The sequence below is a fragment of the Haliotis cracherodii genome, unplaced genomic scaffold, assembly GCF_022045235.1.
Source record: "Haliotis cracherodii isolate W230 unplaced genomic scaffold, xgHalCrac1.p SCAF_22, whole genome shotgun sequence".
Taxonomy (NCBI): Eukaryota; Metazoa; Mollusca; class Gastropoda; order Lepetellida; family Haliotidae; genus Haliotis; species Haliotis cracherodii.
In genome coordinates, this window is record NW_027266278.1 from 10,713,793 (window position 1) to 10,986,252 (window position 272,460).

At 39.0% G+C, this 272,460-nt stretch overlaps 2 protein-coding genes and 2 pseudogenes across 3 annotated transcripts; 3 read left to right on the forward strand and 1 right to left on the reverse strand.

Annotated features, from left to right (window-relative positions):
• Positions 1–6,591: 6,591 nt before the first annotated feature.
• LOC139471224 (ankyrin repeat and KH domain-containing protein 1-like) lies at positions 6,592–226,924 on the forward strand. 2 transcript variants are annotated; one of them, XM_071253516.1, is made up of 9 exons: positions 6,592–6,732; positions 7,392–7,486; positions 194,301–194,362; positions 195,974–196,055; positions 196,388–196,432; positions 196,685–196,729; positions 196,993–197,064; positions 202,769–202,792; positions 214,122–226,924. In XM_071253516.1, the coding sequence occupies exons 4-9, from the start codon at positions 195,998–196,000 to the stop codon at positions 220,394–220,396; spliced, it is 6,519 nt and encodes a 2,172-aa protein (XP_071109617.1). In that variant the 5' UTR covers positions 6,592–6,732; positions 7,392–7,486; positions 194,301–194,362; positions 195,974–195,997; the 3' UTR covers positions 220,397–226,924. The 2 variants fall into 2 exon arrangements, with proteins under 2 accessions (XP_071109617.1, XP_071109618.1); XM_071253517.1 differs by lacking the exons at positions 6,592–6,732; positions 7,392–7,486; positions 194,301–194,362 and adding an exon at positions 195,623–195,642.
• Positions 54,375–92,953, forward strand: LOC139471478 (ankyrin repeat domain-containing protein 17-like; annotated as a pseudogene).
• LOC139471402 (serine/threonine-protein phosphatase 6 regulatory ankyrin repeat subunit C-like) lies at positions 89,975–91,496 on the forward strand. The gene is made up of 4 exons (XM_071253768.1): positions 89,975–90,293; positions 90,469–90,978; positions 91,062–91,381; positions 91,458–91,496. Exons 1-4 carry the CDS (start codon positions 89,975–89,977, stop codon positions 91,494–91,496), a joined length of 1,188 nt encoding a protein of 395 aa, XP_071109869.1.
• Positions 101,364–111,538, reverse strand: LOC139471479 (NAD kinase-like; annotated as a pseudogene).
• Positions 226,925–272,460: the final 45,536 nt, after the last annotated feature.

The following is a 272,460-nucleotide window of genomic DNA, read 5'->3' on the forward strand; positions in this document are numbered from 1 at the left end:
CCCAAATGTATATAGGCATGACCATATTATATTCTACGCAAATATCACGACATTTAAAAACAAAGCTAGATTGAGTCTTTGAAGGGCATTAAGAACTGATACACACAAGGAAAAATATTTATGGATGTCAACGGAGGAACACTGCGTTTCGGAATATATACTTTCTCCTTCATCAGGTGCATATTATTAAATGCTATGAGGCAGAGAACATATATTTGTACCTGTAAGAACAACAAAAGTCAAAAGATAGCAAAGAAGGGAACGCAACAAGGGAAGCCAACAGATAACTGGCATGGCGCTGATTACCCCGCCTCCCGTTTGCCCATTGTCCATTTCCCATTACCAATCATTCATAAGTTAAGTTTTGGCTTTAATTTGTTCATTGATAATCAACCATCAACGTCTATTATCTCCACCCTAATATATGTAGTTTACTGAGAAAGTGGTATCCAAATATAATGTGTGTTACTGTTGACCACTTTCTTAAAGGCATTGTTGGTTCAAAGCTTTCGGTCATAGAAGCCGTGCCATTTTTCTCTTGTCAGAGGAGTACACAAAGTATACTTCATCTGGACTAACATTTTTGGTTCGGTGGCTGGGTTAGATCGCCAACTTTGTGTTCTTGCGATTGGGTGCCTCTCACAGTGTGGGTTCAAATCCCGGACGGGACTCAACCCATAAAGTACGAGAATCTGTACTTAACTCAGAAAGTGTTATCCCAATTATAACATTTGTTGTCAAGAAAACACAATAAATGTATATTCGGCTTTGGATGGGTAATGATATCACAGACATATACGGATATTGATGATGACTTGGAGGAGCTTCGTAACGCACGTCTTATCAATTCAGGGATTGGTAAATCCAAATATGTGCGTGCGTGCGTGCGTGCGTAAATGTGGGCCTGTTGGGTGTTACATAAAACATTCATCTTGAGCGGGATGGTAGTTCGAGTTGGATTAGCATGTTAACTATATGATCTTCTTTAGGCAGAGAATGCCGCGCATGAATGTATTGATGAAATTCCTAGGTACATTGGGCCTTTTCGTCCCCAGGAATACCCACAGTGGAGACTTCAATGGGGATAGGGTGTACACAATGTGCTACCTGGTAGATTGTGTGTCATCAGACCGGACAACGTTGGTCTTTGACTGATTGTGGCGTAAAACACACTTATTCATTTACTTATATCGGAAATTGAATGTTCATCTTAATTGTTATTGTTGAACATGTAATATATTTTTAAAGAAATAAAACAGTGACATAATAACTACAACTTTATGTGAGCGCGAGTAGCGTTTTTGGAATGAGATGAATAAGTCTTATAAAGTTATAAGCTTCTTCACAACCGTGTAACTATGAATTGACTTTATTGGGTAATCAAAAAAGAGATAGGACCTAAAATAGCCAAATTTCATACGATTTCACTTATCCACCATCTCTGGATGCAAGGCGAAAACATTTCAGCGCGTTTGAAGCCACTGAGAATGCCCCTTGCAGAGTTGAACGAACATTCTGCGGTGGCGCGGCTGAGTTGACCAGAGGCTATCAGCAGTATTTCCTGTCCAGGTTATTTAGGTCAGTTGTGTGTGTGTGTGTGTGTGTGTGTGTGTGTGTGTGTGTGTGTGTGTGTGTGTGTGTGTGTGTGTGTGTTTGCGTGCGTGCGTGCGTGCGTGTGGGGGGGGGGGGGGGCGTGGGGGTGAGATTGGGGGGATAGATGATAGATTTAGCAACAAGTAAGGTCATCTTGAATAGAGGGTATTCGCAGATGGATTAGCATATGAACTATGATTCTCTTTAGGCAGAAAATGAGGATCCACGATGTTGGACCTGGTAGAAGTGTGTTATCAAACCTCACAGCATTGGTTTTTTGACTGACTGTAGCGTCAAAACAAACTCATTCATTTACTTGAACTGAATGTTCACCTTAATTGTTATGGATAGTCACGGAGCCATGATCCAGAGTACAGGGTGTCATTAGATAGAAATAAACTAAGTAATAATAGGATTACCAGAAAAACGGGGTTTTACAAACAAGCCAATAAACTTCGCTCATTAACACCAGAGTAAGTCAGTACAAGATTGAAAACTGCCCCATAATTATGTATTACATGCTTGTCGTGTATTGCTACATATTTATGTGAAAACAAAGTTATTAAAATAAAGAGCAAAACTGATGAAAGTTAACAATAAACGTGTATACGTGTTATATCGTCACTGCAAAAATAATGATTGTTTGTCTTTAGTATTAACATTCAAATACGTTATATCTGTATTAGCGATATTGTCTTTGTTCCACCGGTGAGTCAGCGTTAGCCGTACTATCTCGTAGTATAATTGAATTTCTGAAGACATCACGATACAGTTTTTACGATGCATCACGTCTGCACTAGCGCTTGATAACAGCCTTGTGTTTGGGTGTTTCAGTGGTTTAAATCGCTGCTCTTGCTAGTGTTGATTAAACTTTGATACTATGAACAATATAATGTTATGTGAGAGGTTGACTTTAGAACGGTAACATACTAATAGTATATAGGATGACATAAACAGAACAATGAGAAGTTCGTCCAGATTAGTGTACAGGCAACATTTAATAATTAAAATAATTACATTCAACAACTCCCCTTTTAAGTCCATTTTCCTGACTTATAAGTAAATGCAAGAACAATCGGCCGGAATACAATGTAAAGTTCTTCAACAACTCATCTTGGAATCTCCCATATCACTGGGGATCTTCTTCAATTTAAATGGAGTTACTCGTTACGATTCCGAACCTTCACGTGACTGTGTTTATGGACCATTGTCAAATAGTGGTGACATTAAATCTAGGAAACAATACGCGAAATCGCGCATGCACAGAACGGAAAATTTTGTCAAGGCATTAAGTAATCCGCATGCGCAGAACGATTGATTTCAGTACTTCCGCTAAGCGCTTCGAGTGCAGCGTCAAACGCGGGCCTGTAATCTAAAACGCGGGGACTGACCAATGAAATCTGAGAAGTAGATATACCGGTAGACGCTGTTGCTTGATTGACAATGTCAATCAAGAAAGGGAGGAGCTTAACGCTATCGTTCTCTCCCAGTAAATTCCGATGTCAAATAACGACGTTATTTGGACGGAAAAACGATGGTTTGAAAAGGTCTAAATAACGTCGTTTTTCCGTCCAATGACCATATACAGAAAAAAACGACGTTTTCGTGTTTGCAGTGTACAATAAAGGGACTACATCTCTCTGGCTTGTTGATCGGCAAAATAGAGACAGTGAAGTTTATACAGAGCAATAACACCAATATGATTCGAAAACAGATTTCAAGTTTTGACCCGTACACGAGATTAAGGTCTTGTGTCATTGTTATTAGAAATTGAATATCTTCCCTGTACCTGTCGTTTGTTGTACGTCACGTGTTTCTCTCTCTGTCTGTTGGATTGTGCAGACATAACACGCATCATATACCGCATGGGATGGGCTCAGCCGGTCTGGTCAGGTGACAATTGCGACAGTATATAGGCTCCAACTGGCGCAATGCACTGCATTTAGAGCTTCAACTGGAGTATTTGGTCACCGCCTGGTAAGTAGGGTTGTTCTGTTCTGGGTGGGGGGTGGGGTGGGGGGGTGGGGTGGGGGGGGGGGGGGGGGGAGGGGGTCTCGGTGAATCATTGTTTTTATGGTCTCTGTTGTAATAGGATATAGTCCCGTCATGGAAAAATATTCCGGTTGCAAGTTATACTTGAGATTTTCTTCCACATACACTTTTTCCTTTGGCTATATTTTCAAGGCCTACGTTCGACCCCCCATCCACCCCAACCCAATTGACTCACAATTACATGCTTTGAAATAGGTACCAAGGGGAATGGTACTTAAAGTTTAAAACCATGGGAGTACTTTCCTAATTTGTTGATGTCATGTTCTCAACCTGGATACATAGTCTTCTCGGGCAGTCTAATTTCAATTAGGAGCTGTCACGGTTGTTTTCGTATTTGCGAACAATGGCGTCAGTCACGCTGTACGTGGTCGTTGGTCCAGCTATTAATTGGCCATCTAATCCGTAAGGTAAACCCTATTCTTAAACTAAATGTTTGAACACATTATATATTTATCATTCTATTCCTAACTTGCAGAAAATTAAAAACGGTGCTTGCCAATGAAATTAATAAATCTTAAAAATTAGTTTTCCCTAAATGAGGGCCCACTCTATCTTCTTAGGTTGGTTTAGTGCTCATAATGTGGGCCCACATTGTTGACATCAGATATGGTGATCGAAACAAGTGGGCTTACATTTGTATTACGCCTAGCGTCATTAGCTTAATAAGTGCTGATAATCAATTTCTAAATGTGGCCTACATTTTCCGCCATAGTGGTTGCGACAGGAAGGACCACATTTATAAATTGCTAAGCCTCAGTAGGTTGGCATACTTATAACATTTTTCTCCGATCTGGGCCCACTTCTTCAACATTTGTAAATGGTTAGGCTTCATTGAATTGACTAAGTCATTTAGTAGGCACACATTCGTTTTGTTGCTATGGATATATAGCATTATGTATAATTCTCATTGTGTTATATTGATGAGAAATGTCTTTATGAATTATTTAGTGTGACGTTAGCTGTACGATAGGTAAACGAAGTCAATGAAGTTTGAAAACAATGTCGGTGATGATATAAACCTGAAAATAATGTCCACCCTTGAATAGAACTCGGACATGATACATGCCTATGACCTCAAACTTTTCCGGGAACTTGTTCCATAAAAGGAATAACTCATGAATATTAATGACCCAAGGACCTAGTTTTGCGAGCTTCGTAGAAGTGAGCTCTGCTGTAGTTTCTTCACATTTGCACATTGTAAAACAATTAATACTCACAATAGACAAAATGGTAGTTCGTAATACTGGTCTATTTATGTAGAACATAATTTCTGCAACAAGTCCGATTTGTTTCGAATGTTGGCCCAGCTCGAACTTTTGATTAGACAAGCTGAGTTAGCCTCATCCTCGAACCATCAATAATGCGGTTTCGCCAAACTTTATGCCATCTTCATCCGAATCTTGTGCTCTTCCATGGATAAGAGCCATGTTATATGAATAGGTGCAGCATGTTGTATTCATAGACTTCCATACTTTATTTTTATGTCAAATGTGTGTAGTTGACTGCGTAATTATGCACGATCAGTCTTCTCATTTTAATTATCCTGCACAGGAAAATGATTTACATCACGTGACATATTGCAAACACGTGTTTTTTTATTTAAGTTCATTTGCTATTTCTTCTTAAAACTAACATTAAATGTAATTGTTTATTTATTTAGCCTAAATTTAATCATAAATACAATGGGGGTCCACCATTTATATATTTTAAGCTGTCCATGTTTATTGCTGTTGGAATTATAACATATATTCATTGATAATTCTGTCCGAGTTGATAATTCTGTGTTGAATATCATGCCAGGTGGCGGAATGTTTCATCAGGATTCAATTCCCCCAGAAAGCTTTCCCAGCTGAAGGTTTCGTCGCTTACATCCTCGTGTTCAGTTTCCACTTTTTATCAAAACAGCCGATCAGTTAGGCTGGGTCTCTATTATCATGTTTGTGTTCACGAATTTATTCCTATTTTCGTATTAGAAGTTAACACTGCTTTAGATCGGGCTGAGATTACATTTCCGTGTGCATAACTACCAGTCCTTGACAAGCCTGTTGATCTAGTCACACACCTGTGCATTCAAGGCAAACAGGTTTCAAATATCACGACAAAGATTATGTTGTTAGGTGGTAGACTTCCAGGAAATGGAGTTACTGTACACAGACGGACGTCATATAGCTGGACTGCTGCAGGACAAACAACCTAACATGCATATTATGTAATCAGAATCGTACAACGGACTCCTATATCTGCAGAAAGTTCTTTCGATGAAGCTGAAGCTCGTGATATGACTTTCATACTGTTCAGCGTTAAACCCAATTCACTCACTCACTATCAATGCATATAATTTCAAAGATATGTTAAACGCCACGTCATCATACTTATCTCCACTATGTATGTTTTCAACAACCATATGAATCCCTGCCATAAGTCTGGTTTCGTATATATAACCGAACCTTGATATCACGAACCCCGTTACCTTGAAAGTATCGATATATCGAACCTATTCCCCGGTCCCGATCGCCCCACGATAGAAGATGCATAATTATAGATTTGATAAATATGATTATCCTCCTGTTACTTTGTACTGGCGCGGTATTAACATAAGTCAGGTGATTTATTTACCAATCCAGGTTCATTTATTGAATAATAATATGTTTAAATCACATATGTTAGATGGTAACACCACGCAATAGTTCAGTTTAAAGTCGCGTTAGTCCCAACCCACTTAATCACTGTAACATGTGCACCGGTGTTGTAGTTTAGGACAACAGGTACATGTGTACCAGCTATGTTTCATCAACAAACTGTTTGAGCACGGCCTCTCTCTTGCTCTGTCACACACTGCATGTAACTATTTAGGCCAGCATGCACCTGGTGTCACTTCCTTATCGCTTTACAATAGGCAAGATATCTAAACACACAACGTAATAAACCAATGGTCGTTAAGTAGGCCTTGATGAATTCTAAAATGCGCAATATTGAGCTTTCGGAGTATTGATGTGTTCTCTGTTAATGAGAAGTGTCGATGTCGCCTTGTGGTTATCAAATTCGCTCGTAACACCGACGAACATGGTCGTGCACATGCAGACCAAGGTAAGAATATATTTGTTTGTTTATTTGTTTTTTACGCAGCATTATTCCCGCTATATGATGGCGGTCTGTAAACAATCGAGTCTGGAGCATACAATCCATGCATCGACATCATGAGCATAGATCCACTCAAATTGGATACTCTGACATGTATCAACCAAGTCAGCGAGCTGACCACCTGATCCCGTTAGTCGCCTCTTACCACAAGCATAGTCGTCTTTTACGGCAAGCAGGGATTGCTTAAAACCTATCCTAACCCGGATATTCACGGGTCGGTCTATGTATGAGCGACGACATATGTGAATCTCTTGTCAACTGAAAGTTAACTCATTATCATCTCGTTCAGTTGCTGCTTTCAGTAGGCCCTTACACCCTTTATCGGTCAGGGTAACTGTACCCTTGCCTGAAAGAGGTTTATCTCAGAGACCCTTCCTTTCTAATACTACATCATGGAAATTTAAACAAAGGGGAGTAAAAAAGAAACCTTTTCTTCGAACAAGCTAAATTAAAAAGAAACGTTGTTTATTTTAAGTTAATTCTTTTGGAAGGTTTTATAGCATTTAATTGATGAATGATATTTTGTGTGCGATGTTTATCAGTTTCAGTAGTGAAATTGTCCTGTGTTTAGCAACTGCTCTGCTGATTCCTCGTCTCGTTTACAGCTCAAGAGTACTGGAAGAACATTCTTACAATCATGACTTCATTTCCTGGTGACTCTGCATGACCTACTGTGTCACAGCCACCGGTGTCACTGGACGTGAGTTACTATTGTTTTTTCTTAAACATCAGCCGTCTTTTTAACTCTGAGCTCCCATTGTGTTAATTTTATTTCTTGTCACTATTTCCTCAAATCAGAACCCGGGACATCAAAAGACATTCTGCTCTTTTCTTTCCCCTTCTCTACATTTGTTTTACCCATTTCTGAAACTACAACTTTTGTCCATGTAAATTGTGATCACGAGGTAATGTAATTACCACAACAATAGTGATACCTGATTAGGGGGCAGTCGGGTAGCCTAGTGGTTAAAGTGTTCTCTAGGTAGGCCGAAGACCCGGGTTCGATTCCCGACATGGGTGCTATGTGTGAAGCCAATTTCCGGTGTCCCCCGCGGTGATATTGCTGGAATATTGCTAAAAGCAGCGTAAAACCAAACACGCTTCTTCTCACTGATAACTGATTAGCAAATGCAGGGAATACTTTCATAACGTGCGTTCTACAGACAACGTATGTCTAACTTTCAACTAATGAATAATACAAAGAACATATCAATGTATAAATTTTATTAAAGAGTGAGATATCCTTTAAAAAGGTTCCTTTACAAAGTTATGTTATATTTATGAGAGAGAATCGTTAAAGTTCCTCAAACCACACGTGATCGGAGTAAGAATTCATTTTCTGCAACTCAGTCGGGATTGGGTGATCAGGCTCGTTTATATGGTTGATTGTATGTTATTGTGTCCCATTTGAGTAGTTCGATGTTCATAATTGCCAGACTCGATTATTTAAAGACCCCCGTCATATAGCTGCAATATTGCTGAGTGCGGCATTAAATTATAAACAGACGTTCCTTGAAGCAGAATTTATTTGATAAAAAGGGTGTATTATTTACAGTATTTGAAAGAAGCGCCTGCCAGTAGGCCGGTAGATTTTGTTTTTTGCCCGTTGTTACAAACTTGTATTGGTTTTTGTGGCCGGCAGTAAATTTGTGTGTCAATGTATTTATCACAATGACCTGCTGTTTTTTTTAATGGGGCCTGAAGAGCTTAGTCAGGGCCCTTAGCTTATGAAGTCTGTAGGTTGCCTCGGACAGCATGGTAATATTTTTTGTTTAAACACTGATTATTTATCAATTGATCGTTACACTTGACGAAGAATTGACACATTGTACATTCAGAAAAACGTAAAAATCAAGGTCTTCATTTATGAAAATGTCCGTCATTAATGGTAACCAGGTGGAAACTCTAATCAAGAAAAGCAAGAGTCATGCTCACCCATTCTTGTCAAACGCAAGTATTCTGACGTTTTCTCGACTTTGGGAGAAGTATCACAAAAATAATTAAGATAGGAGAGAAATAATATCTCAATATCTTTTATTTTGTGTGTGTAATATGAATCAATCACTCATGCATGCAACTTCAAATGAAATCATATATACAGGTGACGTACATTACAGTCTTATCAATTCTTCATTCTCCAATCACCTACTACGGCGGAAGAGCATATATTTATAACAATCACAACACAACTAATAACATGATCACAGTGACGTTTATGGTCTACATTCAATTCTAACAGTCATATATTTGCAATTTATTTCGCCAGTTTTTTTGTAAAAGAGAAACATTTAAGAATAAGATGTAATATATTTAGATATTGAATTCAGAAATTTTTAGAGTTGAGTCTTCACAATTACAAAACAATTAATAACATGATCACAATAGCGGGTACGGTCTATATTTTGTTCTAACATCACTAATAATATATTTAGACACACTTTTTTTTGTAACAGAGAAACATATAAGAATAAGATTCGATATAACTATATATCTAATTTCAGAAAGTCATCACATTTGAACATATAGTGGAATTCGTCAGCAATCAGAGAGGATAATGCTGAGAAAAATGCTTTCTCTAATTGATGGTTTTCCTCTGATTTATATATCATATGACTGTTTGGTAAAGATGAAAAATGTAAAGTCTATGTTGTGTAATACTGAAAATTTGTCAGTTTTTCAGGAAGACAAACTAAATAATAGAATGTATTCCAGTGTAACGTTGTTTATGGCAGAACTGTTAAAATGCGTGCACAACTAGGTGGGAATTTTAAAAACGACAGCAACGTACATCAAATCTAACAATATAATACATCTGTGTCTTTTAAAAAGAATCAGTAAAGAATAAACGTTATATAGGTTGCATGTAATTAATGTGATCCCACATTTAATGCACACTACACCTAGAAATTACTAAGGTATGAAATCAACATACAGCACAAATGCAACGATTCATTGAGAATCATTCGTGACCAACACACTCCGGCGCAGTGTCCATTTCTGGATCAGCCGAATGTAGGCTCAAGTTCCTCTCGACGGCTTCGATAGTGGCGTACTAAAAAGTACACGAACTACATCAAATTTGCTTGAAACAATTATAAAGTAGTTGATATCATATGACTGAATCTATCCTTTCTAGACAGTGTTAACAAATAGTACATACATTTTATATGAATGATTATACGTTCTCTACTTGATGGTTTTCAACGGAATATATATCATATAACTGTTTGTTAAAAATGGAAAATGGAAGGTCCATGTTACAAACGACATGTGCACTGTTAACAAATAGTACATACATTTATATGAATTAGTTACAATACAGTTATGAAGGAATGCCATATCCGCCATGTCTAGAGAAGTATAGAAATATTTCTAACCATATACCAACAACATTGTGAGACTATGTTAACATACAAACCCCTTGGGGATTCCCAGAATGATGTTAAGGGACATTTTCGGTGTATCAGACCCACAGTGTTTTGCCACAGACTGCTGACTTGCCTGGCCAAGTCTCGATTATGTACAAGCAGCCATCATTTAGATGGAATATTGCTCAGTGCGGTGTTAAACAACAAACAAGCTTGAATTTATAAAGCTCGTTCAATTTAATGTGTTAAGAAAAAAGGAACAGTGACAATCTTATTAACTAATGTAAAGACACGTCAGAGGTGAGACCCAATGAATAACAATATCGAAGCCCTAAGGAAAGCTAGCGACACTGAGGTATAAAGACATATTGTCATGCACCTCACTGTCGCATTTGTAGTAGGATATGTTTATAAATGTGCTAAACAATACGAAGGCGCTCCGCACGGCTTGCATTAGGCTAGTCTGATCTGATTTCAGAATTATCACGTTTGCTCACAAAATACGAGAAAAGTTCGATCACGTGATACGCAAATAAGCCTGTGGAAGTGGTGTAATGCTAAGTCACCACTGCGCCGGAGTATAATGCAAGTGATATGAGAGTGGAATCTGATTTCAAAGGGAGGGACACAGAAGGGACATAACTTGTCATCGCCACTTGCAATCGAGCCACGAAATTCCAGCCTTGTTCAGGAAGGTTGAAAACTAGACTTCCATAGTCAGTTAACCCCCTTGACTCGGGAAGATGACAATGTATACGTGATGGATACAACACAAATATCTTTTGTATAGTTGGTATTTAAAGGAATAAATTGTGTGCGAGTAGCATTATCTCTAACAGGTGTAAACAAAACAATATATTAACGTCACTCATTTAGATCATTTATAAACCCATAATTTATATTACATTAAGTTTTCATTAATAATTTCTGTATTTAATTGCCGAACTCTTTGCGATAGCTTCCTTTTATGCGAGACTTTCCTTTTTCAAATTTCGAAAAAATCGTTGGAATCATATATCTTTGCGTTCTTGATTTGTGGTATACCAATCATCACATAGTTGTGAATGTTATTGATGTATCGATTGTTTATCTCACTGGTCAGTTATCTCTTGTTACTGTAATAAAGGTTTGTGACACGGATCTGACATAACACAGAGGAGACTGTGTAAGCATATCTTAGAGAACCTGCAAACCACCAAATATATATTTAGGGCGATTAAATCCGTTTTACATATATTACCACTGCCCTATGTTTACAATCCACCCACACATATCCATCCGTTAATATGCAAACAAAGCAAAGTAAAACATCGTAAAAGCACTCGTTGTGGAAGCAGATTGTCTCTAATTATGTCAGTGCAAGCTGGTATACATTAGCTTTATACCCCAAAAATATATATGTCTGACAAAGTCATATACATATAGATTGTATTTCTTGATACAAGTTTTCATTTGATACAGGTGTCTTAACTCAGCTGAGCAAACATAGACTTTAATTGTGTGCTTTTGATATGATTCATGAATACCATGACACTTTTGAATGGCCTGAGAAAATTCAGCCATCTCTATTGTTAAATGTCGTCGTTTACAAATAATAATAATTCAGTACACCATATATCTAATTAATCTTTTTGAGAATTACTTAGGTATTTTTATACCTTTACAGGATCATTAGCTAACTTGGTGTGTTACACAATCAAATCCGTAAACATCGCAAAGGGACTGAAATGTCCGCAACACAATGTCAAATAATGAAAGTTTAATAGGTATGTGAATAATATGTTTTGAAATCAGTGATTAGTTAATTACTTTAATACATTTTCAACTCTTGGTATAGTATACCAAGGGATATTAAACAGAATATTGTTTTGGAAATCCAGGTCTAGTTTTAACTCCAATGAACGGATGTCGTAGTCAAGTGGGGGCGTTACCTGAATACAAACGAGCGCACCTAATCTGACAATCGACATATTTCCAAAGTTTTTTAAGCAAACGCATATTGCCAAAATGAATTAAAAACTATTGATTATATTGATCGAAGTACCCATATCCTGACACGCATCTAATAGGCTTGCGCCGTTTCGACGTATAGCTGCTTTCGAGAAGGGGACGAGCCTTGATGTAGGTAACGGAAACATGCGAGTGGTGACAAATGATTGAGAATGAGTAATAAGACTAATGTGTCTACAGTCTTCCAGGTGTTAGATAGTTAATTAAACAAAAATGTGGGATCCTCAGTTGACTGGTCTCTAAGTGTATCTTTGGAAGAATGATGCACTCCATATGCTATGTAAAAAACCTTTTGAACTTTACGACATACTAAGTCAAGTCCGATTGTCATTGTCAAATTAACTACCCAAATGAAGAAATGATTACCTAAACAGGTCTTCCTCAATGCAGTGGACAAAGATGTTGGCTGTTGTTGCATTCTGGGAAGTTACTCCCAGCTGCAGAAATTTCGGAGAGGACATCAAATGAATAGCAAAACGATGACCATGAATGTCCCATTTGGCAAGATAGAAAAAACGGGAATGGGGTACGCTTAGAGTTGTCTCCGGTTCTTTTGTGACTCTCCACAAGACTGTATGAGGGGTGACTTCCAATAGTCAACTTTCCAAAAGTCAGCTTTAGAGGACTATTCCAACAGCTCCAGGCTTTTGTTTCACAACTTTATAGGTACAATAGAGGATACCTTTTCCATTACCAATCTAATGATGTGGTCGGAATCGCACAAAGGACTCTGATTACGGCACAGGTTTATTTCAATGGATTCATATAACTGAAAACGGCTCGTCTCTTTGTAACTGTAACAAACTATTGGTACGTGTAATTTGTCTTCTCCGAGAGAGATACACTTCGATTGTAAATGTTTTCCTATCATACGTGTATGCCACCATGTCACGCAATCAAGCAAGTCTCCTGGTACAATCTTACAGTTTCTTATATTTGTTATGCCCCCGAAAGAAGAAACCGTTTTGATAACAAAAAATAATATGAAATTATTTGGCATCAACTGAAATAAGCTGTTGAATGATGTAAGTTTTCTTTACGTTGTGTCATTGATTAATACCATAGAATATTACAGGACAAAAAGAGTCTCAGGCGTCGGAATTCGCTTTGAAGAATTGCGCCTCTTTGGCGTTCAGGGATCCTAGAATCATGGGCAAGTGTTTTGTCAGCACCATACCATACCGTGGTAAACTCACTCTTTCTCACCCACTCTCTCTTTCTCTCACACTATCTCTCTCACACTATCTCTCTCACACACTCTCTTTCTCTCACTCTCTCTCACACTCTCTCTCATACTCTCATACTATCTCTCACACACACACTCTCTCTCACTCTCTCACTCACGCTTCCCTCTCTCACAGACTCTCTCTCACACTATCTCTCTCTCCCATACACTTTCTCTGTCACACTCTCTCGCACTCTACCTCTCTCACACACTATCTCTCTCACCCTCTCACTTTATCTCTCTCACTCACACACACACTCTCTCTCTCTCTCATGCTTGCTCTCACACATGCTCCCTCTCTTACACTCTCTCAGCTCAATCTCTCTCACAGACACTTTCTCACACTCTCTCCTTCATACTATCTCTCTCTCATTCTCTCTTTATGACACACTCTCTCTCTCTCACACTATCTGTCTCACACACGCTCTCTCTCTCTCACATACTCTCTCACCTCACTCTCTCTCATACTCTCTCTCTCACACTCTCGCTCTCTCACACACTCTCTCGTACTCTCCTTCTGACACACTATCTCTCTCACTCTCTCTCTAACTTTCCCTCACACACTTTCTCTCACTCACTCTCTCTCACTTACTCTCTCTCTCTCTCTTACGCCCGCTCTCTCTCTCACTCTCTTACATTCTCTCTCATGTTCTATCTAACACTCCCTCTCATACTTGCTCTCTCACACACCCTACTCTCTCACACTCTCTTACCTCACACTCTCTTTCTCACAAACTCTCTCTCACACTATCTCTCTCTCTCATACTCTCTCTCATACACTTTTTCTCTCACACTCTCTCTCGCAATAGTATTCGTGCTTGTCAACAGATGAGACAATATCATTATAAATTTCTATTAATTGTGAGGTAGTAGAATGTCCTGGTACAAAGCCGCATTGATATTTGTACAGGAGACAATTCATATTGAAATAGTTGTATAAGTGTTTAAAAACTAATCTCTCCTATAGTTTTCCAAGAATAGATAACAAGCTAATTGGTCTGTAGTTCGAGGGTAATGCTTTGTCACCTTTCTTGTATGATGGCATGACGTGAGCAAGTTTCCAGTTTTCTGGAAAGATTGCTTCTTTTAAAGATTGATTGAAAATTATACATAATGGGATGGCAATACTGTCAGCCAAGGGTTTTAAAAGTCTAGGGTTTATATTATCTGATCCGCTTGATTTATTGCATGGTAGTGACTTTATGAGATCGCTTATTTCTGATTCAGTAACTGTGATATCCGAGAGAGAGGTTTCACAACGTTGACTGAAATCCGGAAGTGGTTGATTTCCGTCATCAACATCACAAATAGAAACAAAATAATTATTGAGTCCATCAGCCTTTTCGACATCGGTAAATGCTGTGGGTTTATTAAGGTCTGTACACAGAGGGGGGATACATGCTGGTGGATTAGCATTTTTGATGATGAATCTCAATAATTTCCAGTAGTTGGTACTGTTTGAGTTCAGATGTGTTTCCAACAAGCCGTTAATGTTGCTATAGTATTTTTCTTTGGCTATCTTTTTCATATTATTAAATTTGTTTCTTTGCTTTTTGTAATTGACAAGATCGTTTACTTTACCAGTTCGTAATGCCCTTTTTCGATAGCGGTCTCTGGAGCGACGCTCCCTTCTGAGGTTATTATCGAACCATGGTTTGTCCGTTGGGCGAATAGTTACACACTTAGAGGGTATATAGTCGTGCATGTAATTTTTTAGTTGGGAGTGGAATTTGTCACACATTTCATTAACGTCCAGTCATTCTTTAAACAACACGTTCCAATTTTTATTCTTAATTTGTATATTCATTTTAGCAAAGATAGCTTGTTTGTAGAGCCATACGTTTCTTCTATATGACTTTTTTATATTAAGATATACATTAATAGACACGAAAACTCCCCTGTGATCCGATACATCGGAACTAAAATCTAGTACACCGGATAAGGAACAATTACAATCATTACTTACTAAAATAGGGTCAATAAGTTTAGCCGAATGTGTTGTAATTCTTGTTGCTTCATTTATAACACTACGTAAGTTCTTGCGTGTTATTATGTCACGTAAATGATGGATATTCGTATTGAAAAGATCTTCATTTAGGTCACCAACAAGGACGATGTCACGGGAAACATCAAGTGCAGTTTCTATCATGTGCTCAAGAACAGTCCAATATGCGGTAGGGGTGTTGGGTGCGCGATAGGTGACACAAAGCAGAAAACTGTGCTGTGGTGAATAAACTTGAAACCACATAGATTCAGAATTAATTACTTCCAAGTCTGTTCTATGCTTGACACTAAGTGAATTAGAAAAATATACAATTATACCACCTCCGAAACAATCCCTGTCCCTCCTGTGAGGTTCGTGAGAAGAGATCAAGGAGCAGGTCGGCTGACTGGATGTTGGCGTCCAGGTGAGATTCAGTGAAGCATAACACATCGAAATCGCAGATATCATCGTAGATTTTAGTCAATGGGCGATCTTTTTCAATTTATCTTCCCTTCACTAACCCGCTAGGTACGCTGACCCGGACGGTCCAACCTTAAACTGACGGCGCATGTGGTATGCGCGATACGAGCACTACACGTTACAATGACGCCTATAGACAGTTAACTAGTATAACCTTCACCTCTGTCGGCAACGGTCACGCTTGTGTGTGGACAGTTTATCTTTTCGCCTAAAAAATTATTTATCTATTGCCATGTCCGGAAACAAATGTTCTTTGATTTAATGATACATCAGGGATGACCACGACTGATTATATTGTATAGTTAACCCCTAGATAGGCGTTCGAAGCGATGCGGTGAGATCAGCTGATCGTTCATCCCAGGTCGCTTTGTTGACGTTTTGCAATCGGTACTAAAGTGTTGCCCTTGATGTATCAATATCACACTTTTAAAAATTAAGTAGATTTTGTATACGTTCCTCCTATATCTATGTTGTAGCATCGCCGAGCAGGCTACATCATATGCATGCATTTCAGTAAGTACAGCTGTGAGGCGATACGGTACGCGAAATGTTAAGGTCTCATGCAACGTTGCCCGTTGCCTCAATGTTGTGAATATTGACAGCAACACATGTAAGTATTTGTCAGATATATAACAGAGAGCAATGGGAAATGTTCTCAAGAAATTGTAAGAGTAACAGGCACTGTAAAATTACGTCATCAACTAGATATCATGATACAATGTTCAAAATAAAAGAAATGGAAATAACTGAAATCTGTTTTGATATTTAAGGGTTAATTGGTGCATTTTGTAGAAAGGGATTTTATGTATGAACGGTGGCTGTTTGTTGCCAAATACTACCATGATCATATTTCAATATGATCAATGAAAGATATATATTATTTGGGCCTTTTTTGAATTTTACAAAGTAGAAAGAAAGATTTCAGACACAGAGGACCCTATATATTTCAGTTAAAATACATATTCAAGAGTATTTGTACCAACTACAATTTTTATAAGATAAAACAATATATTCATACTAATTGTCAATCTCTATAATGTTGATTGTATTAACAATGCAGTGTCTACATCCAGTTTGCATTGACAATAATCATATGATTGTGACACAGTTAAAACTGATTCTTAACTTCATGAGGCCTTTCTTTTTATGTTTCCTTGTTCTAATCTGATGTTTCAAATTCCAACATAAACAAATTATTAATGTTATTCTTTTTTCTCTTCACACCAAAAGATATCTGCATTGCACAATTACTCTTATTTTATTTAATATCTTGGCACACTTGTCCATGTGTACTAGTATTTGATTACACATGCATGACTCTTTAGCAGTCATCTGTTTCTGAACTGAATATTATGCCAATAAAGATAAGTAACGTAAAAAAAGGACTCTGGTATTCTTTCAGGTTGAGAGAATCAATCAATTCATTGTGAAAACATTTTCAATTTCTTACATAAGTTACTTTGATCTTGATAAGATCAAAATAGATCCAAATTAAATTGGGGAGATTAAATTATACAGTCTAATTCATTTCAGCCAGTCTGTCTAAAATCCGGTCCTATTTTTCAGGCAATAATAAATTAATGAAAATTTAAGAAAGAATATATACCTTGCTTGAGTGAATCAGTCAATATGCATATTGGCTGAAATTTTTAGTCAAAATACATATTGGGCCTGATTATAGACACTGACTGTAACATATGTAAGTATAATCTGTTATATTCAAAAACAAATAACACAAATAAATCCATTTATCTACATGGAATGACTGTGGGGTTTAATTTGCATTTATTTAACCATCAGAAGATTTGATGATAAACTTTCTAAATTCATATTTGCTAGATGATAATAATATCTACAAAATATACTTAATACTACAGGTGTCTTGAAGTACTGTTGAATGAAAATCAGGATACTTAGATACAGTAGGGTAGTGTGTGGGTTTGTATGGGAAATAATTTGTCAACATTAAAATAAATATTATGTTACTAAAACAAGAAGATAAAACTATGATTTTGATCTATTTATGCATCATACACATTTTGTGGGGTAGCTTGTATGATTTGTTGTTTGTTGGGACAAATCTCTGTAATTTACTACTATTTTAAGAGCATGAGTATCAGAATTCTGTAAGAAATGATGGATGAATGAATTAACACCTGTGATGACTCAAAGCGCTTTATGGTGGGACACATGTTATAGGGGCAGAATAATATGGGTAAATCTCTTATTTCAAAGTATGATGAGCGTTATGTATATTGCAACTGAGTAACTGAGTGCTTAATAGATGCATGATAGATGTTCATTTGGCCCATTTCTAAAAAAATAATATAAATTTAAATATTCAGAAGCAACTTTAATTTTGATATAAAAAGTAACATTTAAAATCAGTTGTTTTATTATATTGAACGTTATTTCTTCTTAAATTATTTGTAAAGGCACGGATGTAAACTTACTATATAGATCATTGGTAAAGGCCTGTCAATGATGTCTGTGTGCTGCAAATGTTGGCGTATCAATAATTTTATTAAATTGAAGTCCATGGTAGTATGAGTTTGCATTATTTCATCGATGGAATATGTAAGCCCAGACTGACAGAATGCCTCGCTGTTTTCTGACGTAGAAAATACCGTGGCAATATACCATTTTTCATGACGTTTTTCCCGCTATATTCCAGAATGACAATTCGTCTTGTAGTTGAAGACTCAACAAATGTTGATATTATAAACTAATAATCACTTCCAAATATGTGCTAGTTAAAAATATTCAGTTGTAAACGACCGTTTTTGAACGAAGGTGCAACAGGATAACTCTTTAGCTTGGCTCCGTCTCTACATGTCAGTCGTTGTCGCAGCGCACATTGATCCGGGAACCATACCGGAAGCGACAGGTTGGACCGTCGCTTACATCATTTCAAAAGGAGAGTTATTGCCCTTTGGAACAAAAAGATCGCCCATTTATGCCGGATACTTCTAATATTCAAGTGGAATATGCTTATATCATTGGTTGTGTTATATTCTTTTTGGCCGGGATTTGGATGAATATCACCAGCAATGAACAATAGAAGGAGGGAGATTAATTTCATATTTACGCACAGGCCATACGTCTTGACAAAACAAAGGTGCAGTATGTACATCGTGGAATACATTTTGAAATGGATATATACTTCATTGGTAAAAGCGTGACGCCTGAGGTAAGTTGGCATACATTTATTATAAAATATTCCAATCGTGGCCCTGTATGACATGATGTCAATCATTGCCTAATTTGGAGAGAATAATAAGTCACTTGCTTGGTAATTGTGCGATTTTCGTTTACACCCTTTTGACAAAGTAAATATTTCTCCTGAGCATTGCTTATTTTATCGTGTTTATATTTTTACAGTCAAAAAGTGCAAATTTTTCACTTAGGAAATTTATTAAACGCCTTAATATTCAGTTATTTTAAAAATTTACTGAAAAATATGTCCATCTGTATTATTGTGACATCAAAGTCCAACCATTTTATGTTTAATATCATCACCGAGAATCTGAAAATGGTACGGTGAAAAGTACATTTTGATATTGTTCGCCTTCTTATCCTACCTAATAATCTATTGTGATGTTTCTAGGCCCTTTTGATCGTCTTAATCATTTTTAGTCAATCTGTTAAAGAAATGAACAGATTTTTCAGTCAAAATGACTGAAATATTCACACATTTTATAAATTGCCTGAGAGAATCACATTTGACAAATTGACTGTAATATATACACGCTTACAAAGAAAAAGACTAATAATAACAACGACTATCGCGCATCGAAGAATTTCCAAACCAAGATGTAGAGGAACAAGAATGAATCTGTTCAATGCTACAGAAAATTAAGGAAAACAAAATGCAAATATCATAATTACATCCTACCCAATTTTTGTGTATAATTTTAGGCAGGTTCCTTGTTCGAGGAATGTATCCGTGAATATCCACACAAAGGAACAATATCCCACACGTCTGTAGCTGCACAAAGAAACTTATTCGATGCCACGTGTCTCTGTAACAATCAAATATTTTAAAATATATAGATCGTTTCGGGATATTATAACCCGTGTTCGTTTCTCAACTGATCACTTAGATTGTTTCAGGTGTTTCACATAGGTGTCAAGTCACAATGGTAGGCTGAGAAAGCCCACGTGACAACTATTTTCATAACGTCCACGGTTCCTAAAAAATCGATTTAGTTAGATAACAATGAGCAATCAATCAACCTAATATCGGTTTACCCTTTGAACAAAGTATGTTATTTTTAGATATGAGTTTATTCCCTTTGTTTTAGTAAACCTAGACATGTAAACACTAACTTTTGACATATCCACTGAGCAAGATATCAGTGATAAATCAATCAACGTATTTTCTGCCTTTGATGACAAGTAACGATTCGTTAATTTACAAAAAAATAAATCGACTGATCATTCATCGGTGTCCTTCCATTAGTTGGACAGACGGTTGTTAGACACCTTAAAATAACAACTTTTCTGGTTGAGTGCACAACAAAGTGCCATGCTGTTACCTTGATTGATAATGGAATGACCCAGATATAACAAAACAAAAAGACGTGTTAAGTCAGATGTACTTATTTTATAAACGTTCAACATCAACAAGATCAACATCTGAGAGATTTCTGGGGAGAGCAGGCATGGTGTGGCGGCGCTGTCTGTAAAGGGCACTGCTGACGCTGGAGAAGGAAGGCAGAAGGTGTATCTCGTTGTCATCTTCTTGTGCTAGCTGGTCATTGTAGAGGGCGTGCATCTTGGTTGTTTCTTCACGGGTGCGCTTCCGAAGTGTGCTGATGAACTTGAGTTTGTTGACATGTTCTGGTGGATGGTTGTGCGGAGGAAGTCGTCTTTGTTGTGCATCTACCAGTGCAGGTCTTGATAACACACCTCCAGTGGGTGCTGGTCTCTCTTTCTCGATTTCGGTTGTAGAGATATCCATCGAGAAGAATCTGAGGTGTGCCTCTCTGTGACATAATATATTCCACTTTCCTTAACCCAGCCATTCTGATAATGCTACCATGATCTGCCAGTAATGATATTTATATCACAGTTGGTTAAACTGAGAAGACTCTGACAAACTGATAGTAAAAGATGAATAGTTTTAAATTAAGAATGTTATTATATAACAAGCAGCTAAGTGCAAGTGTAACTTGAGTAGTTGTCTAGTTGAGGAGTTGTTCATTGTCCACAAGTTTTAAAGATTAAACACTATATATTGGATTAACATAATAACTTATAATCAGAGTACAATATGCAACTGGAATAGCAATCTAGTAAATAACTATAACAATAAATAAGTAGAAAATAAATAGAGAAAGCTCAAATAATGAACCTTGAGACATGCCTAATTAGTTCACTTTGTAGGACTGTACCATTGTTGTGGGTACTTGTGGGTACTGCCCTAATTAATCCCCTACAACTGGCTGTCCAACTAATGGGAGATAACTCACTCATCTCTTGCTGGGTTGCCAGTGCATATTACATAACACACATTTGGCCTCACTTCAAACCTGGATTTAGATTGAATAATTGCCGCAGTCACAATAAATTCCAAATGGGAACCTTTGTTGAGTGGTGATACCACTAATTATACCTGTAATAAATTCATTAACTGAGCATCAAGTAAATGACGACAAATACACAAGTGGAGGGTTATACCAGAAAACGTGGATGACAACACGGGAGTAGTAATCGTATTATCGACGTAATGCGAAATCCGAAAATGCTTCACTGCATGGTTACTTTTTTTAATTATTAAACTATAACCATCTGGGGTATTTCCAAAAGATGACATCCGATGAGCTCCTCCGTTCTTTTTGTCTGTTTGTTTAGGCTGAAGAAATTAATTAACATGCGCCCTTTATTGACCAGGGTTAACCAAGCAGTGTTAAAAAATACGTAAAACAAATATTGCCCCAAGTTTATTTAGCTGTCCTTGTCAATTTAGACGGTAGCCCAGCCTCTTGTCACGCTCAGTTGCGTTGCGTATCATTCGGGTATTCACGGGGGGAAACAATAACAAAGGCCACAACCAGTCCCAGGGAATGTCAGATATCTGTGAGCGAAATCAAACTAATCACGACAATACTTGTTTCATTCCCCTGTGTACCTTGAGACGTCATGTGCACGTCAACTGTTGTGAGATACTCATTGATACGATGCATGTAATCAAATAGCAAACATATCACTGTTGAATAATTGTTTGTTTCATTTTGTTCACCATCAAACATGGATATATTAATGCTCTTGAAGAAGAGGTTTATGTTGGGGAACTATTTTAAACTGGAAACACTGTTCCAACTATATCAAGGCGAAATATGTAACGAGTGTTGATATTTCGACAGCAAAAGTTGTTTTTCTTTCCGAATCAGTATTACAAGTTGCGTTGCTTTTTATGCCAAACGTACAATAGTTCGTTTCATTTGTGATGATGAAGATGACAGGATGACATTTTGCGTCCCTTTGGCGTGCAAGGATCCTATAATCATGGCTCGAAATCAGATATTTCTTGATTATCATACTTGTTTTGGTTTCAACAAAGTGGGTTTCAACAAAGTGGAAAACCTTTGACACGTGCATCACCTAAAGCTTTCCTCGCACTTCAAGCAGACACAACACGATATAGATGAAAGCAGCGTCAGACCCAACGCATTCACTGTATATTGTGCACCAATGTGACAGTTTAAGACAAACTGTTTTCAATAAGGGAGGTAACTAGTACGTGCATACAACCTGTGTTTTATCAATGCACCCGGCCCTACACGCCGCCTCCTATCCGGTTAAAGCACGGTCTCTCTCTCTCCCACACACACAGCTCATATCGATCTAGTTCAGCATGCAACCTACCTTGTCGCTTCACAATTTGCAAAACACTTAAACACCCAACACAATACACCAATGATCCATGTTATCTAAAGGAAACACAAACCAGGATCTCATGCTCTGTGTTCGCCCTTTATCTGTCAAGCTAGACATGCGTAAATGCTTGTTTTTCCGTATTTTTTAAAGTGTTTGTATGCATGTTTTCGATAGTAAACGTTGATTCCTGGTCAAAGTAACATGAAGGAGTAGTCGATACAATAATGCGTTGCGGAAGAAAAAACGTTCACAGTCAGTAAATTTGTCTCTAACGGGTTTTCCTTCTGGTTTGATTGATATTTATCAACATCTTTTTGTTTTAATTGTTCAATGAACAATCTGCACAGTGATATGTACACAGTACTACATGTTGGGATACATTTAATGTTCTCTCTTGACCAACACATTGAATACTGTTTAACAATGAATATATATTTATCATTTAACTAATACTTATCCGTGACATAAGCTTATCACATAACAACATGCATACCATACACCATTGACATAAGCATGTTAATTAGATATGCAAATTAGATAACCAGAAGTGGGACATTTTTCGCCGGTGCACGTGAAGAGGTTTTTATAAACAACATGGATGCCTTTGGTGTTGGAGACAATGTGGCAGATTTTTAAAAAATTCCCTGTGGCCAACGTTTTATCATCGAAACACTATCATTCCAATGTTCGAATGTTCGCAGAGGACGAACACGAAGCCTAAAGATGCCAAAGGTAGACTCGTGGCTGTTGAGAATCGATGGTGTGATCCTAGACAATCAAAACCAAAAAACAACCAAGAAAACGGTTCGAAACGGTCTGATAACTTTCTAAAAGTTTAAAGGTCTAAACTGAAATTCGCCAAATGCATGAAATATCCACAAACGAACTAGACACACTTAATGTGGACCAAAATGTTGTCTAATGTTCCCGATCCCTCTCGGTGCCCTGTGCCGGTGTATACGTTGTATGGCTCCACGCGTCCACCCTCCTTCGGTCGAAATGACGATCCCTTTTCCACAGACACTTTAGGCATGACTGAAGCCTTGCGATTGGTGATTTATTCACTATCGTATTGTGAAACACAAATTTTCCTCTCTCATGGAAAATACGTGAGAAGCCGCCAGTGACAAAACATTGAAACGACACACAAGGCCTCCGTAATCACCTTGTGCAAAAGTTTAATGACAATAATATTCCCCCAAATCAAATAATGAAATTGACTGGTTACACAATATCCATTCTGTGAACAATTACTAGCATGTTAATCCTGACTAGCACAAGTAAATATTCAACATTATTTCACGAAACACTCAATCCCATACTGTGACAGCCACAGTTGTTGATGAAACTCCCGTCTTGCAGAGCGGCCCCTCGCGCAATGTCCAAATCGCCAAAGACAACACAGTCATGGGTCTCAATTTATACATGTTTCTGAGATGTCAACTCTACATAACTGTTGAAAACATAACGATTAATCTCTTTAAAACTTCAAGTAAAAAAAAGCCAGGTTGTCAATGAAAGTGACATTGACACCGTCTAAAGCATACTCAGACCTCGCTTGCCATAAGACATTCTTCAAGCGAGAGTGTTGTTTGATTCGAAAGCTAAATATCAGTGAAATTATACCTCAGATAAAATCAAATGAAACCGAATCGTTGTTGTTACCTTTTCAATAATTCTGCTGATCTCTTTAAGTATTTTATTTAAAATAATCCGAGGAACATTTTTCTCAAGCGAAAGAATATGCCATGAGTTAACAGGTTGTTTGTTTTGGTTCATGGTAACCACACTTGGCAACAGAAAACATGTGTCACTGTATGTAATATTTCGACAAGTTTCTGATGCTAATTTTAATGCTTATAGATATTTCCGGATCCCTGTCCTGTTAATCAGTATTTGCCTCACGAACGGCTCGGCAATTATATGTTGTCATAAAGCTGAGCTTCCTTTAACCGCGCTCACCCAACGTGAAAAGGGATTTTAACTAGTCTAAACTAGTATAATATTTTTAATTAGAATAAATGCAAATTCTTAAATATGTTTACAATAATTCATTTACAATAACATATATCACTAGAATGGATGGACAGATAAATATAATATGAAACGAATGCAAATCTTGTCTGTAGACTCATGTATATTTATTATCAGCATCCGAATTGCCATATAGATTATGTTTAAATTGATTTCGAGCATGCTACAATATTTCACAAGTTTGTGAGCATAACCTTTTGTTTATTAAAAGAACATCTGACAACCATTCTTTACATTAACTTACATTCAAGGATGTAATATCGATTGCTATAGGGATCCTAATTGTTATCAATGCCAATACAGTTGACCTCATGACAAATTATCACTTTGAAGAACTGGACAATTGCTGATGTAGGGAAAAGCAATATTTATCCATTCATCCTTGACACGTTGACAGTGTCATAGTGTATTGTTAGGTGTAACTCTTTAACAAGGGTGCTGGACCATGTGATTTTTGGGGGGAGGGGCAAGTAACATATCATCATTTGTCAAGTAAAAACTTATGTCAAGGGTGTGGTTACATTTGGCAATTACATATCAATCTGAAGGGCGTGATTATCAGAAGTGACACAGACTGCGTGAGATGAGGTTTCATACAGTGCATCTTCAAACATCTTCAAAATTGTTTCTGTCAGCCCGCTCTTAACAGAAAACGTAATTGACAAACAAACACTTATCCATTTGCCTTGTGTGGAATCAGTTCTATGTTACCATCGTAACATGGTGTTATGTCATTGGTAGATAGACAGCTGGTTTATTGCTGCCGAGTAATGGACACGGTCACAAATAATGCAGCACCTTTTCCAGAATACTTGGCATAAAATAATTTCTCTCTCTTCAAAAGAATGTAGTGTTATTAAATCTTTATTTTGTGCATGGATATTGCTTAACGCCTCAGCCATCACTATTTCAGCTATGTGATGGTGGCATGTAAATGGTCTAGTCTGGAATACATAAACAAGAGGTTGATATTTTGACGAACGTCCACTGACGTCCGGGGATGATGATAGCCAAGCTGCTCGATCTATTTTGTTGCCTTTTACAAACAGCAGAGGTTGTTGGGGACCAGTTGTGATTGGGAATCCCTAACGGTTAATATCTATCACAGACTCAGAATATCGTAAAAACTCCTTTTTACATTAATTTGTACTTAATCGATTTTGTGAAACATTTCATTTGGCGTGACTCGATTTCTTGATTATGTAGTCATGTTGCAATGTAAAGAACCCAAAGTAGTGTATCAGCAAAGATCCTTCTCAATGGACAACAATAACCCCTCACAAAACCCAGATAAATAATCGCATTTATAGTTACAAATGAAAAAAGAGCGTTTGTAATAATATCAATGTGACAAACTGCCAGTGGCCTCTTTCGTGTATGCAAAATGCACGGGTTACAAGCTCAGGCCTAAACACTAATAACGTCACCTCAACATGCTATATCCATATGCGGATAGTATATCAACAATAGAATAATATTTGAGCTTTTTCATTGCAATACAATGATAAAGTTCGACCAACAGAATTCACTGGTGAAATAAATAGCAGTCATAAATACTTATGAGGAAAAACAGCTCTATTTTGGTCAAAAAAGTATTAGAACCAATGGAAAGGTGTGATGACATTTCATCATTAATAGTGACGAAACTTTTAATCAAGGCTGATTGACAGAATACTCTACAACCTTACGTGTTGGGTATTTTGAGAACGGGGAATTACTCGAAGAAAATCAGCTCTATTTTTGGAAAAAAATTGTTTGTTCGAATCAATGTGAAGATGTGGCAACATTTCATGATTTATACTGGCTGGTCCTATAGCAAGCCTTGATTGACGTGTTTTTCCACAACCTTACGGGTGTGATGTATTGGGAATGAGGAAGTTCTCCAAAACCTGTTTTGAAATTGCTTTTTCACAAATTGATGAGAACATTTAAAGCTAAACATTTGAACAAATAATGTGGTAAAGTTATGTTGATGGTGAAGTTTGATTGGATTTAATACTTACATATCATGTGTTTCATATAACCACTGGCACATTTTTATATAAAAAAACAATCAGATAAATACATTATTCAATAATTGAACATTTTATCCTTCATATCCAAAGCACGTGATTCTCGCGTTGTTTACGTGTCTGATATGGTGATAGATGTGAGGTGTTATATACTGACACAAATTCTTTGTTGAATACAAACGGAAATACAAACCAAGGATGTGTATAAAGATATTGCAGAAAAATAGATATGTACGATACGAGCGATTACCCTAAAGATAATCCCTTGTACAGCGTGGTAAGTAAAAAGGTATTAGGAAAGATGAAGGATAAATGTGTTGGAACTCCTATTGCGGATTATGTTGGATTAAGACCTAAGATAATGGGGAGATAAGAAAACCTAAGTTCTGAAGAAGTATGTAGTAAAAAAGCATATCAAACACGAACAGTATAAAGAAGCATTATTCAATGGTAGAAAATTCAAACACAAGATGGACACTTTAAGAAGTATCAATCACAGGATATATGGATAAAGAATGAACAAGACATCATTATCCCCCTAAGATACAAAGAGATGGACTGATAAGGATGGTATAACTACCTATGTTTATGGTTATGATGGTAATACTGTATCGCTCGGAACTTCTCATACAAATCCCCTGCCGGTCCATCTTTAAGATAATATAGAATAGGCTCACCTGCTTTCAACCAACCGACCAATGTTTTATATCTTAAGAGACTAAGTCGGATGCACAATGTTGGCCTCCTTGGAGTTCACCGGGCTGGTATAAATATCTTTCACTTACTCTATCCGTAAGTTTTTGTTCATTGCCTCTTCTCAGTGCTGAAGATTCAGAAGTCAAAGATTTCATTTTAATTGCATCGGATAGTTACTTCCCAATTAATATCGTTACTTAATTATTCAGCGTTGATACAACAGCTGATAATCGTGTCACCCATTCAGTTGATCTTAATCGGTCTGATTTCATTTCAATCCCATAATGATATCCAAACAAACGTTCAGCTAATAACCAGTTTAATCTTTCAACAATAACTTGATGAACTTCGTTGTAAAAATATCGAACTTCTTCCTGGGTATGTAACGCGAAGCTAGTAAGTATGTTTGCTACATCGCTTGTTTCTTTAACCAGTGGCTAATTTTTGTATTGCTCCTATGCCTATCCTCGCGGTATATAGTAAATTCTATCCATTATTAATTGATATTGATGTTTCTTTTAATACGATACATGACGATCATTGAATCGCATCGCGGTTTTTGCCCACGATTGCCCTTGTAGTCTCATGATGATTTTTGGTGTGCATCGTCGTATTTGTATAAAAAAAATCCCTCTGTAGTATCAGTGTAGGGGGGTAAATCCAGCGGAAGGGGTCTAGAACTGTCATTCCCTGAACTACTTCACGGCTGAGAAAACAGTCATCAACCCCAGCGCCTCCCTCTCCGGATATCCCACCATCTTCTGGACTCCCTATGAGATTTATTCACCAACTTTTCCAGCAGCAACAGGAGATGGTGAAGAGCATGTTAGAGACAAAGCTCTCAGTGCTGGACAAAGATATGACAAAGTAGAGCCGCACGGTATCCAAGGACCACTCCACGGCAACCAAGCCAGCCAGCCAGCCGACCAGCCAGATTGAGACACCGTATGGTGGTTACACGGAATCCATGGGCCTGCCTTTCAGACGACAGTTAGAACACAGTAAGGTCGTTGGACGGACTCCATGGGCCAGCCGCCCACGGCTATCCAGCCAACCGACCAATCATCCAGCCAGCCGACCATTAGATCTACATACGGCTACACCACCGACTCCATGCCGACTGTCCAACCACTCTGTATGATCTTCACCAACCGCCAGCTCCCAAGCCAACCGCACGGACTACACAGGATCATCCAGTCAACCGTTCAACTGACCGGTCAGCCACAGCATGGCTACCATTACTCGCGGACCTTCACAAACCACACGGCGGCAAATTATACCAGAATCATGGACACTGTAGGACGACGAACGACACGGGAGCTACGAAAGGTCTCTCAGAGGCTGAAACAGAGTGCAAAGAGCAGGCTGACGACTCACCCCAGCGGAACTACACAGAAGGTCACACCTTTGTAGAGTTGTTAGAAAAATTGTATGATCTTATGCCTGTACTCCAACCTCCTGTGACAGAGAATTCGCCAACCCGGATGCCAGAATATGGGGAATGTCATGCTCATCGTCTCAACACGTCCATCAGACATTACCTTTACAGTTACACTGGCAAGGTAATAGACCAGATGTCTGACAGTCTACACAAGCTCAAGCATCATGAAAACTACCTTTACCTCCAATAAGTAAAATAGGACGCACGAGGCTCCACTTCCTGGATTTCCAAGTGTGGACGACGATTTCTACAAGTTACCCCAACACTAGCATCACGTTACCTACTTCGCGGATTAAGGGTCTGACATCGGTTTCCCGATACTCTATGGATATTGGCGCTTACATTAATTGGTTTGTTGCCGGAATCAGACACACATTCCACATTACAGCCATCCTATGAGTGAATATCCAGAGACACGTCCATGACCATTATGACCTTCATGACCCCATAGACAGAATGCAGGAAAACTTACTCTCCACCCAAGTCTGATACTCGTGATATCAATCGCTGGATTGTTGGTTCCAGGCCCGATTATTCCCATGTCTGGATGTCTTCAAAGCTATGATGAGTTCAGCGTCAATTAATACTTGCAGAGATTCGTTCCAGAGCTGTTTCCAGGTAAAACAATAGATTGGTAATGCCACAACCAGATTTTGCTCCCGAGACATTTAATTGGCAAATTTCGACAGACCATGGACGAAGTCAGACACAATACAAGGAACGATTTCCAAGCATCAACTGTCAGCCTAGCTGCCGAGGCACACGGATCCGTCTTCATAATATATATGAATATGTTTACTGCACTGTCATTTCTGATGTATTTACTAATATACTTTTTTCTAATAGAGGTATATGCATCACATACAAGTAAAACATGAATCTCGTCTTCTAAGTTCATTTTGTCATTTAGCCTACAATGAGGGCATAGTCTTAAATGGTATGGTATATTAGTGTATCTTCCTGTTTCTGTTATAAGTCTAAAATTGCCACATCTAAATCTTGTGAAACACATTCTCAAATGAAAAGGAATAGCAGTGCATAAGTATGTTTCCACATGTAAACGTGTCTTATATAACACATAGGTAGCCCATTTATGAGAAGAGTGTAGTGTAGAATACCAGTTTTGTTTAAAATTATCAAGATGTCTTATTTTTAATAATCTGATAAAAATGTTAATACTTCCAACATCCTGGCTTATCCATACAAAACCAAACCCAAATTGAAATAGAATATGTTTGATAGGTGTAGCCCATGTGACTCTGCCAGCATCATCAAGAGACCTTAGCATTAAATAGCATTGATGAGGTAGCCTATTTCTATCTAGAGTGATTAGTCTACACCAGTACGTGACTGCCCGTGACATGTATGTAAGCTGAAGTGGAGCTCTACCGCATTTACCCAGTACCATACTATTGCATGTACTTTTACCAACTTTCAGGAAATATTTGGCCATTCTTATCTGAACATTTTCAGTAGTTTTACAATATGTTGTTCCCAAGATTTCTGACCCGTAGCACAAAATTGGTGTAACCATTGCATCAAAAATCCTGAAAAGATCAGTACAATTAATATCATAAACTCTCTTTTGATATCTGTATATTGCCATTATGGCTTTATTTGCTTGTGATGCAAGGCAGGACTGTGCTTTAGTCCAAACTAGTCTGGGTGTAAATACTATGAAATAAATATCCATAAAATGACACCACCTCAAGCTTCTGGCCGTGAGAAGACCAATTCTCATAGTGTCTCAGTGGGCCGCTCTTACGAAACAGCTTTGTCTTTTTCAAATTTACTTTCATACCAGTTAATTCACAAAAAAATTCCAAACCAATTATCTTTTTTTGTAACTGTTATGCAGTATCGGCGACTGCAGAAACACCATCAGCAAACATGACAGCAAATAGATTATTTGCATCAGGATATATATATATATATATACCTTGTCCACCATATTCTTCCATCATACTAATAATGATGAAAATAATAAACATCTGGGGACTCAAGATGCACCCTTGACGAGTACCAACATTACAATGGAAGTAACTAGACAATCCATTTGAAGTTCTTACACAGGCTGATAGCTGTGAATACATTGATGAAAGAATATTGAAGATTTTCCCATTTATACCCACATTTTTAAGGCTTGACAGTAATACTTCATGTTTAACAGTATCAAACGCTTTTGACAAATCAATAAACAAACAGTAGAAACTACCTTTCTTTTTGCAGGCATATTTCTGGATCATTGCATGGAGTGAAAATATATGATCAGCAGTGGAATAATTTGATATGCTTGTGTCTCATTAATAATATTATTGTTTAAAATAGAAGTGAATAACTTACACATAGAGTCTATCAGTGATATGCCTCTGTAACTGTTGGGGTCAGCCTTCACACCAGATTTGAAGATGGGACAAATAATACTTTTCCCCCAGATATCAGGAAAAATCAATCTTGGAATATTTTATTAAAAAGCAATGTAAAGAGAGAAAGTGTGTAAGGTTTTGATGCTTCAAAGAACTCAGTTGAGATGCCATCTGGTCCTGGAGGTTTATTGTTTGCAAGATTATCAATACAGCTAGAGACTTCCTGTTCAGTAATATCTTGATTTAAAGAAGCTGTGTATGGATCCGGCTGTATACATGATTCGGGTTGGCTCGCATCACACATAACCTCATCGAGATCAACATTCAACAGATTAGAAAAGTGTGTGCTCCAGTCTTGGGGACTAATTTCCTGACTTATATTTCTTGTAGCTCTGCCCTGCTTCAGAATTTGCCAGAATTGATTAGGATTGTCTCTTGCAGCCACAAGTATTTCTTTCTGGGAGTCACAAAAGGCATTATTTTTCTTGTTAAACTCAGTTTTGAACTTATTGTGAAATGATCTAAAATGACTAAAAGCCAGCCCTTGGTCCCTGTGATCTCTAAGAGCTGCATACTTGTCATGTTGTATTTTTTCTAGTTCTACATCCCACCATTGGGGTGTGATTTGTTGACGTCTGCAGAATATCCTTTGTAAGGTTTCTTAGTATATTCAGCTGCTTGTTGATACAATCTACTGAGATCTTAAACTGCTCTTTCCATGTCATGACTAATACCATCAATTAAATCGTGATGCAAAGTGTCATATAATGAAGTAAACTTTGTGAGGAAGATATCTCTCGTGTTTTCGTTCCAAACATATTTAATCCAGCTTGATTGTCTATCTGTGCCAAACTTGGTATTATTATTTACCTGGTCCCTGTTGTCATAATATTCATAAGGAGACTGGATGTTAAAAGAGAAATATAATTGAAAGTGGTTAGATTAATCACATGTACCAATGCCAAAGTTTGAGATATATAGGAAAAGTGAGGAGGAAGCAATCATATAATCAACACGACTTGTTACGTTGTGGGTCACACATGTAAACTGACCTTGCTTATCTGCAAACACTCTACCATTCATAACATGGATACCAAATGTTCTTCATAGTTCTGCAATCTTTTTGCCATACTCATTTAAAACAAGGTTATCTCTGCTTGATCTTGGTAGGTCAAAGTGATCCGAGGGGTAGTCATCAATATCCTTATCAATAAAATCAATATTGTCTTCTTCTATAAAATATAGAAAAACTTTCATTCTAGCATTTAGATCACCCGCTAGAAATATGTGTTTGTCGGGATGGTCAGTCATGATAATATTTATATAATGTTCAAGAGTAGTGATAACTATTTTCATATATTGGCCAACTTTCAGGTAAAAGTAAAAATCAGAACTGAGTCTCTGTCAATGTGAAGACGGCTAGAAGCAAACAGCAACACAACTGTATTCTCGAAATGGTCATATAGTCTACTGATATGTTTATCATCCAACAACTTTTCCTTGATAAGAATGGTTACACCACCACTGTGGCGTCCTAACTGTTTAGTCCTTTGAGAAATCCTTTTCTGGCTTCACAAAATATTCACAAAAACAAACAAGGTCATAGTTAGCACATACATATTTCACCTGAGAGTACGGGTTGTCATGTTTGTGTAAACCATAAATATACATGACAGAATGTCGAACGTAGGGCCATGGCCTTCCCTTCAGACGGGGTTTTGTTTATGTCCTCGGTCAGTGCGACCTTCACCCTGCGTGTTTGCGTCATTTCCGGCTCCAAGCGAAGCGCTTGCCCACGTGGTGCCACGCCCACCCCCCTTGGCAGAAGAATGTTGAGATGCTTATACTCTCACGATGTCCTATGCTTGTCTGTCGTACATGAAGACTTCACCTTACACAAAAAGTTTATTTATAAATAAAACCTCATTTGGGGTTATCTCCTGTATGGCGTGCTTTAACAAACCAAGGGGAGAGGGTACGTCTGTCGTCTCGGATGTTTTGTGGGAAATCCTCAGTCACACAGGTGTTCGATTCTCTTGAAAGTCGCTATCTCGTCTCTTTGTATATGTCACTCTTGTCCTTGGATTTTAGGAGTATTGCTACTGTGGGCGAATCCTTCTTTCTTGGATTGAGTCGATGTGCCCGGACAATGACAATATCAGCTGCGTTGCTCATTTATAAGGACTCCGATAAAAACTCACGCACCTTTTCTTTCGATTGTTTCACCATTTTTACCACTTAATCCATGGAATATCAAGTTGTCCCTTCGGTTTCAACACTCTAGATCTTCAGGTTTATTTTCTATAGTCGTCAGTTTTAGTTTGAAGTAAGTCGTGTTGCACGTGGAAATCCCGCGCCATGTTGTCCACTTTATGGTTGAGCGATTCGAAGTTCTGGTTCATCGCCTTTATGTCACCTTTAATGTCGTGTAAAAGATTAAGAATGTCAGTATTTTCCTGTCACTCGGATTTATTCCTAGCGATCCACTCTCATCAACAGCTTGAGTTTGTTGTCTCGTGGTGGGGCCGGGGTTCGACTCAACATTGCCACAGGTGACGAGTAGTCATCAATCTCAAACACAGAGAAAAATAATATTTTGCTATTTGTACACCGTGGATTTGACTGTGCCTTGACTTACTTGGTTGGGAGTAGCGTCCTATTTTTGCCCTGTATTGATCAAGAAAGATTCCCATATTGACAGAGCACACAGAGACACGTCTTTCTCCTTCAAACTCGCGCATGGGATAGCAATAGCCCCTTAACTATTTACCAGGAATACAACGCCAGTCATCCTGTCTGCTCACCTCAAGCTAGTTCGAATCCATGATTACCTGGATGATTTCCAAGCGGCAGAGCAAGAGAAAGCTCAACTACATCAGAACATGATATCCTTGGTCCAACTTAGATCCTACCTAGGCTCCCTAGTCAATCCTTCCAAGTCTAAGACTACTCCTGTTCAAGACATCATATACATCGGAGCAAGATTCCAGCCAGACAGGGAACAGCTATGCCCACCAGAGGATCCATTCAACAAGACTATCGAGATGCTTCAATCACCCTCAAGTCAACCCAGCAAGGCGCTGAGGTGGTGGATGTCTCTTCAAGGCAACTTAACGTCTCTACAGGATATGACATTCAGAGGAAGGCTGATGCTACTACCTCTACAGACATGGATCAACTCTATACGATCTCACAGCCTAGAGTTCCAGACTCAGTTACCTCCCACATTACTACCTGACCTCCATTGGTCCATATCATCTTACGGCTCAACGATACATCTCCTACGATTCTCTTTGCGTATCTTTTTCTTTTTAGGAGTATATATGGCAATAATGACTTCGCCTCACATTCATCCAATTCAAATTAATTAAATAAAACATAAATGAATAGGCACCACAGTAGTGCTAGGCTACTATAATTAAGTTAAATGTTTTGTTATTCAAAATTAATTTTAATATATGACATTGACATGAAATAAAAAATGTTACACTTAGCCTATCGATGAGATATGTAGGCAATGCCAACAACACCCATGAACTGTGTTGCCATCACGAAAACCAGAATAATATGTAAACTATACTTTACTCATCAATAATACATGCAACCAAGACAAGACTAAAAAGTCAACCTATTCTAAACTGCAAGTTCACTGGATGCAATTACACGTGAATCCTTCAACAATGTAATAACCATTAATTTATACAGATACTAATTATCTAAATTTACTTCACAACTAGAAAAGCCAAAATAACCATATAATTCATTAACATACTTTTTAAATAGGCGTTATACACATTACCAAACAAAGCAATGAATAAACTCCAAACCTTAGACAAACTGCTAACAAGAACTAATTCAAATGTAATAAACGTTATAAACCGATCACCGTGTTATCCTATATTGAATCAGGTTCCTGATAACCTCGGGTAAACCTGGTAACCATCTTATGTTCCAAACCTAGGTTTGAAGTGGTTCTCTTCCGAACCTAGGTTTTGAAATGGTAACTTCTGAAACTGACTTTGAGGTTTTACATTTCAATTGTAATGTCAACGTTTGACAATTAACTTTTTATTCACTGGCCTCTTGATATAAACACGATATTCAAAAGGCCACACTTAACCCATTATATATATATATATTCACTCTACCAACAAATAACATAAACCAGAGACCATATGATAGATCTATTATATAGTCTCTGAATAAGGCCTTGAAAACCTTGTGAAAAGCAAGCTGGTTGTGTTCATGATGTACATTTCACTGCCGGAAACATTGTGTTTGTGAGATCTCTTAAAAACTCAACAGTAGAAACTTTAACTATGTTGTACAATAAAATAGATAAAACAACAAAACGAATTTGCTGCTTGTTTCACTCTGCTACATGCAGACACACATCAGATTAATTCTATTACAGTATTGGACGCGATAGTTAAAGACACTTTCTTGGTGTACATTACTGACCTGGTTCATAGAAGCTGGGTGTTGTGATTGTTTCTTCTACAAATCCAACATGACATCGACGAAATTATGTTAATAGCTACGTTAAACCCTCACTCAGCTCTCAGTTAGAAGAACAATTTTATTGTTATTGTTTCAGTATTCATTTAATTCAAATAGCAAAGTTATATTTACGTTTGCATGTATAAACGCACATTGATTGTAGTCTGGATTCACAAAAATGTAATGATATTTGTTTACATAAAATCTGTGACAATTTCATAATTCAGTAATTCCACAGTATTCTATTTTATATCTGATTTTATCTATTTATGTAACAGGTTTCGCCTTGATTTTGAAATCAACGTGAAACGATGACTTCGCCTACAGATGGCTACAGAAGGTTGGTAATGTTTGATAGTTGTGATATCCAGATAAAGTTCTACCATGACAATTTACAGTTAATGTCAGAAAACAAATGTGAATTACTTAACTGATGCTTGATGTATTATCACTTTTGTCATCAGCAAACGATTGTCCCAGTCAGATCGACATGTTGCATTGTGTTTTCGAATTATTATATAACATGATGCCTTGTATATCCAGATTGGTTATTGAAGACATTTACAAAAAGACCATCTTAACTGAACATGAACTATGTGGTTTATCTCACATAAAATTATCATAATTACTTTACTGAAAGGCATCTTTGCAAATATGTCCTAATAAGCAAATTTGTCATCCAAACTACTTGTACCTGGTAATCTGCTCGAACATTGTTTTTGGATTTGACGTTTGCCCTGTATACGTCCAGCCTAATTATACTTATAAGAGTGATTTAAACACTCGATAGTTCAAGGTGATCAGGTGATCATGAGGTGAAATGGTGTTCAACGCAACGTTCAAAATTATTGCACATATTATCGTATGCTGCTTGTACTAGTCAAGACAGTTGCCAGTTTTAAGGCACTGAGACACAATGCTCCACTCAGACACAGTTTACCGACTCTGAGGCGACCAGTTTTATCCCCTCAATTCCGAGGGCCACCAGGGTAACAACATGCCCCATCGTTTAACGTATTTTTGCATCACGAATCAAACCTAAGATCTGCCACTCACTGGGCAAATGCTCTATCCACCTGACTACAAAGGAGATCGATATTACAAGGAAGTACACAAAATAAGCACAGAAAGAGGACATTATATTTCCTTGGTATCAGACACTTGGTTCATATTTCATCAGCAACCATCACTGTTGACAGCCTCCTTAAGATGTCACTTAAATTGCTTTTTATAGAATTATTTTGGACTAGTCATTTATTATAGTCCGTGGTGGGCTGGTGGGATTGTCACAGGACTATTTCATATTTTCCTTGTGGAGATTTCATCAAAGGTGATGTTTTTACAAGTTTCACACCAAAATGTTAACATTCTTTAACTCTGCCAATTAAAACCAAATTATAATTAACCAAAATATAGTCACTGAAAACACTCATCTCCTTCTGATTTCAATAACATTTATATACATCACTCAACATGACATTACACATCCATGTGCGCTTGTCGACTGAGAAAGGGGATACAGACAGTTCCGATACCGGTAGTTGTGTATCTGTGGTATGCTAACAGAAACAGCCTTGATATTGAGATTGAATACAAAGATTTAACTGTTCTAATGTGATATATTTTCAATTACAGCTGGTTGTGTTAGATGTACTGAGGTAAAGAAGAGCTTCACAGAAAAGGAAATAAATGGACCGGTCAGGAAGGTTTTACCAATCCACACAAAATATGATGTTCTCAGAGAAAGTGTCAAGAAAAGCGGACAAGAAAAGAAAACATTCACAGATAAAGTTGCGAAAGCAGTGTCAGCATTACGTAACAGTGGTGGAGGATTGTTGTTAGTACACGTAGAAGGGACCTCCGAGGAAGACAGGTGTCTGGAGTACTTTGACGAGGCCACCAGAAAGGTGTTCACGGGGTTACTTGAAAGTGGTGAACTTTATACTGACATTTATAAACGTAACTGTTTGTGTCAGATTGACAAATATAAAGACGTGAAAGACTTTGTTCTTGTAGAAGTTTTGAAAGTCGATAATGTATGTACCGTTGATTACAATACTAAACTGAACAATGACAGTGAGAATCTTTCCGTCAACTCACTAAACATAAAACTATTATTGAGAAAACCAGAAAGACAGACATGTAGTTCAGATAACGTAGGAAACCTACCAGATGATGTCCAAGAACTTCATGAGAATCGACATATACAACTGAAAACCTTCAAATCAGAAAATGTCGAACCCATTAAGAGTGATCCTGAAAAATTGACTGACTATATATGGCACACTCTGAAACTAAAAGACAACATAACAGCCATGAGCAAGGTGACTGGTGGGGGATCATACTACTTGGGTGTTAAAGAATCAAGAATAACAACGAAAGAAGGATATACCACTAAGATACCAGAATACACTGGCTTTAAGCTTGATATAACACAAGACTCTTTGGAAACACATATTTACAAGAAGTTAGAATCTGACGTCTGTGTCTTGGATGCTAAGGGGGAATTTAAAGAAGGGTCCAAGGACTTGATCAAGATCATATTTTACAAACTCCCAAGGCAGGATTCTCAGTTAGTTATTTTGGAAGTTGCCATTCGCTATTGCAATGGAGTTGTGTTCTATGACAAACAAGGGCCCAGAACATATGTCATAGCAGGTGGTGAGTCAAGGACGGATCAAGTGTGTCGAATGGATCGTTGTGAATGGCTTCAAAGATCACAAATTATGACCTCCAATGCTTGTACTCAAACAGTTCCTAGTGTACAATAACAGACTGTCCCAGACTGGACATCAGTGTACAATAACAATACCAAATCATGTTCAAAGCCAGTTGACATTTGAGAACCAACCATGTCCAGCAGTGAAGCGGAAACATCATTTGGCTCTTCGCCATATGAGTCATTGGAAGATATGACATGCTTCATCGTTGGCACAGACCGACAAGGTAAATCTGACAAAATTCTTTTCATTGACACTAATATCCCATTTGCTTTTGTTCGGTGGCTTCTCCCTGCCTCAGTCTGCTGATCATATGCATGAACAATTTAATATCTCTTGGCAATGACTATGCCAGGGGTCAATGACACAAACTCAGTCAGGTCAGTCAAAAAAGTGAAACCACCTGATGTTTTAAGTTGGCTCTAAGAGAAACACGGGTTTGGGAAATCAATGGCTGGTTTGCAATCTAATTCAGCTGTTAAGGGGATACAGCACATGTGGTTCCAGCAGACCAACTGATCCTACAGACAAACGTCCACTCTGATGGCACTCCTGTTTGTACAAGGGGCATGTGTGTCCTGTGGAGCGAGTGGTGCTATGGAGGATGCAGTGTCCGGTTTAAAGGACTTCAACTCTCTACTGGAAATGCACGGATAAGGTCAACTAAGGCTCAGGTTTCATCTCCTTATCCTACCTATTCAGAACCAGAGTTTACGTAGGGGCAAGGCCCTAGGCCAGTCATTACCACCCATTCAAGTCTGGGTTGCACCTCAGACCTATGCCCTGCTTCCCTTTCTGTCAGTCCACAGTCGACTCTCTATCTTAGCCTTGGCATGAGAGAGTGTCATGTCCACCCTGTAAAGGCGGAGTTACTTCATCTAGAGGTTGCTGATCTCATATATAAGGGTCTTTTGAGGTCACCTCAGGGTCAGGAAGACAGCTTTTATTCCACGTTCTACTTTGTGTCTAAAAATGCCATGTTACATATATGTTAAAATTGGAGAAACTTTGTTCAGTTAGTTCGGTAGTCAAGAGTCACTCTACTTGAAGGGGCGGTCGGGTAGCCTGGTGGTTAAAGCGTTCGCTCGCCACGCTGAAGACCCGGATTCGATTACCGACATGGGTACAATGTGTGAAGCCCATTTCTGGTGTCCCCCGCCGTGATGTTGCTGGAATATTGATAAAAGCTGCGTAAAACCATACTCACTCACTCACTCTACTTGAAAGATGTATATGTACTGCTTTTTCCAGACATCAAAAGATGCTTTGGTTCGTTTTCGATGGAAACAGTTTCAGCGTTTATGTTTTGCATAACAAAAGCCCCGCGGGTGTTTATGAAACTGATGTATGTATGTCAAAGAAAGCACATTTAAAAGGGGTTTTGTGCCATCCTAACCAAAATTATCTGAGCTCTCATCCAGGACTTAAGTGTAATCCATTCTTATCAACTATTGTTGGGTTTGATCTTCAACCACAAGACATCAGGTTTAAATGCGTACATAATTTGTTTTAGGGGGTTCACGGACCTGAGAGGGGATTGTATTTCTGTCAACCAACAGACCCATGGCTCTTAGTAATTTCAGTTTAATGTTTCATTCTCCTTCAGCCCCGTTCACATGCATCTAACAAGTCAGGGGTCAGCAAAATACAATCTAAACATTGCATAAATTTTAGATATTAAAGGCGTTTTCCAACTCCTGGTCGAGGGGATATGAGTAATAATCAATATTGTTAAAATAGTTTAAAATGTCTTAAAATTAGGAATAGTCACTCATTGCATTCAGATTCTGTTCACAAGTTTGAAATGTGATTTACTATAAGCAGCCAATAAGGAATCTTAAGATTCCTTTATTTGTAGATTTTAATGGCGTTTTCCCACATCTGGTCGACGGCATATGAGTACAAATATAGTAAAAAAACTCACAAGTTTGAAATTGAAATTTACTATCTGCAGTCAATAATAAAGTTTTGTACATGTGCACAATGTCCATGAATCCTCGTATCTACTTATACATGAATTATAACAATTCGCTTCAGCGCAGCTACATATTAAATAAATTAGAGGGATTGGAGGAGACCGCACCTTAAATTAGGCCATGAAGAACAGAAACTAAATTGATTTTCTATTTTGAGTCTAGGTTCATTTATTCCACGGCCGAAATAACCCTGTCAAATTAATATTTTCTTATTGTATATGGATACTATTGTCATCACAATTTGATGTAGAAACACATCCTTGATTTCAGAATGTCAATAAAACAAGCATTGGAATATATTTCGTATACATCTAATTATAATAAAATTTATGAAAAAGAACACCACAGTGATATTTGCGCATGAGTGTGAATTCCCGCACGTGTGGATAATTTTTAAGTATAAATTTCATGAAAATACTCAAGATATTTCCAATGTTTAATGACAAATTTAATGTAGGTTATTTATTCGGAATGGAACACAGAAATATATAAAGGGTCGTATTCAGTATGATTCCCCACAATAATATAAACCAAATCATATTTCACATATATATCGCCAAACGTTAAACCACAAAGGAAGATGTGAACTTTGTGATTTGTACAGAATCAGTTATTTCTAGTTTCTTGCGGACTTTGAGGATACATTTTGTGTGTGTGTATGTGTGTGTGTGTATGTGTGTGTGTGTGTGTGTGTGTGTGTGTGTGTGTGTGTGTGTGTGTGAGCGAGAGAGAGAGAGAGAGAGAAGAGGAAGAAGAAGAAGATTTGTACAGCGTAACAAATGCTACGTAGTTCGGGTAGATATATGTAGAATACCCGGCCAGTATGACCCTAGAGTCTTTAAAATGCATAACACATTTATAGAGTAAAAGAAAACACAAGTTAGTAACCAAAACGACATCAGTATATGCACACCCAGTCCCCCAAGTATGCATGTATCCATAATCATACCTGCAAACATGTATCCTCAACCACCTAACTTACGTACACAATCATCTCACTACGCCAATCCTCGCATATACATGCATCGCATTTTTCTTTCCTCACCATATCCCTACAACCATCTTACTATATCTACGTTAGCCCTCATGAATCCATGTGCATGCTTATATACATACTCCATCCTCCCACCATTCTCCAACATCCATCAAACTAATTATATCCGACTTCATGTATCCGTATCCGGCTTACATACACACACCTCCTACCATTCTCCTACATCCATCGCCATATAGCATTAACCATAACTAATTTCATGCATCCGTACTCATACTCTCGAAGCATTGCATGCATCCAATTACACGTTTAAAATATCGTAAATAGTTTACAGTATGTACATATTAAATATCAGTAATTAGAGATTATTATAACACAATAGGTCTAAACATTACAGAAAGAGAGGCAGCAGGAATTTTACAATGACATCAGAACGCTTTAAGAAGTTCATCTGGTTAGCAGGGGAGAGTTGCAGAAAATTACGATAAACTTCAGTTACAGATCTCAATAACGAATAATGTTATGTGTGAATAAAGATCCCAGCTTGCTATAAAGTGTACTTCATCGCTGCAGATTTAGCAATGTCCTTAGTTATAAAAAATAAGTCTAAATTCTCATGGAGCTAGAGAACCAAATATTTATAGGCATGACTATATTCTAAGCAAAAATCGCCACAAAACAAAGCTCAATTGAGTCTTTGAAAGGCATTTAGAAGTGATACCCATCAGTAAGAGAATGTACGGATGTCAATATCTTTATTGTGAGGAACAACGTTACTTATATATACTTACTCTTTCATCAGGTGAACAAATGCTATAAGCCAGAGAACATATAAATGTACCTGTAAGAACAACAAAAGTAATAAGATAACAAAGGTGGAACCTTGACAAGGGAAGCCAACAGATAATTGGCGCTGATTACCCCGGCCTTTCGTTTGTCCATTGTTCATTACCAATCCGATATAAGTTAAGTGTTGGCTGCCATTTTGTCTATTGCTAATCAACCATCAGCGCCAATTATCTCAAACACAAAAGTACCAGACTCTGTACTTATTAAGAAACTGTTATCCCAAATATAACATTTGGTACATTTGACCACCTTCTAAATGGTATCGTGTATCCATAGCTTTCGACCATGGGAGCCGCGCCAATTTACTCTTGTCGGAGGTGTGATGTAGACTACCAGTTGTCGGACTTACATGTTTAGTGGAAGCCTCGGTGGCTGGGTTACATCGCTGACTTTGTGTGCTGGCGATTAGGTGCCTCGCTCCGGCAGTGTTGGTTCGAATCCCAGACGGGACTCAACCCAGTTAAGTCAAGAATCTGTGAGAGTGGCCGGAATAGATGACGGATTTGTTATGGATTGTCACGGAGCTAAGATCCACAGAACAAGGTGTCATAAAATAAGAATAGAGTAATAGTGAGTGAGTTAACATTTTACATCGCATCGGCGATATTGCAGCCATATTGCGATGAAAACAAGTTAATTATTATTAAATACCTGTGGACAAAGGACAGTAAAACAGTAAGTTGTGTATCATAGCTTAGGTACAAAACAAACCAAAAGGATTTTTCAGTAGATTATGTAGCAGAAAATATAAATAGGCTATATACCACCGGCAACCAAAGCTGGACCACCTAACTGGGGATAACGGGGACTTACAGTGCTTTTGCTTTCTGCATGATTCCCAGAATTTTGTGTCACAAGTGGTCATATTTAATGCAAACCAATGTTAAAGGATCAAACCACAATCAAGTAATTAGAACACCAGTTGATATTATAGACTTTTATTTAGAGTGAGTGACTACGGTTTTACGCGGCTTTAGCAATGTTCCCGCAATATCACGGCGAGGGACACAGTAAATAGGCTTCACACATTGTACCCATGTCGGGAATCGAACCGGGATCTTCGAGATCAAACGCTCTAACCACTTGATTACCCGACCGCCCAACTTTTATTTAGATGGACTTTTTTTTTTTATTCTACTTTAAGCCCCTGAGTAACACCGCCTTCAATAATATGAGTTGTTAATAATATCACACGGATTGAAAACAATCCAAAATTCAAAATTTATCAAATAATTCTATTTCTTTTAAAAATTCGAGAATTAAACGAACGTTGATATTATTAAAAAGATCCATTAAAGACGTTTAATGATAGTAAGTATCCCTTGTGAGAGAACAATCTTTCCAGTCAAGCAAAATATGCTTGACTGTAATTCTCTCATCACAAGGGACGCAAAACGGAGGATCTTCACCTGTTAACAAATATTCAGGGTTATAACGGCATTGCCAATGCGACATCGTCGTAAAACAACTTCATCGTGTCGTGACTTGCGACCCAAGTAGGTTTATCCTTAAGTTGGTCTTACTGCAAGAGGTTTGTTTATACCTAACTGGGTATTACACTTTGTTTGCATTAAATGTTTGATATAATCTTTTATACAAGATATAAAATCAGAGAGTGGAATCAGAATGTTAGAGACAGACTTTTACAGGGCAGCCTTAGCTGCAGCGCCAGCTTTCGTACTGCCCACGATGCCAACATGGTTAGGTAACCAACAAAATATTATGTCGCATTGGCCAGTAGACAGATCATTGTACGATCCTTGGGTCAATCCGTGAAGATTGAACGACGGGAATCATATTTGCGTCGTAAATGTAAATATTCCTGTTGGTATTTTAAATCCTGTGTGTCAGATCCTTAGATAGACGTAAATGAGATGTCCACTCCTGGTCTGACCAACTGCCAACGAGGAGTAGACAGAAGTCAATATGAAGTGATTAAATCTAAATCTATATTAGCAGCAGTGACATGCGGTTGGATACGAATCCCGAGTGGTGGAACAAGATTCGGCTTACGATTGAACAGTTCCTCATAAAGAGGATTAAACACACAGACATATGTAATCAATTTATTTGTTCCCAAATAGGACACTGTTAGCTTAATTTGTCATTAAAAACGAACTTAATTCAGTTATAAATGCATATTTAACAAGTGTGACGAACATAACTTTCATATTTATAAACAGAAGGATTAGACGTTTCAAATGGTGAATGACATGTGGAAGCAAAGATGTTTCACAAGCTGACAATGTCCTTGATAAATATTGACCTCAACTCTCACCACAGAGTTTCCTTGAACTCGTTGTAAAAGCAATAAACGCTTCTGGGTGACTGGCTGTGTTTTATAATTTATACTGCAAGAGTATGTCACCCTGTTACAGCAAAAATATGTGTGTTGGCCTACAGTCTTTCCAGTGTGCCTTCGATTTTTTAAATGTGCTGGCCCTTAAGGCTCTAAGTTTACTCTGCTGAGATTTGGACCTTCTTACCCATATAATTCTGTCTCTATGTGTCATATAATCACATGATTCACATCAATGTGTACATGTAATGGTCGTACAGAATTACCCCTGACCTGTACAATTTGTCAAAGCTGTCACAACACGGAGTAATAACACAGCCCAATTATTCAGTAAGAACAATTTCTTTAATAAAGTTAAGAATTATACTGATAATGACTAAACAACGTACGTATTCACACCAACGCAACTAGCTTCCACTAACTATCACCCTCCACACACTTCACACTCACTCTGTGACAAAGTCCGCCATTACAATCTCAAAAAGATACATGATACAATTTGTTTTGTTTTTCAGAAGATGAAATGCCTTCAACATCTCAATATGGTGACGGTGAGTTCTAAGGCTCTAACTTTAAAATCCTTTAAAAAAGTAAAAAAGTGTGAAACACGGGAAATATAAGTAGAATTGGAAAATTAGATATTCACATCAAATATGATTTGATACATATTGCAGATTTAATTGAAATAGGATGAAGTGACTTTTTCTTGTACATTATTCCTTGTCAGTGTATGTGTTAACAATATGCATTGGTCAGTTAGAATTGTAAGCGTGTTTTAAGGGCTGTTTTAGCCAAGATCAATGCAATAGTTTATGACACTTTGACTTAAATTAATATAAGCAACATATTATTTCCATAATCATAACAAATCACTGATAAAAGCAAAGTCCCTTATACGTTTCCGACTTTATCAAAATCATGTGTTTATGAATAACTATAAATTAGTGATGATACCAGGTGCCCATAAGGTGGCACCCATCACAAAAACATGCTAAGGCAAGTCAAGTGTATGTCGGAACGCACTACACGTGTATAAATAAGGTTTCAGATATAAAGCAAATAAGGGTAAATATTGGTAGTGGAAAGCTCATGTTTGTCCTGGTGATATGGATTTCAGAAACTGCCCTTGTCGTCTTTCAGTGGGAGACTATAATACTGGTGTCAAGGTACAAGATGTAATTGGACCTACGATCAATAATAACTGTATTATATGTGAATACCTTATAACGTTTTGGGGTCAAGAACTGTTTGTATTATTAATAATAGTTACATTGAGATTGACATGTCATCAAATTATTTATCAAATAAACCGATTTAATACAGCCTATTTCTATTTTATGTTTTAAGAAAACCCTTTAAAGTAGGACAACTTCGAATTGGCTAGCAGTCCTAACTTGACGAAAACGGAAGGAATAGAGTTACATGAACCATATTTACATTATTGGAAAGCTCTGGATGAACTACATTGAACTGATTTATGTCCCAATATGTATTCATGGCCGTTTATTTACTCACAAAACAATTCTGGCAAAAACAAATCCTTAAAAATATGAGCTTTTTTGTACTATTCATCTAAAAAGATCACTTAGTTTTATTTAAAAGATCTGAATTTGTGTTGAAACATTTGGATTACGGCCTTCATTAAGCAGCACACTATGTTCCAGAGTTTATGCCTACTCCTTCATCATTCAATATGATGACCTTTTTCCTCAATATTCAATGCTCTTATTATCAGAACCAAATGATTTTCTCCTAAAATGTCTGGAAATGTCATTTAGAGTTGCTTTGCTATAACATAAATGGGCTGATCAGCACCCAGAACACCAGTCTGGCCGGGATTCAGGATGGCGAGGCTGCACTGTCTGGAAAGAGACGAAAAAACCCTATAACTGCCTAAGGCTTATACCCTGACCAGGTGATGACTTCATCTGGAAACGGGTCCTGCTGCAGCACTGTGGTGACATGTGCCATGCAGGTTTCATCCTTTGTCTTGGCCCCCTGCACTCTCTCATGAGGTTTTGCGTTGCACTCAAAGCAGTTTCCCTCAATATGACTTTTTCAAAGGTGACGAAGATATTGTATCACAGATTTGTTCGCACAACAATTCCATCCTCAGAATGGCACTTCCACACAGCTCGTGTAATAGCTTGTTTTACCTCCATGACATGGCCATAGGACAGTGATAGGCCAAATTTTGATGTGTCTCTTAAGCCCTTGGTAGAGTGGGAATGGTGTCTCACGCGCTTTACCATGTCCTATAGTGAATGTTTGGGTTTTGTTGTGTGTCCCACTATATGTTTTGTAAAAGACCAGTTGTGAGATTGTGTAAAGCAACATATACCCTCACATGTTCGCGTTCATCCATTTCAATACAGCATTACTATCGCAGAATTGATGGGCTTTTGGAGGATGATATTGATGATGCTACAAGCTCGTTTGGCACAGGAACGGTCAGGCAGTCTGGTGACAAAGACCCCTTGAAGGGTACCTGCTTAAAGAGACAAAAACAACCATTAGTAATAGGGCATCATCTTGACCAAGCTGGGACCCATGAGCTTAGGTGAGCAGGTCTGCAATCCTACCCCTGTGAGAACAGCACATTCTGGAAGGGATTGAGAAAATGCTATTTTAACTTCGTTAAATGTGGCTGCCTGATATCATGGCAGGGACTTTCCCGTTCTTCTACCAATGTTCGGTACATCACTATTCCACTAAACTGTGCAATATACTCATTTGCGACCAGAAAATAACATTACTGTGCCATGTCCAACTTAAGCCTGAACCTGACACTGAAATGTGACCCTGGGAATACTTTGACAGCTAAATTGGCCAAAGCTTATTTTGTCCGCAAAACAAAGATCAGATTTTGGATCCCTGAGCTCAAAAACCTATATAAAGAGCCTTCATTCATGATTCCATTGGGCTTGGATTTTGCCAATGGCCCGAATGAGAGCTGCCTTTGGAGCCCTCAAAAATTGATTTAGTGGTCCATAGCTACAATCCACATGTCTTGGACCTGGTGCAAGCCTTGCAACCCATCTTACCAACTTATATACGTAAGATTATTTATTATGTAAGAAAATATAATCAATAAGAGATGACAGTTCCAGCCTTAATTCTTTTCAATTCAGGCTTTTTTGTGGATTTGGGATTGAGTTTTGTACAGACATTAGGCTTGCCAATTGTGAGCTAAAGAGGATTTGAGTACAACTTGTATCTCTAGTCTTTGGCTGCTTTACCTTGAGCATGTTTTGCAAGTGTGTCTCCTTTTACATTTCCATAAATGTCTATGTGAGACTGGATCCATAGTGAGGATGACTGCCTTTGCTTCGAGTAGTTCCAAGTTCCAAGTGTAATAGGATGAAACATCTTCCTGCCCAGAGCAGCTCTCCCAACCCACTGAATTGGGGTAGGGAAGGTTCCGCCGAGGACAGATCTTTCCACGATCTTGACTGCAACCTAGGCCAGTTCTATCTTATCCCCGTTCAGTTCTTCTTCACTGGGGTGAGAGCTCCCCAGGTCTTCAGACATGTATTGACATGGGGGAAAGGTTGTTCAAAGCCAAGCCTCTACCCTTCGGATCAGCGCTCTCAGATCGGTTTGGTTTGTTCTATGGGGTGAGGAGTAGTGACTTTTTTTTACCTCACTGGGTTGATGCTGATTGCTGAATAGGGAATATATAATTATGCGTCTGTTGATGAGCGTTAACGCGTTTCGGCGCCAAGGATGAATGACCCTCATTTTTTACAGTTTGTGCACCAAGTTTTAAAGTTTTCTTTGCAAAAAACTAGGGAGAAGTTCTTGCACTTGCTTGGCTGATTAGATGATGTTTTGTATACCCATAGAGCATACAGTTTATGCATTGGGTTGGCCTTTTTCTATATGGCATAGTGTCTAAGTCCTTAACGCCTTAACTGAGGTGGTGGGGGCTCACTGTCCTTATAGAGTGAGTGTTGTATTGTGTAGTGGTGACGATTGATCTATCCCTAAAAGCTGACAGGATGATTTGATGGGTGATTGTCTTTTGGGCTCTATAGACAAGTCGATAGAATTGGTCGTCAGTGATTACTTGCACGAGTTGTACGGCGCACCTGACATGGCTGAGCCACCTTGGAATATTCTATTTTTGTTCGATTTCAGTAATGATTGTGGGTATGTCAGTTTTTGTGAGGCTGTCGTAGCCACTTCCACAATTATTATCCCCCATAATGCATTGTGCATCCATGCGTCCATCAGTCCATGCAATATGTGCCTTCTGAAGTAGATCCTGAAAGCCATACAGTATTTCTTCATCAAACTTGGTACATAGATAGGTGAACTGTTACTTTGGTACTTTGGGATGGGCATTTGCAGATCGCTCATAATGTTCACTTTCTAGGATGATGAGTGATCCTCACATGAATGCTAGGTCCGATGTGATGAAATGTTGGAGATACCTCAATACACTCTTGTCCCACAATATATATAGTCCAACTAGCTAGTGGAAATTTAGTGGAACACAGTGCCCTCACAACAAAGAATATTCCACGTGTTTCTATAACAGACTTTCACTGTCCACGGTTTACCAGACCGGAACTTTACACACCACACTAGCATCTAAATATAGTAACTTTCTGACGACTGCTTACAGTACTACATTCCTGACAACTAATCACAGTCCAAACACAATGCCTCAATCGTCCAATGAATCTCAACAGAAACAATGCAACACACCCACAATCACCGTCCAACAATAAAATACACTGCCATGTATAAATATATGGCTGTTTATATGAGATAGAACATCGTTAGAGAGAGAGGGTAATACGTTTATTTCCAATACTACAAGTGCATTAAAATATGAAAGCCCCTATACATGCAAGAGATACCATTGAGTGTCATAAATGTCATCTTTCTCATTTCTGACAGAAGGTAGCTCATTTACGAAAAAATGGCCACCATAACATTAGCTTCCCAAACCAAGTTTTAAGGTTAGCAGCAAATTCAAACTTTTAAGGGTTCTGTTTCCTAAGACATATTTAGGGATCTTTTCATCTTTCCGAAACAAAGTATGGTGGAAGTAAGAAGTTTGAAGCGGTGTTGAGCTTTCAAATTTACATCTGAAACAAATACTTCCTAAAGTGAGAAGCAGGAAGCAGTGAAGAGCTTTTAAGCTCTTACATCTTTCAAAAATGTAAATTTGAAAGATGAATGTTCAAGTATACCCTGGAAAGTAAGATCATGGAATCAAGTATATATTGCAGGCTCAAGTTTCAAATTAGCCCTGACCAGAGCGATTTGACATCAAATAGGCATAATAAAAAGAAGATGTAAGAAGAGCACAACCCAAAAAACATTTGGTACAGACTTTAGCAAAGCTTTTCACATGGTTTGGCACAACGTCTTTTTCTGGTGAGCGCTTGACTTGCCTTTGCATGTGTTTGTGATGGATACCAGCGGTGGGACAGGACAATCTCACGTTTTCACTATTTGGTAGTGATTCATAAACTCATGCTCAGGATATAGTCGGAATCGTACACTCGACTCTGCTTTATGTAGTGATTTCTATTGGATATGGAAAGGGTTTTGTCGCTTTATTATATACAAAAACGGGAAAATAACCCATAGATGGACGTATTCTAAATTTAATTCATCCATTTCTAACTAACAAAAATATCACACACACCTACACATGATAAATGTGAAAATAGCTAAAAGTACCGCATATTTCCAAGGGTTAACACGTTACCCTTAATGTGAGTATTTTTTACGTTAAGGGTTGTGGCACTCCACACGTCTGCTCAACTTCTGTCGAGATGACGATCCCTTTTACACAGACCCGTTGGGCATGCTTAAATCTGGCGGTGTTATCCCCTATCCCCTATCATATTTGGAAAAACAACTGCGATGCCGCCAGTCACCAAACATCCAAACGATTCGCTGTGCCTAATCACTCTGCTCGCAAACACCTCAAGCAAAAGTTGACTATAATATTACGCCAAATCAAATAATGAGGATAACTGGTCACAAAAAAACATCCATTCTGTGAACAATTACTACTATATTAATCCTGACAAGCAAATATTTCACGAAACCCTCCATCCCACACTGTGACAGCCCAAGTGACAGCCCAACTCCCGTCTTGCAGAGCGGCCCCTCGCGTAATTAATTTCCAAATCGCCAGTAGACAACTCAGTCAGCGGTCTAAAATTATAACTGTTTCTGGGGTGTCAACACTATGTTTGCTGGCAACATGACTGGTGAAACCATCAATCTCGTTACACCTCAAAGCCCGGTTCCAGACAAAAAACGCTATTTTATTTCCTCGTCCTGTTAACCGGTGTTTGCCTCACCAAAGGCTCGGCAAATACCAATTAACTGAGAGTAGATTGATATTTCCCATATTACAAAACACACTCCTGATCCACAATCCACAATCCTCTATGTATCTCCAAGAAGCATATGTTGTCATACAGCTGAGCTTCATTTAAACACGCTTACAAAACGTGAAAAGGTATTTTTTAATTTGTTTTAATGGAATAAATGCAAATTCTTAAATATATTTACAATAATATGTATCACAGGAAGGGATGGACAGATAAATAAAATGGGAAACGTAAGTAGATAATTCATGTAGAATCATATATAGTTATTATCAGCATCCGAATTGCCTTATAGATTGTTTCTGTCAACTCACTATTTGTAGAAAACAAACACAAATCCATTTGCTTTGTATGAAATCAGTTCTATGTAACCATCGCTGCATGGTGTTATGTCATTGGTCGATAGCTAGTTTATTGCTGCCGAATAATTGACATGGTCACAAAAAATGCAGCACCTTTTCCAAAATAGTTGTCATGATAAGATCCTTGAAAGAATTTCTCCCTCTTCAAAATAAATATTGTACTTTTAAAGAAATCTTTATTTTGTTGCATGAATATTCTTTAACGTCTCAGTCAAAAATGTTTTATATAGAAAGGGTAAACCTCGGGGCATTTTTACTTAATCCTGTTTGTCAAAGGTTTCATTTGGTTGGTCCCAAATGCATGATCATGTAGTCATGTCGCAATGTAAAGTACCTAAAGTAGTATATCAGCAAACACCCTTCTCACTAGGCTAACTTATACCCCCACACAACCCAGATAGTTTATTGCATTGAGAATTACAAATGAACATGGAGCGTTCGTAGTTATGTCAAATGTAGCCAACTGACCAAACGGCTATAACCAACATGTGCCATATAAAGTATGCTCAGATTCTAAACGTGGCAAGGGACACCTAGTGCACTTAATACAAAAGGTACATTTTCTAACAGTGGCCTTTCTCGGATCTGCGAAAGTGGAGATACAGCTTACCCCTAAACACTGATATTCCGGAGACAGGAGAAAAAGACACAGTCCTATCTTTGAAAAGACAGAAATGATAAATTGGAACATTAGTTGATATAAATTATATTGTATTTGATAATATTGGAAATAACAATTTAAATAAAAGTGTAAATGTTATCACCGATATGGATTTGAACGTCTCTGATATGCTACTCTGATCAGTGTAACACGTGTATAACAAGTGAACACACAATGCCATTTAGAAAGTGGTCAAATGTAACAAATGTTATATTTGGCATAACACTTTCTGGGTAAAGTACAGATTCTCGTACTTTATTGGGGGGTTGAGTCCTGTCCGGGAATCGAACCCACGCCGCCAGAGTGAGGTACCTAATCGCCAGGACACAAAGTCAGCAATCTAACCAGCTCAGCCACCGAGGCTTCCACAAAAAAAATGAAAATCTGACAACTAGTAGTCTGGTAGTTGATTCTGTCAACAATTTATTATGTTCAGGTAAAATTTTAGCGAGTGAATGAGTATGGTTTAACGCCGCTTTTAGCAATATTCCAACAATATCACGGCGGGAGACACCAGAAATGGGCTTCACACATTGTACCCATGTCGGGAGTCGAACCGGGTCTTCGGCGTGACGAGGGAAAGCTTTAACCACTAGGCTACCCGACCGCCTAAGGTAAGATTTCACAGTAATTCAGCACTAAACACTGATGTCATAGAGCACTAATTAGCAATTCGTCGAGAGGGGGTAGCAGTGCTCGCGCATATTATCTAAATTTCATCCTCATCGTGCATGTGACCTGAAGAAGTGGATATTTTCATGACTTTCCAAATACCATTGTTCTTCACATAATCTTCATATAACTCCGTTTGTTTTAATGTAATAAATGTAACTAGTCATTTGGCATTAAATGAGGAAATGTATACATTCTAACACATGAATGTGTGAGTTTTGTTTAGTCAATGTCACCGGAGGAACGAGTTCAGTATCAATTATGGATTTCCTGAGTACGCTAACTTTTCATCTGTGCGTAAACATTCTAACACATGAATGTGTGAGTTTTGTTTAGTCAATGTCACCGGAGGAACGAGTTCAGTATCAATTATGGATTTCCTGAGTACGCTAACTTTTCATCTGTGCGTAATTGCAGAGGCATGAAAATTTACAAAACTAGACAAATAATGGCACGTTGTATGAAAATCAATTCTTTAAGTGAAACCTTATGATTGAACTATATGTTGTTTTTAAAAATATCTGGGTAGCAAATTACCTTTTTTTGGAAGTGAACACATTTTCCTTGATGAAAACGGTATCCATTTATTCAGGAAAGAAGAATGTGCTTAAACATGTGTTAATGCCAGTGCCACTGCTAATATTTCATAAGAACTAACAATCGAAGAGTAAAACATATGTGTAAGGACGTAAGAGCAAGGTAAGGTTGAGTCGACATCTGTAGTATGGTGCATTGTAAAATTTGAATGTATATTGAGTGACATTCATTGTACATATAGTAACAACCGGTATTTCTACTCGTGTTTGAGAAGTATATTCCCCTGAATAGTCTATATATAAAGAAAAATGACACCATCAAGAAATGTATGCTGATCATTCAGATAAACTGTCGAGGCATGAGTCTATTTTGTCTCGAGATTCTTTCTGGGATTGGATTCATTTTCTTGTAATTGAGGGTGAATTGCTCAAATTAGTTTGTCCAGAATTTGCTTTATCATTTTACACAGTATGAATCAAATACAGCTCTTACAGCAGGCTATCAAGAAATGAAGGTTACAATGTGGACTCTCCTTTACACCTTTCCTCCCTTCACCTGATTCAGAATAAACTTCACCGTCATCATCTAAACCTGCCTCATGTTTTGACTAGCAGCCCGGAGGCCAGACGCCAACTTACCACGCCCAGCTACACGTCTTAGACGTTTATCCTTTGGTGAAACAAAAGAGCACGCGTATGGTGCTGACAAACTGGGATTCGAACCAATGGGCCTTAGACGACTGAGCCACCTGTGTATGCATTTTAGACCTTACTTTAGACAATAAACAAACATGAGCATATTATAGTTAATTATCCATCTTATAAGGAAGAAAATTAATGTTCTTCATAACAAAGAAGTTGACATCCTTAAATTCTCGCCCTTATGTGCATCACTTCTAAATGCCTTTCAATGACTTTATCCATCTAATGTTTTTTTACAGTTGCAATATCGACAGGCGAAGCTAGTTTGTCTTAAGTGCAATAAATGGACTTTAACAGAATTGAAACCTATAGTATAAGTATTCACTTTACAAATAATTACATGTCTATTGTATTCCTATCAGAGACACCCACATCAGAAGGTCGGCAAACAAAGAAAGAGGATGCTGACATTAAAGTTAAAGGTTGCACTAGCGACGCTGAGTATACAGAAGAAAATATGGCTGCTTCTGAGGGCGGTGGGAGGACGGGCAGTAATGCACAGCCTGCGGGTAGGTTGAAATACATTTATGAGTGAAAATAGGGTATGATTGTGTTGAGGTCTGTTTCATATGTATGTGATGGCATGTACAGAGACATTCATCATCGCCGATGAAAACAAACATAACACACAATCTCCTTTGCGGTTCTAGGGTATTAAACCTACACGCTGACTTATGTACTAACATTAACCCATGTGCTTACTTTAGATGAGGAAGGACCCAAGATGGAAGAGGATTGCTATAAAATGGACTCAGAGCCAAGAGGTTGGTGCTTGTATATTCATTATTCATTTCCAGGCAAATAGCCGCTGTGGACAAACCTGCAGTACATTGTCAAAGTATTCAACGAGGTTTGTTATAAGGGGCCAGCCATTTGATTATGTATATTACTATAAAATATTATGTATGTATATAGTACCTTTGTATTTATGGGGGCACGGGTGGCCCAGTCGTCTAAGGCGCCGCGATTCACTGTGCAGAGTTGCGTCCCTTAGGCAGGCTGGAAACCTACGATTGGTGGTTCAAATCCCGGCACGCTGTGATATAACTGTATACTGTTAAAAGCTGTGTCACTTTGTATCTATGTATAAAAAAAATGTTTTAAAGGAAAAAATCCTTGGTCCCTTAGAATACTGTATCCTCAAATATAATGACTTGTTTGTGAATCTAATACTGTGTACATATTGTGATGCATTCTATCATGAATTTGAAAATTACTCAATTCTGATGAGTTAATCAGAGGTATCAAATCACACTAACCACCTCTGATTGAAACAGCTGATTTGACGGCTGTGTCACAGCGTAAGCTTATATGTAATGAAAAGTACTTCTTTGTCAGACATTGTCCCATCATTATTTTTAAATCATAATGGAAACAATTATAGGTTATGAAATGCATATTCGCTGCCTCAGTTAAACCCACTCCAGTCAATATTTTTGCTAACATCAAAATGTTGGCATTCAATTTTGTGATGGTAAAATGGAGATAAACATGCTGTGTTTTCAATATAGAACGAGGTAAAGGTACATTGAAATGGCTTTGCACGGAAAACTATGTTTTATTCTGTATTTCAGGACTTTGTTATATATTCAATAACAAACACTTTGACAGGAGAAAACCACGAATAGGAACTGAAAAAGATAGGGGTAAGTTGAATATTTTCAGGTTAGTGTGTTACACCTTTGAGAGTGTGGATGTAGGGTTGAGTTGTCTTCAACTTAACAGATGTTCGCAAAGTGGATCTTTTCAGCTGAATTTTCGGGAAAGGGCATCTAAACCTTTCTCACTGAGACAGACGTAAGGGAATGTGAAATAGATTGATTCGATCTATTCTCTGTTAAGAAAACAAAGTTAACCACTGTATATTTTCATATAAAATCGTCATTCATAGAATCGTATCCCATATTAATTTCCTGACGGAACACATTTGGTTTTGTTTACTGAGAAAAGAGCATGTGGAATCATATACTCTCCAAAAAAGTAGGTGATAGTGAAAAATAAATGTTATGATCAGAAGAAAGATCAGCTTTGAAAAATGACTGCCAGAGATAGACAATTGCGGAACCAAAATCTAATGCCCCAACACTACCGAAACATTGCATGTGGAAATACCTTTGTGGAGAGGGGTCATTCTTGATTTTGACATTTCATTGAAAGGTAATGATTGGTATTATTGCTGTTCATTATCCACAATACTGCTTTAATGCATTAATTGTTATCATATTCGTAATTCCTAATTGTAATAAGGAAGTTGATCATCCATATATCTTATCCTCGCTCAGTACTCCAACTTCTAAATGCCTCTCACTCATCATGCGTTCACTCATCACGCCAATTCGATTTCCCACATTGGTACAACCCGTTTGTGTTGTCACCTGCCGTGATATTACAGGAATGTTGCCAAAAGCAGCTTGAAACCACACTCTCTCACTCACTCACTCTTATTCATCCTTTACCATCACTTGATACCTCTTTGTAATTATGTAGTAGTCTGTTTTTTTCAAATATCGCTTACTTTTTTTGGATAAGTCCAGATTCACTCTTTTGGATCGTGCGAACGTCAACATATGACAACATGACAGATTTGGTGGTGGATCTGTACTGGTATGGGGCAGAATGACTATAATTGCCAGAACGCCACTGCATATTGCCCGAGGAAGGGTCACTGGACAGTATTACCCAGACATTACACTGGCACCAATAGGTGTGCTGATAGGTGCCATGCTGCTCCACGTTTTGTCTTTCACTGTGTGCGTATCGTAACTGACGAGTAGTGGCATAGCAGACATACCCCTCCCCATAGTAGAATAAAGCAAATATAGATTTTCGTTATGTGTTTGTATCCAACAGACTAGAAAATGATGGTTGTGGTGAAATATTTTGGTGGCAGATACTGTTTATTGGTCAAAATTAATGCACATTTCTGTTGTAAAAATAGAGAAAATCAAAGTCCCCTCAAAAGGTAGCGGAAGCATGGAGTCCTTATTTTTATCATTTATGTGATAGTTTACACATAGTAGACTTGAATAGTATTTTTTTTGTGGTAGTATTTTTTTTTAATTATAGCCTCTCACAAATTGAGTTCTTAGCCAATAAATGGTAAATCAACCTTTATGAATTATTATTATCATCAACCAACCCATTTGATATCTCAAAAACAGCAGACACGTCTTATGAGACGTTCATATTCCGCATAACCTTTATGATTTTTTAACAAGTTGGTAATGTGTTATCACTCCCCCCATTTTGTCAAAATGGGCGATTTTATATTTCCATTATTAATGTCATTTATAATAACTTTTTACAACAAATGCATATCACCGTTTGCGAATACCTTTTCTATATAGTATATTTCTAATGGTTTGCCTAAAAGCAATGATTCACTTTGAAGGTCAAGCTCTAACGTAAATACATAAACAGTATGAATAATGCAACAGATACATATACAACTATCATTACTGATTCTGGGTATGATTGGTAAAGCCCTATGGAATAGACAAAGAAACAAACCAAAAATGTGCACAACAAAATCAAAATTACTGCTCTCCCTCACAAATGGACAAGCAGATGATACTGTGGAGTCAATCTCAAGACACATATATGTAGGTATGAGAAAAACATTTATGGATGTCAACTTCATTATTATGAGGAACACAACGTTTTGGGTTATATATATTCTTACTCCTTCATCAGGTAAATTAATGCTATTTAGCAGAGAACATATATATCTTCCTGTAAGAACGAAATAACTAACAACATATCAAAGTTTGAAACATGTAAAGGGGCCAACAGTTAATTGGCGCTGATAGGTGTTTAGCAATGGACAACTGAAAGCCAACACTTACACCCCTTGGTGTGAGGTGAGGTGAAATGGGGTTTAACATCGCATCCAAGATTATTGCACTTATACAGCGATGTGATTGCACGTGTGTGTGTATGTGTGTGTGTGTGTGGCTGCTTGTACTAGTCCGGACTGATTTATATTGCTAGACCACCAAGATACCAGTGCATTCCGCAGTTTAACATGAATACCTCACTGAGACACAGTATACTGACTCCGAGCGGAACAGTCCTTGTTTTAAACGTTTAATGCCGAGCGCCAGACAGGGTAACAATTCGTATCATCTTTAAACGTCTTTTGGTATGACTCAGCCGGGGACCCATCCCAGGCGTTCGGCTCTCCGGGCGGACGCTGTACCCCTAGACCACCTAGGCGGTCACACTGCTTTGGACCCAAGCTTCAATAGCGCAATTGTACTATTCGAGACTGGGGATTCCCTGTTATTTATTTGTAAGTGAATCGGGAAAGGCAGCTGCACGCTGGTAATTGTGATCTAGAAGAACCTTGTAAAACGTGATATTCTTATGGTGATGTCTGGATATAGATTCAAAGAAGACATCTTTCTCAACATTGCTGACACATGTTGAAATGTTAAAGAAGAAGTCAGTATGGATTGAGCTCCCTAGAAGTGTCCCTAAACTCGGCTAGAGCATTCGTCCTACTGCTATACCCTAAATGACCTAGGCTATGTCTGGGCTTCCAACACTGACAAGTCAGCTTCAATGTTCCCACCTGTAGAAGATGCTTTCAAGAAATACATGTTGGGAACCATGCTTCAGACGACAATATTGCTGCCAATACATCACTCATCTCATCTGCAGTGATAGATCACATGTGGTCTCCAGAAAGTGTCCTTGTCTCATTCCTGGACTGCCACACGTACCGAACACTGCACCTGCTCTGGTTGCCAAAACTTTGCACATGATGATAAACCTGAAGGCTTGAGTGACAGTGGCAGATGCAGTGACTAAATGCATCTTACTGTATTGGAGAACAATAATTAATTTGACAATATTGAAGCAATTGCAAATAAGTGCTTTACATTGACACCTCAAAGTAAGTCAATATGACCAGCAATTATAGCATATGACATAGGCGATACTTATCTTTTCTATGACAATAACATGAAAGATAGCGTTTCTGGTCTAAACCTATATTTTGACATTTACATTTCTCATACATTCCAAAGTGAACACGAAATATCGTCATTTTGCTGTATTGGCGGCCATCTTGGAGGCCATTTTGTCCGCCATATTGGATAAATCAAATTTGTCAAGCTCATACATGTGAGATACTTAAATGATGAATGTGTTCAAATAAAACAATTTGGTGTACAAAAATGTTAGTTTTGTTAAAGTAATCTTTTTGATATGCAATTATATATTTGGTTTTTATTAATAATGAGGGCTGGGATCACATTTTACTAAATTTTCATTAATAATATTATACTTACATTAATGGTGGAAATTTTAATAAGCTCCTAAAGCATGCAGGCAGATTTGGAGATTATGGAATCCTAATTTACGTGAGAGTTCGGGAAATTAAAAAACATTGTAAGGGTGGTGGTTAACTCTTTTCAGGTGTATACATAGAAACATTGTTACATTCATAAGTTAAAAGACACGTGTTAGACTTATATAATTTGATGTCGTGAAGAAATAGTGTCTTTAACATTGAAAAACTAACTGTCTGTCTGTCAACATGAAATCAACAATGATAGGCTGTCATAACACATGTCATCTTCTGGGGACAAGTACGTCTGAACAAGACAAGAATTATGTTGCCATTTTGTCAATGACATTGGTGTGAAAACATAGTTAGAGGTGTGACTTAAATGGGTTTCTGAAAATGTGTTTATCTTGAATCAATAAATGTACATAATATCTGATTTTCATTTTAGATCGCTTGGAAAAAGTATGGAAAACGTTACAGTTTGAGGTTAAAACCTTTGATGACCTCAAGAAACAGGAAATGGAAGAAAAGCTGCAGGAGCTGGCCACCCTGGACGTTCACAAGGACAATGACTGTGTAGTGGTTTTCTTCTTGACGCATGGGGAAAACGGGGCAGTACAGGGAACAGATAACGAGTGGTTGACATTCGACAGTATCATATCTCCGTTCAAAGTAGCTAGATGTCCTTCACTGGCTGGCAAACCAAAGTTATTCTTCTTTCAGTCATGCAGAGGAAAGGAATTTCAAAAAGGTTCAGTTTTACTAAGACCAGTATATAAATGATATATGCTATTTGAACAAGTATAATTTAAAACCTTCTGTTTTGATTCAAGTTAGCGTACGTTTGCGCGTGTGCGTCTCTTGCAAATTGTATGACACATTTTGTCTCATACTTTAAAAAAACAACTTGTGTACATGACATTTGGCATCTCTATCTGTTCCAGTTCAGAGTAACGTAGATGGCGGTAAAACTCCAGCCGCTACCAAAATCAAAAGTGAGGATGACAAGATGGTATTGACCGAGGTAGATTTTTTCCTCGGTTTTGCCACAGTGGCGGGGACACAATCTCTCAGAAACCCTGAGATTGGCTCATGGTTTATTCAAGAGCTCGTCCAAACACTTCAGGAATCAGCAGATAGGTAATTATGAAGTAATATGTTTATCAATTTGTGTATTCCTCTTCACCGTTCCCAAACACAAGACCTCAGTGAAGCCATCTTTTATTTACTCAAAAACTCAAAACATGAAGTCATCACATTACATGATCAATATAGGTAATAGGTAATTATTCAGGACAATCATATCACACCGATTGGTGATGTAAACATAGCTAGAGTACACTACATCAACACCTATGACATCCTATCATCATTCCCAGGTAGTCTCTAAGACGGCAATTAAAGATGACAATAAAGCAGTATCTATATCCATACTATTTTTTAATTATCCTGCATTACTCCTTTATGCATTCACTTCTTACCTTATAACAAAAGATAGGACAGCGTAACGGCGATGGCCCTGGTGAAGAAATAAAAACTTGTTCAAACTTTTGGTGACCACCGTGCTGTCCTGTGATCTTGATGGCCTGATGTCACCTCTTCATTTTCGTCTACAATTCTAAAATTCTTCAGCGACAGGTGATGTAATCTTTTCATATTACTCTCATCATGTTGTGAAGTTTTATATGATTTATTTAGGCGTACAAAGACTCTGTTTTTTTACTGCCACATGTTGTTTGTTTACAGCCATTTCGCATTGTGTTATAATTGTCTGCCTGCCAAGGTAGTCAAATTGTTTACGATTCTCAGCTACGTATGTATAACATATTTAGGTGTTCTTAAATACCACTAGCTTTGGCGTTACATTGAGTTGCTTAAATACGAATTATTGAATACACTTTCAGATTGTGACAATATTTTTTGTTGATAGACTAATGAAATTCTACGACAGTCTTCCAGTCCAAGTTTTGCACTTCATCCAAAAGTCTTTATTTGCGTAACTTATGCTTGGGCGTTGTACTAACTGTCATGGGAAAACAAGCTGCCAAAGATCCTCATCCACGTTGTCTGGCATACACGCAAATTTGACAACCAAATTCTAAATGTGTCTTTCATAAATATCACTCCAACGAGTTTTACAATTAATAGGCAGCTCAATCAAAAATGTATTTTGTAGCAATACCGTCGTGAGACCAGGAAGATGTCGCAAATTGCTCAATAGCGAGGAAAATGTTTCGGTCATTAATACGGAACCATTATCTTCGGCAGATAATATGTCGGCCGTGCTAAAGTGCATGCTCCGCCAAAAACATCAAATCCAGAGGACCTTTATTTTCAATCTGCTAGATCTGTGACGTCTGCGCCAGGATCTCAAGAAGCTTTAATGGGGGTAGCGCAAACCCAAGCCGCGCTTCAGCCAACACCATTGAGCATTACGTCTCAGCCCCTACCTACTACCCAAGTGCATCTGCTATGACATCAGCCCCAGGGCTATCAGCGTACAATGTTACGCAGAGAACGTATGATTAGCTTAGTGCTGTACCAACATATCCAGTGCAGCAGATGCACGCTCAGGCGTCAACACCGATACAGATCACTAATTGGATGCAAAATGTTCTGCAGTCCATGTGGCAGCAGTCCATGAAGCAATTGCATGATGCTCCCACGCCTACGCCTATGTATCAGACACCTGCGTCAGTTACATCTACGGCACAGATCTAAGCACCTACTCCGGTGCCTAACGTATATAATACACTTATTGTGCGTCATGCAGCGCATTCAACGTTGAGTAGTGCCAGTACGTCTGCGCGTACTTGGATATTGACGCAAGACTCCTATTCGCCAGGCAGTTCATCTAAGCCCTCGGTCATAGGTAGCACTACACATTGGAGTAGAAGTCGTTCACCATCTAGACACACGTCATCATTGTTGTGATTCGTCAGACTATTCTAATGGTGAAGAGGGTTATTGCTCGACAGAATGGAATACTCATCTCGGCCTGGCATAAGTACCTTATTGGGTAGCGGACTGCCTCATTACAGTGCTTTCACGGTAACGGGATGGATAAAAAAGACACAATATGGACACATCCTACGTCGCTTCCAGTCGACCCCATGATGGCAGATATGTTTGGATCTTTGGTTGAGGACTTCTCCAGGCTGACGCTTACACCGTCATTTGAGCCACTCAAGTTTAGGAAGGATGTTTCCTACCCATGCGTTTGAGATAGCAGACCAGGCTCATAGTTTGGATGAGGATATACAGAGAATGACAGGATCGTCAAGGCCTACTACTCTTAAGGTTCAGGATACCAGAGTTGCATTTATTGAAACAGAAATGCGACGGGTATTAAAACCTTTATCAGCACTAGCATCGTCAACACGCGCAGTAAGTCAGGATCTGTCAGAGGATAAACCTAACAGACTAGATCATCTCAATCTACGTCAGCCTTGGTCTTCCACGTCTCTGTTGAATGAACAGATTACGGACACGAACGTAAAAGTTTCCAGTTATCCTAGGGATGAGACGACATTCAAGGCTTTGGAGCACGTTTATCACAGTTTGTCCCAACGATTCGGCAAGTCAGGCAATTACAGGCCTAGACGCGAGTCTCTCAAGGAAGGCCAGGCGCAGGATTCCTTTCACGGGATTATCAACTGAGATGGAAAATAGAAGTACGAGTTAACTCCATCCTATCAACTCAATTTCATAGGAGGCCTGTTCTAAACAGACCAGGATCTCCTAAAAGTTCTGAGCGACAGATGGCACAAGATCTTACGCCTCCTGTCACCTGCTATTCATCAACCACGCACACTTCGCCAATGGCAAGTGTTACAAGGGTTACTCACCTCAGCACAGGATCTAACCAGCAGAAGCCGATTACAATTACGCGCAATTCAACAATTCCTGAATCCTTACACCAGGTGTCAGGATCCACTTAAGGCCATCACTCTACTGGCCCAACTAAGGCCTTACCTCAATTGGTGGACAGTAGAGTCAAATGGCTCAGGAGGAGTCCCTTTATCTGGGTTATCCCCAAATCTACACCTGTTTGTAGACGGCCCCCTTCAGGGGTGGGGTGCTCGCCTGCAAGGCCAGACAGCCTCAGTGCTATGGTCCGGCACACATCAAAAGTGGCACATAAACAATTTGGAGTTGGAAGCTTTAATTCTAGCCAATATCCACAGACAACAACACTGTGGTGTGGTGCCTGCGCAATCAGGGAACCATGCACTCCCACTCTTGGGAAGGGCTAAAAGCGTACGCTTTTCCGCCACCAGTTTTACTTCCCAGGGTAATACAAAAGATCAAGGAGACAAGGAGTCTTGCTCTGACTTTGGTTGCGGCCTGGTGGCCGATGAGAGGTTGGCTTGTCGAGCTCAGAGGACAACCCACTACCCCTCCCACAGTGGTCAAACTTACTTTCACCCTCACAGCAAGTTGCCTCATCCAAAACCAGACAGGTTTCGTGTGCACGTGTCGCAGAGGCTTATGCAGGGTAATGTAGAGACACAAAAGCATGCTGTTTTTACAACCGGATTTATTCCAATGATGGTCCACATGTGCAACCAGTGGTTATGATGAAGATGAAACCCTAAAACACAATATTTACAAAATGTAGGCAAACATCATAACCAATAGATCATTAAAAGAATACTGCCATTATATATCTATTACATGTGTTTGATATACCAATCAATAAGATATAATGTGAACGCTTACGTTACATTTAGGACGGTAAAGCATGTTATGGCGGATATCTCCTCAGTGAGGATGATATCACTGAATACACTACAAAGCAATTAAATAATACTATATTAAGCAATATAACATTACAATAGTATAGACAATTATGCCATGACATGTTGACATAAATATACGTATAACTAAGGGAAGTAACCCTCACCTCGTCTAAGGGACGGAGGCCAAACAACCAGATGTCATCAAATCTGGTCATGCAGTATCTTACGTGACCTGATAAATGCTATATAACTACATGAATCTTACTGGTATGGTAAACATCACATACATTGTTTACATGGCATGTGAAACTCATCTAGCAGTATAAAAATCAACATTTTTAGGCATTTCATATGTATGATAAAATCAACAAATATAATGTTTTGGTATTTTACACTTTCATGATAAAATAGTACCAATACATGCTTAAATCTAGTACACTCATTATGCATACTGTAAACAGGGAATTTTTTGCGACCGTTTTATTATTGCAAGTTTTGCGAACGAGACTCAATCGCAAAAATTAAAAACGCAAAAATAAGTATAAATAATACATACATACTTTATTCATTGCAACACGTCATCAAATGTTGAAATCATCAACCAGAACTACAAGTTAATCAATAAGTTAAAAACACAAATGAATGCAGAATGGTCACACAATACATCACAAATGACAGTGTAAACAGACCAGTTAGTGTCACTGTTGCCTCACAGTAATCCTGCCTTCTTCCAACCTCGCTTGATTGCGTCAGTGTCCTTTGCAATTTTGTCCACACATGACATGACACTGAGTTGAGTCAATTATCGTATTTGATAATTGGTCGCAATCTCTTCCGGTCAACTTTCCGGTCAACTTTCCGGCCAACTCAGAAAAACTAGCTTCGGAGAGAAGCTGTCTATTGTTTGGTACGCGAGGGGTCATCGCAACACGGCAACTCGCAAAAATATCTCGTCGCAGTATTGTCTTTGGCGTGGTATTCGCAATATTTTAACGGCGCAGAAATAAAGCTGTTTACAGTATACCTCAATGGTAACATCTTACAATATTTAAATTTATATTGCACTAACATGAATATGCTGATAATACATGTTTATAACATATACATGATATACTGTTCTTATGGAACATAAATGACTTAATATGAGTGTACTAAAATACATTATATATACTAGAAACCTAAGTACAATGATAATAAATATATTTAACTCACCCCAAACTGAACTGTCCTTTCCCAGTGAGAGTTGTGACTAGAAATGGTGCACATAGTAAAGGTATGAAGTACATGACCAAGGTGGTCATGTGACGCGGGAAATACAAAGCCAGGCCAAGCTGACCAGCAGAGAACAATAGGCTAGGCTGAGACCGCAGTAGCCTTAGCACAAAGAATCAATCACCACATGTTAGATTTTGTTACTGAGGTGTGAATTAGTGGAGTAAGTAAACTAATTTATTTAATAAATACACTAATCCTAAAATACCTATGTTTTGGATAAGTTTATACTAAACTACTTTTTTTAAAATAATCCCAAATATATACATCCTGCCACACACGCTTGGTTCGTCTTAAAAATACGTTAAGGGCAAAGGGCTATTCAGCACGAGCAGCAAAAGCTATAACGTTAGGTCATCACCCCTCTACCATCGTCCCTCTATACGATGACAAGTGGGGATCGTTTGAAACTTTATGCAAGGCGAAAAGTCAAGACCCTACAACTGCATCACCACAATTCCTAGCTGAATACCTCTTACAATTGCGTACCCACAGACACTTGAAAGGTACCAACATTACTACGTACTTGGTTCCACTTAACTCGGAAAATCCCAAAATGACTAAGGTCCCGGAAGTAAAGGCTCTACTACCCTCATTCAAGCTTCCGGATCAGAAGGCCAAGTTCTGCCCACCTGCTTGGGACTTGAACGTTTGTGACCCCTCTATGCATCCTCATTTTATGATCTCACCAAGAAAGCAGTGTTCCTTTTGGCATTAGCCACGGCAGCATGGGTGAGCGAACTACGTGCGATCGACATCACCCGGATTCGCTTTGAGCATGGGACTCTTGGAGCAGTACATATCGGGCTGTGCTGGGATTTTATTGCAAAAAAGCAACTACCAGGCCAAGCCGATCGTTCCTTCACAATCCCACCAATATCGACTATTGTGGAAGGCGAAGATGAGGGTGAACTTCTACTTTGTTCTGTGCTGGCACTGCCAATTTTTATCCGCCGTTCCAAGATTAGACATGGTTCGAGGAAGCTGTTATTTAGACCTGTATCACCTACGTCTACGACCGAAGTTAGTCACAACACCATTTCTCTATGGTTATGCGCAGTCATCCTTCAGGCTTTTTCAATCGCTAATCTGGATCCGTCATGCGTGAATAATCCTCACGAGATCAAAGCGCTAGCCTCTACCATGGTTTTACACAGTAATTGTTCTATTAAAACATGGAATGATGTTTTTGTAGGTCCGACACGTTGTTTGCAACGTGTCGGACCTACAAAAACATCATTCCATGTCATATCGAAAATAAGGCAGACGCTTTTTGACATGTACTTTCAAACATGGAGATCTACTGTAGATGTTTCTAGCAAATGTGAATATTATAGATATTTTAAAATGCAAATATGCGCAGAAAAATATTTAACTGATGTAAATATAAGAAAATGCAGAATATCATTAACACAATTTAGATGCAGCTCACACAGGTTAATGGTTGAAGTTGGCAGGCACAACAAAATACCCAAATGTTTAAGATTATGTAAACAATGTTCTTCAAATGTTGTCGAAGATGAATTTCATTTTCTACTTGTATGTTGTAAATATGACAATTTAAGGAAAAAATATATTGAACAGAAATACTATGTACATCCAAATAAATACAAGTTTATCTCTTTAATTTCACATGTGAGCAAAACGGCTATACAAAATCTCTCTCTCTTTATATATCATGCCATGTTATTAAGAAATGAATCCTTGTAACATTCCTAACCGCTTCCACATTGTCATGTATTCTGTACTATGGGCCTGTGGCCTTACAGTTATATATGAATAAACTGATTGATTGATTGATTGATTGAGGTCCGACACAGTTTTCTCCAGTCATTACCTTAGCGATGTGACCCTCGAGGACGTCAAAGGTATACAAAGTTTTGGGCCATTGGTCGTACCCCACCAGGTTTCCAATCCCCGACCTAAATAATGAACTCGCCCCATACAGAGCCATTCCATTTTCCTGAGCAGTCACTCAGTTTTTGTCAGTGGAAATATATCAGACATTGGTTGTCTACAAGGGCTCTATGACGTAATAAGTAAAGATTTAGCTGGTGAGCTAGTTTTGTCTTTATTACTAGGGTGTATAGAGAGCTACTCTTTAATTCCTATGTTCAATTGTTTTCATATTGAAATAATCTGACCGTAATGACGTTTTTCTGAACTTTTCCGCTTCACGGTTTATCGACCAACTGGTGTCGTATATTCAGGGTGTGAATTATTGAGGTTTCTGTATTTTGAGGGTTTCCCACCTACAAACCGTATTATACAAATGCATTAAGGAGTAATGCAGGACAATAGAAAAAATAAGAAAAATCTAAATCTCTTTTACAATTTTGTTACTACGTTTAAGCCCCAACCGTCGCAGACTTGCCTTCCACTTGGCTTCAGAAACCTCTAAAGTATGTTTTTCTAAAAGCTCGGGGGACAGGCACTGATGTGAAGAGGTGACCTCAAGTCATCAAGGCCGTAGGACAGCGGTGGTGGTCACCAAAAGTGGGTCTACGAACAACAGTTTTTTATTTCTTCACCCAGGACCATTGCCGTTACGCTGTCCCGTCTTTTGTCGTAAGGAAATCAGTCCCTTAGGCTTGCCACAAACCTATGATAGTGGGTTTGAAGCCCTGATTTGCCTTGATTATGTTTATAGTATTAAGGTTATTTTTTTGGTTATTTTACAGTATCTGGACGGCCTTTTGTGTTCTGGCTTAGACATATACAAAACCTGAATTAACAGCTGTTAATCTACATCACCCATAGCAATTACAATTCTTTGTTTTAAACTTTTTTTAACTTTTATTCACATCTTGTGTTGCTGTCCATCCACACTCTTTGCCTCTCAGTTAAGAGACTTAAGTCTCAGTCAAAATTCAGATGCCTAAGAGTAGTTTTTTGTTTTGAAAGATAGTGGCACCACAATGAATAATTTGAGGTTCACTCTTTGATAAGAAAACCTGGGTTCCTATGTTACACCTCCCTGCATCATGACTTTCAATTGATCAATAACCTTTCCTCCTTGAGAAAACAGTCCCACTTCGCTAGTTGCTCTTAACGTTTATTCCTTATTTGACCTTCTGTTTGGTGAATTCCATGATTATTTGGAGCTCACTTCCTAAATCTAAAATTAATCATGTTATTATCCCTGCCACATTATTTTTATTCTCCTCACCAATCTGTTTTTGAATAAATGAAATAGAGACTACATTTTGGTTCTGATCATGAGGATGTTCAAAGTATTCTCATCTCTCCAAGAAAGCCTTTCATATTTACCTACACAAATGTCATACATGTAAGTGTAGTTTTGATAGGTGGTCATAATCTAAGCGCGCAGAACACCGGGCTTCCTTTGGCAAAGAAGTCAAAATGCATTACCAAGTTGGTTGTGTCTTCCACCATACATGAAGCCACCTCTTACGTCTACCATACCACCCTTGTCATGCTTGGGTGTTTATCTGTTGACAATGGCATATTGGATAGGTACTGACGACATTCCCACCAAAACGAGCCAGCCGTTTGATATCAGTGCGCTCTTTTCCACACCTGACTTAATAGCACCCTGCACCCATGGGCAGACTCACATTTAGTAGAGTTCTCCTACGCCAGATTCGACAGTATTTACCGTCAACCCTCCCACCATTTCTCGGACGTAAGTTTTGGGTCGTTTATCAGACGTCAGACATTGGCAGGTTCTCGCTTCCATCTCTGCGTGCAAAGTTGCTTCTGATAAACTGTTGGAATACCCTATTGGCCCTACGACATTGCCTCCTACCAGTTGTCTTTCTTCTCATGCACCACGGCATGATGTTCATGTTGATATGGTCGCTCGTCTCCATCAAACCTTATTTGCGCTTCTCCATCGACGGTGACGAAGAAGTCTCCCACTGGTACCAGTAGAACATGTTAACATGCTACCAAGGAGCAACAGAGTAAGGATTGGTCTCGCGCTTTCTCCAAGAGATGGCGTTTCAAGTAGTCAAGAAAAGTCAATCTCAAGATTGGCAATTTAAGGAACACTCTCCTGAAGGTTTCTCATCTGAGGATTGCTCACCTCAGGATCAACTGTCTCGGATCATCGTTCCGGTTCACATGCTCACTCATTGGACAAATTCTTGCAGGAACAATGGTCAGGGGATTGACTCTCTCAGTATGGGCGATATGGGGATCAACCTTCCAAGGATCAAGGCTCCTACGAGGATGGTTCTTATATAGACTTGGTCAAATGCTCTTTACTTTGGGTTGCACCTGGTCCTCCAGCTACACAGATCAACATCGTCAAAGGGATCGTTCCTGCTCCTACAATAATCATTTTGGCCGGACTTGTGTCCTTAGGTATTGATACAGCGATTATGCAGACCACCAGCATGGCTGTGAGAGCTTGCACTCAAATGGATCGCTTTTCTCCAAGCCACTTCCGATCATCATCTCTGCTTCCGGTTCAGGTTCCTCCTAACTCGTCGGTGAAGACACCTTATGTGATGCTCACTCCATCCACTCTGCCGATTACTAACTCACTGGACCATCGCGACCAGTCAAATGAGTTGGGAACCTAGGATCGTTCATGCAGGCAGGGACCTCTGCCCTCCAGTCTTTCCAGCCTAATGGTGGCACCTTCTCTTGATAATTCAACTTCCGCGTTGGCTCCTGCCATACCTTTCCTCTTACCTCAGCTGTTCCTGTCCCTGGATATTGATCCTGCGCCAGGTGATATGTGGATCATCATGGGGTGTGTGATATCGAAATACTTCTCCTCGGGTTGACATCACCATCAATGTCAGGGCATAATTTCTATCTATGAATGATATTAGCAATGTTGCCAAATATCTCATACGTATTTATAACCTGCCTTTGCTATTGTCAAGCATTTAGTGAGTCGGCATTTCAAGGCTTAGAAACCTTATAGGCTCTCCATTGTTATCGTACCCCCTCGTTTTGTTTTTTCAAGACCACGTCATCGACCATCACTTCTGTCATTGAAGAAGGATGCTCTATCCGTTTTCATTCTTCACAGCTGATTTTTCCTGCCTTTTCAACGACAACAGCCTGTGGGGTTATTCTATAGCATTGACGTTTATAGAAGAATCAACATGATCTTATTTGAATTTTCTACAAGCGATGTATAAGCAAAGTCACTCACTCACTCACTCACTCACTCACTCACTCACTCACTCTTTTACCTACGCATCTGACTAACTATGTCAGTTTGGAGACGTTTTGAAAGTCTATATTGGCATCGTCTTCCGTTACCTCCTTCATGGAATCACCAGACTCTCCTCGGCGTTCTTATATACTCAGTTGCTCCAAGATTTCCAACTGATTAATGATCAATATCGGGCGGCTTTGGACGTCCAGATGGTTCTCTCTAGCTTCCTGTTCATCAACTGCTAGTCGTTCTGCCAGTTGGGGTCGAACCCACCACTTCATCCCAGGACACAGACGCTCTCAAATCGATGGTGACGATTCCAAACTCAGCCTGGATCAATTGTATGGATTCGTCATCTACCATTAACATAGCTTGGATTGATCACAGGATTCTTACAGGAGATCGACCTCAAGATCAATGTTCGACTGAATGATCTTGCACGGACACTACGAATTCATCACAGACCCTTCCTGATCATTTATAATGATGTTGGGTCAACAAATGGGCTCAATCAAGTTGATGTCCCTCTTTTAACTGGTTCTCAACTCCTGGTTGATTGACTCCTTGAACATTCAGGTCCGAGAGAGTCACACTTCCTAGATCCACAATGTCTTAGCTGACTACCTATTCCGACCAGACTAATTGTCACTGAAAAGATGGTGTCTTGACCTGAAAATTATTGCCGCCTCTTTTGCCGGTACTTTGCCGAATCAAAGTCGAGAACCAGGTTCCAAGCTCAGCTCCTAAGGTTTGTCTCAGCAATCCCAGAGCCTCAGGCAAGGGACTATAACTCTCTCGCCATCCAGTGGGAGTAACTCAACGCTTACACCTTTTTCCCCGAGTTGGTGAGACCATTACTCAGGCTCATTGTAGCTCGACTAAGACTCAACATAATCGAAATGTTTTCGAAGACTACTGTCGAGATGATGATATCAGCACGCCCACCACCGCTTCTCTGAAACAGATCGCTGATTAGCGACATCATTTAAGATCTACACAGAAGCTAAAGATTACACGTTGGCTACTTATCTTGCTGCGATCACCTCCATTACTGCGACGAAAACTGGATCGAAGATATCTACAGTTGCTGAAGAAGGAAGAAATGCATAGTCTGAGATATGATAAGTATAAAATATACTCAACAACAAAAGTTCATGTGACACCAATATCTTAGTGTATTTTTCAAACAAGTAAAGATTGGTTTTCAATATTGTAGTACATGTATGGAATCAAGTCACAAAAACGCAACTGCTACAGAAAAGCATGCATTCCATGCAAAAGTTGACAAACTTACGCAATTATTCAACATTACGAAATGCCACGCCCGTCCGAAAATGAGCGTCTGCAAGCCATTGGTATGCTTGAAGCAGGATCGAGTCAACGTGATGTTGCAAGACAATTTAACGTCCACAGAAACACCATTTAGTGTTTATGGCAACGTTGGCAACAGACGAATGCAGCCAGAGACCATCCTCGGAGTGGCAGCTCACGTGTAACCAATAATCGACAAGACAACTGGATTCGAACAACACACCTACGAAATCGATTCCAGCCAGCAACAGTGACTGCAAGGAGCATCCCTGGCCTTCGACGAATATCTTCACAAACCGTACGCCGCCACCTCAGATGTGTAGGGATTGTCGCCAGAAGACCCGCCAGACGTCCCATTTTGACAGGAAACCACCGTCGAGCACGTCGACAGTGGTGCAGACAGCGTCTACGCTAGACGGCCATGCAGTGGGGACAAGTTCTATTCACTGACGAGTCTCTTTTTCACCTCAGCCACAGCGATGGACGTATTCGAGTGTACCGACGTCGAGGTGAACGTTACGTCAATCATTGTGTCATGGAAGAAGATCGGTTCGGGGGCGGCAGCGTTATGGTATTGGGTGTGATTACAGCAAGACAGAGGACCCGTTTGATAGTGGTAGAGGGAAATCTCAATGGACAGCGCTACTTTGACGAGATCATCGGCCCTGTTGTTCTACAATGGCCCAGGCATTACCTTTCAACATGACAACACCCGGCCTCATATTGCTCGACTTGATCAGGATTCTCTTCAACAAAACAACGTGAATGTCATCCCCTGACCAGCTCGCTCCCCTGATCTCTCACCAATCGAGCACATGTGGGATGAGATGGATCGGCGCCTTTGACGTCAACCACGTGTTCCACAGACACTCCAGGAACTTTGAAACATGCTCCAGCCGATATGGACAGATATCCCACAGGACTTTGTGCGACGCCTGGTCCATTCAATGAGACGAAGATGTGTTGCTTGCATCGCAACCAGAGGTGGACACACACGCTATTGATTTGGAAATTAACATTTTTGCATGCTCATGTTTTTTTATGAAATCACGCATTTTCTGAAGTCAGTATGGCAAATTAAACCATTTGAACACTTATAGGAGTCTTTTATCTGTTGCAAACCGATTTGGTCAAAAACATCACTTTGCATTAAATCTTATTCAACGTCACAGGAACTTTTGTTGTTCAGTATGTCTATTAATTGTAAAATTTACGCTTTCTGACAGTTCGGATGCCATTTGATCCAATCTCCATTGGTTGAGTTCTTGTTACCTCATTTCCCACTAAGCATGTGATTCGTCCTGTTTTGTTTATTTAAAGCATTAATTGTTTATTGTTTAGCAAGTGTATCTCTGCAGCCGGTTAATATGTAGCTACCAGCCGACTCATCTCGCATCAAAACACGGGGCTGTGTACTCGCGGGCAGATGGCCACGGAGTACGCTGATCACTGTGTTGGATTAACAAGACTGATTAATGAGTGATTTCGGTAATTCCTTGCAAATTAGGTGTGCAAGATTTAACGGGTCTAAATAGCACTGATTTAATCGGTTCCCATTATTAGTGTTGGATAAAGCCGATTGTCGGATAAACAAGACTTGACTGTACTGTACTTTAGATAGTGTTCGAAAATTCACTTTTCTGAGATAATTTTCCATCTGATATTTTCCAGAGAAGACCTAGACAGTTTGATGACCACCATACGTCGTCGAGTGACCGAACGTCAGTCTGAAACAGATGACGGAACATTTGTTATGCAGACAGCTGAATCAAAGACGACTCTGTTGAAAAAGATTTACTTTAAAGGCGAAGTATCAAGAAAAAGTAAATATTCTACTGCATTAGAAACAATAATTTCTTAAGTGCCTTCTCAGTGTATTATTTAAGTTGACATGTACTCCCATGGAGTAAGCATGAGATTTAATTAGTTAGTGTAACTATGTCATTTCTGATTCTGATGGTTTTTCCAATGTATGTAGTGAGCATGTGTGACTCCGGACAAACATATGTAGAATTAGGAACATTCTTTGAAACATTTGATAGTAGAATATTCACTAACCACTAGATGGACATACATATTGAACTAGAGTTGCTTTTGAGTGAGTTGAATCAAAATTGCAAGTACTGCAAATTACGCAAGACACGTTGTAATGTAGTATATACTCAAATGAAGAAGTATATGCAAAATATGATTGATTATATGGATTATATGGCGCAACAGATTGATCAGTCTTCTGATAGTGATTTAATATTGATTCCTAAACACATGCTCATGATATGGTCGGAATCGTACAGTCAACTCTTATGAATGGCATTTGGAAAGTGTTTTGTTGCTTTGATTCTATTCTTACTGTGTACACAATAAACCACTTTGTGAAGATAAACCAGCACAGCATGATACTATATTAAAGTTATATCAGGTCAAATAGAAATTCTCAGAATTTAAATTCTTTTCCTATCAAACTGTTATTGGAGAAACATCCAGGCATTTCACCTAAACTTCGGTAGAAATATTTTTTCGCAAAGATTAAATTTGTTTATATCTTCACTATATAAGGACATGACCCTGGTGATAGCAGATCTTAAAGACAAAAGATCTTATTTGAAAGATATAGTAGAAGATGTAGAGGTTCTTGCTGACTGCAGATTGTGAGCTTAACCCATGTTTTTTTCTACCAATGCAACCACCACTTCCTGGCAACTACCGCTGCTAAGCAACCCATGTTGCTGTACAACGCAGCCAGGCTAGTACTATTGGCAAATACTGAGCGAGGGCAACTATTGTTGCCAAGGTGACCATCCACTTCAAAGCACACAATGAGTCATCCGTTTTAAAGCAGAACGGACAAAATTGGTCCCTGCTGTAAAGAGGGCAACCCATATCGTATATAATTTATGATTTGGGATGTTTCCATAGATGCCAAATGTAACTTGTGAAGCACTCTACCAGTACCCCACATGAAGCACCCATATCCATTCACGTTTACCATAAAAAAGAATCACACACCCACCATGTTATCCTATGAAGGAAGGATACCTTTTCAAGCAAACAGCAGATAAAGAGCAGTGAATGAAGATGTCCAGCCCAGGTGGCGACATGTGAAAACCATCACGCAGGTACATTTGCAGTTTTCCCAGTTGATCTCATGGGCCATGTTCCCCACCCGCCTATTCAACTTCTGCCTGGCCCTTCTAGGTGCACAGACAGCTGGCTGTATGCCAGTACCGGCGTTGCAGCATATCCGACCATATCAGGATGTCTACAGGGAGGAGTAGGCAGATTCTGAGGAGCACCATGATGTCAATGTAGAGCTGGCATGTTGTTCACCACTGGCTGTGGTGATGCCCGTACGGACTTAACCTGGGCGTCTACTAGCTTGGTCATTTCCTTCCACCTCATGCCACCCATCAGTCGGAGACATCCCCATTTTCTCTTCAATGAGGTGCTGCCTGACGTATATAGCTTTTCCACCTATATGGCCCCCAACTACAAAAGTTCTGTATCACATCTGAACTCTGTACAGGCTGCTGTAATTGCTGTGCCAATCCTGAAGGAATGTAAAGAGTATGGTGTTTCGCTGATAGTTTCCACACTGGTAATCATCTTGGCAATAACAGTTACCAGTGCATTCAGCCAAGCTATATAGCCTATGGGATGTTGAAATCCCAGTTGCATATTACCTTACCACTCTTGGAACATGCCCTGACACAGACAGTTGTGCAATGACATATAACAGGTGAGTGACACATCTGTTAGCCTTGGTCAAAGTGATGAATTGCAGGATGGACGCCCGACCCTTATCGGGAAACTCAACATGTTGGTAGACAGCTGGTCTCAATGGGGGACCCAGAGCTATTTTGATGGATAAACTCATCTGGACTTCTTTGCCATAAACCTCAATGAAAAAGCTCCCAGTGAATGTCAAAGGGTGCCGGATCCCAATGCTCTTTACATGGAAGCGCTGTCCATGGATTGGACAAGCAACTTCGAAAGGCACTTTTCCCCCTTTGTCTCTCCTAGGAAGATCGATCTCATAGTGCCAATATGGCCATCCCATCCATGGTTCCCAAGCCTATTCCCGTTACTTCTGGACGAACTTAGGATATTCTCCTCAAACATCATCTTCCCTCTACTTCATGCGTGGAAGTTACAGCACAAAGATGCAGACAACTGGCTACTCAAAATCTGCTTCAGTGACAGTTGCTTGATCATGGAGGCCACCCTCATCCACTTTCAATAGCTATAGATGGAACACCCTCTGCAGGACAAGCTAGCAGATTTCCCTCATCTTCACCAGAATGCCAGGCACCATTGAAAGATACCACGCTACCCTCACATGAGTTCTCCACTACAATTTGCTACCTGTCAGAGATCCCCCTGTCCTCAACCTCCTCCTGGAAGACATCAAAACTTCACATTCCCAAAACGGAATCCCTTGGTTGTTCGTTCAGCGCCCTTGGAGAATCTATTTGAACCTTTGGCATCTGCCACATTGTTAGAAACAACCACGAAAAGAGCATTCCAATTGGCTACCAAGTTGTGACTTGTACGATATCAAACTGGCTAATGAAAACTGGCTGCAGGCACCGACATATGAATGCCTACCACCCTCGCTTCAAGGAATACAGTCTCAGAAGAATAAGTTATCCAGTTATCAGTGGTGCTCGACAAATAACTTTACCACGTCATGTCTTTGGGACAAACAACCGGATTTGCATGGTATCTTTGCCTCGATCCAGTGGTCTGGCAGGCCAGTCGATCATCACCCAGAAACTCCCAAAACTTGTGGAGGTGGGTACTTTTATATTGTCTTAATGGCAAGTGATCACTGTCATAAGTCACCGGAATGATGTCCACCAGAAGTAACATTATCAGAACCGGAAGAAACGTCATAGGCGTCATGTTCTGGATGGTCATGTAGGATCAAGGTTGCTAGAAATCGATTGATGACGTCACAATAGGGGTATGCTAATTCTGTGGAAGTTTACCACACATTTGTTTCTTGAGGTGATTTCGTGATTATATGCACCAAATATTGGTCAAAACAACTGGATTGGTTGTTTGGAACCATTATAATTAGGTCAACAAAAATACTGGGTTTAGTAAATACATTCAGTTTGATGGGTATCGTGGTATTAACTAGCAAGGGTAAAACAGGTGTCAGAAGCCACCTATCCCTTGGTTTTTTTCTGTACACATTGTAATTATAACACAATAGTTATCATTGTTAATAATTCAAAGAATACTACCAATTTCACATCAGGAGTAATTGCCTCCCCTCCCAAATATCATGTATCCAGGAATTTGGTGTTGAAAAAAGTGAAGACTTCCAGTCTGTGCATGCACAGAGCATGGGCAACTCGTTATAAATAGTTCACAAGGAAATTTATGGCGTGATGACAGCTGAAATACAGGATTTCTGCCACTCATGCATTTTATGAATAATGAAGAGTGTTTCATAATTATTGTTTGATATCTTCAGTTGCTGCTTTTTCATTTAAAATTACATGACCATTATTATAGACATTCTAATCTATATTTGCCCCAATAATCTCATAATGCACATTAATATCTAATGGTCAGAAAGATTTAATTCTGACAGTACAATATGTCAACACATCAGAAGGTGACAGTGCTTCTACATGCTGGTCCTAAAGCCAAAGAAAAAATGGCGCTACATTAGAAAGTGAAATAGGATAATTGAAGTGAAATAGGATAATGAAATATTCACACCAAATATGGTTTGATACATATTGAAGATTTTATTTAAATAGGGGTAAGTTATTTATTCTTGTTGGTAATTCCTCAATAATAAAGAGACTTACAATATTAAGTGGTCATTGAAATAGTGTTAAATGTATTTTAAGGGATGTTTTATAACATACTTTAAACACTACAATTGCAAGTTATTTAAAAGAAAGAGACGAAACCATTTCCATAATATTAAGAAATAGTTCTTGTGAATATTGTACCTCTATTACATCATTGCCATAAATCCTGTATTTTGGTTGCAATCACACCATACTAAACTTTCAGATTTTAAACTGGTGTCCACTTCACTGTCAACTATACTGTTAGTTGTCCCCGCTGTAGATCTGCTATGGGTAAAGGGAGGGAAAATCTTACTTCTTTTCTCTCTGTGTCTATGTATTTCTCCAGCACCTATCTATAGACACACTTTTCAAATACATTTCAGAGTAAGTTTCTTAATCCTACTAATGTATTAGTAGTTTCATGGGCTTTGATTCGTAAGTATTAATTGCATAAGGGTTATCCTGCCATTTCTCCGCGATGGCGTCAGTCAGCCTTTCACAAATGTGGCTAATTTATGATCTCGGGCGACCCTCAAGTAGAGTGTTGGAAATGCAGAGACGTTCTGTATCTCTCTCTCCAAGAAAACCTTTGCCAAGCTAAGTGACGTTATCCATAAGGCTAAGAGGAAAGATGCGGCCAAGAGAAAGGTTGATGATATTATCTCCCAGACTGATAAACAACCTACCCCTCCACCTGATCAATTGTCCGACACTCAACAGTCGTCTGTGCCGCTGGCACATTCGGAGTTTTTTTTGCTAAGCAGAAAATCACTTTTTTTAATCTTGTCATTCGTCTATCACTGGATGCAGAACGGCTGAAAAGATTTGATTACAACCAGGCGCAGAAGAATCCCCCGGCCAAGATGGGGTGTGTGTGTGTGGGGGGGGGGGGGGGACTGTCTGTGACGGACTTCTGCCAGCATTACAGCCACCCGGCCACTGAATGGAGTTTCAAATCCAGCCACCAACTGACCGTCCATCGCCAAACAGTTATCTGCCTTCACTTCACGGGTGGCAAGAGCGTCCAGATCCCAGCACAGCACTACCAACCACCTGACTGAGCCAGTAGAGAAACCATATCACAGTTCTCTCTCAGACTCAGAGTTATTCAGCCTTCCAACCCATTGTTAAGGAGTCAGCCTTACCACTGTCCATGTTCCGTATGGACCCATCATTGAAGAAACAACATGGCCACCAGATGGCGCACGCACGGACCTCAATTGGGATTTACACCCTGTAATGGGACTAGCCACTCAACAACATGACCTCCATCTGGAGGGCTAGACATTTTGGGCAGACTATCTTGCCATCAACACGTTATTGGAGAAAAGAGCCATACATATACTCCAGGAGAAGGACGTCAGCAAGGGCTTTTATTCTCCAGTATTCCTCGTACCAAAGAAGAATGCCACATAAATGAGGATACTCATCGACCTCAAGATCCCAAACAAGGACTTTTTTCATACCTCCAAGATGGTTGATGTCTCTCACCCTACCAGCTCCCGAACACCACCTGTTCACAGACGCGTTGGATTCACGTTGATCGATCCTGATCATGTCAAATACTGTGTTTTCTCGTCCAGACTCGATTATTTACAGACCGCCGTCATATAGCTGGAATATTGCTGTGTGCGGCGTTAAACAACAAACTAACATGGACGACAGTTCAGGGTTTATGGACCGAGACGGAATCCACTCTACACATAAATTGCAGAGAGATGTAACCAATCGATTATGCTCTCCAGACTTGGAAAGATCGCCTCATCAAATCATCCGCCCTGATTGCCACAGACAACACGACAGTGGTGACCTACATTCAGAAGCAAGGCAGAAGTCCACCTCGCTGACGACGGAAATTACTCAGCTATATGCCTTGGCCGACTCATTTAGCTGCAGGATGGAACTGAACCATATTCCAGGCAAACTGAACATACTAGCGGATAGCCTATCCCGGAGAGGGAGGATTGTACTCACAGAGTGGACTCTTCACCTAGGCTGTTTTACCTGGATAACCTACATTTGAGATACCCCACATCTGGACCTCTTCATGACCTGCTTTAACTATCAAATTCGGGTTAATGTCAGCCTGGTCCCAGATCCGAGAGCTCTCCAGATAGATGCACCATCCATGGATAGGACAGGACTGTTCGCCTACACATCCCTCCATGGTCTCTCCTAGACAAGGTCATACAGAAGTTTGAAGTGACAGATTGCACGGTCATCCTCATCGCTCCAACTCCAAGCAGGACATGGTATCCCAGACTTCTATCTCTCCTGGTGGACGAGCCACTCACTCTTTCACCCCACAAAGATCTCCTGTGTCAGCCCAGGTTAAGCCTATTTTACTCCAATCATCCCAGCCTCCATCTCACTGCCTGGAAAGTATCTCTCAGAGAATGCAGGCCTCTGGGATCTCTCAAGCTGGCTCTACTGCAGTCACAAGATCATGGAGATCGTTATTCACCCAACTTTATGACAACAGATGGAACAAATTCGTCCAGTGGAGACACAGATGTGGTCTAATTAATGTCATATTGGACATTCCCATGGTAGCGAATTTCCTTTTACACTTGATCTGGTTTTCGTTCAGTTCTCCAACACTACAGGCTTTCAATGGGCAATCATCCTATCTTAAACAGACTCATTCGTTCTTTTCGGTTTATGTTCTTCGTACCTTTCCCAAAATGGAAGCTGTCAGTCGTGTTTTCAGCTCTACTAACAGACCCACTTGAACCTCTGGCCTCTGCTTCTTACTCCATAAAGCTAAGAAAGCTGCCTTTCTATTAGGCATGGCTACGGCTGCTAGGGTCTCAGAGCTGCACACACTGGATTACTCAAGTCTCCCTCATATCCCTACTGGTCTTCTGTCACCTAACGCTCTTACCTAAAATTCGTAGCTAAGAACCAAGCTGCTGTACTTGGCCCCTTGGGTCACAGACATCACACCATTTCTGCACTCGGAACTACGGTGGATCATCCTGACCGTCTTATGTGCCCCATAAGAGCTCTCAAAATCTATCTTGCACGTACGGATCCCCATCGCTAACGTCAGAAAAGATAATACATATCATGCAAGACTCGTCCTGAACAAAGCCACAATAGCCTCAAGTTATTGTCAGGCCTCCCATCTTCTGTCCATGAAATCAGAGTCTCAAGTCTTGTCTCACCGACAAGATTACTTGGATTCTAACCTGCACTGCCAGAGTGAGGCACCTAATCGCCAGCACACAAAGTCAGTGATCTAACCAACTCAGCCACCGAGGCTTCCACAAAATTCAAAGTCCAACGACTGGTAGTCTATATCACATACTTTTTGTACCCCTCTGACAAGTGTTAATTGGCACGGTTCCCATGGCCGAAAGCTATGAACACACAATGTCAATTAGAAAGTGATCGAATGTAACAAATGTCATATTTGGGATAACACTTTCTCAGTAAGGATCAGATTCTCGTTCTTTTGGGGGTTGAGTCCTGGAACCCAAACTGCTAGAGTGAGGCACCTAATCGCCAGCACACAAAGTCAGCAATCTAACCCTCTTTGTGTACCCCTTTGACAAGTGTTGCGATTGAAGATGTAAATAGAAATTTACAGTATGTAATGAAACATTTTCAAGAGAAAAACGAACGCAAGAATCGATGTTTGCTCCATAAATGACCATTTGTAAATATTTTGCCCTGTCAAAGGAAGTCAACAGTTTGTCTACGGGCTGGACACTTTTGATAAAGGGAGACAGTTTTCGGGATGTTACTCTTGTATGACAATAGTCCCATCAAAATCTTATGTTCACTGCAATGAAAATATCACTGTCCTTATCTTTAGTGAACTCACTCTTTCACACTGAAGAATATTATAAAACAAGTAAGATTGCTTTGGACCTTGCCTTGAACTTTAATATTTGTTACATTTTTCACGACCCATGACACAATTTTTGAATGTTCTAAAATGGATTACTTGTTTGCTGTGTAATTGTGAGTTCCAAATGGGTACTGTAATAAGGCCTTCTTGTTGTCATGGCATAACACATATATCATACATGTGTTACCTTACACTAAAGCACGTGGTTCAAAATTAATATAAGAGGCATCTAATGTACCCTTAAGAATTTCACAAGATACAGTAGGCGTATTTCCTGATCATCGTTCCATCATACTTCGTTTAAGGAACACCAAGCTGGCTGGATGGAACTTAAGTTTTGGAACTTTTAATAATAAGGAAACAAACATTGATAATGATTCATAACGGCATGGTCTCAGTTACTCTTGGGTGTAGATGAACACATCACCAACACATCATATCTTTGATCGAGTGCATCCATTTGAAATTGGTTATGTTGACTAATCCCGTAAAATGTGATATCAAATGTTTCATCAAATCAGTAGACATTCCTGTTTATTTAGTAGAATTAAATCCGACAATGGTGATAATTCCAAACAGGACAATTTAGTCTGTAAGTACTAAATGGTTCATCTAGTTCAGTTGATTAGAAGACCTACAGGTACAATTTCAGGAATGAATTAGCATAACCCTCTTTATGGACTCTTTGTTACATCAAGTCGTTATAAAAGATGAAGAGCATTTCTGTTTATTTATCAGAATAAAATTGTACAACCTTTTTGTTGCAGACAACGGCAGTACTGGACATTCGGAACTGGACAATCTAATCAGTAAGTACTGAAATGTTTCATCTGTGCAAACCCAAGTTAGTTAGTTCAGTGGATTGGAAGACCTACAGGTACACTTTTAGAAATGAATTAGCCACCACTACTTAATGGATGCTTGGTGGTAACAAACTGATTGATACTGTGGCGTACAGAAGAAACTGCTTCCAAAGTTAAACTGGACAGATTACCCACAATCGGCAAATATATGATACCTTGAACATGACCAGACAGCCATGAGATGAGAAAGGATATAAAATCTTCTGATCCGTTTGATTCATGATATATCCAGTCTCTGTAGATGCTTCCCTCCAACTAAGTAACTGTTTATGTGCGTTTGTGATATTTGCTAAAGCTTGGGATTCTTTCAATTTTAGGCTCACCTGACTTAACGTCAAGTGACGTTATGTCATACCCTGCTTGTCTGGCATTGGTCTTCTCAGAAACCACAGGACCAATGAAATTGAAGTTCACATGCGCTATCCCACCAATAACAAACCTGCATTTGTTGACGGGGATAAAATGGCCTTCAGTTGGACATCATTTTTCAAGATGTATTTCACATTTGACATCAAATTTTGTTCAAATCAGTGTGACATTGCTTCTAGTTTGTTTACTGAATCGATACGTTCTGCTCCTCTGCATGTTCTTGGGTAGAAGGCAGTGCGGACGATCATTACAATACTATACACCAGGCTGCTGCTGATCAGCCTGCTAAGGATTGCGTTGAGACGGACAAGCAGGATCAACGAGCTGCATTGACGCTCCCACTCTCAAAATCCGCACTCTCGCTCTCAGAATCGATGCTCACGCTCTCAGGATCACGGTTCGCATTCGAGGCGAATCTCTCGCTCACCTCCCCGATCAACAGACAGAGACTTGCAGTTACGTCGGACTGCTTTGGCTGCTGATCGTCTTAAGGGTTTCACAGTGCGTTTGTCGAGTTGCTCCAATATCACCCTCCCTCTATGTTTGGTATTGTTGGACATTTTTGCAAACCTTGACAAAGTTTTCTCCTCGTTTCGTTGACTACATGATTGTCTAGAAGTTCCTTGCTTCGCCCTTGAGGATGCTGACACGCATTGCATGTCGGCAATTGTTACTTTCCCGGAATTTGACAGTGATGTCTCCACACTTTGTTTTCGGAGGATCAAGACCTTCTGCATTAGATATAAGGGTGCATTGTACATTGCCACTTGTGTCGACTATTTTGTCTACAACAGAAGTTCTTTCCACCTCCATCTCCCATCATTAACGAGAGGATGCGAGGTGCGGTCCTTCTTAGTATAATCGACGATCACAGCAGCTCACCTTTATGATCATAAGTGGACAGCCATCGAGAACTATTGTCACACTTGCGACATTACCACTAGGTTTCACCTCAACAGATCGCTGATCATCTACATCACCTGCAATCTACACATAAGCTTAAGGGCTACACATTGAACATCTACTTTGCAGCTATCAACTCCCTGATCGCCATGATTTTATGTGCTAAAGTCTCCACTGTTGCGGAAATCAAATCGATCTTTGGCTCCTACAAACTGGCTCCTACAATCCTTGGGATTTCGGCCTCCTTGAAAGTCTGACATCGAGTGATTATGTGTCACTGACTGACAAAGAGTTTGAACAGATCACACAGACTGTCTTCATCTTGGTCTTGGCTACTGCAGCTTGCGTTAGCAAGATACATGCTTTGGATGTCTCCATGATCCAGTTTAAACATTCCGGAGCTAGGCGGATGGAGAGACCCGAAGAGACGCTTCATTTCGCTGTGGTAATGTCCCGTACCATGATCTCTTTTTGGCTTTGTTCCATCAAACTCCAGGCCTATACATTAGCTGGGTTGGCTTCACTGGAAACGTCCAACTCACATGAGAGTCGAGCAGTTGCTTCCACCATGGCCTTAACACAGCAATTACACCCTCATGGAAGGGTGGTTCTGGAAATCTGATACAGCTTTTGCCTGACATTACCTCTGGAACATTTCTGTCACTGACGTCGAGGGTATCCAAAAGTTCAATCCTCTGGTTTTGGTGTAACAACAGTTACTGTCACATCCCAACCAAAGCAGATAGAGACATCACATGAGCTTGATCCTGACCTCTTGCTTACGAATGTATATGCATATTAAATCTGTAAATATTAGCTTTGGTGCTGTGTGTTGTGTGTTTTTGTAATGTTTGTCTTTTCCCGGAAAGAGAAACTTCAACTTCGAATTTGCGGCAAGGTGCGGCCATTCCTAAAAGGAGAACGGTGTCCAAGACCTTTATTCTGCTCACATCTGCCTTGAATATTTGTGACGTAGGGTTGATGTGCGACCTGTTTGATGAATCGATAACGGCCCAGGGTGGATTTTAAGTCGTTGGCTCGTTTGCCAGTGAGGTTACAGCTACGCGATCGAATTATATGAACAATGACATACGTCTAAACACGTTTGGCATGTATCCCCAATCTCATGCCGTTTCGTTAGCGATCGTAGCAATGGTTGATTGTGTGTTTTCCCGCTCACGAGTTCATGTCTTTCCTCATGTATCTCCTGGTTGTAGTCTATACAGGCTAGGGGATGTGCGGTCCACCCGTCCAACCGTCCAACCATAGGATAAATGCATAGTGCGAGATGGGATAAGCTTAATAGTTTGGAAATTTTAGTATAGATTGTATATTTATATATTTATCTCACACGTGATATGCACACCTGACCATCCCCGCATCTCAGTTCAGAGTCTGATAGCTCTACGAAAGATAATGATTTGCCACAGAGATACATGTTGTCAGATCATAGAAGGTTACCATGCAAGGACCAGGAAATTGACTATGTCGTTGGTCGTCACCATACGGATGCTGGGTTGTGTTCGGGTGAATGTTTTGTTTTAGAACCTGGAAACATTGTTCAAGCACGTTTCCACATAGGATCAAAGGAGAAGTGCATTGTGTGAGATTGGACTTCAATATACAATTTAAACTAAAAGTTCATATTACAATCTAAGAGAGTTGACATATTGTGTTGCTGGTTTTGTATGCAATGTACCACCTTTCTCTGAAAAGGCATATTATACCACAATGGTACTTTGTATTTATGTTTTCTCACCATTATGTGGTTAAATGTTATCAAATTAGATACTTTGTTGTTTCTCAAAAAAATGATATTATACAGCGTTAGGCATCAAAATATTTCTCAATGAGTTACAAATGTTGTATGCTGCAACTTTTAAATAATTCATACAATGCCATTCATTGTTGCAGAAACTTGGCTGAAATGTGTTACATATATGTTTCCCTACTTTCATTCTCAATATTAGACAAGAACTATTTGAATACTGGCACTGACATTTTACTGCAGGTGATGCAAGGAATCTCACCATTCAGGAGGATTCAAGAAAGCATGTATCTACAAAAGCAGAGATGTCTGCATACATACTAATACAACAGAAGGGATCTGTCTTCATTAAAGGAAAGTCAGGCTCTGGGAAATCAACACTTGGTCGCAAGATTTTAGCAAGAATATCAAGAGAAAAACGCCGGCTGCCAATCGTGCTTTCATCATGGAATGACTGGAATCTGATTCCTAAGGTAAATCACGAGAACCACGATAGGCACAATGTTGCTGGACAGAAGAAGTATGTGGTGTTAATCGATAATATATTTGGATCAAGTAGTCTGGTTGACTCATATGTAGATAGCTGGGTCCAGCTGTTTGACCGAATTTGGCAAAACGTGGTATCAGGTCATGTATGGCTTGTCATTACCTCCAGACCTGAAATATGTTCACAGTGTGATGAAAAAATAGGGAAGTACCAGCTCATGAAAACTATTCAGTGCATGGTTCTAGATGAAGAAAAATATGATCTCACACGGGAAGAAAAACTTCAAATGGTAGAAAAGATATGTGGAGATAAATGCTTTTCACATTATCAACGTGAGACAATTGTTGGAATGCAGACTGTCCTCGGGTTTCCCCAGTGTTGCACGTTCTTTGCATCAAGCAAGGAAGCACAAGCAAAGGGTGTGGAGTTCTTCAGAAAGCCCCAGGAATTCGTCCTGGAGGAAATTGATAGAATGCATGAAAATGATGGCATGGGTTACCTTGTGCTCCTTCTCATTTTGATGAAAGATGGCTGCCTCAGTTCAGACCATCTGAAACTCAATACATATAAAACAGAACTGAAGCCCTTGGCTGAAGACCTAAAAGAATGTTGTAACAAGCATTTTGATATCACAGCTGCAAGCATTAAGTCAAAGATAAAGGATTTCCTTGGGGTGTACTTAGTCAAAACAAGAAACGGCTACCAGTTCCAGCATCAATCTATACATGAGGTTGCATTTATCAGTATTTCCAAACAGGAACCTGAAATTGCCATGAAGCATTGCCCACCAAAGATGTTGGTGGAATTGATGCACACACATCAGATGAACAAGAATGAGACAGTTGTTATCCTACCCCCAGAAAGTTTCCATGTGTTAGCTGACCGCATCACGGATCATCTTCTGTCAGAAAGTTACAGTGTCATACTGGATCATCCTTCACTACGTCATGAGGAATTTGTGAAGCTTCTGACTAAAAGATGGCGGGAAACAAACATGTTAACTAAAGTTATACAGACAAAACATGAGACGAAAGATGTCACCGTCTCCGGTCCCTCTATTTTGAGACATGGATATTGTCATTTTAAGTCACTTACCCTTTTCCACTATACTTCCCTTATCTCTGATGTCATTTTACAGAGGTTGACGCTACTCCTGAATGACATACTGTCTGATGTGTGCAAAGAAGTTGATGCAATCGAACTGCTGGCACCTGCTCTGTATATCCAGGATAACCAGCTAGTGCGAGAGCTGCTAGATAAGTGTAAGACACTTCCATCTGATTGTTTCCTAGCACTGTGTGTTTCACCAGCAATTGATCAAGCTATCAAGGAACGTTTGACACAGAAATTCAATGCTAGAGAGATACCACAACCGCACAATGTACTCCTTGTCACTGTGTTAGTTGGAAATAAGTACTTAGTGGAATATATACTACACCATATTAAAGGAGATAAGAATATTATGTCATTGTGTCAGAACATATTACAGTTTTCAAGCAGGAAGTGGTCAAGCAGTTTACTAAACACTTGTCAAAATCCCATCACAATGTGTGAAATCTTACACATGTTGATTGCTTTGATACCTGCCAACCCCCCTCTTCAAGGTATCACTGATGTAGATTGTAATACACTCCTGCATCTGGCAGTTCAGACAGAAAACATTCACTACACAAAAATGTTCTTAGAAGAACAACATGTCCCGCATCTTCCATTGGATCCAAATTGCACACAATGGGTGAATAAATTAGGACGTAGTCCCATACACCTAGCAGCAGAAAGTGGAAGTAGTGAGACAGTGAAACTACTTCTAGACAAAGGGGCTGATGTATCTACACAAGATGATGATGGTAAGACTCCCCTACACATGGCAGCACCAAGAGGAAGTAGTGAGACAGTGAAACTACTCCTAGACCATGGGGCTGATGTATCTACACAAGATAAAGATAGTAAGACTCCCTTACACCTGGCAGCAACGAGTGGAAGTAGTGAGACAGTGAAACTACTCCTAGCCCAGGGGGCTCATGTATCTACAAAAGATAGAAATGGTGATGCTCCTCTACACATGGCAGCACCAAGAGGAAGTAGTGAGACAGTGAAACTACTCCTAAACAAGGGGGCTGATGTATCTACACAAGATATATTTCGTAAGACTCCTCTACACCTGGCAGTAGAGTGTGGAAGTAGTGAGACGGTGAAACTACTCCTAAACAAGGGGGCTGATGTATCTACACAAGATGATGATGGTAAGGCTCCTCTACACCTGGCAGCAAAGAGTGGAAGAAGTGAGACAGTTAAACTACTCCTAGACAAGGGGGCTGATGTATCTGCACAAGATGTATATGGTAGGACTCCGATATACATGGCAGCAAAGATTGGAAGTAGTGAGACGGTGAAACTACTCCTAAACAAGGGGGCTGATGTATCTACACAAGATATATTTCGTAAGACTCCTCTACACCTGGCAGTAGAGAGTGGAAGTAGTGAGACGGTGAAACTACTCCTAGAGAGGGGGGCTGATGTATCTACACAAGATGATGATGGTAAGGCTCCTCTACACCTGGCAGCAAAGAGTGGAAGAAGTGAGACAGTTAAACTACTCCTAGACAAGGGGGCTGATGTATCTGCACAAGATGTATATCGTAGGACTCCTCTATACATGGCAGCAATGAGTGGAAGTAGTGAGACGGTGAAATTACTCCTAGACAAGGGGGCTGATGTATCTACACAAGATAAAGAAAGTAAGACTCCTCTATACATGGCAGCAAAGAGTGGAAGAAGTGAGACAGTTAAACTACTCCTAGACAAGGGGGCTGATGTATCTGCACAAGATGTATATGGTAGGACTCCGATATACATGGCAGCAAAGATTGGAAGTAGTGAGACGGTGAAACTACTCCTAAACAAGGGGGCTGATGTATCTACACAAGATATATTTCGTAAGACTCCTCTACACCTGGCAGTAGAGAGTGGAAGTAGTGAGACGGTGAAACTACTCCTAGAGAGGGAGGCTGATGTATCTACACAAGATGATGATGGTAAGGCTCCTCTACACCTGGCAGCAAAGAGTGGAAGAAGTGAGACAGTTAAACTACTCCTAGACAAGGGGGCTGATGTATCTGCACAAGATGGATATCGTAGGACTCCTCTATACATGGCAGCAATGAGTGGAAGTAGTGAGACGGTGAAATTACTCCTAGACAAGGGGGCTGATGTATCTACACAAGATAAAGAAAGTAAGACTCCTCTATACATGGCAGCAAAGAGTGGAAGAAGTGAGACAGTTAAACTACTCCTAGACAAGGGGGCTGATGTATCTGCACAAGATGTATATGGTAGGACTCCGATATACATGGCAGCAAAGATTGGAAGTAGTGAGACGGTGAAACTACTCCTAAACAAGGGGGCTGATGTATCTACACAAGATATATTTCGTAAGACTCCTCTACACCTGGCAGTAGAGAGTGGAAGTAGTGAGACGGTGAAACTACTCCTAGAGAGGGGGGCTGATGTATCTACACAAGATGATGATGGTAAGGCTCCTCTACACCTGGCAGCAAAGAGTGGAAGAAGTGAGACAGTTAAACTACTCCTAGACAAGGGGGCTGATGTATCTGCACAAGATGTATATCGTAGGACTCCTCTATACATGGCAGCAATGAGTGGAAGTAGTGAGACGGTGAAATTACTCCTAGACAAGGGGGCTGATGTATCTACACAAGATAAAGAAAGTAAGACTCCTCTATACATGGCAGCAAAGAGTGGAAGAAGTGAGACAGTTAAACTACTCCTAGACAAGGGGGCTGATGTATCTGCACAAGATGTATATGGTAGGACTCCGATATACATGGCAGCAAAGATTGGAAGTAGTGAGACGGTGAAACTACTCCTAAACAAGGGGGCTGATGTATCTACACAAGATATATTTCGTAAGACTCCTCTACACCTGGCAGTAGAGAGTGGAAGTAGTGAGACGGTGAAACTACTCCTAGAGAGGGGGGCTGATGTATCTGCACAAGATGATGATGGTAAGGCTCCTCTACACCTGGCAGCAAAGGGTGGAAGAAGTGAGACAGTTAAACTACTCCTAGACAAGGGGGCTGATGTATCTGCACAAGATGGATATCGTAGGACTCCTCTATACATGGCAGCAATGAGTGGAAGTAGTGAGACGGTGAAATTACTCCTAGACAAGGGGGCTGATGTATCTACACAAGATAAAGAAAGTAAGACTCCTCTATACATGGCAGCAAAGAGTGGAAGAAGTGAGACAGTTAAACTACTCCTAGACAAGGGGGCTGATGTATCTGCACAAGATGTATATGGTAGGACTCCGATATACATGGCAGCAAAGATTGGAAGTAGTGAGACGGTGAAACTACTCCTAAACAAGGGGGCTGATGTATCTACACAAGATATATTTCGTAAGACTCCTCTACACCTGGCAGTAGAGAGTGGAAGTAGTGAGACGGTGAAACTACTCCTAGAGAGGGGGGCTGATGTATCTACACAAGATGATGATGGTAAGGCTCCTCTACACCTGGCAGCAAAGAGTGGAAGAAGTGAGACAGTTAAACTACTCCTAGACAAGGGGGCTGATGTATCTGCACAAGATGTATATCGTAGGACTCCGATATACATGGCAGCAAAGATTGGAAGTAGTGAAACTACTCCTAAACAAGGGGGCTGATGTATCTACACACGATAAACATGGTGCTACTCCACTACACCTGGCAGCAACGAGTGGAAGTAGTGAGACAGTAAAATTACTCCTAGACAAGGTGGCTAATGTATCTACACAAGATAAACAGCGTGCTACTCCTCTACACCTGGCAGCAAAGAGTGGAAGTAGTGAGACGGTGAAACTACTCCTAAACAAGGGGGCTGATTTATCTACACAAGATATATTTCGTAAGACTCCTCTACACCTGGCAGTAGAGAGTGGAAGTAGTGAGACGGTGAAACTACTCCTAGAGAGGGGGGCTGATGTATCTACACAAGATGATGATGGTAAGGCTCCTCTACACCTGGCAGCAAAGAGTGGAAGAAGTGAGACAGTTAAACTACTCCTAGACAAGGGGGCTGATGTATCTGCACAAGATGGATATCGTAGGACTCCTCTATACATGGCAGCAATGAGTGGAAGTAGTGAGACGGTGAAATTACTCCTAGACAAGGGGGCTGATGTATCTACACAAGATAAAGAAAGTAAGACTCCTCTATACATGGCAGCAAAGAGTGGAAGAAGTGAGACAGTTAAACTATTCCTAGACAAGGGGGCGGTGTATCTGCACAAGATGTATATGGTAGGACTCCGATATACATGGCAGCAAAGATTGGAAGTAGTGAGACGGTGAAACTACTCCTAAACAAGGGGGCTGATGTATCTACACACGATAAACATGGTGCTACTCCACTACACCTGGCAGCAACGAGTGGAAGTAGTGAGACAGTAAAATTACTCCTAGACAAGGTGGCTAATGTATCAACACAAGATAAACAGCGTGCTACTCCTCTACACCTGGCAGTAGAGAGTGGAAGTAGTGAGACGGTGAAACTACTCCTAAACAAGGGGGCTGATTTATCTACACAAGATATATTTCGTAAGACTCCTCTACACCTGGCAGTAGAGAGTGGAAGTAGTGAGACGGTGAAACTACTCCTAGAGAGGGGGGCTGATGTATCTACACAAGATGTATATGGTAAGACTCTTCTACACCTGGCAGCAATGTATGGAAGTAGTGAGACAGTTAAACTACTCCTAGACAAGGGGGCTGATCTATCTACACAAGATATAAGTGGTAAGACTCCTCTACACCTGGCAGCAATGTATGGAAGTAGTGAGACGGTGAAACTACTCCTAGACAAGGGGGCTGATGTATCTACACAAGATAAAGAAAGTAAGACTCCTCTACACCTGGCAGTAGAGAGTGGAAGTAGTGAGACGGTGAAACTACTCCTAAACAAGGGGGCTGATGTATCTACACGAGATATACATGGTAAGAATCCTTTACACCTGGCAGAAGGGAGTGGAAGTAGTGAGACACTGAAACTACTCCTAGACAAGGGGGCTGATGTATCTACACAAGATCAAGATGGTAAGACTCCTGTACACGTGGCAGCAACGAGTGGAAGTAGTGAGACAGTGAAACTTTTCCTAGACAAGGGGGCTGATGTATCTACACAAGATAAAGAAAGTAAGACTCCCCTACACCTGGCAGCAAAGAGTGGAAGTAGTGAGACAGTGAAACTACTCCTAGCCCAGGGGGCTGATGTATCTACAAAAGATAGAAATGGTGATGCTCCCCTACACCTGGCAGCAAAGAGTGGAAGTAGTGAGACAGTGAAACTACTCCTAGACCATGGGCTGATGTATCTGCACAAGATGGATATCATAAGACTCCCCTACACCTGGCAGCAACGAGTGGAAGTAGTGAGACAGTGAAACTATTCCTAGCCCAGGGGGCTTATGTATCTACAAAAGATAGAAATGGTGATGCTCCTCTACACCTGGCAGCAAAGAGTGGAAGTAGTGAGATAGTGAAACTACTCCTCGACCAGGGGGCTGATGTATCTACACAAGATGGATATCATAAGACTCCTCTACACCTGGCAGTAGAGAGTGAAAGTAGTGAGACAGTGAAACTATTCCTAGACAAGGGAGTGGAGTATCTGCCCAAGATAAAGATGGTGATACTCCTCTTCACCTGGCAGTAGAGAGAAGAAATTGTGACACAGTGAAACTACTCCTAGAAAATGGTGCAAATATATCTACACAAAACAATAATGGCCTCACTTCACTACAACTAGCAAAAATACCCGGGGGAAATAGTAAGATACTGCAAGTGCTCCTTGACCATAGTGCCGAGAGTGGAAGTACTGAGCTATGAAATTGTTTAACCAAAGACAAGAACATGTACAATTGATGATACACTGACTGCATGAATACAGGGAGCAAGTTGCTCTTCCCAGAAACCGTCAAGAGTCCACCAGTCACTCATTTTACTCTCCCTGCAAGGGAGATAACTGCTGAACCTCCCCTACCCCGGACAACAGCCCCACTCATGCTTGTTACTCACATTCCAATGATTGCTTGGCTTACCCACGATGAGAGCGGGCATATCACAATTGTCAGTGACCAGCACAGTGAGAAATTTACTGATACCAATCAACACAATATGGAAAATCCTTCTTGACGAAATCTGCATCAGACAATTTAACATTTACGACTAAATTAATAAAATATGTGAGATCATAATGACATGTCTATGACTCCAATGATTTATCAAATATATTAACACTTGTCATAACTGTATATACTATATTGGCAACACTGTGAGATGATAAATAGCAGCGACATGTGGTCTTACCACTATTTGATAGTGTTTCAGAAGCACCTGCTAAAGGTATATAGTCGGAATCGTAGAATGGGCTGTTTATGGCAGATTGTACGTATGGTTTTGGAAAGGGGTTTACCACGGTTATTTTTTCTGTCAGATGCTAATTTTGTATATAATCTTTTCAATTTCTATTTTATGATAATATTACAATTTTATATATCTAGCAATGAACAAAGACAACTTATCATCAATAGTGTTAACATGATTAACCACAGGACATTCGGATATACCGGCATATGCAAATCTACCGTTGGAGATGTATCTGTTCAAGATTTGGAGTGTTTGCATTTTATGTAGCTTGTCTTTTATTGATTATCATATAAATTGATAGTTCCCGTTTCCGTGGATTAAACACGAAAAAATTCAAAGTTATGATTGACGTGTATGTTGGGTCAGCGTGTATTTTTGTCTTGGAATACAGTAAAACACGTCATGAAATCATGAAGAAGATATGTGTCGTTCATTAGGATGAGGAACAAGAATGTATTGGCCTATACATTTGACTGTCATGACCTATGTACATTTTTAATTGCTAACATTATTAATATTTTCTGTGCATGCCCTATGAATTGCAGTGGTAATCACTCACTTGACACTATTTGTAGCGCCTAGACATTATTCCTCCCTTGGCAGTCATATAAATATACATTTTATCATCTGCTTAAATTATTCACTCATTGTTTTGAAATGTATAACTTTTTGCAAAGTTTACAGACAGTAGACACAGGGCTTTGTGTGACAGACAGGTGTGTGTTGGTTACTGATGTCACACACTGGGCTTTGTGTGACAGACATGTTGGACTCGTTTTAATTGTGGAAAGTATTTGAAGCATGGTGTCAGCTCTAACATGTCCAAAATGTTAAAGTCAATTAATAGTAATGTTAAGTCATGTGTCAGAAGTAATAACCTGTTGTCAAACAAATTTCAATGTAATTTAGGTGTTAGACAACGTTGCCTTTTAAGTCCCTTCTTATTGCATTAATTCACCAATGAAATTGTACACACAATAGAACAGGAGCAGTTGTCTGGAGTACAGTTACATCCTGATATTATGCACGTTTTATTATTGCTCGTTGCAGATGATTTGATTTTAATTTCAGGCACTATTAGGGGATTACAGAAGATCTTAGATAATTATTGTGTGGACTGGAGAGTATGTCAGTTAGTATGGAGAAAACTAAAGTTGTAGTTTTTCCTAAAGGTGGGCGGCTCAATAAAAGTGAAAAATGGTATCTGAATGGACAACTTGTGGAAGTCATAAAAGGGTATACATATTTAGGTTTGTTTTTAGCAGCAGGACACAAGCCTTAAGCAACATAGCAGTTCAAGCTAAAATGGTACTAATCAACCTATTAAAAAGCATTAATTGTTTATACCATTATTTTCCAAAATTTCCTTTCAGATTGTTTGACTCAAGATATCACTTATGTTACTGTATGGGTCAGAATATGGGCATTCCATAAAATGGAAGTTGAGAAAGTTCATTTATATGCGTGTAAATGGTTACTGAAGGTTTAACAATGTACATCAAGTGGTGCGGTATTAGGTGAATGTGGCAGATTCTTTTTACACATAAATGCAATGATGAGAGCTTTTAAATATGCAGTATGTTTAATGTGTATGCCAGGTACCCGCTTACCTGAAAAGAGTTATGATATGTTCTATTTCTACGATAGTCAAGGAAAGAAGAATTGGGATACTAATATCAGAACAACGTTATTTTCTCTCGAATTCAGTCACGTTTGGTTATCACAATCACCTGGTCATGCACAGGTATTTACTTTGATTTTATTGCAACATTTGAAAGACAATTCAGCAAATATGGCACTGAAGTTTATGTAATTCTAAAATTCTATTCTCATTTTATATTAACGTTGAAGTGTAAAGAATATTTGTATTGTGTAACCGTAAGTAAATTCCGATCATGTATGTCAAGGTTTGGTGCAGTGCACACCGGCGGGAAATAGATACTGGTACAAAACTTAACACCCCTCGAAAAGAAAGATTTTGCAAACTATGTTAATTTGGCCTAAAAGAAGACGAGTTTCATTTCTTGCTATTGTGCCCTTCATGTACTCACCTTTGCCATCTCTATATTCCTTCAAAATATCATCTACACCCAATTGTCCATTAGTTTAATATTCTTTTATCTACAACTAACACAAACATTATTATTAACATCGCTAAATATCTGTATCCCAGTTAAGAACACATGTTATATCATTGTGACTGTGGCCATAAATATGTCATACATGTTGTACAAAGAGCCTGTGTCCTGCATGGCATTGAATAATGGATTCAATGTGTGGGTTGGTTACTGATTTTACACACTGGCTTTGTCTGAGAGGCAAGTGTGTGTTGGTTACTGAGGTTACCTGCACACCCTCATTTTGGTCAATATCTGTTCTGTGCACATGTTAATGTACCAAGGTATCCCGTATGATTCATGTCATTTTCACTGTAAATACTGTAGTCTAAAAAGCAAAACAAAACACATATTTCACTGAAACAATGTTTGAAGTATAAGGAACTGATTGTTTAACCATTTGTAAATGTATCATGAAGTTTATGAAGGTAGAATGTACCCTGTTGTATGCAGCAAAACATAAATGTATTTTCATGTGTGTGTTTTTTCCAGTTTTTCTATAACATGTGACCAACGATTGGAAACAAATTAAATAACACTGAAAACAAATGCAATAATGTGTATATGATCCTAGAATTGGCGTGACAGGGAATTTCTCACAGGATTCTGATCAGATTTATTGATATGGTTTTCATGTTAGCAGTCGAAAATGCCATTTTTACGATATCCGAATGTTATCAGATTGGGCGTAATTTGTTATGTTACATTTGTAACATACGTGGCAAAATACCTTGTTTGTATTAGTATTAGTATTTTAATATATAAGTTTATCCCTCTACCCAGACAAGTATCAACTCACAACTGGAGTTCATACATGAATATATGGGTAGATAACCATTGTGTAGAAACTTATGTTTTTTTTATTGTGCTTGCTTGTATTTGAATTCGGAATTTTGTAAATATATACAGTATTAGAAATAATCCAGACTCATTCAGGTTGTCTAGAGAGCGGCAATTGTTTTTGTAGGCTCAACCTGTACATCCAACAGTTTAGTTTCCACAGTGTTAAACATTCCCAGATCTGTGTGACAAAGCAAACAGGCCTAAATTCCTATTGATCCACCCCAATAAGGGGAAATGATATAATTATACCACATCTTATAACTTTCTTATAAAGGTAGCTAGAGACATGGATGTTTCAATTTTCTAGTTGCACTGGATTGTTTGTTCCCCCAAATAGAAATGACGTAATTACACCAGTGCTTATGACTTTCTTATTAAGGTTGCTAGAGGCATTTATATTTAAAGTTTCTAGTTGCACTGTATTCTGGTTTTCCTAAAAGGGAAATGACATGATTAGACCAGATCTTATAACTCCCTCATTAAAGTAGCTAGAGGCATGTATGTTTCAATTTTCTAGTTGGACTGTATTCTTGTTTTCCCCAAAGGGAAATGATGTAATTATACTAGATCTTATAACTTTCTTATTAAAGTAGCTAGAGGCATGTATGTTTCAATTTTGTAGTTGCACTGGATTGTTTATTCCCCAAAGGGAAATGATGTAATTAAACCAGATCTTATAACTTTCTTATTAAAGTGGCCAGAGGCATGTATGATTCAATTGTTTAGTTGCACTGGAGTGTTGTATTCCCCAAATGGAAATAATGTAATTATACCAGATCTTATAACTTTCTTATTAAAGTAGCCAGAGGCATGTATGTTTCAATTTTCTAGTTGCACCGGATGGTTGTATTTCCCTAAATGGAAATGATGTAGTTAAACCAGTACTTATGACTTTCTTATTAAGGTAGCTGGAGACATTGAGTTGTCATTTTCCTAGTTGCACTTTATTGTTGTTGTCTTAACCAACTAGAAATGATGTAATTAAAACGGAAGTCCTTTCACCTTTGTTATTAAGGACGCTGTTGCCAAGTTATACTACTTTAAGTATGTATTTTGTGCTAAATCCAGAAGAGATGTCATTAGACCAGACGCTTACCAAATGTTATTCGGACAGCTGCAGGCTGAAGACCAAGTTGTACTGAATAAGACATGCTGGACCAAGCATTTCTACAGCTATGTATCAATGGGGACCTTCTACTAGCCCCCATTGTCACTTATCCACTGTATTATATCTCCATTCTATAATGATGTATACCCTGCACCAATTTGCTGATAAAAGATCGCCCTGAGACTGATTTGAATGGCACAAAGATGTAATTAGACATCTAATCAAATACCTCTCATGTGACATCTAGTCTCGAGTAAGAGATGCAGGAAGGCGCAGGTATATACAGAATGGAGATATAATATACTGGATCATTGAGTATGCTGTCACCCCATTTCTGGCTATTCAGAAAATGGTGGGAAATGGACTCTTTCTGTTGTTACATGTAAAGCAGAACCCTTCCTAGTTACTTTTAGTCTAAGATAACCAGGCCTCCCATAATCAGCTGTCTCTGTAGCCTCTACGTAATGTTCACTGACTTCAGCATCACAAATATCACAACTAAGAGTTTGTTATTGTGTAGTCTTTTATTGTTTCTCTTGATAAATAAAATATTTCATAAAAATACAAACAGGTGTTGACATTGTATATTAATTAAGTCAAAACATAATTTATATATTACAAACATCATTATGAATATGAATAAATGATCATTCTACAGGACAGTTGGACAAGTAAGAATTAATTGAAGAAGAAATGTTGCCATCCACGGGACAACAGGCAGACAGCTACGTCAGACACAGTGTTGGAAGGTAAAGGTACTTGGTATATAATCGCAAGTGTTAACTCTTGCAGTACTATTGTAACCCTGACGGATACATTACCCTACAATATCCCCATACCAATGAGGCTGTGTAATAACGAACACACCATTCCCTCAACATGACACATTGGCAGTATACTCAGCTTCACATGTACAGTTGGATAGATGACAATGGCAGCAAGGGTAAACGAGTGAGTGAGTCAGGTTCAACACTGCTTTGAACAATATCTTAGTTATATCAGAGATTACTGTTGAAGAATCATTCAAATGACACAGGACATTACAGTGAACACTGATATGGTGCGGACAGGTCAGTGGCCACAAAGGGGACCAATTAGACAACCTGTGTACATGACACTTCACTTGAAATAGAACATCAATATGATAAGTCATAAGTCATCATTTCATAGAGATACAATATTCAATGACGATATTACATCAATCCAGTGACTAGAAAAACTTGCCTAATGATTAATGTCTTGCATCCATATTGAGTTTATTACGAGAGTAAGTGATTTTGGTTTTACACCACTTTTAGCAATATAACAAAAATATCAAAGCAGTGGAAATGGGCTTACATAGAGCACTTTTGAGCACATATATTAAGTATTATTTAATAAAATAAAGTGATTGATGTTTCTGGAGGACTGATTCAGTTTCAAAGTCAATAAACGCCACAATTTTCTGACAATCATGGTGTAGGATAAGCTAGGATGAAGGAAGTTGGGATTTCCACTTTTGACACCACAAAGGTTTAGGTTTTTGAATGTTTACAACCTCAGCTGCTGATTAGAATGCCTTACTTTAGCGTCAAGTCGAGAAATACAGGTGCCAAGCACATGGCTAGCTAGGGGTAATTAGAGTTATCTGCCCATTTGCTACTACTGGTCTTACAACTACTAGTATTTGTTAAAGATGTCTGCTGACTACCCTATATTTTACAGGTTAATTTAGAAACCGTGGGTTACTGCAACTACCTATATGGCTGTACATGTGGATGGCATAGAGAAATGTTTCAAGCAGAATGCTGGAAGACTGATTATGTGATTGGAAACCTATGGTCTGATAAAAAAAACTCAATGGAAAACAGCGAGTGACAATGTTCATATTATTATTGCAAAAAGATTCTGCTCTTGGCTTAATGTCTCGGCATTTCTTTTAATTTTAACACATATAAATTTATCAGCTGGTGAAGCATACAACACACATATATGATTAACAACAGCAGGTGCACAGTAGAGACACAATGTGGAGGTGATTAAATAAATTACTCTCCTGTTTTGGTTTTCAATTTACAACATGGACATACTTTCTTTGTGGATTTCTAGGGTTGCATTACTTGCTGTATAGATAAACAATCATAAGTGAACAATTAAAAATAATTTTCTTATTCTTCCTACAAAGTCCTTTCGTAACTACCATTTTCACCTACCAGTAGATTGATATTGGAAGGGAGGTAACTCCTCACATCGTCATTTAAAGAACCACTTAAAACTGCATGTTTGCTTCAATTCACTTCTTATATGTTATGCTACCCGCCCACTTTCGCGATTTAGGCTGGGACATTTCACAATGTTAAGCTCGCATGAGCAATCGTTACATCAGTTCGTAATATACTCGAATTTCACTCCTTATGTGCTCATGATACATCATAAGATATTGTGGTTGGATCATGTGACATCGTGCCTTGCTCGTGTTATATATGTGTTGTCCTCGGTAGTGTTCGAACGAAGATTGTGTATGTCATACCACACTCGTAGCGACCTCGTGCTGTAATTGACCCGACATAAACACGATTTTTTTATGATAGACACCATGTGAGTACAACGTCTTCACGATAGACACAAAGTGAGTTCGATTCATGAGAGCACAACACATTATAATTTTCATGGGGAAGAGCAAACCGTGTCCTTGTCACGAGTATGATATGGGAAACGTGCATAATTCGAGTTAGCTACGGTGTACCTTGAGCTCACTACGATAATCAAGTGTTGAATAGGAGCTTATCTAAGTCCGCTACGATATAGTCACGGTGGGATGAGTGTGTGGGTTGCATCACCCATCTTGGACAGACACAGTCCCTCAGGACTCGGGGAGAAGGGTAAGGACTCTCTATGCGGGTCCACCATAGGGAAGTTCTAGAACCCTGTCGTGGTCTCTCATGTCAGCTCCTACAGCAAGGTGTCCTCGCACTGGACTTCACTTGACAAGATGGCAGCCACAACGTGCGGTCTTATTCTGGTTGCGGTTTAGTCGTGTTGACATCGTGATAAACTCATAGAGATCGTGTTAATGTCGTGATAAGGTTGTAAGTATCGCGTACTCAACTCGTACGAAACTAGTCTATATCGTGCCAACATCGGTATAATTCAGAAATCACCATACAGTAATAAAAACACTTAAAACTTAACAATGCAGTATAAGTATAAAAGCAGCTGTAGTCCAGTCTTTTTCTTTAAGTAAAATAAATTATTAATGTGCCTTGCTATTGGAAATATTACAGTTTTCAGGAATGTTAAGTGGTCACCGGAAAGGGATGACATCATCTGTTTCCATGACAACAAAACTGCTTCGCCGAGAGAATTATGAAACATCAACTAACACAAAGCTATTGACATATATATTAATGATGTATGAACAATTAACGGGATAATTAAACTAAATCATTCTGTCCAGACAGACACAATGAATAACGATATCTCCCTTCATCACCTTCTCAGCCATTTAAAACATTTTAAGTATTTTAAACTACGTATCTGACATATATACAAATGCCAATTGACCACAGTGTCAATACAACAGCAGAAACACACCCTTTGCATGAGACTGTGTATACACATTTAATATACCAGATAACGGCGCCAATGGAAAAGGTCAATGTGACCCAGTTGTCCCTCTCACCTTCCCGGTCAAGCTGGTATTATTGCACTCCAGTCCTGTGTATAAAACTCAATATTGCCTCCTCATAGACCTGTCATGTGATCATATAGAATTATAAAAGATGATTCCATTCCAAAGTTTCATCTCTATCAAAAACAGATGTGATTGTATTCCTTATAGGGAAACATGAGCTAGCTCGAGTTTTGAGGACAGGACACTGAGTACCGGAACATCCAGACACCAAGATACCATAGAATCTGGACACCTAGATACCAGGGCATCTGGACACTTAGATACCAGGGCATCTGGACGCCTAGATACCAGCACATCTTGACACTTAGATACCAGACATTCAGACAGATGTGCACACAGACACCTGGACGCCTAGATACCAGGGCATCTGGACACCTAGATACCAGCACATGTTGACACTTAGATACCAGACATTCAGACAGATGTGCACACAGACACCTGCACACCTGGATAGTCTTGATCTCACACATCTTCACCTCCTGCCAAATCCAAATAACCATTTATGAATCTGGAGGTACATAGAAGCTGTCTAATCATGGTGTCTTGTTAATCACAGCCTTGACCTTGCACTTGACGTGGTCAGTTATACAGTTCAGATGATCTTCAGCAGTGAACACAGTTGACACAACACCAATCTCACGGTGTCCTGGTCAGTGAGTCAGGGTCTATAAAAGCACATTGATGACGTATATTTCCTGCTAGAATTTACTTGTAGGCTCGTTACACAAACACCTTGGTCAGTTACTGTCAGGGTCCAAGATAACGGAGTCCAGACTGGTGGTGCTGGGTAATGAAGGTAACGTCTTCTGTTGCCGCCGTACGTTCCAGTGGAGACAGTCAGCGAGACCATCAAACCAATCGTCTATTTGGTCCTTGGCACACACCGAGGGAACTGGGTACATCGCCGTGGTGATACGCAGCCTGGAAGTGAGGGACAGTAAGTTATAGTATACATGGTTATACAGTGTACACACCAAGGGAATCGAGTACATCGCCGTGGTGATACGTAGCCTAGAAGTGAGGGGCAGTAAGTTATAGTATAGATGGTTATACAGTTTACACACCGAGGGAATCGGGTACATCGCTGTGGTTTTACGTAGCCGGCAAATGAGGTACAGTTAGTCGATAATACTCATAAATGTTCGTTCAACTAAACATTCCACATTGTTACAGGTCATACTTTAAAACAAAGTGAAACCTACGATAGACATCATCTAAACATCTACTCACGTGTCTCCTTGCTGTATTTCCTGTCTGTTCCGGCCATCAAAGGACACCCAGGCATTGTTCCGCGCATCCGGAGACACCATGATCTGAACAAGCAAACGCATACGCTACACAGGTATGTGGAGGTTCACACTTACAAGAAGATAAAGATATTTCTAAAGACAAGTTAGATCTGACAATTACTGTATTTCACTTTCACATTTGCAACTTGTTTTGTTTCTTTACCATATTCCAGCTGTATGACAGGGGTCTGTTATAATCAAGGCAGGACCAGGCTATCCAGTGGTTGATACTATGCCATTAGGGTTTGATGAAAAGCTAAAAAACATGTCACGAAACCTGACCACATGACGACAAGTTGCAGTGGACCATTTTGTAACTGCAATCCACACAGAAGAATACTCCCTACGGAGTTGAGAATGTAAATGAATAATCACTGAAAGCCTTGTGCGATGTCAGTGCACTATTGAAACATTCTCGAAGACATTTTGTCATAAGAAACTTCTAGCCTTAAGAGATAATTTCCTACGACTCTCATCACAGTATAACTTTCTGGGCTGGAGTTATCCCCCTTTATCTGAAGGTGTTGATGTGATGCATATGATCCAAGAACTTGTGCCCATCTCCACAGACATAATGCTGCGTCAATGAACATCACAAGAGCTTCATTTGGACATTTAAAAGACCACTGTATGACCTCACAACAGACATAATGCTGGGTCAATTGACTGCAACTGCAGACAATCTTATGACATTCACAAAACCATCACAGGACAATCACTAGACCTTCACAAAGTCCTCACAAGACCATCAGTAGACTTCCACAAAACCCTCACAAGACCATCACTAGACTTCACAAGACCATCCCTAGGCCTTCACAAAGCCCTCACAAGACCATCACTAGACTCACCAAACCATCAGTAGACTTCATCTGGCCATAACTAGACTTCACCAGACTTTCACAAAACCCTCACCAGACCATCACCAGACTTACCAGACCATCACTAGACTTCACAAGACCATCCCTACACCTTCACAAAGCCCTCACAAGACCATCACTAGACTTACCAAACCATGAGTTGATTTCAACTGGCCATAACTAGACTTCCCCAGACCATCACTACACTTCACCAGACCTTCACAAAAAAATCACCAGACCTCCACAAAACCTTCGCCAGACCATCACTACACTTCACACAAGACCAACAGAAGACTTCACCAGACTATATCCAAGGACTTTCACAAAGCCCTAACCAGATCTTCACACAGACTTCAGGCTGTTTGCACAATACCTCCAGATGACCATCACCCTTCTAATAGTCATATAACTGTACTCACTTTGATTTCCACGCCGGCTGGGACGACAACGGGCCTGAATGAGAGTGAGTGCGGGCAGATGGGTGTGATGAGGATGCAGGGGACGTTGGGATGGATCATGGATGCCCCTGCCGCCACCGCATACGCAGTGCTGCCCGTCGGCGTGGAGATGATCAAGCCTGAAACAGGATTCGCAGAGTTTGGTTTTGGACACATTCAAACAGTCAAGCCAACGGTTCTGAAAGAGTCCAACTGTCAACGATGGTCAAGGTGGTCATAATGGTCATAATTCTCACTCACCGTCCCCCTGTACTGACGTGACAAGTCGACTCTCTATATACAGGTCTATATTGCACAAGTATGGGGAAGGCCCTCGGTCTATCACTACTTCATTCAGCACCTGAAACAGAAACTTCACCATCAACACTGTATCATTGTGTTTGTTTTTGTTTGTTTGTTGTTGAAAACCGCACTCAGCAATATTGCAGCCAAATGATACCGGCCTGTAAATAATCATTTATCATCCAGACTGGCTTTCACAGAAGATATGGCTTGTGTGAGATCAAGCGATATCTACATTTTGGATATCGCTGCAATGAAATTGCATCACAATGCTTTCCAGACCATCGTGACGTCATTGGTAACCATGACGTCACAATCAAATGACATCATTAATGGCTCTGCTACTGAAGCTATGAGCAGTACTTTTAACACTGCAAATTACTATCTTCAAACTGAAAAAGTAGGAAGAATGATGTTGGATGAAAAATAAAATCTCCAAGGAGTGTCTTTTGATATCAAATATATCAACACCCGTTGATGTATTTGATATCAAAAGACACTAGGGGAGATTCTCTATGTCTAGGCCAGCCGAAGCAGTGATCGATATTGTTAGTAACAAGTCTTTGAAGTACCACGACGATAATTATTTTGGTCACCTCTTTCGACCAGCCTATGGGGACATTTTCTAACCCAGAATCACTATGGGGTCTGCATCATTAACAGCCAATCAGAACCAACTGGCTCTAAACTCATACGGAACAAACTCAGTCATCTGTCATCAATCAGATGGCAATAGGTACATGTACTTACTAATATATGGGCGGTCCCACATTTCTTGTCTATATTTTTTACATGAGGTATTCTGGAGCACTCGAAACCCTGATTACATACAACACATTTGAGGCGGTATCGCAACAGCAGAGAAGCATCCCCTGAAACAAAAAAACATCACATCCTGAAGGACACAGAATGGTTTTATGCTGGCAGCCATAATTTGATGTCTTGAACAAACCGGCCCATCTAACCCTCCAAGTTTCAGGCTTCTATGTTTTGGAGAAGAATATTTTAGAAGAACATTTTTATTAAATCAAAGATGGCTGCCATATTGAAATTGAGATTCCTGAATGACTGAGAATGGAAATCAAATATGGCTCCAAGCATAAAAACAATCATATATACTGCGTCAACAATCAACCTCCTTTAGCCATTTTCTAATCTTCATTGACGTGGTTAACAATTATGAAGGGAAGTTCCAACAAATATTTAACTAATTTCTGTTCAATAGTTAATATCTGAACCTAATTCATATGAATTTGCTAAGTAAATACAAAACTAAATTCATTAGTAAATTCTTTGCGTTTTGATCCTACGCAAAGTAACTTGTGATCATAATTTTTACAAGAACTAGATGGAAGGTGAAAATGCAGCATGGCTTATGACTGGTGCCAACTGTGTGCATCTTCACTATTAAGTAGTTTCTATCTTGGCTTGTAATATGAGAATGCTTAAAAACAATATGTACTGTCAGATTTCAGCAATTTGTATTAATGTTTCCATATCACTCAGAAACAATGTCTACATATCTTAATTACCTTGAAAAACACTGGTGACTTCTTTCACTATCACTCAGAAACACTGTCTATATATTGCACCTTGTAAAACACTAGTGACTTCTTTCCCTATCACTCAGAATCTATGTTTCCATATCGTACTTTAAAAACATTGTTGATTTCTTTCCCTATCACTCAGAAACAATGTCTATATATCATACTTTGAAAAACACTGTTGACTTCTTTCCCTATCACTCAGAAACAATGTCTATATATCATACTTTGTAAAACACTGGTGACTTCTTTCCCTATCACTCAGAAACAATGTCTATATATCATACCTTGTAAAACACTGGTGATTTCATTCCATATCACTCAGACACAATGTCTACATATCTTAATTACCTTGAAAAACACTTCTGACTTCTTTCACTATCACTCAGAAACTATGTCTCCATATCGTACTTTAAAAACATTGTTGATTTCTTTCCCTATCACTCAGAAACAATGTCTATATATCATACTTTGAAAAACACTGGTGACTTCTTTCCCTATCACTCAGAAACAATGTCTATATATCATACCTTGTAAAACACTGGTGACTTCTTTCCCTATCACTCAGAAACAATGTCTATATATCATACCTTGTAAAACACTGGTGACTTCTTTCCCTATCACTCAGAAACAATGTCTATATATCATACCTTGTAAAACACTGGTGACTTCTTTCCCTATCACTCAGAAACAATGTCTACACATTGTACCTTGTAAAACACTGGTGACTTCTTTCCCTGCCACTCAGAAACAATGTCTATATATCTTACCTTGTAAAACACTGGTGACTTCTTTCCCTATCACTCAGAAACAATGTCTATATATCATACTTTGTAAAACACTGTTGACTTCTTTCTTATCACTCAGAAACAATGTCTGTATATCATACCTTGTAAAACACTGGTGACTTCTTTCCCTATCACTCAGAAACAATGTCTACACATTGTACCTTGTAAAACACTGGTGACTTCTTTCCCTGCCACTCAGAAACAATGTCTATATATCTTACCTTGTAAAACACTGGTGACTTCTTTCCCTATCACTGGAAACAATGTCTATATATCATACCTTGTAAAACACTGGTGACTTCTTTCCCTATCACTCAGAAACAATGTCTATATATCATAACTTGTAAAACACTGGTGACTTCTTTCCCTATCACTCAGAAACAATGTCTATATATCATACCTTGTAAAACACTGGTGACTTCTTTCCCTATCACTCAGAAACAATGTCTACACATTGTACCTTGTAAAACACTGGTGACTTCTTTCCCTGCCACTCAGAAACAATGTCTATATATCTTACCTTGTAAAACACTGTGACTTCTTTCCCTATCACTCAGAAACAATGTCTATATATCATACTTTGTAAAACACTGGTGACTTCTTTCCCTATCACTCACAAACAATGTCTATATATCATACCTTGTAAAACACTGTTGACTTCATTCCATATCACTCAGAAACAATGTCTATATATTGTACCTTGTAAAACACTGGTGACTTCTTTCCCTATCACTCACAAACAATGTCTCTATATCATACCTTGTAAAACACTGTTGACTTCTTTCCCTATCACTCAGAAACAATGTCTATATATCGTACTTTGTAAAACACTGGTGACTTCTTTCTCTATCACTCAGAAACAATGTCTATATCTCCTTCATTGTAAAACACTGGTGACTTCTTTCTCTATCACTCAGAAACTATGTCTCCATATCTCAATTACCTTGTAAAACAATGGTGACTTCTTACTGTATCATACATAAACAATGTCTACATATCGTACCTTGTAAAACACTGGTGACTTCTTTCCCTATCACTCACAAACAATTTCTATATATCGTACCTTGAAAGACACTGGTGACTTCTTTCCCTATCACTCAGAAACAATGTCTGCATGTCGTACGTTGTAAAACACTGGTGACCTCTTTCTCTATCACTCAGAAACTATGTCTCCATATCTTAATTACCTTGTAAAACACTGGTGACTTCTTTCTCTATCATACATAAACAATGTCTACATACTGTTCCTTGTAAAACACTGTTGTCTTCTTTCCCTATCACTCAGAAACAATTTCTATATATCGTACCTTGTAAAACACTGGTGACTTCCTTCCCTATCACTCAGAAACAATGTCTCTATATCATACCTAGTAAAACACTGGTGACTTCTTTCCCTATCACTCAGAAATAATGTCTATATATCGTACCTTGTAAAACACTGGTGACTTCTTTCTCTATCACTCAGAAACAATGTCTATATATTGTACCTTGTAAAACACTGGTGACTTCTTTCCCTATCACTCACAAACAATGTCTATAGATTGTACCTTGTAAAACACTGGTGACTTCTTTCCCTATCACTCAGAAACAATGTCTATATATCGTACCTTGTAAAACACTGGTGACTTCTTTCCCTTTCACTCAGAAACTATGTCTATATATCGTACCTTGTAAAACACTGGTGACTTTTTTCCCTATCACTCACAAACAATGTCTATATATCATACCTTGTAAAACACTGTTGACTTCTTTCCCTATCACTCAGAAACAATGTCTACATATCGTACCTTGTAAAACACTGGTGACTTGTTTCCCTATCACTCACAAACAATGTCTATATATCGTACCTTGTAAAACACTGGTGACTTCTTTCCCTATCACTCAGAAACTATGTCTACATATCGTACCTTGTAAAACACTGGTGACTTCTTTCCCTATCACTCACAAACAATGTCTATATATCGTACCTTGTAAAACACTGGTGACTTCTTTCCCTATCACTCAGAAACAATGCCTCTATATCATACCTAGTAAAACACTGTTGACTTGTTTCCCTATCACTCAGAAATAATGTCTATATATCGTACCTTGTAAAACACTGGTGACTTCTTTCTCTATCACTCAGAAACAATGTCTATATATTGTACTTTGTAAAACACTTGTGACTTCTTTCCCTATCACTCACAAACAATGTCTATAGATTGTACCTTGTAAAACACTGGTGACTTCTTTCCCTATCACTCACAAACAATGTCTGTATGTCGTACCTTGTAAAACACTGGTGACTTCTTTCCCTATCACTCAGAAACTATGTCTATATATCGTACCTTGTAAAACACTGGTGACTTCTTTCCCTATCACTCAGAAACAATGTCTATATATCATACCTTGTAAAACACTGGTGACTTCTTTCCCTATCGCTCAGAAACAATGTCTCTATATCATACCTAGTAAAACATTGGTGACTTCTTTCCCTATCACTCAGAAATAATGTTTATATATCGTACCTTGTAAAACACTGGTGACTTCTTTCTCTATCACTCAGAAACAATGTCTATATATTGTACCTTGTAAAACACTGGTGACTTCTTTCCCTATCACTCACAAACAATGTCTATAGATTGTACCTTGTAAAACACTGGTGACTTCTTTCCCTATCACTCAGAAACAATGTCTATATATCATACCTTGTAAAACACTGGTGACTTCTTTCCCTTTCACTCAGAAACTATGTCTATATATCGTACCTTGTAAAACACTGGTGACTTCTTTCCCTTTCACTCAGAAACTATGTCTATATATCGTACCTTGTAAAACACTGGTGACTTTTTTCCCTATCACTCACAAACAATGTCTATATATCATACCTTGTAAAACACTGTTGACTTCTTTCCCTATCACTCAGAAACAATGTCTACATATCGTACCTTGTAAAACACTGGTGACTTGTTTCCCTATCACTCACAAACAATGTCTATATATCGTACCTTGTAAAACACTGGTGACTTCTTTCCCTATCACTCAGAAACTATGTCTACATATCGTACCTTGTAAAACACTGGTGACTTCTTTCCCTATCACTCACAAACAATGTCTATATATCGTACCTTGTAAAACACTGGTGACTTCTTTCCCTATCACTCAGAAACAATGCCTCTATATCATACCTAGTAAAACACTGTTGACTTGTTTCCCTATCACTCAGAAATAATGTCTATATATCGTACCTTGTAAAACACTGGTGACTTCTTTCTCTATCACTCAGAAACAATGTCTATATATTGTACTTTGTAAAACACTTGTGACTTCTTTCCCTATCACTTACAAACAATGTCTATAGATTGTACCTTGTAAAACACTGGTGACTTCTTTCCCTATCACTCACAAACAATGTCTGTATATCGTACCTTGTAAAACACTGGTGACTTCTTTCCCTATCACTCAGAAACTATGTCTATATATCGTACCTTGTAAAACACTGGTGACTTCTTTCCCTATCACTCAGAAACAATGTCTATATATTGTACCTTGTAAAACACTGGTGACTTCTTTCCCTATCGCTCAGAAACAATGTCTACACATTGTACCTTGTAAAACACTGGTGACTTCTTTCCCTGCCACTCAGAAACAATGTCTATATATCTTACCTTGTAAAACACTGGTGACTTCTTTCCCTATCACTCAGAAACAATGTCTATATATCATACTTTGTAAAACACTGTTGACTTCTTTCTTATCACTCAGAAACAATGTCTGTATATCATACCTTGTAAAACACTGGTGACTTCTTTCCCTATCACTCAGAAACAATGTCTACACATTGTACCTTGTAAAACACTGGTGACTTCTTTCCCTGCCACTCAGAAACAATGTCTATATATCTTACCTTGTAAAACACTGGTGACTTCTTTCCCTATCACTGGAAACAATGTCTATATATCATACCTTGTAAAACACTGGTGACTTCTTTCCCTATCACTCACAAACAATGTCTCTATATCATAACTTGTAAAACACTGGTGACTTCTTTCCATATCACTCAGAAAGAATGTCTATATATCGTACCTTGTAAAACACTGGTGACTTCTTTCCCTACCACTCAGAAACAATGTCTCTATATCTTAATTACCTTGTAAAACACTGTTGACTTCTTTCTCTATCATGCATAAACAATGTCTACATATCGTACCTTGTAAAACACTGGTGACTTCTTTCCCTATCACTCACAAACAATGTCTGCATATAGTACCTTGTAAAACACTGTTGACTTCTTTCCCTATCACTCAGAAACTATGTCTCCAAATCTTAATTACCTTGTAAAACACTGGTGACTTCTTTCCCTATCATGCATAAACAATGTCTACATAGTGTACCTTGTAAAACACTGGTGACTTCTTTCCCTATCACTCAGAAACAATTTCTATATATCGTACCTTGTAAAACACTGTTGACTTCTTTCCCTATCACTCAGAAACAATGTCTATATATCATACCTTGTAAAACACTGGTGCCTTCTTTCCCTATCACTCAGAAACAATGTCTACACATTGTACCTTGTAAAACACTGGTGATTTCTTTCCCTATCACTCAGAAACAATGTCTATATGTTGTACCTTGTAAAACACTGGTGACTTCTTTCCCTATCACTCACAAACAATGTCTATATATCATACCTTGTAAAACACTGTTGACTTCTTTCCCTATCACTCACAAACAATGTCTACATATCGTACCTTGTAAAACACTGGTGACTTGTTTCCCTATCACTCACAAACAATGTCTATATATCGTACCTTGTAAAACACTGGTGACTTCTTTCCATATCACTCAGAAACAATGTCTATATATTGTACCTTGTAAAACACTGGTGACTTCTTTCCCTATCACTCAGAAACAATGTCTATATATCATACCTTGTAAAACACTGGTGACTTCTTTCCCTATCACTCACAAACAATGTCTCTATATCATACCTTGTAAAACACTGGTGACTTCTTTCCATATCACTCAGAAACAATGTCTATATATCGTACCTTGTAAAACACTGGTGACGTCTTTCCCTACCACTCAGAAACAATGTCTCTATATCTTAATTACCTTGTAAAACACTGTTGACTTCTTTCTCTATCACTCACAAACAATGTCTCTATGTCGTACCTTGTAAAACACTGGTGACTTCTTTCCCAATCACTCAGAAACAATTTCTATATTTCGTACCTTGTAAAACACTGGTGACTTTTTTCCCAATCACTCAGAAACAATGTCTACACATTGTACCTTGTAAAACACTGGTGACTTGTTCCTGGAAGTTGCAGAAGTGGAATGGAGTGAGGAAGCAAGGGATCCCATGTTGAAGGCCATCACAGGAGGGACACTTTGCTGGGGAGACAACCACACTCTACACACAGCAGTCGACATCATAATAACTAAATCACATCATGTGCGGCAGGTGTCTCGTTAGATCAAGGGGAGGTAATTTCCACAAACAGAACTCATAAGGTACATACAAGCCAACCTGAAGTCCATGTTTATCCAACTCCTGACAACTAAAACTACTTTTTTTTCAAATGGATTTTATATCAACTTTTCGAATGGATTTGATTGTTGTCTAATTGAGGAACCAGAGCTGAAAGCCGTCACAGTAGAGTTGGGTGTGGTCTTACACCGAATTTAGTAATATTCAAGTAAGCAAGGATAAGAATTTATGGATGAACAACTTCTTTATTACAATTAAAAGCGACGTTTCGGTGTAGATTCTAATACCAAATGCAAATGACCCCAGAACTCTACTGGACCACCTGAATTCCCAAAACCAACGAATGCAGTTCACCATAGAGGAAGAAACCAATCGACAGCTCCCCTTCCTTGATGTGCTCGTACAGAAAGATAATAACGACAAACTCCAGACCACTGTTTATCGGAAACCTACCCACACAGATCAATACATACACTATGCCTCCAACCATCCACCTCAAGTCAAGAAAGGAATTGTTTCAACCCTAGCAAGACAGGCTCACAACATCTGTCATTTGCTTGATAACGGTGTCAGAACCTACACCAAAACGTCGCTCGTCATAATAAAGAAGTTGTTCATCCATAAATTCTTATCCTTACTTAGTACTCCAACTTCTAAATGCCTATTAAAGGAAATATTCCAGTAATATCACGGGGGACACCAGAAATGTCAGAACATTATAACCATTTGGGTATTCCAACTCGGGCGTGTGGTATGATGAGCGAACGAGACATTATCAGGAAGCCCAATTATCTACAGTCACGACTGCTGTCCACTTTCAATGAAGTTTCCATGTACTTTACAGACAACACATGTAATTATTCCTCATCATTGTCTTGATGATGTGGAAGAAAATTTACAAAGTCTTCCCTTTGATGTACGCAATTTTTGGGAAGAAAAAATAAACTGACAATTAAATATAACATTTGTAAAATAAAGCCACAAACGTCTGTAGCTCATCAAATGAAGTAACAATAGTGTCTATGATTAAAGTTCATTTGGAATTCTGTGAACAGACTTGAGAATCATAGCTTGAGAATCATTTCTGCAGGTGAGCTAAAAGGGAGGAGGGACAGAGAGCCTGACATCTCTTGGATTTACCCTTCAGATGGGCCTATGATTTGACTACATGGATTGAAGAGTTATAACCGTTGTTCTGCTGTTGTCTTCCAAATGTGCGATAACATCATGGCTCATTTCTTTCTCCCACAACAAACAGATGCTGTCACTGAACAGCAACTCTCTAGAGGGGACAGATCAATCAATACTTGCTTCCTCAATGCTCTAAATGCTCCGAACCCACTCTTTTAAATGACCCACCCTCATTACAGTCAGTGTGGAATAATTCTAAAACCCAACAAGACAGTCAGGAAGATGACCCACACATTCAGGCATCAGAACTATTGAACAATCGCCAAACAAATAAGGCACAAATCGCGTGAGATGATCTTGATACAGTTAAAATAATGCAAATAATTACTTAAGAATCTACAAGGAGTAATAACCTAACGGAATACGCAAGTAGTCTCAAGCAACCCAACAGGAAAGTTACCTGCCACGGGCTGTTATTTCGGGCACTGTGGACCGGGCAAAAATCAATCCAGCAGGCAGGGCTAAGAAGTGCAAAAAGAAAATAAAAATATCAGGGTCCCGTTCAGCAAAGTAATCGCAGCACTTATACTACCTGGAGCCTATATCAAAAGTATGCAACTTCTGATTAAGGTAGCACTAACATAACTTTCTTCCAGGAGACCCAAGCTCATGTAACTGGGATCCTTGCATCATCATTGACTAACCTGAAATAAAGATGAAGCAATAAGGAGTGGCCCATCACCACCGAGGCACTACAACCAACATCACTTGTCTTACATTGCATGTATACATGACTAATTCTTAAGAAGCGGGGAACTACAGCACTGACAGCAGTATAAACAGTTAAATGTTAAACGTCATGATCACTGTCACGGCTGTTTGAAGCATTTGAAGTTCCCTAAAATGAAATCCATGTACTTAGAAGGGGGGTGTGTGCCTTATATTCAACATCACTTTGAAAAAAAGCACTATGGAATGCCAATGAAGTGTCTTTATTGACCAGGGGTCACAGTAGTTGTGACAACAGGCATGCTTGAATCCTATCCTAGGAATCTGCTTGGCTGCAACCACACAAAACTAATCATCAGAATGTTCAACATAAGTCATCTTCACTGTCAACTACACAAAACTGGTTGTCAAGACAAAAGAACATCACATCAGCATCCAGCTCTGTAGCTTAACAAGGCGGGAAGCCCTCATGTCTTGAAGTGAATGTCAGCTTTTCAACTGAGTTTAATCTCTAATACTTGGGGTTATGAAGTCACACCAGATAATTAAAATTCAGATCGCTATATAAGTACAATAATCCGCATTTCACCTTTCCTCCTCCTTCTCTGGACATTTTATGTTTGCTGCGTTAATTTATACATATGTTGTTTCCCTTGACACACTTCAAACAGCACTGCCAACTATTAAAGTAAGGTTCATCTTCGCGCATTATTTAAGTTATATATGGTGCAGACAAACTACTGATACTGATGAGGGCTTTACTAAGAATCCATTCAAACCATCCGTGAATCCAGCTACGATCTAGTAAGCAGCTCCAGAGAGAAAAAATCCCCAACCCTCAACACTTTCGCGAAATTAATAAACCTAATGGTGCTCGCATACAATTGATCAGGGCACTACTGGGATAAGATTACAGGCGGCCTGTGGTCTATGGGGGATTTTCAGAAAGTTATACGTTGAAAGATTTTGACCATAGTACAGATACTTTAAGTAGTAGGATGTTTGTTCATGATGATAAATATGTACCCTTGTGGAAACAACGCCATGCGAGTGTTACATTTATGTATGTATGCCCGACTGCACTGGTCGTTTGTAGCGTGAGACCACGACTGACTACTTAACCTATGTGCGATGCATATACATGGATCGGCTATAACATGAGGCCAAGACTGACTACTTAACCTATATGCAATACATATACATGGGTCGGCTATAACATGAGACCACGACTGTCACTTAACCTATGTTCAATGCATATACATGGGTCGGCTGTAACATGAGACCACGACTGTCACTTAACTAATGTTCAATGCATATACATGGGTCGGCTATAACATGAGACCTCGACTGAATACTTAACCTGTGTTCAATGCATATACATGAGTCGGCTATAACATGAGACCACGACTATCACTTAACCTATGTTCAATGCATATACATGGGTCGGCTATAACATGAGACCACGACTGTAACTTAACCTATGTTCAATGCATTTACATGGGTCGGCTATAACATGAGACCACGACTGTCACTTAACCTATGTTTAATGCATATACATGGGTCGGCTATAACATGAGACCACGACTGACTACTTAACCTGTGTTCAATGCATATACATGGGTCGGCTATAGCATGAAACCACGACTGTCACTTAACTAATTTTCAATGCATATACATGGGTCGGCTATAACATGAGACCACGACTGACTACTTAACCTATGTGCAATGCATATACATGGGTCGGCTATAACATAAGCCACGACGGACTTCTTAACCTATGTGCAATGCATGTACATGGGTCGGCTACAACATAAGACCACGACTGTCACTTAACCTATGTGCGATGCATTTACATGGGTCGGCTATAACATGATACCACGACTTTCACTTAACCTATGTTCAATGCATATACATGGGTCAGCTATAACATGTAACCACGACTGTCACTTAACCTATGTTGAATGCATTTACATGGGTCGGCTATAACATGAGACCACGACTGTCACTTAACCTATGATCAATGCATATACATGGGTCTGCTATGACATGAGACCACGACTGTCACTTAACCTTTGTTCAATGCATATACATGGGTCGGCTATAACATGAGACCACGACTGTCACTTAACCTATGTGCAATACATATACATGGGTCGGCTATAACATGAGACCACGACTGTCACTTAACCTATGTTCAATGCATATACATGGGTCTGCTATGACATGAGACCACGACTGTCACTTAACCTATGTTCAATGCATATACATGGGTCGGCTATAACATGTAACCACGACTGTCACTTAACCTATGTTCAATGCATATACATGGGTCAGCTATAACATGTAACCACGACTGTCACTTAACCTATGTTCAATGCATTTACATGGGTCGGCTATAACATGAGACCACGACTGTCACTTAACCTATGATCAATGCATATACATGGGTCTGCTATGACATGAGACCACGACTGTCACTTAACCTTTGTTCAATGCATATACATGGGTCGGCTATAACATGAGACCACGACTGTCACTTAACCTATGTGCAATGCACATACATGGGTCGGCTATAACATGAGACCACGACTGTCACTTAACCTATGTTCAATGCATATACATGGGTCGGCTATAGCACGAGACCACGACTGACTAGCTAACCTATCTTCAATACACAGAGGACCTCATAAACTGGAAACAATGTCTCAACAATATTACCTTGAAATATGTTTAATATAACTAACAACACTAGTTTAGTTGACCGTCTTTATGCCGCATGATTACATGCACTAAGTGACCTTTCATTTACATTTAAATAATATTTCATTGTTGATTTAAACATTTTGGATTAACACATTCTTATATTACATTAATTACCTTGATTTATGAACGTGTCTTTCACAAATGATGTTTGTTTCGAATCCGAATTACAAGTTGAGTTGTTTTTATATGCCAAACGTAAATATCGTTTTGATAATGAAAAAATTCTGAAACAATCAACTGTAAAAATAAATTTGGGAAAATGTATATTTTGTTTCATGTGTCATTAATTAACCATAGAAGATGATGATGACAGGATGATAAGTTGCGTCCCTTAGGCGTGCAAGGATCCTATGACCATGGACTCGAAGTCCAGATTAGTCCTGATAATCATATTTGTTTAGTCAGCGCCAATCCCGTACCTGTGGTTTCAACACAGTGGTAAACGTTTGAGACATGCATCACTTCGGACTTTCCTCACGCGTCAAGCTGACACATCATTTAACAGATGAAATCAACTTCAAACCCAACCAATTTTCTCCCTGTAGATTATGCACCAATGGGGCTGTTTAAGACAGACGGTTTTCAACAAGGGAGGTAACTCGTAGGTGCATACCACCTATGCTTTATCAATGTACCCGGCGCGACACGCCGTCACTTATCAGCCTCTCTCTCTCACACACACACTGCGCATATCGATCTAGGTCAGCATGCACCAGCTGTCACTACCTCGTCGCTTCACTATACGCAAGACATTTAAACACGCAACGCCATACGCCAGTGAATGCTTGATTACTTCTCTCATGTTTTGCAGAACGTTTCTACTTTAGCGCAATATTGAGGTTTCGGTGTATTGATGTCTGTGTTTCCCTATTGACGAGAAGTGGCGATGTGGTTAACAATTTCACTTGTAACACCGAAGACAGGGTTCGAGTCACCACATGTTCAAATGCATGAAGCCTGTGTCCCTAGCATGATATACCTGGAAATTACCAAATCTGGGCAAATCTTCACTCCCGAACCCATTCACTCACTCGCACACCCACCCACCTACTCACTCACTCACTCGCCCTCCTACATGTGAAAAATCCGGGCTAGAATAGGTCTTCAGCAACCCATACTTGCTGTAAAAGGCGACTATGCTTGTCGTAAAAGGCGACTAACGGAATCGGGTGGTCAAGCTCGCTGACTTGGTTGATACATGTCATCGATCCCAATTGCGTGGGTCGATGCTCATGATGTCAATCACTGGATTTTCTGGTCCAGACTCGTTTATTTTACAGACCGCCGTCATATAGATGGAATATTCCTGAGTGCGGCTTTAAACAACAAAGTAACAAACAAACAAACACTAGCACTCCCACTCACTCGAAATAATTAATTGTCCCAAAATTGACGGGTGCAATGGAAATCTGTACTGACACATTTTAAATATACCCTCGTAGCTGACATGAGTAAGATCATGACAGCACTTCCTGGTTACATGAAAAGTGCTAATCAAAGTCGTGATGATATCTTTAGTATTCATATGGAAACATTATGCAATAGCTCTCGTAGATATCATCAGTATTTTACATGGTAAATTGTGTATGCAACCGTATTGCAATGTATGGTACTTTCTATATATAATACTGTTTCTTGAATGTTCATGCCTCGTTATCTCGAATGTCCGGATACCTCGAAGTAACACCACGTTCCCACTAGGCTCGAGATGAGTGGGGGTTTAATGATTAGCAAAGCAATTCTCCTTTAAACAAACATTTCCATAGTGCATTTCCCAATTTCGTAAACAGTGTTATCTGGACGGCCAGGCCACTGTTATTGTCATGTTGGGCAATTTGTCACGTGATAAAATAGTGATGCGGATGGCCCTAGATACTGTTACATCTGGCATGTGTGATGCTATATTTAGTATGTATATGGAAACATCAATAGCGTCTGTACCTAGGAGTGATGTCCCAAATGGCATGTGATGATATTATTGATATGTAGATTGTCACATTTTGCAATAGCTCTTGAAGAAGAAAGTGAATATTACAACTGTCAGGTGTGATGATATCATTGATATTTTAGATGGTTACATTATGCCATAGCTCTTGTAGATGGAAGTAATGTTACAACTGACATTTGTGAGGATATTGTATATATTTTAGATGCTTAAGTTATGCAAAAGTTCTTGTAGATAAACGTGATGTTAAAACTAACATGTGTGATGATATCATTTATATTTAAGATGGTTACATTATGCAATATGGAAGTGGTGTTATAAATATCATATGTGATGATATCATTAATATTTAGATGGTAACATTATGCAATAGCTCTTGTTGAAGAAAGTAATGTTACAACTGACAAGCATGAGGATATCATTAATATTTAGATGGTTACATTATGCAATAGCTCTTGTTGAGGAAAGTAATGATGATATCATTAATATTTCTATTGTTACATTTTGCAATAACTCTTCCAGATGGAAGTGGTGTCACAACTGGCATTTGGGATGATATCATTAATATTTAACATGGTAACATTATACAATAGCTCTTGTAATGGAATTGATGTTATAACTAACATCTGTGATGATATCATTGTTATGTTGCATGGCTACATTATGCAATATCTCAGACTAAAGCAGCATGAGTCCCGACTCTCATTCTCAGGGTAAACTGTGCACCAGTGTGGTAGTTTCAGACAACCTGGTTTCAATAAGGGAGGTAACCCGTACACTTATACCATCTCCTCTATGTTTTATCAATGCATCCGGCGCAACAAGCTGCTTTTGGCACGGACCCCTCTCTCTCTCTCTCTCTGTGCATGTATCAGTCTAGGCCAGCACGCACCAGGGGTCACCTCCTTGTTGCTGTACAGGCTGGTCCAGACTATTTACAGATTTACAGACTAAGGCAATATAGCTAGACGCTTGCTGAGTGCGGTGCTAGTCAACAAACACACAAACAAACAAACAAACGTGCTAATGATAAAGTATAGTATGAACTGCATAACGAACTTTTTGAAGAGAATTCTTCCACAAAAGTTCAACAGCTGACACGTCTTACTCACTCACTAATCCATTTGCATATACTTTTCAATGAATGGCATTTCAAACAAATATCTTGTAGATGGAAGTGATGTTACAACTGGCATTTGTAATGATGTCACTGATATTGTAGATGGTAATGCTGTGTTTGCTGTGGTAGTATCTAGTATATCTCACACTGCTCTTCTCAATAGGTCCGTTGTCTTCGCTGCGGCATGTTGTACAACATGCGAGGTAAGCCTACATATAGAATGTACACAATACACTAATTCGGAGCAAAACACGATTTAGTGTTACCAGAATTGATAGTTCCCCACTTGTGATGAAAGTAAATAGATAGGTCGACTGATCGTGTCTTTGAAGGGCTTGGTTATCTATGCTAGATGATTGTACAGTTGTGAGATAGATAGCTGTACAAGTGATATTCACGTGTGCAACGAAACGTGAAACAGTCTATTATAAGAGGTTTTGCTCAAAATGACACTAAGCCAGGGGTATTTTAATTCAGAAAGCAGAATCACTGGACTTAAATGAATGTTGAGAGGCAACAAATAACCAGGTATAACTAATTTACACAATACGCCAGAAAGCCTTTCACAAAGCCTTTTCTGTAAGATCTGAAAGACATTCAGTTTGAATGTGAAATAATGCTTTCCAGATTCACATCTGAGTCGAGTTCATCCGCACATTTTCAAACTCTATTAGCCACCTGTAAGTAAGCAGGCTTGCTCTCTTTATACCGAATTGTATTGGGTTGGTGATAGCTTTGCATGGGACGGGTGCATCTGGTCATGGTGACCGAGGCGGAACATGTTTAATACAAGTATAACTGAACAACAGAAGTTCTTTTGATATGGAATAAGATTAAGTGCAACGTTATCTTTTTTACCAAATCTGAAACAAATTTCGGTTTTCAAAAGATTAAAGACTCCTGGGTGTATTCAAATGGTTAAATTAGCCATACTAACTTCAGAAAATGCGTGTTTTCATAAAAAAAACCATGCCAAAATGTCAATTTACAAATCAATAGCGTGCGTGTCCACCCCTGGTTGCGATGCAAGCAACACATCTTCGTCTCATGGAATGGACCACGCGTCGCACAAAGTCCTATGGGATATCTGTCCATATCTGCGGGAGCATGTTTCGAAGATCCTGAAGTTTCTATGGACACGTGGTTGACGTCGAAGGCGCCGATCCATCTCATCCCACATGTGCTCGATTGGTGAGCGATCAGGGGAGCGAGATCAGGGAGAGCCAGGGATGCTTCTTGTAGTAACTGTTGCTGGCTGGAATCGATTTCGTAGGTGTGTTGTTAAAATCCAGTTGTCTTGTCGATTATTGGTTACGCGTGGCCTGCTACTCCGAGGATGGTCTCTGACTGCATTCGTCTGTTGCCAACGTTGCCATTAACACCAAATGGTGTTTCTGTGGACGTTAAATTGTCTTGCAACATCACGTTGGCTCGATCCTGCTTCAAGCATACCAATGGCTCGCAGACACTCATTTTCGGACAGGCGTAGCATTTCGTAATGTTGAATAATTGCGTAAATTTGTTGTTTTTCTGAGTGGTTGTTGTCAGCATGATGCAAAACAATGCATATGGAATCCCGTTAACTCACATTTTTTTATACACATTCTTGGGTAGTGAAACCCATGGAGCTTGCATAAAAGTCATCTTTTGCATGGAATGAATGCTTTTCAGTAGCAGTTGCGTTTTTGTGACTTGAGTCTAACCTTAACTTGTTTGCAAAATACACTAACATTTAGATGTCACATGAACTTTTGTTGTAGAGAATTTATTGAGTGAAGTGGCATGGGTTGATTCCAGAACTATTATATAAAATGAGGCAAACGGCCTCTCAATTCAATATATTTTTAAAAAAAAACATGTTCCCATGTTGTATCATAAGCTAACTCGTCTTATTTATCATATGTTCTATCTCAGTCAAAAAAGATCGATACAGCATGTTGTCTATATACATTTACAATGGAATTTTTCATGAACGATTCTAAACGCACTAAATGATCAACAGTACTTCTGTTTTTTTTCCGGAAACCACACTGCATATTGGTGATAAGATCATTTGTTTCCAAGTACCACACTAATCGAGTATATACCATGCGTTCCATGGTTTACAAACACGGCTAGTTAGAGATATATGACGGTAATTTGATTATTCAGAATGATCCCGCCCAGGTTTTGGTATGGGGAGAGTATAATACCATGAAGAAGGAAAGGTCCTTGATGTTCAGATATCATCGAATATTTTCGACATAGTTTCAAGACATGATTCGAGCAAGTGTTTTCGTAGCTGATAATGTATATTTTCAGCGCCTGCTGCTGTATCATGACCTGTATATAGTTCATGTAGGGAAATACCTCAGTGTAAACTTCATCATTATCAGATGTAAAATTTACTTCTTCTTTTTTCTTGTCTTGTTGGAGCTGATATATTTTTGTAATTCAGGTCGTAATTAGATGAAGGAGAATGTTGTTCCTTGGACATAGGTGTATGCGAATCTATTTTTGAGACATACTTCTTCCATGGTTGACATGTATTTTGATTTCTTTGAAGATACGTCTTGCCTTTGTACGTGCAATATTTACAGTGTTTAAGTTATGGACAGTAAGGTAGTATTTCTCCGCCTTCTTTCGGCATCAAACCATGATTTACGAATACGTGGGTTGACGGAGGACATAGGAATTGTTTCATCAGCAATTTCATTCAGTTGACCTGAAAACAACTGAATCGATCCAATAACATTCTGGTTGTAAAAGATTCAGGTTGTAATTTGTCTGTGCATAAGGATTGAAATAAAAGCCGATCAGCCTTCATAAAATTCCATTTAGGTGAAGCTGGATCATCAGTGGCATTAATGGGTTTAAGCACAGTAGAGAAATCGTGGACTGACCATGTGAATTCATTTAACAAATATGAATCCGTCTGAGACAGATCTAATGAGGATTAATGACATGTAGGCACAACCTTGCAGGGTATCGCCGCTATGAAATTGTTGTGTGTCCAAGTCTCTTCTAAACCTCGAACATGTTCGAATCCGCAAAGGGTTTGTTTGTACCTACTCTGTCAAAAGATAGTCACCATTTGCAGGACATCGCCGCTAAGAAATTGGCGTGTTCCAGGGGTGTCCCAAATATTAATCAAATATCACTACCAAGCGGCGTTACTTTTAACATACAACCAAGAACAAACAATGAGATGCATATGGCACACAAACTTCATGTAAACTTGCAATAGTCTCTGTCAACAACCTTAGAAGATATGATCTTCAACGTAAGATTTCGGTGAAAATAATCATCAGTTAAGACAATTTGTTTTGTTGTCTGTGGAGACAATTCACAGAAAGTTTTAATGCATTACATGAAGGGGATTGAGAGGAGGAGGGATTTGAAGAAAGGTACCCCAAAAAACACCTGTAAGAACCTTGAATCCAATAGGGTCGCAACTAAAAAAGAAATCCAAAAATCGGTAAGGACAATTTGTTGTGTTGTGTATGGAGACAATTCTCAGAAAGTGTGAACGTATTTCATGCAGTGGATTAAGAGGAGTAGGGATTTGAATACAGGTATAAAAAAACACAGCGAAAACCTTGAATCCAATATGGCTGCCAAACCAAGAAACCAATGACCAAAGTCAAAGAACAAATAATGTCAAGCACCCAAGGCAGCAGACACATGCAAAGCTTGAAAGTATTGGGACAACCGGTTGTGGAGTAATAGGGAAAATATATATATTCAAAACTTTAGTTATCTGCCCTTTGTCGTTGGGCCTACGGCCTTAGAATTGTTTTCGTATCTAGTCGTCATACACATACAAAATTTAAACGGAATCGAGCTTGTGGTTACTTTGCTAGATCTGGTACAAAAATCGTCTGAATAATAATAAATAAATCGGCCGATTACAATAGGGCTTCAAGCTCGGACCCTACACATATACCAGTCGCAGGGTGTAAGTACATGTAAGTGTCTGAGTCTTCATGCATGGGTCATTATCGGAAATACAATCCTCGATTACTTAACCCTTTTGATTAATGATTGAACTTACCCATAAAAGATTATGCCCATTTAGATCAACCGTGATAAATCAGGGCTTTGGGAGATCCTCTGAAGACCCGAAGAAGGAGAAAGGTACAAGGAGCAAAGTGTGAAGGCAATATGCAGTGTAAGACGACTTCTCACAGCGTGTGGATTTGTGTTGAGGGGTACAGGACTGTGAACAATGCCCCACCACACCAAAATAGAATTATATGAAATATATGGTGGTTTTGCAGGAGATCGCTTACATGAACTATTGTTGTGATGTGAAGACGAAGTTACATCCATCTCTGAAGAAATGCCTCATGGTTGACTATCTGAATGATTTATCTGACTGTCAGATGCTGTAGTCAAAGGCATAGAGTGTTCATAGTTTGCCTATGTCAAGCCGGTCTGACATTCTATAGATCTCGTGGTAGAAGGGCGAGAGACAGCAGCAGCAAAGGTTTGTGTTAATGGAGGTGACTGGCTGACGATTTTTTTAGCATCCTGGAAAAAATGTGTTTTGGACGTTCTCCTGTCAACATAGCCATTCATGTTTCCAAAGAGGACATCATTTTGAAGACGCTACACATTTACCTATACAATTGGCACAATTGAGGTCTGCTGTGCAATCCGAGCCATTGACACCACAACGATGGCAAATAGTCGGGTGATCGCATGAATTGAAGTTGTCCAAACTTCTGACACCTATGACATCGGAGTGGATTGGGGACATACATATCCACTGTGATGTTAAAATAGCCTACCTTTATAGATTGGGGGATGGCTAAAGGAGAAACTGTGAACGAATATGTGTTTGTTTTCTCCATCTTTTCTTGTGAAACGTTACACAGAAGTGACATATTGTTCTTTGAGTTTTCAAGAATTGCCTCTTCTGTTATATCAGCCATTCAACGAATTCTGTTGCGGATGATCCCTCGACTTGAGTTTAATGTTCTGTGAACACAAACATTCTTCACTTCACCTTAAACACTTTCAATGGCTTTACATATGGCAAAAGGATTTGTCATTTCTTGATTCAACTAATAGAAACCGTGCCCACGAAAAAGAATTTACTGGAATAGAAACATCATCATCAGATAATCTCAGCTTCCAGACGTTTCTTCTGTTCCTTGCAGTTCGAACCAGAATCATTGTGAGTCATGTTGGAAGTAATTTATTCAGTAAAAACAACATAAATAACTGTATTTCGTCTACCAAATAAAATCTCAGGCTGGTTGCAAGAGATATGGAGACAGAACTCACAGGTCGACGTTGCCAGATTGGCCAAAGAGCAACCGCCTTCTAGCATGGACTCAATGCAAATTTATATCATAGAATTTCCATCACTGCATACCTATCATTCAAAGAAATCGAAATATTTTCAATTTGAACGTGTTTCATACACAGGGCTTGGCGTGACCAGTCGATTGATAGATCCGGGCCCATTCTACCACCCGTCTAGGTGCAGTCTTGGTCGAGGTCGCGTGTTGTGCACAGGAACCGTGTACCTGGAACCAGCGCCATCAATTACCAGAATCCCTTCCTCCACCGACTCAGTGGCCCAACCCATGGGGGCTTGGTTGCCTCTTACGACCAGCAATCAGGAGCTGGGGACACATTCTACCACACGGGGTCCCTCCAAGTATACAATAGTAACATAAAAACCCATAAGAACTCACTTCCACTTTGTTTGACAGGTCACAGCTGATGATGGTAACTTTAGAATTCTGTGGTGATGTATTTCACAGAAGCGAAATGGTTGGAACATAAACAGTTGCTCTCTTGTCGTGTTACATATAGGTACTGCAGTAAGTTTATGTCCACAGGATATTGGACATGAATGTCAAACGCAGTATCTTGTAATCAGAGCAAAATAACACTTTCATTTCCTCTTCATTTTGCGTGTGACTTGACAAAGTTGATATTTTCATGACTTTCGAGATCCCATGTTCTACGCATACATATATGTAAGGAATATTAATGAATAAACATAAAATTATAATACTTCATTTGCTTAATACAATAAGTCATTTTGCATTATATCAGAAATACCTTACAACACATGGATATGTGAGTTTAGTTCAGGGCAGCAATACGAGTACACAATCAATAATGAAATGCGCAAAATTTTAATCTGCGCATAATTTCAGGCAATGAACAACACTACCTGGTTAATGACAAGATGCATGGAAACAATTCCTTGATCAAAATCTTAGAATTAAACCATGTTTTGTTTTTTAAACTTCTTGTCAATAGACTTACCTTGTTTTGGAAGTGAACACTTTTCCGCTTATGAAAGCGTTATCCATTAATTCATAAACGAAGGCTGTGCTTAAACATGTGTTGATGCAAGTGAACATACTGCTAATATCTTATCAGAATTAACAATTGAAGTATAAAATAAAGGTTAAGTACATATAAGCAAGACAAGACTGAGTCGATATCTATAGTACATTGTGATTGTATATTTGGTGACGCTCATAGTACTTTTCTACACGTTTTTGAGAATTGTATTCTCCTGATGTTCTATAAACAAAGCAACATTTCAACCATTAAAAAATGTGTGATCATTCAGATAACCTGTTGAGGCCTGAGTCTATTTTGTTGCTAGATTCTTCAGCGATTGGAATTATTTTTCGGTAGTTGAGGGGAATCTGTTTATATTTAACTTATTAAATACAGATCTTAAACATGGACTTGAAACAACATGTACGCATGCAATTAAGAAAGGTTGGTTACAAAGTGGTGGATGTTAAAAGCATATCGAGTAATGGCTTAAGCACGCGAGTCATACAGCTTTGTGATTTTACCCTCAGCGCTAAGGTTGATACATCACATTAAGACCGAGTTACGTTGAAACGGGTGTAAGTTCAGACTGAGGTAAGCTGGGGTTGTTTTGTGTTGTGGAGTAGTCATTGTCTACAATTAGCTCATGTGCAATCATTCCTAGAGAAGTTCATATGGTATACCATCACAAAAGGGGGTCGCTTGATCCCCCGAGCACCCTGTTTCTATGGGTCTGTATGATGCATTTTACAAACGGAAATTCGCATTCAAATATCACTAGGTGGTAGAAATAAAACCAAATAACGTGTTCTATTCACAGGATATTAAGCATAATGCTCAACATGTAAACTACATTAACTACAAGCATAACATTTGTAATTGACAGAGCAACTGTCTAAACACAATGCAATCAGCGTCTACAGAATCTCAACAGAAACAATGTTACACAGTTACAATCATTGTTAAACAATATATACACTGCCATATAACAATATATATATTATTTAATCAAATCGATAATTCTTGAGGTAAATAACACTTCCTATGGATGTCAGGAGAACATTATATTATTGACTTTACATTTTACTCTGCTGTTGCCATAATTGCGGAGGAACGTTGCATTCATTGTTTGGTAATAACTCAACATTTTATTATATGATTTTGCGTAAAGTACACTTTGAAAAGTAAATATATGAAAGGCCTAAGAGCAGTGTTACATGTATTGTGTCATTTAATAGTTGCATTTGTTTTAGGTGTTTATTATATTAACGCCGCTCTCAGCATTAATCGAGTCTGGAATAGATAATCTAGTGATAGTATGACCATTGATCCATCCCATGGATGGGGAACAATCAACCATGTCAACGAAGTGACCACCAGTCCATTACGTCGCCTCTTACAACTAGAATGCTTTTGCTCTCAAATTCTGATTCTGCACAATATTAGTATTTACATCTCCGCTGATTCGTATAGGATCAAACAATGTACTTGGATATCGCGTTACCCGTGCTTATTCACCTATGATATTTCTTTAATTCTTACTTAGAAATACATCCTCGAGACGATTACTTGTGCCAGCACTTGATAACGGATTTGCATTTAAATCTCCAACACCAGTACTTTTGCTTGTAATATCAAGGGCATCTTCAATACTTGTATCCATTCTATTCAAAAATTCCATAACATATGGGGTTTCATAGGAAGGTGTATATTAAACCAAATCATATGGTCATAGATATTCTCGAGATCATGCATTCGTTTAAAAGCTAAATTTTGCTTAACATATAACATTACACCACTGCCGAAAGAATTTCTGTCCTTCTGTACAGAGTCATGAAAGTTTGCCCACTTTAAGGAAGCGTTTTGAAACGATTTATCAAGATGGGTCTCGATGAAACAAAGAATCTGATTTTCTGAAAGCTATTCACAGAGATATTGGAGCTTATTTCGTACGCTTCTCGTATTCAGGTGAAAAATAGTTTTCTCGTGACAATCGTTCTGAGAAGGGTCTGGATTAGTCTCAATGTCTCCAGCAATCTTGAGCCACAATAGAGCTGGGATGATTACGTTAGTGTTTCTGAACTGCGACTGTAATATAAAAAAAAACGTGCTAAAACCATACTAGCCTTGCACCATACAGATAAAAGAACATGCATATTATATAACTCTAAAAAAAATAATGTCAATAGTGAATAGTGATCGGATATTTTATATTGCTTTGAGGAAAGTGTACATTCGAGAAGTTTAATGCCACCAGGGACATTTATTACTTACCTGCCAACCTCCACAGATGGAACGGTATTTTACACACATCGATTCAATAAACACGACAACCTTTGCATTTAATAAACATTTCTTTTGAAATCGAAAATTTTCATGTTATGTCCCATCGTTCTGAATGTGTTCTACCTCCAATATTATTTTTATACCATGTACTCTGTTAACAAAAGTATACAGGTTTTGTCCTAATCTATTGGTTTTAAATAGCAAGAAGTAAAAAAACATAGTTGTAAACACGGCATTAAGTGGTTTCTTTCAACCTTTCCTAGCGTCTTTGCAGACAAATTGTCCAGCATCTTTAACTATTTCAACAAGAAGCTCCAGAGGAAAAGATAATGGCTTTGAAACCCCAATCATTTCACTGGTATGAGACCACGAACCTGATGGCCTGCCCAGAACGGGAATAAGAAACACACCACCAGTCAAATGTGAAACGTCACGAGGTCCATGGGGTCATGTAGAGCCTCACACGAAAGTGTCCCTGCTTTGGTGGGCTGAGCTACCTCTTGATTTCTTGACATTACCATGGCCAGAGAGATATGGCTCATAAGTCAAAGAGTTTGTCCTTGGTCTGTTTACAGGTGTTTCAGCCCAATCTTTCTGCCAGTTTCTCCTTAACAGTTCCATGTGCAATGCTGAAACTTTGCATAAATATTTCCCATCAATAGTGTCTTGCCACTGTCTATCAAAGGAACTCCTGCCTGTTATAGCCGTCATTGTAGAAATAGTAGTAGTAGTGGAAGTAGTAGTAGTAGTAGTAGTAGTAGTAGTAGTAGTAGAAATTATTGCAGTAGTACTTGTGATCTAGTCGCATTAGGTACCAAGACCGTATATATGCGCCCCCTTAATTGAATCAAAATGTGATCTGAACCCTCGGGTACTAAATTGATTGAGAATACAATTCAGAAACTACATCTTTCTTGCTTGTTGAAATAGGCCAACATAGAGACAGTGAAGTTTATACAGAGCAATAACACAATATGATTCGAAAACAGATTTCAAGTTTTGACCTGTACATGAGATTAAGATCTTGTTTCATCGTTATGGAAATTGAATATCTACCCTGCACCTGTAGTCTGTTGTACGCCACCTGTTTCTCTCTTTGTCTGTTGGATTGCACAGACATAACACGCATCATATACCGCATGGGATGGGCTCAGCCGTTCTGGTCAGGTGACAATTGCGACAGTATATAGGCTGAAACTGGCGCAATGCGCTGCATTTACAGTTCAACTGGAGTGTTTGGTCACGCCTGGTAAGTAAGGCTGTTCTGTTCTGGGAGGGGGAATCATTGTCTGTATGGTCTCTGATGTAATAGGATATAGTCCCGTCATGGAAAAATATTCCGGTTGCAAGTTATACCTGAGATTTTCTTCCACACTTTCCCCTTGGCTATATTTTCAAGGCCTACGTTCGACCCCCCATCCACCCCACCCCAATTAAAAAGCAATGTCATGGCACTCACAATTACATGCTTTGAAATAGGTACCAAGGGGAAATGGTACTTAAAGTTTAAAACCATGGAAGTACTGTCCTAATTTGTTGATGTCATGTTCTCAACCCGAATACATAGTCTTCTCGGGCAGTCTAATTTCAATCAGGAGATATCACGGTTGTTTTCGTATTTGCGAACAATGGCGTCAGTCACTCTGTACGTGGTCGTTGGTCCAGCTATTAATTGGCCATCTAATCCGTAAGGTAAACCCTATTCTTAAATTAAATGTTTGAACACATTATATACTTATCATTCTATTCCTAACTTGCAGAAAATTAAAAACGGTGCTTGCCGATGAAATTAGTTTTCCCTAAATGTGGGCCCACTCTATTTTCTTAGGTTGGTTTAGTGCTCATAATGTGGGCCCACATTGTTCGCATCAGATATGGTAATCGAAACAAGTGGGCCTACATTTGTATTTCGCCTAGTTTCAATAGCTTAATAAGTGCTGATAATCAATTTCTAAATGTGGCCTACATTTTCCGCCATAGTGGTTGCGACAGGAGGGACCACATTTATAAATTGCTAAGCTTCAGTAGGTTGGCATACTTATAACCATTTTTCTCAGATCTGGGCCCACTTCTTCAACATTTGTAAATCGCTAAGCTTCATTGAATTGACGAAGTCATTTAGTAGGCGCACATTTGTTTTGTTGGTATGGATATGTAGCATTATATATAATTCTCATTGTGTTATATTGATGAGAAATGTCTTTATGAATTATTTAGTGTGACGTTAGCTGTACGATAGGTACACGAAGTCAATGAAATTTGAAAAAAATGTTGGTGATGATATAAACCTGAAAATAATGTCCACCCTTGATTCGAACTCGGACATGATACACGCCTATGACCTCAAACTTTTCCGGGAACCTGGTTACGCACATGTGTGAACAATAAAGGCATTCAAAGCAAAACAGGTTTCAAATATCACGACAAAGATTAAATTGTTAGTTGGTAGAATTCCAGGAAAAGGAGTTACTGTACAAAGAAGGATGTCATATAGCTAGACTGTTGCTGGATAAACAACCTAACATGCTCATGACATTATCTGAATCGTACAAATGGACTCTGATTCCTGCAGACATTTCTGCAGTTGAAGTTGACACTCCCTGATATGACTTAAATACTGTTCAAGGCGGCGTTAAACCTAATTCACTCACTCACTATCAATGCATATCATTTCAAAGATATGTTAAACGCCACGTCATCATACTTATCTCCTCTATGTATGTTTTCAACAACCATATGAATCCCTGCCATGCGTGTTGTTTCGTATATATAACCGAACCTTGATATCTCGAACCCGTTCTCTTGAATGTACAAATATCTCGAACCTATTCTCCGATTTGCCCACTTATTTCGATTTCGAGATTAAAGCATATTGTGTTATCTCGAACCTTTGATTCGGATCCAACATCGACTTTGCTATTTTATATCATTATCTTGAAGTTGGTATTTACCACATTAACAGTTTTGTGGAAGTATATGTAGTACCTATCCCAACACATAAAACATCGCTGTAAAAGTACAATGCAATCTAAACTAATTTGTTCAACCAATGATATATTTGTAATGGTAATCTTTATTGACAAATAAACCATCGTGATTAGACACGAGTAAAACCATGGCGGCACTTCCTGATTATAGGGAAAAGTGCTAATCAAAGTCGGATTAAAGGCATCAAAGTGGTGTCATGCTACTCACAATATTGAATTACCAAGGATGGTGCAAGAGTGGCACTTTATTGATTTTGTCAAGTAGATAGACTGTATAGTGATTGCTAATTTCTTGTGTATGTAACCGTAAGCTATGTATGATACTATCTATATATAATACTGTTTCTGGATCTGTTTGGAGGTCCATACCTCGTTATCTCGAATGTCCGAATATCTCGAAGTTACAACATGGTCACACTTAGTTCGAGATAAAGGGGCTTTTTTATGATCAACAAAGCAATTCTTCTTTGAACAAACATTTCCATAGTACAATTCACAATTTCGTAAGCAGTGCCATCTGGACGGCTAGGCAACTGTCATTGACATGTTGGACAATTTGTCACGTGATAAAACGGTGATGTGGCTGGCTATAGCTACTGTTACAGCTGGCTTATGTGATGATATCTTCAGCATTTATATGGTATCATCATGCAATAACTCTTGTAGATAGGATATTTAAGATGGTAACGTTGTGCAAAAGCTCTTGTGGAAAGAAGTGATGTTATAACTGGCATGTGTGTTCATATAATAAATATTTGAGATGGTAACATCAACCAATAGCTCTTGTTGATGGAATTGATTTTGAAACTGGCATATAGGATGATATGAATAATATGTTAGACTTAATTCATATTTTAAAATAAGTACTTATGAGATAGACCTACTGTGAAATAAGAGGTCGTATATCGGATTTATAGTAGCACTAAATTAAATTTAAAACCGAATGTTTTTGTTTGAATTATTACCAAAAGTGGCAATGTTTATGTGGACTGATGGCTTTTCTCGGTGTTCGATGTTGATGTGGGCCTATACTCCGTTAACTGGTCATGATAAGTGTTCATATCCTCAACATAATGTGACGATAAATTGAATTCAATATGTAATTTATTTTACAAGCAATAGCTTCATCTATTGTGACATGATATGGAATTAATGTAACCATATATTTTTTGCTGAATCTTTAAGAAAGCAGACTTTCCATAAATTTAGCCGAGTTCGACTGAATACTTATTTTTCTGCGTATGGAGTAATTTGTTTACATGATCACCTGATTTGCGCAAGTAATGAGTTGAGCTCATCATCACTCAATCCAGATGTGAAATTTCCGACAGCAAAATCGCCATAATCCATTGTCATATCGGTGGTTTGTTTGGTGTCAATCAGAATCAAGTATTTACTCAAGTCGTGGTAGAATAAGTGTTGAATAATTAATGACTTTCTTTGTAACTGAACACCTTTCCATCAACTGCACCAAACTGTTGACCACTCGCTGGAGCGGAATTAACCTAAGTCAGATGACTTATTCACCAATCCAGATTCATTTATTGAATAAAAATCACATTCGTTAGATGGTAACATCACGCAAAAGTTCAGTTTAAATCATCGTTAGTCCCAACCCACTTTATCACTGTAAAGTGTGTACCGGTGTGGTAGTTTAAGACAACCCGGATTCAATAAGGAAGGTATCTTGTATGTTTCATCAGCGCAGCAGACTGTTTGAGCACGGCCTCTTTCTCGCTCTGTCACACACTGCATGTATCTATGTAGGCCAGCATGCACCAGGTGTCACTTCCTTGTTGCTTCACAATACGCAAGATATTTAAACACACAACATAATACACCAGTGGTCGTTTAGTAGGTCTTGACTAATTCTAAAATGCGCAATATTGAGGTTTAGGGGGATTGATGTCTGTGTTCTCTGTAATTGAGAAGTGTGGGTGTAGCCTTGTGGTTAACAAAGTCGCTCGTAACCCCGACGAACCATGGTTTGATTCACCACATGGCCGTGAACCGCCTCTTCAGCACATTTGTTTTGTTGTTGTTCTACGCCGCATTCAGCAATATTCCCGCAATATGACTGGGGCTGTAAATAATCGAGTCTGGACCAGACAATCCATTGATTGACATCATGAGCATCGATCCACGCAATTGTGATACTATGACATGCATCAACCAAGTCAGTGAGTTATTTTCTTCAGATAATTGATTGTTTATTTCAAGTTCATGCTTTCGAAAAGTTTTATACCATTAAATTGATGAATGATATTCTGTTCATTACATCTTTCTAAATGATCAAACCAATTCTGTACCAAATTCTTTTGGGTTCTTTTTCCATCCACAAGAGCTGCACTGCTAGTCTCTATTCTTCTTCTTAGAAAGGTAATTTTGATTTCATCGTCATCATCAACTATGGAGCCAATATACCAGTCTCCCTCATACACAACCCCAGTGACATCTACAATAGCTGGACACATTTGATCAACAGAGATCTAGAGTAATGTGGCAGCCTGTCTTTCTTCAGCCTTCTTTGTGTTAATTTTATTTCTTTTCACTATTTTCTCAAATCAGAACTCGGTACATAAAAATAGTGCGTCTGACCTTCAACTAATGAAATAATTCAAATAATATATCAAGAAATAAATTTTATTTGAGAGTGAGATTTACTTTAAGAAGGTTCCTGTAAAAGTTATGTTATATTTGTGAAGAGAATCATTATCGTTCCTTAAACCTCCCTTGAAGATCGAAGTAAGAAATAATTTTCAGCAACCAAGTTGGGATTGGGTAATCACCCTCGCTGACTTAGCTGATGGTATGTCATTGTGTCCCAATTGAGTAGTTCGATGTTCATAATTGCAAGACTAGATTATTTAAAGACCCCCGTCGTATAGCTGCAATATTGCTGAGTGCGGCATCAATTATAAACAGACGTTCCTTGAAGCAGAATTTATTTGATAAAAAGGGTTATTATTTACAGTGTTTGAAATAAGCACCTGCTGGTAGGCTGGTAGATTCAAGCTTGTATGGGTTTTATGGCCTGCATTAAATTGTGTGTCAATGTATTTGTCACAATAACCTGCTGGGCTTTTTTAATGGGGCCTGAGGAGTTTAGTCAGGGCCTGCAGCTTCTGAAGTCAGTAGGTCCCGATGGCAGCCTGGTAATATTTTTATTTTTTTCAAACACTGATTATTTATCAATTTATCGTTACATGTGAGTGTTTACAAGTGTTGAAGAATTGACACATTCTACATTCAGGAAAACATAAAGCTCAAGGTCTTCGTCTGTAAAAATGTTCATTACTTATGGTAACCAGGTAGAAACTCTAATCAAGAGAAGCAAGATTCATGCTTACCAAACGTAACCCATTCTTGTTAAATGCAAGTATTCTGACGCTTCCTTTTGTCTTTTAAGGAAGTATCACAAAGCTAATCAAGATAGAAGAGAAATAGTCTCAATATTTTGTGTGTGTGTGTGTAATATATGTCAATCACTTAAATTATTCATGCAACTTAAAATGAAGTCATACATACAGGTGACGTACAATACAATCATATCAATTGTTTATTCTTAAATCACCCACTACGGTGGAAGAGCATATATTTATAACAATTACAAAACAATTAATAACATGATCACAATAGCGGGTACGGTCTATATTTTGTTCTAACAGCACTAATATAAATTTAGACAGGCTTTTTTTGTAACAGAGAAACATATAAGAATAAGATTCGATATAACTATATATCTAGTTCAGAAAGTCATCACATTTGAACATATATTGGAATTCGTCAGCAATCACAGAGGATAATGTTGAGAAAAATGCTTTCTCTACTTGATGGTTTTCCTCTGATTACATATCATATGACTGTTTGGTAAAGATGAAAAATGGAACATCTATGTTGTGTAATTCGGGAAAAAGGTGACATACATGTACAAACATCAGGCAAGACACACTACTTATGCACTTTGTCAGTTTTTCAGAATGTATCCAGTGTAACGTTGTTTATGGTAGAACTGTTAGAATGCGTGCACATCTAAGTGGGAATTTTAAACACGACAGCAACGTACATCAAATCAAGCAATATAATATATTTGTGCCTTTTATAAAGAATCTGTAAAGAATAAACGTTATATAGGTTGCATGTAATTGATGTGATCCCACATTTGATGCACACTACACCTTGTATTCAGCATTGCCTGCGACACGAATGCAACGATTTATTGAGAGTCATTCGTGATCAGTTCCTATATGGGGAAGAGTCGAATGTAGACTCAAGTCCCTCTATTTGATATTGGCGTACTAAAAAGTACACGAACTACTTCAAATTTGCTTGAAACAATTATAAAAGTAATATATATCGTTTGACTGAATCTATCCTTTCCAGACAGTGTTGACAAATAGTACATATATTTTATATGAATTAATTACAATACAATTATGAAGGAGAGCCATATCCACCATGTCTAGAGATGTATAGAAATATTTCTAACCATATACTAACCACATGGCGAGACCATGTTAACATTCAAACCCCTTGGGGATTCCCAAAATGATGTTAAGGGACATTTTCGGGCTGTTAGACCCAAAATGTTTTGCCACAGACTGCTGACTTACCTGGCCAAGTCTCGATTATGTACGAGCAGCCGTCATTTAGATGGAATATCTCAGTGCGGTGTTAAACAACAAACAAGCTTTAATATACAAAGCTCGTTCAAATTTAATGTGTTATGAAAAAAGGAACAATTACAGCCCTATTAACTAATGTAAAGAAACATAGCTGAGTACAAAGTAGCATCTTCCCACAAAAGTCCAATTTCCACCTTGCCCAACTAGGCTGGAATTGTGGAGTTATAGTTTGGCTGGACTAACAACTCTATGCACAATTCAATCAAAATCAAACAACATGGCGACTGCCGTGCAGCTTTCGGTAGATTGCAAGGTTTGCAGAGCATGTGTACCGTCAACTGGGCGTCGACAGAAGTTTTCCAAATCTTTTCAAGTTTTAATTCAAAGTGTTCGTGTGATTTGATGTACTTTGCGAGGTAAGACCCATTGCATTATAATAACGATTTTGATAATCGATCAGAACGTCTTGACCGGGCGCAGCCATTTTGTTTAAAGTAAATGCAGGTTCATGTGACACGGCCAGCATAGTACCTCTGCAACAGTACAGCGCCATGTGACGATTCGTCACATGTTACATAGTCTACTAAAGATATTGCATGTTTCTAATCGGTTTCATTTTTGACGAGTATACACAATTAAACAAACATATGTCATAGAATTGGTCACTTTCACTGACAAAATACCCTTAAAAGGAAAAACTATTTCCATTTGCGTAGTTATTCTTTTGTTTACATTGGTTGTACGTCTCCACGTGCTGTCATCGAAGCCCTACGAAAAACTAACGACACTGATGTGTAGAGACAAATTGTCATGCACCTCACTGTCGCAGTTGTAGTAGCATATGTATATAAATGTCCTGAACAATATGTAATGGGCTCCGAAAGGCTTGCATTAGGCCAGTCCGATCTGATTTCAGAATTATCACGTTTGCTCACAAAATACGAGAAAAGTTCGATCACGTGATACGCAAATAAGCCTGTGGAAGTGGTGTTATGCTCAGTCACAACTGCGCCGGAGTATAATGCAAGTGATATGAGAGTGGAATCTGATTTCAAAAGGAGGGACACAGAAGGGACATAACTTGTCATCGCCACTGGTGGCGCTGCGATCGAGCCACGAAAATCCAGCCTTGTTCAGGAAGGTTGAAAACTAGACTTCCATAGTCAGTTAACCCCCTTGACTCGGGAAGATGACAAAGTATACGTGATGGATACAACATAAATATCTTTTGTACAGTTGTTATTTAAAGGAATAAATTGTGTGCGAGTAGCATAATCTCTTACAGGTGTAAACAAACAGAATATATTTACGTCACCCATTTAGATCATTTATAAACCCATAATATATATTACATTAAGTTTTCATTAATAATTTCTCTATTTAATTGCTGAACTCTTTGCGATAGCTTCCTTTTATGCGAGACTTTCCTTTTTAAATTTCGAAAAAGTTCGTTGGAATCATAAATCTTTGCGTTCTTGATTTGTGGTATATAAATCATCATATAGTTGTGAATGTTATTGATAAATCGATTGTTCATCTCACTGATCAGTTATCTCTTGTTACTGTGATAAAGGTATGTGACACGGATCTGACATAACACAGAGGAGAGTGTGTAAGCATATCTTAGAGAACCTGCAAACCACCAAATATATATTTGGGGCGATCCGTTTTACATACATTACCACTGCCCTATGCTTACAATCCACCCACACATATCCATCCGTTAATATGCAAACAAAGCAAAGTAAAACATCGTAAAAGCACTCGTTGTGGAAGCAGATTGTCTCTAAATATGTCAGTGCAAGCTGGTATACATTAACTTTATACCCAAAAAATATATATGTCTGACAAAGTCATATATAAAGATTGTATTTCTTGATACAAGTTTTCATGTGATACAGGTGTCTAAACTCAGCTGAGCAGACATAGACTTTAATTGTGTGCTTTTGATATGATTCATGAATACCATGACACTTTTGAATGACCTGAGAAAATTCAGCCATCTCTATTGTTAAATGTCGTCTTTTACAAATAATAATAATTCAGTACACCATATATTTAATTAATCTTTTTGAGAATTAATTAGGTATTTTTATACCTTTACAGGATCCTTAGCTAACTTGGTGTGTTACACAATCAAATCCGTAAACATCGCAAAGGGACTGAAATGTCCGCAACACAATGTCAGATAATGAAAGTTTAATAGGTATGTGAATAATATGTTTTGAAATCAGTGATTAGTTAATTACTTTAATACATTTTCAACTCTTGTTATAGTATACCAATGCATGGGATATTAGACAGAATATTGTTTTGGAAATCCAGGTCTAGTTTTAACTGCAATGAACGGATGTCGTAGTGGGGGCGTTACCTGAATACAAACGAGCGCACCTGATCTGACAATCGACATATTTCCAAAGTTTTTTAAGCAAACGCATATTGCCAAAATGAATTAAAAACTATTAATTATATTGATCGAAGTACCCATATCCTGACACGCAATCTAATAGGATTGCGCCGTTTCGACGTATTGCTGCTTTCGAGAAGGGGACGAGCCTTGATGTAGGTAACGGAAACATGCAAGTGGTAACAAATGATTGAGAATGAGTAATAAGACTAATGTGGCTACAGTCTTCCAGGTGTTAGATAGTTAATGAAACAAAAATGTGGGATCCTTAGTTGACTGGTCTCTAAGCGTATCTTTGGAAGAATGATGCACTCCATATGCTATGCTATTCTGGTAAGTTACTCCCAGCTGCAGAAATTTCGGAGAGGACATCAAATGAATAGCAAAACGATGACCATGAATGTCCCATTTTGGCAAGATAGAAAAAACGGGAATGGGGTACGCTTAGAGTTGTCCCCGGTTCTTTTGTGACTCTCCACAAGACTGTATGACAAGAGGGGTGACTTTCAATAGTCAACTTTCCAAAAGTCAACTTTAGAGGACTATTCCAACAGCTCCAGGCTTTTGTTTCACAACTTTATAGGTACAATAGAGGATACCTTTTCCATTATCAATCTAATGATGTGGTCGGAATCGCACAAAGGACTCTCTCTTATACTCTCTCTCTCACACGCTCTCTCTCACTCTCTCTCTTTTTTCTCTCACTCTCTTATATTCTCTCTCTCATACTCTTACTCACACACTCTCACACACACTTTCACACACATTCTCTCACTGACTCTCTCTTTCTCTCACTCTCTCTAATACTCTCTCTCTCACTCTCACTCTGACTCACTCTCTCTCTCTCACACACTCTCTCTCATACTATCTATCTCTCACACACTCCCTCTCTCTTTCTCTCTTATACTCTCTCTTTCTCTCTCTCACTCTCTTTTTCTCTCACTCTCACTCAAACTATTTCTCTCTCATACTCTCCCTCACACACTCTCTCTCATACTATCACTCACTCTCTCTCTCACACACTCTCTTTCTCTCACTCTCTCTTATACTCTCTCTCTCACTCTCTCTCTCATACTCTCACTCACATACTCTCTCTCATACTATCTCTCACACACACACTCTCTCTCACTCTCTCACTCACGCTACCCTCTCTCACAGACTCTCTCTCACACTATCTCTCTCTCTCTCATACACTTTCTCTGTCACACTCTCTCGCACTCTACCTCTCTCACACACTATCTCTCTCACCCTCTCACTTTCTCTCTCTCACTCACACACAAACACTCTCTCTCTTTCATGCTTGCTCTCTCACACATGCTCCCTCTCTTACACTCTCTCAGCTCAATCTCTCTCACAGACACTTTCTCACACTCTCTCCTTCATACTATCTCTCTCTCATTCTCTCTTTATGACACACTCTCTCTCACACTATCTGTCTCACACGCGCTCTCTCTCTCACATACTCTCTCATCTCACTCTCTCGCATACTCTCTCTCTCACTCTCGCTCTCTCACACACTCTCTTGTATTCTCCCTCTCACACACTATCTCTCTCACTCTCTCTCTAACTTTCCCTCACACACTTTCTTTCACTCATTCTCTCTCACTTACTCTCTCTCTCTTACGCCCGCTCTCTCTCTCTCTCACTCTCTTACATTCTCTCTCATATTCTATCTAACACTCTCTTACTTCACTCTCTCTCTTTCTCACAGACTCTCTCTTACACTATCTCTCTCTCATACTCTCTCTCATACACTTTTCTCTCACACTCTCTCTCGCACTCTCCCTCTCTCACACACTATCTCTCTCACTCTGTCACTTTACCTCACACACTTTCTCTCACTCACTCTCTCTCACTTACTCTCTCTCTCTTACGCCCGCTCTCTCTCTCACTCTCTTACATTCTCTCTCATGTTCTATCTAACACTGCCTCTCATGCTTGCTCTCTCACACACCCTACTCTCTCACAATCTCTTACCTCACTCTCTCTCTTTCTCACAGACTCTCTCTCACCCTCTCTCTCATACACTTTTCTCTCACACTCTCTTACCTCACTCTCTCTCTTTCTCACATCGTCACGCCGAAGACCCGGGTTCGATTCCCGACATGGGTACAATGTGTGAAGCCCATTTCTGGTGTCCCCCGCCGTGATATTGCTGGAATATTGCTAAAAGCGGCGTAAAATCAAACTCACTCACTCACTCACTCACTCTTTCTCACAGACTCTCTCTCACACTATCTCTCTCTCATACTCTCTCTCATACACTTTTCTCTCACACTCTCTCTCGCACTCTCCCTCTCTCACACACTATCTCTCTCACTCTGTCACTTTACCTCACACACTTTCTCTCACTCACTCTCTCTCACTTACTCTCTCTCTCTTACGCCCGCTCTCTCTCTCTCTCACTCTCTTACATTCTCTCTCATGTTCTAACACTCCCTCTCATGCTTGCTCTCTCACACACCCTACTCTCTCACACTCTCTTACCTCACTCTCTCTCTTTCTCACAGACTCTCTCTCACCCTCTCTCTCATACACTTTTCTCTCACACTCTCTCTCACTCTCTCTCGCACTCTCCCCCTCTCACACACTATCTCTCTCACTCTGTCACTTTCTCTCTCACACACGCTCTCTTACAGACTCTCTCTCACACTATCTCTCTCATATTCTCTCTCTCATACACTTTCTCTCTCACACTCTCTCTCACACATGCTTACTCTCTCACACACGCTCCCTCTCTCACCTAACTCTCTCTCACCGACTCTCTCTTTCCCGACTCTTTCTCACACTCTCTCCCTCATACTATCTCTCTCTCGCACTCTCCCTCTCTCACACACTATATCTCTCACTCACACACACTCTCTCTCACTCTCTCTCTCATGCTTGCTCTCTCACACACGCTCTCTCTCACACACTCTCTCACCTCAATCTCTCACAGACTCTCTCTCATACTATCTCTCTCTCTCAGACGCTCTCTCGCACTCTCCCTCTCTCACACACTCATTACCTCACTCTCTCTCACAGACTCTCTATCATACTATCTCTCTCACACAATCCCCTGCACTCTCCCTCTCTCACACGCTATCTCTCTCACTCTCTCTAACTCTCCCTCACACTTTCTCTCACTCACTCTCACTCACTCACTCACACTCTCTCTCTCACGCACGCTCTCTCTGATCTCTCACTCCCGCTCTCTCACTCTCTCACGTTCGCTCTCACTTTCTATCTAACACTCTCTCTCTCACTCTCTCACACACACACACACTCTCTCTCACTCACTCTCTCTCTCTCTCTCTCCAAGATGGGTGACACCCTGATATCAGCACAGTGCTATGTACAAGTGTCAGATAAACAGCGACACAGATAATATTCATGTGTGCAATGGCCTGTGAATAATCAATTTTAATGGGGTTTTAGTCAATGGGACACACTATGCGAGAAGTATTTGTATTCAGAAAGTTGGACATGTTTAAGCATGTTGAGCCGCACAAAGGAACAGGTTTGTGGTACATTACGTGTTCAGGAGAAGTGGCTATTCCCGAGGAAAGCATGACTTATACGTCACATCGATCCACAGTGTTACGCAGGGAATGTAGTCAGTTCAATACCTCCTGTCAACTTCACTCAAGTGCCATTTTAGAGTTCACAAAATGGCCGCCGTATGAATTGCCTTGAATATCAAAGAGAAAACAAACGCAGACAGATAAACATGAATAATTTGCTGTAACACTTTACAGTGTAATGCCCCTGTTATTGTCAGTGTTATCTGAGACGCCCTGTTTGTGTATCGGAACTATGACGGATCCGGGGAAACTATCCATGTTCCAATATAAAAATAGTCATTCGAAGTACATTTTTTGGTAACAATAAATCTGCAGACACTTTAAACAAATCAGGTGATATGTTTTCAGTTCAAAGTGATTTATTACAACTGGGGTGTTGAATGCTAACAAGAAATTCGCCTTTTGTGTAAGAGGTGAAATGGGGTTTGACGTTTTTACATTTTGTCCGATCAAATAGACTAGCAGATAGGATTCTCTGTGTAACGCCACTGGATGGATACATCGGATTTAGATTACTTTCCAACCTGAAATGAAAACATCATGTAAAGGATATTATATAAAGTTAAGGTGGAAAGTTAAGGACATTCACACTATCGTAATAGAACACGCAAATGTAGAAGTTTAATTGATGATACTTTGCCTTTAAATGTACAAAATATATTAATGCATTTCATTTCTACAAACAACTTTTGATTTTGATAAGAATTTTGCTTTTAGGAATGAGCATGAAAATTATGCAATGTGAAACGTTTACCTATCTTTCCAAAGAGACACTGATTCGTTCGTTCATCGGGAAAAGCCAAGTAACCTAATCAGTCAGTTGCCATTCATCTCCTTCAACATTCATCTCCTCGGCTACTGTTGTTTTCGTTGGTCAACCCCGTCAAGTAGCGCGATCGTGTTCAAAGCATGACAGTATTGAAGTCAGTTGAAATGAATGCTGGTACGATCCAAACATTCCATCGTGTTGTATAATTTCAAATAGCTGCCCCCTGTACTGATGTGACAAGTCGACCCTCTATATACAAGTGTACATTGTATAATTCCCACTCGCAGCCCCCTGTACTGATGTGACATGTCGACACACTTATTGTAATTTTTCTTGTAGTACTAGTTGTGATATCATTCCAATGGCAATTCAACTGGAATCATAGCTGATCTGCAAATGAGAGCAATGTATTAGAATGTCGTTTTGTGAAATCATGATTTAACTAGGTCATCTCGATTGCCAGTGGTGGTGGTACTTGGGCCTCAAATAGGGTTGTATGGGTCAACTCATCACTCAGGTTTAAATTGGTAAAGGGGAATTTGTTATAGAATGTATTGCATGATAATAGATTTAAGCAAGAAGGATAAGCTGGAATTGAATAGTTACACTACATGATAAACTAGAGAGGATGAACAAGCCAGTAACAACTGCTAAAAGATTAACTAAAACCGCAGGAGAGCAGCCATATATAATCTGATCATTTAACAGGCATAGTCATATACATTTGGTACGATGCATTTACAAATTTATTAAAATATAGTAAAAAACTGTACAGAGCCGTTCATGGGAGTAAGGCCCAGTGCTGTTGTCACAGAACATATATTTATATCTCTACCTGTCACAAGTATGACGTCATATGTTTCTCCTTTTGTGTTGGATTCCACAGACGTTGCGCATTTGTATACAGCGCATGTGGCCAAATCCGGTCTGGTCATGTGACTTATTGTAACTAAAGGTAACACTATAAAGTCAGGGAATGGCGTAATGCGGTGCTGCAGTTAGAGCTGGTGCTGGACTCAGGCAGTGCTTGGTCACAGCTGGTAAGTATCGCTGAACATTTTACTGATGATATACTGTTACAAGCTCGTACAAGATGTAGTCATTATAACACGTAAGCCCTTCATCCCCTCTTTTATGCAGCATATTTGATAAGATTAAGAATGATGAACGCCTAATGCCTCACATGCTTAATTGGCATGCTTCAAACTGGTAGGACTCAACAAGAGGTGGCCAAAATTGTGTGTCTCAGTCAAGCCATTCCCTGGGACTGGTTGCTGCCTTTGTTTTTGCCCGTAAGTACCTGGATGATATAGCAGGAATCGAAACTAGTTCACGACCTGTGCTGCGCAATTCGTAAGCGCATTTGTCACTTTTATTGATAGCATATGGCGTATGGTCACATCTTCCAACAAAATGAAATGCAGTTTTTGAAATACTAAGGAAATGTAGGTATCTTTGTGGGTAGCATCGGAAATGGTGACGAAGTTTTGATAAGTCACTTGCTTGGTAATTGGGCGATTTTCGTTTACACCCTTTTGACAAAGAAAATATTTCTCCTGAGCATTGCTTGTTTTATCACTTAGGAAATTTATTAAACGCCTTAATATTCAGTTATTTTACAAATTGACTGAAAAATATGTATATCTGTATTATTGTGACAACGAATTCCAAACATTTTATGTTTAATATCATCACCGAGAGACTGAAAATGTTACAGTGAAAAGTACATTTTGATATTGTTTAGCTTCTAATCCTACCTAATAATCTATTGTGATGTGTTTAGGCCCTTTTGATCGTCTTAATCATTTTTAGTCAATCTGTTAAAGAAATTAACTGATTTTTCAGTCAAAATGACTGAAATATTTACACATTTTATAAATTGCCTGAGAGAATCACATTTGACAAATTGACTGTAATATATACCACTTACAAAGAAAAAGACTAATGATAACAACGTCTATCGCGCATCGAAGAATTTCCCAACCAAGACGTAGAGGAACAAGAATGAATCTGTTCAATGCTACAGAAAATTAAGGAAACAAAATGCAAATATCATAATTTTACATCCTACCAAATTTTTGTGTATAATTTTAGGCAGTTTCCTTGTTCGAGGAATGTATCCGTGAATATCCACACAAAGGAACAATATCCCACACGTCTGTAGCTGCACAAAGAAACTTATTCGATGTCACGTGTCTCTGTAACAATCAAATATTTTAAAATATATAGATCGTTTCGGGATATTATAACCCGTGTTCGTTTCTCAACTGATCACTTAGATTGTTTCAGGTGTTTCACATAGGTGTCAAGTCTCAAAGGTAGGCTGAGAAAGCCAACGTGACAACTATTTTCATAACGTCCACGGTTCCTAAAAATCGATTGAGTTTGATAACAATGAGCAATCAATCAACCTATTATCGGTTTACCCTTTGAACAAAGTATGTTATTTTTACATATGAGTGTATTCCCTTTGTTTTAGTAAACCTAGACGTGTAATCACTCACTTTTGACATATCCACTGTGCAAGTTATTAGTGATAAATCAATCAACGTATTTTCTGTTAATCCTTTGAAGACAAGTACCGATCCGTTGATTTACAAAATAAATCGACTGATCATTCATCGGTGTCCTCCCATTAGTTAGACAGAAGGTTGTTAGACACCTTAAAATAACAACTTTTCAGGTTGAGTGCACAACAAGTGCAATGCTGTTACCTTGATTGATAATGGATTGACCCATAGCTAAACATCAAGATATAACAAAACAAAAAGACGTGTTAAGTCAGATGTACTTATTTTATAAACGTTCAACATCAACAAGATCAACATCTGAGAGATCCCTGGGGAGAACAGGCAAGGTGTTGCGGCGCTGTCTGTAAAGGGCACTGCTGACGCTGGAGAAGGAAGGCAGAAGGTGTATCTCGTTGTCATCTTCTTGTGCTAGCTGGTCATTGTAGAGGGAGTGCATCTTGGTTGTTTATTCACGGGTGCGCTTCCGAAGTGTGCTGAGGAACTTGAGTTTGTTGACATGTTCTGTAGGATGGTTGTGCGGAGGAAGTCGTCACTTGTTGTGTATCTACCAGTGCAGGTCTTGATAACACACCACCAGTGGGTGCTGGTCTGTCTTTCTCAATTTCGGTTGTAGAGATATCCATCCAGAAGAATCTGAGGTGTGCCTCTCTGTGACATAATATGTTCCACTTTCCTTAACCTAGCCATTCTGATAATGCTACCATGATCTGCCAGTAATGATATTTATATCACGGTTGGTTAAACTGAGAAGACTATGACAAACTGATAGTAAAAGATTAATAGTTTTAAATTAAGAATGGTATTATATAACAAGCAGCTAAATGCAAGTGTAACTTGACTAGTAGTCTAGTTGAGGAGTTCTTCATTTTCCACAAGTTTTAAAGATTAAACACTACAAATTGGATTAACATAATAACTTATAATCAGAGTACAATATGCAATTGGAGTAGCAATCTAGTAAATAACTATAACAATAAATAAGTAGAAAATACATGTAGGTAGAGAAAGATCAAACAATGAACCTTGAGACATGCCTAATTAGTTCACTTTGTAGGACTGTACCATTGTTGTGGGTACTGACTTAATTAATCCCCCACTTCAGTGGCTGACATCTGGCTGTCTAACAACTGGCTGTCCAACTAATGGGAGATAACTCATTCATCTCTTGCTGGGCTGCCAGTGCATATTACATAACACACAATCGACCTCACTTCAAACCTGGATTTAGATTGAATAATTGCCCCAGACACAATAAATTCCAAATGGGAACCTTTGTTAGGTAATTTGAGTGGTGATACCACTAATTATACCTGTAATAAATTCATTAACTGAGCATCAAGTAAATGACGACAAATACACAAGTGGAGGGTTATACCAGAAAACGTGGATGACCACACGGGAGTAGTGTATTCTATTCTAAACTGGAAACACTGTTCCATCTATATCAAGGCGAAATATGTAACGAGTGTTGATATTTCGACAGCAAAAGTTTGTTTTTTTTCCGAATCAGTATTACAAGTTGCATTGCTTTTTATGCCAAACGTACAATGCTTCGTTTCATTTGTGATGATGAAGATGACAGGATGACATTTTGCGTCCCTTTGGCGTGCAAGGATCCTATAATCATGGGCTCGAAAATCGATATTTCTTGATTATCATACTTGTTTTGTCAGCACCACCTTTACCCGCGGGTTTCAACAAAGTGGAAAAAAATTGACACGTGCATCACATAAAGCTTTCCTCGCACTTCAAGCAGACACAACACGATATAGATGAAAGCAGCGTCAGACCCAACGCATTCACTGTATATTGTGCACCAATATGACTGTTTAAGACAAACTGTTTTCAATAAGGGAGGTAACTAGTACGTGCATACAACCTGTGTTTTATCAATGCACCCGGCCCTACACGCCGCCTCCTATCCGGTTAAAGCACGGTCTCTCTCTCTCCCACACACACAGCTCATATCGATCTAGGTCAGCATGCAGCCTACCTTGTCGTTTAACAATTTGCAAAACATTTAAACACCCAACACAATACACCAATGATCCATGTTATCTAAAGGACACACAAACCAGGATCTCATGCTCTGTGTTCGCCCTTTATCTGCCACGCTAGACATGCGTAAATGCCCTGTTTTTCCGTATTTTTTAAAGTGTTTGTATGCATATTTTCGATAGTAAACGTTGATTCCTGGTCAAAGTAATACGAAGGAGTAGCCGATATAATAATGCGTTGCGGAAGAAAAAACATTCACAGTCAGTAAATTTGCCTCTGACGGGTTTTCCGTCTGGTTTGATTAATATTCTTAAACATCTTTCTGTCCTTTTTGTTCAATGAACAATCTGCACAGTGATATGTACACAGTACTACACGTTGGGATACATTTAATGTTCCCTCTTCACCAACACATTAAAAAAAATGTTTAACAATGAATATATATTTATCATTTAACTAATACTTATCCGTGACATAAGCTTATCACATAAAAACATGCATGTCATACACCATTGACATAAGCATGTTAATTAGATATGTAAATTTTTCGCCGGTGCACGTGAAGATGCCTCTGGTGTTGGAGACAATGTGGCAGATTATCAAAAAATTCCCTGTGGCCAACGTTTTATCATCGAAACACTGTCATTCGAATGTTCGAATGTTCGCAGAGGACGAACACGAAGCCTAAAGATGCCAAAGGTAGACTCGTGGCTGTTGAGAATCGATGGCGTGATCCTAGACAATCAAAACCAAAAAACAACCAAGAAAACGGTTCGAAACGGTCTGATAACTTTCTAAAAGTCCAACGGTCCAAACTGAAATTCGCAAAATGCATGAACTATCCACAAACGAACTGGACACACTTAATGTGGACCAAAATGTTCTCGATCCCTCCCGGTGCCCTGTGCCGGTGTATATGTTGTATGGCTTCACGCGTCCACCCTACTTCGGTCGAAATGACGATCCCTTTCCCACAGGCACTTTAGGTATGCCTAAAGCCTTGCGATCGGTGGTTTATTCACTATCGTATTGTGAAACACAAATTTCCTCTCTCATGGAAGACACGTGAGAAGCCGCCAGTGACAAAACATCGAAACGACACACAAGGCCTGCGTAAACACCTTGTGCAAAAGTTGAATGACAATAATATTCCGCCAAATCAAATAATGAAATTGACTAGTTACAAAATATCCATTCTGTGTACAATTACTAGCATTTTAATCCTGACTAGCACAAGTAAATATTCAACATTATTTCACGAAACACTCAATCCCATACTGTGACAGCCAAAGTTGTTGATGAAACTCCCGTCTTGCAGAGCGGCCCTTCGCGTAATGTCCAAATCGCCAGTAGACAACACAGTCATGGGTCTAAATTTATAAATGTTTCTGAGATGTCAACTCTACGTTACTGGTGAAAACATAACAATTAATCTCGTTAAAACTGTCTACAGCATACTCAGACCTCGCTTGCCACGAGACATTCTTCAAGCGAGAGTGTTGTTTGATTTGAAAGCTAAATAACAGTGAAATTATACCTCAGATAAAATCAAATGACACCGAATCGTTGTTGTTACCGTTTCAATAATTCTGCTAATCTCTTCAAGTATTTTATTTAAAATAATCCGAGGAACATTTTTTCTCAAGCGAAAGAATATGCCATGAGTTAACAGGTTGTTTATTTTGGTTCATGGTAACCACACTTGGAAACAAAAACATGTATCACTATATGTAAGATTTCGACAAGTTTCTGATGCTAATTTGAATGCATTTATTTATTTCCCAGTCCTGTTAATCGGCATTTGCCTCACCAAAGGCTCGGCAATCATATGTTGTCATAAAGCTGAGCTTCCTTTAACCGCGCTCACCCAACGTGAAAAGGGATTTTTAACTAGTCTAAACTAGTATAATATTTTTAATTAGAATGCATGCAAATTCTCAAATATATTTACAATAAATCATTTACAATAACATATATCACTAGAAGGGATGGACAGATAAATATAATACGAAACGAATGCAGATCTTGTCTGTAGACTCATGTATATTTATTATCAGCATCCAAATTGCTCATTTAGATTAAGTTTGAAATTGATTTCGAGCATGCTACAATATTTCACAAGTTTGTGAGCATAACCTGTTGTTTATTAAAAGAACATCGGACAACCATTCTTTACGTTTACTTACATACAAGGATGTAATATCGATCGCTACAGGGATCATAATTGTTATCAATGCCAATGCAGTTAACCTCATAACAAATTATCACTTTGAAGAACTGGAAAGTTGCAAATGAAGTGAAAAGCAATATTTATTCATTCATACTTGACACATTGACAGTGTCACAGTGTATTGTTAGGTGTAACTCTTTAACAAGGGTTCTGGACCATGTGATTTCTGGGGGCAAGAAACATATCATCAATTGTCAAGTAAAAACTTATGTCAAGGGTGTCGTTACCACAGCAAAAAAAGTGTAGGTTTCCGTCTTCCGGAAACCTTCCGGAAACCTTCCGGATACCTTCCCATTTTGGATCCGGCCCGGATACCTTCCGGAAACCTTCCGGAAACCTTCCAAAAAAAATGTCAAAATTTGGGGGGTGCATTTTGTTCACTTAAGTGTGAAACACATAAAAAAATTAACTTGAAAATACCAAGCAATTTGAAGGTTGTTGAAGACATCTGGAAGGTTTCCGGAAGGTATCCGGATGCAAATTTTCTTCATGACTTGCTTCTGGTAAATAATGTTAGCCTGTGCATTACAGGTACCTGTTGTAATATTCTGTGTTATTTAAATGGTAAATATCCTCCTAAAACATTTTTGGAGAAGAAAATTGTTCAATTTCATATTTTGTCCTTTTCGGATGTTAATGGTATTTAATGAACAAACATCAGTTCTTGTATAATGATATCCTTAAATTTCATGTCCAGACTTCCAGTTTGTACTGAGAAAAAGAAAAAGTCATTGACAATGTGCTCACTTGGGCCTTTGGTCCTAGTGAGATGATAATAAGACTATTTGTAACGGTACATGTACTTGTTATATCCAAAATACTAACTTCATTGACATTTGCCTCACCCTAGTTTTATGGCACTACAGTAAGCTCTTCCTCAGTTACTGTGAATTATTATATTAAAAGGGATTGACAGTTAATTTGACACTGGAGTTGTAACCACTGCACATATGTGTATTCAAATAAAATAACAACGATGTGCTTAATACTTCACAAATATCTCCAGAAATAGGCATTTTAGTTATAATTGCAGAAATACTTTATGAATGACCCCTTCACTGTTGCCTTGATCTTACACTTCAACCCCTCATGAGTTATCACTTTTGAGTGTGAATTTGACCTTCAATATCAGTGATAAATATTTCAAAAACATTTCAAAGAGCTATCCAGCACATAAACCAAATATGCAGTCCTTTGGTAGAATTCAACATATCATTGACCAAAATATGGAAGTAATGTAACCAGTATATGTATAAGAGTTACTAAGACTTCTGTAGAAAAGGCAATTTAAGGGAAAATGTAGTATATATAGATCACACACGACCTTTTTCCAACTTCGACCCCTGCCCAAAGGAAGAGTTAGACCACAAACAAACTTTTTGTCTGGTTGTGACTTTAACCTTTGACATAACAGATCAATGTGTCATCAGACGTTTTCAGAGCAAAGGAAACATGTGTTATTTATCTTGAGATGCCCAAGCAATGCATGGTTTCATAAGATAAGTGTGGCTATTAAACTGAGGCAAAATCATGAAACATCCCCATGTACCCAGCTGGCAAATGAAACATAAGCAACAATCAAATTATCAATTTCTTTTATTCATATGCCTATAGTATATCGCACATTGCACAGTGTTCACATGATGGTTCCTGATGCAGTATGCAATTTCATCCTATTCTTCAATACTCATAACAGAGTGTGATAACTGTTCGCTTGACAGTACCTACGGATTATGTTCACCAGTTCAGATAACTTACTTTCCCTCAATCCTCCTTTTCTTTCTATATTGCCATGGATGAACAGGAACCAGGATGAGGGGATACCAGTTAGACTCTATCTCTGCTGCATTGTGTTAGTAGAATTGTGAACTTTCCATTTGGTGTTTGGGTCCACATTTAAAGACAATAAGTCCCATTTATCATTCCTTTCAAGTGTTTACAAGAATTTCCTGAATGTCCTGGAAGAATTCCACTCCAGCTTGGCATTGGTTGGTCTTCTCACATTAGCCAGACCAGCCTTTGTGTGTCCCAGTACCATTTGGCATACAATTTCTCGGTCGGCCTCCATTGAAATAACAGGACCCTCATCATCGCTGTCTGCAAATCACCTCTGATATCTGAAGGGGTGCAGCCTCTGTTTAGGACTCCCTTGTCTGGTCCTTCCTAACTGTCAACCTGGAGTACTCATCCAGGGATCTCAAGCAGGACTTCAGTTTCTGCAGCATTATGTAAAAAGATTTTAGCAATCAAAAATAATTGTTGCCACATGTACTTACAGATAGAAGGCAGCAAAATCACTTAAGTTGTCATATGTGAGTCTTGTTATATGCTAAACATTTAAGATAATCACATCTCAAATCTCAACCAGACAAACCAGTGACTAATGTTATGAACTCGGTCCAGACAAACCGATGATAACTATTATGGACAATATCCCACATCACTGTGGTATGATTACATGTGATCAATGAGCCTACACAATCACAACCTTATCTATTAATTAGGCTTGGAATGCTAGGAATCTTTTTAAGAGATGTCATTTAGTGATTGTTTCAACTCATCAACATGGAAAAATATATATTCACAATCCTTGTCATATAGCCAAACTATTGCTGGATGCAGTGTTAAATAAATGATTTGGCTTTAACACTGCTTTGAACAGTATTCCAGATATATCACCGCATGTTAGTTTGATGTGGGAAGAAAGTCCTAAGTGATGCAGGTCTTTGATGAATCCCACGAGTATGTGTATAATGCTGACAAACCTAGCAACATAATCGGGGAGAACCAGGATTTGAACCCATGACTATAGGTTTCTGCTAAGCCCAAGAGATGCAACTCTGCACAGAAAATTGTAGTGCCTTAGATAATAGGACATCCGTGCCCACAGCGATAAGGAACAAACTGAAGACATATTTGCAAAATAACCATATGAACCAAACAAAATAATTTCAAAATATTTACCACTCACTGTTGCTCTTCTATGGTCTTTCTTTGCATTGATGCTGCACGGATGACTGTCTCTTTTATTCATCCGGACATTCTACAAACATAAGTAGCATTCACATCACAGAAATGTCCAAACTGTACATGTTGTACATTTGATTCAAATGAAAAGACCCCGGTTGTGATTCCGACTTAGAACTACCCTAATCATAATAATTTATGTCAAACATTCAGAGATGACATTTATCCCCATATTTAACAAATGTTAAAACAATATTTTGACAACAAAGTCAGGGTCATTCAACACATACATTACATAGGAAATAACTTGTTCGACAATGCAGAGAGATCCTCACCGAGGTGAATATCATTCCATGAATTATTGCCACATTTTCTTGAAATGCAGATTAATGCAATGCAGTATTTACTTTTATTTAGGCTATTTGTTTGGCTTTTCCATGGCACTGTTTTGACAGAGATCTAACCTTGATATGACACTTTGTTCAGAAATGATATAAATAAGAGAATACTTTATTATTCCCGAGAAAATTTGGGTTACATTGTAAAAGCACAGAGAAACAAGTATAAGATTCATGATTTAAGTTAAATACACTCGACCCGTGAAGATTCCGGGGTAGACTAGGTCTTCAGCAACCCATGCTTGCTGTAAAAGGCCATTATGCTTGTCGTAAAAGGTGACTAACGGGATAGGGTGGTCAGGATCTGACTTGGTTGATGCATGTCATTGATCTAAATTCCGTGGCTCGATGCTCATGATATGAATCACTGGGTTGTCTGGTCCAGACTCGATTATTTACAGACCGCCGTCATATAGCTGATTGCGGCGTTAAACAACAAACCAACCTAAATACACTCATACATACAAACACAACATCCAAACACCAGGGTTAGAAATTGGCACTAGTCATTTTGACATTTTAAAGGTTTTGCTATATGCTATCATTTTAGGACTAGTGGACTGAAAGTGTTAGTTTCTACCGCTGCAAACACTAATCAACTAATGAATTGAGTGGTCAGACTAGGTTGTCATCATACTCTGAGGGCATGGATCTTTGCTGAAAATAACAATCACTAGATTGCCTGGTCCATGTTCAATTATTTACAGGCTGCCATCACAGAGCTGGACTATTGTGAGTGTGATGTTTCACATTACATTGAAATATACCATGATGAATACATGTAGTTTGTATTTATCACAAACAAAAATACTTACTCAATACTTGGTATCCTACCTGAGGATGTCTGTGAACCTCCCCACAAACCCTGAACATGCTGAAACAGAAAACAACTAACTTGTCTTTATCCTTTCAATGTTTCAGTGTGAATTTGTTAAAGATTGATAAGCTGTCATTATTCATTGTAATCCATATCTCACTTTCAGGTGGTTCAGGTGGCAACACATGATTGGAATTGAATGCCACGTTTTGTTTGACATGCACTTTGCCAGATTTATACCCTTGGTAACTAACCCTCATCATCAAATCCCAGCGTTATGTTGAGAATAAGGACACGATCCTTAAAAGTCCTGCACCTGTAGCTCTTATCCAAGCCCAAATAGAAATACCATGTCACAACAAACACTTGATCATAATAATAACAAAGGGTTTCCGAAAACAACAAAACTAAAAGGCCCTTGACGTTTACAGTAGTAACATGGAGATCAGGAAAATATCTAAATCAATCCATTCCATAAGATCTCTGTAAAGAAATCATGGAACATTATGTCTCGAAGCCCTGCTACGTACCTGGCATCTACAAGCTGCTCTTCCTTCCTTCGGCTGTCAATCGAGTTTTCGAAATACTTGACGTCCTCGTTGTGGATGGCTCAGGTGGATTTCGACCGGGATTTCCGAGTTAGAGGTGATTGAGAACAATGTCTCGATACACGAGGTAAGCATATCGCAATCAAGCATCACGGTGTACATCGATTACACGAGGTTTGAGTGTTTGTTTACATTTGTGTTCCAAAATGGCGCCCTCGGCCATACAGGGAATTATGGGTAGACTTGCTTGTCCCGGAATAACACGAGTTGGTCACGAATGACGAGCGGTCATTTCTGCAGCAGTTACGGAAAGAGACGAGGTTGGCCGATTACGGTTCATACAGGCCATATTGGGAGCCGCGGGGATTTCGACAGTGTGTATTAGGAAGTATACCTATGTGGTGTATGGAATATGCGTTTGCCTACCATGCCAGGCAGTGTGACAAGGGATATCCCAGCGGATGTAATATTCCTACAGCAGAAATGTTTCACAACCTCGATTGCAGGGAGCTGAAGATGTGACATATTCAGACAGAGACCATAATACATAGACTGTTATATGGTCTCTGATTCAGGTAAGGAATATGTTAATAATATTGATCACGTATTAAAGTTATTTATCTTCTGTAAGCCACTTATTCTGTTTTATATATGATAGTAAATGTGTGATTTAATTTTTGTAGGATAAGCAATCTACCTAACTTATGTTAATCCTTGCTAATGTATATGATGTAGAAATATGTTTGCTTACTTATATTCCTTTATCTAGATACTCTATAGTGACTCATTTTTTTATTTCATACCGTACCGACTTAACTTACTTTTGCAGGTGTGAATAATCAAGAACAAATTAAATGACAGGAGTTTTGCAACAGTGAACATTGTGAAGTGGAAGATAAGACATTTGAAAGGTATGTATATTTTCACTTGAACTTGTTGAAGAATACCGTGATGACAACTTTAAAATGTTGGGAATTTTGGCGGTGGGGTAGCCTAGTGGTTGAAGTGCTGAAGACCAAGGTTCGATTCTTGTCATGGGTACAATGTGTGAAGTCTATGTCAGGTGTCCCTTGCTGTGGTATTGCTAAAAACAGCGTAAAACCATACCCACTCATTTGGGGATTCCGGGTTGGAATTGGTCCCCATCAACCTATGCTAGTTGTAAGAGAGGGTTATACTATAAAGTGAAATAGTACCTCGCCTACTATTGCCTGGTGAAAACAGCACCTTGTTATTTTTTTTACCTTCAGTCTGAATATGCCCGAATACATGAAATTAAACTTGCATGGTCACTTGTAAACACAAATAACTGAGAAATGTTCAAAAAGGTTTACATTAAAAACTAGCATCTACTTGCCGACTCTGATTTGGAGATGCAACTAAACTTATTGTGAAAATATAATATGCTTTGATTTCTTTGAAGTAAAATAAATGCAATTAAACTTGCAAACACAAATAATTGTTAAATGTTAGTCACCTAAAAATAGTTTACATTAGAAATTAGCCTCTGCTCAAATTTACTCATGATTCTGATTGGGAGGTGCAACTAAACTTATCATTGAAAGATCCCATGCTTTGAAGTTTTAAGTAGCTTTACTGAGATTAGCTCAATGTCAAGCTGAACCTGAGTCTGGCGAAAATGTCAAGAAACTGGACAACAGGTATACTATATATGTCATATTTATTTTAGTAAGTAGGAAATAAATAGTAATTTTATAGAAATTTCATTTATATATATTTCGCCCAGGAATCAACATGTCTCTCCAGATAACAGACAACAATTAGTAGCCCTTTTTGCCAAATCAAGGTGCTGTTTTCGTTGGAGAAATCAGTGACATTTTGCTGAGGTGCCGTTTTAGCCTCACCCATAAGAGATAACCTAATAGATCAGGTGATCAGGCTCAGTGACCTGGTTCATGGCATCTGACAGTGACTATCTAACAGTGTGGATTGATGTTCACAATATCGATCACTGGATTGTCTAGAATTTTGGGCCTACCTTTAGAATACAGTACCTAACTTTTCAAACAGGTCACAGTACCCTGTGATGTAATTCGTAGTATTCTGTTGCCTGGCACACTGGCAAAACAATGCCTTGTGATGTGCATATGCTATATATGTGCATATATATGCTCTTTTCAGTGGTCTATCGTCTCCACACGCTATGTTGTTGCATGAGTTTAAATTATTTGTTTACTAAATATTGTTTTAAACATTTATATGTGAACTGGATGGGTAAACAAGCAAAAACTTATTTGAATACCGCTCCAGAATTAGAATACAATATGATATGACAAAAGTACAGTCAAGGAATACAATTATATACATGTTCTTATTATAGAAACTACGTTGTCAGCGCTGTCAGGTCGCATTTTTAGTAGTAATAGTGTACTGCAATATACGGCAAGGAATAGTATTATAAATTTAAGATGCTATGTACAATCACAAAACCTATTGGATAGCTGAATGTAGTCTTCTACTGATTTAAGAATTTCTAAGTTTATTTTTGACGTCCTTTCAGGATTACCTAATAGAATTGAATTTAGATCATATCCCTTAACATAATAGTACATATTCTGTCTTAAATCATTTTAATTTGGACATATGAGAAAGAAGTGAAGTGCATCTTCAGTGTGATGGCCACAGCTACATGCAGGATTACCTTATAAATATTGCCTGCGGATGCACATTTTATAACAAGTGCTTGTTTATTTTCTATATACTTTTATTTCATTTTTTACTTATTACAGTGGTTAAAATGATTATAAATATAAATTGAAACTAATAATGTGCAATAAGCGGGTTATAGCTGAAACCACACCTTAGCAAAACAGCACTGACTGGCGAAATACTCGCCGAAAGCGAAAACGGCGATTATTACTTGACGAAAATGACACCTTATTTTTTTTTTTACCTTGGTAAAATAAATGAAATTAAACTAGGATTGATAACTTGCAAAGACCAATAATTGTGAAATGTTAAAACAAGTTTACAATAGAAATTAGCCTCTACTCCAACTTATGCTATACCCGACTCAATTTATTGTGATAACATGCTTTGAAGTAAAATATATGGAATTAAACACACATCGTCTCATACAAACACAAATGCATGTAGTTGTTAAACGTTGAAACAAGTTTACCTTCGAAATTAGTCCCCTACTCCAATTTACTCACCGACTCTGATTGGCAGACACAGCTCACTTGTTGTGAATGTATTTTTCACTTTAAAGTTTAAAGTACTCAATGTCAAGCTGAAACTGTATTTAAGAATCCTAACATGGTGCAATTTTTCACAATGGCCTTTCGATGTGTCATTTGAACATGTTGAAAGGTTTTACAAGGGATATTTGTAACCCAATACTTTCCGTAACGGGCGACAATGCTCGTCTAAAGAGTTGACTAACGCCATCAGGTGGCGATCAGGCTCGGTGACTTGGTTGATGCATGTCATTGATCCCAATTGTGTGGGTCGATGCTCATGATGTCAATCACTGGACTGTCTGGTCCAGACTCGATTATTTACATATAGCCGGAATATTGCTTGAGTGCGGCATAAAACAACAAACCATATCATAAGTGTGGGATGAATGATTTGAAATTAGCAAGTTTAATGTGACCTGCAATCACTAAAACCTGATCTGAGTCTTGAAAAGATATAACTTTGATTCAGTGAAAATTTGCATCATGATAGTTTCAACTGTAGATACAGTTAATCTGTTTGTTGTACAGTTTCTGTATATCAATATATATGTTGTTCAAATAAGCTTTGCCTCTTCACCAACCCTATTCCTCTTTTGGAATAAATAGTGTCTAATAATTCAAACACCATCACCATCATCCTAGTGAACACAACAAAGAAATGCACATCAAAAACGTCATTATTATTATTTCTGATCTCTGATAAATTAGAAAAAAACTGTTATCCAGCAAAATACATTTCCTTGGTCCCAAGAAGCATGTTACATAGTAAACTGACTCGATAAGTTGAATAGCAGTTGTAAAGGCACAACTGACTAAGCCGTCACTACTCAATTAAGTAATTAACAGACAATTGCAAGTACTAATACCCACCCGACACTAATTGTCCTGTTAATCCCTAGTCCACAATGAGTTGACATTGAGTTCATTTTGCTAATTAGCTGTTTTTAGAGTAGCAAGGTAATAAACATCAAAGGTGGGGCAGGCTTTGATCATGTGTTCTGTAGAAGAGATGATGTCACTTGTTTTATGTTTATTTTAGAATTAGCTACATCCTTTGATGCTACCAAGGCAGCCCTTGAGATTATCAGACAGTTTGGCTAGACACAAACTGATGTCTCCCTTGTAGCACACTATGTGTCAGACACAGACTTTGACCAGTGTGTGCAGATGCATATCAATGCATAAAGAACATTGGGTAGATGATTCAACAATGCCACACAAGTCAAAGTTGGGTTTCACTGTATTTAGAAACAGACGATGGATCCAAGACTTTATAACAGTAATTATGATTAATTTAAACTTTGCCAGGCCAATATTTTGGCAGATTTGCATGTTATTGTTAATCTTCATTTAGTTAATTTTCAAAAAAGATAGGATGAATGATAAAATATGATAATGAGTAATGAATATTTGAATTCATATCAGAACAAACAGGGAGGGTCACCCCAAAATGTGAGAGTCTCTAGGGGAGACTTTTGACAAAATGGACAATAAAATATAAAGTGCTTTGCATTTTCTTTCAGGGAGGGTTGTGTCAAAAATGAATGAGAAATACCGGTAATACATGACCGGCCCCTTTAATGTAATATACATAGTTTTTAGTTGATGGTTCAGGTTGTACTTTTCAGTTGAATTTCTTATCACTGTCTATGATGGACTACCAATTAACGGTAGATATTTAATATCCATAATAACTTAGATAAATGCTTCTACAATCTCATCCTAATTTGTCAAAATTTGAATTTCAATATAGCTTCCATTAATGAAATAATGAATTTGGTGAGAATATCTATTGTCTGAATTCCTAATATACTTTCTTTTGTATTTGGTGTGCAAGGGTAGCCTAATGGGTGAAACAGTCTCTGAAACCCGGGTTCAATTCACCACATGGGTACAATGTGTGAAGCCCATGGCTGGAATATTGCTAACAAGCTGCATGAAACTATACCAACTCACTCGCTCATTATGTTGTATTTTGAGATCACTTACATGACATGTGTTTTGATAATTAAGAATAGTTGCATTTATGTATTTATGTATAAGAACCTATGTAACTTAGTTTTGCATAGTCTTGTTTACCCTTCCTTACATTTTGATGTAATGCAAACATTCAAGCAAAATTCAGGTGTGGTATTGTTTAAGAAGACCGGATACATTTTTGTATTTTCTGAACACTTTTCTGTTTGCAATGGCTTATTTACATGTTCAAAGATTGGTTAAATATCAGTTGCAAGATAAATTGTCAATACCTCACTGTTTGAGAAAACAACTTTAAACATTTGTAAATATGTGTGTATTTCATAACTTTTGACTAACAAGTTTCTAAAGATGTTATGAAATGTTTCAGGTACCTGGATTTCACAATCTGACACCAGCTACATTTAAGAAGATCTTGCTCACACAATTCAGACAAGGGACTCGCCGGAAGATGAACAGTACTCCTGATAACAACCAACAGATCCACCTCAGAAAGGGATGATTCTGAATGAATAATGCCACATCTGTGTGACTGTAGGTGGTTTTATTATGACACTAATGAAATCTGAATGAATTTATGCCAAAGCACTGTGACTATGTCCAGGTTGTGTACACCGATGCTGACCATACAAATCTGAATGACTTTTGTGGTTTACTGCAGAAACATAATTGACTTTAGATATTCTTCTTCAATAAAATTCTTCTGAGATTTGACTAATTTGTTCTTTTAGAAAATGGCATTGAAGCGTCTGTTCTGTAAGGCCTTGCAAACACCACTGGTTACTTTATGCTAGTTCCTCTTCTTGCTTGATCAAATTTCAATTTGTGATATGTACCAATGAAATGCCATATAATCAATAAATAAGATTTTTTTCCAAAAACATGATTTGTTTTGCTTCATTAGCATAAAGATATATAATACTGATCAGCCATAACATAGGTGCTGAACAAATATGAAATGTACTAATGCCCTGAATGTTTTCCTACTATAAATACTTAACAAAAGTTGTAGTTCCACCTTAGTAGACAAATGACATTGATATTTTTTCTGTACTTTATTTAGGTGTTTTCTATGGATGCCATTAGTCTTATGCACCAATTTGGGACAATTGTATTCTGTTTTATATTCCCATGAAACTACACTGTCCCGATATAACAAGTACTGATACCGTTCCAAACTAATCTGTTAATCTCACCAGGGCCAAATGCCAAAGCACATAGCCAATGACTTTCCATTTTTTTCTGAGTGAGAATGCTGTTTTGCCACTTTTAGCAATATTGCAACAATATCATGGTGGCGGACACCAGCAATAAGCTTCACACATTGGACCCATGTCGCAAAACAACTTGTGAACAATGCATGCCCACATATCTCAGTTTGAGGAGGATATTTACCATTAAAATAACACAGAATATTACAACAGGTACCTGTAACTTTTTCTTTTTCTCAGTACAAACTGGAAGTCTGGACATGAAATTTAAGGATATCATTATACAAGAACTGATGTTTGAATATTGCTTAACGCCTCAGTCATCAATATTACGCCTTATGGGAAAGGGGAGAGAGTTTTAGAGGGACATTCATTTTTGTCGTTTTGATGCGTGAGAACTGACGTCATGTATGGCCACGTGACTTTCCATATAAGGATCTGTCCTGTCTACCTGTTGAAGTGATGGAGCCGACACATAGAATCTTGAATAATGCGATTACAGATTTTGTTCAACACAAAATAGTATCATAGAAACAAGATATATATATATGTCTCAAAAATAGTTATTTAGTATCGGAAAATACATACTTAGTGTTTAGTTGAGTTAGGGTGGATGATCCCCTACTTTATCTTAGCCTTTGGATCTTTGAATGAAAAAAGGGAACACAATATTCTGCTACTTAACATTTTTAACTCTCATTATTTCCGAGGAATTGGAGTCATGCATGACAAATGAGAAGGAAATATCTCTGCACCAACTGATGATGGAAGCTTCAGCATTTGGTGGGGATGTATTCACACAGTAGCGAAATAGCTACAGACTGTTATCTCAACATATTTTTCTGAGTGAGTGAGTGAGTGTGGTTTGTCACCGCTTTTAGCAATATTCCAGCAATATCATTGCGGGGGACACCAGAAATGGGCTTCACGCATTGTACCCATGTACCCGAACACGGGTCTTCGGCGTGACGAGCAAACGTTTTAACCACCAGGCTACCCGACCGCCCCCGTTATTTCTGAAATATTCTGTGTTTAATGATGACTCTGCCAATAACTTTCTTTGGACACTATGAGCAAATGTGGTTATTGCAGTACACAGAGAAATGTGGAAAAAGGAGGGAATATGAAGGGTGTGTATCGGAAATATGACATATCAATCACGTAAATCGGGATCTTATGATGCAGTACTATCAACACAGTCCATATTTTCCCAAGGCACTCCCCAGTCATTAGTAGATAAAAGCATTACTGTGACATATTCCTTTCAAACAAGACAAAGATATTGATTTATTGTTATTTCATTCCGTGACTGATTCAAGGATACATAGTTCGTATGACAACATAAATCGCACCTTATCACCAGCTCACAAATTACGTATCTAGACTACCAGTTGACGGACTTTTTTTCTGGAAGCCTCGGTGGCTGAGTGGGTTAGATCGCTGACTTTATGTGCTTGCGATTAGGTGCCTAACTCTGGCAGTGTTGGTTCGAATCCGGAACGGGACTTAACCAAAAAAGGTACAAGAATCTGTACTTCACTAAGAAAGTGTTATCCCAAATATAATATGTTTTATATTCGACAGCTTTCTAAATGGCATTGTTAATTCATGCCTTGAAATAGGTACCAAGGGAAAAATGGTACTTAAAGTTTATAACCTTGGGAGTACTTTCCTAATTTGTTGATGTCATGTTCTCTACCTGAAATACAAAGTCTTTTCTGGCAGTCTAACTTCAATCGGGAGCTATCTCCGTTGTTTTCGTATTTGCGAAAAATGGCGTCAGTCACGCTGTACGTGGTCGTTGGTCAAGCTATTTATTGGTCATCTAATCCTTAAGGTAAACCCTATTCTTAATCAAATGTTTGAATACATTATATATTTATCTTTCCATTCGTAACTTGAGAACTCGTAAATATTAGTTTTCCCAAAATGTGGGTCCACTCTCTCTCTCTTAGGTTTGTTTGACTCGTGAAGATCCGGGATAGAATAGGTCCGATTGCACGGATCGATGCTCATGATGTCAATCACTGAATTGTCTGGTCCAGACTCAATTATTTTTAGACCGCCGTCATATAGCTGGAATATTGCTGATTGCGGCGTTAAACAAACAACCAAACAAATCTTAGGTTTGTTTAGTGCTGATAATGCGGGCCCACTTCCCCCCGTCATATATGGTGATAAAAACAAGTCAGCCCACATTTGTATAGGACTACAGAAAAGCTTCATTAGGTTGGCATAGTGTTAATAATCAATTTCTAAATGGGAGCAGACTTTTTGCCGTCATAGTGATTGCAACGGGAGGGACTACATTTATAAATCGCGAAGTTCTATTTACTGATAACGTGGGCCCTACATTGTTCCCGTCATATATGGTGATCGAAACAAGTGGGCCCACATTTGTATTTCGCCTAGCTTTACTAGGCTGCTTAATAATGCGGATAATCAATTTCTAAATGTTGCCCACATTTTGCGTCATAGTGGTAGCGACAGGAGCGAACACATTTATAAATTGCTAAGCTTCAGTAGGTTGGCATACTAATAACCATATTCTAAGATGTGGGCCCACTTCTTCCGTCATATACTAGTATATAGTGATCGAAACAGGTGGGCCAACATTTGAAACTCGCTAGGCTTCATTGGATATTTTAGTGGGAGCACATTTTTTAATAATTTCATACTTTAAAGTTTACACTGTTTCTTTCATGCTGATTGGCTGAGACACGTGATCTGATGTTTGGAGTTCACACACCTGTGAACTGACAGAATTCTCGATCGGTGTTTACAATCTACTCGTTTTTCTATTTTCTTTTTAATCCCTGCATTAATTAGCAGTAATTAATTAAGTATTTTTGCCTGGTCTTAAAACATTTCATCTGACTTAAAAATAAAAAATGCTTTGGTTCTTTGGTTTATAATGTCGTCTAGCTCCTAGATGAAACAAAATGGATTATCCTTAAGATGATTTGGATATAGAATTGCTTTCTATCAATACTAATAACGCAAGTAAAGAAAATGAATTCTGTATAATTACTGAGGTGAATAAAATTGATTTATTCAGCGAAATTGACTTTGATGCCTTGTTTTCGGAAATGACAGGAATCTACCCAATAAAAACAATGCTGTACCCTGCTCAGATGTGGCCACCGACACAGATCAACGCGACTGCTCCTGATCAATCCCAAACTAAAACCCGATTCACTATCATATTGGGGAAGAAATCCAAGATTTTAAGAAACCATAAAACATAAAAAGGTAAGGGAAGTAACTTAAATTAAAACCAATAAAAAACAAAAACTTGCCTACCCGTTTTACCGATTGGTCACTGGAGACGAGGAAATATCTGTTGACGGCATAACTATTCCTGTTTCTGAGTTGGCCGACCTTCTCCGTGCATTCTAGGCCGAGAAGCGGCGGCACATGAGGAATGACGGGGCACACAAATGAAGCTGGCATCAGGTCATACATTAGGTCCATCTTCGATGACAAGAAACACCAGCTGAGCAAAGGATTACAGCACACACGACAAATCCCAAACTCCAAATAAAACACACCCTGACGTTGAAAATTGATACAAAACACACAAGTTTCAGAGCACTCCGTACAATTTCCATCAGTCCATTCCACATCGTCCAAATTGGTTTGCGATTATCCAAACACAAGCAACACATTCATGAATCGGTGATATTTCCAATTTGCTAGTGCCGAACGAGGGTTCACGCGTCAGTGTGACAATTGAATGACAAATTATTAGCTTATGCTTGTCGTTTTATAGCCACTACCACGAGTTACGAATGCCATAACTTGCACGTGCGTTTGCTTTACTCTTTTCCTCCAAGACATTTTTGAACAAGTGTGAAAACAATGTCATTTAAGACATTGAAAATCGACATTGGCTGCGTTTGACGCACATTTTCCAATAACATATATCCAATTGATATACCAGATTTATTGTGTAGTCAGGCTCAATTAACTACATACTATCTGTGCGTTTCTATTTTTTTAAGAGTGTATATTATGAAGTCATTGAAGTTTGAACAATGTCATTACAGCTGATCACACTCGTTCAAAAATAGAGTTTTGTCAAAATAGTTACGACGCAAGAAATTTACTTTGAATAAAATTTGAGAGGCAATACCACTCAATCTACGTTTTCCAGTATAACATTTCAATCTAATCATACATGTCGGTGGTGATATAAACCTGAAAACTCTGTCTACACTTGAATCGAACTCGGACATGATACCAGCCTACAAGTATGACCTCAAACCTTTCCGGGAACCTGTTCCATAAAAGGAATGACTCATGAATATTAATGACCCCACGACCTAGTTTTGCGAGGTTCCTAGAAGTGAGTTCTGCAGTAGTTACTTCGCATTTGCACTCTGTAATCTAATTAAAAGTCACAATACTCATTTTGTGTATACAAAATGGTAGTTCTTGATACGGGTATATTTATATAGAACATAATCTCTGCAACAAGTGCGATTGGTTTCGAATATAGGCCCAGCTCGAACTTTTGATTAGGCAAGCGGAGCTAGTTCCCTTCTCGAACCATCGAACTTTATGCCGTCTTCATCCAAATCTTGCGCTCTTCAATGGATGAGTGCCATCTTATATGAATATGTGCAGCATGGTATATTCGTAGACTTCCATACTTTAATTTTCTGTCAAACGTGTGTAGTTGACGGCGTAATTATCCACGATCAGTCTTCTCATTTATTTCTCATGCACAGGAAATTGATTTACATCACGTGACAGATTGCAAACACGTGGTTTTTTATGTTACCTTTTACTTTCACATTCATTCAATTTCATTTACTACTTCTTCTGAAAAGTAACATTAAATATAAATGTTTATCCTACCTTAACTTCATTTATTTACCCTAAATTTAATTATAAATATTATGGGGTTCCACCATTTATATATTTTTAGCTGTCCGTTTCTATCGCTGGTGGAATTATAACATATATTCATTGATAATTCTGTCCGAGTGGATAATTCTGTGTTGAATATCATGCCAGGTGGTGGAATGTTTCATCAGGATTCCATTACCCCAGAACGCTTTCCCTGCGGAAGGTTTCATCGCTTACATCCACCCGTCCTTGACAAGCCTGTTGATCTGGTTACACACCTGTGTGAACAATAAAGGCATTCACAGCAAAACAGGTTTCATGACAAAGATTATGTTGTTAGGTGGCAGAATTCTAGGAAAATGAGTTAATGTACACAGAGGGACGTCAAATACAATGTAGCTGGACTGTTGCTGGACAAACAACCTAACATGCTTATGGCATAATCTGAATCGTACAACGGACTCTGATTCCTGCAGACAGTTCTGTAGTTGAAGTTGACACTCCGTGATATGACTCAAATACTATTCAAAGTGGCGTTTAACCCAATTCACTCACTCACTATCAATGCATATAATTGCAAAGATATGTTAAACGCCACGTCATCATACGTATCTCCACTATGTATGTTTTCAACAACCATATGAATCCCTGCCATGCATCTAGTTTCGTATATATAACCGAACCTTGATATCTCGAACCCCGTTACCTTGAAAGTATCAATATCTCACGCCTATTGTCCGGTCCCGATCGCCCCGAGATAGAAAATGAATATAGATTTGATAAATATGATTTTCTTTCTGTTACTTTGCACTGGAGCGGTATTAACATAAGTCAGATGACTTATTTAACAGTCCAGGTTCATTTATTGAATAATAATATGTTTAAATCACATTTGTTAGATGGTAGCACCACGCAATAGTTCAGTTTAAAGCAGCGTTAGTCCCAACCCACTTTATCACTGTAAAGTGTGCACCGGTGTGGTAGTTTAAGACAACCCGGTTTCAAAAAGGAAGGTATCTTGTTCACGTGTACCAGCTATGTTTCATCAAAGAACTCGGCGAAGCAGACTGTTTGAGCACGGCCTCTCTCTCGCTCTGTCACACACTGCATGTAACTATTTAGGCCAGCATGCACCTGGTGTCACTTCCTTGTCGCTTCACAATACGCAAGATATTTATACACACAACGTAATACACCAGTGGTCGTTTAGTAGCCCTTGATTCATTCTAAACAAATGCGCAATATTGAGGTTTCAGGGTATTGAAGTCTGTGTTCTCTGTTAATGAGAAGTGTCGGTGTAGCCTTGTGGTTAACAAATTCGCTCGTAACACTGACGAACAGGGTTTGATTCACCACATGGCCGTGAACCGCATCTTGAACACATGAAGACCCGGGTTAGAATACTTGTTCTGTTTGTTTGTTTATTTGTTTTTTTACGCTGCATTCGGCAATATTCCAGCTATATGACGGCGGTCTGTAAACAATCGAGTCCGGACCATACAATTCAGTGATTGACATCAATAACATCGATCCACGCAATTGGGATACTCTGACATGCATCAACCAAGTCAGGAGCCTGACCACCCGATCCCGTTAGTCGCCTCCTACCACAAGCATAGTCGCCTTTTACGGCAAGCATGGGTTGCTGTAGGCCTATTCTACCCCGGATCTTCACGGGGCGGTCTAGGTATGAGCGACGACATGATATGTAAATCTCTGTAGGGATTTGGTGATCAGGCTCGTTTACTTGGTTGATTGTATGTCATAGTTCGATTTTCATAATTGCCAGACTCGATTATTTAAAGACCCCCGTCATATAGCTGCAATATTGCTGAGTGTGGCGTTAAATAACAAACAGACGTTCCTTAAAGCATAATTTAATTGATAAAAAGGGTGTATTATTTACAGTATTTGAAATAAGCGCCTGCCAGTAGGCTGGTAGATTTTATTTTGTGCCCATTGTTACAAACTTGTATGGGTTTTTGTGTGTCAATTTATTTATCACAATAAGCTGCTGTTTTTAATGGGTTCTGAAGAGTTTAGTCAGGACCCACAGCTTCTGAAGTCTATAGGTTGCCTCTGGCAGCCTGGTAATAATCTTCTTTTTTTTTTAAACACTGATAATTTATCAATTGATCGTTACAAGTGACTGTTTACAAGTGACGAAGAATTGACACATTTTACATTCCGGAAAACGTAAAAATCAAGGTCTTCGTTTGTGAATATGTCCTTTACTAATGGTAACCAGGTATAAACTCTAATCAAGAAAAGCAAGAATCATGCTCACCCATTCTTATCAAATGCAAGTATTCTGACGTTTTCTCGACTTTTGGGGAAGTATTATAAAACTAATTAAGAAAGGAGAGAAATAGTCTCAACAATAGTCTCAATTTTGTGTGTGTAATATGAGTCAATCACTTATGCATGCAACTTCAAATGAAGTCATACAAACAGGTGACGTATAACAGTCTTCTCAATTCTTCATTCTCAAATCACCTACTACGGCGGGAGAGCATATATTTATAACAATTACAAAACAAGTAATAACATGATCACAATAGCGGGTACGGTCTATATTTTGTTCTACATTTCAGTAATAAATTTAGACAGACTTTATTTGTAACAGAGAAACATAAAAGAATACGATTCGATATATCTATGTATCTAATTCATAAAGTCGTCACATTTGAACATATTGTGGAATTCGTCAGCAATCACAGAGGATAATGCTGAGAAAAAATGCTTTCTGTAATTTTTCCTCTGATTATATATCATATGACTGTTTGTTAAAGATGGAAAATGGAACGTCCATGTTGTGTAATACTGAAAAAGGGTGACATACAAACAGCAGGCAAGACACACGACATATGCACTTTGTCAGTTTTTTTTTCAGGAAGACACACTAAATAATAGAATGTATCCAGTGTAACGTTGTTTATGGCAGAACTGTTAGAATGCGTGCACATCTAGGTGGGAATTTTAAACACGACAGCAACGTACATCAAATCAAGCAATATAATACATCTGTGTCTTTTAAAAAGAATCTGTAAAGAATAAACGTTATATATGTTGCATGTTATTGATGTGATCCCACATTTAATGCACACTACACCTTGAAATTACCATGGTCTGTATTCAGCATTGCCTGCGCCACGAATGCAACGATTTATTGAGAATCATTCGTGACCAACTCGTCCCATTTCGGGAAGAGCCGAATGTAGACTCAAGTCCCTCTATTTGATATTGGCGTACTAAAAAGTACACGAACTACTTCAAATTTGCTTGAAACAATCATAAAATTAATTTATATCATATGACTGAATCTATCCTTTCCAGACAGTGTTGACAAATAGTACATGATTTTTTATGAATGAATTACAATACAATTATGAATGAATGCCATATCCACCATGTCTAGAGATGTATAGAAATATATCTAACAATATACTGCAACATGGTGAGGCCATGTTAACATTCAAACCCCTTGGGGATTCCAAAAAAAATGTTAAGAGACATTTTTCGGGCTGTTAGACCCAAAATGTTTTGCCACAGACTGCTGACTTGCCTGGCCAAGTCTCGATTATGTGCGAGCAGCCGTCATTTAGATGGAATATTGCTCGGACCGGTGTTAAACAACAAACAAGCTTTAATATACAAAGCTCGTTCAAATTTAATGTGTTAAGACAAAAAGGATATATTACAGTCTTATTAACTAATGTAAAGACACGTAGCTGAGTACAAAGTAGCATCTTCCCATAAAAGTCCAATTTCCACCTTGGCCAACCAGACTGGAATTGTGGAGTTATATTTTGGCTGGACTAACAACTCTATGCACAGTTCAATCAAAATCAAACAACATGGCGACTGCCGTGAAGCTTTCGGTAGATTGCAAGGTTTGCAGAGCATGTGTACCGTCAACTGGGCGTCGACAGAAGTTTTCCAAATCTTTTCACGTTTTAATTCAAAGTGCTCGTGTGATTTGATGTACTTTGCGAGATAAGACCCATTGCATTATAATAACGATTTTGATAATCGATCAGAACGTCTTGACCGGGCGCAGCCATTTTGTTTAAAGCAAATGCAGGTTCATGTGACACGGCCAGCATAGTACCTCTGCCACAGGCCAGCGCCATGTGACGATTCGTCACATGTTACATAGTCTACTCAAGATATTGCATATGTTTCTAATCGGTTTCATTTTTGACGAGTATACACAATTATACAAACATATGTCACTGACAAAATACCCTTAAAAAGGAAAAACTATTTCCATTTGCGTAGTTATCCTTTGTTTACATTGGTTGTACGGCTCCACGTGCTGTCATCGAAGCCCTACGGAAAACTAACGACACTGATGTGTAGAGACAAATTGTCATGCACCTCACTGTCGCAGTTGTAGTAGCATATGTATATAAATGTCCTGAACAATATGTAATGGGCTCCGAAAGGCTTGCATTAGGCCAGTTTGATCTGATTTCAGAATAATCACGTTTGCTTACAAAATACGAGGAAAGTCCGATCACGTGATATGCAAATAAACCTGTGGGAGTGGTGTTATGCTAAGTCATCACTGCGCCGGAGTGTAATGCAAGTGATATGAGAGTGGAATCTGATTTCAAAAGGAGGGACACAGAAGGGACATAACTTGTCATCGCCACTGGTGGCACTGCGATCGAGCCACGAAATTCCAGCCTTGTTCGGGAAGGTTGAAAACTAGACTTCCATAGTAATTTAACCCCCTTGCCTCGGGAAGATGACAAAGTGTACTTGATGGATACAAAATAAATATCTTTTGTATGGTTGATATTTAAAGGAATAAATTGTGTGCGAGTAGCATAATCTCTTACAGGTGTAAACAAACAGAATATATTTAAGTCACCCATTTAGATCATTTATAAACCCATAATATATATTACATTAAGTTATCATTAATAATTTCTGTATTTAATTGCCGAACTCTTTGCGATAGCTTCCTGGACATGAAATTTAAGGATATCATTATACAAGAACTGATGTTTGAATATTGCTTAACGCCTCAGTCATCAATATTACGCCTTATGGGAAAGGGGAGAGAGTTTTAGAGGGACATTCATTTTTGTCGTTTTGATGCGTGAGAACTGACGTCATGTATGGCCACGTGACTTTCCATATAAGGATCTGTCCTGTCTACCTGTTGAAGTGATGGAGCCGACACATAGAATCTTGAATAATGCGATTACAGATTTTGTTCAACACAAAATAGTATCATAGAAACAAGATATATATATATGTCTCAAAAATAGTTATTTAGTATCGGAAAATACATACTTAGTGTTTAGTTGAGTTAGGGTGGATGATCCCCTACTTTATCTTAGCCTTTGGATCTTTGAATGAAAAAAGGGAACACAATATTCTGCTACTTAACATTTTTAACTCTCATTATTTCCGAGGAATTGGAGTCATGCATGACAAATGAGAAGGAAATATCTCTGCACCAACTGATGATGGAAGCTTCAGCATTTGGTGGGGATGTATTCACACAGTAGCGAAATAGCTACAGACTGTTATCTCAACATATTTCTGAGTGAGTGAGTGAGTGTGGTTTGTCACCGCTTTTAGCAATATTCCAGCAATATCATTGCGGGGGACACCAGAAATGGGCTTCACACATTGTACCCATGTACCCGAACACGGGTCTTCGGCGTGACGAGCAAACGTTTTAACCACCAGGCTACCCGACCGCCCCCGTTATTTCTGAAATATTCTGTGTTTAATGATGACTCTGCCAATAACTTTCTTTGGACACTATGAGCAAATGTGGTTATTGCAGTACACAGAGAAATGTGGAAAAAGGAGGGAATATGAAGGGTGTGTATCGGAAATATGACATATCAATCACGTAAATCGGGATCTTATGATGCAGTACTATCAACACAGTCCATATTTTCCCAAGGCACTCCACAGTCATTAGTAGATAAAAGCATTACTGTGACATATTCCTTTCAAACAAGACAAAGATATTGATTTATTGTTATTTCATTCCGTGACTGATTCAAGGATACATAGTTCGTATGACAACATAAATCGCACCTTATCACCAGCTCACAAATTACGTATCTAGACTACCAGTTGACGGACTTTTTTTCTGGAAGCCTCGGTGGCTGAGTGGGTTAGATCGCTGACTTTATGTGCTTGCGATTAGGTGCCTAACTCTGGCAGTGTTGGTTCGAATCCGGAACGGGACTTAACCAAAAAAGGTACAAGAATCTGTACTTCACTAAGAAAGTGTTATCCCAAATATAATATGTTTTATATTCGACAGCTTTCTAAATGGCATTGTTAATTCATGCCTTGAAATAGGTACCAAGGGAAAAATGGTACTTAAAGTTTATAACCTTGGGAGTACTTTCCTAATTTGTTGATGTCATGTTCTCTACCTGAAATACAAAGTCTTTTCTGGCAGTCTAACTTCAATCGGGAGCTATCTCCGTTGTTTTCGTATTTGCGAAAAATGGCGTCAGTCACGCTGTACGTGGTCGTTGGTCAAGCTATTTATTGGTCATCTAATCCTTAAGGTAAACCCTATTCTTAATCAAATGTTTGAATACATTATATATTTATCTTTCCATTCGTAACTTGAGAACTCGTAAATATTAGTTTTCCCAAAATGTGGGTCCACTCTCTCTCTCTTAGGTTTGTTTGACTCGTGAAGATCCGGGATAGAATAGGTCCGATTGCACGGATCGATGCTCATGATGTCAATCACTGAATTGTCTGGTCCAGACTCAATTATTTTTAGACCGCCGTCATATAGCTGGAATATTGCTGATTGCGGCGTTAAACAAACAACCAAACAAATCTTAGGTTTGTTTAGTGCTGATAATGCGGGCCCACTTCCCCCCGTCATATATGGTGATAAAAACAAGTCAGCCCACATTTGTATAGGACTACAGAAAAGCTTCATTAGGTTGGCATAGTGTTAATAATCAATTTCTAAATGGGAGCAGACTTTTTGCCGTCATAGTGATTGCAACGGGAGGGACTACATTTATAAATCGCGAAGTTCTATTTACTGATAACGTGGGCCCTACATTGTTCCCGTCATATATGGTGATCGAAACAAGTGGGCCCACATTTGTATTTCGCCTAGCTTTACTAGGCTGCTTAATAATGCGGATAATCAATTTCTAAATGTTGCCCACATTTTGCGTCATAGTGGTAGCGACAGGAGCGAACACATTTATAAATTGCTAAGCTTCAGTAGGTTGGCATACTAATAACCATATTCTAAGATGTGGGCCCACTTCTTCCGTCATATACTAGTATATAGTGATCGAAACAGGTGGGCCAACATTTGAAACTCGCTAGGCTTCATTGGATATTTTAGTGGGAGCACATTTTTTAATAATTTCATACTTTAAAGTTTACACTGTTTCTTTCATGCTGATTGGCTGAGACACGTGATCTGATGTTTGGAGTTCACACACCTGTGAACTGACAGAATTCTCGATCGGTGTTTACAATCTACTCGTTTTTCTATTTTCTTTTTAATCCCTGCATTAATTAGCAGTAATTAATTAAGTATTTTTGCCTGGTCTTAAAACATTTCATCTGACTTAAAAATAAAAAATGCTTTGGTTCTTTGGTTTATAATGTCGTCTAGCTCCTAGATGAAACAAAATGGATTATCCTTAAGATGATTTGGATATAGAATTGCTTTCTATCAATACTAATAACGCAAGTAAAGAAAATGAATTCTGTATAATTACTGAGGTGAATAAAATTGATTTATTCAGCGAAATTGACTTTGATGCCTTGTTTTCGGAAATGACAGGAATCTACCCAATAAAAACAATGCTGTACCCTGCTCAGATGTGGCCACCGACACAGATCAACGCGACTGCTCCTGATCAATCCCAAACTAAAACCCGATTCACTATCATATTGGGGAAGAAATCCAAGATTTTAAGAAACCATAAAACATAAAAAGGTAAGGGAAGTAACTTAAATTAAAACCAATAAAAAACAAAAACTTGCCTACCCGTTTTACCGATTGGTCACTGGAGACGAGGAAATATCTGTTGACGGCATAACTATTCCTGTTTCTGAGTTGGCCGACCTTCTCCGTGCATTCTAGGCCGAGAAGCGGCGGCACATGAGGAATGACGGGGCACACAAATGAAGCTGGCATCAGGTCATACATTAGGTCCATCTTCGATGACAAGAAACACCAGCTGAGCAAAGGATTACAGCACACACGACAAATCCCAAACTCCAAATAAAACACACCCTGACGTTGAAAATTGATACAAAACACACAAGTTTCAGAGCACTCCGTACAATTTCCATCAGTCCATTCCACATCGTCCAAATTGGTTTGCGATTATCCAAACACAAGCAACACATTCATGAATCGGTGATATTTCCAATTTGCTAGTGCCGAACGAGGGTTCACGCGTCAGTGTGACAATTGAATGACAAATTATTAGCTTATGCTTGTCGTTTTATAGCCACTACCACGAGTTACGAATGCCATAACTTGCACGTGCGTTTGCTTTACTCTTTTCCTCCAAGACATTTTTGAACAAGTGTGAAAACAATGTCATTTAAGACATTGAAAATCGACATTGGCTGCGTTTGACGCACATTTTCCAATAACATATATCCAATTGATATACCAGATTTATTGTGTAGTCAGGCTCAATTAACTACATACTATCTGTGCGTTTCTATTTTTTTAAGAGTGTATATTATGAAGTCATTGAAGTTTGAACAATGTCATTACAGCTGATCACACTCGTTCAAAAATAGAGTTTTGTCAAAATAGTTACGACGCAAGAAATTTACTTTGAATAAAATTTGAGAGGCAATACCACTCAATCTACGTTTTCCAGTATAACATATCAATCTAATCATACATGTCGGTGGTGATATAAACCTGAAAACTCTGTCTACACTTGAATCGAACTCGGACATGATACCAGCCTACAAGTATGACCTCAAACCTTTCCGGGAACCTGTTCCATAAAAGGAATGACTCATGAATATTAATGACCCCACGACCTAGTTTTGCGAGGTTCCTAGAAGTGAGTTCTGCAGTAGTTACTTCGCATTTGCACTCTGTAATCTAATTAAAAGTCACAATACTCATTTTGTGTATACAAAATGGTAGTTCTTGATACGGGTATATTTATATAGAACATAATCTCTGCAACAAGTGCGATTGGTTTCGAATATAGGCCCAGCTCGAACTTTTGATTAGGCAAGCGGAGCTAGTTCCCTTCTCGAACCATCGAACTTTATGCCGTCTTCATCCAAATCTTGCGCTCTTCAATGGATGAGTGCCATCTTATATGAATATGTGCAGCATGGTATATTCGTAGACTTCCATACTTTAATTTTCTGTCAAACGTGTGTAGTTGACGGCGTAATTATCCACGATCAGTCTTCTCATTTATTTCTCATGCACAGGAAATTGATTTACATCACGTGACAGATTGCAAACACGTGGTTTTTTATGTTACCTTTTACTTTCACATTCATTCAATTTCATTTACTACTTCTTCTGAAAAGTAACATTAAATATAAATGTTTATCCTACCTTAACTTCATTTATTTACCCTAAATTTAATTATAAATATTATGGGGTTCCACCATTTATATATTTTTAGCTGTCCGTTTCTATCGCTGGTGGAATTATAACATATATTCATTGATAATTCTGTCCGAGTGGATAATTCTGTGTTGAATATCATGCCAGGTGGTGGAATGTTTCATCAGGATTCCATTACCCCAGAACGCTTTCCCTGCGGAAGGTTTCATCGCTTACATCCACCCGTCCTTGACAAGCCTGTTGATCTGGTTACACACCTGTGTGAACAATAAAGGCATTCACAGCAAAACAGGTTTCATGACAAAGATTATGTTGTTAGGTGGCAGAATTCTAGGAAAATGAGTTAATGTACACAGAGGGACGTCAAATACAATGTAGCTGGACTGTTGCTGGACAAACAACCTAACATGCTTATGGCATAATCTGAATCGTACAACGGACTCTGATTCCTGCAGACAGTTCTGTAGTTGAAGTTGACACTCCGTGATATGACTCAAATACTATTCAAAGTGGCGTTTAACCCAATTCACTCACTCACTATCAATGCATATAATTGCAAAGATATGTTAAACGCCACGTCATCATACGTATCTCCACTATGTATGTTTTCAACAACCATATGAATCCCTGCCATGCATCTAGTTTCGTATATATAACCGAACCTTGATATCTCGAACCCCGTTACCTTGAAAGTATCAATATCTCACGCCTATTGTCCGGTCCCGATCGCCCCGAGATAGAAAATGAATATAGATTTGATAAATATGATTTTCTTTCTGTTACTTTGCACTGGAGCGGTATTAACATAAGTCAGATGACTTATTTAACAGTCCAGGTTCATTTATTGAATAATAATATGTTTAAATCACATTTGTTAGATGGTAGCACCACGCAATAGTTCAGTTTAAAGCAGCGTTAGTCCCAACCCACTTTATCACTGTAAAGTGTGCACCGGTGTGGTAGTTTAAGACAACCCGGTTTCAAAAAGGAAGGTATCTTGTTCACGTGTACCAGCTATGTTTCATCAAAGAACTCGGCGAAGCAGACTGTTTGAGCACGGCCTCTCTCTCGCTCTGTCACACACTGCATGTAACTATTTAGGCCAGCATGCACCTGGTGTCACTTCCTTGTCGCTTCACAATACGCAAGATATTTATACACACAACGTAATACACCAGTGGTCGTTTAGTAGCCCTTGATTCATTCTAAACAAATGCGCAATATTGAGGTTTCAGGGTATTGAAGTCTGTGTTCTCTGTTAATGAGAAGTGTCGGTGTAGCCTTGTGGTTAACAAATTCGCTCGTAACACTGACGAACAGGGTTTGATTCACCACATGGCCGTGAACCGCATCTTGAACACATGAAGACCCGGGTTAGAATACTTGTTCTGTTTGTTTGTTTATTTGTTTTTTTACGCTGCATTCGGCAATATTCCAGCTATATGACGGCGGTCTGTAAACAATCGAGTCCGGACCATACAATTCAGTGATTGACATCAATAACATCGATCCACGCAATTGGGATACTCTGACATGCATCAACCAAGTCAGGAGCCTGACCACCCGATCCCGTTAGTCGCCTCCTACCACAAGCATAGTCGCCTTTTACGGCAAGCATGGGTTGCTGTAGGCCTATTCTACCCCGGATCTTCACGGGGCGGTCTAGGTATGAGCGACGACATGATATGTAAATCTCTGTAGGGATTTGGTGATCAGGCTCGTTTACTTGGTTGATTGTATGTCATAGTTCGATTTTCATAATTGCCAGACTCGATTATTTAAAGACCCCCGTCATATAGCTGCAATATTGCTGAGTGTGGCGTTAAATAACAAACAGACGTTCCTTAAAGCATAATTTAATTGATAAAAAGGGTGTATTATTTACAGTATTTGAAATAAGCGCCTGCCAGTAGGCTGGTAGATTTTATTTTGTGCCCATTGTTACAAACTTGTATGGGTTTTTGTGTGTCAATTTATTTATCACAATAAGCTGCTGTTTTTAATGGGTTCTGAAGAGTTTAGTCAGGACCCACAGCTTCTGAAGTCTATAGGTTGCCTCTGGCAGCCTGGTAATAATCTTCTTTTTTTTTTAAACACTGATAATTTATCAATTGATCGTTACAAGTGACTGTTTACAAGTGACGAAGAATTGACACATTTTACATTCCGGAAAACGTAAAAATCAAGGTCTTCGTTTGTGAATATGTCCTTTACTAATGGTAACCAGGTATAAACTCTAATCAAGAAAAGCAAGAATCATGCTCACCCATTCTTATCAAATGCAAGTATTCTGACGTTTTCTCGACTTTTGGGGAAGTATTATAAAACTAATTAAGAAAGGAGAGAAATAGTCTCAACAATAGTCTCAATTTTATGTGTGTAATATGAGTCAATCACTTATGCATGCAACTTCAAATGAAGTCATACAAACAGGTGACGTATAACAGTCTTCTCAATTCTTCATTCTCAAATCACCTACTACGGCGGGAGAGCATATATTTATAACAATTACAAAACAAGTAATAACATGATCACAATAGCGGGTACGGTCTATATTTTGTTCTACATTTCAGTAATAAATTTAGACAGACTTTATTTGTAACAGAGAAACATAAAAGAATACGATTCGATATATCTATGTATCTAATTCATAAAGTCGTCACATTTGAACATATTGTGGAATTCGTCAGCAATCACAGAGGATAATGCTGAGAAAAAATGCTTTCTGTAATTTTTCCTCTGATTATATATCATATGACTGTTTGTTAAAGATGGAAAATGGAACGTCCATGTTGTGTAATACTGAAAAAGGGTGACATACAAACAGCAGGCAAGACACACGACATATGCACTTTGTCAGTTTTTTTTTCAGGAAGACACACTAAATAATAGAATGTATCCAGTGTAACGTTGTTTATGGCAGAACTGTTAGAATGCGTGCACATCTAGGTGGGAATTTTAAACACGACAGCAACGTACATCAAATCAAGCAATATAATACATCTGTGTCTTTTAAAAAGAATCTGTAAAGAATAAACGTTATATATGTTGCATGTTATTGATGTGATCCCACATTTAATGCACACTACACCTTGAAATTACCATGGTCTGTATTCAGCATTGCCTGCGCCACGAATGCAACGATTTATTGAGAATCATTCGTGACCAACTCGTCCCATTTCGGGAAGAGCCGAATGTAGACTCAAGTCCCTCTATTTGATATTGGCGTACTAAAAAGTACACGAACTACTTCAAATTTGCTTGAAACAATCATAAAATTAATTTATATCATATGACTGAATCTATCCTTTCCAGACAGTGTTGACAAATAGTACATGATTTTTTATGAATGAATTACAATACAATTATGAATGAATGCCATATCCACCATGTCTAGAGATGTATAGAAATATATCTAACAATATACTGCAACATGGTGAGGCCATGTTAACATTCAAACCCCTTGGGGATTCCAAAAAAAATGTTAAGAGACATTTTTCGGGCTGTTAGACCCAAAATGTTTTGCCACAGACTGCTGACTTGCCTGGCCAAGTCTCGATTATGTGCGAGCAGCCGTCATTTAGATGGAATATTGCTCGGACCGGTGTTAAACAACAAACAAGCTTTAATATACAAAGCTCGTTCAAATTTAATGTGTTAAGACAAAAAGGATATATTACAGTCTTATTAACTAATGTAAAGACACGTAGCTGAGTACAAAGTAGCATCTTCCCATAAAAGTCCAATTTCCACCTTGGCCAACCAGACTGGAATTGTGGAGTTATATTTTGGCTGGACTAACAACTCTATGCACAGTTCAATCAAAATCAAACAACATGGCGACTGCCGTGAAGCTTTCGGTAGATTGCAAGGTTTGCAGAGCATGTGTACCGTTAACTGGGCGTCGACAGAAGTTTTCCAAATCTTTTCACGTTTTAATTCAAAGTGCTCGTGTGATTTGATGTACTTTGCGAGATAAGACCCATTGCATTATAATAACGATTTTGATAATCGATCAGAACGTCTTGACCGGGCGCAGCCATTTTGTTTAAAGCAAATGCAGGTTCATGTGACACGGCCAGCATAGTACCTCTGCCACAGGCCAGCGCCATGTGACGATTCGTCACATGTTACATAGTCTACTCAAGATATTGCATATGTTTCTAATCGGTTTCATTTTTGACGAGTATACACAATTATACAAACATATGTCACTGACAAAATACCCTTAAAAAGGAAAAACTATTTCCATTTGCGTAGTTATCCTTTGTTTACATTGGTTGTACGGCTCCACGTGCTGTCATCGAAGCCCTACGGAAAACTAACGACACTGATGTGTAGAGACAAATTGTCATGCACCTCACTGTCGCAGTTGTAGTAGCATATGTATATAAATGTCCTGAACAATATGTAATGGGCTCCGAAAGGCTTGCATTAGGCCAGTTTGATCTGATTTCAGAATAATCACGTTTGCTTACAAAATACGAGGAAAGTCCGATCACGTGATATGCAAATAAACCTGTGGGAGTGGTGTTATGCTAAGTCATCACTGCGCCGGAGTGTAATGCAAGTGATATGAGAGTGGAATCTGATTTCAAAAGGAGGGACACAGAAGGGACATAACTTGTCATCGCCACTGGTGGCACTGCGATCGAGCCACGAAATTCCAGCCTTGTTCGGGAAGGTTGAAAACTAGACTTCCATAGTAATTTAACCCCCTTGCCTCGGGAAGATGACAAAGTGTACTTGATGGATACAAAATAAATATCTTTTGTATGGTTGATATTTAAAGGAATAAATTGTGTGCGAGTAGCATAATCTCTTACAGGTGTAAACAAACAGAATATATTTAAGTCACCCATTTAGATCATTTATAAACCCATAATATATATTACATTAAGTTATCATTAATAATTTCTGTATTTAATTGCCGAACTCTTTGCGATAGCTTCCTTTTATGCGAGACTTTCCTCTTTCAAATTTCGAAAAAGTTCTTCGGAATCATGAATCTTTGCGTTCTTGATTTGTGGTATACCAATCATCATATAGTTGTGAATGTTATTGATGTGATCCCACATTTAATGCACACTACACCTTGAAATTACCATGGTCTGTATTCAGCATTGCCTGCGCCACGAATGCAACGATTTATTGAGAATCATTCGTGACCAACTCGTCCCATTTCGGGAAGAGCCGAATGTAGACTCAAGTCCCTCTATTTGATATTGGCGTACTAAAAAGTACACGAACTACTTCAAATTTGCTTGAAACAATTATAAAGTTAATTTATATCATATGACTGAATCTATCCTTTCCAGACAGTGTTGACAAATAGTACATGATTTTTTATGAATGAATTACAATACAATTATGAATGAATGCCATATCCACCATGTCTAGAGATGTATAGAAATATATCTAACAATATACTGCAACATGGTGAGGCCATGTTAACATTCAAACCCCTTGGGGATTCCAAAAAAAATGTTAAGAGACATTTTTCGGGCTGTTAGACCCAAAATGTTTTGCCACAGACTGCTGACTTGCCTGGCCAAGTCTCGATTATGTGCGAGCAGCCGTCATTTAGATGGAATATTGCTCGGACCGGTGTTAAACAACAAACAAGCTTGAATATACAAAGCTCGTTCAAATTTAATGTGTTAAGACAAAAAGGATATATTACAGTCTTATTAACTAATGTAAAGACACGTAGCTGAGTACAAAGTAGCATCTTCCCATAAAAGTCCAATTTCCACCTTGGCCAACCAGACTGGAATTGTGGAGTTATATTTTGGCTGGACTAACAACTCTATGCACAGTTCAATCAAAATCAAACAACATGGCGACTGCCGTGAAGCTTTCGGTAGATTGCAAGGTTTGCAGAGCATGTGTACCGTCAACTGGGCGTCGACAGAAGTTTTCCAAATCTTTTCACGTTTTAATTCAAAGTGCTCGTGTGATTTGATGTACTTTGCGAGATAAGACCCATTGCATTATAATAACGATTTTGATAATCGATCAGAACGTCTTGACCGGGCGCAGCCATTTTGTTTAAAGCAAATGCAGGTTCATGTGACACGGCCAGCATAGTACCTCTGCCACAGGCCAGCGCCATGTGACGATTCGTCACATGTTACATAGTCTACTCAAGATATTGCATATGTTTCTAATCGGTTTCATTTTTGACGAGTATACACAATTATACAAACATATGTCACTGACAAAATACCCTTAAAAAGGAAAAACTATTTCCATTTGCGTAGTTATCCTTTGTTTACATTGGTTGTACGGCTCCACGTGCTGTCATCGAAGCCCTACGGAAAACTAACGACACTGATGTGTAGAGACAAATTGTCATGCACCTCACTGTCGCAGTTGTAGTAGCATATGTATATAAATGTCCTGAACAATATGTAATGGGCTCCGAAAGGCTTGCATTAGGCCAGTTTGATCTGATTTCAGAATAATCACGTTTGCTTACAAAATACGAGAAAAGTCCGATCACGTGATATGCAAATAAACCTGTGGGAGTGGTGTTATGCTAAGTCATCACTGCGCCGGAGTGTAATGCAAGTGATATGAGAGTGGAATCTGATTTCAAAAGGAGGGACACAGAAGGGACATAACTTGTCATCGCCACTGGTGGCACTGCGATCGAGCCACGAAATTCCAGCCTTGTTCGGGAAGGTTGAAAACTAGACTTCCATAGTAATTTAACCCCCTTGCCTCGGGAAGATGACAAAGTATACGTGATGGATACAACATAAATATCTTTTGTATGGTTGATATTTAAAGGAATAAATTGTGTGCGAGTAGCATAATCTCTTACAGGTGTAAACAAACAGAATATATTTAAGTCACCCATTTAGATCATTTATAAACCCATAATATATATTACATTAAGTTATCATTAATAATTTCTGTATTTAATTGCCGAACTCTTTGCGATAGCTTCCTTTTATGCGAGACTTTCCTCTTTCAAATTTCGAAAAAGTTCTTCGGAATCATGAATCTTTGCGTTCTTGATTTGTGGTATACCAATCATCATATAGTTGTGAATGTTATTGATGTGATCCCACATTTAATGCACACTACACCTTGAAATTACCATGGTCTGTATTCAGCATTGCCTGCGCCACGAATGCAACGATTTATTGAGAATCATTCGTGACCAACTCGTCCCATTTCGGGAAGAGCCGAATGTAGACTCAAGTCCCTCTATTTGATATTGGCGTACTAAAAAGTACACGAACTACTTCAAATTTGCTTGAAACAATTATAAAGTTAATTTATATCATATGACTGAATCTATCCTTTCCAGACAGTGTTGACAAATAGTACATGATTTTTTATGAATGAATTACAATACAATTATGAATGAATGCCATATCCACCATGTCTAGAGATGTATAGAAATATATCTAACAATATACTGCAACATGGTGAGGCCATGTTAACATTCAAACCCCTTGGGGATTCCCAAAAAAATGTTAAGAGACATTTTTCGGGCTGTTAGACCCAAAATGTTTTGCCACAGACTGCTGACTTGCCTGGCCAAGTCTCGATTATGTGCGAGCAGCCGTCATTTAGATGGAATATTGCTCGGACCGGTGTTAAACAACAAACAAGCTTGAATATACAAAGCTCGTTCAAATTTAATGTGTTAAGACAAAAAGGATATATTACAGTCTTATTAACTAATGTAAAGACACGTAGCTGAGTACAAAGTAGCATCTTCCCATAAAAGTCCAATTTCCACCTTGGCCAACCAGACTGGAATTGTGGAGTTATATTTTGGCTGGACTAACAACTCTATGCACAGTTCAATCAAAATCAAACAACATGGCGACTGCCGTGAAGCTTTCGGTAGATTGCAAGGTTTGCAGAGCATGTGTACCGTCAACTGGGCGTCGACAGAAGTTTTCCAAATCTTTTCACGTTTTAATTCAAAGTGCTCGTGTGATTTGATGTACTTTGCGAGATAAGACCCATTGCATTATAATAACGATTTTGATAATCGATCAGAACGTCTTGACCGGGCGCAGCCATTTTGTTTAAAGCAAATGCAGGTTCATGTGACACGGCCAGCATAGTACCTCTGCCACAGGCCAGCGCCATGTGACGATTCGTCACATGTTACATAGTCTACTCAAGATATTGCATATGTTTCTAATCGGTTTCATTTTTGACGAGTATACACAATTATACAAACATATGTCACTGACAAAATACCCTTAAAAAGGAAAAACTATTTCCATTTGCGTAGTTATCCTTTGTTTACATTGGTTGTACGGCTCCACGTGCTGTCATCGAAGCCCTACGGAAAACTAACGACACTGATGTGTAGAGACAAATTGTCATGCACCTCACTGTCGCAGTTGTAGTAGCATATGTATATAAATGTCCTGAACAATATGTAATGGGCTCCGAAAGGCTTGCATTAGGCCAGTTTGATCTGATTTCAGAATAATCACGTTTGCTTACAAAATACGAGAAAAGTCCGATCACGTGATATGCAAATAAACCTGTGGGAGTGGTGTTATGCTAAGTCATCACTGCGCCGGAGTGTAATGCAAGTGATATGAGAGTGGAATCTGATTTCAAAAGGAGGGACACAGAAGGGACATAACTTGTCATCGCCACTGGTGGCACTGCGATCGAGCCACGAAATTCCAGCCTTGTTCGGGAAGGTTGAAAACTAGACTTCCATAGTCAGTTAACCCCCTTGCCTCGGGAAGATGACAAAGTATACGTGATGGATACAACATAAATATCTTTTGTATAGTTGGTATTTAAAGGAATCATTGTGTGCGAGTAGCATAATCTCTTACAGGTGTAAAAAAAAATATATTTACGTCATACATTTAGATCATTTATAAACCCATAATATATATTACATTAAGTTTTCATTAATAATTTCTGTATCTAATTGCCGAACTCTCTGCGATAGCTTCCTTTGATGCGCGACTTTCTTTTTTCATATTTCGAAAGAGTTCTTTGGAATCATAAATCTTTGCGTTCTTGATTTGGGGGGTATACCAATCATCATTTAGTTGAATGTTATTGATGAATCAGTTGTTTATCTCACTGTTCAGTTAACTCTTGTTACTGTGATAAAGGTATGTGACACGGATCTGACATAACACAGAGGAGTGTGTGTAAGCATATCTTAGAGAACCTGCAAACCACCAAATATATATTTGGGGCGTTTTACATATATTACCACTGCCCTATGTTTATAATCCACCCACATATATCCACCCGTTAATATGAAAACAAAGCAAAGTAAAACATCGTAAAAGCACTCGTTGTGGAAGCAGATTGTCTCTAATTATATCAGTGCAAGCTCGTATACATTAACTTTATACCCAAAAAATATATATGTCTGACAAAGTCATATATATAGATTGTATTTCTTGATACAAGTTTTCATTTGATACAGGTGTCTAAACTCAGCTGAGCAGACATAGACTTTAATTGTGTGCTTTTGATATGAATCATGAATACCATGACACTTTTGAATGACCTGAGAAAATTCAGCCATCTCTATTGTTAAATGTCGTCTTTTACAAATAATAATAATTCAGTACACCATATATTTAATTAATTTTTTTGAGAATTAATTAGGTATTTTTATACCTTTACAGGATCATTAGCTAACTTGGTGTGTTACACAATCAAATCCGTAAATATCGCAAAGGGTCTGAAATGTCCACAACACAATGTCAAATAATGAAAGTTTAATAGGTATGTGAATAATATGTTTTTAAATCAGTGATTAGTTAATTACTTTAATACATTTTTCAACTCTTGGTATAGTATACCAAGGGATATTAAACATAATAATGTTTTGGAAATCCAGGTCTAGTTATAACTCCAATGAACGGATGTCGTAGTCAAGTGGGGGCGTTACCTGAATACAAACGAGCGCACCTGATCTGACAATCGACATATTTCCAAAGTATTTTAAGCAAACGCATATTGCCGAAATGAATTAAAAACTATTGATTTATATTGATCGAAGTACCGATATCCTGACACGCAATCTAATAGGCTTGCGCCGTTTCGACGTATAGCTGCTTACGGGAAGGGGACGAGCCTTGATGTAGGTAACGGAAACATGCGAGTGGTGACAAATGATTGAGAATGAGTAATAAGACTAATGTGGCTACAGTCTTCCAGGTGTTAGATAGTTAATGAAACAAAAATGTGGGATCCTCAGTTGACTGGTCTCTAAGTGTATCTTTGGAAGAATGATGCACTCCATATGCTATGTAAAAAACCTTTTGAACTTTACGACATACTAAGTCAAGTCGGATTATCATTGTCAAATTAACTACGCAAATGAAGAAATAATTACCTAAACAGGTCTTCCTCAATGCAGTGGACAAAGATGTTGGCTGTTGTTGCATTCTGGGAAGTTACTCCCAGCTGCAGAAATTTCGGAGAGGACATCAAATGAATAGCAAAAACGATGACCATGAATGTCCCATTTGGCAAGATAGAAAAAACGGGAATGGGGTATGCTTAGAGTTCTGAGGGTTCTTTTGTGACTCTCCACAAGACTGTATGAGGGGTGACTTCCAATAGTCAACTTTCCAAAAGTCAGCTTTAGAGGACTATTCCAACAGCTCCAGGCTTTTGTTTCACAACTTTGTAGGTACAATAGAGGATACCCTTTCCATTATCAATCTAATGCTGTGGTCGGAATCGCACAAAGGACTCTGATTACGGCACAGGTATATTTCAATGCATTCATATAACTGAAAACGGCTCTTCTCTTTGTAACTGTAACAAACTCTTGGTACGTGTAATTTGTCTTCTCCGAGAGAGATACACATCAATTCTAAATGTTTTCCTATCATACGTGTATGCCACCATGTCACGCAATCAAGCAAGTCTCCTGGTACAATCTTACAGTTTCTTATATTTGTTATGCCCACGAAAGAAGAAACCGTTTTGATAACAAAAAATAATATGAAATTATTTGGCATCAACTGAAATAAGCTGTTGAATGATGTATGTTTTCTTTACGTTGTGTCATTGATTAACACCATAGAATATTACAGGACAAAAAGAGTCTCAGGCGTCGCAATTCGCTTTGAAGAATTGCGCCTCTTAGGCGTTCAGGGATCCTAGAATCATGGGCAAGTGTTTTGTCAGCACCATACCATACCGTGGTAAACTCGCTCTCTCACACACTCTCTCTTTCTCTCACACTATCTCTCTCTCACTTTCTCTCTCACGCTTTCTCTCTCACACTATCTCTCTCTCACACACGCTCTTTCTCTCACTCTCTCTCACACTCTCTCATACTATAGCTCTCAATCTCACACACTCTCTCTCTCACTCTCTCTCACATACACTCTTTCTCTCACTCTCTCTTATACTCTCTCTTTCTCACTCTCTAAGTTTCTCTCTCACACTCTCTCTCTCACTCTCTCACACACTCTCTCTCATACTATCTCTCTTTCACACACTCTCTCTCATACTATAGCTCTCAATCTCACACACTCTCTTCCACACTCTCTCGCACTCTCTCTCTCTCACACACACTTTCTCTCTCACTCTCTCTCACACACTCTCTTTCTCTCACTCTCTCTTATACTCTTTCTTTCTCACTCTAAGTTTCTCTCTCACACTCTCTCTCTCACTCTCTCACACACTCTCTCTCACTCATTCTCTCTCTTATACTCTCTCTTTCTCTCTTATACTCTCTCACTCACTCTCTTTTTCTCTCACTCTCTCTCATACTCTCTCTCTCACTCACACACTCTCTCTCACTCACTCTCTCTCATACTATCACTCACTCTCGCTCACACACTCTCTCACTCTCTCTCACACACTCTCTCTTATACTCTCTCTTTCACTCTCTCTCTCATACTCTCACTCACACACTCTCTCACACACTCTCTCTCATACTATCTCTCACACACACACTCTCTCACTCTCTTACGCCCGCTCTCTCTCTCTCTCACTCTCTTACATTCTCTCTCATGTTCTATCTAACACTCCCTCTCATGCTTGCTCTCTCCACACACCCTACTCTCTCATACTCTCTTACCTCACTCTCTCTCTTTCTCACAGACTCTCTCTCACACTATCTCTCTCTGATACTCTCTTTCATACACTTTTTCTCTCACACTCTCTCGCACTCTCCCTCTCTCACACACTATCTCTCTCACTCTGTCACTTTCTCTCTCACACACACGCTCTCTCACAGACTCTCTCTCACACTATCTCTCTCTCATATTCTCTCTCTCATACTCTCTCTCTCTCACACTCTCTGTCACACTCTCACTCACACATACTCTCTCACACACGCTCCCTCTCTCACCTCACTCTCTCTCACCGACTCTCTCTTTCCCGACTCTCTCTCACACTCTCTCCCTCATACTATCTCTCTCTCGGACTCTCCCTCTCTCACACACTATCTCTCTCACTCTCTCACTCACACACACTCTCTCTCTCACTCTCTCTCTCATGCTTGCTCTCTCACACACGCTCTCTCTCACACACTCTCTCACCTCACTCTCTCACAGACTCTCTCTCATACTATCTCTCTCATACTCTCTCTCTCACACTCTCGCTCTCTCACACACTCCCTCGCACTCTCCCGCTCTCACACACTCTCTTACCTCACTCTCTCTCACAGACTCTCTTTCATACTATCTCTCTCACACAATCTCTCGCACTCTCCCTCTCTCACACACTATCTCTCTCACTCTCTCTAACTCTCCCTCACACTTTCTTTCACTCACTCTCACTCTCACTCACTCACTCACACTCTCACTCACGCACGCTCTCTCTGATCTCTCACTCCCGCTCTCTCACTCTCTCACATTCGCTCTCACTTTCTATCTAACACTCTCTCTCTCACTCTCTCTCTCACACACACACACTCTCTCTCTCACTCACTCTCTCTCTCCAAGATGGGTGACACCCTGATATCAGCACACTGCTATGTACAAGTGTTAGATAAACAGCGACACAGGTAATATTCATATGTGCAGTGGCCTGTGAATAATCAATTTTAATGGGGTTTTAGTCAATGGGACACACTATGCGAGAAGTATTTGTATTCAGAAAGTTGGACATGTTTAAGCATGTTGAGCCGCACAAAGAAACAGGTTTGTGGTACATTACGTGTTCAGGAGAAGTGGCTATTCCCGAGGAAAGCATGACTCATTCGTCACATCGATCCACAGTGTTATGCAGGGAATGTAGTCAGTTCAATACCTCCTGTCAACTTCACTCAAGTGCCATTTTAGAGTTCGCAAAATGGCCGCCGTATGAATTGCCTTGAATATCAAAGAGAAAACAAACGCAACTTACAGGGAGACAAAGTTTGCAACTGAGTAAATCAGACAGATAAAGATGAATAATTTGCTGTAACACTTTACAGTGTAATGCCCCTGTTATTGTCAGTGTTATCTGAGACGCCCTGTTTGTGTATCGGAACTATGATACCAACTGACTGGGGAAACTATCCATGTTCCAATCTAAAAATAGTCATTCGAAGTACATTTTTTGGTTACAATAAATCTGCAGACACTTTAAACAAATCAGGTGATATGTTTTCAGTTCAAAGTGATTTATTACAACTGGGGTGTTGAATGCTAACAAGAAATTCGCCTTTTGTGTAAGAGGTGAAATGGAGTTTGGCGTTTTTACATTTTGTCCGATCAAATAGACTAGCAGATAGGAATCTCTGTGTAACGCCACTGGATGGATACATCGGATTTAGATTACTTTCCAACCTGAAATGAAAACATCATGTAAAGGATATTATAAAGTTAAGGTGGAAAGTTAAGGACATTCACACTATCGTAATAGAACACGCAAATGTTTAATTGATGTGATGATACTTTGCCTTTAAATGTACAAAATATATTAATGCATTTCATTTCTACAAACAACTTTTGATTTTGATAAGAATTTTGCTTTTAGGAATGAGCATGAAAATTATGCAATGTGAAACGTTTACCTATCTTTCCAAAGAGACACTGATTCGTTCGTTCATCGGGAAAAGCCAAGTAAACTGATCAGTCAGTTGCCATTCATCTCCTTCAACATTCATCTCCTCGGCTACTGTTGTTTTCGTAGGTCAACCCCGTCAAGTAGCGCTATCGTGTTCAAAGCATGACAGTATTGAAGACAGTTGAAATGTTTGCTGGTACGATCCAAACATTCCATCCGGTTGTAAAATTCCCAATCACTGGCCCCTGTAATGATGGGACAAGTACACTCTCTATATACCGGTGTACATTGTATAATTCCCAATCACTGCCCCCTGAAATGATGTGACAAGTACACTCTCTATATACCGGTGTACATTGTATAATTCCCAATCACTGCCCCCTGTACTGATGTGACATGTCGACAGCCTTATTGTAGTTTTTGTTGTAGTACTAGTTGTGATTTAATTGTTGCTGATAGCATCCCATGCCAATTCAACTGGAATCATAGCTGATCTGCAAATGAGAGCAATGTATTAGAATGTCGTATTGTGAAATCATGATTTAACTAGGACATCTTGATTGCCAGTGGTGGTAGTATTTGGGCCTCACTTAGGGTTGTATGGGTCAACACATCACTCAGGTTTAAACTGGTAAAGGGGAATTTGTTATTGAATGCATTGCATGATAATAGATTTAAACACCGATAAGCTGGAATTGAATAGTTTCACTACATGATACATTAGAGAGGATGAACAAGTCAATAACAACTTCTAAAAGATTAACTAAAACCGCAGAAGAGCAGCCATGTATCATCTGATCATCGAACAGGCATAGTCATATACATTTGGTACGATGCATTTACAAATTTATTAAAAATAGTAAAAAACTGTAGAGGGCCGTTCATGGGAATAAGGCCCAGTGCTGTTGTCACAGAACATGAATTTATATCTCTACCTGTCACCAGTATGACGTCATATGTTTCTCCTGTTGTGTTGGATCGCACAGGCGTGGCGCATTTGCAATTGTATACAGCGCTTGTGGCCAAACCCGGTCTGGTCGTGTGACTTATTGTAACTAAAGGTAACACTATAAAGACAGCGACTGGAGTATGGGGTGCTGCAGTTAGAGCTATTACTGGACTCAGGCAGTGCTTGGTCACAGCTGGTTAGTATCGCTGATCTTTTGACTGATGATATACTGTTACAAGCTCGTACAAGATGTAATCATTATAACAGGTAAGCCCTTCATTCTTTCTTTTATGCAGTATATTTGATAAGATTAAGAATGATGAACGCCTAATGCATCATGGCTATTGGCATGCTTCAAACTGGTAGGACTCAACTAGAGGTGACCAATATTTTGTGTCTCAGTCTGCGATTTGCAGACTTTTGAACCAATTTCGGCAGACACAAAATGTTAATGATCGGCCCCGACAGGGCGCTCTTGGTAAATGTAGGACACAAAAAAGCAATAAAAATTATTAAGAGTTAGGGATGATAACCTTAAAAATTCATAAAATGATGAGTAACTATTTCTGATACATATTTAGAATGGAAACATGAGGAATATCAGTAAAATGTAATTGTTTGGCCTCATATGTGGTTACCGTCATACTTACCAAATTCATATTATCGAAACCCACAGTAGACTATTCAGGTCACGCGTCTCACTTTCATTATTGAGATACATTTTCTAACACATTTTATGACTTTTGGGCATTTGTTTCAAAGAAAACTAAATAACTAACAATATAACGGAAATGTATATGTTTGTTTGTTGTTTAACATGGTAATCAGCAATATTCCAGCTATATGACGTCGTTCTGTAAATAATAGTCTGGACCAAACAATCCAGTGATTGACATCATCAGCAACGATCCACGCATTTGGGATACGATGACATGCATCAACCAAGTTAGCGAGCCTGATCACCTGATCCTGTTAGTCGCCTCTTACGACCAGCATAGTCGCTTCTTACGGCACGCATGTGTTTCTGAAGATCAGACCCGGATCTTCGCGGGTCAACGGGATGATGTAAAACACATATTCCATACGTGAATAGTCATAGGCAGTTGCAGACAAAATTAGAAATGCCTAAATTTCCTATACTATTACCCATAAACCCCCATGTCCATATATCATTTCTACAAAATATTACAAAGAAACGACGTGGAACAAAGTCACATGGTTCCGTCGTCAGCCAATTGGTAAAACAAACTTAAATCATTCATGAATGCAGTGTGGGCTGCTTCCGCTCCGCTCCGTGTCCATTGTTTAAAGCGGCGTTAAACGTAATTCAGTCACTATTTCCTACACTTTGTGTAATTCCAGAACGCCCAATATTATCTAGGCCGCCAGCATTATTGACCATAGACGAAACGGACACATTTGAACAAACAGGGGTCTCCACCGCTGCCTACAGAATTACGACTGTCATGTTTTGTTTGATTTCTTAGAAGTTGACGGATGACCAAAATGGACACAATCTATGTATAACAACATCTTTATTACACTATAATAGAAACGTTTCGGTATAGGTCTTCATATCGTTGTCAAACAAAACTAAGTAATCGTCATCATTTAGGTGTTTTAAGTCCACTTCAGAAAGTTTCAATTTCGTAAATGGGGACAGGTAGCTTCAAGGAATAATATATAATCATAGAGAATAAAGATATGAAACACCTGGTCAAAAAACTATAACTTAAGGTAGTGCCCATTTAAGTAATATGTTAAATTACAGAGAAGTTGTTAATTATATACCAGATATTGAAAAGTACTTGGCGTGGATGTAGAGGAGTTGTATTCTATTTAGTATGTATGGAAAATAGTAGTATTACGGTAAATATTCTGAGTAATGATATATAGGTTAATAATAATGAAACGATAGATAGATAGATAGATAGATACATGTATCTATGGGATGTATTTCGTAGAATGACATTTTTTTATGAAATTTGTTATTGATGTGAAGACTGGCGGAAGAATATTGGACTTAAGAGTAAAGGCAGAAGATTTTAAAGTGTAAAGGAAAAGAATGGTAAAATCGGGGATGGTGAGCATGTTACAGGGGGCACCAGTATGCATGGTTTAGATCCTTGGGTGAATTGCATTGGGGGCAGTTGCCATCAGTGTGTCTCTTTTGTTTGTATGATGTATAGTTTAAATTTGTTATGCCACGGAGAATTCTGGAAATACTTGTAAAATTGGAAAATTTGTGTTATTTGAACTTGGAATTTGTTTGGATCTAGTGTTTTGAAAAATAATTTGAAAAGTTTGAAGTTTGATACTATTTTTCATTGGGTCTTTTAGGTGGGCCTCTCCCGTAGTGAAATTTATTGCTTGGTATGGGTTTGTAGATTCACTGCCAGGTCCGCGGGATTCCATTTCCATAAGGTTAATGTGTTACCTATTGGTTTTAGATCTGATGTTGAAATGATGATGTATAATATTATTGATTAAGTCAGGGGTTTAGAGAGTTTGCTTTAACAGAGCTCAGCGAGTCTGAAATAATGAAAAAGTTTGTTTGTTTATATTTCTTAACTGATTTAAATAATATAACTGATATAGCCAATAGATTAACGAAATTAGAATGAGCGTTTTTTTTTTAAATGGCAATTAGAAGTTATTAAAATAGGTTGATGTACATTCAAGGCGAGTTTCGATTTATGTGATGAGTACTCTTGTAGTGTTTTTGCTGTTATTGTTAATTTGGATTGCGATTGTAGTGTGTAGTGACATGTCTATCCCGGTGGGGATTTGTATGTATCAGAGACCATATGGTCTCTGTATGTATGTGTTTGGTAGTGCAGCAGGTGGAACATTATTTAGGTTATGGGTGTGGAGTAGTTTAATGAGGCGTGTAAGGTAGATGGTTCTTGTGATGTTTTGAACTTTATAAGGGTGGTTGTGCTTGTGTTATGATATTTTATTGTTATTGTTTTGTAGATAGGGTTGGTTATTGGTAATTGAATGAATGTTGTTCAGTAATAATAGGAATAGTAAGGATTTTCGCCCATTGCCGATGCTGTGTACACGCCGTGGGGTGTAATTTCATTTGTCTGTCATTCCGTTGCCTGTTCAACAATTACATGCACCCGATACATACTTTTTTATGAAGCCACGTGCTGTCCGTGTGTTGCCAAAGTGCCATCCCTTGCCTGTATTATGATGAAATAATAGACTGTCATTAAATGGTCTCGAATGACTACCGGAGACTTCTTCGTCTTCTTTTTATGGTCTGACAAGCCGGATTTGTAAGTAATTTGCCTATTTATGAACTTGGAATTTTATGACAATAATATACCCGGAGAAACACGGTTGCGCTCGCAAGACGGGTGCCCTGTCCGGTTTTCGTCCAGGCGCCGACGCTCACCTGCCTATTTGTCAGATTATGTGGTTGACACGAATCATGACCTTGATGAAATCCTGACCACAAAATTATTTATGTTAGGTTCTAGCCCAGTAGTTGAGGCTCATTTGTTGCCTTCTTTGTAGTTTTTGAGGTGGAGTCTGATAGTAGCAGTGTGTGTTGGTAGGACCAGGTCTCCATGACTAGTTAAGTGTTTCATATTGTATGGAGCTTGGCTTATCATAATTAATAATTGATATGGAGTTTAATACCAGAGCGCGACACAGACCTAATTAGATTGTATAAGTGCCTGGTATATGTTCAAAAGGGTTTGTTTGTCTGCATCCCAGTCTGTACCACCAATGGCCCTCATGAGGTTTAGATCTTTTTAACATGAATTAAGCACATGGGATTTCCGTGTAAGCTATTGGTCAAATGTAGCTCCAAGGAATTTTGTTCCTTCTAAGGAAAGTAGTGCTTTCGTTATGTAGGTGCATTTCGAGCGTATAATTTGGCAAATATTTGTTTCTTAATAATTATTATAATATTCTAATGGGTTTTTTTTAATTGATTTTGAATCCCCATTCAGAAGACCAATTTTTAATATAATTTTGTACAGGTTATCTTTGTTTTTTTAGCTTGACTTATTGACTTAGATGAAGTCCAAAGTGATAGGTAATCCATAAGTGTAGACGTTTTTTTATGGACCAGACATCTCTCCATCGCAGTTGTGGCCCCTTCTGTGTGAACGACACCTATGCAGTCGTTGATGACGATGTTGTCCACTTAATATGATGGGTCGAACAGGATGTCTTGCTGGTGCTCTGTAACGGTTTTGTATGGTCTGGTCGGAGATTCTGTGCGGTCCGGGTATTTTGGATGCGGTTGAGGTGGCTGTGGTCGTCCTTTCGGGTAGGTGGCGCAGTCGGATGTAGCCATCTCGGGCGGATGTGGTTACACTTGGTCGTCCTGACCTTGGCAGATCACGAGTTCGCCCATGCTGTTGAAACTGATCCAAAAGCCTTGTCATGGTGCAGGGCGCTATATTGTAAACCCTGGCTACAGCTGATCGGAATTCCCCTGCCTGCAAGTGGCCTATGACGTTGTTTCTTTGCACTTCTGTTAATCTTGGCATGTTTTTGAACTGTCACTGTCCGATTGACGTAGATGCCAGGCAATCAAAACCCCTGCAGTTTAATACAGTTCATAATGCTGCTGCACATGTAGTGCGTGCAGCACCATGGCACTTTGGGTAATGCACTGGGTGCGTTTGTCCGAATCGTACGTGTCTCCCGACTAAAGGTTTGCATGTCCTTGTTGTGATCATTTTGATCCGGGAAATTTGTCACTGACGCTATAACACATTCAACCTCTTTAATTGGCACCTCTTGGTCCACTTATTTTGCGTTTATGGCCAAAAATATATGTTTTGCGTTTCTTTTCTTTTTCAGAGTACCGGGTATATTATCTACAGTTTGACGATTTGGAGTAATTTGGAGCATTTGTTTATTGAGTAGGTTTTGTTTATTGGTTTACAGTCAAATTTATAAACTACACCTTTAGTTTGTCGCTATTACAGTGAAATAAAGAAGTTTTTATTCATAAATTGTGTCTTCTTTGACTGCCTTGTGATTCACTTTACAACAGCTGAAGACCTAATTGGAACGGAGAAAAATGTAGTTGTTGACTTTTGCTTCTGGCATGTCATGATATCCAGTCAAGAAAGATGAAGCAATAACACCAATATCATTAAATTCAAATGTTAGCGCTCTCTACGGCTACACTTTGGTCTAAGGACATTTCATTATAGGTGACATGGGAATGACCTTGTATCCGACCAAACAGTGTCGCTTACGAGATCGCGAATGTGAATGTCTGAATGTGTTTTCTGATCATGCAACCTCGAAAAGTTTAACACGAGGCATTACAAACGACAGTTACCGGCTGTACGACTGATTCCGTCAAAATCATTGTCCATCTCTTGCTTCAGTGGAAGAGACTTTACATAAGCCACGAGAGGTACTGGCATACAATCTTTGCCATCTATAGCCATCTCTTAATATTTATGCGTGACCCTGGTGTCAAACTCCAAACCGAGGTTATCCCCGCAAGCTTTCAAAATGGCATCGGAGCATCGCCATGTCCTCGAATGCGTTTCCGATGCGAAGTGAGATAAATCGTTGTTCCGGTCGATTTATCTTTGCGGAAACGATAACTGGCAGCCATCCGACAAGTTATAGGGAAGTTGTTCACCGTAAGTAATAATTTTCATTCATGTTTTTGCAAAACTGATGAGCGAATATTGCTTATCAACTATTGATTTTATCGCAGCTACAATGACGTTTCAGTACGAAGTACTCGTGCTTTTTCTGAATACAATATTGATTTCTATTCTCGTCACACTAATATAAATATTACATACTATCATATATGATTCACACATATATATATATATATTGGGGTCATGCATAAATATTAAGAGAGGTCTATTACTATAGTATTAGACATTCCGGAATGTTCTTTTGTTTGGTTTTCAAATTTTGAATCGAGAACTGTCACCAACGTCACGCCTGTTCGTAACGCCTCTCTTCAGGGGTGGGATGCGCTTGTAAAGGAACAGCGACCTCAGGGCTGTGGTCCCGACGTGAAGCGCACATGGCACATCAACAACCTGGAGTTGTAGGTGCTCATCTTCGCGATATTACACTGGCAGTATCGCCTCCAGACCATCCAGCATAATCCAACATAATTACACATGGCTTAGTGATGTCGTATGGTAACTATAGCTTAAAGGTATTGAGTGTGCTGCTGTGTGAACAATTCATGGTTTTATCGCAAAAACATGCTATGTTCTTACGAGCACTGTGTGCATGTAGACATTATTTAATATTAGGTTGCTTTTTTCAAATGTTGCACAGCTGCATGTGCTATATAGCTAAATCGAGCCCTCGTAGAGATATGATCTACACAATTCCAGTAATATTTCTTATTTTTGAGTATTTTTTAGTACTGGTTTGTATGTTCAAGCCGCCATTAGATATCTGGAATATTGCTGTGTTCTGAGTAAGACAACAAATAAACAACCTTAGTTTCAAATAGTTTACTAAAATATTTCGTATTTCAGTAGTGGGGCCTTGGTGAAAGAAGGATGACAACAAAACAAAAACATGATGGAACCATAGTATTCTACAACAGAACAGTGGCAGGTAACCATTTTGTTTGCTTTTAGGAGGGGATGATGGAACCACAGTACCCCACAACATAAATATAACAGGTAAACATACTCTCAGCACTATAAATGTTTTGTACCAGATAGAACCAACCATTTGGTCATAACCTCATCTGAATCTGTTTCATTGGTATTGTATAATTGCCTTTACATTTATGATCCTACATATTTCTACACTTACTGTTTTTTTTTTCTTTTCCAATTACATAACGATTGTTATTACATTCCAAGTGTTTATGAAGGCCATCATAATGTGAAGAAACATGTTGTATTTTGGTGATATGAATTGATGTTTTTGTTTGCTTTTAGGAGGGGATGATGGAACCACAGTACCCCACAACATAACAATAAAAGGTAAACATACTCTCAGCACTATAAATGTTTTGTACCAGATAGAACCAACCATATGGTCGTTACCTCATCTGAATCTGTTTGATTGGTATTATCTTTACATTTATGAAACTTTATGTATGGTCACTTACTGTTTTTCTTTTAAAATTACATAACCATCATCATGTACATTCTAAGTGATTATTAAGGCCATCACAATGTGAGGAAACATGTTGTATTTTGGTGATATGAATTGATGTTTTTGTTTGCTTTTAGGAGGGGATGATGGAGCCACAGTACCCCACACCATAAATGTAACAGGTAAACATAACCTCAGCACTATAAATGTATAGTTTGTACCAGATAGAACCACTATTTGGTCGTTACCTCATGTGAAGCTGTTTGATCAGTATTGAAGAATTGACTTTACATTTATGATCCAATATATTTATACACTCACTGTTTTTCTTTTCAAATTACATAACCATTATCATGTACATTCCAAGTGTTTATCAAGGCCATCATAATGTGAAGAAACATGTTATATTTTGGTGATACGAATTGATGTTTTTGTGTGCTTTTAGGGGGGGATCATGTAAAACAGCAGAATGTTGCCGCTGTGGTCCATGGTGGTATGGGGAATATCACCACCCACAGTAAGTATTTTATTACTTCTTTCCCATATATTACCTAGAGCCAATTTGCACAAACATATTTTTATATTTTCTGACATATTGTAAGGCACATAACTGAGAAGTCAAACATAATTGTTTCATCCATAGATTAAGAACATAGAAGATACCCAAATATTGTATTAAAGACGCTCAGTATTTTCAGTTGTTCTTCATTAACAAAGGACACGTCGGTAAGGGATGAGTTAGGTAGTGTGTATGGATTCCAGCAGTCATCGAGACATAACACACTGTTTTTAAATATGTGTATTAAACTCTCACTATTGCAGTGTGAATGCAGAAGACAAAACATCGATACTGCTAATCAATTGCTTGAACACACTCAAATCATTTTTTATCCTGATATAACAAAGTGCAAATGTCCGCCTATCCTCCATCCTTAACACAGAACCAACAGGTGTCTCTCTACCAGGAGTGCTCTCCAACATGTCACCGTCACCGATTAGAGTTACCTCCCCTCGAGCCTTCACTTTTCCTTCAGTTGTGTTGGGCTCAATATTGGTTCTTGCTGTTTGTGATTAACGTTTCATTACTACATGCAATTATACCTTACGGCTTTGTTTTGTATTTCACATTTGCGTGTGTTTTTTATGCGACTGTTGGATGAAACTGCAAATGTAATATACAGATTTTGTAGATTTGTTTTTTAACAACAATCAGTTTATTGTTTGTTTGTTGTTTAATGACTCACTCAGCAATAATCCAGCTATATGATGCGAGAGCACACCTAAAACTGTAATGGCATGGTGACTTCCCTACCTTCTTGCCCCTATGGTACACTTAATGTATCGATGGAAGTGAATGACAAGTATGTCTCTTGATAATTATGACTTGCATGTAGAAATAATATGTATAAATACGTGCAAAAACAAATTTACAAACACGATTTAACGGTTTCAACACCGAGTCTCCATACACCGCACGCTGGTAGACCGGCCAAGCTGAAGTCACATCAAAATAGTATATATAACTTTATGAACCTACCTGGCATATAAGTCATTTATTAAGTTTATGATTATTGTATTTCAATTTATTATCAACAGATTAAAAGATTATTCACATGATCTATTTCCCGCAATGTTATTGAAATTCAAATTCTTGGACAAACACTATGACAATGGGTCCACATCGAACAAGTCAAAGAGCAAGATTAATCTTTTAAATCAAATCTTTTAATATATTATACAAAGTAATAAATAAAATCAACAAAACTGTATCTAAAAGTTGTCAAAACTTACGTCTTAGTTATTAATTTCAATTTTTCGTGTGATCGCGTGTAATGTTAGTCAAATTACATCTTGGCTTTCGTTGCCTCGATTTCTCGACTCGGTTGCGAAATTAAATGCCAAAATATATGCATAAAAATCTTTGTCACAGCTCGTAACCTAGCACGATACATCCACGAAGTTTCATATTTTGAATATAGATCCAAATGTCCTGCTTAAAACCTTCAGAATAACACGACTTAACAAAAACCTTTCGTCAAAATCTGAAATTCATCATACACGAGGACGGAACCATTGCTGTAATTTGATTGGCTGCCTTAGGTCACATGCTTAAATTTGACCAATCACGAACTTTGTAGGAGATTTCGCAAAGTAAGCGTTATCAGAAACCAATTTTTATGCACAAGAATCGCATGTTACAGCTTGGTAAAGACTGTAGGCGAGTTTACTATCGTGTAGATGACAAAATAACCTTTGTAGATAATGGTGTGTCACATGGCACAGTCATGGTTATTCATACGAAGTTTCGAAAACGTAGGTATTTCTTCATGTTACTGAGCGGACAGCCGCTGTTACCGGGAAACTGATGATGACTGATGTTTTTTAAAATCCTTTTTAAAAAAGATTCCAATTACGTAAACAATAAAAATAAAAAATAAATAGGTAAATGGATTTTATGAAATCTTATATTTGCCAAAAATCCTGAAAAATTCTCTTCCTTGGTCCTAAACCTGGACGTTTTGGATGTGTTTGCTTGGAATTTTGTATTTTAATACGAACTTAATTTAGTTGTAAATGCATTATTTAAATAATGTGATCAACATAACTTTCACATGTATAAATAGTAGGATTAGACCTTTCAAATGGTGTATAACATGTAGCAGCAAAGCTGTTTTACAAGCAGATAGGCTGAAATCCCAGACACAAAGTTGATGACTGTGGCTCAGTGCATATCGTGGGGGGAGATGGACCACACCCTATGGACCCAGAACAGCTACAACTGTAACTGATCAGTGCACAGCTACTACCAGTTGTGAACAGTAATTCCTAATTCTTGGGACTATTATGATTGGTATTACAGTGTTTAACTAAGATTCAAAGGCAACGAATAACCAGAAATGAGTAACTTGAGTGATGTTTGTTTGAATTTTCTGATTGATAATTCATTCTAAGTAGAATTTGACACTATGACAGTCACTTGACTTATATTTGAATTATGATTAATTGGCACAAATTTAATTTCGAACAATGCAATTAGGATACGATGACATGCATCAACCAAGTCAGCGAGCCTGACCACCCGATCCTGTTTGTCGCCTCTTACGACAAGCATAGTCGCCTCTAATGTCAAGTGTGTTGCTGAAGACCTATTCTTCTCAGGTGCATCCACAACTAATTGTGACACTTTATGGTTTGAGATGTGTTCCTGCGACAACAGTCTTGCCTTGTACACGTATGGCGCCTACTATGATTTCAGTGCCTATAATGGCATTTGACACACCAGAGGCGCCGTGGAGTTTTCCGGAGGCCTCCCACTGCGTCACCATACAAGAGAAAAGTAAACAAGATGATGAGTTTAAGTTGTTGGAGCACTTTTGACTGAATGGTCTAGGCCTACTCCATGACTTTCTGTACCACTGTCAGTAATGATTTTACAACTCTCTTCCCTGGAAGGGTGGGCTAGCTATATCCTTGTCTCATATATTGTGACAGGGTATATCGTCTTCCTTTTACAACGTCTTCACCAGTTTTAGACGAGACGCTCATAATGGGAGCACACACTTGGAGGAATAGGGTGGACAAGAAGGCACTTAGCTTGAACAGGTCTTTAATGTGTGTGGCTCTCTTCATGCCAGTCACCTAAGCCTGCAGTTTTCAACTGAATGTGCACACTTCAATAACCCAATAACACATGTGGGATGGTGCTTGATTCAACATGTATAAACTGATTATCATCTGAATCTTGTTGTGACGCTCTGAGTCTCATCTGTAATAATAATAACTTCTATCGGCCTTCATCGTCCTTCAAAACGCTCAAGATAGGCCACTTTTTGCCTATAATGTCCATCTCGTCCTCACAATTGCCATCTAATGCCATTAGATACCTCAACATTAACAAGCCTTTTCAAACAAAACTTGTACAGGAATACATCAATCTAGTGACAGCCCTCTTACTGATGAATTGTTTGTTCTGGACACAGGTACAAGATAAATCTACACAAACCAAAATCGGACTACATATGGCGTACACAACAGAGTTTACATCACATTCAAATTCTACTGTTTTTATGAGTAGGGAGTACCCAATGCATAACACATTGCAAAGCTAGAGTGAATTTGTGTATACTTTGGATACATGTAGTATATAAGTACCTGTACCTACAACAACCCAGACAACATAATTTGGTCCACATGAGCTTTTCAAACTCCATGAAATCTGAAACATGCTTGACCACCATGTCAGGGTCACAACAGTCCCACTTCCCTGACATATTGGTGTTGAAAGACGTGTATTCATGAAAAGCCCCCACCTGTCTCATAGATAACCAGGTTCTCATTTTGTACAATGTTGTCTTGTTTTCAGATCACAAATGACAGCATTCGGTCATACTTTAGAGTGCTTCTATTTGTAATGAGGTTGTACAAGCAGGCTCAATGCACCGGTAAATCAGATTAATGTTGACATAACCATAGATTGGGGCTGTCCTCTGAATTTGTAAATAGCACTGTCACCGTAAACAACTACTTTGGCAGTGATGAAAAGAGAAGAGTAATCAATGTAGGTCAGGTTCTGCCAGGTCGAAGTTCTGGGAGGAGAAATTCTTAATATTTATTACTGTTAATTTGGAGCTATGCTAATTAAACCAGTACATAAGTTCAGCTTCAAAAGAACTAAAATACCGTTTCTTATTAAAGTTTGTTGTAAAAGTCGCCCTCACGATTGAAAATATTAGGTTGATTTGCAAGAAACAATTTAGTGAAATCCAAGTTGTTCATTAGTTGCAATAGTTCTTATTTGTCTACTCCTTACATACACTAGGCCTTCTTAACCTATAGCCTTCTGATTATTGTGTGCATGCTTGTTAGCCCTGCCTGCTTGATTATCCCCCGCCCCAACGAAGTTGGCGGGGGATATTGAAATGGGTTCCGTCCGTCAGTCTGTCCGTGCGTCCGTGTGTACGTGCGTACCGAAATCGTTTCCGGAGCATAACTCAGAAACCGTAAAACATTTCTCTACGAAACTTTGCATGTCTATCAGACTCATGCTGAACTGGTGCTTTTTGCTGTTTAGGAATTTTAGAAAGTTTTATTGTTTACGTTTCCGTGACAACACGTTGGACTTAGGTTCTATAAGGGTGGTTTTCATTTCTGGAGCGTAACTCAAAAACTGTTAAATACTTTCTTACAAAACTTTGCATGTCTACCAGGCACATACTGAACTAGTGCCTTTTGCTATTGAGGAATTTTATCATTTTTTATTGTTTATGTTTTCATGACAACAAGTTGCATTTAAGTTTTAATATAAGGTGGGTTCACTTATGTAGTATAACAAATTAGCTTTTAAATATTTCCTTTACAAACATTGCATGTATACATGTATATAGAAAGCAAATACTGAACTGGTGCCACATGATACTAAGGTAGTAGGAGCTTTAGAAATGTTTATTTTAGAATTTCCATTGCAGCTATTTTGACATGGGCTAAAAGAAATGTTGGGTCAGTTACCTGGTTTTGGACCATAACGTGTTAAAATGGGTGGGGGATATAGATGACTTCGTCGACTATACGCTTGTTCAATTTAGCATAAGGCACTGTAAACATGAACAATTAGGACTTCTGTTGAAAATCTGAAAATGTAGTTGTAGTGTGATTGCAGCCAAAATACAGGATTATGGAAATGGGTACGATTCCCCTCATTGGAACAATGTGTAGCCCATTTCTGGTGCCCTCCGCGGGGATATTGCTGGAATGTTGCTTAAAGGGACGTAAAACCATGCTCACTCACTGACTTCTAGACAATACTTGCCGTAAAAGGCGACTAACGGGATCGGGTGGTCAGGCCCGCTGACTTGGTTGATACATGTCATCGATCCCAATTGCGTGGATCGATGTTCATAATGTCAATCACTGGAATGTCTGGTCCAGACTCGATTATTTTACAGAACGCCGTAATATAGCTGGAATATTGCTGAGTACGGCGTTAAACAACAAACAAACAAACAAACACTTCTTGACAACATTAATTAGGATCCATAAGTAATCAGATTCTATCAGATGTGCAGGTGCACTAACAAATCATATCTTTTAACATCTGAGACCGATTGTATTCACTTTAATCTTGTTATGTCAACTGATCCTTTTAAGGTTACTTGAAATGGTTTTAAAATCTGTTGACAATTCCTATTTATCAATTAGAATAATATTGTACATTTTTATTTCAGATCCCGAACTGGACAATCTAATCAGTAAGTTCTGACATGTTCCATCTGTAAAAGCAAATCAAACCTAGGTTAGTTCAGTTGATTAGAAGACATACAGGTACAATTTCAGGAATGAATTAGCTTTACCCACTTATGGACGCTTTGTGGTCACATGCCGATCGCTCCCGGGGCACTTGAAAGGGGCTGCTTTCAAAGTCAAACTGGAAAGATTACCATCACTCGGCAAGGATGTTATACTTTTGACACAAACGAAGCTGAAGAAACTGTTGTTCCAATCAAGTATAAAGCCGACACTACACAGCTGCCACGTGATCAGACCGACATCTTCATATTCCTGCCTCTCACATTTTGTGAGAAATACACTTGTTTTGGCCTCAAACTTTTGGCTTTAATTCTGTGGTTGCACTCTGCCCCAAACTAAATTTCTTCTGCAACGGGTGGAGGTTATGTTTATATGTTTATTATGGTTACATTTGTCTAATAATACCAGTATATATTAATTGTACTTGAAGAGACTTTTGTCTTCTTTTCTTCACGTGTTTCTTGTTCTAATCCGCCATCTTGAATTTGATAACATGTTTCGTTTTCTCAACGCAGACGTTTCTTTTTCAGTTGCTGGCTTTGTAGCTAATTATATACTCTTTAAAAAGAGAAACTATACATCAGGATTGCAAGTGGGTTTATTTTTTAGTTTAGATTTCATTAATATTATAAATAGTGGAATATATAGGTAAATTATTGCTGTACCATATGCACTTAACAAAAACAGGTGCAAAGAGTCGGGGGTAGGTGGAAAGTCAGTAACGATTAAAGCCTCCTGGAGCTGCTATCACTTCATGGCAGCGATTGCCCATAGTCCGAATAACAACCCGGGATATCTTCTGCCACTCCTGCTGTTCCTGAAGTGTTTGTGATCGGGGGTAGAATAGGTCTCCAGAACCCATGCTTGCCGTAAAAAGCGACTTTGCTTGTTGTAATAGGCGACTAAGATGATCGGGTGGTCAGGCTCGCTGACTTGGTTGAAGCATGGCATCGATCCCAATTGCGTGGATTGATGCTCATGATAATAATCACTGGATTGGTCCAGACTCGATTATTTACAGACCGCCGTCATATAGCTGGAATATTGCTGAGTGAGGCGTTGAACAACAAACAAACCAAACCTGAAGTGTTTGTGGCAGTGGTTGACGTTGATGGACACGACGATCCAGCACGTCCCACAGATGTTCAACAAGGGACAAGTCTGTCGAGCGGGCAGACAAGGGTAGCGTTGTCACGTTGTTCTGACGCAAAAACTCAGTGCAAACACGTGCGTTGTGGGGTCTGGCGTTGTCCTGCTGAAAGATACCGCTATTGACGTTGACTAAGGGGACGTGGCGCTGCAGGATCTCGTCTCGGTAGCGTATATCATTCAGAGCACCATCCACCCTCACAAGTGCTGTCCGGCCTCCATGATGAATGCCTCGCTACACCATGACGCTTCCCCCTCCATAACCATCCACTCGCTGAACGCAATTTTCAGTGTAACGTGCGTTACTACGTCAGTACACACAGGCACGTCAATCACGTATCAGCAGATAAACGGAACTCGTCTGTTTACAGAACACGTCTCCATCTTGCCTGTGGCAATGTGACTTTCTGACGACACCACTGCAGACGTTGGGGGGGTGATGCGGCGTGAGGATGTTACGCCGCAAGGGTCTCCTGGCTAGAATACAGGCTGCTCTCAGACGCTTTTGAACAGACTGATCCGAAATTCGACGCAGTCCCGGTACTTGTGAGGCTGTTGACGTCACCACCATGAAACGGTCCCACAGGTGCCGTATCCGGATGTAGCGATCATTGCTGGGCGTTGAAACGCAAGGTCGTCCTGACCTTGGCCTTTCACGAACGTTGCCGGTGGTGTTGTGACGTCTCCACAAGTTAGAGATGGTCAATCTGGTCACACCCATCACCTGAGCCACATGCTTGTTTTTTTTATTTTCTGATGTGGGTGTCAGCAGTCGTTGTCCTGGCCTTTTAAACGTTGCTGACAGAGGAATTGTCACGACAGTTCAATTAAATCTATTGTGCATTATGTTTACCGCAATTATAGTGCATAAGTGGTGGTGTAGGCTGCTCAGGTGCGACATCTTTTAAAGAAGATATTGACGAACTATCCCTTATTTCTGATGATAGATTATTCCTTTTAAGACCTTTTAAACGTAGATGTCAATGCAAATGGTAGTACAAAATCATGTCGGTTTCTGAGATTATCATTGACGTTCTGTGACACAGCTGGTAGTATAAGATCAGTTACATATGAAGGACATTGCTTATTTATTATTTTATACATAGTTACAAGTTTGTTGACATTTCTTCTATACGCTAAAGGCTGCCATCCAGTTTCGTGATACAGGCTGCGAAGGTAGGAAAATTTAGGTAATCCTGTCACTATTCTAGCTGCCTCAAGTTGTAGTAATTCTAATTTATTAGCATTATAGGAAGAGCAACTGTCCCAGACAACTGAGGCATATTCTAAAGTCGGACTGATTAAAACTAGATATATTCTACTTAACCGATATTTAGGTTTTCTCATCGACGAAATCATTTTTGATGCACTTAAAAGAATATTATTGATATGATCGTTCCATTTTGTATCCTGTGATAATGTAACACCAAGGTGCTTGTGACAGTCTACCCTTTCTATACATGTGTTATTGAAAACTATTTACGGTATTACATCTGCGGTTTTATGCGCAAAGAAAATATACTTGTTTCTGGAGATGATATGCCAATGCTAGTATCATCTGCGAACTAACGTGTCAAATTTCTCATTTCTCATGAAGATATCCCCTTTCTTATATATAGGAATGACATGTGCCAATTTCCACTGGTGTTGAAATTCATGCTTCAGCAAAGACAAACTGAACAATTAATACAATGGCGTGGCTATTGAATGGTCAATATGTTTCAGTAAGTGATGATTAATTGTTATATGGACCACTAGCCTTGTTTACTGGAAGTGACTTTATCAAATCGATTATTTCGTTATGTTCAACATGTAAATCGTGGAGTTCAGAATATAAGTATAAGGTAACACATGGTTACAATTATCGATATTTGTGACTGAACTGAAATATATATTTAACGCTTCAGACTTTTCGGAATCTGACAAAAGCGGTTGGCATACTTGAAACATCAGTGACCAAAGGGGGTATAGTTGTTGTAGTACCAGAATCCTTTACATTAAATCTAAGTAATTTCAAATAGTTGGAGTTATTTTCTTTGGATACAGTTCATAAAAACCCGGATTCGAATGTACCGACGTCGAGGTGAAAGTTACGTCAATCATTGTGTCATTGAAGAAGATCGGTTTGGCGGGGGCAGCGTTATGGTATGCGGGGGGATTACAGCAAGACAGAAGACCCGTTTCATAGTGGTAGAGGACAATCTCAATGGACAGCACTACTGCGACGAGATCATCGACCCTGTTGTTCTACTGTTTTTTGCGTCGTCATGGCCCAGGCATTACCTTTCAACATGACAACGCCCGGCCTCATTTTGCTCGACTTCTTGAGGATACTCTTCAACAAAACAACGTGAATGGCATTCCCTGGCCGGCTCGCTCCCTGACTGATCTCTCACCAATCAGGCACATGTGCGATGAGATTGATCGGCCCTCTGACGTCAACCACGTGTTCCATAGACACTCCAGGAACTTCGAAACATGCTCCAGCAGATATGGACAGATATCCCACAGGAATTGGTGCGACGCCTGATCCATTCCATGAGACGAAGATGTGTTGCTTGCATCGCAACCCGAGGTGGACACACACGCTATTGATTTGTAAATTGACATTTTGGCATGTTTCTTTTATGAAATCACGGATTTTCTGAAGTCAGTATAACCATATGAACACTTACAGGAGTCTTTTATCTGTTGCAAACAGAAATTGTTTCAGATTTTTTTATTTATTTATTTTTTTTTATTTTTTTTTTTGAGGGGGGGGGGGGGGTGACCCTTAGTTTCTTTCTTGCCATGTAGACCTGGGATTTGGTATTGTGAGCATGAAACTTAACAAGAACCTGAGCTCGGCCATCAATGATCTTGCCGACAATAAAGGTCGAAAACGGAGGTGTTTCGTCATGTTACTGAGCAAACAGCCCCTATTATCGGAAAATGGGTGATGACAGATACTATTTATAATTCATTTTAAAACAAATTTCCAATTACATAAGCAATGACAATAATAAGGAAAAAATAAATGGATTTTATGTAATCTTATATTTGCGAAAATCGTAAATTTTTTCGCTTCCTTGGTCCTTAATCTGGACGTTATGAATGTGTTATTTTACATTTTTTTATTTACAACGAACTGAAGTAGTAAATGCATTATTTAAATAATGTGATAAACATAACTTTCGTATTGATAGACAATCGGATTAGATCTTTCAAATGGTGTATAACATGTAGTAGCAAATATGTTTTATAAGCAGGTATTTTCTTTGATAAATGTTGGCTCCATCTATCACACAAGAGTCTCTGGGAACTCGGTGTCACCGCAGTAAACGCTTCTGGTTGACTAGTGTTGAAGAGTTAAGAACTAAAATTAAATTTCTACCATACAAAAATGATCGGGTCCAGTGTCATCAAGTTTATGCATGTATAGTTTCTCTTTTATGAGTATAGTATTATTATCTTGCTAGTTGGCTTAGAAAGTGTGAAACGTTTGTTATTTGATGCAATAAATTCAGTTTTTCTGAAGTAAACATTTATTTGTCAGTTTTTGCAAGTTCCATGGTGTCTGGATTGCACTCATGTTTGTACACTTTAGAGTTGAAATGTTTTTTGTCCTATCCATGCGTTTGATGAAGCTGTCCGAGCACCGGGTTGTCCGAGCTAACCACTATAAAGATTTCGCCTTTATTGAGGTCAGGCATTCATTTAAGCCTATGTCGTTTCCATGGAACATGATTTTGCTGAGACCAGTTTCAATCGTCTAGACCATCTACAGACATACTTCTAGCAGAGAGAAATAGACCATATGAGAAATCACCTCAAGGTGATTATAGAATTAGGGCTGCAAATCCAATCCTTTGTGAAACGTGGTCGTCCTCTCAATTATTTAGTGATCAGGTCACTACCACCCACTCCATGGTCTCAAGTGACGCACGAAATCAGACAGCTCTTAAGACCTTTTGAGCATGTTTCTCATAGCTCCTCACTCAAAGATCAGACGCAGGTGCAGCAGTCTGATCATAGCAGAGGATGAGACAGGGGCAGAGGCAGAGCAGTGGGGATAAGAGGGGAAAAGCAATGAACCCTCAGATATTCATGACTGTAATCTTCAATCCATGGTCATCGTCAATCGTTGACAGCCCTGTAGGTGGGAGGCTTTGCCTCTTCTGTCCATCACTGATCACGGCTCCACCACCATGGCTCTACTCCAGAAAGCAACATCAGCTACTGGGGTCCAACATAGATATCCTGTTGAAGAAGAGAGCCAGAGAGATTGTACACACCCAGCATTAACACCTGGTGTCTACTCTTCCTGGTACCAAATAAGGAAAGATGCAGATAAATCCACAATCTCTCCATGTTCAACGAGCGCTACTTGGAGTGTCCGCCATAATTCCACCTAACAACCCTGAGACTGCTTACGCCCAGTCAACACTCAGTCTTGAGTAAGGATGCTTACATGCATGTATCTATCCATCCAAATGACCCGAGGTTCCTCAGGTTCCACTTTAATGGGGTCCACTATCAATGGGCTTTCCTGCCTTTTGCTATTTCAATGGCCCTGTAGCTATTTACTCGACCCAGCAAGCCAGTAGCTACCTTCCTACACCTGAGGGACATTAAGTTCGAGTCGTCTCCTGCACCATCCGGACACGGCTACCCTAGCTCTACATCGTGACTCCCCAGACGGCTACTTGGATGCATGGTCAACGAGGCAAAGACGGAAATTATTCCTTCCGAGCCCATTTTATAGGGGGCTGTTCCAGACAGTACGAGACCTCCTATCAGAGTCAGGGGACAATGTCACCTCCCCTTCGACAACCCATCACACTTCACCAGTGGTAAGTGTTGCTAGGGTTGCTCACATCAGCCCAGGATTTGACAAACAGTTCCTGGCGCCATACATTAGAAGTCAGGACCCCTGAGTAGCCATCACCGTCTCACCTCAGGATGCATATCCGTTGGTGGATGATAGAGTTTGATGTCTTATGAGCTGTCTCCAGAACAGAGTTGGCTCCTGTGTTACACTTGTTTGTGGACGACTTTGTCTTTACCAGACAGTTTTAGGGCTGTGGTCCAACGCACATCTCACAACCTCGAGTTGAAGGCGCTCATTCTGGTGATATTACATAAACAGAAGCACCTCTGGAACACTCAACTTCCCCATTTCCAACAAGAACAGCATGTTGGTTTGGAGCCTGCGCAACCAGGGCACGACAACCTCCCACTACCTGCTTCAATAAAAGTTTTGGTTCTTTCATCTAGTGGATCATCTTGGTCAGCAATATATATTCCAGCACATCCCCCGGTGTCGGAACATTCTGTCCGATGCTTTATCAAGGCCAGACAACAAGGCTCCCCCGGAGTGGAAACTCCATTACCATACTTAGTGCCTCTTAATTCAGTGTTGACAATTCCAGAAGATTGTAAGATGACCAAAGTTATGAAACTACAGTCCCGCCTACGCTCATCCAGGTTTGAGTTTGGTATTTGAATGTGGTCCTCCGTTTGAGCCTCTCCACACAACATCCTTTTTATGACCTCACCAAGAAGACGATCTTCCTCCTGGGACTAGCCACAGCAGCAAGGGTTAGTGAGTAACGTGTGCTCAATATCAATCAAGTAATAATAATAATAATAATAATAATAATAATAATAATAATAATAATAATAATAATTTTTGCATTTGTATAACGCAGCATTCACTGTGCATAAGTGCACTGTGCCCTTCGAGCCTAGTACGCACAGAGCGGCTCACCTCTGCCTGCGTTGGGATTTTATAGCTGAGAATTAGTTCCTGGGACAGCCCGACCAGTCCTTCACCATTCAACCTATCACCAGGATTATGGGTGATGTAGAGGTGGAAGAATTGTTACTGTGCCCTGTGCACACACTGCGCCGTTCCAAAACTCCACGTGGCGCCGGAAAACGTTTAATAAATTCCGTCTCCTGGCTGAAGTCAGCCCTAACACTGCATCTCTATGGTTACGAGTAATCATCCTTCAGGTATGCGAGATCGTCAATATCCTTGGAGAGCGAACAATCCTCGCGAGATCAGGGCTGTCACCTCTCTGATGGCTCTACATAAAAACTGTTCTTTTAGAGAAATCATCTAAGGATGCATGTGGAGTTCCGACGAGGTCTTGGTTTGCCATTATCTGAGAGACATGGCACATGAAGATGTCGAATGCATTCGCATTTTTGCCCTCTGGTTGTAACCAAGCAGCATACCAATTTCGGACGCAACGTGTAATATATTTTACTGTTTTTCACCTGGACATACTCACACACTCGTTTTTCTTTCCGTGCACAGAATTGAGCGAGTGGTACTGATCTACCTTGACAACACGCTATATACCTATGCAGGAGTAATGCAGGAAAAGTTTTAAAAATGAGTAAAATCTAAACATGTTTTTTACATTTTTATACTTATCCTCCATTACTACGTCTGAGAGCCCACCCGTCGCAGAGCTGCCTCTATACGAATATCTTCAGATTATGCTACGTGTGTCAAGCAGTAATATGAAGATTCCGTGAGGTCATTACTTGCATTTGATCACGTGGCAGCTGTGTAGGGTCGGCTTCATGCTTGATTGGACCAAGATTTTCTTCAGCCTAGTCCTCGCACAGCTTTGTTTCTGTCAAAGGTAAGCAGTTATTGGGGCAATGACCTCAAGCAATTCCCCGGGACTGGTTGTTGCCTTTGTTATTGTTTTTTTTCCCGTGAGTACCCGGATGATATAGCAGAAACCTAGACTAGTTCGCGACCTGTGCTGCGCAATTCGTAAGCTCATTTGTCACTTTTATTGATTGTATAAGGGCGTATGGTCACACTGATCAACAAAATGAAATACAATTTTAGAAATGATAAGGAAATGTAGGTATCTCTGTGGGTAGCATCGGTAATAGTGGCGAAGTTTTGATAAGTCACTTGCTTGGTAATTGTGCGATTTTCGTTTACACTATTTTGACTTGCAACACAAAGTAAATATTTCTCCTGAACATTGCTTATTTTATCGTTTTGATATTTTTTTACAGTCAAAATGTGCAAAATTTTCACTTAGAAAATTTATTTAATGCCTGAATATTAAGCTATTTTACAAATTGCCTGAAAAATATGCCCATCTGTATTATTATTACAAACACTTTTATGTTTAATATCATCACCTAGAGACTGAAATGCTACGATGAAAAGTACATTTCTATATTATTTGGCTTCTAATCCTATATAATCATCAATTGTGATGTTTTTAGGCCCTTTTGATCGTCTTAATAAATTTTAGTCAATCTGTTAAAGAAATGGACAGATTTTTCAGTCAAAATAACTGAAATATTTACACATTTTAAAAATTGCCTGAGAGAATCACATTTTAAAAATGGACTGTAATATATATACACTTACAATGGTAAAGACTTGTGAAACCAATGTCTATCGCACATCGAAGAATTTCCCAACCAAGACGTAGAGGAACAAGAATGTATCTGTCCAATGCTACAGCAAATGAAGGAAAACAAAATGCAAATATCATAATTACAACCTACCAAATTTATGTGTATAATTTTAGGCAGCTTCTTTTTTCGAGGAATGTATCCGTGAATATCCACATATAGGAACAATATCCCAAACGTCTGCAGCTGTACAAAGAAAAGCATTCGATGTCACGTGTCTCTGTAACAATCACATATTTTAATATATATATATATATATATCGTTTCAGGATATGATAACCCATGTTCGTTTCTCAACTGATCACTTAGATTGTTTCAGGTGTTTCACATAGGTGTCAAGTCTCAAAGTTCGGCTGAGAAAGCCCACGTGACAACTATTTTCATAACGTCCACGGTTCCTAAAAAAATCCATTGAGTTAGATAACAATGAGCAATTAATCAACGTATTATCGGTTAACCCCTTGAACAACGTATGTTGGTTTTACATTGGCACTTCACACCATGAAATGAGTGTATTCCCTTTGTTTTAGTAAACCTTTACATGTAAACACTCACTTTTGACATATCCACCGTGCAAGATAACAGTGATTAATCAATCAATGTATTTTCTGTTAATCTTTTGATGACTACGAAAGATCCGCTGATTTAAAAAAAAAGTAAATCAATTGATCATTCATCTCTTGCTCGGTTGCCACGTGCATATTACATAACACACATTTCACCTCACTTCAAACCTGGATTGAGATTGAATAATTACCCCAGACACATGCAATAAATGCCAAATGGGAATCTTTGTCAGGTATTCTGAGTGGTGCTACCACCAATTACACCTGTAATAAATTCATTAAATGGGCATCAAGTGAATGACGACAAATACACAGGTGTAGGGTTATACCAGAAAATATAGATGACAAGGGAGTAGTAATCGTATTATCGAGGCAATCCGAAATCCAAAAATGCTTTCACTGCTTGGATACCTTATAATATAACTATAAGAATCAGGGGTATTTCCAAATGACGACATCCGATGAGCTCCGACGTTCTTTTTGTCTGTTTGTTAAGGCTGAAGAAATCAATTAACATGCGCCTTTTGTAGAAATCTTTATAGATCACGGTTAACCAAAATGTTCAAAAATTGGTGAAACAAATATATTTGCTGACCTTGCAGATGGTAGCCCAGTATCTTGTACTTGTCACGTTCAGTTGTGTTGCGTATCATCCTGGTACTCACGGGGAAAAAACAATAACAAAGGCAACAACAAATCCCGGGGAATTGCTTTAGATCAGTGCCCCTTTAATGCATTAAGGAGTAATATAGGATTAGTATACGAATGTAAAAAAACTATTTAGATTTTACTAATTATGTCTATCTGTGAAATTTGCTTCAGCTTGGGAATCCTTCACTTTTAAGCTCGCCTGACTGGTGGCATTGGTCGACTAAGAAACCAGTGGACCATTGAAATTGAAGTTCACATGCTCGTTCCCATCAATAATATAGTTGTATGTGTTTAAAAGGATGAAATGGCCTTCAGTTTGACATCATTTTTTCAAAATGAATTAACACTTGACATCAAGTTTTGTTCAAATCGATCTTATTTTGCTTCCAGTTCATTTACTGAAAATATTTATTTCAAATAAAGTTTAATATCATGTATTATATACCCTGTCTGGCGCACGGCATTAAGGGGCTAAAACAAGGACTAGTCAGTATACTGTGTCTGAGTGGGGTATTAATGTTGAACTGCGGCATGTTATCTCAGTGTGTGGGCACTATAAATCGGCGTCAGTCCGGACTAGTTAAACCCCATTTCACCTCACCTCATGTATTATATCAGTATACTATCAAGAACCATAATTTCCAGAGAGCTGAAACTGTGATGATGATTAATACTAGAGATTAAAGTTTGTTTGAGTTTTAGTTACAAAAAAATAGTGTTTGCCCTTTTATTGCACCAAATGTTCTGGAACTGAGCATAAATGTTTGTCACCATTAAAATGCTGGATTGTAAAAGGTCATACATGATTTATAATTTGCTTTTTTGAAGAATAAAGTAAGTTTTCATAAATCAAATAACATCTTTATTGAAAGCATCCATTCAAGAGAATGGAAACAATAAGAATCACAAGACAATAAGACACAAAACCAGTCACTTGAAGGTGAAAAGTCAAGTTTACTAGATATAACTGAAGAATACTTTCAGTTGATCAGTGTATTACAGACTGCAAAAGCTAAAGAAAAAAATCTTATGCATGTATGTTTTTAATGTGAAATTTACACAATGAACAGCTTTTCCATTGGACGAGAGGTCGGTCACATGACCCCGAAACTGAAGTTTATAAATCCATGAACGACACATTTTGACACTAACTTTTCTCAGATAGATAAAACATATTACAAAAAACATACTTTATATTTCTGTTTCTCGTCATTATGTGGTCGAGTTTTATCAAATAAGGTACTTTATTGTTTCTCCAATTGATGATATTACACAGAGGTAACTTGGAACTTTTTAGAAATGTTATGTCTTGCAACTTTGTTGTAGTATATTCAATATCATATTCATTGTTGCAGCTTTAGAAACTTGGCAGAAATGTGAGAGTTGTTCCATGTATGTTTCAATAGTTTCATTCGCAACATTAGACAAGAACTATATGAATACTTACACTGACATTTAACTGCAGGTGATGCATGGAACTCTATCAAGCAGGCTGATTCAAACAAGCATGTATCAACAAGCGCCGAGAGGTCTGCATACAGACTAATAAAAGAACGTGGCTCTCTCTTCATCAAAGGAAAGTCGGGCTCAGGGAAATCTACACTAGGTCTAAAGATTTTAGCAAACGTATCACAAGAAACAAAACGCTTACCAATCGAGCTTTCATCATGGAATGAATGGAATCTGATTCCTAAGGTAAATCACGAGAACCACCAGGGGCATGAAAGTACTGAACCGAAAAAGTATGTGGTGTTAATCGATGATATATTTGGATCAAGTAATCTGGTTGAATCAGATGTGAATAATTGGGTCAAGTTGTTTGACCGACTTTGGCAAAATGTGGAATCAGGTCATGTATGGCTTGTCATTACCTCAAGATCTGAAATATGTTCACAGTGTGATGCCAAAATCAGGAAGTACAAACTCATAAAAACTATTCAGTGCATGTTTCTAGATGAAGGAGAATATGTTCTCACACGAAAAGAAAAACTTAAAATGATAGAAAAGATATGTGGAGATAAATTCTTTAATCATCATGAACGTTGTGACATTGTTAGAATGCCCACTGTCCTCGGGTTTCCCCAGTGTTGTACATTCTTTGCATCAAGCAAGGAAGCACAATCAAAAGGCAAGGAGTTCTTCAAAAGACCACATGAGTTCGTTTCTGAGGAAATAGCGAGAATGCAGGAATGTGATGGAATTGGTCACCTTGTCCTCCTTCTCATTTTGATGAAAGATGGTAATCTCAGCTCAGATCAACTGAAATTCTCTACCTATAAAGAAGAACTTGCGTCCACGGTTGAGTATCTCAAAGAATGTTGCAAGATTTCTACAGCTGTCACAGCGACACACATTAAATCAAAGCTAGAGGATTTATGTGGAGTGTATTTAGTCAAAACAGGAAAAGCCTACCAGTTCCAGCATCAATCTATACATGACGTTGTATTTATCAATATTTCCAAACGGGAACCTGAAATTGCTATACGCAATTGCCCACCAAAGATGCTGGTGGAATTGATGCATACAAAGAAGATGAACGAGGATGACTTGGCCGTTGTACTAGCAGATAACAATTTCCATATATTAGCTGACAAGATCACAGATCTTCTTCTGTCAAAAAGCTACAGTGTAATACTTGATCACCCTTCTTTACGGCATAAGGAATTTGTGGAGTTTCTGGTAGAAAGTTGGCGGGAAAATAAAAAATTAACTGAAGTTATACAGAAAAAGCACGAGATTAAATTTGTTGAGAGGGACGTTCCCTCTTCTGAAGGAGATGATGATTTTGTTTCAAGTTCTGGTTTTTATCATAATTCACTTACGCTTTTCCACTATACTTCACTTATCTCTGATGTCATTTTACAAGGGTTGACGTTACTCCTGGATAAAATACTGTCTGATGTGTTCCATCAAGATGACACAATTGAATTGCTGGCACCTGCTCTGTATATCCAGGATAACGACCTAGTGCAAAAGCTGCTAGATAAGTGTACAACACCTCCGTCTGATTGCTTCCTGGCTCTGTGTGTTTCTCCGGCTATTGATCAAGATATCAAGGAACGTCTGACACGGAATACTACGGAGATACCTCAGCTGTATGATGTACTCCTTGTCACTGTGTTAGTTGGAAATAAGTATCTAGTGGAACATATGCTACACCGTATTAAAGAAGACAAGAATATTGTATCAAGGTGTCCGGAAATATTAAAGCTTTCGTTGCTTCATAAGAGGTGTAACTGTTCAAGCAATTTTTCAAATACTTGTCAAGACTCTACTATCATGTGTAACATCTTACACATGTTCATATCTTTGATACCTGCCAACTGCCCTCTTCAAGGTATGACAGATGTTAACGGTAATACACTTCTACATCTGGCAGTTCAGACAGGAAATCTTAACTACACTAACATGTTTTTAAATGAACAAAATGGTCAACATCTGCCATTAGATCCACAGTGCATACACTGGTTGAATACAAGTAGATGTACTCCTCTCCATCTAGCAGCAGAGAATGAAAGTAGTGAGACAGTGAAACTACTTTTAGACAAGGAGGCTTGTGTGTCCACACAAAACAAAGATGGTGATACTCCTCTACACATAGCAGCATCGTGGGGACATACTAAGACAGTAAAATTACTTCTAGACGAGAAGGCTTATGTATCTGCACCAAACGGAGATGGTGATACCCCTCTTCACCTAGCAGCAAAATGGGGACATAGTGAGACAGTAAAACTACTTCTAGACAAGGAGGCTGATGTATCTATACAGAACGAAGACGAAAATACTCCTCTACATCTGGCACCACCGCGGGGACATGGTAAGACAGTTGAACTACTTCTAGACAAGGGGGCTTGTGTATGCACCAAAAACAGAGCTGGTTATACCCCTCTACACATGGCAGCAAAGTGGGGACATAGTGAGACAATAAAACTACTTCTAGACAAGAAGGCAGATGTATCTACACAAAACAAACATGATGATACCCCTCTACACATAGCAGCGCATTGGGGAAATAGTGAGACAGTAAAACTAGTTCTAGACAGGGGGGCTGATGTATCAACACAAAACAAAGATGGTAATACTCCTCTTCATCTGGCATCATCGCGGGGACAAGGTGAGACGGTAAACCTTCTTCTAGATAAAGAGGCTGATGTATTTACACAAAACAAAGATGGTGATACCCCTCTACACCTAGTAGCACCACGAGGACATAATGAAACAGTAAACCAACTTCTAGACAAGGGGGCTGAAGTATCAACATACAATAAAGATGGTGATACTCCTCTACACATAGCAGCACAGTGGGGACGTGTTGAGACAGTGAAACTACTTCTTGACAAGAAAGCTGATGTATCTACACAAAGGAAAGATGGTGTTACCCCTCTACACCTAGCAGCAAAATGGGGACATAGTGAGACAGTAAAACTACTTCTCGACAGGGGGGCTGGTGTATCTTCACGAAACAAAGACTATGATACTCCCCTACACCTAGCAACATCGCGGGGACATCATGAGACAGTAAAACTACTTCTAAACAAGGGGACAGATGTATCTACACAAAACAAAGCTGATGATACCCCTCTACACCTAGCAGCAAAGTGGGGAAATAGTGTGACAGTAAAACTGCTTCTCGACAGGGGGGCTGATGTATCTGCACGAAACAAAGATGGCGATACTCCTCTACGTCTAGCAGCATCGCGAGGACATAGTGAGACAGTAAAACTACTTCTAGAAAAGGAGGCTGATGTATCTGCACGAAACAAAGATGGCGATACTCCTCTACGTCCAGAAGCATCGCGGGGACATAGTGAGACAGTGAAACCACTTCTAGACAGGGGGGCAGGTGAACCTACAAAAAACAAAGATGGCAATACTCCCCTACACCTAGCAGCATCGTGGGGACATAGTCAGACAGTAAAACAACTTCTAGACAAGGAGGCTGATGTATCTGCACGAAACAAAAATGGCGATACTCCTCTACACCCAGCAGCATCGCGAGGCCATAGTGAGACAGTAAAACTACTTCTAGACAAGGGGGCAGATGTATCTGCACGAAACAAAAATGGCGATACTCCTCTACACCCAGCAGCATCGCGAGGACATAGTGAGACAGTAAAACTACTTCTAGACAAGGAGGCTGATGTATCTGCACGAAACAAAAATGGTGATACTCCTCTACACCCAGCAGCATCGCGAGGACATAGTGAGACAGTAAAACTACTTCTAGACAAGGAGGCTGATGTATCTGCACGAAACAAACATGGCGATACTCCTCTACACCCAGCAGCATCGCGAGGACATAGTGAGACAGTAAAACTACTTCTAGACAAGGGGGCAGATGTATCTTCCAGAAACAAAGATGGCAATACTCCTCTACACCCAGCAGCACATTGGGGGCATAGAGAGACAGTAAAACTACTTCTAGACAAGGAGGATGATGTATCTACACAAAACAAAGATGGTGATACTCCTCTGCACCTAGCAGCATCGCGAGGACATAGTGAGACAGTAAAACTACTTCTAGACACGGGGGCAGATGTATCTTCACAAAACAAAGATGGCAATACTCCTCTACACCCAGCAGCACATTGGGGTCATAGTGAGACAGTGGAACTAATTCTAGACATGGAGGCTGATGTATGTTCACAAAACAAAGATGGTGATACTTCTCTGCACCTAGCAGCATCGCGAGGACATAGTGAGACAGTAAAACTACTTCTAGACAAGGGGGCTGACGTATCTACACAAAACAAAGATGGTGATACTCCTCTACACCCAGCAGCATCGCGAGGGCATAGTGAGACAGTAAAACTACTTCTAGACAAGGATGATGATGTATCTACACAAAACAAAGATGGCAATACTCCGCTACACCGAGCAGCACATTGGGGTCATAGTGAGACAGTGGAACTTATTCTAGACAAGGAGGCTGATGTATCTTCACAAAACGAAGATGGTGATACTCCTCTACATCTAGCAGCATCGCGAGGACATTGTGAGACAGTAAAACTACTTCTAGACAAGGGGGCAGATGTATCTTCACAAAACAAAGATGGCAATACTCCTCTACACCCAGCAGCACATTGGGGTCATAGTGAGACAGTGGAACTAATTCTAGACAAGGAGGCTGATGTATCTTCACAAAACGAAGATGGTGATACTCCTCTACATCTAGCAGCATCGCGAGGACATAGTGAGACAGTAAAACTACTTCTAGACAAAGAAGCGGGTGTATCTGCACAAAACAAAGATGGTGATACCCCTCTACACCTAGCAGCGATGTGGGGACGTAGTGACACAGCAATACTACTTCTATCTACGAAACACAAAGGTGGTAATACTCTTTTGTGCCTAGCAACATCACGGGGACATATGCAGACAGTAAAACTACTTCTTACTACAAAAAACAAAGGTGGTAATACTCCTCTACACCTAGCAGCATTCTTCGGAAAAAATGAGACATTGAAACTACTTCTAGACAAGAAGGCTGGTGTATCTGCACAAAACCAAGATGGCAATACTTCACTACACCTAGCAGCATCTCAGGGACATCATGAGACAGTAAAACTACTTCTAGGCAAGAAGGCTGGTGTATCTGCACAAAACAAAGATGGTGATACCCCTCTACACCTAGCAGCATCGTGGGGACATAGTGAGACAGCAATACTACTTCTATCTACGAAATTCAAAGGTAGTAATACTCTTCTGTGCCTAGCAACATCACGAGGACATAGTCAGACAGTAAAACTACTTCTTACTACAAAAAACAAAGGTGGTAATACTCCTCTACACCTAGCAGCGTTCTTGGGACAAAATGAGACATTGAAACTACTTCTAGACAAGAAGGCTGGTGTATCTGCACAAAACCAAGATGGCAATACTTCCCTACACCTAGCAGCATCGCGGGGACATGGTGAGACAGTGAAACCACTTCTACACAAGACTGCTGAAGTATCTTCACGAAACAAAGATGGTGATACTCTTCTACATCTAGCAGCATCGCGAGGACATAGTGAGACAGTAAAACTACTTCTAGACAAGGAGGCTGGTATATATGTACGAAACAAAGATGGCAATACTCCTCTACACCCAGCAGCACATTGGGATCACAGTGAGACAGTGGAACTAATTCTAGACAAGGAGGCTGATGTATTTTCACAAAACAAAGCTGATGATACTCCTCTGCATCTAGCAGCATCGCGAGGACATAGTGAGACAGTAAAACTACTTCTAGACAAGGAGGCTGGTGTATATGCACGAAACAAAGGTGGTAATACTCCTCTACACCTAGCAGCGTTCTGGGGACAAAATGAGACATTGAAACTACTTCTAGACAAGGAAGCTGCTGTACCTGCACACAGCAACGATGGTGATACCCCACTACATCTAGCAGCATCGCAGGGAAAAAGTGAGACAGTAAAGCTACTTCTATCATCACAGAACAAAGATGGCAACACTCTTCTACACCTAGCAGCATCGCAGGGACAAACTGAGACAGTGAAACGACTCCTAGACGAGGGGCCTTGCGTATCCACACAAAACAAAGATGGTAAAACTCCTCTAAACCTAGCAACATCGCGGGGACATAGCGAGACAGCAAAACTGCTTCTAAACAAGGAGGCTGATGTATCTACACAAAACGAAAATGGCGATATTCCTCTACATAGTGACACGGGACATAGTGAGACAGTAAAACTACTTCTAGACAAGGGGTTGGAGGTGGCAGATATGATCATGTAAAACAAAAATGATGACACTTCTCTACCCCTAGCAGCATGGTGAGACAGCAAACGACTCCTAGACTCTGAGCTGAAGGAGGAAATGCCTGTCAATATCCTGTCTCCAAGCTGTGTAAAACAATTCCTCCTGTCAGTAAGTGGGTGGGTACAGTTGATGATACATTGACTGCATGAACGCAAGGGGCAAGTTACTTACTAAGAAGCCGCCAGAAGCTTCGTATTACCCGCCCTACAAGGGAGATAACTGATCTGTCTCCTCTACCTCAGACAATACCTCAAATCATGCCTGAGGCTCATATTCCATGACTTATCGACCATGTGCATATAAGTTCCGGCAGAATCTTTGCTACCAACTTTTGTTTCATTTTGAGGTGCAGCTTTTGTATACTATCACTGACATTTGTTCCGGTCATACAGATTTTCGCACACATATGTTCTACCTTGTGGAACTGTCAAGTGTCTAAAAGCGCGATTTTTCTTGGGCTATACTACAAACTGGTCCCTGGTTATTTGGGGGAGGGGGCGGGGAGGGATAGAGAAGGGATACACGCATTTAAAGCATGGAACAAATACTTGCAATATATTTGTTCCCATCAGAACAAATGCTCTGTGTGTGAAAGTTCTTATTTGACATTTCCTTTTACATTTTGGAAAAAAACAAACAAATTCTGGACACAAATGTTCTTGTTTTTATTATAGCTCTGTTACCATGGTAGAAAATTCTGTTAAGTCTTTGGGGGACTTCATCCCGACAGCCGTAGTATTCACTAGCGACTGCCGTTTTGTTTGATTTACTTTCAAGACATAAACACAGTCATTTCATGGAATTATCGTGCAGCAGTACATGTACTTCCGATTTCGGTTGCGTTTTGGTTTCTGCATTCTATCCGTTTCACTCAAAATTAAATTTTTTTCACATTTGCCTTTATAATTAATAAACTATTGGTATTTGTTTCATGCTTTCCTTTTTCATCATTTGTTTTTGTAATCGTTTAGATGATGTTGATTTGCATTGCGATTGTATGTCTTAATTTCCCCTTTTTTCATGTTGCACATTAACAATATACAGGAACATCGCTCATTAACAAACCCAAACATTTGTTTCTGTCAACCAGAACTTTTCACGACCGGGTCGGAAAGTTTTCACTGCAATTTTATGTAATCCTGATATTTGTTTGTGGATCGGAACTAAATTAAAGCAGAACAAAGGCATACTTACACAATGACAAGCACAATGAGAGAATTACGAAATGTATATGTTGCTTCAAAGACAAGTACTTTTGAAAGGATATATCTAGATATGTCTGTATGAGGTCTTCATGACATCAGAGATTATGGCAGCATTCTCAAATCCATCTTGTGTATGTTATGAATATATTTATATGAATATGTATGTATGTTATATGATAGAATCTTCAGGATTTCACTATGGATCCATGACGAAGTGAAACACATTGTTATGTCACATGATGTAAATCCACACTTGCCCACAAGTTTGCATGGTTGTAGGTTCTATTTAGGTGCATGCCTGCTTTCCTGTGTAATAGTCTCTTACATTTGTATATACTATATTTTGTCAGAGATTCATTCCATAAATGTTGTTCCAATATTTACGTGTAGCTATAGAATATGCATTTGATTGTGTTAGTGATGCCTAATTTTGATTTATGACCGGAGTAAAATGTGATTATGAATGGGTTTATCTTCTGAGGTTACTGATATCATCACACTGGAATTTTTGTGACAGACAGATGTGTGTTGGTTACTGATGTCACACGCTCGGCCTTGTGCGACAGGCATGTGTGTGTATGTTACTGATGTCACCACAGTGTGCTTTGCGTGACATACATGTGTGTTGGTTACTGATGTCACCACACTGGACTTTGTCGGACAGACAGGTGTGTTTCGGTTACTGATGTTACTGACTGGGCTATGTCTGACAGACAGGTGTGTATGCTACTGATGTCACCACAGAGGGCTTTGTCTGACAGACAGGTGTGTGTTGGTTACTGATGTCACCACAGGGGGCTTTGTCTGACAGACAGGTATGTGTATGTTTCTGATGTCACACACTGGGCTTTGTGTGACAGGCAGGTGTGTGTATGTTACTGATGTTACACACTGGGCTTTGTGTGACAGACAGGTGTGTGTTGGTTACTGATGTCACACACTGGGCCTTGTGTGACAGGCAGGTGTGTGTATGTTACTGATGTCACACAGTGGGCTTTGCGTGACAGACAGGTGTGTGTATGTTACTGGTGTCACACACTGGGCTTTGTGCGACAGACAGATATGTGTATGTTACTGGTGTCACACACTGGGCTTTGTGTGACAGGCAGGTGTGTGTATGTTACTGATGTCAAACAGTGGGCTTTGCGTGACAGACAGGTGTGTGTATGTTACTGGTGTCACACACTGGGCTTTGTGCGACAGACAGATATGTGTATGTTACTGGTGTCACACACTGGGCTTTGTGTGACAGGCAGGTGTGTGTATGTTACTGATGTTACACACTGGGCTTTGTGTGACAGACAGGTGTGTGTTGGTTACTGATGTCACACACTGGGCCTTGTTTGACAAGCAGGTGTGTGTATGTTACTGATGTCACACAGTGGGCTTTGCGTGACAGACAGGTGTGTGTATGTTACTGGTGTCACACACTGGGCTTTGTGTGACAGACAGATATGTGTATGTTACTGGTGTCACACACTGGGCTTTGTGTGACAGGCAGGTGTGTGTATGTTACTGATGTTACACACTGGGCTTTGTGTGACAGACAGGTGTGTGTTGGTTACTGATGTCACACACTGGGCCTTGTTTGACAAGCAGGTGTGTGTATGTTACTGGTGTCACACAGTGGGCTTTGCGTGACAGACAGGTGTATGTATGTTACTGGTGTCACACACTGGGCTTTGTGTGACAGACAGATATGTGTATGTTACTGGTGTCACACACTGGGCTTTGTGTGACAGGCAGGTGTGTGTATGTTACTGATGTTACACACTGGGCTTTGTGTGACAAGCAGGTGTGTGTATGTTACTGATGTCACACAGTGGGCTTTGCGTGACAGACAGGTGTGTTGGTTACTGATCTCACCACATTGGGCTTTGTGTGACAGACAGGTGTGTTTCGGTTACTGATGTCACCGCATTGGGCTTTGTGTGACAGGCAGGTGTGTGTTGGTTACTGATGTCACCACAGTGGGCTTTGTGTGACAGGCAGGTGTGTTTCGGTTACTGATGTCACCACACTGGGCTTTGTCTGACAGACAGGTGTGTATGCTACTGATGTCACCACACTGGGCTTTGTCTGACAGACAGGTGTGTATGTTACTGATGTCACCACACTGGGCTTTGTCTGACAGGCAGATGTGTGTATGTTACTGATGTCACCACACTGGGCTTTGTGTGACAGACAGGTGTGTGTATGTTACTGATGTCACCACACTGGGCTTTGTCTGACAGACAGGTGTGTTTCGGTTACTGATGTCACCACACTGGGCTTTGTGTGACAGGCAGATGTGTGTATGTTACTGATGTCACCACACTGGGCTTTGTGTGACAGACAGGTGTGTGTATGTTACTGATGTCACCACACTGGGCTTTGTCTGACAGGCAGGTGTGTGTTGGTTACTGATGTCACCACATTGGGCTTTGTGTGACAGGCAGGTGTGTGTTGGTTACTGATGTCACCACAGTGGGCTTTGTCTGACAGACAGGTGTGTTTCGGTTACTGATGTCACCACACTGGGCTTTGTCTGACAGACAGGTGTGTATGCTACTGATGTCACCACACTGGGCTTTGTCTGACAGACAGGTGTGTATGTTACTGATGTCACCACACTGGGCTTTGTCTGACAGGCAGATGTGTGTATGTTACTGATGTCACACACTGGGCTTTGTGTGAGAGACATGTTGGACTCGTTTTGATTTGTGGACAGTATTTGAAAAGCATGGTGTCAGCTCTAAGATGTCCAAAACTGAAGTTGTAGTTTTTCGAAAAGGTGGGCGGCTGAATAAAAGTGAAAAATGGTATCTGAATGGACAACTTGTGGAAGTTACACAAGGGTATACATATTTAGGTTTGTTTTTTAGCAGCAGGACACAAGCCTTAAGGAACATAGAAGTTCAAGCTAAAATGGTACTAATCAACCTATTAAAAAGCATTAATTGTTATTAGCCTTATTCTCCAAAATTTCATTTCAGATTGTTTGACTCCAAGATATCACATATGTTACTGTACACCTATCACCTATGTTACATAAAATTGTAGTTGAGAAAGTTCATTTATATGCGTGTAAATGGTTATTGAATGTTTAACAATATACATCAAGTGGTGCTGTATTGGGTGAATGTGGCAGATTCCCTTTACATATAAATGCAATGATGAGAGCTTTTAAATACTGGGTACGTTTAATGTGTATGCCAGGTACCCGCTTACCTGAAAAGAGTTATGATATGTTCTATTTATACGATTGTCAAGGAAAAAAGAATTGGGATACTAATATCAGAACAACGTTATTTTCTCTCGGATTCGGTCATGCACAGGTATCACCTGGTCATGCACAGGTATTTACTTCGATTTTATTGCTACATTTGAAAGACAATTCAACAAATATGGCACCGAAGTTTATGTAATTCTAAAAAGTCCTTCTCTTTTTATTTTTATATTAACGTTGAAGTGTAAAGAATATTTGTATTGTGTAACCGTGAGAAACTTCCGATCATATATGTCAAAGTTTGGTGCAGTGCACACTGGCGGGAAATAGAAACTGGTAGAAAACTTAACATCCCTCGTACAGAAAGATTTTGCAAACTATGTTAACTTGGCCTAATGGAAGACAGTTTCATTTCTTGCTATTGTGCCCTTCATATACTCACCTTTGCCATATCCATATTCCTTCAAAATATCATTTACTTACATCCAGTTTTCCATTAGTTTAATATTCGTTTATCTACAACTAACAGAAACATCATTATTAACATCGCTAAATATATGTAACCCAGTAAAGAACACATATTTTATCATTGTGACTGTGGCCATAAATATGTCATACATGTTGTACAAAGAGCCTGTGTCCTGTATAGCACTGAATAATGGATTCAATGTGTGTGTTGGTTACTGATTTCACACACTGGGCTTTGTCTGAGAGGCAAGTGTGTGTTGGTTACTGAGGTTACATGCACACCCTCATTTGGGTCAATATCTGTTCTATACACATGTTAATGTACCAAGGTATCCCGTATGATTGCCATAAAAGGTGACTATGCTTGTCGTAAAAGGCGACTAAGGGGATCGGGTGGTCAGGCTCGCTGACTTGGTTGATGCATGTCATCGATGCCAATTGCGTGGATCGATGCTTATGATATCAATGCAGCGAGTGCAGCGTTAAACAACAAACCAACCAACCGTATGATGCATGTCGTTTTCACTGTAAATAATGTAGTCTAAAAAGCATAACAAAACATATATTTCACTGAAACAATGTTTGAAGTATAAGGAACTGATTGTTTAACCATTTGTTAATGTATCATGAAGTTTATGAAGGTAGAATGTACCCTGTTGTATGCAGCAAAACATAAATGTATTTTCATGTGTGTGTTTTTCCTGTTTTACTATAACATGTGACCAACGATTGGAAACAAATTAGATATCACTGAAAACAAATGCAATAATGTGTATATGATCCTAGAATTGGCGTGTCAGGGAATTTCTCACAGGATTCCGATCAGATTTATTGATATGGCTTTCATGGAAGCAGTCGAAAATGCCAGTTTTACCATATCTGAATGTTATCAGATTGGGTGTAGTTCGTTATGTTACTTTTGTTACATACTTGGCAAAATACTTCATTAGTATTAGTATTAGTATTTCAATATATCTGTTTATCCCTCTACCTAGACAAGTATCAACTCACAACTGGAGTTCATACATGACTATATGGGTAGATGACCATTGTGTAGAAACTTATGATTTTTGCTTTTGCTTGCTTGTACTTGAATTCAGAATTGTGTAAATATATACAGTATTAGAAATAATCTAGACTCATTCAGGTTGTCTAGAGAGCGGAAATTGTTTTCTTAGGCTCAAAGATGTGATACATCCTGTACATCCAACAGGTTAGTTGTCCACAGTGTCAAATATCACCCCCATCCCCAGATCTGTGTGACAAAACAAGCAGTCCTATGTATCTATTTAACCACCCCATAAGGGGAAATGATATAATTAGAGGGGCGGTCGGGTAGCCTAGTGGTTAAAGCGTTCGCTCGTCACGCCAAAGACCCGGGTTCGATTCCCGACATGGGTACAATGTGTGGACATTCAGGAAATGGTGGAAAATGGACTTCTTCTTTTGTTACATGTAAAGCAGAACCCTTCATAGTTGCTTTTAGTCTAAGGTAACCAGCCCTCCCATAATCATCTGTGTCTCTGTAGCCTCTACGTAATGTTCACTGACTTTGCATCACAAATATCACAACTAAGAGTTGGTTATTGTGTAGTCTTTTATTGTTTCTCTTGATAAATAAAATATTTCATAAAAATACAAACACGTGTTGACATTGTATATTAATCAATTCAAAACATCATTTATATATTACAAACATCAGTATGAATATGAACAACTGATCATTTCTACAAGACAGTTGGACAGGTAAGAGTTAATTGAAGAAGAAATGTTGCCATTCACGGGACAACAGGCAGACAGCTACGTCAGACACAATGTTGGAAGGTAAAGGTACTGGGTATATAATCGCAAGTGTTAACTCTTGCAGTACTGTTGTAACCCTGACGGATACATTTCCCTATAATATCCCAATACCAATGAGGCTGTGTAATAACGAACACACCATTCCCTCAACATGACACATTGGCAGTATACTCAGCTTCACACGGACAGAAGGATAAATGACAATGGCAGCAAGGGTAAACGAGTGAGTGAGTTGGGGTCAACACTGCTTTGAACAACATCTTAGTTTTATCAGACCTTACTGTTGAAGAATCATTCAATGACACAGGACGTTTACAGTGAACACGGATATGGTTAGAACAGGCCAGGGAAAGGGATGACATCATCTGTTTCCATGACAACAAAACTGCTTTGCCGAGAGAATTAAGAAACATCAACTAACACAAAGCTATTGTCATATATATTAATGATGTATGAACAATTAACAGGATAATTAAACTAAATCATTCTGTCCAGACAGACACAATGAATAACGATATCTCCCTTCATCACCTTCTCAGCCATTTAAAACATTTTAAGTATTTTAAACTACGTATCTGACATATATACAAATGCCAATTGACCACAGTGTCACTACAACAGCAGAAACACACCCTTTGCATGAGACTGTGTATACACATTTAAAATACCAGATAACGGCGCCAATGGAAAAGGTCAATGTGACCCAGTTGTCTCTCTCACCTTCCCGATCAAGCTGGTATTATTGCACTCCAGTCCTGTGTATAAAACTCAATATTGCCTTCTCATAGACCTGTCATGTGATCATATAGAATTATAAAAGATGATTCCATTCCAAAGTTTCATCTCTATCAAAAACAGATGTGATTGTATTCCTTATAGGGAAACTTGAGCTAGCTCGAGTTTTGAGGACAGGACACTGAGTACCGGAACACCCAGACACCAAGATACCATAGCATCTGGACACCTAGATACCAGGGCATCTTGATTCTAGATACCAGGGCATCTGGACACCTAGATACCAGCACATCTTGACACTTAGATACCAGACATTCAGACAGATGTGCACACAAATACCTGGACGCCTAGATACCAGCACATCTTGACAATTAGAAACCAGACATTCAGACAGATGTGCACACAGACACCTGGACGCCTAGATACCAGGGCATCTGGACACCTAGATACCAGCACATCTTGACACTTAGATACCAGACATTCAGACACATGTGCACACAGACACCTGCACAACTAGATAGTCTTGATCTCACACATCTTCACCTCCTGCCAAATCCAAATAACCATGTATGAATCTGGAGGTACATAGAAGCCGTCTAATCATGGTGTCTTTTTAATCACAGCCTTGACCTTGCACTTGACGTGGTCAGTTATACAGTTCAGATGATCTTCAGCAGTGAACACAGTTGACACAACACCAATCTCACGGTGTCCTGGTCAGTGAGTCAGGGTCTATAAAAGCACATTTATTACGTATATTTCCTGCTAGAATTTACTTGTAGGCTTGTTACACAAACAACTTGGTCAGTTGCTGTCAGGGTCCAAGATAACGGAGTCCAGACTGGTGGTGCTGGGTAATGAAGGTAACGTCTTCTGTTGCCGCCGTACGTTCCAGTGGAGACAGTCAGCGAGACCATCAAACCAATCGTCTATTTGGTCCTTGGCACACACCGAGGGAACTGGGTACATCGCCGTGGTGATACGCAGCCTGGAAGTGAGGGACAGTAAGTTATAGTATACATGGTTTATACAGTGTACACACCAAGGGAATCGAGTACATCGCCGTGGTGATACGTAGCCTAGAAGTGAGGGGCAGTAAGTTATAGTATACATGGTTATACAATTTACACACGAAGGGAATCGGGTACGCTGTGGTTATACGTAGCCGGCAAATGAGGTACAGTTAGTCGATAATTTTCATTAATGTTCTTTCAACTAAACATTCTATATTGTTACAGGTCATACCTTAAAACAAAGTGAAACCTACGATAGACAACGTCTAAACCTCTACTCACGTGTCTCCTTGCTGTATTTCCTGTCTGTTCCGGCCATCAAAGGACACCCAGGCATTGTTCCGCGCATCCGGAGACACCATGATCTGAACAAGCAAACACATACGCTACACAAGCATGTGGAGGTTCACACTTACAAGAAGATAAAGATATTTCGAAAGACAAGTTAGATCTGACAATTTCTGTATTTCACTTTCACATTTGCAACTTGTTTTGTTTCTTTACCATATTCCATCTCTATGACAGGGGTCTGTTATAATCAAGGCAGGACCAGGCTAACCAGTGGTTGATATTATGCCATTAGGGTTTGATGAAAAGCTAAAAAAGATGTCACGAAACCTGACCACATGATCCATTCAGTCGCCTATAACGACAAGTTGCAGTGGACCATTTTGTAACTGAAATCCACACAGAAGAATACTCCCTACGGAGTTGAGAATGTAAATGAATAATCACTGAAAGCCTTGTGCGATGTCAGTGCACTATTGAAACATTCTCGAAGACATTTTGTCATAAGAAACTTCTAGCCTTAAGAGATAATTTCCTACGATTCTCATCACAGTATAACTTTCTGGGCTGGAGTTATCCCCCTTTATCTGAAGGTGTTGATGTGATGTGTTTCTTCATATGACAGCAGCGACCCATATGATCCAAGAACTTGTGCCCATCTCCACAGACATAATGATGCGTCAATGAACATCACAAGAGCTTCATTTGGACATTTAAGAGACCATTGTATGACCTCACCACAGACATAATGCTGGGTCAATTGACTGCAACTGTGGACAATCTTATGACATTCACAAAACCATCACAGGACAATCACTAGACCTTCACAAAGCCCTCACAAGACCATCAGTAGACTTCCACAAAACCCTCACAAGACCATCACTAGACTTCACAAGACCATCCCTAGGCCTTCACAAAGCCCTCACAAGACCATCACTAGACTCACCAAACCATCAGTAGACTGCATCTGGCCATAACTAGACTTCACCAGACTTTCACAAAACCCTCCACAGACCATCGCTAGACTTACCAGTCCATCACTAGACTTCACAAGATCATCACTAAACTTCACAAGACCATCCCTAGACCTTCACAAAGCCCTCACAAGACCATCACTAGACTCACCAAACCATCAGTTGATTTCAACTGGCCATAACTAGACTTCCCTAGACCATCACTACACTTCAGCAGACCTTTACAAAACCATCACCAGACCTCCACAAAACCTTCGACAGACCATCACTACACACAAGACCAACAGAAGACTTCACCAGACTATATCCAAGGACTTTCACAAAGCCCTAACCAGATCTTCACACAGACTTCAGGTTGTTTGCACAATACCTCCAGGTGATCATCACCCTTCTAATAGTCATATAACTGTACTCACTTTGATTTACACGCCGGCTGGGACGACAACGGGCCTGAATGAAAGTGCGGGCAGATGGGTGTGATGAGGATGCAGGGGACGTTGGGATGGATCATGGATGCCCCTGCTGCCACCGTATACGCAGTGCTGCCAGTCGGCGTGAAGATGAAACAGGATTCGCAGAGTTTGGTTTTGGACACATTCAAACAGTCAAGCCATGGGTTCTGAAAGAGTCCAACTGTCAACGATGGTCAAGGTGGTCATAATGGTCATAATGATCATAATTCTCACTCACCGTCCCCCTGTACTGACGTGACAAGTCAACTCTCTATATACAGGTCTATATTGCACAAGTATGGGGAAGGCCCTCGGTCTATCACTACTTCATTCAGCACCTGAAACAGAAACTGCACAATCAACACTGTATCATTGTGTTTCTTTTTGTTTGTTTGTTGTTTAAAAAAAGCACTCAGCAATATTGCAGCCAAATGATACCGGTCTGTAAATAATCATTTATCATTCAGACTGGCTTTCACAGAAGATATGGCTTGTGTGAGATCAAACGATATCTACATTGTGGATATCGCTGCAATGAAATTGCATCACAATGCTTTCCAGACCATCGTGATGTCATTTGTTACCATGACGTCACAATCAAATGACATCATTAATGTCTCTGCTACTGAAGCTATGAGCAGTACTTTTTACACTGCATATTACTGTCTTCAAACTGAAAAAGTAGGAAGAATGATGTTGGATGAAAAATAAAATCTCCAAGGAGTGTCTTTTGATATCAAATATATCAACACCCGTTGATGGATTTGATATCAAAAGACACTCGGGGAGATTCTCTATGTCTAGGCCAGCCGAAGCAGTGATCGATATTGTGAGTAACAAGTCTTTGAAGTACCATGACGATAATTAATTTGGTCACCTCTTTCGACCAGCCTATGGGGACATTTTCTAACCCAGAATCACTATGGGGTCTGCATCATTAACGGCCAATCAGAACCAACTGGCTCTAAACTCATACGGAACAAACTCAGTCATCAGTCATCAATCAGATGGCAATAGGTACATGTACTTACTAATATATGGGCGGTCCCACATTTCTTGTCTATATTTTTTACATGAGGTATTCTGGAGCACTCGGAACCCTGATTACATACAACACATTTGAGGCGGTAACGCAACAGCAGAGAAGCATCCCCTGAAACAACAAAAACATCACATCCTGAATGACACAGAATGGTTTTATGCTGGCAGCCATAATTTGATGTCTTGAACAAACCGGCCCATCTAACCCTCCAAATTTCAGGCTTCTACGTTTTGGAGAAGAATATTTTAGAAGAATATTTTTATTAAATCAAAGATGGCTGCCTTATTGAAATTGAGATTCCTGAATGATTGAGAATGGAAATCAAATAGGGCTCCCAGAATAAAAACAATCATATATACTGCGTCAACAATCAACCTCCTTTAGCCATTTTCTATTCTTCATTGACATGATTAACAATTATGAAGGGAAGTTCCAACAAATATTAAACTAATTTTCTTTTCAATAGTAAATATCTGAACCTAATTCATATGAATTTGCTAAATAAATACAAAAACAAATTCATAAGTAAACTCTTTGCCTTTTGATTCTACGCAAAGTAACTTGTGATCATAATTTTTACAAGAACTAGATGAAAAGTGAAAATGCAGCATGGCTTATGACTGGTGCCAACTGTGTGCATCTTCACTATTAAGTAGTTTCTATCTTGGCTTGTAATATGAGAATGCTAAAAAACAATATGTGCTGTCAGATTTCAGCAATTTGTGTTAATGTTTCCATATCACTCAGAAACAATGTCTATATATCTTAATTACCTTGTAAAACACTGGTGACTTCTTTCCCTATCACTCAGAAACAATGTCTATATATCGTACCTTGTAAAACACTGGTGACTTCTGTCGCTATCACTACGAAACAATGTCTATATATCGTACCTTGTAAAACACTGGTGACTTCTTTCCCTTTCACTTAGAAACAATGACTATATATCGTACCTTGTAAAACACTGGTGACTTCTGTCGCTATCACTCAGATACAATGTTTACATATCGTACCTTGTAAAACACTGGCGACTTCTTTCCCTATCACTCTGAAAAACAATGTCTATATATCGTACTTTGTAAACACTGGTGACTTGTTCCTGGAAGTTGCAGAAGTTGAATGGAGTGAGGAAGCCAAGAGACTCCATGTTGAAGACCATCACAGGAGGAACACTTTGCTGGGGAGACAACCACACTCTACACACAGCACTCGACATCATAATAACTAAATCACATCATGTACAACTTCATATTGGCAGGTGTCGCGTTAGATCAAGGGGAGGTAATTTCCACAAACGGAACTCATAAGGCACAGACAAGCCAGCCTGAAGTCCATGTTCACCCAAATCCTGACAACTACACTACTGCCTAGAAGTTCATTCCCCTTACACGCATGGGCAACGCGTTACGCAACCAGTGTGCATCGGGTTGGTCACGCGTGTGATACCCGTGTGCAACGCGTTGCACACGGGTGTGCACCCCGTCCGCCACTCGTGTGCAACGCGTGACACACTCATTAGAGGGGGAACAAACTTTTGACCAAAGGAGGACCCGTCTTAAGCTGAACCTGGAGGTGGTAACAAGGAGAGAAAATTTTGTTATCCTGACGAAAAATGATAATGCACATGTATTTCCTAATGTCTCCTTTCTTTATGTGATTTTGTGGGAATAACATGAATACTGTTGTGATCAAATAGATGTGTTTTGTTTTATACGACCATTGCTTCTAAATCCGATGGTGTTAAGAGAATACATGGTCCTGGAACATGTTATTGCAATTGAAATGCTTTTATTGTGATTTGACATTAACCGTCTGTAGTACGACTTTCAGTGATAATATGTATGAGGTTTGGCGGCGCATTGTTTTTATTGGACCCTAATTACTTTATGATGACTTGGACTCTTTATCACAGCTCCATAGCCGTGAGGCTGGAAAAGAGCAGCATGTAATTAATGAGGGTGGGTTATATCATTGAGGATACACTTGAGGGAGAGAATACTAATTACCGTACTACAGGAAGAGACCTGTAGACGTAAGCGCGGGGTTGTGTTTTAGCTGGCCGTTCGATAATGGCCGCCAGGAGAAGTGAGCTTTGACTGCGTCATCTAAAATAAATAATAAGATACAGCAGTGTTATTTTCACGGTCTGTTGAATAAACTCCCAGTGCAACGGTCAATGTATCTTCTACTTGATCCTTGATACATCATTTTGGCATTCACAATATATAGTATTTCAACGTACAAAAGAGCACTGATCTAAAGCAATTCCGCGGGAGTAGTTGTTACCTGTGCATTACTGTATTTTCTCAGTGAGTACCCGGATGATATAGCAGAAATCTAGACTTGTTCGCGACCTGTGCTCGCCATTCGTAAGCGCATTTTTATTGAAAGTAGAAGGACATATGGTCACAATGATCAACAAAAATGAAATACAGTTTTTGAAATGTAGGTATATTTGTGGGGAGCATCGGTAATGGTGATGCAGTTTTGATAAGTCACTTGCTTGGTAATTGTGCGATCTTCGTGTACACTATTTTGACTTGCAACACAAAGTAAATATTTCATCTGCACATTGCTTATTTTACCGTGTGTATATGTTTACATTCAAAATGTAAACAGATTTCACTAAGGAAATGTATTAAACGCCTAAATATTCAGTTTATTTTACAAATTAACTGAAAAATATGTCCATCTTTATTAATATGATAACGAATTCCAAATATTTGTTTATGTTTAATATCATCACCAAGTACAGTTCTGTATTGTTTGGCTTCTTTTCTTAGCATAATTAATATATTGTGATGTGTTTAAGCTCTTTTGGTCGTCTTTATCATTTTTAGTCAGTCGGTTAAATAAATGAATGGATTATTCAGTCAATTTGTAAAATGACTGAAATATTTAGATATTTAATAAATTGCCTGAGTGAATCATATTTTACACATTGACTGTAACATATACACGCTTACAAAAGAAAATACTTGTGAAAACAACGTCTATCGCGCATCGAAAAACTTCCCAACCAAACGGAAAGGAACAAGAATGATTCAGTTCAAAGCTGCAGCGAATGAATGAAAACAAAATGCAAATATCATTATTACAACTTACCAAAGTTATAATGTTTCCGGGAATATCAACATAAAGGAACAATATCCATTGCGTCTGCAGCTGTACAAAAATACTTATTCGATGTCAAATGTCTATGTGAGAATCAAATACTTTAATAATAATTATTTGGAAACAATATTTGGAATATATATGAAATATATTAAAATATTTAAATATATCGTTTTTAAACGTTATTTAAATGTATCGAATATTATAACCCGTGTCTGTTTCTTAACTGATCACTTAGTTTGTTTCAATTGTTTCACATAGGTGCCAAGTTAGCTGAGAAAGCCCACGTGACAACTATTTTTATAATGTCCACGGTTCTTAAAAACATACATTGAGTTAGATAACAATGAACAACCAGTCAGTGTATTATCGGTTACCCTTTGAACAAAGTATGTTGTTTTTACATCTGTACTTCACGCCATGATATGAGTGTATTCCCTAGGTTTAGTAACCCTACCTTCACATGTAAACACTTACTTTTGACATATCCACTGTGCAAGATAACAGTAATTAATCAATCAACGTATTTCCTGTTGATCCTTTGATGTCTGGGAATGATCAGTTGATTTACAAAAAAAGTAAATCAACTGATCATACATCTCTTGCTGGGCTGCCACGTGCATAATTCACATTCCACCTCACTTCATACCTGGATTTAGATTAAATAATTACCCCAGGTACAAGAAAGACCAAATTTGAACCTTTATCCGGTAATCTGAGTTGTGCTACAACTGAGTATACATAATATAAATTCATTAACTGAGCAGCATGTGAATTACGACAAATACAGAAGTGTAGGGTTATACCAGAAAATGTGGATGACAACAAGGGAGTAGTAATTGTATCATCCACGCAATCCGAAATCCGCAAATGCTTTCACTCAGGGATACTTTTTTTATTATCAAACTGTAACAATCAGGGGTATTTCCAAATAACGACATCCGATGAGCTTTCGCCGTTATTTGTCTGTTTGTTTAGGCTGAAGAAATTAATTACCATGCGCCCTTTGTTGAAATCTTCATAGATCACGGGTAACCAATCAGTTTTCAAAAATGCGTAAGTTTATTTAGCTGTCCTTGCAGACTGGTAGCCCAGTCTCTTGTCACGCTCGGTTGCGTTAACGAGCAAATTGACTCACGGCAGCTAGTAAGCCCAAGCGGAAATCCAAAGGTCGTATTACCTGAAGAATCAACCTTCATTTGCGAAATATCTACTGCTCTTAAAATCAATATTTCTCCAAATACTAAAATTCAGAACTTTCTAACCAAGGATTACCAGTTGAAACTGGTCGATGGCTGAACATTCCCAGGGAAGACAGCCAGTGTCCACTCTGTGATTCTATCGCTGTGGGAGATGAATTGCATTATTCATTCCGATGTGAAGCTTTACACCAACGGCGATATGAACTCTTAAATAAGCAATATCTTAAGTTTCCAAACATTTAAGAAAATTATGACCACTAACAGTGTAAGAAATCTAAAAGGCCTATCTAAATTCCTTAACAATGTGTACAATACAATTGGTAAATTGTATTAGTATCCACGTATCCTGTTTTTATTATTTTTGTTAAATTGTACATAATAAAAATTGTAGATAATTGTATGTCATGTTATTCTAAGAATAAATGAGTTTGAGTTTGAGTTCGACACCCGAGAAGAAGCCAGAGATTAGTGCTCCTTTTTGAATAGTTTACAATCATGTGTTTTAGGGTTAGCTGTGTTGGCTTAAACGTATTTTTATTTCAAAAGAAATCTGGATCGGTAAACAAGCAAAACTTGCTTATGTAATACCTCTCCAGGTAACAACTTAACAACAGCTGGATATATATATATAAGAGAGTGATGAACATAAGCAAGTGGTGTCTGTGAAATAAGGTAATGCAGTTTTCCTTTACTACATGCATAAAATTAAGCTACTCAAACCTTTTGCTTTTGACAATGATGTCATGAACTGATTTAAGAAGAGTCATGTTTGTAGAACTGCTTAACTACTGCCATGTAATATCATGTTTAGACCATACCCATGTGTGTAGAAATACACAGTGTTTCTGATATTATCGTATTTTTGTAACAGTTATAGAAAAAGTGAATTGCATCTTCAAGGTGATATCCACAAGTGCAGTCTGGTATGTCTGATACATGTCGTCTAAACTTATCAGCGTTTAAGTCACTGCAGCCGAGCCTAAGGCGACAGTGGACAATTTGGCATGATCTATGAAAATATTTGAAGTCAAAATTATTAATAATTGCATCAGAACGATTAATTAAGGATTTGATTTCTTTTAATGAGCGAGCATTAGTTACTTCATCGGATAGAGGGTTCCGCAGGTTGATCATATCCAGAAGAAATGATAATAAGCATAGGTCTGTGTTCTACATTTGAATGTTTGTATGTTGAATCTTTTTCTAAGGTTATATTTGCTGTTATCAGAGAATTGAATATACACTTTTCAAATATTTTGGCTAAGCAACTTGTGAGTGCTACAGGTCTATGATTTGGGCATTTGTGTTCATCGCTGACACTGACACCGCATCAGCCCGGCAGTGGACTTGACACAGTTATTTGCGCACTGATTATATAACTCCTACAGACAGGTGGGGTGGTTGTTCAAAGCGAAACGGACGACCTCGTCTGTTATCTAATAAATGCTGTGCGGCGCCTTTGATCTTGCCTCCAACCATACACCTTATAGTAGTAAACGACGATCAGGATGGCCTGGAAATAAACACAATTCTGTCTGCCCAGTGTATCCACAATTAACTAGAATGCTTCATATCTACAAATATATATATAGAAAATTGCATCAGTGTGGTTTATCATGTACAATGCTTTCTTACGCATGGTGAGGCAGACTGAAATTGAACATTAGGATAACGTCAGCAGGGATAAAAGAGGTCATACCAAAGAACTTTATTTACTAGTGGAAAAATCAGACATTCCGATCAACCACTACAAGCCCCGGCCGGATCTCAAGGTTGACCAGATCAACACCCCAAAGGAATATCTCTACGCCAAACAAGGAGTCCCTTTCGTCATGGTGCACAAGAAGGGGGGACAGGACATCGAGTAAGACATCACAAACTACACAGACTTGTACCACTTCTTCCAGAGTAGTGGCGTACCGACCTCAAACCACTTCGTCGCCAATACCGCCGCCCTCCTTGCTAAGAGTCTCTACCAGAATCCCGACCCCCAGGATGAGAAGCTGACCAAGAGACTACTGCAAGGACTAAACTTAATTTTTTTAAATTTTTTTTAAAAATTTTTTTTTTTTTTGGGGGGGGGGGGGGGGGGGGGGGGGGGGTGTTTGCACTTCTTTATTTAATCATTACGCTTTTTTACCCTAATAGTATAAGTGCTTCCCCGTGTGCGAGATAGGCTAAAGTCGGAAAGCGCACGTTAAATCTCCGAGGTACCTATCTACCAGAACTTTATTTGCTGTTCTGGTCATACATAAATATATGTAAGTTACGTACATGGGGAGGCTAGATTATTTACAGCTTACAGCAATATAGTGCAAATATTATGTTCAATAAAAGAAAACGTTGATAGATCTATAACACACTTTTTGTACTTTTAAACAAACTGTGGACTTTTAAGACATTTTCGCTTATTGTAATAACATCTAGCTAACCAATCATGTCTATCTATGAAATCTACAAGCATAGTTGCTGTCAAACCTAAAAAACATATACAGGGAGGTAAGTTTTGACTTGCCAAGCACCTTAAGGTGAGTTTACTTTTAAACTGTCAAAAGCTATTGTCCCTTCAATACTAGTATAAGTCTGGAAGCTGTCTCTCGGACTGTTATGAGTTATGATGTATTTTATGATATAACTGGGGAATGTTCAAATTAGTTACTGTCATTTAATCCAACGTTCTAACTGTCAACTGTCTCAACAGGATCATAGGTTTGGTTATATATCTCCTCCCTGTCTCTATGTCTTAAGTTGTTAATCGGTAACTGCGGTCCAAATGTATCAACTTATTCATCTATTGTTGCCAACTTGACTTATTTAAACATATCTTATTGATCATGAACTACTCAGTCAGTCAAGCACCTGTATCAGAAATGTAAAACCAGCCATGTTTCATGTAGTCCCAATATCACTGAAAAATGCCGATGTAACGTGACATATAAATTTACTCACAGACAATATATTTTTCGTGAGAGTGAAGCACAATTTTATTAAAGTTTTATTAACAATTTCATAAACTATAATAATATTAATATTAAAATGCATCATCACTTGCCAAGTTTATGAAAATGTCCCCATTTGGGAGATGTCACATATAAGCAAGGATTCGAACTAAATTTGATCGTCTTTGACACTGTGGTTTATCCCCACTTTGCCAGCAAACTGCAGAAGATTAACAGTGAGTGAGTGAGCATCGTTTCTATGTTTATACAAGAAAAGATGTCATGCCAAAAACGCTCACAGTAGTTAGTGAGTAAACTCACGACCTGTCATGACCTGGTTGAGTGACTTCCTCCAATCAACATGAAAGGATTACCCACAGAGAAAGAAAGGATTAAAGTCACCCATAAATCTTCTCCTAACGTAGTACTCCAACTTCTAAATGCCTCTCAAAGAAGGATTAAAATCCTAAAGATATCCTATCTACGTGGTATAGGTACTCACAACCTCTAATAATAAACTGTTACGTTTGGTATCCCCAGCAATACTCACCATGGTCATTGGGCAAATGTAAAAATCACAAACCCTAACGAGATTCTGTCAACATGGTCACACCCGGTGATTGTGAAGATCTCAAATTCTATCAACTGTCAGACAGCATGGCTGTTCATATTCATTTACAACATCCTCTTATAATTAGTATAAAAGTGTCCCACACAAAACCTTCTTTTATTTATTCTTTCAAAATACAACACAGAAAGTGGGGTGTGGGGAAATGGGCCATATTACTACGTGAAATAATGAGACATTAGTAGTGGTGACGGCTATATCATAATTGTACTGTCTAAAGCATAAATTTGGCGAACGAAAAACGTTATATTTGCAATCAAATGGAATGACTCGTGTGGGCAAATGAATATGTTCGCAATCCACAAACAATCATTTTATTAATGGCGAACATTTACCAACCCGCGACAATCGTGTCAACACGGGGGTTCCCCTAGCAATAAACTCGCATCTAAATTCACTACTGTTCTACTGTCGGCTAGCCACAATGGCTAGACTGGACCCTAGTGGAATGGTTCATGCCATAAAAGTCTAGCAATCGAACACTAATTAAGATGGGCCGACCTTGTATTTACGGTCTGGTGAGCACAGCTCAATGGCCGCTCATTAACTCAAATTTCACATCTCACTGTTTTGTTTTATCTCACTATTCATTTGATAAATTTGTCAACTTCAACTGGAACCCGGTCCCGTGTTACACGCGTGGCACACGCGTGTGCAACGGGTTGCACACGCGACGCACACCCGTTGCACACCCGTGTCCAACGGGTGCTCACCCCGTGTGCAACCCGTTGAGCACCCGTGTCACATGCGTGTTACACGCGTTCTCAACGCGTGTTAGGGGAATGAACTTTTAGGCAGTAGTGTACAACCACTTTTTTCGAATGGATTTTAACTCAACTTTTCAAATGGATTCGATTGTTGTCTAATTGAGGGAAGCAGAGCTGAAAGCCGTCACAGTAGAGAGTGGGTGCGGTCTTATGCCGAATTTAGTAATATTCGAGTGAGCAAGTATAAGAGTTTATGGTTGAACAACTTCTTTATTACAATAAAGAGCAACGTTTCGGTGTAGATTCTAATACTGTTATCAAGCAAGTGACCCCAGAACTCTACTGGACCACCTGAATTCCCGAATCCCACGAATGCAGTTCACCATGGAGGAAGAAACCAATCGACAGCTCCCCTTCCTTGATGTGCTCGTACAGAAAGAAAATAACGACAAACTCCAGACCACTGTTTATCGGAAACCTACTCACACAGATCAATACATACACTATGCCTCCAACCATCCACCTCAAGTCAAGAAGAGAATTGTTTCAACCCTAGTAAGAGAGGCTCACAACATCTGTCACTTGCTTGATAACGGTGTCAGAACCTACATACCGAAACGTCGCTCGTCATAATAAAGAAGTTGTTCATCCATAAATTCTTATCCTTACTTAGTACTCCAACTTCTAAATGCTTATCAAAGGAAATATTCCGGTAATATCACGGGGGACACCAGACATGTCTGCACATTATACCCATGTGATGAATCCAGCTGGGGCGTTTGGTATGATGAGCGAACGCGACATGATCAGGAAGCCCAATTATCTACAGTCACTACTGCTGTCCATTTTCAATGAAATCTTCATGTACTTTACAGACAACACATGTAATTATTCCTCATCATTGTCTTGATGATGTGGACGAAAATTTACAAAGTCTTCCCTTTGATGTATGCAATTTTGGGGAAGAAAAAATAAACTGACAATTAAATGTGACATTTGAAAAATAAAGCCACAAACCTCTGTAGCTTTCCAAATGAAGTAACAACAGTGTCTATGATTTAAGTTAAGTTGGAATTCTGTGAACAGTTTTAGAAACCATAGCTTGTGAATCATTTCTGCAGGTGAGTTTAAAGGGAGGAGGGACAGATAGCCTAACATATCTAGGATTCACCCTTAAGATGGGCCTATGATTTGACTACATGGACTGAAGAGTCATCTCCCTTGTTCTGTTGTTGTTGTGACTACATCATGGTTCATTTCTTTCTCCCACAACAAACAGATGCTGACACTGAACAGCAACTCTCTACATTACAGCTCAATCTATACTACCTTCCTCAATGCTCCGAACCCACTCTTTTAAATGGCCCACCCTCATTACAGTCAGTGTTTGAAATTTTTTTAAAACCCAACAAGATACTCAGGCAGATGACCCACACATTCAGACATCAGAAATATTGAACAATCGCCAAACAAATAAGGCACGTCTGATGATCTTGATTCAGTTAAAATAATGCAAATAATTACTAAAGAATCTAGAAGGAGTAATAACATAACGGAATACTCAAGTAGTCTCAAGCAACCCAACAGGAAAGTTACCAGCCACGGGCTGTTATTGCGGACACTGTGTACCAGGCAAAAATTAATCCAGCGGGGAGGGCTAAGAAGTGCAAAAATAAAATAAAAATTCCAGGGTCCCGTTCAACAAAGTGATCGCAGCACTTATACTACCTGGAGCTTATATCAAAAGTATGCGACTTCTGATTATCGTAGCACTAACAGAACTTTGTGCCAGGAGACACATGCTCATATAACTGGGATCCTTACATCATCATTGATTTACCTGGAATAAAGATGAAGCAATGAGCAGTGTCCCATCACCACCGAGGCACTCGATGAAGTCACCTTCAACCAACATCACTTGTCTTACATGGCATGTATACATGACTAATTCTTCAGAAGCAGGGAACTACAGCACTGACAGCAGTATCAAGTGTTAAATGTTAAACTGTCACTGTCGTTTGAAGCATTTGAAGTTCCCTAAAATGAAATCCATGTACTTAGAAGGGGAGTGTGTGCCTTATATTCAACATCACTTTGAACACTACTCCAGTTGCATGAGGGCGTTGCAGCACAATGTGTGAAAAAGCACTATGGAATGCCAATGAAGTGTCTCTATTGACCAGGGGTCACAGTAGTTGTGACAACAGGGATTCTAGAATCCTAGCCTATAGCTAGGAATCTGCTTGGCTGCAACCACACAAAACTAATCATCAGAATGTTCAGCAGAAGTCCTCTTCACTGTCAACTACACAAAACTGGTTGTAAAGACAAAAGAACTTCACATCAGCATCCAGCTCTGTAGCTTAACAAGGCGGGAAACCCTCATGTCTTGAAGTGAATGTCAGCTTTTCAACTGAGTTTAATCTCTAACACTTGGGGTTATGTAGTCACACCTGATAATTAAAATACAGATCGCTATATAAGTACAATAATCCCCATTTCACCTCACCTCCCCCTTCTCTGGACATTTTGTCTGCTGCGTTAATTTATACATATGTTGTTTCCCTTGACACACTTCAAACAGCACTGCCAACTATTAAAGCAAGGTTGATCTTCGTGCAGTATTTAAGTTATATATAGTGCAGACAACCTACTGATACTGATCAGGGCTTTACTCGGAATCGATTCAAACCATCCGTGAATCCTGCTACGATCTAGTAAGCAGCTCCAGAGAGGAAAAATCGCCACACTTTCGCGAAATGTATAAGCCTAATGGTGCTCGCATACAATTGATCAGGGCACTACTGGGATAAGATTACAGGCGGCCTGTGGTCTGTGGGGCATTTTGAGAAAGTTATACGTTGAAAGATTTTGACCATAGTACAGATACTTTAAGTAGTAGGATGTTTGTTGCTGATGATGAATATGTACCCCTATGGAAACAACGCCATGCGAGTGCTACATTTATGTATGTATGCCCGACTGCACTGGTCGTTTGTAGCGTGAGACCAGGACTGACTACTTAACCTATGTGCGATGCATATACATGGATCGGCTATAACATGAGACCACGACTGACTACTTAACCTATGTTCAATGCATATACATGGGGCGGTTATAACATGAGACCACGACTGACTACTTGACCCATGTTCAATGCATATACATGGGTCGGCTATAACATGAGACCACGACTGTCACTTAACCTATGTTCAATACATATACATGGGTCGGCTATAACTTGAGACCACGACTGTCACCTAACCTATGTGCAATGCATATACATGGGTAGGCTTTAACACGAGACCACGACTGTCACTTAACCTATGTGTAATGCCTATTCATGGGTCGGCTATAACCTGGGACCACGAATGTCACTAAATTTATGTTCACTGTATACACATTTGTCGGCTATAACGTGAGTGAGTGAGTATGGGTTAACGCCGCTTTTAGCAATATTCCAGCAATATCACGACGGGGGACGCCAGAAATGGGCTTCACACATTGTACCCATGTAGAGAATCGAACCCCGGTCTTCGGCGAGACGAGCGAACGCTTTAACCATCAGGCTACCCGACCGCCCCTATAACATGAGACCACGACTGACTATCTAACCTATCTTCAATACACAGGGGACCTTATAAACTGGAAACAATTTTTCAACAATATTTCCTTGAAATATGTTACATATATCTAACAACACTAGTTTAGATGATATTTCTGACCGTCATTATGCCGCATGATTAAATGCACTAAGTGACTGTTCATTTACCTTTAAATAATATTTTATTGTTGATTTCAACAGTTTGGAATCAAATCCGAATTACAAGTTGGGTTGTTTTTATATGGCAAACGTAAAGATCGTTTTTATAATGAAAACATTCTGAAACAATCAACTGTAATAATAAAATTGAGGAAAATGGATGTTTTGTTTCATGTGTCATTAATTAACCATGGAAGATGATGATGACATGATGATAAGTTGCGTCCCTTAGGCGTGCAGGGATCCTATGACCATGGACTCGAAGTCCAGATTAGTCCTGATAATCATATTTGTTTAGTCAGCGCCAATCCCGTACCTGTGGTTTCAACACAGTGGTAAACGATTGATACGTGCATCACTTCGGGCTTTCCTCACACGTCAAGCTGACACATCATTTAACAGATGAAATCACCGTCAGACCCAACCCATTTTCTTACAGTAAATTATGCTCCAATGGGGCTGTTTAAGACAAACGGCTTTCAATAAGGGAGGTAACTCGTACGTGCATACCACCTATGCTTTATCGCTGTACCCGGCGCTACACGCCGTCACTTATCTGATTTAAGCACGGCCTCTCTCTCTTTGACACACACGCTGCGCATATCTATCTAGGTCAGCATGCACCAGCTATCACTACCTCGTCGCTTCACTATACGCAAGACATTTAAACACGCAACGCAATACACCAGTGATTGCTTGATTACTTCTCACATGGTTTGCAGAACGTTTCTACTTTAGCACAATATTAAGGTTTCGGTGTATTGATGTCTGTGTTTCCCTATTGACGAGAAGTGGCGATGTGGTTAACAATTTCACTTGTAACACCGAAGAACAGGGTTCGAGTCACCACATGTTCAAATGCGTGAAGCCAATTGCCTGTGTCCCCAACATGATATTCCTGGAAATTACCAAAGCTGGGCAAAACTTCACCCCCGAACTCATTCACTCACTCGCACACTCACTCGTACACCCGCCCACCTACTCACTCATTCACTAACTCGCTCTCCTACATGTGAAGAATCCGGGATAGAATAGGCCTTCCGCAACTCATGCTTGCAGTAAAAGGCCACTATGCTTGTCATAAGAGGCGACTAACGGGACCAGGTGGTCAGGCTCGCTGACTTGATTGCGTGGGTCGATGCTCATGATGTCAATCACTGGATTGTCTGGTCCATACTCGATTACTTTACAGACCGCCGTCATAAAGCTGGAATATTACTGAGTGCGGCGTTAAACAACAAACTAACAAACAAACAATCGCCCTCGCACTCACTCGCAATAATGAATTGTCCCAAATTTGACATTACTCCATATACTTCTTACAAAAATCAAACATCTGTAAAACAGCTGTAAAAGTACAAATGAATTTAAACCAATTGTTCAACCATTCATGTACTTATTTCTTATTTAATTGCAGTGGAAACCTTTTTTGACACTTATTAAATAAACTCTGGTAAGCCGACATGAGTAAGATCATGGCGGCACTTCCTGGTAACATGAAAAAGGGCTAATCAAAGTCGTGATGATATCTTTAGTATTCATATGGAAACATTATGCAATAGCTCTCGTAGATAGGCGTGATATCCCAAATGACATGTGATGATATCATCAATATTTTACATGGTAAATTGTGTATGCAACCGTATTGCAATGTATGGTACTTTCTATATATAATACTGTGTCTTGAACTGTTTGGATGCTCACGCCTCGTTATCTCGAATGTCCGGATATCTCGAAGTAACACCACGTTCCCACTAGGCTCGAGATGAGTGGGGGTTTAATGATTAGCAAAGCAATTCTCTTTTAGACAAACATTTCCATAGTGCATTTCACAATTTCGTAAACAGTGTTATCTGGACGGCTGGGTCACTGTCACTGTCATGTTGGGCAATTTGTCACGTGATAAAAAAGTGATGCGGATGGCCCTAGATACTGTTACATCTGGCATGTGTGATGCTATATTTAGTATGTATTTGGAAACATCAATAACGTTTGTATATAGCAGTGATGTTCCAAATGGCATGTGATGATATCATTGATATTTTAGATGGTTACATTATGCAATAGCTCTTGTAGAAGAAAGTGATGTTACAACTGATGTGTGTCATGATATCATTAATATGTAGATTGTTACATTTTGCAATAGCTCTTGAAAAAGAAAATGAATATTACAACTGTCATGTGTGATGATATCATTGATATTTTTGATGGTTACATTATACCATAGCTTATATTATACCATATGGAAAAGCTCTTGTAGATTAATGTGATGTTAAAGCTAATATGTGTGATGACATTATTAATATTTTAGATGGTTACATAATGCAATATGGAAGTGGTGTTACAAATATCATATGTGATGATATCATCAATATTTAGATGGTTACAGTATGCAATAGCTATTGTTGAAGAAATGATGTTATACTGGCATGTGTGATATTATCATTGATTTGTTAGATGGTTACATTATACAATAGCTCTTAGAGATGGAAGTGATGTTACAACTAGCATGTGTGATGATATCATTAATATCTTAGATGGCTACAATATGAAATAGCTCGTGTAGTTTGAAGTTATGTTACAACTTGCATATGTGATGATATCATTATTATTTTATATGGTTACATTATGCAATATGGAAGTGATGTTACAAATATCATATGTGATGACATCATCAATATTTAGATGGTTACATTATTCAATAGCTCTTGTTAAAGAAAGTGATGTTACAACTGGCATGTGTGATGATATCATTAATATTTTAGATGGTTACAATATGGAACAGCCCTCCTCCTCCTTCTCTCTCTCTCTCTCTCTCATTCTCTCTCTCTCTCTCTCTCTCTCTCTCACACACACACACACACAGACACACAGAAACACACACGCCTTGTATAAATCCAGGCCAGCAATGAGGAAGTACCACCTCCTTCTCGCTCAATACTCACGATATTTAAGCACGCATCATATTACACATGTGGTCGTTTAGTAGGTCTTGATTAATTCTAACATGTGCAATATTGAGGTTCTTGTGTATTAATGTCTGTGCTCTATCTTAATGAGAAGAGTCGGTGGGGTAGCCTTGTGGGTATCAAATTCGCTCGAAACCTCGACGAATATGGTTCGATTCATTACATGGTCAAATGTGTGAAGACAATTTCCTATTCCACTCAGTCACTCGCTCCACCACTCAATTTATTGATTAATATTTATTTGAGGAACACAATGTACACCTCAGCTGTACACCTAGTGCATTGTGTAATACGTTTGTCAGGGTTAAGATATTGTTTCAATTTGGGAATCGACTCGCAACACAGGGCACGCACATGAATGACATTTCAAACAAATATCTTGCAGATGGAAGTGATGTTACAACTGGCATGTGTGATTTATCATTGATATCTTAGATGGCTAAATCATGCAATAGATCTTGTAGATGGAAGGGATGTTACAACGTGGATTTGTGATGATATCATTGATAGTTTAGACTGTAATATCTAACAATAAAGTGATGTTGTTTGCTGTGTTAGTAGCTAGTATATTTCACACTGCTCTGTCAATAGGTCCGGTGTCTTGGCTGTGACATGTTGTATAACAAGCGAGGTTAGCCTACAGATAGAATACACAATACACTAATTCAGAGCAAAAAACGATTTAGTGTTATCAGAAAATTATGTCATGGATAGTTCCCCACTTGTGCTGAAAGTATATAGATAGGTCGACTGATCAATCGCTCATGCGTACAACTTCCATGAACTAATCTTACACTTCTTATTTTAAAAAACCATGAAGAGCCTGAGTGAGATAACCATCTGTACAAGTGATATTCATGTGTCAAATGAAACGCGAACGAGTCTTTTTTAAGGGGGTTTACTCAAAAGGACATCCTGAGCCGGAGGTAAGTAAAATTCAGATTGCAGAATCTCTCATCGCTGGAATGGCGAGGCAACAAATAACCAGGGATAAATAATCTACACAATACGCCAGAAAGCCTTTTACACATCCTTTTCTCTAAGATCTAAAAGACATCCTGTTTGAATGTGAAATAAGGCTTTCAAGATTCAAATCTGATTCAAATTCATCTGCACTCTATTCAGCCACCTGTAATTTAACAGACTGGCTCTTGATTCTGAATTGCATCGTGTTGGTGATAGCTTTGCATGGGACAGGTGCATCTAGTAATAATAACTGAGGCAGAACATGTTTAACGCAAGCTTTCAGAGCCACATAAAGGAACATGTCATGTGGCGTTTTACGTCTTCAGGAGAAGTGGCTATTTCCGAGGAAAGCATGACTAATCTGTCGATCCACAGTTACAGATTTGGAATGTTATCATTTTAATAACACCTGTGAAGTACACTAATTGTAATAGAGTAATGCCTCTGTAAACGTATAGTGCCTCTGTAATAGTGTAGTGCCTCTATACAGAGTAATGCCCATGTAAAAGAGTAATGCCCCTGTAATAGTGTAATGCCCCCGTGATAGAATAATGCCCATGTAATGGAGTAAGGCCATTGTGATAGTGTAATCCACTTGTATTAGAGTAATGCTTCTGTAATAGTGTAATCAACTTGTAAAAGTGTAATGTACTTGTAATAGAGCAATGTCCCTGTGATGGTGTAATGCACTTGTAATAGAGTAATTCCCCTGTAATAGAGTAATGCCCCTGTAATAGTGTAATGTCCCTGTTAAGGAGTAAGGCTCAGGTAATAGTGGAATGCCCCTGTAATAGTGTAATACACTTGTATTAGAGTAATGCTTCTGTAATAGTGTGATCCACTTGTAAAAGTGTAATGTACTTTGTAATAGAGCAATGTCCCTGTGATGGTGTAATGCACTTGTAATAAAGTAAGGCCCTTGGAATAGAGTATGCACTTGTAATAGTATAATGCACTTGTAATAGAGTAATGCCCTTGCAATAGTGTAAGGCCCTTGGAATAGAGTAATGCCCCTGTTATAGAGTAAGGCCCTTGTAATAGAGGAATACCCCTGTAATAGAGTAATGCACGTGTAATAGTATTATGCCCCTGTAATGGAGTGACGCCCCGGTTATAGTGTAATGTCCCTTTAATTACCATTGTTATATAATGCGCCTTGTTTGATACCAAATGACTGTGACAAACATCCGTGTTCTAACATAAGGTTCAACTTAAACTATTTTGCATTTGCATCATAGTCTTGTATAATAATTATACTTAAAAAAATATATAAAATATCAGATAACTTTGTGGGTCCGTTAAAATTCATTAATTTATGCCAGAAGGAGATCACCCGTTTAAATACTTTAATTCTGAGGGTTTCCTGCCAAGTTCCCCATAAACCATAAAATTGGGTGTTGAATTCCTCAGACCAGTTACTATTTTCCTAAATTTCAATTACATTATCTCTATTATTTCTAAATATTCAAAACCACATATTTCCGAACAGAAGAGAAGGACTGGCACTACCATCACATCAAACGCCTTCAATAAACAATCTAATAGTAGGTAAACATTTCGTGCTCTTTTTATAAGGCAGTACATACCTTTTGTCGCGTTTGCTCTTAGTGATTTCACACAAAACACACATTTTCTATTTCTGTGAAGATTTATACCTAAATATGTATAATTATAAACAATCCTCAGTATCATTCCCCCAAAATAGAATATTGATTTAGTTGATTTGGCTGAACCCCCTCCAAAGATTATTGTTTTTGTTTTTGAGATATTTACATGTAGCTTCCATTTTAAGCAATATTGATTAAAGGAATCTAATGTGTTTTTTGTAATCCAGATTGGGTATCACTAAATAGGACTGTATCGTCTGCATAGAGTAATACTAACCATACTTTGATGTCATTTCCTGATATACAATCAAATGAGATCCCTTGGCATCCTTCTTTTGTTAGATACGGTTCAAGATAAAAAACATTATTGACAACAGTAGCGGTGATAGATTTTCGCCCTGTCTGACACCCGATTGACAAGGGAAATCCTCCGATTCTGCATTATTTGATTGGACCATTGATTTAATATTACTGTACATTTTTTTAACTTTAGGTTAGAAATCGGCCCTCAATTCCAATGTTTTGCATTTTAGACCACAGTCTTACTCTTCAGACAGTATCAAATGCTTTTGTAAAATCTATGCAATCACAATAAAGTGTTTTTTTATAGTTTCAAAATATGCATCAACGAATGGATGACGAATTTAATTATCCGCAGTTTGAAATCGTTTCCCAAATCCCGACTGTGCTGGAGTTATTATTAGCATCTAGAAATTTTGTCAATCGTTCGTTTTGGATACTGGTGAATAGTTTTACGAGTTTGGATCAAAAGGATCGCCTTTATTTTTGAAGATAGGTTTTATAATGCCCGACAGCCACGTTTCAGTGATTACACCACATGAGAGTACAAGATTGAACACTTTCGAATATAGTAGGGCAAGTACTCCAATGCTATCTGTTATATGATTATTCTCGACAAAATCTAGCCCAGAAGCCTTATTTCTTTCAAGGTTCTTTGCAGCCTTTATAATTTCTTCAGTCCTTATATCATCGATCAAGATTTTACAATCACACACCTGTGTTGCAGTTTCACATTCTTCTAATAAACAATTTTGTTTTCATTTAAGTTTATATAAAAATTATAGAAGTAATATATATCAGGAGCTTTGGGATTTGTTTCTTTCTTACATCCTATTAGGATCTTTCAAAATTCTTAAGGCTAGTGGTGAAAGTTTTGGCGAAAAGTATTATTTAAATTGTCTTCATATTTACGTATATTCTTATCCATATATTTCTTGTAAGCCTTTGCTTTTTGGTCATATGCCAATTTATTAAATTCTGTTTTCGATTTTTTAAGACGCCGTTTTGCTTTATTAAATTTCTTACGGGATCGTCTGCATTCTATTACGAACCAAGGTTTACCTTTTTGGCGTTGTCTGTATTTCACACTGGTTTCTGTGACTCCGAATGTTGCTCGTGCATCGTTAACAAGCACGTGCGCGATTTCATTCGCTGGTCTGTTTACAGTCGACGGGTCGCCGTTACCTGTCCGTGCTTCGTGCACAGTCTTCATCAGTTTATTTATCTGTTCAACATTGATATTCTTTACGCATATATCTGATTTATCAAGGTTGTAATGTTTAGGTTTGTTAGCGGCATTTGTATAGATGCATGTTAGGCCTTTCTATGGATTACTTACAGGAGGTTACACTGCGCTAAATGTAAAGGAGAGTGGGTAGTGCACGTCTGAGTGGAGGGGTGAGTAGTCAATTATATCAAAATCAGAAAAGCGCGGAAGGCACATTTGCGATATAATAACATAGTCGATAACACTTTTATCTTTACATGTTGTTTTACCTATCATTTCATCATTTCCTTGCCTGTCATTACCAATAAACAGATATAGAATTTTACAAGTTTCAATAAGTTTTAAGCCAAAGTTATTTATTCTTGTTTTGTCCTGTGTTGCTCTCACGCGTGGCAACCCAAGTTCATCGAGCACAGATTCAGTGTTAAGTTCTGATCTTATTTCATCTATATCCAAATAAAAAAAAATTTCAATTATATATTCGTCAAGAATTTCGTACTCACAAAGATTTTTTGTCCGGTCATAAAAAAGTCCCCAATTAAAATGACATACTCACTTTTTGACATAATATAGATTGAATGCTCAATTTCATAAAACGTATTGTTTGTAATATAATTTCATCCTGTAGGTGGGATATAAACAGTCCCCAAGTAAAGATCCTGATCGAAATCTAATAGTGTTTTACATACTTTAGTCCAAAGAATATAATCGCATGTTTCTTCAGTTACGGATATATAATCTCCATGTTTACTCCATCTTCTTCATCCCTCGTCATGATATGGCTGAAATATTGCCGATGTGACGTTCAATATTAACTCACTCACTCCTCCTCCTCATCATCATCATCATCATCATCGCCATCTTCATCAACAACAACATTACCATGTGCAACAACATTGGCATCATTATCACAATTGCTAGCAATATGCAGAACCATGATTTACCGCATTTACATTATTTAGTACAGATTTGTTTTTCAATAATTTACATGAATTCTTTGCTTTGTGGACTGTGTTAAAAATAACTTGGGTAGGGCATGTCAGGACATCTGTGACATCACTGTTGTTAGGTACATCTGTGTTTGCATATGTTTGGGTGAAAATATTTACATCAGTTAAATTGGTTCCTTATCTGAGGAAACATGGTGATTCAAAATATTAAAATAGTTGATTGTGTCATAAACACTGTAAACACCATTTGATTTGCTTGGTATATTTATCTTAAAGGCTTCCGTGGACTTATGTGTAAGTTGTTTGTGATCTATGGTATTCAGAATATCACATACACTGTGAACATGATTTGTGTTTTCTTTTGAATTGATTATTACATTCACATTAGAACAATTGTCAACATTGCATGAAGTACAGGAGTACAGTTAATCAGTGCATTTGGAAATTTCATGTTGTCAAGTACTTATCAAGTACTTGGTGTTTACAGTTTCATGACTTCAAATATGTACCCCGGAATGTGTATGATTACTTGGGACAGACTTAGGGTTATTACACATATCTTCTGTGCCAGTAAAATTTGTGTTTACATCAAATTTATATTGAATAGTTTTCTTAGAGTTTTTATTTAGCTTATATATGGTAGAAACAGCATTCTTACTTCCCTCTGCATCAACCACTTTATTGATAAATGTTGTAATTTGAGCACTTAGTTCATTATTTTATTTCCTGCGATACAAGTGTGATTATCCAAAGCCACTGCAACAAGCATATCATCACATATATTGTCATCATATTTGTTTACATTTCATTGAGTTGAGCTATTTACCTGGCCTTTTGAAATATCATCATCATCAACAACATCAACATTATTTGCAACAGCTTCGACGTCAATATCACAATTATTAGTTAACTCTGAGCCATACTTTATTTACATTATTAGGAACAAATATGTTTGTCACTGGTTTACATGAAATACTTTCTTCATGAACTCTGTTAAAAGTAACTGGGGTACAGGTCGGATAGTTCAGGACATCCGCAACATCAATGTTATTAGGTACACCTGTGTTTGTGTTTGTTTGAGTGAAAATATTTACATCAGTAAAATTGTTTTCGTTATCTGAGGAAACATGGTTATTCAAAATATTCACATAGTCTCATTCACATTGTACCATAAAACTTGTGAACACCATCTGTGTTTTCATTTGCCTTGCTTAGTACACATACATCAGGGTCTTTCTTAGGATTTTTGTTGGCAAAGTGTGATCTGTGGTATTCAGAATATCAGATATATTGAGGGCATGATTTGTGTTTTCAGTTGAATTTACTATAACATACACATTAGGGTTATATTGAATATCTCTTTTAGAATATTTGGTGAGCTTATATACTGAAAAACAAAAGTTACTGTGACATTGAATAAGATTCAATGCAAAGTTATGTTTTTTACCAAATCTGAAACAATTTCGGTTTGCAACAGATAGACTCCTGTAAGTGCTCAAATGTTTTTATCTGCAATACTGACTTCAGAAAATGCGTGATTTCATAAAAAAACATGAACATGCCAAAATGTCAATTTACAAATCAATAGCGTGTCTGTCCACCTCTGGTTGCGATGCAAGCAACACATATTCGTCTCATGGAATGGACCAGGCGTCGCACAAAGTCCTGTGGGATATCTGTCCATATCTGCTGGTGCATGTTTCGAAGTTCCTGGAGTGTCTGTGGAACACGCGGTTGACGTCCCATGCTATAACGCTGCCGCCCCCGAACCGACACAATGAATGACGTAACGTTTACCTCGACGTCTGTACAATCGAATCCGTCCATCGCTGTGGCTGAGGTGACAATGAGACTCGTCAGTGAATAGAACTTGTCCCCACTGCATGGCCGTCTAGCGTAGACGCTATCTGCACCACTGTGGACGTTGGTTTCCTGTCAAAAGGGGACGTCTGGCGGGTCTTCTGGCGACAATCCCTGCACATCTGAGGCGGCGATGTACGGTTTGTAAAGATATTCGTCGAAGGCCAGGGATGCTTCTTGCAGTCACTGTTGCTGGCTGGAATCGATTTCGTAGGTGTGTTGTTCGAATCCAGTTGTCTTGTCGATTATTGGTTACGCGTGGCCTGCCACTCCGGGGATGGTCTCTGACTGCATTCGTCTGTTGCCAACGTTGCCATAAACACCAAATGGTGTTTCTGTGGACGTTAAATTGTCTTGCAACATCACGTTGACTCGATCCTGCTTCAAGCAGACGCTCAATTTCGGACAGGCGTGGCATTTCGTAATAATAATAATTGCGTAATGTTGTTGTTTTCTGACTTGTTGTTGTCAGCACGATGCTAAACAATGCATATGGAATCCCGTTAAAGCACATGTTTTTATACCTATTCTTGGGTAGTGAAATGCATGGGGCTTGCATAAAAGTCAACTTTTGACTGGAATGCATGCTTTTCTGCAGCAGTTGCGTTTTGGTGACGTGATTCAATACATGTACTACAATACTGAACACCAAGCTTTACTTGTTTGAAAAATACACTAAAACTTTTGGTGTCGCAGGAACTTTTGTTGTTGAGTATATATGGTAGATATATCATTGTTAATGCCCTCTGCATGAACTTCGTTGTTGATACCTGGTGCATTTTGACCATTTAGTTCTTAGTTATTTTATCATCTGTGATACAATCATGGCCCTCTGAAACCGCTGAATCGAGCATGTCATTAAATATATTGTTAACATATTTGTTTACATTTGAACGAGCTGATATATTTACTTGACTTTTAGGAGGATCTTCATCAGTTATGTAAGGCTTCCCTGTGATACAAGCATAATATTTAGAAACATCAGCATCTGTATTTACACTTAGTGTACGTAAGCTTTTTACCGCATCATCACTGCGAGTTCTCTCTGTGACAGCAACATGGATTTCAAATATATTTACCACATCCACAGGATGTTTGTTTGTATCGTTATTACAAGACAGGTTTCCTTCAGCATCTTAAGACTTATCAGTGATTAAGATATCAGAAACAATATGAACAACATCTGTGTTTACTGGGGGATGACATGACATCAGTCTGGATTTTGGGACTTAAGCATTACAGTAAGGAATGCACGGAAGGGAAAGTGATATGGTTCAGGGACTAAGTCTGTATCGCCGTCGTGATCTTTAGAGTTATGCAATTTGAGCCATCTGAGACAGCGACTGGACACCTGTTTGCACCCATCAGATACCAGTCACTACTGGCATTACTTCGATCTACCAACGAAAAAAATACGAAAAATGTCGGAAGTGTATATTTTTTAACCTGCTAATTTACTATTCAGATACATGTTTTAACTTTTAAGTAAATATATGTATCTCGCATTCATAAATGTATTATTGGTATCTGTGATGCTGGTACAGTTTTTGTCGCCATTGTGTAGCTTTTGTGGAGTTCTTATGAATATCAAGTACATGTAATAAATATGGGCTTGTAAAAGAGCTCATCATTGAACCCATTTTATTGGCGTGTGCCGCTATATTATCCATCTACTTACACACACGTATTCTGAATATATACAGAATTTCATTGTTTTTATTCAAAATTTACACGTGAAGATCCGGGTTAGAATAGGCCTTCAGCAACCAATGCTTGTAAGAGGCGACTAACAGGAACAGGTGGCTCACTGACTTGGGTGAGGCATGTCATCGTATCCCAATTGCGTGGATCGATACTCATGATGTCTATCACTGGATTGTCTTGTCCAGACTCGATTATTTACAAACCTACGTCTTATAGCTGGAATATTGTTGCATGCGTCGTTTAACGACAAACAAACAAATAAAAACAATTATTGAACACATTCCAACAATGAGAAATTACACTTCTTATTTTCTATATATATTAGTTTTATATTATAAGATAATTAATCATGTGCGTTGATTTCTTGTCTGTCACACAATGCACATATTAAACCGTTAAACTTTGAATATAGTCCTAGGCCAAATGCAAGAAAAATGCTTTTCTTTTAGGATCCCACAGAAGCAGTAAATGTATCATCCAGTAATTTGTATGACACCTCCAACCCTCCGGAAATTCCTCTCAGCATGGAACTAGCCACGTAATGAATCAGGTTACTACTGTAAACAAACAAGGTTTCCCATTGTTTGACCCACACAGCCCGTTGGTTGAACATGTAGATCATAGTCTCTGATGTGGTGGCTTTGGAGGTTTGGTATGTCTTCCAGTGAGTGAGTGAGTTGGGTTTAACGCCGCTTTTAACAGTATTCCAGTCATATCGCGGCGTGTCAGCTTAATGTGGGAGGAAAGCCCGAAGTGATGCAGGTCTCAGACGTTTACCACTTCGGTGAAACCCACGAGCACGGGTATGGTGCTGACAAACCTAGAAACATAATCGGGGCGAACCGGGATTCGAACCCACAATCATAGGTTTCTGGCGTGCCCAAGGGACGCAACTCTGCACAGCGAATCGCGGCGCCTTAGACGACTGGGCCACCCGTGCCCCCGGTATGTCTTCCAAGTTCAGTAGATAATTTATGGTTACTTAATCTGATCTTTAAAAGGCATTTAGAAGTGATAGGCATAAGGAAGAGAATTTATGGATATCAACTTCTTTATTATGAGGAACTCAACATTTGGCCACCATTGCATTTGGCGTCCATTGTCTATTGCTAATCACCTAATCACTTATCAGCGCCAATCATATGTTGCCTTCCCTTGTTAGTTTCTAACCTTTGTTATTTTCCACCTTTCGTTATCTTATTAATTTTGTTGTCCTTACATGTTCATATATATTCTCTCTGCCTCATTCATTCACTTGATGAAGGAGTGAGCATATACTCCGAAACATTGTGTTCCTCATAATAACGGAAGTTAACATCCATAAATTCTCTTCCTTACTTAATCTTAGTTTAGAAAAGTGCACTTGATATTTCCTTATTTTCAGTGACTGAGATAAGGTTCTAATTTTATTCCATTTTTAACTACCCTGTATGTCCTAAGGTTGTTTCCTGTGCCTTTGGTTGCATTAGCATATGAAGAGTTTCCTTGAAAGAGAGCCTAATTTAGACTTTATTGTCTCTTTGAATGCTGGTGATAGGAAATCTGAATTACTTTAAATATTGTGGGTTTTTTTTAAATAACCCATCCTATTCGTCTATTCACCAAAGGTGTTTTTACATTTTCCCGAGGCAAGGGCGTTTACTGATTTTACAAGTCCAGTTTCCACCCTTACCATACTATGCTGGATTTCCGGACTCTATCGTAGCTCCACCAATGGAATTTACGAGTTACGTCACGTCACTTTTATGTCCATACTATTGACCAATCAGATTCCACCTCTCATATCACTTGCAATTGTTTCAAACAAAATGGCGGCACCATGTCAAGACGATCTGATCGATAATACATAGATCCGACCCGGAGTCGTTTAACCAATAGGGCGCCATCTTGTGCCCTCAGCGCTAACGTTATCCAATTCCTTTACAGACACGTGTTGCACTGCTTTTTTGGCACGAAGGCGACTTTTTTTTAATTTAAGGAATTCGCATGACGGTGTTCGTACAAGCAAACCTTTTGAAAATTCAATTAGGGAAGTGGTCGAAAAGGGATATAGAGCACCCTGGGAATTTCATAGGAACGATATACCGCAAGCAGTGCCTTACTATTGACAGTGTTGGTACTAAACCATTTGAGGATTTGAATATGGCCGAATATGTTTGCGTGCGTTTGTACGCGCGACACTTGGAACCTGCCATTGCTGGTTACATATATATTTTAATTTAGATATATAATTTGCTGAAGTTATGTGCGTCACATTCGGGATTTCTTCCCACGCCCCGATGGTGTTTTCATGTATACAATCGGCAATCTAAAGGCAGGAGAGGTTAATTGTATTGGAGATGCGGGATGCCCTACCACACATTGAAAAGGAACCTTGAGAACTGTCAGCAACATACCGACGCAACAGGGAGCAAACCATGCATGTCAGTTTATGAGCAGTGTAACCTGTTCACAATGACTGCTGATATTGTACGTGTATGGGTGGACGGGTCTTACCTCGCGAAGTGCATCAAAGCACTTGAGCACTGTAATTAAAAACATGAAAAGATTTTCAAAATATCTGTTGACCCCCAGATGGCGGTAGACATGCTTTGCAAATCCACCAGTCATGAATTTACAGAATCTGAGCTGCAGTTTTTCTAGAATGTATGAATGAATCAGTGTTGCTCGTGAGGATTGATTCTATACCCCAGATTTCATTATTATATAGGATTACTGGCTTGAATAATGTTTTGAATAGTAAGTAAGAGCAAGTAGGTATATGTTGGTAAAGAATGGAGACTGAAGCTTGTGGTAGGCCTCACAGCCTTTTTCAGGAGAGGTTTAGCACTATTTGTAAGTTTAACACTTGCTTCAAATGTAATTCCTAAGTATTTATATCTATCGGTAACCCGTGTTTTTTTCTATCACCAACATTTGATTTGTCACCATTGATGTTTAGGTTATTTATTGCTCAAAATACACTTAGACCATCAAGTAACACTTGTTATCCTCCCGGCATATAAAGCGGGGGGATATAGCGATCAACCAGTCTGTCTGTCCGTCAGACTGTTCGTCTGTCCGTCCGTCAGTCTGTTCGTCTGTCTGTCCGTCAGTCTGTTCGTCTGTCTGTCCGTAATCATTTCCTATTCCGGGGCAGAATTCCAAAACCATTCAGTGTATTTGATCGAAACTTGGCAAATCTATCAGGCACATACTTAAGTGGTGCCTTTTGATATTTTGGGATTTTTCTCATTTTTATTTTTTAAAATTTTTATGGAATGAAGTTGGACATAGACTCAATTGGGGATGGGGTTGGTTTCCGGGGCAGAATTCCCAAACCATTCAGTGTTTTTGATCAAAACTTGGCAAAGCTATCAGGCACATACAGAAGTGGTGCCTTTTGATATTTAGGGATTTTTCTAATTTTTATTTTTTTCTGGAATGAAGTTGGACATAGACTCCATTTGGGAACAGGTTCTTTTCCGGGCCAGAATTCGAAAACCATTCAGTGGGTAAACAATGTATGCTTCTTAAAGAACATTCAATTGTTGACTCATTACATAGAGAATTGCACATTTACTAGTGGTTACTTTACAGACAGCTGCCGAAGCTGCTTAGTGCAAAACGCCTGGAGTTGTTTGGGTCAGTCTTATCACCCTTCTCATGTAACAATTCATTGGAATAGAGCTAGCTGGAGCTGGCTAGACTTGCTTTTGTATTCATATCTAAATTGTTGGGGATTTTTTTCATCAAATAATTATATTCCACAGTCATGGTGCATGACTAAACTCTGTGGGAAGTGACTACTATTTCAGACATCAAACAGTGTAACCAACTGTGTTATACAATATATTGATTTTAAAAGTTAATTCTTTATGTTATCTTCGCCTGGACATTTCATTAGTTGTTATTTGTTTGTTAAATCTGTCAAATATAATCATATCTCTTTGTTTTAGTGTTGTAAATATTCCTGAAGTTGTTTGTTAGTTTCTCAGGATCAGGATAAATAAATTTTAATACACCATAATCCCCTAACACTGACCCAGGCTGGTCCTCTCAGGTTTCTCCTTACGCGCCAGTTCTTCATGCGACACTGACGCCCTTGTATGTCTCCCAGACCTCAGAAATATTTATAAGGAATCCAATTAAGACAAGTACAGTTTGGCAAGTCTAGATTGTCTCACTTCCAGCCCTGAAGTTAAGCATTATTCTGGTCTCCTTTACTTTTTATTTGGAGAATACATATTTTTAACTACGGAAATGTCATTAGTTTACTGACATCGGTACTGCCACTGATGAAGCTATTTATGGCTCGAATAAGACTTGTTGAAGTGTCATCCATTCATGTCAATGCATCGATGACAAGTGAGGATATCATATAGGTATCGTTGATGCCGCACTGCACTATAATAAACAATAAAATAAAGTTGACTATTATGTTCATTATTACAATGAACGTGTACATGATCATGCACTTCATAATATCAAATACTAATATTTAATTGTGTGATGAATTTAACTGGATCACTGGTAACATGTGATATTAATGATCCATCAATTTCTTTCCTGGTTGGTCTATCCATGTCTACAAAATAAAACTAAAAAACTAAAAAGAAGCACATAACAATTCTTTATTTCATGCTAGTGCTGAGGGAATCTAGACTTTCCCAATCATTCTAGATTTCAGTTTGACTCATTTTTTAATACTTCTCTTGGGTCTGGGAGACGGAGCTCCCGTCCATTATAGCAGCTGGGGTTTGGTTATATCATCTAACATGGCCAACTGTGCTCTTAAGTGAACAAGAACCTAATCGTCCTGTATCATCCTTATTTGACTGCTCGTAAAATTTTGATATCTCACCTCACAGCTGGTTAATATATATTTTCTGCTGAATATTCCTAAAAGAGTGAGTGGGTTGGTACTATATATGTATATGCTTCTAAATGACTGCAGCACTCCATTTTGAAAACAAATTGTGTGTGCTGTTTAACGCCGTTCTCAGGAATATTCCAGTGATATGATGGCGGTCTGTTGTATAAGAAATAAATACAACTTGAATCTTGAAAGTTGTAACTTTTCCGCAAAAATGTATCACATGCGGTATATGTAATATTATTACGCATTAAGAATTATTTGTAACACTTAAACTAGCCCTAGCGCTACCTTTTTCTCACACCCAACGTAAGAGATACGAGCACTTAGATTCTCTCGACTTTTCCGCCAATGGTCTGTCGAATATCAGTTGTTCGTGCTGTTTAAAACGTCAACACGCATCAGGCATGTTTGATGCTTCCCAGTCCAAAGATGGGGATGGGGATTCCATAAAGATCCATGACTCTGACACCATGTAATATTCTTACGCATTAAGAATGATTTGTAGCACTTGAACTAGCCCTAGTGGAGAACGACATTCTGTGTGCCGTCTTGTATTTATTGCCATACATACACGGGTGGTACATCTGGTAAAACAGGGGGTCCCGATGGCTAGGTCGCCAAGGGAGATTTCTCCAATATGTTATACACCATCACCATCTATACCACATGCAATATACAAAGTGTGTCGCAAGCTCGGCGCTGGACAGGAGCACACATTTCCTACCCCTCTTCCTTAGGCAAACACCTCATCGGAGGTCACAATATCATGTATACAATTTAAAAAAACGGGCTATAGGCCATATATGGGCCACTTCGCAGGGAATCATGGGGACTTACAGTACCTTGGCTTCCTGCATGATACCCCAGCAGGATTTCCGTCATCACTTTAGTTAGCTACTGGTGGTTGTGCACAATACAAGCCAATATTTAAAAATAATCAGCAATGAGTTGGCTTAAAAACACTGGTTGATGAGATAGTTACATCGATTATGATAGGATTATGTGTCACACAGGGTGACAATAATTTTACGATACTTTAACCCCCTGTATAGAGACTTCAATAATGTCAGTTGATAATAGTATCACACCAAATATATAAAAGAAAACAAGCATTTAATAACCCACATACATATTTAAAATTTATTATACGGACCAATTTCTTTCAAATAGCTGATAATAAGATGCCCTCTGACACGGGAAAAGAGGTCTTTCAGATTTACGTTTTGATAATGTGAATCCCTTGCGAGTCCACACAGTCAAGCAATGTATGCTTGACGGTGAACCCGTCATCACAAGGGATACGTGTAGGGGAAACCATGTCTCCGAGGGATTACTAGTGATTGTAAACCCTCACATGAGTGACGTTCCCTCATGTGAGGGTTTACAATCTCTATTAATCTCGAGGAGACATGGTTTGTCCAACTTATAAACCGACTCATCGCATAGCCAACGTTTTTAATTAAATAACTGTAATAAAAACTCTCAAATGTAAAACCTGTATCGGAGATGAAATATCCCCTGCAGTCGTGAACTCGGTTCATTTAAACCAGTGACCTCAGCACGTGGGTTTCGCAACTGTGCGAAATCTGCACGTGCGTCTCGCAATGGAACGAAATCTGCACATGCGTCTCGTAGGTTGTTCATAGTTTTTGTTCTATCAAGGGTTTACAATGATTGTAAGCCCTCCTGCGAGGTGTTACAATCGTTGTAATACCTCCTGCGAGGTGTAATAAATGTTGTAATACCTCCTACGAGGTGTTACCACAATTTCAAAAACTTCATATCGAGTTACACAAACAGCCAGTAGGTTTATAAACTGAAGAGGTTTGTCAAGAGCTGCTTTACCTGCAGCATCAGCTTTTGAGTTACCTGTTTTGCCTACATGACTGGGTAACCAGTGAAAGAGGATGTCGCATTGGCCAGTAGAAAGATCATGATAGAGTTCTAAAATGCCTAGACTAATAGGGTGCTTGATGAGTCACTTTTAAGTGCATGAAGGCAAGACAGCGGATCAGAGAAGATGATGAAATGTTTACATTGTTTTTTGAAATCTGATATAGGCCAAAGCTGTTAGGATAGCGTTGGCCTCAGTAGTAAAGATTTAACTATTACCTTGGAGAAAGCTCTGGATCCAATGACGGTGGCACTTGCAACTTTGCCACCATCCTTGGACCCGTCTGTAAAAATGGATCTGTGTGAATTGTATTTTGATCGTTATTGGTTGTATGATTGTTGGTAAACCAAAGGATTTGTTTCGGACTTTTTGAGCTGAGTGAGGGTAAGGTCTACCTCTGGCTTCACCATCTGCCAGGGAGGAGAAGACAGTAGTCGGGAAGGTGATAAGTTTAAGATGTAGTGTGGTTGAATTCTGATTGCATGTAGTGGAATCAAGTTGGACATATTTCGAAACAGGTTTTCATATTGAGGGTTGACAACACAATTGTATGCTGCATTTGATTTATTGGAGTGCAATTTATTGATGTATTGAAGTGAAAGTTTAATGCGGTGCTGTTCGAGTGAAGGTTAATCGGCATCCACATACAAACTGTCCACGGGAGAGGTCCTAAAAGCTCCGAGACAGAGCCTCAAGCCTTAATGGTGTTTTGTGTCTAATTTTTCAAAATTGCTTTTGAAAGCTCCGCCATAGACAATGGAACCATAGTCTAGTTTTGAGCGTATTAACGATCTGTACAAGTGAAGGAGGGTGGTCTGATCCCCTCCCGACTCGGAATTTGAAACGACTTTTAACAAGTCGAGAGCCTTCAGGCACTTTGCCTTCAGATATTTGATGTGTGGTAAGAATGTGAGATGACGGTAAAATATGAGGCCCAGGAATTTGGCCTCCTGTACTACCTTGATAGGAGGACCACCTAAAGATAAATCTGGATCATAATGTGGTTTGTATTTACGACAAAAGTGAATACAGTTTGTTTTGGATTTGGAGAATTTGAGCCGTTTTCGTTGGCCCATTTTTGAATTTTGTTAAGACAAAGCTGTAGCTGTCTTTCTATTGTATTCATATTCTTACCACGACAAGAAATGTAGAAATCTTCTCCAAAAAGTGAACCATCAACGCTATCATTTAATACTTGTGAGACTATTAATTTTGATGCTGAAAAGTGTGGCTGATAGTATGCTGCCTTGAGGGATGCCCTGGTCTTGATCGAAATGATCAGACAGGGTATAGCCCACTTGTACTTGAAATACCATGTTTCCAGGTTGTATCATATGCCTTCTCTAGACTGAAAAAGAGAGATACAATATGCTGTTTGTTGACAATGGAAGTTTTAATAAATGATTCTAAACGCACCAAATGGCCAATGGCACTTCTGTTCTGGATGAAACTCGATAAGGTTATTAAGTACCAGACTAATCGATTGTTGACCATGCACTCCATGACTTTACAAACACAGCTAGTTAATGATATTGGATGGATCTGTATGGTCCCACCCAGGCTTTGGAATAGGAATAATAATGGTATTGTGCCACAAAGGAGGACAATTCCGGTTGTCAATCAATATTTCATCAAATATATTGAGGAAAGTTTCCCAACATAAATCGGGCAAGTATCTCAGGAGCTGATAGTGGATGTTGGCGGCTCCTACTGTAGTGTCATGAGATTGCTCAATTGCAGTTTGTAATTCATGGAGAGAAAATGTTTTGTTGTAGTCCTCACCGTTATCAGCTAAATCTTTTGAATCATGTTCCACACCTTGGACATGGGTGTGCGGGAATTGATTTTTGGTACATAGTTTCTCCTGGATTGACGTTTATTTTGTTTAAAGGCACGTCCCGCTTTGGCGCCCTTGATTTTAACGTTTTTCAAGTTGTAGACAGTGGGATGTCAGCGGAAATATTTTTCAGCTTTTTTCCTATTTTTTCTTGCTTGTTTACAACTATTATTGAACCATGGTTTACGTTTATGATGGATTGCAGAGGACTTATGATTGCTTTCGTCTCTAGTAGCATTTAATATATCTGAAAAAAATTGTGTAGGATCAGGAACATTCTGGAAACTTTCAGGTTTTATTTTTTGTTCAGTATATAGTGTTTGGAATAAAGACAATTTGGCCTTTGTAAAGTTCAACCTTGTTGAAGGTGGTTCGTCAGACGGATTAATAGTTGTATTATTGAAAAATGGTTACTTCCACAAAGGTCATCATGGACCGACCATTTGAATTCATTTAGAATATCTGAATCTGTCAGGGAATGATCTAGGGCAGAATATGTGCCAGTGGCAGGACGTAGATATGTGTTATTACCATCACTGAAGATGCATAAATCATTATTTGAGATAAAAACTTAAGGTCTTTTCCCTTATTATTTGTATCAGTACACCCCCATATGGGATTATAACTGACTGATGATACAGGGCTTCAGACAGCAACAACTTGTGAAGTAGTGTTGAGTGAAACAGGGCTATAGATTATTCCCTGCTTCACCAGGATAGAAGAACCCTCTGTAGCTTTATTGTCAGGAGGGGAAAACGAGTGGTATAAACTGTACTGACGGATATCAAATAGATATGTGTTTTTGAGATATGTTTGTTGGAGACAAAGAGTTGACGGTTTAAAATCTTGGATTAAAAGATTATTTTGGTTTGTGGATTCATGGTGGTACTTCCATGGGAGAAATGTCACGTGAACGTGAGGAAGACTTTGTGATACTCCTATTATTCTCATTTTGAGAAGGAGTTACATCCATGTCCAGAGGACAGGTATGGATCTCTACTGGGACCTCTAAAAGAGAGGTCGCCTTTGGTGTTTGCAGCTGTTCTTTTTGCTGCGTCTTTTGCAATAATTTCTGTTCCCTGTTTGTGAGTTTGACAATTTCTGGTTCTGGCTCGGTAACTGGTTTTGGAGTCTGTGACTCGACATTTTTTATGGTTTTTGGTTTTGGGGTCGTCACAGCTGGGTTTTTGAGTGAAGCGGACGAAAGTGGCTGGACAGACTTGACCCATGTCAGATCAGTCTGGCAGTCTGACAGAAGGACGAGAGACAGCATCAGAGTAAGAGACAGAAGAAGTTGGTTGGTTGGTTTGTTGTTTAACCCTGCACTTAACAATATCCCAGCTATATGACGGCAGTCTGTAAATAATCGAGTCTGGACCAGACAATCCAGTGATTAATATCATGAGCAACGATCCATGAAATTTGGATCGATCACATGCATCAACCAAGTCATCGAGCCTGACCACTGATCCCTTTAGTCGCCTCTTATGACATGCATAGTCGCCTTTTATGGCAGGCATATGTTGCTGAAAACCTATTCTACCCTGGATTTTCACATTAGAACGTACAACCCTCTTCTGAGCTTCATAGTAGGAGATATTTTGTTAGGTCTTGGTATTCATTATCTGTAATTCATGTTGTCACACAGGGCAGGATTTTGAAGATGCTATATGGTTCCCGACGCAGTTTGAAGACTTTACATCCTTCCTGCAGTCAGTAGCCTCGTGCTTGTCACTGTAGCAGTAACAAACAGCAGAGGCAGTGCAGGACTTGGATCCATGTCCAAACGCTTGGCAGGTGTAGCACCGGAACGGATTGGGGATATACACCTCCACTCCAATGCTACAATAACCAGCTTTAATCGAATGTGGAATCTTAGAACGAGCGAAAGTAAAGAGGCAGGTGTTGGTCGGATCAACAACACCACTCTTCTTGACAGTAAACCGCTTCACAGCTGTGACTCAGTGTTGGACAAGTTCTTTGACTATTTGTTCTTTGGTCATGTTAGACAGGCGGAGTGCCCCGTCATGGACAATGACTAGTTGATTGCTGTTTCTACAAGGAGAGAACCGGAACGAAGTTTAGTGACATTTGAAACCTCTCCGCAGATACCAGCGATACCTTGGAAAATGCAAAAGGATTAAGCTTGATTTGTTCTTTGTCTCATGCTTCAATTACCACAAAACGGGGCTAAAGTCAGATCAAATGGTTGTATTCTCGTCAGATGAGGTATGGTCAGAATCTATGTGTCTTCGTTTTGAACCAGGGTGTTGGGAAGCCATGTCGAAAGGAAAGAGATTCAGCACCCCATTTCCCCACCCACCAAAGATTGACAGTCTTATACTGCAGCGGATTTCCAAGCTGCAAAGACCGAGGATAAAGAGGTGTTATACTCCAGCAAATTTGACATGAACAGCTATTACAACCTACCAAATTAAAGGTGCGGCTGGTTCGGCTCATAACAATCAACTGCAGATGTACAGAATTCGCGGATCACAAGATTGGCCCATGAGCCACCGTCTTCTGGGCATAGGGTTCTAAGCAAGTTTATATTTATACATATATTTCAGACATTTTGAATAAATTTATTTTTGAAAACCAAAAGATTGTGCTAAATAGTGTATGCACAGGGCATGACATGATCAGCCGATTGATAGAATAGGGCCTATTCTACCGCCCGTCTTGGCAAAGTAAGATGCGTTGGGCAAAAGGAACACTGTTCCTGGCTCCAGTGCCCTCAACCCCCAGAATGCCTTCCTCCACCGACACAGGGTCGCAGCACACGGCAAACAGGCTGCCCAATTCGGTCGCCTTTTACGACCAGCAATTGGGTGCTGAGGACACATTCTTGTTTATCTTCTTTTGTCAAATAAATGACAAGTATTATCTGTAGGAACATATTATTGATACACGTCCATGTTTTTGACGGACAATGTGGTTTACATGCTCGGTAATAGTGATGACTGGAATCATTGTGTTCCGTGTTAGGTTCAGGTGAACAATTGACTTGTTCTTGCAGGTGTTTGTGATGGGTGTCAGCAGTGTGGGAGGATATGCTCAACATTTCGCGAACACCCGTTATAAATGCCTGACCCACATCGGGTTTTTATCCAGCAATCTGATACGATGTGATAAAACTAAAATACTGTTCAAAGTAGTGTTTAAGTCTCTCCCGTTATTGTGCGTTAATGCAACTGTCAATATTATGTGTTGTGATGGTATGTTATATGTACAAGAAAGCAAATTTAATTCAGTTGATTTGATTAGAATATACTTGCGTTAGTGTATTTTATTGACACCCAAGTGAGTGAAGTCCAGATGTCCATTATCTGGCCTGAGATGTCCTGGTGGGTTTTGACTTTAACTTCAGTCCAGTGTTCAGATTTCTCCACACATTTGCAATGATGGATACGCTCAGTCATAAACCACTGACTGACACATACTGACTCTCCTTTATCATGTTGGCACCCGTGAAGAGCAGCCTCCCCGTGGTCAGTGCTGGGTAACGCTAAGAGCTCTTCCCCCGTCTGGAACTGCTGCAGAATGTGTCCACAGCACCCCATTGCTGGTCATAAAAGGCGACTGAATTGGGCAATCTGTTTGCCGTGGGTTGCGTCCCTGTGTCGGCGGAGGACGGGAGTCTGGTAGTTGAGGGCACTGGTTCCAGGAACAGTGTTCCTTTGCCCAACACACTACTTAGACCCTTACTTCGCCTAGACGGGTGGTAGAATGGGCCCGATTCGATCAAACGGCTGGTCATGTCAAGCCCTGTGCTAGAATCTTCCTTCTTTAATTTTCTTCATATTGTAATTGGGCTTTGTATGAACAGGTTTGCCTAGAGTCCTATGCCAGAAGGGGGTGGCTCATGGGCCAATCTGGTAATGTCGACCTCTGAGTTCTATATGTCTCCAATTTCTTGTTATGAGCCGAACAAGCTTAACATTTTATTTAGTAGACAAATATAACTATTCATGCCGTATTTACTGGAGTATATCACCCCTGTATCCCTTTGTGTTTGCATGCTGGAGATCCGCTGCTGTGAAACACTGTCATTGTTGACAGTCCGTGGTGGGTGGGGAGCGGAGTTGCCGAAAACTACTATCTACATCATGTCACTTTCTACTTCTGGTTCCGTTAGAAATGACAAAAAAGGTGTTTAGAGGCTGATCATCTTTCATTTCATGATGATGTTTCAGTTTCCAAGAAACAAGAAACTTTGGCAAGGTTTATAGTTTTTGAAGCTACAAATGGAGAACTACTCAAGATGAATCCTTTTGTTGTATCTAAGACAATTCAATCTATCTGTGGTGAGGTCAAAAATGTTTCACATCTTCGAGGTGGTTTGCTGCTTGTTGAGTGTGCAACCACAGCAATCAATTTGTTACAGCAACATCAGTTTGCTAATATCAGTGTTGCTGTTTCAGTACATCAAACACACAACTCTAGTCGAGGCATTGTTAGAAGCAGAGTCCGTTGTTTGGCGGACATGTTTAAGGAGGACATAGATGCTGAACTCCAAGATCAAAATGTTACTTCTGTCAAGCAATTTACTGTCAAGAAACAGGATAGTAGGATTGAGCCCATCAACACCTACCTGTTTACACTTGTGCTGTCATCTGTGCCAAAATCAATCAAAGCTGGTCATTTCAATATTGATGTGGAGGTGTATATCCCCTCTTCACTTCGATGTTATACGTGTCAAAAGTTTGGACACGGATCCAAATCCTGCCATAACTATCCTCGTTGCACTCGCTGTAGTGAGGATCATCAAAACCCTAATTGCAGTAAAGATCCTAAATGTGCCAATTGTGGTGGAGAACATCTATCTTCCTCCAAATCCTGCCCTGAATGGCAAACTCAAACAAAAATCCTCATATTAAAATATGAAAACATTATTTCCTTTTTTGAGGCTAAAAAACTATTTCTTAACCAGACTACATCTAAGCCATCTTCCACGATTACGTACTCATCTGCTGTCTCAAGAAAACCACGAACAAGTTCCATTTCATGTCAAACTGATCTCACTTGGATAAAATCTGAACACAGATACGGTGGAAACTGATTCTGACAGTCAGTCTACTATGACAACATCTTCCTCCCAGACTCTTTGTCACTCACAGCCCGAGGTTGCTCAACAAGCGGTTGATGTTGATGTACATGTTGTAATGGCAAAGAAACAGAGAAAACGACTTAATCCTAAACAATCGTCTAAGTTCTCATCTCCTGTAGAGGTACCTGTAACTGTTGAGGTTCATAACTCCTTTGAACCTCTTGAGATGGAGATGTCTCCATCTTCAGAACACAGGAATACGAGTCCATCTTCCTCACGTACACGTGAAAGATCCCCTGTAGAACCTCCATGAACCAATCTTCTAATTTATTTCAAGGGAATTGCAGACGACTTAGGAGTAATTTTAATGAAGTACAGTTATTAGCACAAGATTATAAACCATCAGCAATAAATAATATCCATTTGTAATATCCAATGTGGTTTCAATAAAAAACGAAGAACAATTGACCATTTGATTCGTTTAGAATCATTTATTAAAAATGATTTTGTAAATAAACAGCATGCTGTATCTATCTTTTTCAATCTTGAAAAAGCTTATGATACCACTTGGGAAGCATGGAATTTAAAAGATTTACATGACTTTGGTTTACGACGTCGCTTGACTCAATTTGTATCGCAGTTTTTAACAGACATACAACTTCAAGTTGTCTGATCATTTTAACCAGGATCAGGGGGTTCTACAGGGCAGTATTTTGTGTGTCACATTGTTTAGCATAAAAATAAATAGTTTATCGAAAGTATTAAATGACTCAATTGATTGGTCATTGTTTGTGGATAACTTAAATATACTGAACCAAATTAAAAACTTCACAATCCTAAAATCTTAACGTTTTGACCAGTTGTCATTGTGGGCCCTTATTGTGTATCTAAACAGTAATGGCCACGTATTGTCTTCAGATAACACCCGTTTTTGTGCAGGTGCATCGATCAAAATCATGTGCACAGCACTATGGTGGCAAAAGTGGTTTTCACGTGCAACTGGTCACGTAGCCATAATACCGCAGGTGTTTTCAGCCATACTTGTTAGCAGTCATTAACAAAAAAAAGAAAAACACAAGAAAACAAAAGTCTTTACGACCATTTGTCATGCCACGCCTTTCAAATTCGCAACGTGAACGTGCCATCGGCATGTTGCAGACGGGAACGTCCAAAGCTGAAGTCGCAAGGACGATAGGTTGTAGTCGACGGACTGTTTATGATTTACAGACGCGTCTACAGCAAACGGGTACCACCGCTGATCGCCCTCAGCCAGGTCGACCACGTGTGGCGTCACATGCAAAGGATCGTCAGATTGTCTTACGTCACCTCAGTAACCGATTTTTGACGGCTACATCAACCAGAAATGAACTGTTTAGGGGTAGACTGAGTGCGAAACCGTCTGAGAAATGCTCACCTTCAAGCTCGACAGCCTTACTGTGGGCCGATTCTGACTCAATTACACAGACTTCAACGTCAATTGTGGGCACACCGACACTTACGATGGACTCAGAGGATTTGGAATCAAGTCGTCTTCAGTGATGAATCCCGATTTAATCTTCGATTTGCTGATGGTAGGGCGAGGGTATGGAGGCGCCTTGGTGAACGTTACGCCCAGTGTTGTGTATAGGAAGTTGAAAGATTTCGAGGCGGAAGTGTCATGGTGTGGGATGCTTTCTGTGGCAATGCAAGTTCCAAACTTCTTGTCATCCGTGGCAACCTCAACGCTGCTGCTAACCGCGACCATGTACTGGCACCAGAACGTCTGCCATTTATGGCAGCACATGGACCCTGTTTGATCTTCCAACACGACAATGCCAGACCCCACACAGCAATGTTGACAAGGAATTTCCTTCAGAATGCGGGAGTCAACGTCATGGACTGGCCGTCATGATCTCCCGACCTCAATCCCATCGAACACGTCTGGGCTGCTCTTGGCAGAAGTCTACGCATTTTCCAGAACCAACCACAGAATTTGCAAGATCTTGGCACCATTTTGCAGCAACAATGGCGTCGTCTTCCCAATCATGTGTTCACAAGCATCACAAGGTCCATGCGGAGGCATTGTGTGGCAGTTGTCAACGCACATGGTGGCCATACACGCTACTGAACTTGTGTGCCATCAGATTCTCGTGCTTGGGACTTATGATTTAAACTGTTGATGTTATTACCGAATACCGTAGGTGCTTGGAACAAATTATGGTTACCACCGTTAAATAAAATCCTTCTTTGGACATTGATGATTAAAAATTACCTTCTCTGATACATTTGTCCGTTGTATATCATATATGGGATCACTTTTAAAAATGTGAAGTTTTTAATTTGACTCAGTATATTTCATGTCGTAGAAAAAATATGCATACCATTGAAAGACAATTACAGCTTGGTCTAATTAAAATCCATAAATGGTGTCTTGAGATTGATGTTTTCACAGACCAAGACAAATTGTATACATTTCTGTCGGAAATATAAACCTCATAAGGACCCTGAGCTCTCTTCAGATGGCATTCCAATTAAGATTGTAAAGGAAGCCAAATTTGGGGGATTACCTTTCGACCACCATTTGACTTTTTTGCCACACATTAAATATTTAAAGACTAAATGCCTGAAGGCCCTAGATTTATTGAAAGTCGTCTCAGATTCAAGTTGGGAGGGGATCAGACAACCCTCCTTCACTAATCTCTAATTCGCTCTGAGCTGGACTATGGCTCCATTGTGTATGCTGGAGCTTGCCAGAGTAATTTAAAAAAACTGGATTCAATCCACCATCAAGGATTAAGACTTTGTCTTGTTGCTTTTCGAACTTCCCCGGTTGACAGCCGGTATGTCAAGGCGGACGAGCCCTCTTTAAAAACAACGCCATAATATATTGTATCTCCAATCCAATCCCTCCAATCCTGCTTATGACTCCGTTATTATTCCACTCTATGAAGAACTATTTCAGAAGAAACCAAAGCTGGTTCCACCACTTGGAATTCGTCTCAAATCTCATATTAATGCTGCAAAATTAGATCTGGATATTATCTCTCCTTACCGACTTTTGTCTTCTCCTCCCTGGCAGTTGGTGAGGCCGGAAGTAAAGATTTCCCTCACACGTTTTATACCATCTGACACCAATCAACTGGTATATCAAAAGGAATATTTACAATTGAGAAATAAATACAACACACATCGTTCAATCTTTACTGATGGATCCAAGGACGGTGGCACAGTAGCATATGCCACTGTCTTTGGATCAAAACATTTATCATCTAGAATACCGGACAATAGCTCTATTTT

Excerpts from the sequence above, each read along its gene's own strand:
- LOC139471224 (XM_071253516.1), top strand. The coding sequence starts at position 195,998 with ATGACAACAAAACAAAAACATGATGGAACCATAGTATTCTACAACAGA. Across the intron at positions 196,056-196,387 it reads CTACAACAGAACAGTGGCAG|GAGGGGATGATGGAACCACA; the intron begins GTAACCATTTTG and ends GTTTGCTTTTAG. Across the intron at positions 197,065-202,768 it reads GGGGAATATCACCACCCACA|ATCCCGAACTGGACAATCTA; the intron begins GTAAGTATTTTA and ends TTTTTATTTCAG.
- LOC139471402 (XM_071253768.1), top strand. The coding sequence starts at position 89,975 with ATGGCAGCAAAGAGTGGAAGAAGTGAGACAGTTAAACTACTCCTAGAC. Across the intron at positions 90,294-90,468 it reads GGCAGCAAAGAGTGGAAGAA|CAACGAGTGGAAGTAGTGAG; the intron begins GTGAGACAGTTA and ends TACACCTGGCAG. Across the intron at positions 90,979-91,061 it reads GGCAGCAAAGAGTGGAAGAA|CAAAGATTGGAAGTAGTGAG; the intron begins GTGAGACAGTTA and ends TATACATGGCAG.